Source organism: Dama dama, chromosome 14 (assembly GCF_033118175.1).
Source record: "Dama dama isolate Ldn47 chromosome 14, ASM3311817v1, whole genome shotgun sequence".
Taxonomy (NCBI): domain Eukaryota; kingdom Metazoa; phylum Chordata; class Mammalia; order Artiodactyla; family Cervidae; genus Dama; species Dama dama.
This window is the reverse complement of record NC_083694.1, coordinates 13,173,389-13,461,746: the sequence shown is the minus strand read 5'-3', so window position 1 is coordinate 13,461,746 and position 288,358 is coordinate 13,173,389. Positions and strand designations below refer to the sequence as shown.

At 37.2% G+C, this 288,358-nt stretch overlaps 1 protein-coding gene across 1 annotated transcript; it reads left to right on the top strand.

The window, feature by feature from the left end:
- The first annotated feature begins 205,796 nt into the window (after positions 1 to 205,796).
- On the top strand, positions 205,797 to 208,134 carry LOC133069012 (TAF5-like RNA polymerase II p300/CBP-associated factor-associated factor 65 kDa subunit 5L). Its single transcript, XM_061160033.1, has one exon. The coding sequence runs from the start codon at positions 205,916 to 205,918 to the stop codon at positions 207,683 to 207,685; it is 1,770 nt and encodes a 589-aa protein (XP_061016016.1). The 5' UTR covers positions 205,797 to 205,915; the 3' UTR covers positions 207,686 to 208,134.
- Positions 208,135 to 288,358: the final 80,224 nt, after the last annotated feature.

The window sequence follows — 288,358 nt, the reverse complement described above, 5'->3', positions numbered from 1 at the left end:
CTTGGACTCCAACATTTCCTCAAACTGATTCTACCTAAGTTCTTCTCCAACTCAATGAACAAAAATCCATCTTTGCAGATAGAAAAAAGAGAGATAGAGAGATCTTTGACTTCTGTCTTTCTCACAGAGCTCCTAGTCAAAGAACCAAAAACCGTCTTGACCCTACCTAAAAAGTATAACCAGCGATCAACTACTTCTGACCTCTTTCCTTGTTAATATTCTAGCCCAAACCACCAACTATTTCTAACCCGATTTACTGTAAGAATATCTTCTTTGCTCTGTCTCCCCATTACCATTTCTCTCTATACTTAACACAACAAATACTATAATTCTGTTAAAATGAAAATTAATCATGTAACTCCTCTGCTAAAAGTAAGCATTAAGTTCCTATTTATCTAGAACAAATACCAAAACAATTACCATGGATCCAAAGACCCCAAAAGATCGAATCTTTCTTTATCCTCTAGTCTGTTATGACTGTACCCTTATCCACTCTCTTCCAGCCGTCTTGGCTTCTTTGCAGAAACTGCAACACATGTTCCTTCCTTAGGCCATCATATTGAAAAGAATTCATATTTTATACTTGTCTGATCCCAATTCCAGGCCTCATTGGGTTCCAAAGCAGTTGTTCAGTATGAACTCCCTCTGGAAAAGCTGGATATTCTCCATGATGTACATAATTCATGAGAAACAAGGTGAAATACCAGACCATCTTACCTGTCCCCTGAGAAACCAGTATTCAGGTCAAGATTCAACAGTTAGAACCAGACATGGAAAAACAGAATGGTTTAAAATTGGGAAATGAGTACATTAAGGCTATAAACTGTCACCCTGCTTATTTAACTTCTACACAGAGTACATCATGCTAAATGCCAGGCTAGATGAATCACAATCAGTAATAAAGATTTCTAGGAGAAATACCAACAACCACAGATATACAGATGATAGCTCTCCAATGGCAGAAAGAGAAGAAGAACTTAAAAAATCTCTTGATGAGGGTGAAAGAAGAGAGAGAAAAAGTTGGTTTAAAACTCAACAATCAAAAGACAAAGATCATGGCATCCAGTCCCATCACTTCATGGCAAACAGATGGGGAAAAGTGAAAAAAGTGACGTATTTTCTCTTCTCTTCTTGGGTTCCAAAATCACTGTAGACTGTGAGTACAGCCATGAAATTAAAAGATGTTTGCTCCATGGAAGGAAACCTATGAAAAACTTAGACGGTGTTTAAGCAGAGACATAAAGCATAAAGACATAAAGCAGAGACATCACTTTGCTAACAAAGGTCTGTATAGTCAAAGCTATGGCTTTTCAAGTAGTCATGTATGGATGTGAGAGTTGGACCATAAAGAAGGCTGAGAGCTGAAGAATTGATGCTTTCAAATTGTACTGAAGAAGACTCTTGAGAGTCTCTCAAACAGCAAGGAGATCAAACCAGTCAATCCTAAAGAAAATCAATATGGAATATTCATTGGAAGGACTGATGTTGAAGCTGAAGCTCCAGTACTTTGGCCACCTGATGTGAAGAGCTGACTCTTTGGGAAAGATGCTGATGCTGGGAAAGATTGAAGGCAAAAGGAGAAGGGGACAGGAGAGGATGAGTTGGTTAGATAGCATCACCGATTCAATGGACGTGAGTTTGACCAAACTCCAAGAGACGATGGAGGACAGGAAAGCCTGGCATGCTGCAATCTATGAGGTCACAAAGAGTCAGATATGATTTAATGACTAAACAACAAACGGCAACAACTCCTTCAGGTCTCTTTTCTTTCCAAAATGCCACAGTGCAATCCTTCCTGTATTGTTGATAGCACCCTTGAAAGTTGCTCTCTTCCAAAATTCCAGGAGAAAAGTGAGCAGAAATGTCTCTCCTCCAATTCTCTCTTTCTAATTATCTCTATTCACACCCAGACTCCCCCTTGTTCTTTGCTTCCTCTCCTTTTTTCCTATGGTCAAGACGACTTTTGTTAATTTCCTATAAGTGAGAAAGCTCTCATTGCTTCTAATGTCCTTAACATTAAAGTAAAAAAATCTCTAGATTAAAAATTCTCTGCTAGAGTAAAATGATTCCTCTGTGAATCCACTGAGATCTGGCTCTCAAAGGGAAGTGTTAAAAATTCAGTTTCTTTAATGTTTAGCTCTTGCAAACAAAAAACACTGGTTTCATACCATACACCGAGTTGAGACTAAAGAAATACATTCAGGACATTAACTGACATTGTTTTTCCCTTAAGGGAGGAAAGAACAAACAACTTCTGAGTTAAAATATTAAAATACTACCCCATTGCATTATAACAAAGATGGACTTATGCAAAACTTTCACAAGAATAATATAAGGTGATGAGTTTGAATTCATCTACATGCAAGGACATACTTTTATTTCAGTGCAAATATTCCTCTGTGGTCTCCTCTATGACATTTTCTAGGAGGTTATCAATACAACCTAGTAGATCCTGAATATTTGACTCAGAACAATTTCTGCCTTCAAAAGTCAGATGCCATCACTTCTGTTCTTTTCACAATATTGATTCTATCAAAATCTGAATTGTGGGGTCTAGATCACATGCTTGGGCTACTGAAAAAAAAGGCAAAGGAGAAAAATAAATCTGTCTTTAGCTTCTACAGTTAAAAGGTAATGGACTTCATAGTCAATAACAGGAACTAAAATAAAATAGTGGCTCTCTAAAGTTAAATTTTAATTGACAGATTATTGTAAGTTTCTTATAGAATCATCCTTCCCTTAAGATGGTGGAGTAGAAGGAGGTGCTTCATCTTCTCCTGTGAAAACTTCAAAATTACAACTCACTGCCGACCAACTATTGACAGAATAATGTTGGATCCCACCAAAAAAAGATACCTCATGTCCAAGGGCAAAAGAGAAGCCCCAGCAAGATGGTAAATGGGGGCGAAATCATTTTTAGAATCAAACCCAATACTGATATAGAATAGGATACCATTGATTGATTAAAATTATCATGCAAATATATTTGAAATGTGGTCATCTTACTTTTTTCCCACACAAATTTTATCTTTCCAGTAGCTTTTCTTCAACCTCCAAACCAAACCAAAGATTCAGTATAGAAAAATCTATGGACATTGTCCAGTACATTTACTCCTTTTTGATGAATTCTAATTGAGTTCCAAGAAAAGTTGTAATTGAACCAATGTAACAATTCATGAATTTACTCATATTATTGCCCAAAGCACATTAATACATATAATTAAACATTAATTAGAAAAATAAGAAATACTTTCAATCTAGTTTGCAAAAGTAAAAAATTATTGAAAATTATAAAGAAGATTAATTTTCTTAAACTTTATATTGTTTTACTTATTTAAATTTATTTAAAATTTGTATTATAAATATATACATGCAATAATATTTAAAATACAATATTTGTTAAATCTTTGTACATGTGTGGATAGAATCATCAGTTTATTTGCTGTTCTTCCATGAATCAATTGATATTCCTCACAGGCAAGACACAAAAAATTTTAATGTTATATAGATGACATTAGCGACCCTAAAGATATCTTACTTAAATACAATAATACATACCTCAATTTTTCCATATTTAATTATGTTTTATTTATATTCCATAGATGGAAAAACTGAGAAAAGATATTGGGAAAGAAGGGCAAAATTTTGGTCACAGATAATATAACCAAATATTTCTAACAAAATTTAAAGCTATTAATGATTATCGCTGCTGTTCTCTGACAAGATCTTAGTTTGTTTTGAGAAACCCATTTTTTTTTTATTTGAAATTCATAGAAAATATACAGTATTTGTTGTTAAGTATGAGTAATTAGATTTTCTAGGTGGCTCAGAAGATAAAGAATCTGCATACAATGCAGGAGATGAGGGGTCTAATCCCTAGGTTAGGATGATCCCCCAGAAAAAGGAATGGCAATCCACTCCAGTATTCTTGCCTGGGAAATCCCATAGACACAAGAGCCTGGCAGGCTACTTTTCATGGAGTTTCAAAGAATTGGAAACGATTAAGCAAATTATACACACATGAGTAATTGATAGCAGATTTTTAAAAGTCACCATTTTCTTGAAAAAGTATAAGCAAATGTGCAATTTCTTTTCAAAGGGCAAATATATATTTGCAAATTAATATATACAAAGATAAAAGAAAGCAAACTCAATATATTCATGGCACTATATGTCCCACACATGGATAATAGAATATTTTCATACATTGTAATCACTTTACTATTAGCATATATAACCAGTTCAGTTCACTTCAGTCGCTCAGTCATGTCCTACTTTTTGTGACCCCATAAATCACAGCACGCCAGGCCACCCTGTCCATCACCAACTCCCAGAGTTTACTCAAACTCTTGTCCATTGAGTCAGTGACACCATCCAACCATCTCATCCTCTGTCGTCCCCTTCTCCTCCTGCCTTCAATCTTTCCCAGCATCATGGTCTTTTCTAGTGAGCATCTCTTCGCATGAGGTGGCCAAAGTTTTGGAGTTTCAGCTTCAGCATCAGTCCTTCCAATGAATATTCAAGACTGATTTCCTTTAGGATGGACTGGTTGGATCTCCTTGCATCCAGGGGACTCTCAAGAGTCTTCTCCAAAACCACTCTTCAAAGGCATCAATTCTTCGGTGCTCAGCTTCCTTTATAGTCCAACTCTCACATCCATACATGACCACTGGGAAAACCATAGCCTTGACTAGACAGACCTTTGTTGACAAAGTAATGTCTCTGGTTTTTAATATGCTAAGTTGGTCATAACTTTCCTTCCAATGAATAAGCATCTTTTAATTTCTGCAGTCACCATCTGCAGTGATTTTGGAACCCCCCAAAATAAAGTCTGCCACTGTTTCCATTGTTTCCCCATCTATTTGCCATGAAGTGATGGGACCAGATGCCATGATCTTAGTTTTCTGAATGTTGAGCTTTAAGCCAACTTTTTCACTCTCCTTTTTCACTTTCATCAGGAAGCTCTTTAGTTCTTCACTTTCTGCCATAAGGGTGGTGTCATCTGCATATCTGAGGTTATTGATATTTCTCCCAGCAATCTTGATTCCAGCTTGTGCTTCATCGAGCCCAGTGTTTCTCATGATGTACTCTGCATATAAGTTAAAGAAGCAGGGTGACAATATACATCCTTAACATACTCCTTTTCCTGTTTGGAACTAGTCTATTGTTCCATGTCCAGTTCTAACTGTTGCTTCCTGACATGCATATAGATTTCTCAAAAGGCAGGTCAGGTGGTCTGGTATTCCCATCTCTTTCAGAATTTTCCACAGTTTATTGTGATCCACACAGTCAAAGGCTTTGGCATAGTCAATAAAGCAGAAATAGATGTTTTTTTCTGGAACTCTCTTGCTTTTTCAATGATCCAGTGAATCTTGGCACTATATAACCAAGTTCTTACTAAATATTCTCAGTAATAAACTCTGTCTAATATAAATAGCTGATCTATTTCTAATAGTGTATAAAATTCACTGTTGCATTAGAATTCAGAAAAATTTTACATACATATCTATCAATGTTATAAGTAAAAATGTTTTCTTTGTTTAACACAGGTCATTTTTATTCTATGCACTCATAGAAAATTCTTCAGACATCATCACAACGCTAATGACAAACTTGGTAGCCTATGATCTTGATACGCTCATTCTCAGTCAATAAGTCATGTTCTACTCTTTTGTGACCCTGCAGACTGTAGCCCACTAGGCTCCTCTATCTGCAGAATTTTTCAGCAAGAATACTAGAGTGAGTTATCATTTGCTTTTCCAGGGTATTTCCCCACCCATGGATCAAACCCATGTCTCCTGCATTGGCTGATGGATTCTTTACCACCGAGCCACCTGGGAAGCCCGACAATCTTGGTAGCTCTCCTTTAGTCCTTCAGAGTTGAAATATACTCCAGTCTTCTTGTGTTTTCCTAAAACTGTGGACAGTACAAAACCAGTAAAAGGCAGATAGTGTATTAGTCTGCTCAGGCTGCCATAAGAAAGTATGATAGACTGGGTCACTTAAACAATAGAAATTTATTTCTCACAGTTCTGGAGGCTGTGAAGTCAAAGATCAAAGTGTCCACATGGTTGGTTTGCACTATGGTGAGCACTCTCCTTGACTTGTAGGCAACCGTGTTCTCACATGGTAGAGAGAAATTTTGGTGTCTCCTTTTTCTTCTTTAAATATTTTATTTATTTATTTTTGGTTGCTCTAAGTCTTTACTACTCTGCAGGCTTTTCTCTAGCTGCAGAGAGTGGGGGGCCACTGTCTAGTTGTGGTATGGGGGTGTCTTATTATGGGGGCTTCCCTTGTGGTGCACAGGCTCTAGGCATTCAGGCTTCGGTAGTTGCGGTGTGAGGGCTCAGTAGTTGTGGCTGCCAGGCTCTAGAGCCCAGACCCAGTTGTTGTGGTACATGAGCTTAGTTGCTCTGCAGCATGTGAGATCTTCCTGGACCAGGGATTGAACCCATGTCCCCTGCACTGGCAGGCAAATTCTTTACCACTGAGCCACCAGGAGTGCCCCTCTTCCTCTTCTTTGTGGGCACCAATTTTACTGGATCAAAGATGGCCTTTAGGACCTCATTTGGCCTTACTAACCTCCTTAAAGGCCTCTGTCCAATGCATCACATGGGCTGGGGGGTTAGGGTTCCAATATCTGAATTTGAAGAGACTCAATTTAATCCATAGCAGCTAGACCATGCCAAAAATGACAATTCACTCCAATAATATTTTACATTTGCTTTTAATTTACCCAATAATTTTTTTTTAACCCTTGGTCTAGAGCAGGAGTAGTTCACCACTTAAGTTCTGTCTTACCAAACAAGATAATGCTTCCACGCAGAGTATTCTCCAAAAAGAGCGCTCATGAGGGAAACTGCGGGTATGCATAATTTTTTTTTTAGTTTTTGATAACACCCTACAGTATGCGGGATTTTAGTTCCCAGTCCAGGGATTGAACCCATGCCTCCCACATTAGAAGATAGAGTCCTAACCACTAGAGCTCCAGGAAATTCTTGTAAATTCTTACTATACTCCAGCAAGAAAATGAGCATGGCAAGGTAGACCCAGGATATCAAGTTAAACAAACACCACAAGAACACATAGGGGTAAAAATTAGGAAGATGCACAACTGAAATTTCTGAGTCTTTTTTTTGCCATATGGAAATATTAATAATTAAATAGATTCATTTCTAAGTAGAATTCTTTTCATTTTCTCAATCTATATGCCCTAAGAGATTTCTTAAATCTGTTACATGGTTAGTGTAATGACTAGATTGATCTGGACACTTGTCACACTGTTGGTTGCTCATTGTCTGAAACCCATTCCTACAAGTGAGGAATTCGCCACAGCATGAGATGAGGTTGGGCTCAGAGAAGCTACAGAGATGTACTTTTCCAGCTCAAGCATATGTTGTAGGCTGTATCATCAGATGCTCATGCCTAGCAGAGTTTAAATCTCCAACTAGGAAGACAAATCATCTCTCACAGTCAGGATTCATTTTCCTGGTAGCAGTGGGTCAGCTGCAGCCCCTTCTCTGTGGTTCTAACAGCAGGAGCCGTGCTGGCAACACCTTTAGCTGCATCTAATATCCTGTGGGGGGTTTCCTGGTGGCTCAGAGGTAAAGAATCTGCCTGCAATGCAGGAGATGTGCTTTCAATCCCAGGGTCAGGAAAGATCCCCTGGAGGAGGAAATGATGACCCTCTCTGGTATTCTTGCCTGGAGAATCCCATGGGGTCATGTCATAGGGTCACATGTCATAGGGTCACAGTCATAGGGTCACATGATTGAAGACTTAGCACAAATGCATGCAATATCCCGTCGCACAGAGGGGCTGGCGGTGAATGAGATGGAGCATATAAACAGTCTCACTAGATGGGCTCTGGATGAGATTTTTGCTTCCAGCTGGCCACCTGCATTCTTTGCTCTTGATTGTTTTCTAAGCCTGGTTCTGTGGAAATATTTGAGAAAATGTGAGTTAATAAAAATCTTCCCAATAAAACCACACTTCTGCTTACATAATCCATAGTTACTTCTAATGATTATTTATAGTAAACTTTGAAAGTAACTGTAACATGTGTGCCACCTGTCTAGATGACTCTTCTGTGCTCCTGATAGATGCATAAAACTGACCATGTATGTCACAAAACACTGCAAATTAATAAACTCAAAACAGGTCTCATCATCTTTTGCCCTCAAATCCTATGCATTTTCCAGTATTCTTGATGTCAGTGAGTGGTCCCACCAAACATCCAATGGTGTGAGTCCTTCTTGAATTACTTTCCTACTCTTCCTCTATATCCAATTATCAGCAGGTACATACAACACCGTAAATAACCCTGTTCAGATCAGTCCTTACTGCCTGTATCATTATAACCCTTGCCCAAGCTATTATTATTATCTGTCATTTGGACAACTGAATGCAACACATAACTGCATCTATCCCGAATTCTCTACAACCTTGTTGGAGAGATATTTTCAATGTCATATAAACCATGCCATCCCCCTAATTATAATTATTTGCTCCTTAGAATGGTTTCAACTGTTAGGTTGATTCACAGTTCCCCAATTTGACTTATAAGCCACCTGACCTGACCCCAATCAAATTCTCCAGCTTCAAGTTGTACAAAAATTCTCTTTACCTTCTTTAATCAAGACACTGCCTTATTTCATTCTCTTCTGCCTGTCATGTTTCCATATGCTTCCTTTATACTTGCTATTTGTCTGTTGGGAATAAGACTCCTTTTCATCTAAAAGTGCTTGATATCTACTATGTTGTCATATTTCAGGTCAGGTGCAATTATCTGGTGGGCCTTGGATATCTCTGATTAAATAATATCTTTACTATAGGCCTAACATCTGTAGGTATGTGATCATACTGCATATAGCAATCAGTAATTATTGTATAAGAAACTGAATTAGTTTTTCAACTCATTGTAAACCTGTAGTTGAGTTAGCTGCCCTTAGACATTGATACTAGAATATTAAAGATGGTTTGCCATGGTCAAGAACAATACCATCAGGTAAACTTTGTAGCTTTTGTTATTTTAATAAAATATTTTGTTATAAGAATTAAATGCCCTTAAATATATATATATATGTGTATATATATATATATGTATATATATATGGAGAAGAAAGAATAACAATATAACATTGATGTTCTGTCAATTCTAAGTGGCCAAATTGACCTAAACAAACAAAAAGAAAAAAATTCTTATTTTCTCAAAGAATTGTTGTTTGTTGTTGTTTAGTCGCTAAGTCATGACCAAGTCTTTGTGACCCCATGGAATGCAACCTGCCAAGCTCCTCTGTCCATGGGATTTTTCAAGCAAGCATACTGGGTTGGTCGTCATTTCCTTCTCCAGGGGATCTTCCTGACCCGAGGCTAAAACCCCTGTCTGTTGCATTGGCAGGTGGTTTCTTTACCACTGAGCCACCTGGGGAGACTTTTCCCGAAGAATGGGATATAGTTTTTCTTTACTGTGGAGCTGACTTTCCGAAAAAGAAAAGCAATGGTCAAGAGCTAAATGCCGGGCCTGTGGAAAGAGTGCTCATTGGGAAACTCACAGGGATATAAGCAGGAGCAGGTGTGTTGGTCCATGATCACCTAGCATACACCCAGATGGCCAGCAGGGCATGACATCACAATCTAGGTGGGGGATGTTCATTCTTCCTCCACAAGATTCTCGAAGTGGCAAGAGCAGATCCTCTTTGTGGGATCTGGGTCAAGATATAATAGCAATGTGATAGAGCAAAATTGTGACTCCAGTCCTATCCTGCTGGCCCAGTATTTCAAATTGAAAAGCACAAACCTCTCCTTAGCAGAATCAGGAGCCTTAGTCCAGCTCTTCCTCTGGACCAGAAGCAATTGCCTGAACACTAGACTGTGATTTCTTTCTCCAGGGCTTTGCCCAAGCCAACTTCTTTCTCTGGAGGTCAGCTTCTTGGAGATCAGTTTTGGTCAAACAAACACTAACTTCTCACTGAAATAATTAAAATGATTAAGTTTCAAATAATTCTAATTACTATGGTAATCCAAGTAGTAAGAACTAAAGAACCTCTTGATGAAAGTGAAAGAGGAGAGTGAAAAAGTTGGCTTAAAGCTCAACATTCAGAAAACTAAGATCATGGCATTCGATCCCATCACTTCATGGCAAATAGATGGGGAAACAGTGGAAACAGTGACAGACTTTGTTTAGGGTGGCTCCAAAATCACTGCACATGGTGACTGCAGCCATGAAATTAAAAGACACTTGCTCCTTGGAAGAAAAGTTATGTCCAACCTAGACAGCATATTAAAAAGCAGAGACATTACTTTCCCAAGAAAGGTCCATCTAGTCAAGGCTATGGTTTTTCCAGTGGTCATGTATGGATGTGAGAGTTGGACTACAAAGAAAGCTGAGTGCTGAAAAATTGATGCTTTTGAACTGTGGTGTTGGAGAAGACTCTTGAGAGTCCCTTGGACTGTAAGGAGATCCAACCGGTCCATCCTCAAGCAAAACAGTCCTGAATATTCATTGGAAGGACTGATGCTGAAGCTGAAACTCCAATACTTTGACTACCTGATGCAAAGAACTGACTCACTAGAAAAAACCCTGATGCTGGGAAAGATAGAGGGCAGGAGGAGAAGAGGATGACAGAGGATGAGATGGTTGGATGGCATCACCGACTCAATGGACATGGGTTTGGGTGGACTCCGGGAGCTGGTGATGGACAGGGAGGCCTGGCGTGCTGTAGTCCATGGGGTCACAAAGAGTCTGACATGACTGAGCAACTGACCTGAACTGAACTGAATCCAAGTAGTTTCAATGCTATATATAATTTTAATACACCTGATGCAGTAATAGTTCTGTCTCAGTCTTGTAATTCCTTCTTCACATCTTAGTAGTTTCCCAGATTTCCTTTCCTTTTGTTATATATTCTTGTATAAATATCTGAGATGGAATTCAGTTTAAATTTCTCACCAACCTATTTTTCAAAGAGATTTTAACCTTATTTCTTTTCTTTGGAATTAGACATTTTGGATATACCAATTGTGTCTCTTCACATCTGCCCTGGGAATGTGAAGATTTCATTATCATTTGTCTAATGAAAAATGTTAGCACCCTTATGGCAGAAAGTGAAGAACTAAAAAGCCTCTTGATGAAAGTGAAATAGGAAAGTGAAAAAGTTGGCTTAAAGCTTAACATTCAGAAAACTAAGATCATGGCATCTGGTCCCATCACTTCATGGCAAATGGATGGGGAAACAGTGGAAACAGTGTCAGACTGTATTTTTTGGGGCTCCAAAATCACTGCAGATGGTGACAGCAGCCATGAAATTAAAAGACACTTACTCCTTGGAAGGAAAGTTATGACCAACCTAGATAGCATATTAGAAAGCAGAGACATTACTTTGCCAACAAAGGTCCGTCTGGTCAAGGCTATGGTTTTTCCAGTCGTCATGTACGGATGTAAGTGTTGGACTGTGAAGAAAGCTGAGTGCCTAAGAACTGATGCTTTTGAACTGTGATGTTGGAGAAGACTCTTGAGAGTCCCTTGGACTGCAAGGAGATCCAACCAGTCCATCATAAAGGAGATCAGTCCTGGGTGTTCATTGGAAGGACTGATGATGGAGCTGAAATTCCAATATTTTGGCCACCTCATGTGAAGAATTGAATCATTAGAAAAGACTCTGATGCTGGGAGGGATTGGGGGCAGGAGGAGAGGGGGGACGACAGAGGATGAGATGTTTGGATGGCATCACCAACTGGATGGATATGGGTTTGAGTAAACTCTGGGAGTTGGTGACGGACAGGGAGGCCTGGCGTGCTGCGATTCATGGGATTACAAACAGTTGGACACGACTGAGCAACTGAACTGAACTGAATGAAATATGTGAGCTTCCCTGGTGGCTCAGTAGTAAAGAAACTGCCTGCCAGTGCAGGAGACACGAGTTCAAGTCCTGGGTGGGTAAGATCCCCTGGAGAAGGGTATGGCAACCCACTCTGGTACACTTGCCTGGGAAATCCCATGGACAGAGGAACCTGGCAGGCTACAGTCTATGCATTTGCAAAAGATTTGGACACTACTTAGTGACTAAAGACGGAGAAGGCAATGGCACCCCACTCCAGTACTATTGTCTGGAAAATCCCATGGACGGAGGAACCTGGTAGGCCGCAGTCCATGGGGTCGCTAAGAGTCAGACACGACTGAGCGACTTCACTTTCATGCATTGGAGAACGAAACGGCAACCCACTCCAGTATTCTTGCCTGGAGAATCCCAGGGATGGGGGAGCCTGGTGGGCTGCTGTCTATGGGGTCACACAGAGTCGGACACGATTGAAACGACTTAGCAGCAGCAGCAGGGACTAAAGAACAATAAAGAAATATATATATTTCCCTGTGGACTGTGAGCTTTTTAAATATATAAAGATCTTGATTTTTATTAAGTTCTAAACTATAAAAAGTAATCTTACTCCAGTTATAGACATTTGCATATTATATATTTTTTCGATAATATTTACATTTTCCTCTCAAGTATCATAAATAAAGTTATGGTACTTACCTGCATAAACCTCAACCTCTTGGTGCATAATACCATAGTCCTACTAAAGCACAAGTAGAAAATACAGTAAAAACTTAAAATTTTAAATGTTACTTGATTAAATTTGGGGGCAATATTACAGATTTCCATTGTGGCTTAAAAATTTGAACTCAAATTTTCTATTCTTATTACTGTTATTACTGTTCAAATTTTTATTAGAAGCTAGTTGCAATTTTAAACTTCAAAATAAAAGTCATTCTTTGGTACAGATTCTGAGTAGATTGTCTTCAAATAATTATAATCTACTTTTTAAGTAAAAAGTTTTGTGAGAAAAATGAAAATGTCAAATCCTTCCCATATTTGAACAAAATCATTCAGTAATTAAGAATAATGTAGGTTATATATAAAAAAAAACACAGCTGGAATTGTTATATAAACTGAAACACTATATCATATATAAATATTATCTATATATATATATAGATTAGATATTACATAACCATATATAGCCATATAAGACACTATATGTAATATTTTTACCATATTAAAAATTACTATTTATTTATATAAAACAGTGTGCTTCACAATAGGTTGAACAATAGAAAAATAAATGAAAACAAAGAAGATAGAGACCATATATATAATGATTAAAATCTGAATAAACATCATCTCAATGACTGTCAAATTGCCTGGACATCAAAAATAAATATAAAAATTGTTTCAAATACATAATCATTTATTTATTAATATTATGAATATCCAGTTATTTGGTGTGCAAATTTATACTGCTTATCTATCTTCTTAAATACTAGAGTGTGCCAGTGACATTTTGGACAAGAGTTAATGAAAAATGAATTATTTTAAAAGTACAGTAAAAATCTGCAGTGATAATCTGTGATCTAATTTATTAAAATGTCAATAATGTCTGAAACCCCATGTGTTTTATTATTAACACCTCTTCATTACTAGCTCCAAAAACTATTTCTATAGAATCTTAAGGAAGGGATGCTAAATAATGACTGAGGTGCAGGAGAATATGACATATTGAAGCTTTTGAACAGTTGATAAAGAGGAAAAAGCCCAAACTTTGGAATAAGAAAATGATCAAAGTAGATAAAACAGGCAGTGAGAACTTATGGTTATTCAAGACTTCCTAATTCTGAGCCAAAGTACCTAAGGAGGGAACCTGAAGAAGCTGAGAACAAATTGGTTTTTCTTTCTCCTCCCTCCCCTTCTCCTTCTGTCCCTCTCTAACTCCCACCCCCAATTCTTTCCTTTCTCCTCTTCCTAACTTCCTTCTTTCCTTCCTCCCTCATTCTCATTCTCTTTATATATAACCTTTTCCCCCTAACATGGCAGAATATCAGAATAAAATTGGTGTTTGGGTGTGGTTTCCAAGACACAAAGGGTCCCACAGTGTCAGTGTTTTATTTGAAGTGACAGGTTACAAAGCTATGAAAGTGAAAGTCGCTCAGTCGTGTCCAACTCTTTGTGACCCCATGGACTGTAGTCCATGGAATTCTCCAGGCCAGAATACTGAAGTGGGTGGCCTTTCCTTTCTCCAGGGGATCTTCCCATCCCAGGGATTGAACCCAGGTCTCCCTCATTGCAGGCAGATTCCTTACTAGCTGAGCCACCAGGGAAGCCCCAGAATACTGGAGTGGGTAGCCTACAAGGCAGTTAGTGAACGTGAGATGGTTCGCTGTAACGGAAGACAGCACACTTGTAGAAAACGACGAAAGGACTGAGTTATTAGGGGAAGAATTGAATAAGAGTGTCACAGGCGGACCTCAAGGGGAAATAACAGTGAGACCTGAGATGGGAGTCCATCAGCAAAGAGGAGACCATCTCAAGAGCTAACTGAAAGTGAAAGTATCTTGAGTTCTGCAGAGGCACAACAGAAGCCCACAGAACATGTATTGAACAGCCAGACAAGGGGCATTATTGTCATTAAGACTCATAAGGATTCACATAATACTACATAAATCTAAAATAGCCTTCCCTGCTACCACAAGGCCACAGTAAACGTCCCCATTTACTAGGACACAATATTGGAAGCAGAATGGGAAGGAGAGAAAATCTGAAATATCAATGGGTTATCACAAAAGAAATAACCAACAGATCTGGATGGTTACAGCAATATTAGACAAAACATTCTGTAAGACAAAACTGTCAATGGAGGAAAAAAGAGAAATTAGGTTTTGTTTTTTTTTAATGAGAAAATACTCAGTCTATCAGGATGACATGACAATTATGCCTCTACCTAAGATGTACATTCAATGTTGATTTTTTTAAATAACATAATTGCAAAGATCACCAAATTGTCTGGTGGCCTAATACATATACACATGTATGTGTATATTAATCACTCTTTGCTGTCTGACTCTTTGCAACACCATGGACTGTAGCCCACCAGGCTCCTCTGTCCATGATATTCTCCCAGCAAGAATACTGGAATAGGTAGTCATTCCCTTTTCCATGGGCTCTTCCTGACCCACAAATCAAATGCAGGTCTCCTGCATTGCAGGCAGATTCTTTACCTTCTGAGCCACAAGGAATGCCCAATGCATATGCATATGTATATGTATGTCTAATACAATATCATACAAAGAATGTTATCCAATCTACTGTAATTAATTTTTTTTAATTACAGGATAAAATGTAGGATATTTACAAATATGTGAAAATTAACATATTCCTAAATAACAAAAAAAGAAGAAACAAGGGAAGCTAGACAATACTCTGAGATGAATGCTTTTAGAAAGTAATTAATGGCGATAAATGCCTATTTTAAAAAGAGAGAGAAAAAAGATCCGAAATTAGTAATATAAATTTATATCTTGAAAAATAGAACAACAAAAGAAAAATCTGGATTGAATCAAGCATTAAAGAGAAAATGTCAGTGATAAACAGTAGAGAGAAAATTTAAAAAAAGAAGATAAACAAATAGAGAAAATCAATTAAAAAAATACTGACAAAATTGAAAAACTTTAAGGTATACTGACCAAGAAAAAAGAACAAAATATTAAAATCACAAATGGCAAAGGAGATTACACAATTGAATTTACAGAGACAAAAATGTTTATAAGGGAATACCATGAGCAACTGTATGCTAACATATATTAAATAATCTTGAAAAAATGAAACATTGCTGGAAGGGTAAAATTAGCAACTCTGACATATAAAAAAGAAAAAAAAAATGAATAGACTTGTATTACGTATAGAGATAGAATTAGTAATTCAAAAACTACCCCCCAAAGAAAACACCACTACAGGGCCAGATGGCTTCACTGGAGAATTCTTACTATTTCAAGAATTTATCCCTATTTTTCACAACTCTTTCAAAAATAGAAAAGGAAGGAACACTTTCTATACTAGTCAGATTTCTCCAGAGGAACAGAATCAATATTATATATGGAGAGAGAGAGAGAGAGAGAGAAATTTATTATAAGAAATTGGCTCATTCAATTACAGAGGCTTAGATGTTAGACAAGCTGCCTTCCATAAGCTGGAGACCCAGAAACACATGTAGTATACGTCAGCCTGAGTCCAAGGACCTGAAAACCAGAGAAGTCAATGATGTAAATTCCAGTCTGAGGGCCAGAGAAGATGAGATGAAATGTTCCTGGTCAAATGGTGATACACAGAAGAAGGAATGGATTCCTTCTTTCCTCACTTTTTTGTACTTTTCTGACCCTTTGTGGACCAAAGCTAGTGGAGGTGATGGAATTCCAGCTGAGCTATTTCAAATCCTAAAAGATGATGCTGTGAAAGTGCTTCACTCAATATGCCAGCAAATTTGGAAAACTCAGCAGTGGCCACAGGACTGTAAAAGGTCAGTTTTCATTCCAATCCCAAAGAAAAGCAATGCCAAAGAATGTTCAAACTACAGCACAATTGCACTCATCTCACACACTAGCAAAGTAATGCTCAAAATTCTCCAATTCAGGCTTTAGAAGTACATGAACCATGAACTTCCAGATTTTCAAGCTGGATTTAGGAAAGGGAGAAGAACCAGAGATCAAATTGCCACATTCATTGAATCTCTTTTGAAAATGCAAAAGAGTTCCAGAAAAACATCTACTTCTGCTTTATTGACTATGTCAAAGCCTTTGACTGTGGGTCACAACAAACTGTGGAAAATTATTAAAGAGATGGGAATACCAGATCATCATACCTGCCTCCTGAGAAATCTCCTGTGAGATGAGTGTAATTGTGTCATAATTTGAGCATTCTTTGGGATTGCCTTTCTTTGGGGTTGGACTGAAATCTGATCTTTTCCAGTCCTGTGGCCACTGCTGAGTTTTCCAAATTTGCTGGCATATTGAATGCCACACTTTCACAGCATCATCTTTTAGGATTTGAAATAGCTCAGCTGGAATTCCACCATCTCCAATAACTTTCTTCGTAGTGATGCTTCCTAAGGCCCACTTGACTTTGCATTCCAGGATGTCTGACTCAAGATGGATGTACACACCATCGTGGTTATCTGGGTCATGAAGATCTTTTTTTGTATAGTTTTTCTATGTTTTCTTGCCACCTCTTCTTAATATATCTGCTTCTCTTAGGTCCATATTATTTCTGTCCTTTATTGTGGCCATCTTCGCATGAAATGTTCCATTGGTATCTCTAATTTTCTTGAAGAGATCTCTAGGCTTTCCCATTCTATTGCTTTCCTCTATTTCTTTGCACTGATTACTGAGGAAGGCTTTCTTATCTCTCTTTGCTATTCTTTGGAACTCTGCATTCAGATGGGTATATCTTTCCTTTTCTCCTTTGCTTTTAGCTTCTCCTCTTTTCTCAGCTATTTGTAAAGCCTCCTCAGACAACCATTTCGCCTTTTTGCATTTGTTTTTCTTGGGGATGGTCTTGATCACTGTCTCCTATACAATGTCATGAATCTCCATCCCTAGTTCTTCAGGGACTCTATCAGATCTAATCCCTCGAATGCATGTGCCACTTCCAGGTGTTTTATAAATTCAGTTCTTTTATTTTGGTCTAGGATCCATTTATATTTAACTTTTTGTCATATATGGTGTATGAAAGAGTTTAGTTTTTTTATATGAATATCTAATTTTTCAGTATTGTTTATTGAAAGCATTACATTTTACTGATTCAGTGATGGTGGCACATTTATTGAAAATCAATCGACCATATAAGTGTAGCTTTATTTCTGGATTCTATTCTAGTCCCTTCCTCTACATGTCTGTCCTTTTACCAATATAAACTTGTCTTGAATTCTCTAGCTTTACATTAATCTGGGTCAAATTTATTTCAAAATATTTTATGGTTTGTTACAAGAGAAATAACAATGACCTCAGATATGCAGATTACACCACCCTTATGGCAGAAAGTGAAGAGGAACTAAAAAGCCTCTTGATGAAAGTGAAAGAGGAGAGTGAAAAAGTTGACTTAAAGCTCAACATTCAGAAAACGAAGATGATGGCATCCAGTCCCTTCAGTTCACAGCAAATAGACAGGGAAACAGTGACTTTATTTTTTGGGTATCCAAAATCACTGCAGATGATGAAATCACTGCAGCCATGAAATTAAAATACACTTACTCCTTGGAAGGAAAGTTATGAACAACATAGACAGCGCATTAAAAAGCAGAGACATTACTTTGCCAACAAAGGTCTGTATAGTCAAGGTTATGGTTTTTCAGGTATGGATGGGAGAGTTGGACTATAAAGAAAACTGGGCACTGAAGAGTTGATGCTTTTGAACTGTGGTGTTGGAGAAGACTCTTGAGAATCCCTTGGACTTCAAGGAGATCCAACCAGTCCATCCTAAAGGAGATCAGGCCTGAGTGTTTTATTGTAAGGACTGATGTTGAAGCTGAAACCCCAATACTTTGGCCACTTGATGTGAAGAGCTGACTCATTTGAAAAGACCCTGATGCTGGGAAAGATTGAAGGTGGGAGGAGAAGGGGATGACAGAGGATGAGATGGTTGGATGGTGTCACTGACTCACTGGACATCAGTTTGGGTAAACTCAGGGAGTTAGTGATGGACTTGGAGGCCTGGGGTCCATGGGGTCTATGCTGGCATCCATGGGGTTGCAAAGAGTCGGATCTGACTGAGCAACTGAACGGAACCACTTTAAAAATGGCATTGAATTTTTTAAGTTTACCATTTTTCATTGTTTGTATATAGATTTACAGCTGATTTTTGTACTTTGAGCTTGAACCCTGTGATCTTACTGAATTATTAGTTTTAAATCTTTTTTGTAGAATTCTCAGCATAATCTATATGTACAATCATGTCATTTCTTTACAGATAGTTTTACCTCTTCCTTTGCTATCTGTACACCTTTTAGTTATTTTTTTTTCTTGTCATACTGTAGTTTTTAGGACTAACTGTACTTAGTTACATGAAATTACAGTTCAGATGTCCTTGGCTTGTTGTCTGTCTGAGAAGAAATATTATTTGATGTTATATATATATATAGGCTTTTTATAATGATAGAGATCAAATTGAAGACAATTTTATTTTATTCTATTTCTAGACTACTAGGAAATCATATCACAATTGATAACTGAATTTGTTCAAATGTCTTGCTACATTTATCATATGTTCATACAGTTTTCTCATTTATTCTGTCTATACAGTGATTTGCATTGATTGATTTTTAAATATTTAATTTTGTATTTCACAAATAAGCCTTGATAGATGGTTCATGAACCATTTTATGCATTGTTGGATTTAGATTGCTAACAATCTATTGATGGTTTTGCATTTCTGTTAATGAAACATATTAGTTTCTAGTTCCCAGTATCAAAATAACAACATCTGGTTAGGCTACTTACTCTTCAGTACTTTGCATTCCACTAACACAAAGTTCCTTGTGGTCCCTTGAACATCGTATCCTGTTTCTAATGTCTATTCCTTACCTCACGGTATTCTTTCTGCTGAAAGTCTCATCTATGTCCCTTTGGCTGAATTCTGCATTCTTTAAGACTTCTAAATCCGTCCCAGACTAGATTACCCAGTGACAAGTATTTCTTCTTACCTTTAATCTCTCTCTAATGGTGTCCAGTTCATTGCTTATGTCCCTTTCTCATTCACTGATGGCTCAAATGGTAAAGAATCTGCCTGCAATGCAGGAGGCTTCCCTGGGTCAGGAAGATTCCCTGTAGAAGGGAATGGCTACCCTCTTCAGTATTCTTGCCTGGAGAATTCCATGGACAGAGGAGCCTGGTGGGCTACAGTCCATGGGGTAGCAGAGAATCAGACACAACTGAGTGACTGACACTCAACACATTCATTAGAATGTGATGTCCTTGAGAGAATGGAACAAAATCTACCCATGGTTGAAAAAGCAGCAGAAGATGATATTAATTAAAAATGAATAAATTAAAGAGATGCTAGGAGATGCTATTTCTTGGGGAGTGGAAAGATAATTTAAATTCGTATAATGCAAAAAATTGCTAAGAACAATTTTAATTATAAGGAATATCAAAATTTGGCAGAAAAATGTGGCAATCACATTAATATGGCTTCAAGACATTAAATGATTGTAATATAAATTATTTCTGAATTTCATATAAATGCAAAATGATACATTAAATTTACTTGATCTATATGTTTTGAAATGCTTTTTGGAGCAAAAAGATTTCTGTTGAAATTTCAGCATCTAAAATAATTTTCTGTTATTACAAACTATAGGTTTCTATACCTGGAAAATTTTTATATACCTATTTTGAAGCACAATATTTTTAAAGACATACTTGTGACATTATTGTTTTTATTCAACTTTTTTGTCACCTTTAAAAGATCATAATTCAAAATCTGTTGGTGATTTCATTATTCAAACTTGAGTTGAGGATTCCAGTATATTTCTGTACCTCATGGAATGTTATTTGAGGATATTGTTCTTTTTGTTTTGGTTATAATCTTAAAAGTTTTTCCTGTTATTGGCATTAATATATTTGCATGTGTTTTATTAAAACCATAAGAAACTTAACTACAAAATACTTTTAAAATATTTTTCTTTCCTTCCCACAGTGTCTCTTAGTTTTTGCATGATTGTTTTGCTATATGTTTCATAAAATATATTCTGATGCTTGTGCATGTAACAAAATATGACTTACTGATTGCCAATTCCGGTGTTTTCTGTCCGTCTTGATTCTGCTCAATTTAACAGTGGCCTTGCATATAGTCAGTCACAATGCTCTTATCACTTGACTTCACGGGGTAGCAGTGACTTCGCATCTTGCATCGTATCTTTCCAATCATCCTTTTTTGCCTGTGTAGCAAAGACACTTCCTAGGATTCCTAATATGCCACTTAGAGTATATAATTAATGGCAAGGACTGGTTGAAGCACCATGGGGGCTCCTCAATCATTGCTGTGTCCCTTGAACTCACTGTCTTTACAGGACTTAATAGTAATAGATGAACAGGGAGCATTAGATAAAGAAAGAATGTGTCATTTGATCTTAATGAATTTCCTCATAAATATTCCACTTTCAGAATTCTGGATTTTTATTCCTAAAGTAGATAGTGGTTTCTATTTCAGGATAGTTTTTATATTATAAGAGAAAAAGACTAGATTGTCCCTCAACTGGTGAAGATTTTATAATACATACATGTCAGATATTAACCAATTTAATGAAATTAATGCTTTGGTCTCATGTACAACAGGACAGTGCTTATATATTAAAGATGGCAAAAAAAAAGTGCACTAAGAATCAAAGCATGCTGGACCAGAAAAAGTCAGTTATCAGAGGTTATATATTTTTTCCTCTTTAATAAATATTATATATACATGTATTCTCCAATTTTCAAGTTGGCCTTTCAACTGTAATATGATATTACACCACAATGAGTAGCTCAATTTAATAATCTAATTTCTAAGAGTTTTCAAAGACAAATTAAGTCTGTTAAATGATTCAAATGATACAACATATATAACTTTTTAATCAATCAGCTAAGCTCCTTGAGATATTTGGATTTACCAAGGTTGCAAAGATATTAAAGAATGAAATAGAGTGATATTGAAATTTCTTCATTTTCACTTCCTAAATTCCCTTATCAATTCAATCAGCAATCGAAAGGTATTGAGTTTATTGATGTCCCCAGTAGATTTGAAGAATTTAATATGTGAAAATTATTTTGGAAACACAGCATTTATGAAACAGAAAGGACAGAATACAAACATTAGAAGAATCAGGTTTGAAAAATAGTTCTTCCATAATGCTGTGAACTTAGTCCCAAATATGGAGCTATGTGCTCAGTGTTGAGAAGTGAAGAGTAGATGTGTGTGTGTATGTGTGTGTGTGTTTGCGTGTGTATAGAGTGGCGCAGGACCCCATAGCCCTTCTCCCTATGTCCTCAGCCCAAGAATAAGTTTAATCAGAGAAGTGAGAAAATATAGATGCAAAGGAAATCAATCAAACAGGACAAAAAAATAATAATTTAGTCATTAAACAAAGTCAAGGACCTTTAGTTTCTTCTTAAGGGCTACAGATAATATTGTGAGCCATATCCTGTGAGCTGTCTTATAGATACTGAAACCCCACCAGGCGGAAGACTTTAACTACATGATGACTAGACTGAAGCCATGACATAAGCTGCCGCAATTCCAAGAACTGGCCTCAGAGAAAAGGGAAGTTGCTGACCTTGGAACTGAAGATTTACTGCTCTTAAAACAATCAAGATAATGCTGATCAGCCCATCAGGGATCAGTTGATTTGACCAATTTCAAGATGACTGTCAGAGCTGACTGTGCTGTTTCTGCATGTAGCCCCCTCCCTCTGCCTATAAAAGTTCTTACTCCCTGGTTGTCAGTGTGGGGAGTCACCCTTTGGAAATGGTGGTTCACCCACCAGCCTCTCTTTTGCCAGCCTCTGAAAAAGAGCAAGCTTTCCTTTCCACCAACCTTGCCTCTTTATTGACTTTAGAGCAGCCAGCAGACAACCCCCAATTCTGGTAACAGTTTTTTGGCTCCCGAAGTGGGACTGCAGTGCTCTAGCAGTGTCTGGGTCCTCCAGATTCCCTGGAGTAAAGCCACCGGCTGCAGCAATGTGCCAGGATGGTGATGAGAACAGTTTGGGGCTCCCAAGGCGTGGTTGCTGTGCTCTCGCGACATTTGGCTCCCGAGATTTCCAGGGTAAAGCCGCTGCTCCCTGCAGTGCGCGGGGATGGTGGCCATGAACCCAGTGCTCCGTGATGACTAGCTGGCTCTGAGAGAGAGTTGGCGGGATACTCCTAGCAGATGCTGAAACCATTTGTTTTGAGGATCCTCCCTGTTTCTTCTTTGCTCACCACTGCTGCAAACTTAGAATTTTCCCGGGTGAAACAGAAAGATGCATCTAGATGAGTCGATGAGCTACAAGACGTAGTAAGTCCAGCAGTTCCCTATCCCCCCACCCCCGCTCCAGGGGAAATGTCTATTTTGAGCATGAAGTTCTATTTGGGTATTTTGCCAGTTGGTTCTGATGTGTGTCTTCTATTGAGGACAATTTGTGTTGGGAACGTATTTGTTTGGACTTTGTATGAGTCACATCTTGAAGAACTGAGACAATTCTGTCTGCTGGTGTGCGAATATGTATTCCATTTGTATAATGGTATCCTCGTTGTCTTTTGTAAAATGGGAAACGCAGGTTCTTTTCATTAGAAAAGTTTAAGCTAGGAAACTATGATTAAAGAAAGGATTTTTAATTTTTCTTAACATTGTGTAGCTAACAGTGCTCTTCAGATTCCAGAGAAGATTGGTTAAGATGAAACTCTTTTGAAACTCCAAAACTGGATCTTTTTGTCTACGCAGTTAGAGAAACCTAGCTTGATAAAGGACTTTCTTCAAAATTCTGACCTCAAGAGACTAAAAATATACCTAGGAGAAAGTTTGAAGTTAACTCATCTCATCCTTGAAATACAAACACAGTCCACTTTTCCCGAGACTTCAGCCTTAGTTAAAGAAAAGAGGGTTTGGGTTTATAAAACACCCATCTGGTACCACCTTAAAGAGAAATTGTGCTATAAGAAAAATCTATTTTCTTGGGGACTATGAAATATGTTGTTTGTCAATCAGAAAATGCTAGTATATTAGCTCAATTACATGTTTCTTATTTTTTGTTAAGGTTTTAAGGGTTAGAAATTTCAATATATAAAAATGGTAAGGGAAACACTTCAGTATGCAAAGCAAATAGCATATGTATTGTTGGTGAGACAAAGTATAAAGAATAGAGATTATTTTTATTGAGAAAAATGATAATTTTGTTTTTCATTTGGTTATTTCTGGATGGGGGTTGAATAATCTTGATATAGAGTGTGTGATAGATGGTTTGTAAGAGAGGAACTTTGAGAAAAGAATTTTGTCTCTTGTCTGGAATGATTAAGCTTAGACTGAATTTAATTAGGTAAATGAATTTTCTTACTAACAGCAAACTGTTGTGACACTGATTTTTTTTTTTTTTTCTGTTATGAGAACAAAGTTCTCCTGGAATATTGAGCTGCTTTTGATAACAGAGAATTCTAATGGAAAGTTATTGTTTTGCTCCTAACCATATTTTTGACCCAGTGTTCAGGATGGAAAAAATTGTCTAGTGAAGTTGTCACAGAGTATATAACGGCTTATGATGTGTATCACTGCTGGCTTTAAGTTTATTGCTTGAAGCACATGTACAATGTTTGTGAAGCAATTGGGTATAGCTGATAAAATATGTACCTATAAAATATTTCCCCATCAACATAAACCTCTATACTTGTTTGTCATGTCTGATTAGTTTTCCCCAATGTGTATAGGTAGGCAAATATATAAACAAAAATATAGACCTAGTACTAGGAGACATGAATGGACCCAGATCAGGCAACTGAACCACTCCAGCAATGTCGGAAAAATATATTGACTATCAATGATATCTATGGAAAGATTTGCAATTAAAAGATGAACATGATTTTTAAAAATGCTTACATATTGAAGTATGGGAAGTCATTTTGAATTATACATTGCTTAATTTGGACTAACCAAGCAGCCTATTAAACATACACTGCACATATACTTTAACCACTAAGAAAAAATACATTCAGAGAATAGTACAAAAATGGATTTTGATTGTCATCCTCATTGTAATCTGCTAAATTTGAAATGTTTGTTCAGGTGTTATGACAAAGCAATTAAAGAGAGAGGTAATGTCTTCATAATACAAAATACTGATTCTAAGCCTGGAACTTGATATTTTTCCCCCAACTTTATGTCCATTTCCCAAGTTAGGCAGGCCTACACCCCATTTCAGCAAAAAATAGCCAAATGGTCATTGTCTCATTCTCTCAAAGAATTGGGGAACATTGAAGCAGAAATGCAGACTGGAACTGCATTCCTCTGCCAAACTGATGACTAATGTCTCTCTCCAAAACGTTACTCCCTTTTTTCCTGCACTTGTTCTTTTTCAAGCATGAGGGGTGTCAAAGGAAAGGGGAGACTAAAACAGGGCAGGACCCTATGGTCCGTCCCCCAGGTCCTCATCCTACCTTTCATCTGTGGGAGACTGTAACCGAAGAATAAGTTTAATCAGAGAAGTGAGAAAATACAAAAGCAAAGGAAAACAGTCAGACAGGACAAAACAATAATGGTTTATCAATAAGCAAAGTCAGGGACCTTTAGTTCTTCCTCAAGAGCTATAGATAATATTCTCAGCCGTATCCTATGAGCCGTCTTACAGACAGTAAAACCTTCACCAGGTGGAAAAAGTTAATTACATGATGACCAGGCTGGAGCCATGACATAAGCCACCACAGTTCGAAGAACTGGCCTCAGAGAAATGGGAACAAACTGATCCCGGAACTGCAGATTAACTGTTCTTTAAACAATCAAGATGATGCTGATCAGACCACCGCGTGACCAATTTCAAGATGACTGTCAAAGTCGACTGTGCTGTTTCTGCATGTACCCACCCACTCCCTCTGCCAAAGAAAGCTCTTACCCACTGTTTGACGGGGTGGGGAACCGGCCTTTGAACATGAGTTCACCCCCAACTCCTCTTTTGACAGCCTCTGAAAATAAGCAAACTTCTCTTTCCACCAGCCTTGGCTCTTTATTGGCTTTAGAACAGTGAGCAGCAGGAGGACCCCACTTCTGGCAACAGTTTTCGGCACCCAGTGTGGGGCTGCTGTGTTGTAGCAGTATTTGGGTTCTCCAGGTTTCCTGGAGTAAAGTCACTGGCCACGGCAATGTGCCAGGTGCTGCAGACACCTATAGGATGATTGTTTGAAAAGCTTTTGTGTGATTAATTGGGAAAGTTCTTTGAAGTCTAAGGAATTCTCCAACCTCACAACAACCAGACCTGAACTGCACATAATTGTCAGGTCAGAATGAATGTAGGAAGTGTCTCAAAAACGTTCCTGCAAATAAACAAACATGATCTATACCCTGGAGGTCAGAATGAGGTCTTCATGATCAAAGGATAAAGCTTTAGTGGCTAGAAGCAGTGGCAGAGGCGAGCGGGAGGAGGATAATTAAATACTTGAAAGTCTGGACTTGAAAAAATGGAAAAAGGAGCCTGTGGTGAGGAGTTGGAGCAGCAGAGGGTCAGAGTACAAGAAAGCATTCTGAAACTGCAAGAATCCAAAGGGGCTGATATTCCTTGGGACATGGAAAACTGCTATGAGATTTTAGGGTTTGAAAACTAATGTGGTAATCAGCCTGAAACTCTTATACGAGAACTTCCATGACTCTTGGTTGGGAGCACATCTGGCTACTAGAAGTAGCTGAAGAAAACCCTTTCTATGGGAAAGAATCAGACTTGCTCCCACAGACTAAGCTTTATGTACAGGAATAATTTATCCAAGAGAGTGGATATATGTACCTTTGTAGCTGATTCACTTCACTGTACAGAAGGAACTAACACAGCATTATAAAGCAATAATACTCCAATTTTTTTAATGTCAAAAAATGCCAACCTGCCATACAGACCAGTAGATATCTATGAAAATATTTAGAGTAACACACTTTGTAATGAAAAAAACCTCCTTTTAAAACCCTTTGCCAGGAAATTTGAAAAGTAAACACTGGAAAACAATACAGCAGTAAAAATCAATGGGCTCCATAGCATCACAGACTTAATGGACATGAATCTGAGCAAACTCCAGGAGACAGTGGAGAACAGAGAAGCCTGGCATGCATGGGGTCACAGAGAGACATTACTTAGTGACTGAACAATAGCAACATCTGTTTTCAGCAAGACAGTTGGATCTTACCAACCTTATATTACAAGAAGCCAAGTATTTCATTCAAGAAGGGCAGACTTCTTAGTCAAACCAATAGTCAAGCCAATGTTCCCTCTCAGAAAAACTAGAAAAGCTGTGTATAAAGCAATAATCATTTCCTTGAAGACATTTGAGAGCTAACAAGCAGTAAAAATCATAAGGATAACATCCACTAAAATGCAAAGCAAGCAAGAGAGGTCAGCCTAGCTTTGGGGGCCACCTTTTTCAGAAGAGTGGCTGCCAGTTCTGGAATAGGATGCTGGGCAATGAGAAACCACTCAGAGAGCTTAGTTCTGTCAAATTCTTGGGGGTAATAAAAGCAGAGTTTAGAGTTTGCCGAAACAGGAGAGAAGCAGAGACAGAAAGAGAGTGAGTGAGGGAAAGAGAGAGAAAGAGACAGAGAGACAGAGAGACATAACTAAACAGTGAGAAAATCTGGTTAAATCCCTGAACCATAATAGATGGTCACTCAAAACATAGGAATATGTGCTAACTAAGAAATATATGCTTACTTGAAAATGTCCTTGAAACAAAAATTAAATGAATATTTGACCTGTAGAGACATCAGGTGTCTTCTATAAGCAGAAGGAAAACAACAACATGGAAATATGAAGATGAAGACAGAAGTGAAAAGGAATGGAAAATAGAAGCTTGTGGGTGACTCTAAATGAGTGTGTGAAGCAAAATATATGTTGTCTTACTCTGAATGTGTGTGTGTATAGTAAAAGCAATAAGAACAAGTAAACTGTGAGGGGAATGACTAGTTAACACATTCTAAGATATTTGCATTAGCCAGGGGAAAACTGAAAAAGTCGATTTTTCCTAGGTCAAGTGTGTATATTCTTGTATGTATATATTTCTAGGATGACCAATAAGGAGAGTGTGGAAGAGTGATAACCATCATAACTATTTTTAGGAAGTAGAAAATACACAAATCACCTAAAGCAGGCAGTCTTAAATATAAGCTGCTTGCAAGAGACAGTTCAAATACACCTTCAAAAAAGTTCAAAAGGTTGAAGAGAAAATAATGAAAATATATATACCGTACAGGATATGAGCCAAAGGAGAGCTCACATAACTATGTTAATGTCTAACAAATAAGAATTTAAATCAATAAAAAACATTTAAAAGAATAAAATGATAATTTATAGTTAAATAATTTAGTTTACCAGTTGTATATAAGAATTATAAATTTGTATGCTCTATACACCCCTTCAAGGATCACAACCTTGTTGTGGTGAAGGGGATTGCATAACTCAATGAAGCAAAGAGCCATGGTGTCCAGTATGCTACTGGAGAAGAGTGGAGGGCAAATTTTAAGAGCTGCAGAAAGGATGAAGCAGCTGGACCAAAGCAGAAATGATGTTCAGTTGTGAATGTGTCTGGTGGTGAAAATAATATCCAGTGCTATAAAGAACAGTATTGCATAGGAACCCGGAATGTTAGGTCCATGAATCAAGGCAAATGGATGTGGTGAAGCAGAAGATGGAAAGAGTGAACATTAATATCTTAGGAATCAGTGAACTAAAATGGATGTGAAAGGTGGGAATTTAATTCAGAAGGCCATTATATCTACTACTGTGGACAAGAATCCCTTAGAAGAAATGAAGTAACCCTCATAGTCAGCAGAAGAGTCTGAAATGCAGTACTTGGGTGCAATATCAAAGTAACAGAATGATCTCAGTTTGTTTCCAGGGCCAACCATTCAACATTACAGTAATCCAAGTCTATAAATTAAAAGACACTTGTTCCTTAGAAGAAAAGCTATGACCAACCTAGACAGCATATTAAAAAGCAGAGACATTACTTTCCCAATAAAGGTCCGTCTAGTCAAAACTATGATTTTGCCAGTAGTCATGTATGGATGTGAGAGGTAGACCATAAAGAAAGCTGAGCACGGAAAACAAAAAAAGAAAGAAAGCTGAGCACAGAAGAATTGATGCTTTTGAACTGTGGTGTTGGAGAAGACTCTTGAGAGTCCCTTGGACTGCAAGGAGATCAAACGTCTATCCTAAAGGAAAGCAGTCCTGAATATTCACTGAAAGGACTGATGCTGAAGCTGAAACTCCAATACTTTGGTCACCTGATGCGAAGAACTCACTCATTGGAAAAGACCCCAATGCTGGGAAAGATTGAAAGCAGGAGGAGAAGGGAATGTCAGAGGATGAGATGGTTGGATGCTATCATCAAGTCAATGGACATGAGCAAGCTCCCGGAGTTGGCGATGGGGCAGGGAAACCTGGCATGCTGCAGTCAATGAGGTCACAAAGAGTTGGACATGACTGAGTGACTGAACTGAAGTGATGTCCCCGCCACTGATGCCCAAGAAACTGAAGTTGACCAGTTCTATGAAGACTTACAAATCCTTCTAGAAGTAACACCAAAAAAGATTTGCATCATGATATCTTTTGCATCATAGGAGAGTGGAACACAAAAGTAGGAAGTCAAAGGACTTATCTAGATTAATGCTAAGTTTGGTCCTAGAATACAAAATGAAGCAGTGCAAAGGTTAACAAAGTTTCACCAAGAGAACACACTGCTCATAGCAAACACACTCTGAAAAGACCACACAAGAAAAGACTCTACACATCAACATCACCAGATGGTCAATACCAAATCAGACTGATTATATTCTTTGCAGCCAAAGATGGAGAAGCTCAATACAGTCAGCAAAATCAAGACCTGTAACTGACTGTGACTCAGATCATGAGCTTCTTACTGCACAATTCTGGCTTAAATTGAAGAAAGTAGGGAAAACCACCAGGCCATTCAGATATGACCTAAATCAAATCCCTTATGATTATACAGTGGAGGTGATGAATAGATGCAAGACATTCAGTGTGGTAGAAAGAGTGCCCGAAGAACTGTGAACAGAGGTTGGTAACATTGTACAGGAGCTGGTGACCAAAACCATCCCCCCCACCCCCGAAAATAAATGCAATAAAGCATAGTCATTGTATGAGGAGGCTTTACAAATAGCTGAGGAAAGAAGAGAAGCAAAAGATAAAGGAGAAAGGGAAAGATATACCCAACTGAGGGCTTCCTATGTGGCACTAGTGTTAAAGAATGTGTCTGCCAATGCAGGAGACTTAAGAGACACAGGTTCAATCCCTGGATCAAGAAGATCTGAAGGAGGGCATGGCAACCCACTCCAGTATTCTCACCTGGAGAATCTCATGGACAGAGGAGCCTGGCAGGGTACAGTCCATAGGACAGCAAAGAGTCTTACACAACTGAAGTGACTTAGCATGCACATACGCATACCCAGCTAAATGCAGAGTTCCAGAGAAGAGCAAGGAGAGACAAGAAGGCCTTCTTAAATGAAGAATGCAAAGAAATAGAGGAAAACAGTGGAATAGGAAAGACTAGAAATCTTGGCAAGAAAATTGGAGATATCAAGGGAACATTTCATGCGAGGATGGTCATGATAAAAGACAAAAATGCTAAGGACCTAACAGAATCATAAGAGATTAAGAAGAGATAGCAGAATACACAGAATAACTATACAAAAATGTCTTAATGACCTAGATAACCGTGATGGTGTCGGCACTCACCCAGAGCCAGACATCCTGGAGTGTGAAGTCAAGTGGGCATTAGAAAGCATTACTACAAGCAAAGTTAGTGCAGGTAATGGATTTCCACCTGTGCTATTTCAAATCCTAAATGATGATTCTGTTAAAGTGCTACACTCAGTATGTCAGAAAATCTGGAAAATTTAGCAATGGCCACAGGACAAGAAAAATTCAGTTTTCATTCCAATCCCAAAGTAGGACAATGCCAAAGAATGTTCAAACTACCATGCAATTGTGCTATTTCACATACTAATGAGGTTACACCTAAAATCCTTCCAGCTAGGCATCAGCAGTATGTGAACTGAGGACTTCCAGATATAAAAGTTGAGTTTAGAAAAGGTAGAGAAACCAGAAATCAAACTGCCAAAATTCATTGGTTCATAGAGAAAGCAAGAGAATTCCAGAAGAACATCTACTTCTGCTTTATTAACTACACTAAAGCTTTTGACTGTTTGGATCACCAAAAACTGTGGGAAATTCTTACAGTTGGGAGTACCAGACCACCTTATATGTCTACTGAGAAATCTCTATGTGGGCCAAGAAGCAACAGTTAGAACCAGACATGGAAAAATGGGATGGTTCAAAATTGGAAAATTGTACATCAAGGCTGTAGGCAACAGTTAGAACCAGACATGGAAAAATGGGATGGTTCAAAATTGGAAAATTGTACATCAAGGCTGTATATTGTTACCCTGCTTGTTTAAGTTGTATACAGTGTATGTCATGAAAAATGTCAAGATTGCTGGGAGAAATATCAACAATCTCAGATATGTAGATAACACCACCCTAATGGCAGAAAATGAAGAGGACATAAAATCCTCTTGATGAGAGTGAAAAAGCTGGCTTAAAGCTCAACATTCAAAAAACTAAGATCATGGCATCCCATCCCATCACTTCACAGCAAATAGAAGAGGAAATTGTGAAAGCAGAGACAGTTGTTATTATCCTAGGCTCCTAAATCACTGTGGATTGTCACTGCAGTCATGAAATTAAAAGACGCTTTCTCCTTGGAAGGAAAGCTATGACAAACCTAAACAGCATATTAAAAAGTAGAGACACCACTTTGCAGAGAAAGGTCTGTGTAGTCAAAGCTATATTTTTTCCTGTAGTCATGTACAGATATTAGAACTGGACCGTGAAGAAGGCTGGATGCTGAAGAACAGATGCTTTCAAGTTGTGTTGCTGAAGGATTTTTGAGAGTCCCTAATGCTGCAAAGAGATCAAACTAGTCAATCCTAAAGAAAATCTACCCTGAATAGTCACTGGAAGGACTGACACTAAAGCTGAATCTCCAATACTTTGGCCACCTGATGTGGAGAGCAGACTATTGGAAAAGACTTTGATGCTGGGAAAGATTGAAGACAAAAGGAGAAGGGGGCAGCAGAGGATGAGATGGTTGGATGGCACCATCAACTCAATGGACATGAGTTTGAGCAGACTCTGGGAGACAGTGAAGGGCAGGGGAGCCTGGCGTGCTGCAGTCCATGGGGTTAGAGAGTTGGGCATGCCTTAGTGACTGAACAACAGCAACGTGCTCTATACAATGAATGAGGAGAAATGACAAAGATTGGTTAAATTATACCCCCCAAAAAAACGAGTAATAGAAAAGTGGTCAGAAATGGAATTTCTAAAATGTTCAATATGAAGAAATAATTGTCGTTCTTATAAGCTTAAAAATGATCGCCAGTCCAGGTTGGATGCATGAGACAAGTGCTCAGGGCTGGTGCACTGGGAAGACCCAGAGGGATCGGGTGGAGAGGGAGGTGGGAGGGGGGATCAGGATGGGGAATACATGTAAATCCATGGCTGATTCATGTCAATGTATGGCAAAAACCACTACAATATTGTAAAGTAATTAGCCTCCAACTAATGAAAATAATTGGGAGAAAAAAATGCATCATTTAAGATTGTTTTAAATGGTATGTTGTTATAATAATTAAAATAAGCCTTTAGTCATATGATACCTTACAAAATAACTATTCATGAAAATGCATGAAAAGGTAAAACTCATGAGAACCTTGTCTATACTGATAATTATCATTTTATGTAGTAAACATAAATTTTCAAAATTTAGAGAGTACAATCTATAGAAAATTAAGAAAGCATGATTTATGGAGAATTATCTCTCATCTATCTAGATCTATTCTGTTTGCTTACCTTTCTAATAGCTACCATAAAGCCAAATGTAGTTCATTACAGCATTTTATTTTGGATTTAAAAAAAAAATTAAAAACTGATAAGTTTTTGTCAAAGTTAGCAAAATATGAACTTTGCAACTTAAAATTATTTTAGCACTTTATTTTAAAATTATCCAAGGTACAGTGTAGAAAAAGATAAAAATATGAAATAAATTAAAATCATTAAAAAAAAATTTAACACATAAAAACATTTTAATTTTGGCATATTTTCTTTGCATCTTTTCTAAGTGCATAATAACACTATTTATCATTATAATACCATTCAGGGTACTTCTTTGCCCCCTTGATATTATTTCTGAAAATATTTAGTATTTTGGTATATTATAAAATGATTTTAACAAACAAGTATTTTATTTCGACATATAGTAACTTGCTAAACATTTTTAACATTTTTATTATAGCTGTCGCATATTTGAATATTTTTTCAAATAGTGTTTCAACTAATATATTTTATACACAACTTTTTCTTCTGGTAATTTTGTTGTTGTTGTTGTTACCAGAGCCATATGAATGGGAAAATTGGGTTAAATACTGAGTAAAAACATGATTCTGGTTATAGTATAATTTTCCAATATATTCTTTCATAAGTAACCTGAAACTTAATTGAATATCCTCAAGCACTTATTGAGCACTTAGTGTGTAGAATGAGAGAAAAATACACAGGGGTAGGAAAGAAAAAAACAGGGTTATTGTCATTGAAGTGTTTATAAATGATTTCACAGGCTGGAACATTGCAACTCAAAGAAAGAACAACTTTTCACTTTTGTCTAAATTAAAGAAACTCATGCTCTTTTCTACTTGTTATTAAACTTTTTAATTTTGTTTAACATGTTTCTTGGAATACTTATGTTTTGACATTGCAGATATTTTTTGACTCCTATCTTCACCTATTACAATTTAAGACCTATGACAATCATAAGACAGATCATAGTTTTCTACTATATATGGGTTCCTGAAAACCTTCGTTTGTAAAAATAATAGGGCTGTGGGAATAATAAATTTGGTGCCAATAACTCAAAACCCAGTGCCCGGTGATAACAGCCTTAAAAAAACACAATAACAATCCCAATACTTAATAAATTTATTTAGTATTATTAAATCTCTACTGGAATTTGCACCTGGAATGACAGATCTTTTGTAGCTTTAAACGTGAGATTTGTGCTTCCTGATAAGTGAGAATTCCAGAAAATGTCTTTTTCCCTATAGAGGAAATGGTTTTATCAAAAGTTAGTATTTATCAAAGTTATCAAAGTTAGTTATTTATCAAAGTTAATAAATAAATTTTGGAGAAGACATTTTTATTAACCATTATTTTAAAATAAAGGGCAATATGCTCTTAAGCTTCTCTCTACACATGAACAGCCCCAAGATACATTCAAGAGTTTAGCAGTTTCAAAGCCTGTCAAGCATCTACTTCTTACTCCAAAGGAAGGGACCTCTTTGGGATTTTCAGTATTTTGAAGGGTTGCTTCAAAACATTAGCTGGGAAAAACTGCATATAAATGAGCATGTATTTTCTGATATCATTCACTTATTTATCCAATGTATATAATCCAATTCACATTGAAAAACAAGTATGTTACAGAACAGAATGTCTGTCAACAGCTCCGCTTCCACAGTAAAGCTTTATCAATTTTTTTTCTCTTTTTGTGTGCTTCACAGAGCTCCTTGTGTTTGGGCATTTTGAGCTAATAAGCCCTCTAATATTAAGTTACTTATGTCTTTTTCTAACACACTTTCATTTTTAAAATAATCAAAATAAATGTTTGCTTATATTGTTTCATATACCTACTCTCATTGTTCACTTTTTTTTTAACTCTATAACTGAAAAGGAACTTACAATTAATACCTTTGCTTCAGTTGTGCAGAGTTATGTAGGTGGTATTCCAAGTCCTATTTCATTGTTTTCTATTATGCAGAAGAAATAAATACATTAATTTTGATATGTAGATTTTATTTCCCCTTGAATGGCTATATGAGATGGTTTCCTTTTATATTTGCTTAGCAAACTATTTCTTTACTAAATCAGCTGTTTTTATTAAAATATAATATTCTGTAAGAACCACAGGGCTTTATTTCATCACTGTAGCAAATCAGCATGAACAGTTTATTTCAAATCAGTAGCAGATCATTTATATTTAAAAAATTATATAAATAACATTCTAATATTTAAGATGTAATGATATTGTTAGGTGAAGTAGATATGAATATACATGGTACCTGCTCTAAGTACTTTCATAATCATGCAGTTTACCACATATTTCAAGAGAGAATTGTTAGTTTTCAGATTATAAAATGATTCCAACTCTGAACTAATCACAAAGATGGTTTCTGGTCTTTCCTAGCTTTTCACTTTGCTTTTCTTTGTTATTCATTCTCTTTTCCATTATAATACAAGTGAAATCAGACAGAATTCATATAGTTAATGCTTAAAAACCAATGGCTAAATAAATCAGAGTAACAGAAACCTTGATACAGTGATGTTGAGAGAATCAAAACCATTTCAGATGGCTGTATAATCAAGTTTTTATGAAGAAAACTCAAATTAGAAAAAGTATTGTATGAAAAAAAATTCTTCTAGTGTCTGTTCATCCCATAATCGCTAACTCTGAGAATTGTATTTTAATATTACGATGGTTAGTTACTGGTATTTGAAACATTTATTAAAAAACAAACTATAGCTATAAGTATGCTGAAATAGTGTCTCTCTCTTTTTTTTTTGAAATAGTGTCTCTTTAAAACACATTCTTCAACTCACTTATTCAGTCATCATGTATTGAGCTTCTACTCTGTGCCAGTAGAGTAAAAAGTAAATAAATAAATAAAGATGCAAACTGGAGAGATCTTGACATTTAGGGGTTAAGGCAGAGAAGTTTAGAAAAAGACTGAGAAAGAGAATCTGGAAAAGAGAAGCAATGTCTCAGAAACTAAAGAAAAGCAGGATCTAGAGGAGGATTTAAGAGTATCAAATATCACATAAACATCAATTAAATATAGAACAAAAAAGTATCCATCTATTTCATCTGTCCCTATCCAGCATCACATAAACAACAATTAAATATAGACTTAAAGGTATCCATCTATTCCATTTGTCCCTACCCAGAAATTTAGGGATGACTTCTGGAGAAATTAATTACATGTAAGGATAGATGTCAGATTGCTAGTGTCTTAAAAGTAAATGTGCATGGGATTTCTCTGGTGGTTCAGTGGTTAAGACTCCATACTCTCAAACCAGGGGATGTGGGTTCAATCCCTGGTCAGGGAAATAAGATCCCAAATGCTGTGCGGAGTGGTTAGGAAAAAAAAAAAGGAAAAAGAAATGTGTAAATGAATGAACGTAAAAGCTGATAAAAGTTGATTAAGGCCTGTTGTCTGGTTCATAGTGCTGCACCAGTAGTGAGTTTTCTGGCTATACATACATAGAACTTTGAGGAAAAGAGCATATAAGAATCTGTGCACTATTCATGCAACTTCATGTGAATCTATAATTATTTCAAATAAAAAATATTTAAAAAAAAGAATGGCTAATCCAAGTAAATTTGAACCCAATATTTTGATTCTCTATTCTCACTGGAAAGAAAAAATATATGACAGTAAACAATCTTCATTTCTGTTTAATAGCTTGTTTATCATGGTATTTTGGATATGGAAGTCTGTCACCATTTGGGCAGTACTGTAGGACTGAGCAAATGAGTGAACATATTGATGTTATTGGGGGTCATGGATCTCACTATACAAGTGAGTAAAAAATGTGGAATGAGAAAGGTGAGAAAGGATTCTGTGGTCTTAGATTACCATCAAAAATATCAGTATAAACTCATGATTTCAATATTTTATCCACATTATAGCTATATGTACCTATACATAATTCAGTGTGTAGCTTACTTACATGATTAATATATAGTGTGTTTATGAAGTGAGGTCTGGCATGGAAAATTACTGAATTTAAGATTTTTGTAAAAAAGTGGATATGCTCCTACTGCGAAACCCTTGTTTCAAGCTTCAAGTGGGCAAAGCCAGGAATAACATAGGCAATTTTGTCTTACTCAACCCACTTAGAAATACACTGTATGATCATGTGAAACTTGGTCAAAAATGTTCAGGGGTATGTATGTGTGTGTGTATATTTGATAGAGAGTGATAATAAGTATTAAAGTAAATGTAAAATGTTAACAATAGATAAATCTGAGTGAAGTATGTATCAGTGTTCTTAGTAATATTGCCATTTTTCTCTGAATTTGAAATTATTATAAAAGTAAAATTAAGAAAGACAAAATGTAAGATAATTGAGGTAAGAGAAGAAGGGGATAACAGAGGATAACATGGTTGGATGTCATCAGCGACTTGATTGACATGAGTTTGAGCAAGCTCTGGGAGTTGGTGATGGACAGGGAAGCCTGGCATGTTGCAGTCCATGGGGCCTCAAAGATTCGGACACGACTGAGCAACTGAACTGAACTGAAATGTAAGATGAATAAATAGAGATAATATATAAACTAATAATTTAAAAGTCATTTTTAAGGAAATAAGAGAAAAAGGAATTTTAATTAAATGAATAAAGATAATTATTTTAAGATACTAATAGTCACATTTAACTTTTTTGAGTATCATCTGTCACTTTTTTTTAAATGCATTGTATGTATTCATTAATCCATACTGAATCTTGTGATGATAGGCTGTTTTCCCAGTTTACAGAGGAGAAAACTGAGCCACAGGAACTTTTAAAAAAATAATTTTTAAGTTAATCTGCTGTATTTTATTCAGTTCAAGAAACTTCCTTATTTTTTTCATTGCATGACATACAGGATCTTAGTTCCCAACCAAGGATCAAAGCCCAGATCCCCTGCAGTGGAAATATGGAGTCTTTACCACTGGGTTGACAAGGAAGTCCCCATAGGAACTCTTAGTTAGCTTAGCCACAGTTTGTGGTTTATTTAATTTATATGCAGAGTACATCATGCGAAATGAAAGGCTGAATGAAACACAAGCTGGAATCAAGATTGTCAGCAGAAATATCAATAACCACAGATAGGCAGACGATACCACCTTTATGGCAGAAAGTGAAGAGGAACTTAAGAGCCTCTTGATGAAAGTGAGAGGAGAGTGAAAAAGCTGGCTTAAAACTCAAAATTCATAAAATTAAGATCATGGCATCCAGTTTCATCACTTCATGGCAAATAGATGGGGAAACAATGGAAACAGTGACAGATTTTATTTTCTTGGGTTCCAAAATTACTGCAAATTGTGACTGCACCATGAAATTAAAAGGCATTTGCTCCTTGGAAGAAAAGCTGTGACAAATCCAGTTCAATTCAGCTCAGTTCAGTTGCTCAGTTGTGTCAGACTCTTTGCAACCCCATGGACTGCAGCAGTTCAGACTTCCCTGTCTATCACCAATTCCTGGAGTTGACTCAAACTCATGTCCATTGAGTCGGTGATGCCATCCAACCATCTCATCCTCTGTCATCCCCTTCTCCTCCTGCCTTCAATCTTTTCCAGCATCAGGGTCTTTTCTAATGAGTCAGTTCTTTGCATCACGTGGCCAAATATTGAAGTTTCAATTTCAACATCAGTCCTTACAATGAATATTCAGGACTTATTTGCTTGAGGATGGACTGGTTGGGTCTCCTTGCTGTTTAAGGGACTCTCAAGAGTCTTCTCCAACACCACAGATCAAAAGCATCAATTCTCTGGCGCTCAACTTTCTTTATAGTCCAACTCTCACATCCATACATGACCACTGAAAAAACCATAGCCTTGACTAGACGGACCTTTGTTGGCAAGGTAATGTCTCTGCTTTTTAATATGCTGTCTAGTTTGGTCATAACTTTTCTCCCAAGGAGCAAGTGTCTTTTAATTTCATGGCTACAGTCACCATCTGCAGTGATTATGGAGCCCCCAAAAATAAAGTCTTCCAGTGTCCTCATCTATTTGCCATGAAGTGATGGGACTAAATGGCATCTGGTCCCATCACTTCAACCCAGACAAACCCAGACAGAGTATTAAATAGCAGAGACATTACTTTGTGGACAGAAGTCCCTCTATTCAAGGCTATGGTTTTCCCAGTAGTCATGCATAGATGTGAGAGTTGGACCATAAAGAAGACTGAGCACTGAAGAATTGATCCTTTTGAACTGTGGTGTTGGAGAAGACTCTAAAGTCCCTTGGACTACAAGGAGATCAAACCAGTTCATCCTAGAGGAAAACAGTCCTGATTATTCATTAGAAGGACTGATGCTGAAGCTGAAGCTCCAATATTTTGACCACCTGATGAGAAGAGCTGAGTCATTAGAAAAGACCCTGATGCTGGGACAGATTGCAGGAAGGAGAGGGAGATGACAGAGGATGAGATGATTGATGGCATCACTGACTGAATGGACATGAATCTGAACAAACTCTGGGAGATGGTGAAGGACCGGGAAGCCTGGTGTGCTGCAGTCCATGGGGTTGCAAAAAGTCAGACACAACTGAGCAACTGAATAGCAACAACAACAACAGTTTGTGGTTCCAAAATCCTTTTTCCTCCTCTTTTCCCGTAATTTTCAGGGATGTTTCCCTCATTGCACTGTGATAGGACACACATTTTACTTCATATGTAGAAAATAGGTTGCTTCCTGTCCGTGCAGGAATAAAACTTAAGTTCTTACACTGGTGTTTGGTGTTTTGGACTCCTCCTACCAAAAAAAGAAAAATTCAGGACCTAAATCTAAATACTATCTACACATATTTATAAATAAAGCAGATGTGCACACTTTGTTAGAAAATTCAGTGCTTGCAGTTCAACTTCAACAAATACCTTTTAAATGACATCTTTCAGATCCATAGTATAATTAGCATATCTTAATGGTTCTTAAGCCTGCACCACAGCCACTGTTTTCAATCTGGTTGCAGCAGCAGTAACTGAATTGGTTGTGAAAACGCTAGTCTCTTAACCATACAACTGCTGGCTTTTTGACATGTGACTGAGGGAGAAAGTTGTTAAAATTCCAAGATTCTACTCCATACACCCTCCCCGCCACTACCGGGTTTTTTTCTTTTTTCCATTGTCTGTATTTTCACTGTCAAAGCACAGTTATTGGCTTTTATATTTTGACATCTATGCTTCTGGGGTATAACAGATTCAGGCCACTATTTATGGGAACAAACACCCCAGGGTGCTGAATGTGTTAGTTGAGGTTTTCTAGAAATTTGCCCAGAAGTTCCTTGCTTCTCAATACTTTCTTCAAGTCATTTAAATACAGAACTGTGGCGATTCCTGGTGTTATTAAAAAAAAGACAGAAGCACAAATAAAAATGACCCCTTCTTCCCTAGTTCTTTGAAAAATGATGAATGTTTCAGGAAAGAGATACAGGGATCTGATTCAGACTAGAGTTTCAAACATGAATTCTAAAGGTATGAACTGGTCTGTCAAATTTTAGTGACTTTTCTGACTTCCCATTCTTTATCAATAATCTGTGTTACTGTCTGGTGAAGGGCCATTCGAAAAACCTAACCTGGAGAGTTTGGTCACTTATTATTTGAGATCTATGGAAATAATGATGGCTTGAATCAGTGTTTTAAAAAAATTGCACAAATTGTGTGCTATATGATAAGCTACCACACATGCTATTTTTAAGTGGTTAGTTCTTCATTCCTCTGGGAAACATAAGGGAAAATAACCCAAATTGATTTCCTTTACTCATAAATCGTAGGGTTATTTTGATACTTAAGAAATTGGAGAGTAAATAAATGGATTATTGTAAATATCATAGCAGTACTGGTGTGCCTGGTAGGGACTTAAATTTTATAGTAAAATGTGTTTGATAATAGCACACAACTAGAGGAGATCATAGGCAATTTAAAGTACAAGTGAGTTTACATTAGTATAAGTAGGTCTTTATTAGAGTAAAATGCAGCCATCAGATTATATTTCAAACAACAGGGAGATGGGACATGATAGCAACTGTGAGCTGTATAACAGAGCAGAACAAAATGCAGAGAAATAAGGAACCCAGGGAACGGTGCTCAGCGCTTCTAAAATGACTGGCTGCAGTCAAGCAGGAAGGCTTACTCCTTGTGCTCAAGCAGTAAACACAGAGGAAAGAGAAAAGCCAAAGGAAGCTGTTTATGTGTTATTGTGAATTTTCATAGGGACCGATTAAGAGCTCAGACAATTTGCTTCTTTGTTACTGTAGGTGAATCACCAATGGAGGATTATATCTCATGATAAATTTGTTTTATGTAATTATAAAGAACCTAAATACAAGTTCTTAGGTTGCTGCACTTTTTTGAATTGCTAAGTGTTGTGCTACCTTGGTGTTGCTCAATCACAAGCTCTGCTCTTCATCAGGGCATTTTTTAAAATTGACTGTTATTGGAGTATAGTTGCTTTACAATATTGTGCCAGTTTGTACTGTACAGCCAAATGAATCAGCCATGTTTATATAAATGTATAACCCTCCCTTTTGGACTTCCTTCCAGTTGAGGTCACCACAGTGCATTAAGTACAGTTTCCTGTGTTATGCAGTATGTTCTCATTAGTATATATTTTATACATAGTATCAAAAGTGTTGCATTGATGCATGCATATTCAGTCCTGTCTGACTCTTTGTGACCCTATAGGCTGTAGCCCACCAGGCTCCTCTGTCCATGGGATTTTCCAGGCAAGAACACTGGAGTGGGTGGCCATTTCCTCCTCCAGGGAATCTTCCCAACCCAAGGACTGAACTCATATCTCCTATTTCTTCTGCATAGGCAGGTGGATTCTTTACCTAACTGAGCCACCTGGGAATCTCACCAATAGTATATGCATATCAACCCCAATCTCCCAGTCTTCCTACACCCCTCACATCCCCTATGATATCCATACATTTGTTTCTATCCGTTCCTTTTTGAACCTGATTCTTTTGTTTATCAGAATTAACTATGACAAAAGGTAAAAAGTAAAACTGCATGAATTGAGATTGTCTGTGACCAAGGTTTAAATTTCAGATTGATTTCCTTTCTTTAAGTACTGAAATAGGGCTGTTTTACCATTTCTAGTTTGAACTTACCCTTCCTCTAATTCCTTATCAATTTTATGAATGCTTCCTTTTCACAAGAATTTTGGTGGAGTTGTGAAATAAATGTTTTGCATCGAGAAACTCAGTAGCCTTAAACATCGTAACTAAGTCTTCCTTAATTGAATTCACCTTATATCTTATGCATCTGATTCTCTCTGCTGCACAATGACACAAAAACATAGTCATTTCCAGTGAAGTCGTGTTATTTTCAGTTATTTCACAGTCAAATCAGATTATCACTCCAACTGTATTTAGTAATAGTTCCATTTTATATTTTCTGCCCTTCTGAACTTCATGCTAAGCATCTAGTCGTTTATGAAAATACCGCTCGTATATGTGGGGAGGAGAATAGAGAAGATTCATTATTGATTTTTCTTGATGCTATATTAACAACATTTGAGATGTAATCATTTTCCTCTGATCCTTGGGCATTTTCTCATCATTGCTACACTATTCTAAAACACAGCCTAGCTTCCTTCAAACCCAGCAGGATAGTGCACACTATATCTTTTGCTCTGTGGACACTGTTTCAGTTTGCAAACATTGCCACAGGTCTACCAGCTTTCTCTCTGCCAACTTTGCCACTTTATCTGTTAGACACTGTGGAGTGGACTATTCTCTCATATGCTGTTATTTTAAATATATTTATTTTTTGTTATAATGGGTCTTCATTTCTACTTGGATTTTTCTATAATTGCGGTGTACCAGCTTCTCATTGCTGTGGCTTCTCTTGTTGCAGAGCACAGGCTCTAGAATGTGTGGGTTTCAGTAATTGTGGCATTTGGACTCACTAGTTGCAGCTCCTGCCCCCTAGAGCACAGGCTCAATTGTTGCAGTATGTAGGATGTTCCTGGACTAGGTATCGAACCCGTGTCTCCTGCATTGGTAGGTGGATTCTTTCAAACTGAACCACCAGGGAAGCTCTTGTATATGCCTTTGATCCAGAGTTGTTGGTGGAGAACTTACTCTGCCCCTTGTTATATTAAGTAAACAGGGAAGCCATCAGACCAAGGTGACTAATGCCATGAGAGCCTACCTAAGCAAAGGAAAATCTAAGCCTATAAATGCCTCAAGTTTATGAAATCAAACCACCATGGACAACCAATCACAAACAGTCGACTAGGCTTCAAACTTTGGCCAAAAATAATTTCCTTTCTTTGCTTCTTCACCTTCTCTCCATAAGTCTTTCCTCTGGCTATGGGCCAAAGCACTGGTCTCACCTCACACCAACTTTCCATGTAATACTCAGGGTTCTACAGAGAAGCAGAGCCAATAGGAATAAACTAAAGAAACAATCCCAGAAAACTCAGACCCTATTTGGAAAACGTCCTTAAAAATTCTCCTCCTCTAGAACCGCTCAGATACTGAAATGTTTTATCAGGGAAATAGAACCATTGCTCTATATGGGATGTCCCCTATTTACCAACCTTCAGGGTGTTAACTTTCAAAGATGTGAACGTGCATTCACATGTCAAATCACAGAAGTAGGTTCACATGTTTTGTGTACATTGTCATGTGTGTGCACCCTCTGCAAGTGGTCATGTTTTTGTGTACTTTACTGTACAGTACTGTAGAGAATACAGTGGCAGAGTATTCTTGATTTCAAGGCCAGGATGTCCGGAAGCAAGTGTTAAAGCAGTGGTGATGTACTAGTACTACTGTATTTTTCAATTCGTTTATTTTTTTGTGTTTTTTAATGTGTTATTTGTGTGAAAAATATTATACACCTATTACAGTACAGTACTATATAGCCGGTTGTGTTAGTTGGGTACCTAGGGTAACTTCTTTGGATTTAACGAACATACTGGACTTACGAACCTGCTCTTGGAACAGAATTTGTTCAGATATAGGGGTTTTACCATAATAATGTGATTCTGGAGGCTGAAAAGTCCTATGACGTGGCATCTGCAAGCTGGAGACCCAAGAAAGTCAGGGGTGTACTTTGATGGCCTGCACATTAGCACAGAAGAGTTCTTAGCACAGATCAATGTTCAAGCTCAACCAGTCAGGCAGAGAGAGAGGATTCTCCTTTCCTCTACCTCTCTTCACACAGACGTCTCACCAATAGATCTAGAATAGTTGCTACTTCTTGCTCAGTAAGTGAAATCAGCATAATGTTATCAATGTAATGGACTAGTGTGGTATCTTGTAGAAGAGGAAGACAATCAAAATCCCTATGAACTAAATCACGACAGTTCTGGAGCGTGGAGCTATGTGTGATTTTCAGCAATGTCACGTCTGCATCTACACTACTCTCTACTTCAGGGCTACATACAAGCCTTCGGGTAATTCATACAGCACTTGAGCTGGGAATTTTATTAATATTCCCCCTGAGGTTGTCCTTTGGTCTCATTACTTTGTCCAGTGACATTTGGTGCCAACTAGTCAAGCTTTTTATTAGTATATTTGTTAGTTTTTGAAGAATATTTAAAAGTATCATGCATACTTTTATGCAATTTTTGCGTCCTGTAAGTGGTTGATTAGGAATAATAAATGCAGATAATTGCATGTTATTGCTGTTTAGTCACTAAGTCATGTCCAACTTTTTGTGACCCCATGGACTATAGCCCTCCAGCCTCCTCTGTCCATGAGAATTTCCAGGCAAGGATACAGGCACCAGAAATGCAGTCCATTATATTGGGAAATGTTGTAGTAGGAAACCTGGAAAATGATACATACCTGGCAGGTTTTCTTTATTGCATGTAGAAAAAGGAATGTATAATAAAGAGACTGTAACTGCCAAAAAAAAAAAAAGGATACAGGAACCAGTTGCCATTTCCTTCTTAAAAATAACTGCATACTGGTACTGCCAAATCACACCATGGATGTCATGGACTACCAGCATTCTCTTAATTGCTCTAAATAAAGTCATTTGGGTCTTCACTTCAGATTAGAAGGCCAAATCTAGAGAATCAGTTTGGAAAACTCATTTTAAAATTGTGTTCTTCTAGAACTACTCCCAATACCCAAAGCTGTATTTGTCAGGGTTCTCCAGCAAACAGAAACAATACCTTATAATACTTTTAGTATCTATCAAAGTATTGTCTCACACAATTATGGAGGCAAAATCCCTAGGTCCACCATCTGCAAGCTGAAAGCCCAGGAAGAACAGGGATGTAATTTGAAGTCCTGAGAGCCAGAGAGCAGATAGTGGAGATTTCAGTCAGAGCATAAAGGCCTGAGAGACAGGAGTGCTGGTGTCAGGAGAAGGTCAGTTTTCCAGCCATGGAGTCAGGCAGAGTGAATTCGACCTTCTTCATTTTTGTTCTAGTCAGGCTTTCAGTGGGTTAGATGATGCCTATTCTCTTTGGGGAGAGCCATCTGTTTTACTCAATTGGCCAGTTCAGTTGCTAATTTCTTCTACAAATACCCTCTCATACATACCAGAAATAATGCTTAACAAAATATCTGGGCATCCTGGGGCCCAGTCAGGTTGACATACAGAATTAACCATTACAGTCAGTCCTTCATAGCCATGACCACACTACATTAACTCTCCTATTCACTGACATACTTTTTAAAAGTGGTCTATCCTTATTTCCTCCACTTCTTCGCCTCTAATTCACTCTCTTGTCCATTTTATTTTCTTCCCCTTCCTCTGTCATAAGCAGATTATTTTCCCTTTATTTCCTCACTTCAAAACTAAATGTTTACTGCAAAGTCACCAGTTATGTTTCATTTAAGAATCCATTTGTAGATTGTGTGACTGGCTTTTTCTGGACCATTAGACACTGTTAACCACTACCCACTTCCTCAAATTACTCTTCTTTCTTGCATCTTTGTGGTAACTAATTCAACATCATCTTATTGGCCATTATTTCTCATTCTCTTTAATTAGTTTCTCTACTATTCTTTCCCCTTAAATGCTGATGTTTTTCCAAACTCTGTTCTTTATTCTGTATGTATTTGAAGGGAATCCTTAATTGAAATCTTTATAGCCTACCACCATTCCCTGAACATTCTACTATCCTGACAATATTCACAAGGGTTTCCAATGCTGTAACCTAATTTAAAGGAAAAAATCATAAAATATAATGGGAGAACTTATTAAAATCTATAAAAGCCTATTACAACAATACCCTAGATAACATGTCTGTTTTGTTTGCACGTCTTTGTATTGCACATCCTAACACAGATATCCAGATATTTTCTAATCTTATATGCTAGTCACTTTTGCTTTCCTTTAAAGAAATTTAACAATCAATACCCATAAAACTTTCAATTAACATAAAAATAGATGTGAATTCTTGCTTTCTACTTTATATGCCATTGTAGATCGAGATTCTATTAACAGATACTGTCTTTGTAAAAAATAGACTGCATATTTATTTACTGCCTTCTGTCAAAGTAAAGTATATTGTATTCCAAACATATTAAAAGTAGTTTTATAAACTTCACTAAACAAATCTGATAGTGCAACCAAACTTGAGAGGAGAAATGGTATTTGCTGATGAGCACATATTTCTTAACAATTATACAAGCTGCTAGGTACTCACAACTTCAGTATAATTTTAAATCAAATGTGTAAAAAAGTTGTCTGCATTAATCAAAATACGGTAATATTGAAGAGATCATAAATATCTATGTTTTCTTCTTCAATAATATTTTCAAAGTGTAAACCAAACAGAAATAATAGAGTAAATTATATGTATTATTTAAAATTGATATGGATGCCCTAAAAATGGATGGTATGTTAAAGGGATGGCAGAAATGTTGTGGATTTTTACTAATATGGACTTATATTAAATCTTTCTTATTTTAGGAAAAAAATCCCAATCTGGATTCTTCAATCTGGATTTATTTTTGACATTCATACAATTTTACTTTTAGCTGATATAAATGCATTATAAATTTGACCCCACTTTCTTGTGCAACATGGGAGACTACTGAATATTGTCTATATCATTATTTTTACAGTTTTATAATATTCTTTCCAGATCTTGTAACTTTCTTGTCAATTAATATAGACTCTAAAATATTGTCTAAAGCCAACCTAACAATGCCTGGGATAAAATTGAGATGTTACGTATATTTGAATAAATTTAGGAATAAATGAGGGAGATTTGTTGGCAACATAGTTATCTTTGGGAATAAAGACAGGATTAATATTCAAGTTAAAGTTTGAAGAACTTACATGTGGTAGTTCCATTATAAGATAATGGATAAAGACATTCTTTTATTAAATTATAGCTTTAAAATTCAGAGATTTCCTTGAAAATTCTTTGAAATTTTCTTATTATGCTTCCATAGGCATTATGCAAAGCTTCTATTTATTAGCCAAAATAAGTTAGTCACTGAAGAAATAATTTAGGTTGTTTGAAATCTGAGTAAATAACATTCTAAGGTGAACGTATTAGATTGGGTAAAAGGACCTGTTATTTAATGAAACAATTTCAAAGGAAACTATTTTAAGCTCAGTCTGCTAAGCAGTGAAGCTATTTTCAGTGGCTGGATGATGTGAAATGTTGATTGCTAGCCAAGTAATAGATTAAGTCTTTAGGAACACAGATGAGTCACTGGTGAAGTAATAAGCATAATAATACTTAGCACTTTTAATCTTCAAAACATTTTATAAACATTATCTAATTAATCTTTACATCAATCCCATGAGACAGATGAATATCATTTTCATTTTACTGATCATAGAACAAAGAATACTATTTGCAAATGCCAAGTCAGAGAACACAAAATTCTGGTCTTGTACCACCAGTCTCAGAAACTCAAGACTTTTAAACTAATTGCAAATCTGAGGCTCTGTACATGATTTAAGTTGACTTTTAGAGGTTAAGCATATGATTCCTGAAAGGTTGTATTAATATATTATAGTTAGCATTATATACTTTACATACCAATTTAATTGTTTATCATTTAAGTGTATAAACCATTTCACTATATTTTTCTTTCAAATTACAGCCAAGATTCTGAATTAATTATTCTTTTAATATCCTGTGCTTTACTGTATTTCTTGTTTAAATAATTATGGTTGATGACACTTAAACTTTCTTCATACTCATATCTCTTTTTTTTTCTTTTGATGATTTTAAAATTGTAAAAAGAATACAATTATACTGTAACCAATGACACTATGTAAATTACAGATGAAAGGTTTTTTTTCACCCCAAACCCATCACACTCATAGACCTGGGACAGCAAGACCAGTAGCCTGGAAGGTTATATCTTCCACATTCTCCTTGCTCACACTATACACATTTGGAGAGATTCCATTTATTTTCTTGTACATTTTTGCATAAAGAAATAGTAACATACTTTGCTCTTTGTCACTTGCTTCTTTCATTTAACAATAAAGCTAAGCCGACTTTGCCACTTGTCATTGTTGTTCAGTCGCCAAGTCATGTCCAACTCCATGACGATTTTAGTATGCCAGGGTCCTCTGTCCTCCACTATCTCCCAGAGTTTGCTCACATTCATCTGCAATGAGTCAGTAATGCTATCTAACTATCTCATCCTCTGCTGCCCTCTTTCCTTCTGCCATCAGCCTTTCCACCACCAGGGTCTAGTCCAATGAATCAGCTCTTGGCATCAAGTGGCCAAAGTATTGGAGCTTCAGCTTCGGCACCAGTCCTTCTGATGAATATTCAGGGCTGATATATTTTAGGACTGACTGGTTTGATCTCCTTGCCATTATTTAATTCCAGTCCTCCAAGGGCTAAATACTAAACTCCTTCCTGAGTTCTCCAAGGCCATGTCTGCCTATATCTCCTCTGATCTCACTGCTCACATCTTTCTCAGCTTCATAATCTGTTCTGGTCAAACTAGTCTCCTTGAAAATTACCAAGCTTGCTACCACCTCTAGGCCTTCAGATTTTATATTTACAGTCTTCTCAGGTAACTATTTGCCTTGTTATATTATTTTTAACAACTTAAATTATATAACGAGGATGCATTTGGCCTCCAGAAAAACAAATAATCACATCTCTTTCTTGGTAAAACAAGACTCATTTGACCTTTTACTGAAGAAGTGCTATTAGACACAATGAAGCTTTTCAGCAGCTAGTAACATTTTTATCAAAGATGGCAAAGTCCTTGGGTTTATTCCTTCTCAGTGGTTTGCCATGAGCAGACAGAGTCCCACAATGCAGGATGTCATTGCAACTACACCATTTCCTCCTTCTTACTTGGAGAGGCTCTTTCTCATCACCTCATCTAAAAGCTAAATACTTTGGCCACCAGATGCAAAGAGTTAAGTCATTGGAAAAGACCTTGATGCTGGGAAAGATTGAAGGCAAAAGAAGTGGGCAGCAGAGAGTGAGATGGTTGGATGGCATCACTGACTCAATGAACATGATGAAAGACAGGGAAACCTGGTGTGTTGCAGTCCATGGAGTCTCAAAGGGTTGGACAGGACTTAGCGACTAAAAAACACTTATTGTGACTTACTCCTCATCTTACCGCTTACAAAAAATGATAGATAATATTTGTTGATCTATTATCTTTAACTACATTCTTATTAATATTGACCAATTAATTAGTACAGATATTTGTCAAACTTTGTATTTCATTTGTTGTTTTATTTCATTGACACTGATAAATAGATTATTTCACACATGTATTCCCAATACGATTTTTCTGTAAATTTTATATCCTTTGCCAAATTTTCAAAATGTGTTAGTTTAGGATTCTGTTTTCTAAAATATGAACTCTTGTCTACCATCTGAATTGGACTTTTCTAACTTTTGTCATATAAAATTGATTTATAATATGATGAAATATATTTATTTTTTCTTTTGCTGCTTATGAGGCAAAGTCTTCCTCATCCCTATAGTGTGTATGTAGACCCTTACCTTGTAAGTAATATTTTAAAATTAATTTCTTAAGTCATTTTTTAATTTTAAGTTGTTCTGTGACACAGGAGTCTGTCTTTATTGTTTTTTTAATGGGCACTTAGCAATACCATCACATGGACATCACCACATAGTCAATACCAAAACCAGATTGATTATATTCTTTGCAGCCAAAGATGGAGAAGCTCTATACAGTCATCAGAAACAAGACCTTGAGCTGACTGCCGCTCAGATCATGAACTCCTTATTGCCAAATTCAGACTTAAATTGAAGAAAGTAGGGGAAACTACTAGACCATTCAGGTATGACCTAAATCAAATCCCTTATGATTATACAGTAGAAGTGACAAATAGATTCGAAGCATTAAATCTGATAGACAGAGTGCCTGATGAACTATAGATAGGGGTCATGACATTGTACAGGAGGCAGTGATCAAGACCATCCCCAAGAAAAAGGAATGCAAAAAGGCAAATGACTGTCTGAAGAGACCTTAGAAACAGCTGAGAAAAGAAGAGAAGCAAAAGGCAAAAAAGAAAAGGAAAGATATACCCATCTGAATGCAGAGTTACAAAAAATTGCAAGGAGAGATAAGAAAGCCTTCCTCAGTGATCAATGCAAAGAAATAGAGGAACACAATAGAATGGAAGGACTAGAGATCTCTTCAAGAAAATTACAGATACCAAGGGAACATTTCATGCAAAGATAGGCACCATAAAGGACAGAAACAGTATGGACCTAAGAGAAGCAGAAGATATTAAGAAGAGGTGGCAAGAATACACAGAAGAACTATACAAAAAAGATCTCAATGACCTAGATAACCAAGATCATGAGATCATTCACCAAAAGCCAGACATCCTAGAGTTCGAAGTCAGGGGGACCTTAGGAAGCATCACTATGAACAAAACTACTGGAGTTGATGGGATTCCAGCTAGGCTATTTCAAGTCCTAAAAGATGATGCTGTTAAAGTGCTGCACTCAATATGCTAGCAAATTTGGAAAACTCGGCAGTGGCCACAGGACTGGAAAAGGTCAGTTTTCATTCCAATCCCAAAGAAAAGCAATGCCAAAGAATGTTTGAACTACCACACAATAGTACTCATCTCACATCCTAGTGAAGTCAAGCTCAAAATTGTTCAAGTCAGGTTTCAACAGTATGTGAACCAAGAGCTTCCAGATGTTCAAGCTGGATTTAGAAAAGGCAGAGGAATCAGAGATCAAGTTGCCAACAGCAGCTGGCAAGAGATAAAGCAAGAGAGTTCCAGAAAAACATCTACTTCTGCTTTGTTGACTATGCCAAAGCATTTGACTATGTGGATCACAACAAACTGTGGAAAATCCATAAAGAGTTGGGAATACCAGACCACCTGACCTGCCTCCTGAGAAACCTGTATGCAGGTCAAGAAGCAACAGTTAGAACCAGACATGGAACAATAGACTGGTTCCAAATTGGGAAAGCAGTACATCAAGGCTGTGTATTGTCACCCTGCTTATTTAACTTATATGCAGAGCACATCATGAGAAATTTCGGGCTGAGTGAAGCACAAACTGGAATCAAGATTGCCGGGAAAAATATCAATAACCTCAGATATGCAGAGGATAATACCACCCTTCTGGCAGAAAGTGAAGAGGAACTTAAGAGCCTCTTGATGACAGTGAAAGAGGAGCATGAAAAAGTTGGCTTAAAATTCAACATTCAAAAACCAAAGATCAGGGCATCTGGTCTCATCATTTCATGACAAATAGATGGGGAAACAATGAGTACAGTGAGAGACTTTATTTTCTTGGGTTCCCAAATCACTGCAGGTGGTGACTGCAGCCATGAAATTAAAAGATGCTTGCTCCTTAGAAGAAAAGCTATGACCCACCTAGACAGCATATTAAAAAGCAGAGACATTACTTTGCTAACAAATGTCTGTCAAGTCAAAGCTATGGTTTTTCCAGTAGTCATATGTGGATGTGAGAGTTGCATCATAAAAAAAGCTGAGCACTGAAAAATTGATACTTTTGAACTGTGGTGCTGGAGAAGATTCTTGAGAGTCCCGTGGACTGCAAGGAGATCACACCAGTCAATCCTAAAGGAGATCAACCCTGAATATTCATTGGAAGGACTGATGCTGAAGCTGAAACTCCAATACTTTGGCCACCTGACTCATTGGAAAAGACCCTGATGCTGGAAAGATTGAAGGCAGTAAGAGAAGGGGATGGCAGAGGATGAGATGTTTGGATGGCATCACTGACTTGATGGACATGAAACTGAGCAGGCTCCGGGAGCTGGTGATGGACAGGGAGGCCTGGTGTGCTGCAGTCCATGGGGTCGCATGGAGTTGGACAAGGCTGAGCAACTGAACTGGACTCAACTGAATATCATCACATTTGCCAACTGAAACAACTTTTTATTTCACTTAATGAAACGCCACTTTTTTCATACATTTAAATATACTAATATATGTTCTTATATTATTAATAATATTTCTTATATCTTACTAAAATAATATAATGGTAATTTGATTTCAGTGTTTTATATAGTATTATAATATCAGGTAGTGAAAATCTCTTTCTGTAGGTTTACTGACTCTTCTTGAGTATTAAATTTGTATATTGTTAAATGAAAAGTTTGAAATTATGAGTTTAAATGCATCGTTGTTTTTTATTTTTTTCTTCTTTTCCAAACCCCTGGTGATATAGCCTGAGTCCTCAGCACAGCAAAGCCTGCAAAAAAGGATCAAAGAATACATACTTTATTTAGCAAGTATAAAATAAGGCAATAAGAATGGAAAGAAAAGAAATAGGAGTAAAGAGAATGAAAGGTAATGGGAAGGGATGCATTGCCATGCTAGTTACTGATTTAAATCAATTCCAGGAAAAATAGAATAGATTGCTCCAAAAGATTTTACTGGATGCTAAGGAGTTATCACAGAAAGGTTCAAAGAGAAACTCTTTCTTGGTGTAATCCATAAAGTGGGAAAATAGTTTTATTCCAAGATGATTATTTCCTCCATCTTCTCTGGTTGTCTTAACAAGTCTTTTCAGCAGCTCTTTGGGCTCATTGATCTATTCCTAGCAGTGTGGTGTTCAGTAGCTGAGGAACCATAAACCCAGGCATACAACTGTTTGGTCCACATATGAGTTGATGATAAAGGAAAGCCTGGTTCTCCCATCCCAATAGATGGATTCTATTATTCAGGGTATAGATGGACCACAGTGAGAAAGCCACCTATATTCAAAGTCTTTTAAAACAGACTTTACATTTCTCCTAAGTGTGTCTCTCTTGCATTGGTCTTAAAGCTCTATATTTATCCTTGTCAATAAGCATTTTTACTAAGGAGTCAATCATTTCCTCAGTATTTACACATTTGTTCTCATAAATCTGGAAGGAGTGTATTCTTACAATTATTTTAGTCTCTTCTCTATAGATGTTTTTATCTTACTTCTCACTTCCATTTTTCTTTTTGATTTGTCACTCTGTGTGTGTGTGTGTGTGTGTGTGTGTGTGTGTGTGTGTGTGTGTGTTTAAGATTTACTTATTTGGCATGCTGGGTCTTATTAGCAGCATGCAGGATCTTTAGCTAGCATATGCAAATTCTTAGTTGCAGCATGCAGGATCTAATTCCCTGACCAGGGATTGAACCCAGGCCCCCTGCATTGGGAGCATGCAGTTGTAGCCACTAGACCACCAGGGAAGTCCCTCTGTTTTTAATATTGTATGAGTTTGTCTGTCTCATTGTTCGTGTCAAAAAGAATCAGCTTTTTAATTATTTACCTTCAATTTTTTGTTTAGTTTCTTCATTATTAATGCTGACTTTTACTCTAAATGTATTTTTAGTTTGGTGCTTTTACATTGAAATTATGCATGATAGTAATTTAGACATAGTCTTATTTGAAGAAAGTGACCCAAATAGAATAATATCTTAACATATCTTTTTCTAATAAGCTTAAAACTTTTATGAGTTATCAGTCTAAAACAATGTTATAATCATATGAAGAATGACTACAGATGATTATATTAACAGTAAAAATTAAATTTACTTCTAGACAGTGGAGAAATTTCAGTGAAAGATTTGTGTTCATTTTGAAAGTTAGGAAACAACTAATTTAATAAGTATATATTAAAATGCTTAATCAATCTTAGTATTTCCAAGAAAAAAATAATAGGTAGTGTTATTTCTAGCAGTCGTTTTTTAGACCGTCTTTGCTCTAATAATTTTCCAATAATATTGAGTCAAACGTGACAGTATAACAAGGGAGATGAACAGAGAATGTATACTAATCACGATCTAGTTATTTAAAAATATCTAGCATTTTTTTACATTAGGTTTTCAATATGCACTCTGTGAAGGATTTTGTTCACTCATGCACTCTCTGTGACTTTATATGAACTTCCTCAGTTATTTTTAACACAATTTCATAAATATTTTCTTTATATAACCTTCATAAATACAGCATTGATTGTGATAAATCAAGTGTTATCATTATTATATTTCTTCTAATAAGTTTGCTTAAGTCTTCATTTTGATCAAATTTATATTTTAAAACACAAGAAAAACTAAACATAAAGTTCTTTCCGTGTGTCCATCTGGGCTGCCTTCCTCCCTCCTGGGACTTCCCAGGTAATGCGGTGGTAAAGAACCCACCCGCCAGGGCAGGAGTCTCAGGAGACATGGGTTGGATTCCTGGGTGGGGAAGATCCCTTGGAGGAGGAAGTGGCAACCCACTTCAGTATTCTTGCCTGGAAAAATCCCGTGGACAGAGAAGCCTACAGTCCATGGGACTACAGTCCATGAAGCCTACAGAGAAGGGTACCATCCATGGGACTACAGTCCATGAAGCCTACAGAGAAGGCTACTGTCCATGGGACTACAGTCCATGAAGCCTACAGAGAAGGCTACCGTCCATGGGACTACAGTCCATGAAACCTACAGAGGAGGCTACCATCCATGGGACTATAGTCCATGAAGCCTACAGAGGAGGCTACCGTCCATGGGACTGCAAAGAACCTTTGAAGTGTCTGAGCACAAGCGCCTTGCTTCTGAAGTGCGGTGTGCATCTGCACTACGCCCTAAACAGAGCTTCTCAAAATGGGAGTGCCTGTTTGACCTTAGAGATTGATTTTTACCCTTTCTTCTGAAAAGAGTAGCATTCTTTCCTAGGTCTGTAGGGTGACGTGTATGTGCTTACCTGGACCATGCTCCCTTGGGGAACTTTATGTAGAATCCCGATGTGTCATTTTGATGTATGGTTATTTGTCTGGAAAATGTATGTGACTGTGCCCTCCGCTTCTAACAGGCAGAACAATTCAGAGCTTTCTGAGAGTCTGTCTCCTGGGTGATAATCTTCTGTTTGACTCAAATAAAATCCCCCTTTTTTCTTCTTAACTTGATGGTTTAATTGAATTTTCTTGGACAACTTTATTTCAGTAATGGACTAGAATGACTTTGACTTATCTAGCACCCAGTATATCAAACTCTCAGTACTCTTTGACCAAAATCTCTTTACTTCTACAGCCTTCTGCATGATCATCTTTTTGATCCTTCCATATTTTCCAACTCTATTATATGCTCCATAAAATTTCTTTGCTGATATTTAACTATATTACCACCAAATTTCTCTCTTTCAAATCTGTAATATTAGATGTTGTGAGAGAGATAAATTAAATTATGCCTCACTCTATATTTACTTTGTCTAGCTTTAACCTGAAAGTTCTTCCACCAAAAATACCAGTGAAATTTTAAAAATCTCTTCTCTAAAAAATAACATTAACATTTTTGCATGACTAGCTCTTTTTCATGAATCTCACTGGTATTTGAATCTGCATATTTCTCTAATAACTCCTTCAGGATAGGGATTTTATTTATCATATTGTCTACTTTCACTAAATAATCAGGAAATATTTGGTAAAGTATTATTTTAATTCTATTTTGGGGAATTATTCATACTGTGAAATACAAGACATACTATGATAAAGTTTTCTAGTAAGTGAGTAAAAGGAACTCAATAAGAAGAGCTTCTCAACAATGTATTAATAGTATTTTAAAATGTAAGCCATCATGGGAACTCCATAAATATCACACCTTATCACCTCCTGCTCTGTGGAACTGAAATTTGTTTCGTGAGTTTCAGTTTTAGTTCCATTTATGGTATCTAAAGGACTTTATCATAATAGTGTAGGAGTTTTTAGAGTATGTAATTTTCATTTTCACACTAGAGACATTTATTTTAAAAATACATTATGTGCGTGTTTACAATGAATGGAAAGGAATGGGAAGGAAATGCCAAAAAGGAAATTTTCACTCTTAATGACAATATGCTATATAGTCTGCATAGTTTGAGAATTACATCAAGTTGATTTTTTCTGCTAGTCTGTTTGGCCACTTAGCTAAATATGAAAGCCAAAATTTTCTCTCCTATTACTTTTTAAAAGCTTTGCAAACTATACTTTGATTTCTAAATTATAATTTTCCAACTTGCACTGTACTTTTAATGCTCTTCACTGTTAGACATGAAGATTAAGAAATATATGTCAAACTTGATATGTGTGTGTTTCTGTGTATGGGGGTGGATAGAAGAAGGGGTCACTGAAGAATTAAAAAATCTGACCTATTTTTCTCCTATAGTCTATACATTAACTGTCTTAATCAACTTTGTTGAAGTCTGCAAAACCCCCATATTTTCCATATGATAGCAATCTTAAGATGCAATCTATTTAGACAATCAGAAAAATTATCTTCATAATTCTAAATTTTTTATTTAAAAATATCTAAATTCTCAATAGATTTATAAGTAAAAAATTTACATCACTGTAATGCTGGAAACCACCTAATTTATCTTATGTTTCTGATGCATTCATATCCATTATTACTATGTGATCAGTTATTATTTCATAATTATTTAATGGTAATATATTTTTATAATTTTTAAGCTGCCTCAAGTACATTTTTAATTTAGTAAGTTTAAATGTAAATAAGTTACTGATAACTCAGCAAGATTTGTATCTCATTTCTAGCAGAAAGAACTAAAGAAAAATTTAAGTATATAGGTCTAATTTTTGAACTTTGTCTTATAAAGTCTTTATCCTAGAGTTTTCCTTTCAACATTTTATCTCCAGAGTCCCTTTTCTCTTAAATATCTGAGGCAATCCTACACCTGTGATAAAGCCTCAAATTCCTCAATCTCAGTCTGTTCCTGACTTAACTATACATAGTAAAAATTAAGACATAGTTTGATTTGTGATCATCTTAGATTTGAAAAGACCCTGATGCTGGGAAAGATTGAGGGCAGGAGGAGAAGGGGACGACAGAGGATGAGATGGTTGGATGGCATCACCGACTTGATGGACATGGGTTTGGGTGAACTCCAGCAGTTGGTGATTGACAGGAAGGCCTGGCATGCTGCGGTTCATGGGGTCGCAAAGAGTCGGACACGACTGAGCGACTGAAATGAACTGAACTGTACTGAGCTAGATTTGGTGATATACACCCATCTAGATCTTTATTTTTCTAATACTCTTATAATCTTTGCCATGAGTTATAGATTTAGTTGACTAGAAGGCCATAGTAATGAAAGAATAAGTGACAAACAGAATAAGAAGACAAAGGAGAGAGGCAAATTAGAAACAAGATTGAAAAATATCTTGTGGAAACATTAGTTAGTTCAGAACTTCACAGGAATTCCTTGGCTGCCCAGTGGTTGAGGCTCTACCCTTCCAATGCAGGGAGTGTGGGTTTAATCCCTGGCTGGGTAACTATGATCCTACATGCTACTTGGTACAGCCAAAAACTGGGCAAACAAAAACAAGATAGAACTTTAACAAGATCACAGAGTCAAAAACCAAATTTGAAGGAGTAGAATTTCACACAATTAATCTCAAGGATAGGAAATGGAAATTGGTGAAAAGATATCCAAATTTGTAAGGCAAACACATGACTATACTCAATTTCTTATACAAACTGTATAGACTTTGTTCCAAAAAAATTCTTAAGTTTGCACACTAGTAAAATTAACCTTGGTGGTAATGAGAAGAACATTGAAAGACCATCTCTAGTGTGGTCTGAGAGTATGAAATCATTGTTACCTTAAGTATTGAATACAGTGGATGGACTTCAGCAGTGAATGTTCATGAGAGGAGGCTGCCAGGAAGATATTTAAGGAGACATGATATAGTTCAAAACAGTAGGGGAAATCCCTTTTCTGCCGTGCCTAAATACACAAATAATTTTATTCAAAAAGAGACTTAGAGCTCCTCTACCCTGAGGAGCAGGAGGCAAACTAAGGGTAAAAGATATACCCAGACAAAAACCTAGAGACTTGGAATGTAGGAGTCAAAGAGTTGAAGAAATGTAATGTGGTAGTCATCTGCAATTCACAAGCAGACATAAAACACTTGGTGAAATGTAGTGGGAGAAAAATAGCCTTTCCAAAAACCAACAGAGCAAATGTACTCAAAGACAATACTTGGAACAAGTAGATAAGCCAAGATACAAGACTCTCTATGATTAAGTAAGAAAAATACCTGAAGGGAGAAGCAGACACCCAGCTTGTAAACATAGGCAAAGTCAGGTTAATAGGAAAAGATGAAGCTTATGCTCTTGAAGTGCCTGCTTTTGGATGATACATAGATGTTAGGTGAGGATGAATTCGTGTTTATGTGTATACATTGTAAATGTTTATATATCATTGGCAGGGTCTCATAAAGCAAACTAGACAAACAGATGACTGTGCATGTAATGTACAAAGAAGTGTTCCTAGGGTAAAACTGGTAAAGGTGTGGGAAAAGCTGGGCAAGAGAGAGGGAGAAGTCATAGTCACACAAGTGTCTGATTTCAAGTCAAGTCCCCTTGTCTTATAGAGGAATTCTGAAATGTAAGAAATGGTGCTCCAGGAAAACTGAAATTCCCAGGCACATGGAGTCCAAGGGAAGGCCTCTGAAGATGCTCAGATATTAGCCAGTGGGAAAAAAGCACATCAAAGCAGAGGAAGAGGTTTCACAAATGTAAGAACGTTTGAGAAGATCTGGGTGAAGCACTAACAATGTCTGTTGCATCATTTATAGCTGTTCACATAGCTGATCATAGTAGTACTCCTTGTTATGCTGGATTTCACTGTTGACAATAAAAATGGGGAAACACTTTTTCCACATTTTAGGGTGTTCCAGGGAATTCTGTTGTCATTTTCACATAGTTCTGAGTTCTGGGTTTGGGGTCCTGAGAACCCCAAAGTATTATGAAACATAGATTGTTGGTTACATATAGATAATGATCTTCAGAGACAGCTAATTCAGGTAAGCATCTTTCCTTAATAGTTGGGCTTTACAATGTATATTATCTGTCTGAATACATCCTGAGTTATACTATGTAAATTTTTTAAAGATTGATTACTAAAATTGGGATGATCTTTACTTTAAAGCCCATTAGAAATTAGAAGCAAAATTATTATTGCTGTTATGTTTGTATCTAATTATAATTAAGGAGTGTAACCATAGTGTATATAGCACTAAAGCTTCACTGTCCAGATGCTGTTTACCTGAGGGGATCTTGAAAAACAGGATCTTTCCTTAGTGAGAAATAAGCTGGAACAGGGGTATTAAATGGCAGTGATAGGTAGATACTTATTGGTTTCATGCTTCACAGAAACTATAACCTGCTAAGAGTCTTGACCTCTTAGAAAGTTCCAGTTCATTCATAGTATTTCTTTGATATAAAGTTAGTGAAACCCAATCACATCAAAAGACAACACTGGTACCAAAGTCCAAAATTTCATTGAGGGAAAAGGAGCAAAGGCCAATGAAACTGTAACTTGATAAACATGATGAATCTATCACCTATTTTTGTGTTCACTGAAGGCAATTTATTTTAGTTTGAACGAGACAATCTAGTTCGGTGTTAGGAACTGAGGTGGTAGGTGGTCGTAAAAGATTATTACAGAAAATGGATGAGATATCCCTGGCCTCAAGGAACTTAATAACTTATTTGAAAGGCATAGGTGAATACCTTAATTAATGTGAAAGTAGTTTGGTTCAATATAAATTAAATGCAAAATTGTGTCTTATAATTTTAAGAGTTAGAATAGGATTTTAAGTGTTAGGACAATATGCAGTTTTCTTCCTAAAAGAGTGACCGGGGCAATACAAAGCCTTCATTGTATAGTAAAGACTTCAAGAGCATTTTAAGTTACCCTCCAAGAAATGGCTTATTTAAAGATAATTTCCTTGGAATTTATCTTAACAATTAAAACACACCAATGATTTGTCACTACCATACCAAAATGAGTAAAGAGAGAAAGGCAATTAAATAAAGATGAAATTGGCAGGGACAACAATAGGCAGTGTCTAATAATGGATTGAATAATTGGGAAAGAAATGAAACACTAAAGAAAATGACAGAAGAAGACCAAGAATTATAAATTTCTAGTGCCAGGTAAGGCACCACTTTCCACAACCCTAAGAAGCATCATTCAAAGTCAGAGTCACTCCTTGCTACCATCTGAAATAGTATCTCATGAAATTATATAGCACCATGACAAAGAAGGGTTCCAAAAAGTAAGGAACCTAAACATAGCAAAAGATCAGTACAGAAGACTGAGAAATCAGCAAGGAATCACGGAGGACAGGGGGTTCCCAGGTGGCGCTAGTGATAAAGAGCCTGCCTGTCAAGACAGGAGATGTAAGAGACAGGAGGAGAAAATGGCAGCTCACTCCAGTATTCTTGCCTGGAGAATCCCATGGACAGGAAAGCCTCGCAGGTTACAGTCCTGGGGTCGCAAAGAGTCAGACATGGCTGAAGCGACTTAGGACGCATGCACGCAAGGAGTTCAGAGCCGTCCACTGAAGATTGGGGCTTTGCTAGTCATTGTGATGAAAACATGCAGGTAGTCCCAAGGTGTAGTCAACACAGTCACAGCTGCAGCTGCAAGGCGTAAGAATTAGAGCAAAGGCTTGTCTGGAGAGTAATGGATGTTAAATGTGAAAAGGAACTTAGTGGCCAGAGTTTTTCAGACTGATGTAGACAGTCAGAACTTTTGTTCCAGGATGGCTCAGGGATGTTAAAATCCAGGGATATTCAATTCCCTTATATAAAATGGCATAGTATTTGCATATCATCTCTGCACACCCTCCCATATACTTTAAATCACTTATAGATTACATATGATACCTAATATGATATAAGAGCTATGTAAGTAGTTGCCTGGAAACAGCAAATTTAAGTTTTGCTTTTCAGAATTTTCTGGATATAGCTATTTATTTTATGAATGAGATGTCAGGTTTTATTTCCTTTTCTATTGCAAATTGTCCACGGAGAGTATTTGTTGTTGCTCAGTCTCTCAGTTGTGTCCAACTTTTAGTGACCCCAGGGACTGCAGCACGCCAGACTTCCCTGTCCTTCACCATCACCCAGAGTTTGCTCAAACTCATGTCCATTGTCAGTGATGCCATCCAACCATCTCTTCATCTGTCGTCCCCTTCTCCTCCTGCCTTCAATCTTTCCCAGCATCAGGGTCTTTTCTAATGAATTGGCTCTTTCCATTAGGTGGCCAAACTATTGGAGCTTCAACTTCAGCATCATTCCTCCTAATGAATATTCAGGTTTGATTTCCTTTAGGATGGGCTGGTTTGATCTCCTTGCAGTCCAAGGGACTCTCGAAAGTCCAACACCACAGTTTGAAAGCATCAGTTCTTCAGCGCTCAGCCTTCTTTATAGTTCAACTCTCACATCCATACATGACTACTGGTAAAACCATAGCTTTGACTAGATGGACCTTTTCAGCAAAATGATTTCTCTGCTTTTTACTATGCTGTCTAGGTTTGTCATAGTTTTTCTTCCAAGGAGCAAGTGTCTTTTAATTTCATGGCTGCAGTCACCGTAAACACTGATTTTGGAGCCCAGGAAATTAAAGTCTGTCAGTTTCCATTGTTTCCCCATCTATTTGCCATGAAGTGATAGGATCAGATGTGTAACACAAACTATAAATAAGCACATTAATGTAAAGAACAATATCATCCATCCAATGGGCACTTATGTGACTGTTCACCAGTGGACACTATGATTTAAAATCAATTAACAAGAAATATATCAATGAGCTTTATAAAATTTCATTAGGAATTTTCTGGTTTAAAAAAGTATTTTTAATCAGCTATTAATTGAATATGTGGATGCAAAACCTATGGATACAAGGGCCAATTGTACCACATTTGTCAGTTCTATTATTGTTAAAAGTCACTCAGTCGTGTCTGACTCTTTGCAGCGCGGTGGACTGTAGCCCACTAGGCTCCTCTGTCCATGGAACTCTCTAGGCAAGAACAGTGGAGTGAGTTGCTATTCCCTTCTCCAGGGGATTTTCCTGACCCAGGGATCTAACCTGGGTCTCCTAAATTGCAGGCAGATTCTGTACTTTCTGAGCCACCAGGAAAACCCTAATTATTTTTGAACATTTGGGTTGTTTATTTCAGTATTTTGGTTTTATAAACCAAGTTGTTGTGAACTTTCTCATACACTTCTCTGTGCACATATGCAAAAGTTCCTCTGTGGTATACATTGACTTTATCAAGATGTGGGGGTAAACATATATACATATTGTGCATATTTGCATGTATATATAAATATACATACATACATATGTATGTATGGGTATACATTTTTATACACACATCTATAGGTGAATGAATGACATTTCCCTTGTTATGTTGTGCTTAAGTGTGTGAACATCTGCTTCTCCTTTTTTGAAATACATGTTCATATCATTTAAAAAATTTTCTACTAGATTTTTCGCCTTTTTCTCACTGGTTTTCAGTAGAGGTGTATTCCCCAATATCAATCTTCATCTCTTATATATGTTGCAGATAACTGTACAAATGTTCTTGATTCTTAATATTCTCTTTATGACATTCTTACATTAAGAAAAGTTCTTAATTTTACCATAGTTCTATATATGTTTGTTTCTTTTAATATGTAGTTTTCAGATGTATTTAAGAAATCTTTGTCTATCTCAAGGTCATAAGCCTGTCTTGTATAGTTATTTTAATGTAAAGTGAAGTTGCTCAGTCGTGTCCGACTCTTTGCGTCCCATGGACTGTAGCGTACCAGGCTTCTCCATCCATGGGATTTTCCAGGCAAGGGTACTGGAGTGGGTTGCTGTTTCCTTCTCCAGGAGATCTTCCTGACCCAGGAATTGAACCCAGGTTTCCTGCATTGCAGGCAGACGCTTTACTCTCTGAGCCACCAGGGCAGCCCTATATATATATTATATATATATATTATAATATATATAATTATAAGACTTACATTAATATATATAATATATATTATTATATATTAATTATATATATTATATATATTAAGAATTATATATATTTATATATATTTATTATATAAAAATATAATATAAATTATAATTATATATAATTAATATATATTAATATATATATTAATGTAAGTCTTATAACATAACCTTTCACATTTGAGTATTCCATTATCTGAGATTGATGTATAAAATTTGTATGGAAGGTATCTACCATAATTTTTTTTTCCTATAGGGATATCTAATTGGGTCAGCACCATTTAAGTATTTCTCATCCCTTGAGTTCTGCCTGCCATCACTCTTGTGTCTTCACATGTACAAATTTCTGTTTCTGTGTTGTCCATTTTGTGTCTCTAAGCCTGCTCATCTCCCTCAAAATTCCACTATCTTAATTGCTCCTACTAGCACTCTTGACAATTTACTCTTAATTGTAAGTGATTGCTGATGCTTTATAATTATTCTTATCATTTTATATTATCTTTTACTTTTTCCCAGGAAGGGCCTAAAATTGGTGGTCTAGTTGGCTATTTGCACCAGGTAACAATTTTTCTTTTCATCACTTGGGTATGATCTAACATTTTTGTTTAAGATGAGTTAAAATTATTTCTATTTTCTTTTTGTTAATAATGCATTATTAGCTTCTATATTTGGCTTGAATTGCTGCTACTTGAATCAGTTATATGTATGACAGCAAAAACTTAAAAAAATAGCTTGTTTGAAAGTCGTTTTTAAAAACTGCAGAAAAGCCCCTTTTTTAGAGTCAAAATGTAACTTTTAAAACATTCCTAATTAATTCTTCATTAACATATAGAGTCTAGAATATGGTTTTTAAAATAAGAAAATACACATGGATACCTATTCAAAATTGGAGTGGCTAAATTTCTCTTGCATTGATCTCTCTTAGGGCTATGTTGGTGACATGCAAAAAAAACTTTTTGTGAGCATTGCTCTGTCTTGCACATCTGTCCCTATTTTCTCTAGCCCCGTCATTATCACAGTTTGCTTAAATTCTAGTTCATCAGGGATCACAATTTTGTTCTTCACTTAATTAAGACTATTGAAAGGAGCTGTTCTTCCAAATCAGGAGTAAAGCTGTATCCTCCTAGTTAACGTCTGCTCAGCATCTTCTTCCAATTAAATGTGAATCCTTTTCTGGTCATAATTCTCGCAAATGCAACAACTTTAAAAAAAATCTTTGATACAGTGACTTTTCTGGCTATTTTTGGAACTTGGCAGTTCATGCTTAATTTGATTCTCCTCTCTGAATACTCTCTGCTTTTCCTGGAGTTTTTGTGTATATACCACTTGATGTAATGCGTTGTGAGTAAATTTAATCACTAATCTTTTTTAACCTACTGGAGTTTCTAATTTGTTTTTATGACCAAAATCACAGATAAGTGTGCATAATATAGTGTATCTACTTATGTCTATCCAGAGTTTACTTCCTGACAGTCAAACAGCTGAAACCCCAAAACAAAGAGAAATCAGCAAAATACTAGTTCTCAATGTACAGAGAATAACAATGTGATTGAAAACAATTGTATTCTCAGAGAAAAAAAAGAAGGCAGTGGAATTGCTTGTAAACTGCCAAAAGGAAAAAAAAAAAAAAACAACTCTGTCAATGAAAATTTCTTGAGTAAAAACTAACAAGTTCCATCAGAGTGCCCTTGCTAATCTAGTGCATAAGGCACATTCTTTAGGATAAGCCAAATGGTAAATCACAAAACACTCTATTGTGTTTAAAGTTATTAAAATTATGCAAAATATATTCTCAAATCTCAATGGATTTATATCAGTAGCAGGAAAAAATCTGGGAAATCTCCAAGTACTTAAAAATTAAATCACTCAACAGTAAATAACCCAGTGGAAGTCACAAAATAATTCAGAACATATTTTGAGTGAAAATGAAAGATGGCAATATATGGATATAATGGAATATAGTGAAAGTAGCGCTTAGAGAAACATTTTTAGTTTTAAATACCTCCATTAAAAAGGAAGACCCAAAGTTATTAATCTAAGCATCTACCTTATGAATCTAGAAAATGAAGAACTTAAATTCAAAACAATCAAAAAGAAGTGGGGGAATATCAGATTAAAAGTCAATGGGGCACATTATGGCCTGCAATTGTTAATTACCTTTTATCTTTTGTCTGGCTGTTGATGGTGAAAACTAATAAACATTTTATACTATTGTGAATAATAAAAAAATGATGGGATAAAATAGAAAATAAGGAGAGTTATAGGGAGAGAAGAGAAAGAGACACGGACTATCAAAATCAGGAAAGAGAGGTCATCAATACAGATCCCAGAGCAATCAAAAGGATGTGATACCACTCTTACAAATTACTTTATGTCAGCAAATACAATGAAAAAGAAAATGTTCTAGAGACATACAAATGTGGGTTTATTACTTGTCGGTAGAAGAAAGACTTATGAAATTACATCAAGGAAAGAAATTAATGCAGAACAATATTTCTATAAAGAAATGCTTCCCTACTCATTTTATAAGGTCTGTTTACCCCAATATCCAACCAGATGAAGACAAAACAAAACAAAGAAACTACATACCGATATGTCTTTTGAACATTAATGCAAAGCTCCTTCATTAGATATTAGCAGTCAAAAAAAAAAAAAAATTGTCCTATATCGGGAACAAATGGTGTTTATCCCAGAAATAGAAGGTTGTCTTAAGATTCAAAATCAGTTACTGTAACATACCCTATTCAAAGAATAAGAGACAAAACCCATAATATTATCTCAACAGAGGTAGCAAAATCACTTCATAAAAATAATCCATTCAGAGTTTTCCTATTGACCCAGTGGCTACTAGGGACACTGGTTCAATCCCTGGTTTGGGATGATTCTACATGCTTCGGGGGCAGCTGGACCTGTGAACCACACTACTGAGCCTGCATGACCTAGAGTCTATGCTCCATGAGCGAAGCCCCCACAATGAGAAGAGTAGACCCTGCTAACCATAACTAGAGAAAAGCCCTCACAGCAATGAAAACCCAGCACAGACAGAAAAAAAAGAGTAAATAAATGGACTCAGTGGGAGAAAGCAAGGGTGGGATGATTTGAAAGAAGAGCACTGAAACATGTACATTACCATACGTAAAATCGATGAGCAGTGCGAGTTCAGTACATGAAGCAGGGCACCCAAAGCTGGTGCTCTGGGACAACCCAGAGGGATAGGGTGGGGAGGAAAGTGGGAGGCGGGTTCAAGATGGGGAGGATCACGCGTACACCTGTGGCTGATTCATACTGATGTTTGGCAAAAACCATCACAGTATTGTAAAGTAATTATCCAGTTAACATAAATTAATTTTTAAAAATAAGCAAATATTAAAAGACTAATCTCAACCCACTCCAATATTCTTGCATGGAAAATCCCATGGATGGAGGAGCCTGGTAGGCTACAGTTCATGGGGGTCCCAAAAAGTCGGACATGACTAATTGACTTCACTGTTGACAATCTAGGGATAGAAGGAATTCTATTAACCTAATACAGAGTACCTATGAAAAACATATAACTAACATCATGCTTAAAGGTCTGAATGCTTTCTCCTGAAGGTTGGGAAGAGTAAGGATGACATTCTTGCCATTTCTAATCATTGTTTTACTGGAATTCTAGCCAATGCAGTAAGCCACTGAAAAGAAATTAAAGACTTACAGATGTGAATGGATGAAGTAAAACAGTCTTAATTCAATGATGACATAATCTTGTATGTAGAGATTTCTAAGGTATAGAAAGGATTTATATATCACCTTACTGTAGCCAATAAGCAAGCTTTACAGGGCCATGAGATAGACACATTATACGCAAATCTATTGTAATTCTATCTACTATTTACAGTTTCCAAAAGTGAGATAAAAAAAAAATCCTTTCACAATAGCATCCGGATGAATAAATAATTAGGGCTGATTTAACCCATAATGAAAGTTTAACAAAATACAGTTCCTGTACACTGAAAACTATAAAACAGTGCTGAAATAAAATGGAATACTACTTCTTAATAAAAAGGAATAGGCTATTTATACATGCAGCAGTATGAACAAACCTCATATAGAAGGCAGATACCCAAGAGTACATATTGTATAATTTCATTTATATGAAACATTGAAGAGGCAAAAATGTAATAAAAAATCAACTTGGTGGTGCCTGGGGCTGGGGAAGATGAGGGATCATTTTGAAGTGAAGGGAATGATATTTGTGTGGTGTAAATTTTGTCACAACAAAGTTATTTTAAAAAGAGAAAAATAACCCTTTGATTATAAATAGAAATACTATCTGAAACAAATTACTGAGTAAAAAAGAATAATGACAATGCTAAAGATTTCCAGACATTCATTGAAAATGTTGAAACAACCAAACAAAGCCTGTAATGATATTCAGAACCAATCTGAAAATAATATATTTGTAGATTGAGCATATAGATATGAAGTTATTTAAAAATTGCTACAATAAAATTTTCAGAGAGTTCTAGGACCTTATTTATCTTAACAAATATTTTATTCTAAGCTTATTCCAGGGTCTGAAGCACAGAATGAGGTCAATAAACATATTTTGATTAAATAAACAAATAAAAGTAATTTGCTACTTCTACATAAGTGGTGATTTAATTTGGACTTTTATCTAAATCATTATTACATATTTGCATACATTTGTTAGAAATATGACACAACTTTGAATACAACAGTAATATTACCATCACTCACAGATTAAAGTGGAAAGACATTTTGTTTGCTGTTATGTTTTTATTACATCTGAGGTTGGTTAATAAATAGAAACCAATTAATTGCTTCACTTGCTTCCATAAAATGATATTCTTAGAGAATCACTAGGGTTTTGAATAAGAACTACTTAATTTAAGCATTATACATTGTGTGATATTTATTGACAACTAAGAAGAAAATGTTACATTGTTTTAAACATTTTATTTACAACTGCAAGTGTCCCTTTCAATGAGCTAATTGAATTAAAAAAAAAAATAGTATATTCTCTTAGGGTTTTGAGAGAAAGGAACTTGTCTTAAGTTGGATAACATCCATATGTAGAACCATTTTATATTTGGCTAATTCAAATAAACACATAGAACAAATCATACATTTTGCTTTTGAAGAGCATTGAAATACTGTACTAGGGCACTTTTATTAAAAATAATATATGAAAATATATCCTTTCTCACCATATTCTGTAAAGATTTCATATTCATCAGTTTGAGATATGCTCTGGGTGTCTTGCTTCCCCATTTTAGTAAACACGATTAACCATTCTCTTTTTGACACAGTTCAGGGAGACAGGCTTTGATCCAACTGCCTCTTGGCTAAGCCTCTAGACTCTGGGACTCAAACAGATCAAAACTACTTATTCTAGGATAAAGACTTTGAAACTTCCATGGAAAGATTTTACCGTTTTACCGTTCACTTTCTGTAAGTTGTGCATATTATATTAGAACATTTTTACTGAGTTTTAAAAAATGAGTATAAGCTAATATATAATAATAAAAAGCAACTTTGTCTTGTTTTGTGCTCTTTCTGAATGATGTCTTCTGGATTGAATGTGGTGATTGACAGTGTAAATGTTAAGTCTTGAATCTTACATGTCTAACACTTGCTACCCCTTATCTATGAATCTATGAATCCTTACACTCACAAATTGTGCTTCCCCTGACCTATATTTATTTTGAATTCTTTTTTTTTTTTTTGGTCTAGGTTTATAATTAAAATTTTTTTTTTACTTACTTAAATTTTTGGCCACACTGGGCAGCGTGAAGGGTCGTAGTTCCCCAAACAGGGATGGAATGTGCACCCCCTGCAGTGGAAGTGCAGAGTCTTAACCACGGGATCACCAGGGAAGTCCCTGGGGTTTATATTTTTATTGCACTTAATTTGCATGACTTTACCATAGCTATACCGTGAATATTACAATGATCAATATCCATTGCTTCCCTGGAAACTATTGACTTTGAAGGAAAGAAAACTTGGCTCCACTTTATAAACTACATAGAAACAGTTTTATGCTTCTTTTTTAGTGGTGAAGGGTATTTCAGATCCTCTTCAGGCACTGTGAAACATATGAAGCCTGAGAGCCTTAGCCTTAATCTCTTCATCATCATTTCTCCACTCTCCTCTTCCATAAGAACTTCTAGGAAATTCAACACTTAACATGCACATGCCTTTCCCAATATGATGCTCATATAATAGTGCAATTGTAAGTGAAAAATAAAATTCCCTTGAGAATTTTAGACTTATATCACCAAACTACTGTTCAAAACAATAAATATGAACCATTTTAAACATGGATACTTGGTATGCCACAAACACAGGCTTTAGTGTAGGGAAACTAAGTGCTAAGTGGCTTAGACTTATCCAATATACAAGGTTTTGTGATATATAAATGTGTCTTGGATGTTTTTCAGAGAGGAATTATATAAGAATATCACCAATGATTACAACAGTAAAATTATGGTATTTGTCCTATTAAAATTATACAGCCTATGAATTTAACATAGATTACATTCTTTGTAATTTTACTTGTTAAACAAGTAGAAATTTCATGGACTTTCTGTAAAAACACTTTATGCCTTTAAATTCACTTTCAACTCTTCAGTCTGGCTTATTTTTATTCACTGGTACAGGGCAACTTAGCTTTATAGCACCTGTCAGTATTGTGGGTGATAAGTTTCTGGCAGTACCTTTGGATAGCAGTGCGTGGAACAGTTGGTAGAAGATATCTGTGCATTGTATGGCCAGTCATCCTTTTGCCCAGAAACTTACTAAATCCTTTTTATAACACACTTCATCATTCCCATCCACAGGCTTGATATCCTAAGTCTTTTGTACTAAAATCGTATAGTTCAGCTCTTCAAGCAGGTTTTATCCCAAATAGAACTACTGGTGTACACTCAGTAGAAGATGGGTAGATAATAAAATCTATGGATATTTCTATTATTTGTTAGAATTTTACATTTGTTTCCAATGAGTTCATGTATTTGGGAGTTATATTCTTAGAGAAATTTGGGAGCATCTGATTCAAACTACCAAATGGGTTTTAATTTCATAAACTTCATAGACTATTCTAATATGTTTATCTGATTTAAAGTAGAAAATAGTATATAGCACTTACTTATAGGAACTTCCCTGGTGGCCCAATTGCTAAAACTCTGAGCTCCCAATGTAGGTGGCCCAAGTTTGATTCCAAGGCAGGGAATTATCAATAGATCCCAACTAAAAGATCCCACATGCTGCAATGAAGATCTAAGATTCTACATGCTGCAATTAAGATACAGTGAGGCAAATAAATAAATACTTTTTACAAGAACTACTTATAAACCAATAAAATACTGAAAATAGGAAGGGGAAGTGATAAGAAAGTCCAAATTCCTTCTTTGATTTTTATGTCCCCACATGATTTGTCTTCTCCCTAATTTTCTGATGGTAACCCCTGCTAGTCACAAGTTTCTAATTAGGCCTGTCTCTTAATTCCTAAGCTTCTAGATTTGTATTACAACTTTTTTGGTTACAGTCTACTGTTTCCAAAAGACCCCATCTTTAGTCCTTGGTAAAGTCTTTGACTCAGGTCTTGAAGTCTCAGATTAAATGCCAAATCCTCAAAATATTCTGACTTTATTGCTTTTTTGGTAATATGTGTCCCAGCCATTATGTTCTAATTATGTTATCTACTTTTATTTTCTTCCTAAGAAAATGTTTCCAGGAGCTAGCAAAGTATTTGGGACACATTTCATGCCTCATACACTTTAGTTGAATGAAAGAATGAAACAATAAATCTTATACATTAATAAAAATAATCTGCTAGAAAAAATTAAATAATGTATAAAAGTATGTTCAAATATGGTAGCAAAAAGAGATATTCCAATTGAAACATTAAAAAAATCTGATCAGCATGCCAAAACTACTTTTTAATAGATATTTTACAATCCTGTCAATTATATACAGGAAAAATAGGCAGGTTAAAACATTCAACAAATGAAGGGATTTTTCCTTCATTTCTCTCTCTTTCCAGATATATAACTAAAATCTTCTTCATATGTCTTATTGGGGGACATCTGTGCTATAGAGCTAAAATGATCAGATACTGTCTATCTCAGCTAAATTTCTAGCTTGATCATCTTCACAGAATGTAGAGAAGGCCAAAGAAATGTTGTGGAAAATCCATTCTCTTGCTTCAGAAGACTAATTTCAAAACCTCTGTAGTTTAATAAAGTTTAATTTTTACTCAGTAGGTACCCTTCCCCATAGTTGTTCTAGTCCCAAGATCTTTCCACTTTGTAACTCCATTCTGCTCATGACTAAACATTCACAGATTGGAAATATAATAGAGGATCCCCTGCAAAAGTGATGCATTTGTACACATTTTGTATACGTTTTCTTTCCCAGAACTCAGCAACATGGCCTGGTCCATGTAAAGAAAGCTGATATACTTATGTACAGAGGAGGAGGAGGAAGAAAGTTTGGTGAGCAAAATAATATTTATAGACATATTTAGAGAACTTTTTCACCTATTAAAGTTTAGCAGGCTTCCCCAATGGTTCAGCAGATAAAGAATCCACCTGCAACGCAAGAGACACAGGAGATGTGGCCTTGATCCATGGGTTGGGAAGATCCCCTGGAGGGGGAAATGACAGACCACTCCAGGATTCTTGCCTAGGAAACCCCATGGACAAACGAGCCTGGTGGGCTACAATCCAGTCACAAAGAGTCGAACGAGACTGAACACACACATAAAGTTTAATAGTGTGCACCATTTTTTCCCCTGAAAGCTCATGTTTACAAATGTCTTCTAGAAACATAGTGAAACTCCATCCTAACCCAATAAATATTATCCAAAAAGAGGGGCAGGGCATGGCTAATGTAGTGACCAGGATAAACATACCTAGATAGCTGGCCAACACCTCCCATGATCCGGCTGCCCAATCCAAACCAATTCAAGTCCTAGCTGTGATCTGGCATGTACCATGATAGAGATTGTCGATTCTGGTTTAAATAGTGTTGGACAAATTTCTGGAACTTATGGTTGGCTGAGATTTTCAGAGTGACAGTCATTGCAGGAATTTCCCAAGTAGGTAACACATATTTTGTTAACCTGTTCCAGACAAAATATTTGGAGCAGTGGGATACTGGGAATATAGCCCAATTCAAGAATGGAAAGGATTGCAGTTTATTTTCCAATCACATTATATGCAAATTCACATTGTTCAGTGTAATCTAGTAAAATGGTTCTGTCTATTCAAACATATGTGCCATATTATTTGTACAATAAATTTATTCATTGATTGAACAATAAATTTTTATATTGATTAAATGGAAACAATGCCCCCCCCAAAAGCAAACATGCAAGGTACTTATAAATAACTGTAAAAATAATGGCTAAAAAGAATTAACTGGATCTGTTAATATTGACCTTAAAAAGTTGTCAACAATATATAATTCAGTTCAGTTCAGCCGCTCAGTCGTGTCTGACTCTTTGTGAATTAAATGATAGGGAATTAATTGCTTACCAAGGTATATGAAATTGCTGCTGCTAAGTCACTTCAGTCATGTCCGACTCTGTGCGACCCCATAGATGGCAGCCCACTAGGTTCCCTCATCCCTGGGATTCTCCAGGCAAGAGTACTGGAGTGGGGTACCATTGCCTTCTCCATATGAAATTGTTAGGTAGTTAGAATAGGAAAAAGGAGTCCAGAATGGCAGTGGCTAAAAGACAAGGAAGGGAAAAGCCCACAAAAATAGAACAAAGGGAGGTCCAAGGACCAGAGTGAGGGCCTCAGGTAGAAGAAACAGCACTCCTGGCTAGCCCAGTTTACATAGGGCAGGCTCCAGGTGGGCGGGGGTGGGGGCGGGGGAGAAAAACATATAAACGGAGGAGGCAAAATTGGGCTGGGGCCTCTCCTTTTTGTGTCATTTGGGTCAGCATGCCCTCACGCCTCAAGGATGTCTTTTCCTTTACTTTCCAAATAAAACTGAGCTGTAACACAGAGCTGTAACACTGGTTCATCCAAGGGATGTAACACTGGTCTGTCTGAGGGCTGTAACACTGGTCTGTCACTTCAAATTTTTGTTGTGATGAGACAGAACTGAGGAAATTACAAACTCCCCCAACATCTATGATGCCATGACTCAGATTTGAGAAAAAGATCATGCATGTAAATATCTCCAGTGTTTTGTAGGTTTTCATTTTGTTATCATTGCTTTACCTGCACAGTGTTTTAGTATAAACGTCCTAGTTTTATTCCCTAACTATGATCTATTTTGTTTGTCAATGTACTTACTGGCTTTTAAATATTAACTATTTTGTTTTCTTGGTATATTATTTCTTTCTCCCTTAAACCTTCTTCCATTCATTCAGTATGATAATTTTCAGTCCAGGAGAAAGGACATAAAGCAAAATGTAGAAGAAAAGTGCTATTTATTTGTTCATAAAAGTCTAGGTTATTTTGGCCACAGAAAGAAATCTGGTACAAAATATCAGAGAAAACACACAAAGAATAACTTAGAAACTTCTCATAATTCCCCCCAGACTTCACCAAGTCATGAACAGATTGTAAAGAGATGCTGAATTTTGCTTATGTACATATTTCCACGTTTACCCAATCTCCAGGGCTTCCTGGATGGCTCAGTGGTAAAGGCTTTGCCTGCCCATGCAGGAGACACTGGAGATGTGGGTTTGATCCCTAGGTCAGGAAGATCCCCTGGAGGAAAAATTACAACCCACTCCAGTATTTTCACCTGGATAATCCTATGGACAGAGGAGCCTGGTTGGCTACAGTCCATGGGGTCACAAAAAGTAAGACACTACTTAGCAAATAACATCAACAACAACCCAGTGCCCAAACTCTGAATCTCCCAGGAATACACAGCAGAATGTGTAGAAAGATGTTGAAATCTGAGAACAGAGTAGACATAAAATCTGCTGTCTATGGAAGTGGCAAGATCTTAAGGATTAACTGTGTGGTGTATTTAGACCAATAGCATCTAAGGCAACAATGTCCAATGGTACCATATTAGTAAATTTAATTTTTTTTTTGTGACAACACTTTAAAAGATATAGAGAAATAAGTGAAGTTAATTTTAACAATAATATATTTTCAAGCCCAATATAACCAGATGTAATGATAGCAATAAGCACTGAGTTATTGTTGTTCAGTCACTAAGTCCTCTCTGACTCACTGCAACACCATGGACAACAGCACGCCAGGCTTCCTTGTTCTTTTCTATCTCCTAGAGTTTGCTCAAACTCATGTCCACTGAGTCAGTGATCCAACCATCTCATCCTCTGTTACCCACTTCTTCTCAATCTTTCCTAGCATCAGGGTCTTTCCCATTGAGTCAACTCTTTGCATCAGGTGGCCAAGGTATTGGAACTTCAGCATCAATCCTTCTAATGAATATTCAGGGTTGATTTCCTTTAGGATAGACTGGTTTGATCTTCTTGCTGTCCAAGGGATTACCAAGGGTCTTCTCCAGCACCATAGTTCAAAAGCATCAGTTCCTCAGTGCTCAGCTTTCTTTATGGCCCAACTCTCACATCCATATATGACTACTGGGAAAACCATAGCTTTGACTTTATGGACCTTTGTAGGCAAAGTGATGTCTCTCCTTTTTAATACATGTCTAGGTTTGTCATAGCCTTCCTTCCAAGGAGCAAGCATCTTTTAATTTCATAGCTGCAGTCACTGTCTGCAGTGATTTTGGAGCCCAAGAAAATAAAACCCTTGGAAGCCATTTTTCCCTGGCTAAGTCAGAACCTCCTTCTTTATAATCCATGCTACTTACATTCTTTGTATTCTACTTCCATTCCAATTTTGTTGGAAATATTTTGACACTCCTGACTGGCACAGCTGTACCAAGGGCTTAAAAATCTGAGCCTTGTTCAGATTTGAGACTTCCACAGTGGAAGTTTACCAAAGTCCAAGAATAATTATAAAATACCCTACACCCACACCCATGGGTGTTGCTGTGCATACACCAGGAAATTTTCCTTCTAGTACTAAAATTTGCAGGTTTTATGTGCTTTGTTTCATAAAGGAAACTCATTTTGAGAAGCAAGATGATTTATTTTCCTTGTGAGTTTCTTTGTATGCAACCATTACCTGATTAGACACAAATTCTACAAGAAAATAATGAAATAAATGTAAATTGAAGCAGGGTATCTGTGATGGTATCTTAGAAATATAAAGCAATTTCTTTAATCCCCACAGAAGCACATTTCTATTATTTGCTCATATTAATTTGACTTAATAGCATCATTTCTGTTTCTAACAACCATGAGCATCTGAGGGAATCTATAAGCTCTAAATAATTCACTTTCTCCCTTGAAGACATACTGCTAAAGTACCAGTTACTTCAAAGTAAATTCAGCTACAAATTTATCTCAGCAGTTGTTAATACTGGGATCACGTTGCAAAGAGTTTAATATGACTATAGTAATTGTGGGATTTTTCCCTGGAGGCTCAGACAGTAAGGAATCTGCCTCTAATGTAGAAGACCTGAGTTCAATCCCTGGGTCGGGAAGATCCCCTGGAGAAGGGAATGGCAACCCACTCCAGTATTCTTGCCTGGAGGACTCCCTGGACAGAGAAGCCTGGTAGACTATGGTCCATGGTGTCACAAAGAGTCACACATGACTGAGCAACTAATACTTTCACACACAAAGCAATGTTGCATAATTATGGAAGTTCTTAAGGAAGCACTCATTTAAGAATAGGTTATTATGGAAACAAATATTTGTACCTCAAGCAGCTATTGTTTGTTTCACTACTGTTTATTTTCCCTAAAAGTTTAATTATTAAATTAATTTTCTTTATGTTGATGAAATGGTATTTACTAGATTTCTTTCCATGGCATTGCTATAAAGCATTTACTATTTTCCCTCAAATTTTCTACTTAATTAAGTTCCAATGTAATATCTCTCTAAAAACAGAAAAATAACTACTTCAGTAGAAATAATAGTTTTCATGGGGCACTTGCTATATGTCTTGAATTGTTTCTAATAGTTCAAGAAAGGGTAGCATCACATTGACATGTCTAATATATAATTGGCATTGTACTGTTTTTACTTATATAATTTAATCCTCAAATGATATGGCAACATAAGTATTATTATTCCCCCCCTACAAATGAAGAAAATGGGTTAGACATATTAAAGACATCCCTTAGTCAATAACGATGATGGAAGCAAAATGTACAGGGTGCAGAAGGTAGCAATTATGCAGTATCTTTGTATGGTGACAGATGATGATGAGACATTGTGGTGACCATTTTGAAATGTATAGAAATACTGAAACATTATGTTGTGTAATGGGCTTCCCTTGTATCTCAGCTGATAAAGAATCTGCCTGCAATGCAGGAGACCCTGGTTCATTTCCTGGGCTGGGAAGATCCCCTGAAGAAGGGATAGACTACCCACTCCATAATTTATTGGGCTTCCCTGTTGGCTCAGTCAGTAAAGAATCCACCTTCAATGTGGGAGATCTGGGTTCCATTCCTGGGTTGGGAAGATCCCCTGGAGGGCATGACAACCCATTTCAGTATTCTTGCCTGGAGCTCCTCCATGGACAGAGGAGCCTAGCAGGTATCGATCGGAGTCAGACACAACTGAGCAGTTAAACATGGCACAGCACATGTTGTATAACAGGAACTAGCCTAGTGTAACAGGTAAATTATACTTCAAAGACAGATTTATAGAAAAAGAGATCCGATTTGTGATTACCGGAGGCAGGGATTGGGGGAATTAGATGAAGGTGGTCAAAAGGGGCAAACTTCCGGTTATGAGATAAATGAGTCCTGGGGATGTGATGCTAGGACATTTTTGTTAGGAAAAAATAGATGGTGCTGTTTGTGAATTTTGAAGGACCCTGAAATACCTTGGAGCTTCCTTTTCTATCATTTCCCCTAAAATAAGTCTAAAATAAGACATAAAATTTAAGTTTGCGTGTCCCAGACCCTCAAAATTCAATTTTAAAATAGGGCATATTTATTTACCAGATTCATTATATAACATTGTGTCTTAAAATCTTAAAATTATATAAAATCATAGCTCTATAAAATGAGACTCAAAGGCAATCTTGAATAATGCCAAAGAGTAAATATACCTGAAAATTAAATAGGCAAGAAAGGCTGTATCCGAAACAGCCATCAAAGGGGAGAGAGATTGAACTCAGCTCCCATGAATCAAAAGACGGGAGTTTGAAAGCATTGAAATAAGCTGGTAGAAAAGCACAGGGAGACCCTAGCAGGTGGTGGGAAGGTTTGATGAGATATTCTGTGTTTGTGAAGCATTGCTTATGGAAGTTAGGTTCCTGACTTACCTCAGCGACTAGGAGACAGGTGAGCTGTTTCCTTTGATGGCTGCATTTCAAATGGGATGTCTCCCAGGTCCTTGAGAAACACACACTTGGTTTTGTAAAAAAAAAAAAAAAAAAAGTTATAAGCAGAGACCTCAATGAAATAGATTTGGGAGACCAGACTGGGGAGTTCTCAATCCCTGATACCAAAGCAGAGCTCAACATGAAAAAGACAGGCTTCTCTTCTTTTCTGAAAAAAGACTCAGCCAATGAATTGTCATTGCTGTTTTCTACATTTCTCCCCACTTCCCTTTTTGCTCTATAAATGGGTTATCCTTCCCTTGCTGTGTGGGAACTTGCATGGGCTTACCATGGTTGCAAAGAGTTGGACACAACTTAGGGACTGAACCGCACCTTGGCTGCAGACTCCAAATTGCAATTTTTTTCTGATCCCAAGTAAAACCATCTTTGCTGGAGAGATAACTGGTAGTCTATTTGTTTTAGGTCAGTAGGTTATAAAACCAGCAAGAGGTTGAGAGAAAGTTTTCATCTCAAAGAGGCAGAGCAAGAATTTACAATCAAAGGTTTTCTGGAGTAAATGCTTTAAGAAAAGGGAGGTTATGACAGAGAATCAGGAAGAAATGTGTGTGATTTAGTTGAGGGGGATGTTAAGGCTGTCTTAGTCAATACTTGATATCCACTGTTACCACCTTTTTTTTTTCTTTTCAACTTTTAATTTGAAATAATTTTAAGCTTATAGTGTTAGTCCCTCAGTCATGTCCGACTCTTTGTGACCCCATGGACGGTAGCCCGCCAGGCTCCTCTGTCCTTGGAGGAGGACAAGAATAAATTCTTGTCCAGGCAAGAATACTGGAGTGGGTTGCCATTCCCTTCCCCCTGAAAAGATTGCATAAAAGCAGAGAGTTCCCTTAGTCCTTTCCCAACTTCTACTATTATCTTCTTACATAACTATAGTATAATTATGTATACAAGCATGCATTCATGCTCAGCTGTGTCCGACTCTTTGCAACCCCATTGACTGTAGCTCACCAGGCTTCTCTGTCCATGGAATTTCCTAGGCAAGAATACTGGAGTGGGTTGCCATTTCCTCCTCCAGAGCATCTTCCCAAATCAGGGACTAAACCCACATCTCCTGCATTGGCAGGCGGATTCTTTACTACTGCCACCTGGGAAGCCCCAAGGCAGAAACTTTCCTTTATGTCTCTCAAATTTCCCAGGTCTAAGTCTCCCAAAGTAGAATATCTTCTAGAGAATGTACCAGTATAAACAAAATAAATATTGACATTCTTGGGTTCTAACTCATAGAATTTAAAAAGTATCCACAAGTCCATATGATAAAAATAAATGAGAAAAGAAATACAGAAAATCTTGAGGGAAGAGGGATATTCTTTCTTATAACGTAATTTTAATTTATAAATGTTGGGAGGAAATTAAATAAAAAGTCTACTGTTAGCAAAGGTCACAATCATAATTATTGCAAGCAATAACCATCAACAGTTGCTAAAATTAGTGGGTAGAATATGATGAGAGCAAGGATATTTGCATAGTTTCAAGATCTCTCTGTATACAACAGGTTAATGTCAGTATACAGTTCATCATCAGATAAAATATAATAAATAAATAATACAGAGTAAATATGAGTAAGCATAAAATATATAGCATAATTTAATCACCAGTTATGTTGATTTATAATTCCAATTTCATGGTAAATATACAGAAAGTCATCATTATTAAGCAGCCACATATGCCAGCCCTCACTTGGAGCTTGTTAAGATCAAATAGAGTTACCCCAATTTTTCACATGAGTAAACTAAAACACAGATTAAAAAAATGACTTTTCACGACCCTAGAAATACAGGTCCCAGCCCTACAAAAGAGTGAAGTTACCTCTCTGCTTCAGCAGACAGTATATTTTTAAATGGTGACAGCAGATATAGCATCACACATGCTCTTTAACAGTGCAACTTTCTTCCTCACATTAAGAGCCAAGCTCTGTGTTCTCTCCCCTTAAATGAGGGTGGGTTTGTAGCTCTGACTGAAATGACTATATGACTCTATATGAGAGAGAGTCTATATGACTCTCAAGGAAAGGCTATAAAAATTTTGCATATGTTCATTGGTGGCTTGTGCCACCATGTAAGCTTCCCTGAGACCTCCGTGCTGTGGAAAATCCTCAAACAGCTGATGAAGAGGGCCCGTGGAGGTAGGCCTGAGTTGACAAAAACTGAATGACACATTCCACTCCATCCAGTCTGATTGCCGTTGCATGAGTAATTCACATCAGAAATACTCTGCTGGGTCCTTTCCCAGTTCCTTATTTACGGAAATTATGAGACATCTTTAAATGATTGCTGTTTTAAGCCACAAAGTTTGGTGGTAATACTCATATTTTCTAACTAAGGCCTTCACTGGTTAACATATATAGTCATGACTTGTCTCCTCACCTCAATAACTCATTCTTCTTACTTTGCTTACGTTTCTAACAAAATCTAATTTGCTGTGTATTTTATGTATTTGTTCACGTGTTCCAGGCTCCTTTCTCCATGGGATTCTCCAGGCAAGAATACTGGAGTGGGTTGCCATGCCCTCCTCCAGGGGATCTTCCTGACCCAGGGATTGAACCTTGATCTCTTATGTCTCCTGCATTGGCAGCTGGGTTATTTACCACTAGCACCACCTCAGAAGCCTCCAGAGATACCATGTGATCCAGCAGTCTCACTCTTGGTCATGTATGCAAAGAAAATTATAATTCACAAAGATTCATGCACCCAATGTTCACTGAAGCATTATTCACAATAGCCAGAACGTGGAAGCAGCCTAAGTGTTCATACACAGCTTAATGGATAAAGAAGATATGGTACATATATACAATGGGATATTACTCAGCCATAAAAAGAGCAAAATAATGTCATTTGTAGCAATGTAGGTGGATTTAGAGATTATCATATGAGTGAAGTAAGTCAGACAGAGAAAGATGAATATCACCTGCTATTATTACTTATATGTGGAATCTAAAGCAGGGTACAAGCAAAATTATTTACAAAACAAAAATAGAGTTACAGATGTAGCAAACAAACCCCTTGTGATTACCAGAGAGTGAGGGGAGAGATAATTTGGGAGATTGGGATTGACATATATACAATACTATACCTGAAACAGATAATGAAAACCTACTGTATAGAACAGGGAACTCAATACTCTGTAAAGGCCTATAAGGGGAAAGAATCTAAAAAAAGAATTGTTACATGTATACGTGTAACTGATTCACTTTGCTGTATAGCTGAAAACTAATGTGACAGTGTAAATCAGCTATACTCCAATAAAGTTTTTAAAAAAAGATTACTTTGTAGTATAGATAGTCACACATCCAGTAGTGCCTCAGATGGTCTCTCTAAGCTCATCCGAAACCAGTCATGTATTTACAGCTTTGACTTAAGTCTGTTTCCTTTGTTATTGAAAAGATTTTAAGAAAGTCCTTACTTGTATAAAATGTTCTTTCCATGAGAACTAAAACAAAATGGAAGAAAAAGCCTATTTCATGGTGTTAACAGACAAATAGTGTTGAAATCAATTTACCTTCCTGGTCTCAAAATAGTGTTATTAGCATTGGTATTATTTTTGTTATTTCCCTTAAGCCTATAAATATGACTTCTTGACGTTTGTTTTTCCTTTTAGTTTGAATAATGTAGGCAAAGTACAGCGGTGGTGAATTCCCCCTCTCCTAACACAAGTGTAGTTACTGCAGGGTAGGGAGGCTTTCCAGGGCTTTATGTGTTTCAGGTCACTTCTTCATCCCTGAGAGGTGGAGTCTGTGCGTTGATCACAAAGTGCGTCTATATTTTTATTATATATTGGACGAAGGTCAAACAAATTTTCCTTCCTAAAACATATGATCTCTTTTAAATGGCTTTTTAAATAACTGTTAAACCATTTTACTTTTTTATCAATAGGAAATGTCCATTATTTTCTTCCTTGTAAACACTGCATACTGCCAATTATAAGATAATTGCGAAAAGAAAGAACTGTTGAAAAGAATGTCAAATATAATTTCCCCAAAATTTTCCTACCATATCTTCACTTTCTTCCTCCATACCTCGTTGGATTATAAATGTCAAAAGAATTTTGGAAATTTTTATCGTAGACATAAGAAAATTTAGGTCCATAGACTACCTTTTTCTACCTTTAACATGAAATTAATGTATTAATTTATTATTAATAATTAATGAAAGAAGTTAATGTAATGGTATTAATAGCTATTTTTCCTAGGCTACCAATCCAGTGTATGTATACAGTCACATCTTCAGTCTTTTTCCACAATTTTTTTTTAATTCCATGTATTCAATATTTGATTTGTTTATTAACTGAATTTTGTCTGTTACTCATACTCCAGGTATGCTCCTGCCAAAACCAGGTCTGTTCCAATTCCTATATAAATGTGCTCTGCTTCTCAGATAATCATGGAGTGAGTTTGTGATATTACAGACCAATAATTAACTGCCTAGTCTGGTTTTAAAGTCACTGGGGAAATTCCTTCACTGCTAAATCACTGTTACTTAAACTTAGAATTCTTTATTACCAATCTATGTTTGAACAAGTTTTACAGGTTTATAGATGATTTGTCCATATTCTGTTCATATTTTTTGTATATGTTTTTTATGTTTTTTTTTAAACTGATGAATAAAGGAGTCCCATTTTTATTTAGGCATTTATTATTGTTTGTGATATTAGAGTCTTCTGTGAAGGAAAAGACTCTGTGTAAAAATATTTACTGGAAAAATAATCCAAAAGTACTAACTAGAAATAAGAAAAAGTCACATTTACAGGGCTCTTATCTCATTCTAATATAAGAATATAGGCTTTCTTTAAAATATTCTGACAGTACCTTTTATTTATAGTACAGTGAGTCACATATGCAGCTCAAGACCCAGGATTAAGTTTTAAACACAAAGAAGAACTTCTCAAAGAATAACATGGAAACATACTTTACCATATGTAAAATAGATAGCCAATGAGGAAAAAAAAAAAAAAAGAACTTCTCCAAGAATTCTCCAAGAAGGGACAATGTTTATAGGAAAACCAGTTTCACAAATGTGCTAAAAATTGGCTGCATTTTACCTGTTTGAGAGATCTTAGGTAACTTAGTATTTATGGAGTTTAATTTTAAAATAACAATGTGTTTTTATTACAAAATCATGATTTTTTTTTCTTTAATGTGCATACAATCTAAGAAGTTATTCTCTGGGCTTTGAGAAATAGTTAACAAGTAAGATGCTGCGGAATTAAAGTGTCCTACTAGTTTTGGTCATAAAAATGAGTGCTAAATAGGGGTTGAATTCATGATTTTTTAGGATTGTTCGTTTCCCCTGCCCCAAGAGTTTGTACTTTGTAGGATATCTGTAATACTATGATGCTATACTAATTATGTTTTCATATTTTATCAACATGAAAGAAATGTGAAATCTATCTCCCCTTAAAATTATTTGCTAAATATTTTCATGTGTGCATCAGTTTCCCATTGCTGCTGTAACAAATTACCAGAAATATGATTGCTGAAAATAATACAAATTTATTATCTTTCAATCCTTGAGATCAAAAGTCTGAAATGAGTCTCACTCGGCTAAAGTCAAGGTGCTGGCAGCGCTGCATTCGTTCCTGGGATCCATTTCCTTGCCTTTTCTTGGTGCTGGCTTTCTTTGTTCCTAGCCACTTTCCACTTCCAAAAGCAGCGATTGTGAGTTGTTGTTGTTATTGTTGAAGGCTTGTGGACTCTACATCACATCACCCTGTATCACTCTGACACTCTTCTGCTCTGCCTTCCAAATGTGGAAGGCAAATGTGGATCCAAATGTGGATCCTTAAATGTAAGAATCCCTGTGTTTACACTGAGGCTTCCCGTGTGGCTCAGTGGTAAAGAATCCACCTGCCAAGCAGAGGACACAGGAGACACGGGATCAGGAAGATCCCCTGGAGAAGGAAATGGCAGCCTACTCCAGTATTCTTGCCTGGGAAATCCCATGAACAGAGGAGCGTGGCTGACTACAGTTCATGAGGTCACAAAGAGTCAGACACGACTTAGCAACTAAACAACCACAACAATGATTAACTACATAATACTGTCTACTGTGTTAATTTCTCTTGACATGTAACAATTTCACACTTTCCAAAGATCAGGATGTGGACAAGTTTGGGAGTCCATTATTTTGCCTACCACCATATATTTTAATCGAAGGGGTAGACTGAAGTTTTTGGGAAATAAATTGCCTTTAAAAAACATTATTTTTATAAATGTTCCAATTTTAAAATGACAATACAATGAAATTCATATTTTTAGAAAGTCCCCTAAAAGCCTCAGGTTCTTTTCTGAGAACATGTTGAAGTGAAGTGAAGTTGCTCAGTCGTGTCCGACTCTTTGCAAGCCCATGGACTGTAGCCCACAAGGCTCCTCCGTCCATGGAATGGCAAGCATACTGAAGTGTGTTGCCATTTCCTTCTCCAGGAGATGTTCCTCACCCAGGGATCGCACCTGGCTCTCCCGCATTGTAGACAGACACTTTACCGTCTGAGCCACCAGGGAAGTCGAGGACATGTTAAGTACTGGCATGCATACGATGTGGTAGCTACTCCCTTACCTACAAAATATTACAATGAGAGAAACTGAGGTGGAATTTAAATTACGCATATATTCAAATACTTTCTTAAACTAAAAATATGGTTCATTTTATAGCATAGGTAATTAAGTTTACATAATTGGAAAACAGTATAGGAATTGGTCAGAATTGCTGTAATTAATTTTACACATTTGCATACACATTTTCATTTTCCATGACTATTCAACAGAATTTGATGCTACATTACTGCCCACTTCTCTCTACAATATTTTCCACAAGTCAGCAATCAATCTATTCTTTCAAATTAATGCCACTTCTAACGAGAACCAAATCAAACAATGGCCAAGTTCCAGGAATATTATTTCCTGTTTCTATACACCCTACTGAAATTTATTTATAGCTAGAGCATGCCAGTGGCAGTAAATCTGCTTATTCAGAAAGAAAATAATGGATGTTGTGTAAATACAGACACTTATGGGAAAGTGTTATGTGAATACAAGTTCTGCTGTGATCTTCAAGGTGAAATATTAATGGACATGTTTTTCTAATAATGTAGCTCATTGAAAAAGTAATTAGAATAAAATTCCAGCTCTGTCAAATGTTTATAGTGATTTGAGTGTTATGTAGTGATGTCTGAGCTCCCAGTGTGCTAATTTCATACTGTTGTTTATACAGTAAAGAAGAGTAAAGGCAAGTTTTGTTCTTTTGATTGTACTTCGCATATATCAGAAGAGTCATCTGATTACTTGCTTAAGAGAAACTCTGTTGCCTGAATATCCTAACTTATGACTGTGTTCATGACTTACTATTTAATTAAACTTATTAACTTTATTTTCTTAATGACAAAATTGATAAGCTAGGACAGATAGTACATTTAAATTAGGAAAAAGGAGATTGAATGATTGCAATATGTTTGAACTTTAAAATTTATTTTTACTTTTTTATCATTAACCTGGAATCTTTATTCTTGATGATTCTCTAATAAGTTTATCCTTAATCTGGTTAAGCAAACTCTTATTTGGCTATGAAACTCATTCAAATTTGCTAAGGGAACTAAGATGATAAAATTATACATTTTATATATTTTATATATATATTTTAAATTATAAATTTAAAATTTTATTTTTAAAAATGATTTTGTTTTCTGTTTAGAGCAGAGGTTTTTCTACAAGAGATATAAGCACTTTGTAAAACAAACATAATAAATGAACAAAAGTATAAAAATTAGAAGGAAGGATTTTTATAATTTTCATATTATTTTAGTATTAATACAGTATTTATAGTATTATGTAATAATAACAAAAAGAAATGGAAAATGTTTTAAGTTCAAAAAGAACAGACTCATTAGTCCAAGAATATAGGAATCTACCCTGAAGAAATACTTAGTTACTCTCACAAAATTATATGTGCTTTGATGTCCAGTGCACCACCATTTAACTGGCTAAATTTAAAAAACAAAGTAACCATCTGGTAGTTTTTAAGTGACCACTATTATTAGTAACTTTCTCCCCTCATTCTGGTCCTCCTATAATTCTTGCTACATATAGGAACAGAATGACTTAAAACACGTAAATCAGATAGTCACAATGCCAGTGATTTTGAATTTTTCATGAAATCTGTCATAAAATCAAGTCTTATAACATTATTTATGAAGCTTTGCAAGTGTGAGCTCTTAACTAATTAATTCTCCAATACTTCCTCTTACCACTCCACTTACTTCTACTTTGGAAAAAATGTTTTTCCTAATTCAAAATCTTTGCACTTTTTGTTCTGTCTTTTCCCCCCGTTTTTCCCTTAAATTCTTTGCTGACTGGCTTCCCTCATTTTATATGTCTGAACTAAAATAACATTCTGGAAGAATCCTTCCCTAATTATACATTCTAAAGTAATAACTTCACCTTCTGTTACTCTGTGCTTCTGTTACTTCTGTTACCCTGTTACTCAGATAAATCTGCTTACCTTTAGCCACTCATCCACTCAATTTATATATTTTTCTGTTTGTTTAATTGCTTAATATCTATATCACCTCCCCCTGATTATCTATGTTATGATAAATGAGAATATGTCCCTGTTTGTACCCATGAGTCCACCAAAGAGTCAGACAGGGCTGAGCAACTGAGCAAAAATACATATATGATGTGGAAATATATCAAGTTAGCATTGGCAAATTAAGTGTTTGAGAACAGTAGGAATTGTAGATATAGGAGTAGTAATATTATTGTGTTTAGTGTGTTTGTTATTTTAAGGAAGCCTTTTAAAAGAGGAAAGTGACCAGCCTCATTCATATCTTTAAATTTGAAAAAAAATAAATAAATTTGAATGATACAAGGAGGGATAGTGTGTGTGTGTGTGTGTGTGTGTGTCCAACTGTTCGTGACCCGATGGACTGTAGCCCGCCAGGCTCCTCTCTCCATGGGATTTCCCAGGCAAGAATACTGAAGTGGATTGCCATTTCCTCCTCCAAGGTCTCTTCCTGACCCAGGGATCAAACCTGCATCATTTTTAACTCCTGTACTACAGGTGGATTCTTTACCACTGAGCCAGCAGGAAGGGATAGTAAAATGCTTATAAAATAAACTACATGAGAGTTAGGAAAAGAGGTAGGTAGGGAGTATACATGTTCCCTATACTAAACATGAAACACCATTTATAAAAATAAGAAATGTCCAGAAAGTATGCATTTATTTGAGGGCAGTTTGCATCTCTAGTATCACTCTCATATATTTCAAGTTCAGCAAGCAACATTTCAATATGTAGTTATGTGCCACAAGTACAGGTTAACAGAAACATCATTGTGGGTAAAACAGCAGATAAATACAGTAAAATTTATGGAAGTCAATAGGATGCAGAAGAAAAGGCATAGGGCCTGTGGTTTAGGTAGTAGCTCTGCAATTTTAAATAAGATGAATATGTCACAGACCTGCAGGGTAGCAGCATGGTTAGGATATGCAGCTTGGCAAGATTTGAGTGTATAAAAATTGCATAGGGGATATCCCTGAGATTTCAGGTCCCCAAATTTGATTTTGTCAGTATACTTCAAACTAAGCAAATATCCAGAACTTAAGAAATCATCATTTACAATGATGGATGGTATAATTTAAAGATCTGTAAGAAGTGAATAATCAGCAACTTGTCCAGAAAATAGATATTTGAGGGAAGTGGCTGGATAGATAGATGGTAAATAAAAAATTGATGGATGGATGGATAGATGGATAGTATTAAAGATATTTCACTGATGCTCTGAAAATGCTTTAGGAAGACTCTCATATGAAACTGAGAGTTTAGTAACCAGCATATCCAGATCAGGGCTTCCCTAGTGGCTCAGATGGTAAAGAATATGCCTGCAATGCAGGAGACCCGGGGTTGATAGGGAAGGTTCCATGGAGAAGGGAATGGCTACCCACTGCAGTATTCTTTCCTGGAGAATTCCATGGACAGACAAGCCTGGTGGGCTACAGTCCTTCGGGTCCCAAAAAGTTGGACCCGACTAAGTGACTTTCAATTTCACTCACATGAAAAAAACATGGAAAAATCACTTCCCTTTATCTACCATAATGTTAGCATCTGGTAGTATCTTACTTACACAGGTATGGACTCATTAAACCAACTATATAAAAATGTTTTCCCTCATCTGCAATACGAAAGGAAGAATTCTTGCCAAACTGGAGAATTTCCAAGTTCTTTGGCCTCTTTCACATGGATTAGTTTTACAGATAGATCAGCCTTTGGAAATATATGGTAGCAATTTACTATAAGCTGCATTTTATTAACACATCATGCTTTTTCCCTACCTGCCTTGGAAATACTCTATGAGGATGAAAAATGATATCACTTGTGAAAAAGTTTTAATACTCTACATGTTCCCTGTAAATATAAAGCATATGACAAATATTGCAAAAGTGGGAATTATCTCTACAAAACAATAATCCTGCATATGTATTACAGTGTGGGAGACCTGGGTTTGATCCCTGGGTTGGGAAGATCCCCTGGAGAAGGAAATCACAACCCACTCCACTATTCCCATCTGGGGAATCCCGTGGACAAAGGAGCCTGGCAGTTTATAGTCCATGGGGTTGCAAAGAGTTGAACATGACTGAATGACTAACACTTTCTTTCATGTATTACAGGAGCATTTAAGTATTGGGAGCAGCACATCCTAAATATGCTGTCATGCCCAGAAAGTACACTAGTATACCCAGTCTCTGCTGAGCTGTGATTAATGACCAAAGTTATATTGGACCATTTTGATTCTGTAAATCAATCCATACTGATTCCTATGCTTCATATTTCTAAAATGCTTTTCCATTTATAAAATGCATTTGTAGATACTATTTTATTCATATTACATAAAAATATTATGGGTAATATAAGCTAATATTAATACAGTTACTGCTGGTAATAACTATTACACTATTCTTCCTATAATTTTCAATTGAATTTTGCAGGTAAAAGAGACTAAAAATATAACTCATTTAGCCAATATTATCAAATTAATGAAAGTGAAAAGTGAAAGTCACTCAGTTGTGTCCGACCCTTTGAGACCCCATGGACTATACAGTCCATGGAATTCTCCAGGCCAGGATACTAGAGTGGGAGGACTTTCCCTCCTCCAGGGGATCTTCCCAATCCAGGGATTGAACCCAGGTCTCCCGCATTACAGGCAGATTCTTTACCAGCTGAGCCACAATGAAGTGTATCAAGTTAATAAGCAGACATAAATTTATTATTCAAAAAATCTATTTTTATCACATAAATATACTTTTATTTTAACTATGCCTTAAAAACTCGCAAATACATAGTTTAAATAATACAAAAATGTAATGATATTTTAGTTGGGGTTTATTGTTTGGAATACGTATATAAAAAATCACATCTCCTATTTTGATTCTGTTGTGCTATGCTCAGTCGTTCAGTCATGTCCCACTCTTTGCGACTCCGTGGACTGTGGCCCACTAGGCTCTATGGAATTTTCTAGGCGAGAATACTGGAGTGGGTTGCCATTTCCTACTCCAATTTTGATTTTACCTGTATGTAACTCTCATCAATAAATAACTGTCACAAATCAAGATGTCAGATAGAAATATATGCAGCATGAATGCACCTGGAGACTATCAGTAAAGTATGTCAGATAGATAAAGACATATATCATGTGATAGCACATATATGCGGAATATAAAACAAAAGTATGGTACTAGTGAACTTATTTATAAAGCAGAAACAGACTCACAGACTTAGAGAGGGAACTCATGGTTACCAGGGGGAGGTAGGAGTGGGTGAAGGGTGAGAATAAAGGAGAGATTGTGAGTTTAGGACGGATATGTACATACTGCTATATTTAAAATGCAAAACCAACAAGGACCTACTGTACAGCACAAGGAATGCTGCTCAGTATTCTGTAATAACCTAAATGAGAAAAAGTTTGGAAACGAATAGATATATGTATCACTTTGCTGTACACCTAACTCTAGCACATTGTTAATCAATGATGCTCCAATATAAGGTAAAAATTTTAAAAATATGTACTTGCATTGAAATAAATGAGGAAAAAATCCTGTGATTTACCAGTCATTTAATTTTCAAATGTAGTACTTCAAGCACTTTTTTTTTTCATTCTTATAAGAAACATTAAATGAAACTAAATTATATGAAGTATTCTGTTCTGGATGTAGGTATGAGTGTATGTGTGTGTTTGTGTGTGTCCCATTTTGAGAGCTTTTCTCTAGGACTATAACAAATAAATAAGGCATAAAATAAAAAATTAAAATTTGAATATTTCCTGAAAGTTTCGTCTCTAAAAAAACTTGCTGCTGTTTAAACATATATATCCATAAGAAAATCATTGCTTTGTGATTTTGCTCTAGTGTGTCATTGGTATGCTTAATTCAACTTTAATAAAAATTTGAGTTAGATTAAATTTTGAAGAATACCTAATATGTTTGATTATGCTAATGTTCAGTGAAATTGGGCTTCCCTTGTGGCTCAGCTGCTAAAGAATCCGTCTGCAATGCGGGAGACCTGGGTTCCATCCCTGGGTTGGAAGATCTTCTGGAGAAGGGAAAGGCTACCCACTCCAGTATTTTGGCCTAGAGAATTCCATGGACTGTATAGTCCATGAGTTTGCAAATAGTCATACACTACTGAGCAACTTTCACTTTCACTCAGTAGAAACAACATATGATAGAATTGCTGTTAATATTGAAAAAGTCATCAATAGCTATTCAACTCAAATGAACAAAATGAGATAACCAACAAGGAACTACCATATAGCTCAAGGAACTCTGCTCAATGTTATGTGGCAGCAGGATGGGAGGGCAATTTGGGGGATACATGTATCCATATGACTGAGTCCCTTCACTGTTCACCTGAAACCATCACAACATTGTTACTCAGCTCTACTCCAATATAAAATAAAAAGTTTAAAAAACTAACAATAGAACATGAAAAATGGATAAACTAATATTTCAGATAATGGAAGATTCTAAACTACAACCTCTATTACTTGACAATATATAAATTATTCTCAATTCAAAATATATTATCTCATATATTTCAAAATAAGGGAGCAGTCATAACTTCTTGGTACACCATAATGTACTATGCTCCTAAGTTTGTGTTTTTTTTCTACCTAAATTCTTTTCATTTTTTTTCATTTATGTTTTAGTGATGTACTGAAATAGTTGTTTACAGTGATATGGTACTGTCTTTAAAAGGGTGATTTTTTCCTTGTTTCTCACTGCTCTGAAACAAATAATTTAATTAAGCCCTTAGTCATGAAATATTTCTGTTTTATGTAAGAATAATGATTCAAAAATATTAACCTTCAGGGTTGGGTTATCCGGGAGTTGGTGATGGACAGGGGGGCCTGGTGTGCTGCGGTTCATGGGGTTGCAAAGAGTTGGACACGACTGAGCAGCTGAACTGAACTGAACTGAATGCAGAGTTGGGTATTTATTCAGTTTTCATTTGCCTTACACTTTTTATCTAATAATTATGCAAGTCCAGGTCACATATAAAATAATTGACATATGTTTTCAATTATTTTAGTACACTGATATTAAAATAAATTTTATCCACATTATGGAAAATTCAAATAATTGCCATGTAAATGCAGACATATTTTTAAAGAAATTATATACATTTAAAAGATACATTACAAGGTACATCATATACAGATATAAAGCCATTACATATTTTGTTTATCCAATTATTATCATATTGTCTATGAGCAATGAGATTATATTATTATACCTTACAAATTAGTATATTATTCTTTTGTGGACTTTCCAAAATGGTTATGAGTTTCTTTTATGCTTGAAATGATAATTTCCTTTTTTACATTATACAAAATTTGTAACTAAAGAGCAATTGTCTTACATTGCTCCTGGCATTCAAACAATGTATTGGTTTTATTTATCTCTCCCTTTGACTGTAGGGAATTGAAGATATATATTTGAGAATACCTTACTGCTCTATAAAAGCACAAGTATGTAATCTTCCTCCTTCCTGAAGGCAAAAATATTTCCCATTATTCCTATTAAAACTATATTTTTCAATGTGGAGGGAACAGTGCTCCTCCTGCATAATATTCCTGAGGGTAAACACAGCCTGTTTTAAAGGATACAAACAAAATGACTTATGAGTTTCCTCTGAAAAAATTTAGGCGTTGGAACATTCCAGATTGGAATGTCTTGTATTTTATTAGGTGTGTTTAACATCTTCTTTCACTTGTCATTAACTTCCTGTATAATATGCCCATGGAGTTCCAATGGAAAAGTGTTCATGGTGAATTTAAATTGAAAACTTGGGTCAACATTATATATTGAAGTATTAGGTATTAGTTTGCTGCTATAACAAAGTAACACAAAAAGTTGCTTAGGCAGGAGAGATTTTAAGTCTGGTGGCTAGAAATTCCAAGGTGTCCACAGAATTAGTTTCTTTTGAGGGCTCTAAGGAAGAAATTGTGCCATGTCTCTTTCATAGCTTCTGATGATTTGCAAGCAGTATTTGGCATTTCTAGGCTTGTAGAAACATCATTCTAATCTCTGACTTCATCTGCACATAGCATTCTCCCTTGTATATGCGTCTGTGTTCAAATTCCTCTTCTTTATAAGTATATTGGACTTCCCAGGTGGCTCAGTGGTAAAGAATCTGCCTGCCAATGCAGGGGACACACGAGATGCAGGTTCAATCTCTAGCTTGGGAAGATTCCTTGGAGTAGGAAATGGCAACCCACTCCAGTATTCCTGCCTGGAAAATTCCATGGACAGAGGAGCCTGGTGGGCTACAGTCCATATGGTCGCAAAGAGTCAGACACGACTGAGTGACTGAACATGCATACATGCATAAAGACACTAGTCCCATTGGATGGGAGCCCCCTGTACTCCAGAATGCTCTCATCCTAATTACATCTCAATGACACTACTTACAAACAGGAGGTGCAGGGGTTAGGATTTCATCATATGAATTTTTAAAGAACACAATTCAACCCGTAACACCTCCTAAGTCACTACATCTCAGTAATTATTGGGAGACAAGATGATGTCCTTGTCCTGCTGGAGTTTCTGTTTTAATTGCAGGGGCAGAGAATGACGCAACAGTAAGCAAATAGATAAATAAAGCAATGTGATAGCAGACAGTGACAATTCCATGCCAAAAGACAGGGGGAAATTCATTTGGATGAAGGACAAGGAGGTAACAGGAGTGCCATTTTAGAAAGGATTATCAGGGAAGGCCTCTCCTAAGGACAGCAGAGGCCTGAATGTGGGGAGACTGCAAGTGCTGGAACATCTGCAGGAAGAGGGTTCCTCCCCAGTCCATGAGCTTGCTGACCATGTCAAAGGAACAGAGGGGAGGCTAATATTGTCGAGACAGGGTGAGTACAGTAGGATTTGAGGTCACAGAGGTGGGCAGTGTTAGGCAGGGTCATGTGGGGTCTTCAAGGCCATGACAGGTGGCTTCCACATCCCCAGGGAGAAGAGAAGCCATAAAGATTTGAAGCAGAGGATAAAATGATCTAACTTGGAGAGCAGATTATTAGGTGTGAGGTGGGGTGGTGGTGTTGGGGTTGTGGGGATGACATAGAAGGAGAGAATTCAATAAGGGATCTCTTGCTGCAGTGGAGGTGAAACCGGATCTTGACTTGGATTCACAGAAGGATGGCAGTGGGTGTGGTGAGAACTAGTTAGAATTGTGACAGGTAATTATGATTATATGCTGATGTACTGATGACTTGTGACTTGTTGAGTATGTGAGAAATACACATGTCAACAATGTTTCCATTATCCAAGTCTGGGTGCCTGATCAACTAGTTGAACGGTACTACCAGTGTCAGAGAGAGAAAATTCCAAGGAAGAAGTCAACTTGTGGAGTAAATCAATGCCAAGTGCATAAGCTATCTAGTAGGCATTTGAATACACACTTCCAGATTTAAGGACAGAAGCTTGCACTGGATAAATCAAGCCATGTGCATAAGCTTTAAAAAAAGCAGAGAAGTAGAGATTGGCTTTACACACATTTTCCTTTACAAAATTCAAAATACTTAAAAATGGTACAATTCTGAAAGTGTTTCTTATAATTTGGCCCATGTCAATTTCTATATGTAGACATAATTGTAAACTCTCGTGGGAGAGTTGGCATCAAGTTGTTCTGTGTGATTTTTAAATGCTGAATTTTCTCTGTGAAGCTATTCAGTTTAGTTCAGTTCAGTTCAGTCGCTCAGTCATGTCCGACTCTTTGCGACCCCATGAATCACAGTATGCCAGGCCTCCCTGTCCATCACCAACTCCCGGAGTTTACTCAAACCCATGTCCATCAAGTTGGTGATGCCATCCAATCATCTCATCCTCTGTTGTCCCCTTCTCCTCCTGCATCCTATCCATCCCAGCATCAGAGTCTTTTCCAATGAGTCAACTCTTCGCATGAGGTGGCCAAAGTACTGGAGCTTCAGCTTCAACATCAGTCCTTCCAATGACAACCAGTCCATCGTAAAGGAGATCAGTCCTGGATGTTCATTGGAAGGACTGTGAAGCTATAGTCTTCTATAATCTTGGGATCATTCCCCCTTCCAATGCTACCATCAAAGTCCAAACCATTAACAGCTCTCACTGGTACAAACTCTCCTCCATGCTATTCTCTGTACATATCAAGCACATTTCTTGGCATTTTGCTCTATCTCTGCTTACAATCCCCTCCTCTGCCTGCCACAGGTCTCTGTTAAAATGTTGCTTCTTCTGAGATGTCTTCTTTGATTAGGTCCTTTCCCTCTATTTTTCTCTGCCTTGCACTGATTTATTTTTTTCCTTATAGCATTTTCACCATTGGTACGTTATATGCTTGTTTAGCTTTTGCTTGCATTGCTTGGAAAGAGAATTGTAGGTGGATTCTTTACCAGCTGAGCCACAAGGGAAGCCCAAGTACACTGGAGTGCATAGCCTATCCCTTCCTTCTTCAGGGGATCTTCCTGACCCAGGAATCAAACCAGTGTCTCCTGCATTGCAGGTGGATTCTTTACCAATTGAGCTATGAGGCAAGCACTTGAATGTCAGTTCCATGCTTATATATTTTGTGACTACTGTACTGGGCTTCCCTGGTGGCTCAGATAGCGAAGAATCTGCCTACAATGCAGGAGACACAGGTTCAATCCCTGGGTTGGGAAGATCCCCTGGAGAAAGGAATGGCAACACAGTCCAGAATTCTTGCCTGGAGAATTCCATGGATGAAGGAGCCTGGTGGGCTCCAGTCCATGGGGCCGCAAAGAGTTAGACATGACTGATGTGACTAACACTCACACACATCTACTGTATCATGATAACCTGAAAGAGTACTTGGCACACACTAGGTGCTATAATCCATAACTATTGTTCTACATAGCATGCAGCAGTCAGTCATTCTGAGGTCAATAATGAACTCCATCATCCATGGCAAACATAGCTAAATTACAACATGTTTATACCACACATAGTCGATAAAACATTCTTATTAAAAAATAACACTTATTATCTCAAAGGTATGAGTCAACAGATTTTGAAATTATTAACAGTTGTCTTTCAATATCAGAGGAATAGACTTAGCAAACAGAAATACAAAACTCTGCTTTATGATGACAAGAAATAGAAAGTTAGATTCACATACAATGATAATTGGTGTATAAATATTTGCTTATCTTTTTTATCTATCTCAACAAGTTTGATCTTAATTTAAAACTTTGAACTCAGGAGTACATGTTTGTGCTCTAAATTTTCTTGCTACTGAAGCTTATAGCTTCTTTTTTAAATTTAATTTAAACTAAGCTGTATTGAAAATGGCTAATAACTTGTTTGTAAACCACCATTATAAGTCATATTGTGTATATTCTGATACAAAATTAAATGTCAAATTATTTTAAAAAATAGTGTATCAAAAATAGTATATTTCATGATATATTTGATTATCACCAAATCACCTTTCTTTTTCCATTTTCTAGGAAATCAGATACTTATGTGGTCAACAGATTTCTTATCATTAAACTGTCCTTTTCATAAGAAGTAAAGCTTATGTTTTTCTCAGCTATTTCTCATTACAAAGTATGTTAGATGTATTGGTTGTATATTGATATTAAATTGAAACTGGCTTTTTACTTCCAAGTATTAGTTTCAGAAAAGAGAATTATAAAATTGACATAAAAGGCCAGATACATGCTATATCAACTGCAACTCTCATCTTAAACTTTTTGATAAATCTATTTTACTGGCACAGTTTACCTTTATTTTCAAAATTGCATATATACAAAAATAAGAATGCTATGAGAATATATTGTACTTTTACTTAGCTGGATAATGGGGCAATCTATATCTAAACCAAATGGAATTATTTATTGGACTTATTGTGTCTGTTCACTGTGGGATAAGCTTAATTAAATTATTTTCAGCATTCATACGAATACTTTGAACTTTTCAACTTTGTAAAAATGTTGGCAACTCTTTTGTTGGAGTAAGAATCTAACATGTTGATTTCAGTTTTAGAGAATGGGAAATGCATCTCAGTTTTTATACTTTCTCTACATTGTCTATAGTACATAAACAGAAAGAGGAATAAAATTGATGATTGCTTTTCTAGGGCACATTAACTCCTACACAGTGCATTTCAGAAGGAAATTAAATGTGTGGTCTCATTTCAAAACTTGTATTATTGAAGTTGTGAAGAGATTCAAATTTGAAGCAGCTGAAGAAGACTGTATTGGTTTGGTTCTTTGTTTTCTTTAAAGAAAGAAATCCCTTTTGGAAATACAGATAAAAGAAGTTAGGAATGTGCTCAGTCTATTTCTTTGTGTGACTAACTTTCTGTTTTAAAGTAGCAAATGCTTTAAAAAGTTAGTATGATACTTGATAAGCTTCTCAAAATATTTCATTTTGCCACAGAACTATATTTTAAAATCATGTCTAATTTCTTGTTTATTTGAATCCATTTCACATAGTTTTTCTTCCTTAGAATGTAATAGCTATAGTTCAGATAACTACCCTGCATTAAGTACCATATATTTTATAATCAGCTAAAAGATTAACATTGCTTATGTGTCTTTGTTGGTATTATAGATTGCTACCAGCTACCATCATTGAGTTTAGGTTTATATACACATAAAGTGTATAAGGTCACATATAAAGTGTTGTACATGACACAAAAATGCTCCTCCTTAACATTTCTTTATAATTTATTTAAAATGTAAAAAAAAAAAATCTTTCCAATTTCTCCTTAAATTTCTCAATGAGAAATATCTTTTAGCTTAAGAATTAGAAATACATTCAGTCTAGGGCCATTTATAGACCTGTTAATTTGACTAGTGAGTTATTAAAATAAATGAATCATGCCTTAAAAAGAAATATTACCATTTATATGTATAGAACATAGAATGATTAGTCTTTAGTTTTCTTTAATAAAAGCAAAGTCCTGCAGTTATAATCTTCTCCTCCAGCCACTCACTTCTCCCTGAAAGACATTGTGAAAGTGAGACTGCCTTTCTTTCTTGTCCCTACAATGCCTTTTGATCCTGCTAGAACCACTTATAAAATTATGTAGGTCAGTTACTTAATTTTTGTGATATTTAAGCTCACTGTGATTAAATAAATATTGAGTAATGTCAGAATAATAGACACAAAGTTCCAGTCTGATGAATTGCATTTTCCCTGTTTACATACATATTTACTAAACACATAACTATACATGATATATCTTTTGATGAAATTATAATGAAGTAATTACAGTTCAGACATATAAAAATGGAGTTGAGTGGCCAATAAGGACCTGGTCTTAGGCAAGTTCCTGCACCACTGAGAACTTGAACTTCCTATGAACTACACATAACCCAAGGATACCAGCCATTTTCACAACATCTGCTAGCTGCAACCTGTGTCTCAAGGTTGATAGATTTGTAACTATTCAACCATTTGGACCTCAACCAATCCTGACTAAACAAGCACCTTTCTTGCCAGCTCCAATTATAATCTCTGATACAATTCATGGAACTAACTGCAACCTTGTGGTTTTTGCTTTTATAAAAGCTTCATTTTGTGGTCCAGCAGAACACAATTCAAGAGCTTTTTGATTCAGTCTCCTGGGCTGCAGTCCTAACAAACCTCAAATAAATGCCTCTTTATTTTAATCAGGTCTTTGTTTCTCAACTTTTGGCTAACAAAAGTGATGAGCTCTCTTTTTAAAATAGTCTACAAAAATGTTATGAGAAACAGTGGAGGTTTATCAGTTCTGTTCAGTTCAATTGCTCAGTCGTGTCCAACTCTTTGCGACCCCATGGACCACAGCACTCCAGGCCTCCCTGTCCATCACGAACTCCTGGAGTCCACCCAAACTCATGTGGAGGTTTATAATTACTTAATAAAATGGTAAAGAGAAGGAATGTCCTGTCTATTCTGGCAGTCTTCCCTTGTGGCACCCAGTTCCTGTGAGTGCTCGTGACTCTGCATGACTGCTAGTCACCGGAGTACCTTCATTACAGAACTCTCCCTGTCCCATCCATCTGTTATTCATGAGACTCTATAAATTAATCACCACTAAAAATGGTACAGTGACCATTCTTTTGTCATCTGTGTGGAAAACCAGCAGTTCCCAGAGCAAGTGATGGACAGATAAGTTATCACTCTTTTGTTCTCCTTCCTTTAGCTCTTGTTTAACTCTTACTAAAATTGAATTTCTGAAAAATGCCTTTGCATGTACATATTGTTTGAAAATGGGACTAACTTGCTCTTTGTGTCACTAAGTAATTTGTGTGTGTGAGCTCAGTCATGTATGACTCTTTGTAACCCCATGTACTATAGCCCACCAGACTCTTCTGTCCATGGAATTCTCCAGGCAAGAATACTGGAGTGGGTAGCAACTCCCTTTTCCAGGGGATCTTCCCAACCCAGGGATAAAACCTGGTTTCCTGCATTGCAGGCAGATTCTTTGCCATCTGAGCCACCAGGGAAGCCCAATTAATTTGGGGTAAATGTGAAGATAAGCACAAGGAAACTGGCATTATGATACAATGAGGACAATGTACTTTTATTTTTTCCTCAGTGCATTCAGTAAACATTTCCTGATTACCTGAAATATGTCATGTACTATGTAAGATCACTGTGATCATCAGGGAATTTCTATGATATAGAGATCAAGGAAAAAGGAAGAGAGATCTGAGAATATGACTCTGATGTTTGAAATATTCTGACAAACACAATGTTGGTGCTGTTGAGGGAAACAGCTTGCTTAGGAGAGGAAGACAAAGAAATTATATTTAGTTTTAAGGGCTAATTTAAAATGGCAGAAGGACACATATAGAAATAAACCTCAAGTAAATAATCAATAATGGTTTCATGTGTTTGTGACTCTTCACAAACATAAAGCAATTACTAACATTTATTGAACATTCTCCTATTCCAGACATCATTCACATCTCTTTACCTCTTTTAACTATTTAGTGTTCACCACAGTCCTATAAGATGAATATCATTGTTATCTCAATTTTCCAGCTGAAAATAAATGAGACACAGATTTTGCCAGTTCCTGAAAAACACACAGCTGGTAGGTGTTGGACTGGGGTTTGAACTTAAAGGGTCCAGCTCCAGAGTCCACCATCTTACCTAAATCTGTATTTAAATTCTTTTTATCAAGGAGAACATGTTGCTTTTAAAATTCTATTCTTCATCATTCATTTTACCTATACTAACCTACTAGAACAATTGTTTTTAGATTTTTTAATATTTGACTTCTTTCTAAAAATATTATCCAAAATTAATGGCTTTATGGTAGAAAAATGTCTAGATAGCAAAGGATTTTGGAATATAGAATTTATATATTTTATTTGAATTTTAAAGGAAAGGGACCAATATTGTTTACTCATACATGAGATTTTTCTGAGAATTTCTGATTTCTGGAGAAATATCTGTCTAACTGTTTGACTTCTCATTGCACCAGGAATTCATGCTGTTATGGCAGCCCAGCTATAGATGAGTAACAGGGAGAATAAAGATCTGCCAAGCACAATCTGAGCTGTTTTTTTTTTTTTTTTCTTAATACCCTGAATTAATGATAGAGTTATTGAAGCTACTTAGATATTAAAGGTACTTATTTGTAGTACTTAACTAGTGGGTGGTCTATCCAGATCTCTCTGTTGTCTGCCTTTTCTGTGGCTAGTCTCCACATTTGCAGGTGTGCACACTAGGGTAATAGCTCTTGGAAACCTAAGTAGCACAATGTAAGTTAGCTTTGAGTTAGACCCACCAGGTGCAGGGACCAGCCTCTGGAGGCTGTGCCAATTAGGGTTCATTGCTTGGAATTTATCTTCTAGAATGTGAGAGCTTAGCCTCAGATTAGATGGTCTTTTGAATGAAATGACATACATTTGTAAGATGTTCATGATCAGCTTTCAAAATCTATTTTGGATTGGAGAGATCAATTGAGAGAAAGAAGGAAAAAACAAACAGTAAGAAGTAAGAAGATAAAAGAAGTAAGAAGTAGAGAATAAATAATTCATTAAAAATATTTTTCTGTTACTATGGCATTTCATTTCCTTTTTAATGTGGACCATTTTAAAGTCTTTATTGAATTTGTTACAATATTGCTTCTGTTTTCTCTCTTGGCCTTTTGCCCATGAGGCATGTAGGATCTTAGCTCCCAAAGCAGGGATCGAACCTGCACCCCTGCATTGGAAGGAAGAGTCTTAACCACTGGACCATCAGGAAAGTCCCTCTATCGCTATTATGGTGTCCACTGTAGCCTCACCATATCCTTGACTTGCATTGATTAAGCATTTACATATTTGTAATAAATTCTTTTCTTTCTTGATTACGTAGAATTGGTTTCTGTTACTTCAAATTAAGATGCCAAGCTCTTACTTCAATACTGTAGCTATTAGGAAGCAACAAGCTGTTCAAGATTGAATATATCAGAAATAAAACTTGCAATGTGTATTTCCAGAAAGGTTAAACTTCTACATTTGGGGGAAAGTAATAAGCAAAGGGAAACTATAAAGATTAATGTTTATGCAAAGCACTTATAGGAACTGAAATTCTGAAAGAGCTACAGTCTTGAAATTAGAAACCATTGAATTATTAAAATTATATTCCTCTTCTGTGAGTTGAAAACCCCCCAAATTGCATCCACACTCTTTAATAGACAAGAGGATGAAGGATGAAGCCCATTAAGGCAGTCTTGTCTTAGCAAAGGCTAGGCAGGGTCTCAGTTCAGTTCAGTCGCTCAGTCGTGTCCGACTCTTTGCGACCCCATGAATCACAGTATGCCAGGCCTCCCTGTCCATCACAAACTCCCGGAGTTTACTCAAACTCATGCCCATCGAGTCGGTGATGCCATCCAGCCATCTCATCCTCTGTCGTCCCCTTCTCCTCCTGCCCCCAATCCCTCCCAGCATTCGGGTCTTTTCAATGAGTCAACTCTTCGCATGAGGTGGCCAAAGTATTGGAGTTTCAGCTTCAGCATCAGTCCTTCCAATGAACACCCAGGACTTACCTCCTTCAGGATGGTCTGGTTGGATCTCCTTGCAGTCCAAGGGACTTAGAAGTGTAAAGCCGAGAATTGGAGTGATGTCTTTTGTATGGTGTTTTGAATGCACCATTGAGATGTTATAGGACTAACATGTTTTTGAAGCTGTTAAGCTGAAAATATCTGAAATCTTGACTGTTACTGGTAACATCTGAGACTATGACATAATTGAGGTTATCCATGGCCTCAAATTCCCAAATGGATTAGTACCTGTGATTGATTTCACAATGGTTTTTAAACTAAAGTTTAGTGTAGGGCAGAAGTCTTTGGGTAAGATTTTTGACCTTGTATTAAGAGAAATAGCATTGCATAATCAATAGTAAAAGTTGCAATTAAAAAACAGAGCGAATCTGGATGAATTTGTGTGTATATATTATGTATGTGTTATGTATGTTGCTTTGAAGAGCAATTTGCAGCAGTGGGTCAAAGGCTCCAAACTTCGAAGTAGCTACCAAAGGATACTATTCAGCTGCAAATAGGCGATACTTGTGAGCAGAACTCTGATACTTTGTGAAACAGAAGTGATGATAAACTGCTGATTTTCTTGCTCTGATAAGAAGCCCAATTTAATTACTTCATGATCTGCCTGGGAGACATCCTTGCTGGTCCAGTGGTTAAGACTCCAGGCTCCCAACACAGAGGTCTTGGGTTCAATCCCTGGTCTGGGAACTAGATCCCACATTCTGTAAGTAAGACCCAGCACAGCCAAATAAATAAATAAAAACCTGCCTGGTGGAACTGAGAAAAGGGGCGGTAATTGGATGATAAACTGCTGGTTCCCATTACTAGTATAATTTTGCGTGAATACCCTCTCATTTAGTGAGGTCTGGAAGATCTGCTTATGAAGAGTTTGGCATAGCTCCCAAACTCATCTTGCATTTCCTCAGTAATTGGTGAAATTCCAGTACTCAGACTCTGAACTCCACAGGAATAACGATAGTTAAACAGATGGAAGTGAGCCTTCTCCAAAGAAGAGAGGAGCCATATGCGTTTGCATCCAGTGCAGGATTTGAATTTGAACTTAGACACTTAAATGAAAAAGATTGGGCTTCCCTGATGGCTCAGATGGTAAAGAAGCTGCCTGCAATTCAGGAGACGGGATTTGATTCCTGGATTGGGAAGATCCCCTGGAGAAGGGAATGGCTACCCACTCTAGTATTCTGGCCTGGAGAATGCCATGGACAGAGGAGCCTAGGAGGCTACAGTCCATGGGATTGCAAAGAGTCGACCATAACTGAATGACTCATTTTTCACTTTTTGGGGTGACTGTAAGCTATAGATCACTTTCCCTTAGTAGAGTCTTTAATTTCTGAGGCAGTTATTGTGAATCAAAGAAAAGAAAACAGCTCTTTTTTCCACTACTTAAGAATTTCTGGAGATTTTCCATAACTAGAGGTGACCACTAAAGAACAATGTTCCTGACATTGAACATTTTAAGCTGGAGTGGAAGATACCAAAAGGAGCTATTACCTAGAATAGGGAGGTGAGCGAATTGGTCCCATATACACCTCTGCTTCCTGGGTTGTGCTACTGGTAAATAACCTGCCTGTCTAATGCAGGAGACATATTGAGAAATGGGTTCCATCCCTGAGTCAGGAAAATCCCCTGTAGGAAGGCATGGCAACCCATTCTAGTATTCTTGCCTGGAGAATCCCAAGGATCTAGGAGCTTGGTAGGCTACAGTCCATAGGGTCAATAAAAGTTGGACACTAAAATGACTTAACAAGCACACACAGGTCTGCATGTCTAACACAGGTCTGCCAGGAAAAGCATCATTCATGTGTGTTACTGCTGAATTTGGCGTGGAAACCACTATCTGTAAGGGGCCAATGTGGATTACACAACCTGATATTACAACTAAATATGTTTTTTGGACTATTTCTTTACACCCATTTCAGGAAAAAAAAAAAAAGTATGCATCATCATGTGTACTAAGGCTGCAAAAATTTTACTAGAAGAAAAGGAAAGCAGATGGGGCAAAAACGTGAACTTAAACAGGAAACAATAAATTACTCATCACATCTATATCTGGATTGTCATTAATTGGCTGATTTTTATCTTAAAGGCATAATTGTACTTTTGATAGAACAATGTATACTAGGCATTTAGATAAGAAAGAAAAAGTCCTTTCTGGTTTACATGAAAGAGATAAGGTATATAAAATAAATCTTTCAAAAAAATAAGTTGATAGTCATTTCAATCTATTTTGCTTCTGGATACCATTGAGATGAGTTTTGTGGTTGAAGGCCAAGATCCTGGGGAAGAAGAGAATTAAGAGAGTGATAACCACACACAGTGTAAGAAAGAGCTTGTGGTAATACATTTACAATATGAGTCACAAGGCCTGCTTTCTGTGAATATTAAGCACAAGATTCACCACAAAATGTTAGAACGCTTAAGAATATTGATTCTATTCATACAGATGATAAAAGCAGATTTGGAATAGTTGATGGTGCCACAGTATCCATATTAGTTTTACTTTCTTCTCAAATCATACAGAACAGGATAAAACACAGTCAGAGGCCACTGTTTGAAAGTAATTAGACCGAATGATCTTGACTTTGGATTTAGTGTGGGGCTCTATTGTTGTGGGTGATGAAACATCCTGCATTGATTGCCAAAGTGTCCATGTGATGCTGAAAGCACTTCCTGATCTATCAACGTCCCAAAATGTCATGTTCTGAGATTCTTTGCAATGTCAAGAAGACTGTAAGTGATCAAATAAATGATCAGCTAAGGAGAAAATTTGTATACCTTTCTGATAACTAATTCATTTATGCGTTTTGCCAGCCAAAAAATTAGTAATAAAATAAACCTCATTTTACGTGGTAATCAACCTGACTTTAAATTCATGAGAACATAGATTTTTTTCCATTTATGGACATTATATAATCAGAGTTTACAGTTCTACAAACATACTTGTGAGTATATAAAGATTATTCAATGAGTATGTGAGTAATAATAAAAAAGAAATTAATATGAAAATAACATGGAAAAGTTGTGTAAAGAAATATTTATATTGAAAAGGAAGACTAAAACAAATGAAATATAGAGAAAACAGTTGACTATATAAAATGGGAAGTGAATCTCAAGAGTAAAAATTAAAATGTGTCCAATAGGATATTTGAGAAAAGGAAGTAATTTCCTTTGGGGAAAGGATTTGAAAAGAAACTCACGGAAAAAAAAGGGTGGGGGGACAACTATTATCTTTTGTCTTCAAAACACTTTAATTATTCTTCAATAATTTTAATTAATTTAAGGATATACGTTTTTCTTTTGTGGAAGCATATTCTCTTAGTGTAAATATCTAGCTTGATCTATTCACCTGGATGCTTTTAGTGATTTTTCTCAGGAATTAGCAATGGATTTACTTTGTTTTATAAAGAAACACAAAATCAGGATTGAGGAAGAGCAGTACTATTTTTCATATACTTTTGCACATTATTCCTTAAATTGTAATTATGATCTTGATTAAATCAGTTTTAAATTATGACCTATTCTCTGAAATCATGGGCTTCCCTGATAGCTCAGTTGGTAGACAATCTGTCTGCAATTCACGGGATGCTGGTTCGATTCCTGGGTCAGGAAGATCCCCTGGAGGAGGGATAGGCTACCCAATCTAGTATTCTGAGGCTTCCCTTATGGCTCAGCTGGTAAAGAATCTGTCTGCAATGCAGCTAGACCTGTGTTCGATCCCTGGGTTGGGAAGATCCCCTGGAGAAGGGAAAGGCTACTCCAGTATCCTGGCCTAGAGAATTCCATCATGCATTTCAGATTTCTAATAGTGATGATTGTGGGTAGTTTTTCAGAGGAAATAAACTGGATCTTAATTTCAAACTTATTTTTTAATGAGGTAAGCTAGCTATATAGTCAAATTCACTATAATAAAAGGTAATAATATACAGTGTTTCAGGGTTTAGAAAATATATTTGTTTCTGTAATAAAGAAATATAATAAAGGCTGATTGAGTAATATATTTTTTGGATTTTCTATAGAAATAAAAAGCACTATTGATGCAAAATTGTTTTTTAAAGCTGCTATTTTACTACAAATAATAGTGTCAAATCTTTGAAAATGTCTGCTTAAATCACTACGATTTTAAAATATGAGTTTTTAAATAGTTTTTAGATTCTGTGTTCTCCTGAATGTTCGTAAACTAACTCGTAAAATATGAATGCATGCTGCTGTGCTAGTTGCTCGTCATCTCTCTTTGAGCTTCTGTCCATGTGGATTCTCCAAACAAGAATACTGGAGTGGGTTGCCAGTAGACAGGGGATCTTCCCAACCCAGGAACTGAACCCAGGTCTCCCACATGGCAGGCAAATTCTTTACCAGCTGAGCTACCAGGGAAGCCCATGAAAGCATGGTATGATGACATTCAGGTCCAATGTTCTGAATATTTCAGAGAATCATTCATGAATTTCCCACATTTATATGAACAGAACATGATACAACTAATTTTATAATCTAAAATGTGATTGATGAAATGGGAATATGATGTGAAATTAGCATTTTTCATATTAGTAAAACTATAATCTTGTGATTATCCAATATCTATGTTTAATACTTATTAAGTTTTCAAAAACATTGAACTTTGAATTTGGATTGGAGCTTATAGGTCATCCATTAATAAAGCACATATAGTATAGACTTCTTTGAAAAAAATCATATGAAAATTTAAAACATAAAGAATATACTTAAAATTTGAAATTCAATGAACAAGTCATTATGCCCAAGACATGCTTCAGGTGACTTGACAGCTAAATGTCATGTGATATCCTGAATAGAATCCTAGAACAAAAAAAAAAGTAATATTAGATAAAAACCAAGAAATTTGAGTAAAATATGAAGTTTTGTTAATAATATTTTTAATATTAGTTAATTTGTAAAAATACACCATATTATTGTATGATATTAATAGTAAAGGGATATAGAGAAACTACGTAGTATTTTTGCAACTTTTCTGTAAACTGAAATCTATTCTAAAATAGATGTATTTAAAAATATCATCTAAAAAATTAAAATGGAAAGGTTAAATAGAGTTACATAGTAGAGACCTAATTGAAAAGATAATTAATTAAAATAGTATTAGCAATTAACAGTAGCTCTAACAAAAATTTATTTCTTCTCGGCCTTTTGGCTAAGATCAAGTGTAAACACAGATCTAGAGGACATGCACAGAGAGAAGTGGAAAATAGAAAATACAATATTTAGAGATATAATATGTCATTGTTATTTGAATTAATTTAATTTCTAAGTAAAAGTTATTCCTTTAGCAACCATTAATGTTTTCTAGATGCTTTTTAAAAGGTGCATAGAGTATAAATTTGCAATATAGTTTGTATCTTCTACAAACTCAGTCTAAATCATTGTGAGACTGGAATAGATATACTCAACATGTTTCATAAAATATTTAATAAATAATATGTATTTATGTGACAGATTTGACTTAAAGCACAGAAAAATGCATTTGAAAATTTCCTATTTGATCTAATTCCCTTACTTTATATGAATGCCAGATCTTAGAATTGCTCATTTTTAATATTTGTTTATTTTTTGGAATTTATTTTTTATTTTTCAAATTATCAAAGTTTGATAACACGTCTATAGGAGACTTGGTAAATACGGAGCAAAGTTGCATATAGTTCCACTATGTATTACAACTATTTTTTAAGTAGATAAATTAAGATTTTCAGTTTCAATATATCTCTCTCAAAAATTAATAGAATGAAAAGATAGAAAAGGATATACTAGACCTGAAAAGCACAAGAACAAGATTCAAGATAATTCAGATTTTTATACAATTTTCACTCGACAGCAGGAGACAAATTCTATTCAAGTTCCCATGGACTATAAACTGGAACATACCCAGGGACATAAAACATGGTGCAAAAATTGCACAGTAAAAGGTATGGAAATCACAGAGTCTGTTCTCTTATCACTGTGGAATTGTGTTAAAGATAAATATCAAAAGATATTTGAAAATAACCCTCAAATTTTCAAGTGCAATGCATCATTTACCAAGAGAGATTTTGACCCAGCCATTGAAAGGCTCAATAAAGTTTAAAGACTGAAAAAACACAGAGAGTGATTGCACAAAACATTTAAATGAGAGTTCCTCTTTTTTTTCAAAAATACATTTTCTTTGTCTCATAATTTACTTTAGAAAGTGATCCTAATGGTCTGATTAACTTAATACAGTACATTTTCAGACATGAATAATTTATAGCTATTTCACTGACCGGATAGAGTTCATTAAATTCTATCGATCCTATGGTATAATTGTATATGGGATGATTAATACATGAAGTTCAATGATCAGTTATTAAACAAAGACCACTGTCCTACATGAATTTCATAATAAAGAGACTGCTCTAGTATATAATGTGGGTTTAAATGATGAAAATAACCAGATAATTGAGAGCAAGCTACAATTAGAAACTGTACGGGAGTAAAAAGTTAATAACTAAAGCATAATGGTTTCCAGCTATATTCTTATTTCTGTCTTGCTTCTACCACTTGCCAAGATGATCCTACTTTCTGCTAATTAATTTGAAAGGATGCTTTATTTGGAATTAGTTTCTTAAAACATTGAAAGAAAAAGAGCTCTGATGATTGTTTCTCAAACTGGAAACAATCTATATGGTCATGAAGAACACCTAACATATGATGCTACCTAATGAGAAATCTTTTTTTTTTCTTATCTGTTTTAGTTATATGAATGTGTGCTTGTAAAATAGAGAAAAATGAGGAATTTGAAGATAAAGTATTTCTTGGTATGAAAAAAAAGATGTTCATTATTGTGAGGAAAGTTTGATTAAGTAAGGCACTGCTAATAAATTTTCTCATATTCTAAAACAATATCTTTGTGTTGCTTTTCTATAGTTCCGTGTTCTAACTGTAAACTATTTGAAGTAAAGTTGAAAGGTCATATTCATTTTTTAAAATTTTTACAACCTAGAAGAAATAGCCTTTCATGAAGTAAGAGATCAATATCAATTTGAAAGAAAGAAGAAATTAATAATGGGAAGAACAAAAAAACAAATGAATGACAAATGGATGACACATTTTGGCTTAAATGAATAACTTGTAATAGATTTAAATGCATAGAATTATTTATTCCACAAATAAATAGTTTTATTTCAAAATAGATTGAACCTGAGGAAAACCAAGATTTCAAACTTGGCATAGCAACATCAAAAGCTGCTAACATTTCTTAAATGCTTACTATGTCTCAGTTACTCTTTTAAAGGCCATACTTAATCTGGATATGAATCTATAGGTGAAGTTCGAATTAATTTAGATTTATACTATTATTAAAATGTGCAGATTCTACACACATACACACATCTAGGTTTGTGGATATCTACTTCTCTTTCTTGAACAATTTAGTTACTCTACAAATGATATATCACTGTCTGTATGCCATTTCTATTCCTTAACTATTCTAGTGGATATTTTAAAGATATTAAAACAGAAAGACCAGCTACCATCTACCAGGCATGCTTACAAAATAATCATTTACTTTAAGCTGAAATATTTGTGAATTGAAAATGATTTGCTTTAGATATTAACATATCAATAGTAATTAACTTTCTCTTTCCTTCTTTCCTTCCTCCTTCCTCTTTTTTTTTTTAAATAAAATCAATACCTAAGTGAAACCAAGATATACATTTCAGAGTTCTGTATTTGAAAGACTTTCTAAATAGTCTTGCATCTGTTGGAATGGTTGTATACTTGGCCTGAAATTATTTGGAACAATTTATTTTATTTTGTGGACACTTCTTCCTATTTAAGCTGAACATTCTTGTTTTTGCTTAACACGTTACTCCTCCAAGACCTTTTTTACCCAAGTAATAGAACAGATTAATTATCTGTTGTAGAAGATGTGTATTAAAGTTGTCATCCTTAACCTTGGTTCAGCTCTTTTAAAGGTAAAGTTTATTTTCATCTGTATTTTGAGAATTTTTTCTGTGGAATATTGTTTCATCTCCTCTCCATCCACATTGAAAAAAAGCATATGTCCTACCAGTGTTCACTGTTCCAAAAGTAGATATGTAGTGCTGTAAAACAACAATGCAAAGGTAATGAGTTTGTGCTAGACAGAATGATCTTCCAGAGAAATACTGAATTTTCTAATACTGCCAATTTTTCTTCCCAGGTAAGATAAAATAGTTTAGCTAATGAAAACAAGCCATCCCCTACATCTGATGAAATAGCTTAGGGGAATAATACTGGGAAATAGAGGTTGCATGATGTATGTGGTGTGTGTGTGTGTGTGTGTGTGTGTGTGCGCGCACGTATGATGGACAGGAGCTGGGACAGACACAGTAAAGAGTGCTGGTTACAATGCACTCTGTGGGGAGCTGCCATGCAAGTTTGCTTGTTTGCCTGGTGTTTTGAGACTCAACTTGAGGTCCAACTGCATGTCTCATGTAATAATAAGAGGGAAAAATGATGTCTAGAGAGAATAAATTCTGAGTCTATGTGGAATCACTATTAACCTCTCACAAGCTGCATTCTTACTGAGGAAGGTTGCATGGAATGAGGCCATTCTATCCTGAAAGAGGGACAGAGTTTCGTTTCTACTTGTAAGTACATGGCATGAATAAATGCTATTTGTAATTGAATGGAAGAGGTAGAATTTAAATTCGGTGGCATTAACTATTTAAATTAATCCAGAAACTACCTGCAACTTCTATGTGTGTATGTGTATACATATATCTCTGTAAGTATCTACATATATATCTACATACCCATCTAGACAAGTGCTCGGGGCTGGTGCACTGGGATGACCCAGAGGGATGGGATGGGGAGGAAGGTGGAAGGGGGGTTCAGGAAGGGGAACACATGTAAATCCATGGCTGATTCATGCCAATGTATGGCAAAAACCACTATAATATTGTAAAGTAATTAGCCTCCAACTAATAAAAATAAATGGAAAAAAAATACTACTCCTCTGTCTCTATCATCTATCTCAAATTTATCTATCACCATAAATTTTTATTGAGAAATTCAGTGTAAATTCTCTTAACTTTTCATTATCATCATTAGACCAAGGCATGTATTTGCCTTGAAAGAGCATGAAGCAACTGCATATCCAAATAAATGAAACCTAGCCAGAGCAGAACTCAAAATTCATGATTAGTGCTTTGTAATGATCAAATATCTACATATATCTGGCATCTTATATTTTAACATTCTAGTGTTTGACTGTTTAATATATTCAGTGGGCCTGTTAATCCATCAAGAATATGTTAGCTGAACTTGATGAAGTGGTATATCATTCTTCTGTTCATCCTTTGTCCCCTGGGCAAATTGTCTTCCACTATGATTTTGAGTACATTAAAGACTGTTTAGGTATTACCTTGCAATAAAATACATAAACAAATAAAAGCATTGGATACACCATGGATCTTTTTAGTCTCATTCAGCTTGTTTGGCCTTGAAATAAGACTCATTGTTGTTTAGTCTCTAAGTTGTGTCTGACTCTTTTGTGACCCTATGGACTGTAGCCCATCATGCTCTCCTGTCCGTGGGATTTCCAGGCAAGAATACTGTAGTGGGTTGTCATTTCTTACTCCAGGGGATCTTCTTGACCCAGGGATTGAGCTCAAGTCTTCTGCATTGGCAGACAGATTCTGTACTGTGGAGCCACTAGGGAAGTCCGTAAAATGAGACTACCTCATAAAATACAAGCCTTGGGTTATATAAACAAATGTCCACACAGGTTTTGAAATTTAATTAGCTTTAGCTGAACTGAACTGAACTGATGAAATGTTTTATGATATTTAAGAAAGGATGCTATCTTAACATGAATTATTATTTACAAATAATACCAACATAACAATTAGCATGTACCTGGATGGCCAATCACAAGCAACTAAGATCTACAGATATGCAGGCATTTTTTTCTACTCATGTGGAATTGTTCCATACATGTTTTTACATCTTTTTAAAAGATGTCTTGTTTTGACAGATATTTTCTTTAATATCTATAGCTTGTTTCTGAACTTTAAACTCTGTCCATGAAAACATTGTGTAGAAGTGAAGCTCCTGATTTTGCACTCACGGTTCTCTGATCTTTTCTTCCTTTATTACTTACATTCTTGGGGTCAGAAGAGGCTTTGCAGGGTCACTCACCTTATTTCTCTGTCTCTAAGAGAGACTTTATTTGAACTTTCACAGAAGATGGTTTTAGATTGCCTTAAAGTTTTAATATTGAGAGTTTATTCCACGTTCTCCTAAAGCAAACTAGTGCCGAAACTGGTAACCCTTGTAGTCAGAAACTTATTTTGAACTGAGGTAAAGTTTATGTCAGTTTGAAAGAGAAGCGTGGCCTTTGGTGTATGAAGTAAGACTTTGGTTTGAATTATTACTTAGTTCCATTCTAACACAATCCTATTAATTTATTAAATTTTGTTAAATGTAATTTCTCTTGAGTGATTATTTCATAGCTTTTGTTTTTCAAATGATTATTTCAAAATATTTATACAATCATAAAATAACTTTATTTATTAAAATATTTTAATTTTGCTTTAATATTTGATTCTGTTCTTTGAAACTTCGTTATCTTACCATAGCTTTCCTATTTCTTCAGTTTTGTCACATATATAGAATGTAGTAGTAGCAAATGGGATCAAAATATCCCAGGTAATAAACATACTCGTTAAGGAAAATTTTGGAAAGGTACGAAGGGATTCAAATACTAATTAACATTTCAAGCTGACATTTAAATGTGTACAATTAAAACTATTATACTGCTATAGTAGGAGATTTAGGACAATTCATAGATTCCACTGGGGCTTCCTGGTGGCTCAGTGGGAAAAAATCTGCCTGCAATGCAGGAGCTGCAGGAAACGTGGGTTCAATCCCTGGGTTGGGAAGATCCCCTGGAGGAGGGCATGGCAACCCACTCCAGTATTCTTGCCTGGAGAATCCCCATGGACAGAAGGAACCTGGCAGGGCTACAGTCCATAGGGTCACAAAGAGTCAGACATCACCCAAGCAACTTAGCATTCAGGCATGCAAGCATAGACTCCACTATGTATAAACACACACATAATTACCACCCATTGTATTGTTTACCTTGTACTATTACAATATGTTTACTTGTACCCCCTAGTAATCAAATTAGATGTTTTACTTGACCTTTTCTTCTGCCCACACTTCTCTCATGATTCCATTATGTTCTATTCCTTTCCTCAAATCAGGAGTTGAATAACAGATACTCTCATGTCATTTTTCCAGTAGAAATGTCCTACTGATTCTTTGTACTTTTCTGAGTACTTTAATTTCTTATATTTTACTCCCTCTAAAAATTAAATTTAAAATAGAATTTAATCAGACACTAACCAATCTTAAGGGACAGATCAACTGTGAATCTTTGGGTCTCCTAATTTTCAAAGCTCCCTCCCAAGACCCTGCCCTAACAAAGTGTTCACAGTCATATATTTTCATAAACTTTACGAAATTGAGACAAGTTTATCTTGATCCATTATCCATTTCCACTTTGATTTCCCACCTGTCAAAATTTCCTTTTCTGTGGATGACATTGGACTGATCTTGAGAATGTAGGTGAAGTTGCCAATATAAATTTTTTCACATGTGACGTTAAGTTGCTACTTGTTCTCATGTAGAATCTGCTCCTAGCTATATTTCTATTGCCCATGACTTGGTTTCTATTGATGCACACTAAAAATAGAAGTTGTTTCATTTCAGGGAGATAGATAGATAGAACACAAAGAACAATCACAAATAAACCATACATCTGTTTCCCTTTTTCTGGTGGGAATTTTGGTGGCCATGAGAATTTGCCTTTCTGATTGTCAATTGCAGGGGGCATAATTGACTGACAGACTCAGCAGCTGCATCTTTAAATCCATCCCAGAATTTGAACCAAGGCCTCATTCTCCCCAGGCCAAGACAGAATGTGGCAGATATGTTAAGTCAAGTGCATTCCTGGCAGATACAGAATTTCCTCAATAAGCGACTGTGGCTTGATGACTTCCTGGAAGCCTGGTAGATCTTTTCTGAGAACTACAATGCAGTCTAGGAGGTTTCAATCCCACCTTCCTTTCTGCTCTCTTTCTCTGCTTCACTTGGAATCAGACTTGCCTCATTGTCTGATACTGATCACCTCATTCTTTTTCTCACAGGCATTTCCATAAGAAATTTCTTGCACATTTATACTATCTTGGTATCTGCTTCTCAGAACACTAGGCTAATACAGGAATCACATGAAAAATAATTTATCAAAAAATTTTATTCCCAGGGCACAAATGTAGAATAGTATTATAAAATAGTAAGATGTCTAAGATAGCTCCCAAGGTAAAAAAAAATATAAATTTTCCCCCAAATTTGACAATGGCCTTAAAATTTATGTTATTAATGTACTATAGTTATACTGCATGAAACATTTTTGAACGATAAAAATAAAATAATGATTCACAGTACCAAAAGAGACTGTATCAAGTTCTATTCTTCAATAAAATCAATATCATGTGATTTACTTAAGGGACTTACATCCAAATTTTATGTATGTGGGGGGCATATATGATAAAGGCATATCAGGCATTTAATTAATAAAATCATGTTGCTTTACTGTTTTTTTTTAATTGTGGTATTTATCAGGTTTTACAATTTTGAAATTGTACTTTTCCTGATTCTAAAAAGTACTATTATATCTAATATTTTATTACTAAATTTGTGTTATTTTTCTTAAAAAGAACCCTCCAAGTTACATAATCCTCAGATGCCACAAAACTTGAATGTCTATGCCACCCACTTCTAAACTGGTAGGAGATAAAGAAAGGGCATGACAGGAAAAGAATATACTTAACTAATTATCTTCAAGGCCTCCCCTCCACCCAGTTAACCAGATGCCCCATTTTGAGGAAAAATTGAAGTGAAGAAAAAAATATGCTTTCTGTTGTTTTTCCCAATAATTTTTTGGTCTTCATAAGAAATTATTTAAGTTCTTTTCCATTTATTTAGTCATGAACTTTATTATTATGTTGATACTAATGATGTAGTATTACTATTTAGGTTGATTGTTCATATATGCTCTTCTTTCTCAGCACTCTTATGCTTTTTATTTATAGTCATATTTAAGATCATTATGAGCAACCCAGGTGGTTCAGTGGGTAAAGAATCTATCTGCAATTCAAGAGATGCTTGCTGTTGCCAATTTGATCACTGAGTGGGGACGAGCCCCTAGAAGAGGGAATGGCAACCCACTCCAGTATTCAGTATCCAGTATTCAGACTCCCATGGACCAAGGAGTCTGGTGGGTTATAGCCTATAGAGTCTCAAAGAATCAGGCACTACTGATGTAATCAGGCACTACACATGTAAGATCATTATAAATTATAATAATTTTCATGAATAAAGGGCTATGTAACATTAAAAAGTATTTTTCCAAAGACTTGCCATATTTTTCTTAACATATTATTTGTTGAAATTATTATTTATATTGATTGATTGCTTTTATCTACATTTTTGAAATGCTTCTCATTCCTTTAGTTTGAATTTCTTTTTCCTTTGTCCAAATTTCTTTATTCAATTCCCTATTTTCCTTTTTGCTTTTGCTGTTATTCATGATTAGTCATGTCTGATTCTTTGTGACCCCATGGACTTGCAAACACCAGGCTTCCCTCTCCTTCACAATCTCCTGGGCTTGGCTCAAACTCATTCCATTGAGTCGATGCTGCTTATTATATTTATTTCTATACAATTCTGTCTATGTTGCTTTTTCTATCTTATGTCTTCTCTTTGCTTCATTATTGAGTTCCATATCTATCATCTGGATCTATTTTCCTGTGGAGTCAATAATTCTCAGGATTGAAATCAAGTGCTTAACGTAGCATTTTATGCAAAATGCTCTTCTTTTATTATTCTAGTTCCATTTGGAAAATATACACACTTTACCCTCTCACCTTGAAATTCCTTACTGCTAAATGTCACCACAATATGCCTATTTATATGTATAGGAACTTGTTGAAAAATTATTCTCTGATATTTATATCTATCTTTATTTGTCTTCTTTCCTTTTTACCAGATATATAAAGGGCAATTCACATTTTTGTCTTGTTGCTAATATTTTTCCTTTATTTCTTCTTCTAGATAAGGATATCAGCCTTTTCATTGTTCTCAATGAAAGTCTAACCTGAATGCCAGAGAAAAGCATTGTTTTCAACTTGAAAACATTGAGAAGAAATATGTGAGAAGAGACAGACAATAAAAGGCTGACAGCTGATATTGGTCAAATTGAAGAGTTGCTCATAAGAACTGAACTCTGCCTACTTGGATGTCTTTTTTCCTCCCCAACACCTCTTAAATGTTGCGCTTTACAAACATCATCTAAAAATTCCCATGCTGTTTTTACTTTGTCCGTGGGAAAGACACTAGTCTGACAAAACAAATATGAACTTATATTTGCAAACAGAGCAAGAAAAAAATGACTTGAAGTCTATGGAGCTCCTATGAAAATGTCTTCTCTGTTTAGTCAGTGTTTTATAGTTATCACCATACAAAATATGTTATAAAATCAACTGTAAGTCTCCTAAAACAAACCACCATATATGTTTATATTTTTAATGCTAACAACCAAATGTATTTATAGGGTCATTTACACATAATATTCAGCAAGATGCTACACCAAAGAAACTATGGGAATAGAGTTAATAAAACATGGGACTTTTCTCTATCTAGATAGAAAGAAAAGAAAGATAAGAGAAAATACATTCATAGATCCAAAACTAAATTTTCAATTTTGGTGCTATTTTAAATGTCATTGCTTTTAAAATTTTGAATTAAGATTACTCTTTGCTAAAAAATATAAGGAAATGCAACTGGTTTTTTTATATGAACTGTATCCTGCATTCCTGCTAAGCCCATTTATTAGCTCTAGGATACTTTTTGTATACTCTTCAGAATTTTCTACAAAATACTGATGGCCTTCTATGAGTAGACATACTTTCATTTAATTTTTTCCCAATACATTTGTTTTCTTCTTTTGTCTGTGGCACTGGCTAGAACTTCTAATACTATACTCAACAGGACTAATGAGAGTGGCTGTCTTTGCCTTGTTCAGGTTTTTATGGGGAGAGCCCTCAGTTTTTCATCTGTTGATATAATGCTAGCTCTAATTTTTAGGTATCTTTTGTTTATCAGATTAAGAAAGTTCTCTTTTATTCCTACTTTGCTAAGAGTATTTACCATGCATATTTGTTGAATTTTGTCAAATGTCTATTCTATACCCATTGCCATAGTTGCATTGCTTTTCTTCTTTTTTTTTTGGTTAAAATGGTAAATTACACTGTGATGGAGGTTTACTATTCTTCCCAAACTCCTAGATTAAGGTTTTTGTTTTTAAGCCAGTATGATTCAGGTGGAGATTCTAGACTCTCTCACATGGTTTTTGCTCCTTTCCTCCAGTTTTGCACTGTAATAGACACTTCATAAATTTTTTTCTATTGTTGTTGTTTAGTTAATAAGTCATGTCCAACTCTTTCTGATCCCATGGACTGTAGCCTGCCAGGTTCCTCTGTTCAAGGGACTTTTCACCCAAGACTTCTAGAGTGGCTTGTCATTTCTTTCTCCAGGGGATCTTCCTAACTAGGGATTGATTCTGCAACTCCATTGGCAGGAGTATTCTTTATCACTGAGCTACCCAAGAAGCTCTTTCTAGTGTTGCTATGGCTTACGTTCGCTGTAAGTGTTCAACTCTTTCTAGCACTTTATTTCTGAGGAAGAAGCCAGAACAGAAAATAACCTCTTAAATGAATTAAAAATTAATATGATTATTTGAAAATAAATGCAAAAAATTTGAGTCAGTATAAAGAAATGAATCACTTTCCCTAATAAGAACAGAAGATTTCTCATCATATCATGGGACTGTTTTGTTTCTATTCATGACATAAGCCTTGGAGAATGAGCATAAAAAGTGAGCAAGGATATACCAAGGTATATGTTAGAAAGCATCCTAAGCTTTCTAACCATTTATTAATACTTAACATGACTAAACCATTTATTAATACTTAACAATTATAATTTCAACCTCTTTCAGGAGTGGAATATTAAATGAGTAAATCTGAAATTGCCTGGTCAACCCTAGGGGGGTAATCAGCCTGATTATCACTTGCCATTCTCCAAAGGAAAGCTGGCTTGTCTGAAACAATCACTCTTGATAGTAACTCCTTGTCCTGCCCCCTTCTGCCTATAAAAGTCTCATTTTATATAGCTGTTCAAAACTCCTTTCTATCTGCTACTTGGGGTGATGCCCTACTCAAGACTCGTTGAATAAAGCCAATAACATCTGTAAAATTTGCTGGGTTGAACTTTGTTTCTTAACAGAAGGTGCATTCTACTTATTTTGGAAGATGACCATTAGAGCTTCTTAACTCTTCAAGATAAGTGATCAGGTAGGGCACAATATAACCAGGTCTGCTTCTAGGGAATCAAGTACAAATGTTATTAATACATGGCAAGAGGACAGAAATGTATTCCATAAATATAACCTGTTTCTAACTGGGGGCAACAGAAAATAGGGGAGTAAGTCATGGAATTTTCTTTGATTTTTTTTCAACCAATTAATAGGACTAATATTGACATCTTGATTATTGTTGTTCAGTCATAAGTCATGTCTGACTTTTTGCAACCCCATGGACTGCAGCACACCATGCTTCCCTGTCCTTCACTATCTCTTGGAGTTTGTGCAAACTCATGTTCTTTGAGTCAGTGATGCCATCCAACCATCTAATCCTCTGTCATCTCATTCTCCTCCTGCCTTCAATCCTTCCCAGCATTAGAGGTGAAGAGATGATTCATTGGGGGGGGGAAATGTCATCTTGATGGTAATGTCTAAATTCATTAGCTCTGGAGAGTAAGGGAAGGAGTTCTTCTCATTCCTAGGATTGGGCCTTAAACTGAATTAAACACTAGCAAAGACTGTGACACTTGGACGAGCAACCACTGAAAGCAGATGCCAATAGTAAAGCTAAGAGCCCAGAGGAACACCCATCAGGTTCCAGGATTTTCTGCACCCAGAATGTAGCAAGGCCTGGTCTGGATTTCCTGAGATTCATCTCACATCTCTTACTCTTCTAGCTTCTTATTCTAGACTCAATTTTTTGTTCTCATGGTTGGGGTTCTGTTTTCTTCCCCTTCTAGACAGCTCACCTAAAGATTTTATTTTATGCAAAGATGTGAATCTTTTCTGTGAACTGTTTAAGAGGCAAGCTTTTAGGAATACAGGATCATTTAAGGAAAATCTGGTTTTACAAATTTAAATTTATTCAGGGCGAAAAACAAGCCATTTCACAAGTCTGCTATTGATAAAATTATGAGAAAAATCTTAAGGGAGAAACACAGGCCTGAGGGATTTGGATAATAATAACCTGCAGCTGCTTTTGTCCTGAAGAGGATTAAATGAAAACAAGTGATTGACTCCCTAGTGAGAAAGCTTAAATTCAAATTTCTGCTTCTAGGTGAAGCAGCTACATTAGCCTTTAAAACAGAGACTTATTGCACTTCCCTGTTCCCACCCACCATTCACTAAGGATTTATCCCTCCAGATCCATTGTTCTGTTCTGCCCAGGAGGCATATCTCCCTGAACTGCATCACTCAGAATCTCTTGGCTTCTGGCTTTCAGTTTGCTGCAGCTGAGATGTCTCTGTTACTGACCCTCCCAAGACAGTCCTTCTTTCTTGAGTCTTTCTGTGCAGGGTCATTTGAGCCAAAAGAATGAGATGGAGTTGGATACAGAAGCAAAGGCAGGCGCCATTTTTTGATTGGAGAGTGGAGAGGTGTGAACTTGGGCTCTAGAGGGCATGCGCTTCTGGCAGGGTTGGGGAAGGGGCTGCTTTACAAGGACGTTGTGGATGGGGAGGAGCCAGCGTCCTCAAGCAGGGAGTCCAGCCGTGTGGCTCGCGCCCCAGACCCGCATGTGGGGAGTGGCATCTATACACGCCCAGGCCAAGCAGCCATTTCGCACCAGGAAGTGACCACGTCTGGAACCTCTGCACGCGCTGCTCTGTGAGCCAGTGAAACTCGACTAAGCACAAAGGAGAAGACAAAGGTTAGACGTTATTTTCTCATCCACATTCTGTTTTTATTTCTTGAGAATTGTTAACAGGCTTTGTGGGTGGCTGCTGGTGGGAGAACAGGAGTAGAAGGAGCGGGCAGTGGGGCCGTCGGTCCCCGTCCCTGCTGGACTGTCAGTCTGGCCGTGGCCTTCCTCCTGGAGTGCGTGCTTGCGCGGCCTCTCCAGCCTCCCCTGGGTCCTGGTTGTGGGTTAGTTGCTAAGTCGTGTCAGACTCTTGCGACCCCATGGACTGTAGCCCGCCAGGCTCCTTTGTCCGTGGGATTCTCCAGGCAAGAACACTGGAGTGGGTTGCCATTTTCTTCTCCAGGGCATCTTCCCCACCCAGGAATCAAACCCGGGTCTCCTGCATTGTAGGAAGACTCTTTACTGACTGAGCCACCTGCGAAGCCCTGGGTCCGGGTAACATCTTACCCCGGATCCTCCACTTCTTCTTCCGGTCAGGGTGGGCCCTGCTTCGCTGTTGCTCACCCGCGGCTGCCCTGCCATTTTTGTTGGTTAACCTCGCCTGTGTCTCTGAAAATAGCGCTCTCTGTACATTCCCTTCAGTGAAACCCTTTAGAGCCTGCTCTCTGATTCCTGCTGGGCCTTGGACCTCTACAGCCACACGATGTCACAGCCTGAATCAGAACCCAAGCTGTGTGCTCCTGAGCTTGCTCTTTTAACAGCAGACTCTGAGAGGGGAGGGGATAGCATTGACTTTAACTGCAAGCCCTTTCGACTCAGTGTCTAATTTATATTTGTCTGAATTTTTTTTTCTTTCCTCTTTCATGTACTTATAAGTCACTCGGGTTCTTAGAGAATACTTCCTGCCTGCTGGATGTATTCATGGAAGTGCCAGTTGAAGCTGCAGTTCTCTCTCTTGATCTTACCCGAGGATGCTGGGTCTGCGTGATCACCCGAGCCAGCTCACCAGTGATGGGAGGGCCGTATTAAAAATCCTTTGAATGTGAGAATATACTTCCTTCTTGGAGTGCAAATGAGAAAGTATTTGCTGTGATAACACTGGGTGATACTATTTCATATTCCCTGGAAGCAGCAGCTCAAAATTTTTAACTCGTAGGTTACAGGATCATGAAAAGCCTTTCCAGTCCGCTTTAAACAACATTTGTTCTTTATCTAGCAGGTATATTTTTAGCTCTCTGTTCATCACTAGGAAGTAGGAGTTAGATTTCTGCTTTGGAATTCCCAGTAGTAAATTTGAGCCCACTAAACTTTCTGTGACACCTCTGATTTTTATGTCATCATTATCTTTACAGCCTGGCCTTTGAAGGGACTGATACCTCGGAGGGATGGTGGCTTCTTTTGCCGTAACATATGCTTGAAGAGATAAATGGGCTTAAAATAAAATACATGAACTATAGTAACATGTAAAAAGATATTTACAATATGAACTATACTGTGATTTAAATTTTTTGAATCCATATTAAGAATATGTATATGGAACAGAGCTGTCTTCAAAATTGGCAAGCTAGCCAACCAATATGTGCATGTGTGCTAAGTTGTTTCTGTCCTGTCCAACTCTGTGAGATGCTAAGGGCTGCAGCCTGCCAGGCTCCTCTGTTCATAAGATTCTCCAGGCAAGAATACTGGAGTGGGTTGTGATGCCCTCCTCCAGGGAATCTTCCTGACCTAGGGATCGAAACCAATCTCTTATGTCTCCTGCACTGACAAATAATATAGTAAGGTTAAAAACAAACAAATAAAAAAACACTTAGTATTTGAAACTATTGTAAAGGGCTAAGTTTAAAGTGTGGGCTTCCCAGGTAGCTCTGGTGGTAAAGAATCTGCCTGCCAATGCAGGAAACCTGGTTTTGATCCCTGGGTCAGGAAGATCCCCTGAAGAAGGAAATGGCAACTCACTCCAGTGTTCTTGCCTGGGAAATCCCCTGGACAGAGAATGGCCAGCTACAGTCTATGGAATCACAAAGAGTTGGATATGAGGGCTCTCTTCAAAACTGGCAAGCTAGCCAATCAATATAGTGAGGTTCGAAAAAATACATTTGGTATTTGAAACTCTTGTAAAGGACTTAGTTTGAAGTTTAGATGTTGCTAAATGCTACTAGCTCCATTAGACTCTTAACCCTCACACATGTTATTAATACAGAAAACATTAGATAATGACAGCAGGTAGGAGATATGTTGTAAATTTATTAACGTCTGCTGAAATATTCTGGGCACATTTAGGTTTCAATGTGAAGGACGACATTTCCAGTCTATCTTCAGTGCTCCCCTAGATAATCTAGATGTTTCCTTTTACTTTATGGGATGTCCATGCTAAAAAGGATGGCAAGGCCTTGAAAGGACTCTTCAACACATTACCATTTTATTTTTCTTTTAAAATTAGTAATACCATTCAGTTATAAGTGCAATTTAATTGATGTCATGGGGCTTCCCAGGTGGCTCAGTGGTAAAAAATCTGCCTGCCAATGCAGGAGACACAAGATATGTGGGTTCGTTCCCTGGGTCAGTAAGATTCCCTGGAGGAGGGCATTGCAACCTACTCCAGTATTTTTTTCTAGAGAATCTAGAGAATTCTCTTTTGTCTAGAGAATCTTTGTCATGGACAGGGGAGTCTGGCAGGCTACAGTCCGTGGGGTCGCAAAGAGAGGGACACAACTGAGCAAGTAAGAAGCAACTGAAACTGTAAGCCCTGACCATGAGGATTCCAATCTCTCTACCACAACAAGTGTGGATTTTTTTTTTTTCTTTTGGTGGAGGGGGCTGTTTGGGGGGGGGTGGGAGGTAGGAGGGAGGTGGAGGGGAAGAAGGTGCTAACTAGGAGATGGCTCCAGGTCTTAAAAGTAAATTTGTTGGATCATAGAGTATGGTTATAAATGGGAGATATTTCCAAAGTGGTCATAACAACTTATTCTTGTCATAAGTGCACAGACATTCTAGTAAGCCTTACCCAAATTTGGTCACATCAGCACTTTCAATTTAATAAAGTGGTTACCACATGTTGTTAAAAAAGTTCTACTAAGATATTCATATTAAACTAATTCAGAACATAATAAACTGAATATTGGGCAACAAAGCTTGTATTATCTTGTAGAATTTCAAGAAGAGTATTCTAACATGTATTTCTTTACTTAACAAAAACAGACAATTAAATTAGGGTTGGCCCAAGAAGTGTATATTTTAGCGATTGTGTATTTTGTGTTGTTGCTGTATAGGATTTATTTTATTGACAACAAATTGGAGAGGATTTTGAATTAGAGCTTAGCTTGAATAATTTCACATTTTTCTGTGTATATTTAGGAAATGCAATCTGATGTTTACTTTGAAATTCAACTGAATTTGACTTACATATAAAATTTTCTCCATAATTTAGAATATCTTGTTTCATAAACATATTTTTCAGTATTACTGTCTGGAATTAGAACATCTAAATCACTTCTGATTTTTATGTTTCCAGGCAAGAGTTACAGTAATCACAGAAACTACTTGTGCTTGCAAAATAACACTTAACCATTATTGGGATGTGAGATGTTTTTTGTAAGTTCTGCTGTTAAGCTGAAGCTAAGCTCAGGATTTTTCTTTTCTTTTCTGACCCAGAGCAAATTGTTATATGCACAAAATTGTGACTTGGTATTACACATATGTATATGTGTGTGGGTGAGAGAGAGGAGGTAAGAGAGAGAAATTGATTCCTAGGGAAATGATGGAAGCCATAGAAGATGGTGCAACGAAGTTGATTTTTTGACAGTGGTTTCAGAAGTCTCATCCCAGATGACAATAAAGAAAACGGCAGTGTTTATGGCAGATGAAGACACTATGAATTGTCATTGTCTCCCTTGTTTCAGTATAGTTTTTGTGGATAAAGCCCTTACCCAAGATTCATTAAAAAAAAATATTTTATCCAAACACAAACTGCATTTAATAAGTTCTAAAATAGCATGTTTTTGTAAATCTCAGATTATATTAAAATATTTTCAGGTATGAACCTTAAGTACTTACTGAATGCATTTTTATTTGTAGCAGCCATATTATTAACATACATTTTAAAGACAATATATTGCATTGTAAATTAGCCTGTTAGAATATATAGTGTGAAATTAATTATTAAATGAAATACTTATTAATATCCCAAAATTATTAATACTTTTTAATAATGTTTTATACTATGTATATTGTGTGTAAGTGCATCTCAATGTATTGTGATATAAATATACTGCCCCCATATATTGTGATTTACTCACTACAGTGGGCTTCCCAGGTAGCTCAAATGGTAAAGATCTGCCTGTAATGTGGGAGACCTGCATTTGATCCCTGAGTCAGGAAGCTCTCCTGGAGAAGGGCATGGCAACCCACTCCAGTATTCTTGCTTGGGAAATTCCATGGAGAGAGGAGTCTGGCGGGTTCCAGTTCATGGGGTCTCAGAGTTGGACGCTACTGAGCGACTAACACTTTCACTAGTTTGCTTACTACAGTAACTTTGTTAGCTACTCAGAATAGAGAAGCAGTCTTTAGGAAGTAGAGTCATCATGGGTTTGTTTCACAGATCCAAAAAGTTAGGAAATTATCCTGGCTTCTATCAATCTACCTGAATAACCTGTAATGCGACCTCACACAGGATGGCTAAACACATACACCTACAGATAAAAGACAAAATGATTGTGTGAGGAGGACTGTAAATAGTTGAGAAAAGAGAAGTGAAAGACAAAGGAGAAAAGGAAAGATATACCATCTGAATGCAGACTTCCAGAGACTAGCAACGAGAGATAAGAAAGCCTTTTTAAGTGAACAATGCAAAAATAAAGGAAAACAATAGAATGGGAAAGACTAGAGATCTCTTCAAGGAAATCAGAGATACCAAGGGAACATTTCATGCCAAGATGGGCACAAAAAAGGACAGAAACAGTATGGACCTAACAGAAGCAGAAGGTATTAAGAATAGATGGCAAGAATACATAGAAGAACTATATAAAAGAAAAAAAGATGTTAATGACCTGGATAACCACAATAGTGTGATAACTCACCTAGAGCCAGACGTCTTGGAGTGTGAAGTCAAGTGGATCTTAGGAAGCATTACTAAGAATAAAGCTAGTAGAGGTGATGGAATTCCAGGTGAGCTACTTCAAATCCTAAAAGATGATGCTGTGAAAGTGCTCCACTCAATATGGCAAAAATTTCATCACTGGCCACAGGACTGGAAAAGATGTTTTTATTCCAATCCCAAAGAAGGGCTATGCCAAAGAATTCAAACTATCTCACAGTTGCACTCATTTCACATGCTAGCAAAGTAATGCTTAAAATCCTTCAAGCTAGGCTTCAATGTTATATGAACCAAGAACTTCCAGATGTAAAAGCTGGATTTAGAGAAGACAAAGGAACCAGAGATTAAATTGCCAACATCTATTGGATCATAGAAAAAGTTAAGGAATTCCAGAAAAAACATCTAATTCTGCTTCATTGACTATGCTAAAGCCTTTGACTGTGTAGATCACAACAAACTGTGGAAAATTCCTAAAGAGATGGGAATACCAAACACCTTACCTGCTTCCTGAGAAATCCATATGCAGGTCAAGAAGCAACAGTTAGAATTGGACATGGAACACAGGACTGGTTCAAAATTGGGAGAGGAGTACATCAAGGCTGTATATTATCACACTGCTTGCTTAATGTGTATGCAGAGTGCATCATGCAAAATGCTGGGCTGGATGAAGCACAAACTGGAATCAAGAGAAATATCAGTAACCTCAGATATGCACCTCAGATATGACACCACCGTAATGGCAGAAAGTGAAGAGGAATTAAAGAGCCTCTTGATAAAGGTGAAAGAGGAGAGTGAAAAAGCTGGCTTAAAACTCAACATTCAAAAAACCAAGATCATGGCATCCTGTCCCATCACTTCATAAGAAATAGATGGCACAACAATGGAAACAGTGACAGACTTTATTTTCTTGGGCTCCAAAATCCCTGTGGCTGGTGACTGCAGTCATGAAATTAAAAGACACTTGCTCCTTGGAAGAAAAGCTATGACAAACTGAATGGTTGTCGCTGAGACATGAAAGATGCTGGGATTCTTGGCCTCCAGAGGAGAAGAATTCAATCTGGGGCCAGTGATGAGGCTTGATCACTCAGAGCTTTTGTGTAATAAACTTTTATTAAAGTATAAAAGAGATATAGAAAGCTTCTGACATAGACATCAGAAGGGGGCAGAAGGAGTGCCCCCTGCTAGTCTTCAGCCAGATGTTATACAGCTCCTAGCAAGCTGTTAATTATAGAAAGGAGATGTCTCAAAACTCAGAGTGGCACCAGGCCCCTCAGCCACAACACGCATTTTGAGATAACATTGGCACCAGGTAAGTCATCCTGGGTCAATAAAATGATTAACATGAATCTTGAAGAGAGGCAGGTTTTCAAGTAAATATATAGTTTCGTTAACATAAATTAGGAGAGCAATGTATAAGTAAAACATACTGGTTTGTTGAGCCATTATTGGTTCTGAGTCTTAAGTGGAATGGACTTGAAGAAAGACAGAATCTAGGGTAAATATATAGTTCATTAACATAACTTAAGAAAAGCATTTCCATAAGAAAAATGCATTGCTTGGCTCAAGGCTTGAGAAGAGTTAAGTTCAGGTGGAGTCAGGTGTCCTCCTGACCACACAGAATTTCAAGAGAAACCTCTTTTTAAATTTGTATAGTAAAGGGAAAATTTCTAACACTTGTTTGTTTCCTCCTGCCGCTTAAGAGAGAGGTAAAAAATGTCTGACACTTGGAGCATATTTTCTCCCTTGGTAGACCCCTGGCCTTCCTGCCTGTTACCATCTCAAAACCTAGACAGCACATTAGAAAGCAGAGACAGTACTTTGCTGACAAAGGTCTGTCTAGTCAAAGCTATGATTTTTCCAGTAGTCGTGTATAGAAGTGAGAGTTGGGCCGTAAAGAGAGCTGACCATTGAAGAACTGATGACTTTGAACTGTAGTGTTGGAGAAGACTCTTGCAAATCCCCTGGACAACAAGGAGAGCAAATCAGTCAATTCTAAAGGAAATAAACCCTGAATATTCATTGGAAGGACTGATCTGAAGCTGAAGCTCCAATACTTTGGCCACCTGATTGGAAGAGCCAACTCATTGGAAAAGACCCTGACGCTGGGAAGGATTGAAGGCAGGAGGAGGATGGGATGACAGAGAATAAGATGGTTGGATGGCATCACTGATTCAATGGACATGAGCTTGAGCAAACTCCAGGAGATGGTAAAGGATAGGGAAGCCTAATGTTCTGTGGTCCATGGTGTCTCAAAGAGCCATGACTCGGGTATAGATGTTGGGGACTGTGTAATTTCCTCGGTCCTGTCTCGCTGCAGCAAAAATTTGAAGCGACAGACAGACCGGTGTTATAGCTCAGTTTTATTAGGAAAAAACAAAGGATAGTACACCCTTGAGGAGCGAGGGTGGGCTGACCTAAAAGACCAAGAGAAGAGAGGCCTCAATCTTTCTAGGCTTCCTTCTTTTATACATTTGTCTCCTCCCCCTGAGTCTGCCCTATGTAATTTGGGCTAGCTAGGAGGGCTGTTTTACCTGGGACCTTCCTTTCTTCTATTTTTGTGGGCTTTTCCTTCTTTGTCTTTTAGCCACCACCACTTTGGACTCCTTTTTCCTATTCTAACTACATAACAAAACTCCAACAAAACTGTGGTAGGAGCAATGGTGGTAATGGTGACCTCCTTCAGAAGGAGTTGCCAGCATGTTGTGGCTCCCAGGGCTGTTGTATTCAGTGACCCGACTGGTGACCTGTGTCTCCACTGGAGACTCCTGGGCACTCACAGGCAAGTCTGTCTCAGTCTCCTGTGGGGTCACTGCTCCTTTCTCCTGGTTCCTCGTCACACAAGGTTTTGTTTTTGTCCTCCAGGAGTCTGTTTCCCCAGTCCTGGAGCAGTTCTGTAATCAAATCCCACTGACCTTCAAAGTCAAATTCCCTGGGGCTTCTCAGTCCCTTTGCCAGATCCCCAGGTGGAGAAATCTGTTGTAGGCCTTAGGACTTTTGCAAAAGTGTGCGTTTCTTTGGTATAATTGTTCTCTAGTTTGAGGGATAATTTTTGGTATAATTGTTCTCCAGTTCTCCATATTTTGAGGGAAAACTGGGAGTGATACCAATGAAGACTCAGGTGTAGAGAATGGACATGTTTTTTCAGGGAGGGTGGGGAGTGTAGGACGAATTGGGAGGTTGGGATTGATATATATGCACGACCATGTGTAGAACAGCTAGTAGAAAACTGCTATAAAGCACAAGAAGCTCAACCTGCTGCTTTGTGAAAACCCAGAGGGGTGGGAGGGACACTCACGAGGGAGGCTGTTAATCTATATACACACATAGAGCTGATTCACTTCATTGTACAGCAGAAACTAACACAATATTATAAAGCAATTATATTCCAATAAAAAAGATATTTATTGCAAGGGATTGGTTTCTGTCATTATGGAGCCTGACTCAGAAAATCTGAAATCAGTAGGCAGGCCATCAGAAAGGGTGGTCTAGAACTTCTGTGCATGAGCTGAAGCTGCTTTCCACAGCAGAGTTTCCTCTTCTGGGTTGTCTCAGCTCTCCTCTTGAGGTCTTTCAGCTTCTTGACTCCGGACCACTCAGATTATCTAGAATAATCTCTCTTACTTAAGGTCAGCTGATTGTGGACTTTTAATCACCTCTACAAATTTGTTCATGTGAAGAGAAAATCACTCAGTCATGGCTGACTCTTTGCAACCCCATGGACTATAGTCCCTGGAATTCTCCAGGCCAGAATACTGGAGTGGGTAGCCCTTCCTTTCTTCAGGGAATTCAAATTTGTTCATAGCAGCACATAACTTAGTGTTTGGTTAACAGGAAACTGTAGACTCACCAAGTTAATGTATAATACTGACCACCACCTTGAGTGTACAGAGTTCCAGGCAGAGGGACAAGTCAGTGAAGATTTTAAAATAGAACGTCTAGCCTGCTGGCATAACAAAGGGCTCAGTGCGTCTTGTGTGGAGTGAATGAAATAGAGAGTTGTGGGAAACAAAGTCATAATCAAAACTAGAGCCCAGATTTATGTAGGGTCTTTTAAAAAATGGTGTCGGAGTACAATTGCTTACAGTGTTATTAGTTTCTACTGTACAGCAAAGTGAATCAGCTATATGCATACATATATTTTCTCTTTCTGGATTTCCTTCTCGTTTAGGTCACCACAGATCATTCAGTAAATTTCCCTGAGCTATACAGTACGTTCTCATTAGTTATCTATTTTACACATAGGAGTATATATATATATACATTTACATGAACTGAGTCATACTTTATGTTTGTGGCTGCTCTATTCAGATTAGACTAGAGGGTGTAAAGGCAAAATTTATGGGAGGCCAGTCTATAATTCATGGGAGTTTGAGAATGGTGTGGCGTTTTCACCCTGTCATTTGTGTTAAAAATAGAGCAATGAATGTTTGCTGATGGGCTGGATGAGAAACATGAGAAATGTGTAGAAACAAGTGATTCCACTCTTTTGGCTAGAACAACTGGAAGAATTGAGTTGACCTTTATTCAATTCTTTGAGAGGCAAGACTTTAAGAGCTTTATGGAGGGGATACTAGGGACTCAGGTGTGTGTGTGTTGCATACCAGATACCTATTAGACATGCAAGTTGGGGTGACAAATTGGTTGTCTGAATTTCAGAGAATGGATCTAAATTGAGATTTATCAGTCTGTGGATATCATGTAAAGTTATAAATTTTGAATTGGAAAATAGAAAGGAAAGGAAGGCATTGATTTATGGGTTTTTTTGCTTTTCATTATTTTAAAACTTCTATTGATTTCTGATTGAATTTCAAAGAGTTACACATTCCATAATACATGAAGAAGCACAAAAATCACTCATAATCCTACCACTTAGCATTGAATAATACTAAAATATGATTATGCTTTCATACCAATTTTTCTTGTGTATTGTTTCTTTATTTATTTGAAGTCACAGAATATATAAATTTTACAGCTAATTGTTTTGCTTCAAATTCCATGTAATTATTGTCTTTAGTGACTGAATAATAGTCTATTGTATATGAATACATTTAGATAATGTTTTTCATTAATCTTCATCTTCCCTCTATGTTCTAAATATTATAGGTATGATCATCCTTAAGTATTATGTTTTAATCATAAATGTATATTATCAAAATGATATTATTTTATACATTTAGTCACAATTTTCATTTATTCAGTAACTGAGGAGGAAAAGATTTTCTGTTTTATGGTGTTGTTAGTCTGAAAATGCTAGCTTATAAATAAAGATCTATATTTTAATGAGTCTGTTAAGTAATAAAAAGACAGAGACCAGAAATGGTGTGCTATAAATGAAAAGAAAAACAAAAAACCTCTTTTCAGCAAACTTAGGCAATCAAAGGTGATTAGAATAGCCTGTTTACTGCTGAAGGAAGATATAGTGTCTGTGTAATTTAGATGGCCTACTTGCTAGAAATAAATGAGAAAAGCTGCTTAAATATGTGTGTTGCCTAAGATATGGGAAATGATGTTTAGAAACTTTTTTATCTTCCTATTTCATGAGAAGAAAAGTTCTCAGACATCCTTAAACTTATTCTCCCAAGACGTGCATTGAAGGCCTGATTTTCAACACACCAATTTCTGAACTTTAACTTACCGAAGAGTTTTCCATCCCTAGTGAACAATTTCCACTTTTGCAAAATGGCAGGAAATGTCACATTTGACAACTACTCACAGAAATCAGTTTCACTCAAAAAAGGCTATTTGTGAAAAAAATTCATTCACATACTGAATCCTGTTGAAATCTAAAATGAGATTGAAAGCAAACTGTGAGCTGCTGTTGTTGAATGAGTGGAGGCTGAGCAAAGTGTTACTTCTAAAATAATTTATTTTCTTAATCCATTTATATAAAAAAGGTGTATTTCCCTGAAGCTATCAACAATGCTGAATAAAAATAAATGCAAACTTTGTATCTAATTACAAATGGAAATATACCCATTGAACCTACAGTATAGAAAATTATTTTACTGTAAATATAACTAGACATAAAACTCATAAATTTCAATAAATAGGTTAAACAGATACAAATTCTCAAGCAAAATTTTTTTCAGGAAAAATGAAATCAGTACATTGGATGCTATATATGTTGGTCCTCATTAGTTTACCTTGCTAATGATATATCTGATTTAAAATGAGAACGCTTTTAAGGTTATAATTTAGTTAAATGAGTGTGCAAACCATCTCAAAAACAATAAACTTACATTGAAATAGTTTCAGAAAACCAAATCAAATGTGTAAACAGGGAAAGATAAAAATAAGTACAATTATCTCAGCAACCAAAGTGGGCTTATGGACTAACTGGTATTTTCTTGGGCTTGAATAATAGTCATTTATTAGTTACTAGTTCATTTAAATTCCTTAGCAGATTACTACATAGAACCTACATTTTTATGAAACAAAATTATAATCCTGTGTTTTTTTAGAGAACAGTTTTACTTTCAAAATGAAAACATTTAATTTCTATTAGTAAAATAAACTTGCCCTCCTTTTAAGAGGCAAATCTTCAATAGGAGAAAGACTAGAATTTATTAGCACTGCTATTAAAAGCAAAGTTAGGGATGATTTTTAATGAAAGGGACAGCACACTATAAAAGGGGATACAGAAGATTTGAAAATCTGAGTTCAGTCTATGTGAATCACTTTTTTTCAGCAGGTCTAGTTTTCATCATCTATGATGAGGGACTTTTACTTGATACCTTCCAAGTCTATCTCCAGCTCTCAGGTTTCACAAGAAAACTGTGAAACTTTTTGTCATTCAAATATCCAGTGGTGAGGGACTAAGATAAAGAAAGTGTGATGGAGACTAAAGAGCTGGCAAGTAGGTCAAGAGCAGCATCCTCATATGCAATCTGCCTCACTTATCTGCAAGGCTGTGCTGAGACTCAAATAAGATACAGTAAGTCCCTTACGTACAAACAAGTTATATTCTGAGAGTGCGTTCCTAAGTCAAATTTGTTCGTAAGTCCAACCAAGTTCGTGTAGGTACACAACTAACATAATTGGCTATATAGTCCTGTTCTGTAATAGATTTACAATACTTTTCACAAAAATAATACACAGAAGCAAACACAAAGAATAGTACTCTACACAAAAGGACAACCACATGTGCACCCATGTGACAGTGTAAACCAGACACATGAACTAACTTACATGATTGGACATGCGAACACACATTCACATCTTTGAAAGTTGGAAAATTGAAGGTTCTACATAGGGGATCTATATAAGGGACCTGTAATCTATATATTAGTGTTTTGAATACTGTGACCCATTATAAAAATGCAAGTTATTATCAGAGCACTTAGTCATCATTGAAGTCTATAAGCATATTTTTGTTGCTTGAAAGTGTTGGAGCGACTCTCAGTGTTATTTAGCCAGATTTGTAGCCCTTGAGAAAGTCAGAGCTCAAAGTAGAACGAGGAACCAAGCTAGGTGGAGGTGAATGAAACAACTGGAGTTCAAGTACGGATTCTGCGTGCACGCTAAGTTACTTCAGTTGTGCCCAGCTCTTTCTGACCCTGTGGACTGTAGCCCATCAGGATCCTCCGTTCATGGGATTCTCCAGGCAAGAATACTGAATTGGGTTGCTGTACTCTCCTCCAGGGTATCTTCCCAACCCAGCAATTGAACCCACATTTCTTACATCTACCTGAATCAGCAGGCGGGTTCTCTACCACTAGCACAACCTGGGAAGTCCCACTGATTCTGGCAACTGCTAACCATAAAATCTTGAGCAAATTATCTTCCCTTTGCAGACCTTAGTATGCTTGTCTATAAATTGAGGATGATAAACATCTACATGCCAGAGACACTGGGACATGCATATGAGAAAATGTATATGAAAACATCTAGCATAAGTCTTGTAGGTGAATGTTTTTTTACATTTTATTGAATTCTCAACTTCCTTTCACCCTTACCATCTTATTCATTTGTCAGAAAGGTCTGTTAAATCTAGTTCATAAATACCTCTCAAAATTTCACCTTCCTCTTTATTCTCACTGCCAATACTTTAGTTTGAGCCTCCATTAGCTATTTTATGAACTGATAAAATGAACTCCTAACAGTTTGCCTTCAGTCTTTCCATCTCATAAAATATTCTCAACTCTGCTGTCAAAATTACCTTTCTAAACTGAATATATGATCATTCCATTCCTCTGCTTAAAAACTTTAGACATTGGGGGGAAGAAATAGCACTGATTCTCCCTCCTCACATCTTTATTCCCTCTTGAAACAAACTTCTACATAACCCACTTATCAGGTGAGTTCATTTAAGGTGTAAAGGTTTTTATTATTGGTCTAAGATTATCTTTCCAACCTCTGCATTACTACCTTAATTTCCAGACATGTCACTCAATCTGCATCTTATAAGTACATTCTGCTCTTTCATATAAACATACCTCTACATCTGCCATTTCTTCTGGTGGGAACGTCCTATGTTCTCTTGACAAATCAATCCTAATCTTCATTGTCATTTTGGCTCCATTGTTGAACCTTTGCTAAGATTAAAAAAAAAAAAATGCAAGCACTTAAAATATTTAATCTGTTGCTCTTGGTCCTCAGATTATATTGCAATTTTTGATTTATATATTTTTCTCTTTGAGCTTCAAAGAGTAAGAGCAATTTGATATGCCTTTTTATACCCCCAACCTCCCCCTGTGCCTTTTCTTGCACTGTACTATCATAGATCTAAAACATTTTAAAATAATGAATTAAGTCTATGAAAAATAGTGATGGCATATGATTTCCTGTTATAATAGGAACTTTTTAAATAAGGGATTTAAGAGCCTTATGGGGAGAGAGTAGACATTTGAAGTCTGACTGAGAAATAAAGTATCAGTTTTAGGAGTTTAGGACAGACTATACTGGAAAAATCAGAAGAGCACAGAATAATGCTTGATTATTTTCACTGAATATAGCAAAATAAAAAGCAAAGGCAAAATATCTAAAAACCTCTTCTAAAGCCACATACCCCTTCATCTCCCACTTTGTGATTCTCCTTTCCTTTACTCCTTCCTACTCTACCACTGCAGTTGTGTTTTTGCTATAAACTCATCATCTTACGGCAACTGATAATTTCTATATTAGGAACTTCTTTATTAGGATATTCTGTATTAGGAACTGGTGCTACAGTGGCTGGGACTTCACCACTCTTGAAGCAGGGGGCCCAGGTTCAGTCCCTGATCAGAGAAGTAGATCCCACATGTTGCAACTAAGATACAGTGCAGCTGAATAAATAAATATTTTAAAAATAATAATTTTCATGTTAGTAAACCCAGGACATTTCCATCCTCTACACAATGGGCTGCTTACTCTCTTAAAGATTTCCTTTTCTGGCCTTCTGACATCGATTTGTCATGTGTTTCTTGTCATCTCTCAGGCCAACATTTCCAAGATTCTTTGCCAAGCCTTTCCCTATACATTGGCCTAAGTAAGGGCTCAAACGTAGCCCTACTTTAAAAAAATTTTTTTCCAAAGTGGTTATTATTTTACATTTTATATACTATCTACAGGCCTTTTCCTGATAGCTCAGTTGGTAAAGAATCCAACTGCAATGCAGGAAACCTGGGTTCGATTCCTGGGTCAGAAAGATCCACTGGAGAAGGGTTAGTCCACCCACTCCAGTATTCTTGGGCTTCTCTTGTGGCTCAGCTAGTGAAGAATCCACCTGTAATGTGGGAGATCTGGGTCTGATCCCTGGGTTGGGAAGGTCCCCTGGAGAAGGGAACAGCTACCCATTCTAGTATTCTGGCCTGGAGAATTCCATGGAAGTCCATGGGGGTCACAAAGAGTCAGACACGAATGAGCAATTTTTGTTTTCACTTTTCATACCATCTACAAGTAGATGATTGACAGATTTATATCTTTTGCCATGACTTCTAAGGTACATTCTGGAATATTCAAGTTGGATATCTCTTAGATAGCACACAAAAAAATACCATTTCTGAAAGGTGAACTCTTGGTTTCTGCTCCCCAACTTACCTCTATTACCTAGTATCATCACTACCTACCACTTGCCAGCAGTGAAAAGCTATTTATATATTGCCTTTACATGAACTTGCCTTCTTCAAAATTAAGTAACAGTGATTCTAAATTGTGTGTTCTATCTGAAAAATCAATTCTGCCGTTGGCCTTCATAGGACACTTCTAACTAGATCTCGGAAATCTAATGTTTACCCATTTACACAGCAACCAGAGTGCTTCCCCCCACCCCCCCAATGAGGAAAGATTTTATTTGCACAAAGCATTTGTAGAATCATTCCATATATTTTTTAAAATTTATTTTGTAATTGGAGGAAAATTGCTTTACAATGTTATGTTGGTTTCTGCCATACAACAATGTGAGCCGAGCCTGGCACTCTGTGATGACCCTTTTGGGGGAGAGGTGCAGGAGAAAGCTCAACAGGGAGGGCATATGTGTGTAATAATGACAGTGACATCCTTAGATAAGCACCACTTAAATGTCTGTCTACTGCCTAAACTTCTCTAGAAAACCTCCATTTATTGAAGAATAAAGACAATTCTCTTGTCATAGTCTACAAGGTCCTCAGTAGTCTTATACTTCTCAATTCTCCAATCTCAACTGATGTTCCTTTCCCTACACCCAGTCACTCATAAGTTCTCTCTTGCCTCAGGGCCTTTGCACGTACTCTTCCATGTATTTTCAATGAAGTTAGTCCCTAACCATCTTTCAAATCTCCACTTAGATGAGACTATAAGAAATATTCATTGATCATCCTAATTAAATCAGGTTGCTGTCCTCATTCTTTAACTTAGCAATATTTAGATCACTAATTAAATTTTTAATTTATTATTTTATTACACTTCTGCTCACTCTTTAGGATGTAAGCTACATGAAGCTATAAAAATGGTACACAATAACGGGAGAGTATACAATATGGTAAGCATTCTATAACAATTCTAGGATAGACAAATAAGGGCAAGTATAAACATTAATGCCCACACATGAAATACCCTAATTCTTCTCAATTATACCTACATAGTTTTCCTGCATCATAATGGAAAAGAAAGCAGTGTAGAACATAGAACTATACCTTAGAAACCCTCTGATCTATACTAATTTTGTAGACATTTGTGAAAAACTATGGAAAGAAAGATTCTGTGATTTGCTTTTAGGTTAAAGTATTCATTCATGTCTACATCATGTATTCTGAACCACAATGCTGCACTACTTTCGAACAAGTCTTTAATCTGCTCAATTAATTTCAGCAGAATTTTAGATAAAAGAGGTTCACCGATACCTACCTGTGGGATCAAGACCCCACATGAAAACTACTTAATATATTAAAATTTTATTTAAAATAAATATTTTATTACTTAATTTAAATATAAAATAATTTCTTGTATTTAACATTAGATATTGGGAACAGTTTTTATAAGCTGTAGGCTTTTTTTGTTCTTCATAGCTGCTTGTATTTGCCAAAATTTTTAAATAATCATCAAAAAGATAGTGTCTCCTTTTGTTTAACTTTTAGGTAAAACTTTTATTTTATTATGTACTTACTAACTTGTTAGTTGTTTCTGTTATAGTTTCTGTTAGTTTCCATATAACTGGGTGTATATTTGTCAGACTTTTAAGTAAACGAATTTAAATTGGTAAGACTTTTGAAACATCTGAACATGCTGACTAGTGTGGTTATTTCATGTGAAAATAGTAAGATATAAATCTGCCCAATCTAGTTTAGGAGCAAGGAAAGCAAATTGCAAAAAAATATTTTTATATTTTTTTTCCAAATAATAAGGATGAAAATGAACACTTGCTTCAAAACAGGGAGGGGGGATTGGGATGGGGAATACATGTAAATCTAGGGATGATTCATATCAATGTATGACAAAACCCACTGAAAAAAAAATAAATAAATAAAACTAAAAAAAAAAAAAAAGAAAATGAACACTTGCTTCAAAACAAGTATATATATACACACACAAAACAAGTGTGTATGTGTATATGTGTATATATATATATATATATATAAATTAAATCTTATCTCTTCAGCATAACAGACATCTTGGTTACTGACTGCAGAGCAAGGATCTTATTTGTACATAAGAGCTATAATATGCATGAAAGGTAAGAATAAAAGTTTGAAGTCATGTTAATAATCATAGGCTCTGCATGCCCTGAAGATTCAGCCAGGGACCAGTGGGACATGAGATTACTCAAATATATATTTTATTATAAAATCATGAGAAAACTATAACAAAATAATGTCCCAAAAGACTAAATTAAAAGGTACTTCTGGAGAAACATTTAGGTTAAGTGTGTAGTACAGATTCCCTTTGTATACATAGAACTCTCTATATATATTATGTTTAACCATGACATTACTATAATCAGGAAGGGAAGATGTGAAACAAAATTGGAATTTCTGATGAAATTCCAGACTCAACCTGATCCTTCAGGATGCTCTTGAGTGTAAATTATACCTTTAAGTTTATCTGCCTACAGGAAAAGGACCTGGATTTTTAATCTCCAAACTGTCAGTATTTGGCTATAGTCACTCTCGTGGTGGGGGTGTGGTTTGGGGCCGGCAGAGGGGATGAAGCTGGGTTAAAGCAAAACAAAACAAAAGCACACTTTTGAACTCTGTGGGAGAATGTGAGGGTGGGATATTTCAAAAGAACAGCATGTATACTATCTATGGTGAAACAGATCACCAGCCCAGGTGGGATGCCTGAGACAAGTGCTCAGACCTGGTGCACTGGGAAGACCCAGAGGAATCGGGTGGAGAGGGAGGTGGGAGGGGGGATCGGGATGGGGAATACGTGTAAATCTATGGCTGATTCATATCAATGTATGACAAAAAAAAAATAATAATAATAATAAAAAAAAAAGAAAACAAAAGCACAAAAAACGCTCGCATTTTTGGCTTTTCACAAACAAGCAATTTCAGTGCTCAGGGGCTGTCCATGTGAAGAATGTACAAGTGCAGACTCTTAGCTATACAGTCCATGAGTACAAGTGGAGAAGCTCTGCCTGAGAGAGTGGTCCAAGGGAATGGAGGTGGTAGAAGAGAGTGCCAACAATGTTCACTGGAAAAATGTTCTTTAAAAAATAACTTGTTATTGTTTTCTATAACCATGCCACTGTTAATTGTAGGATGGAGTTTAATATATTATAGAAGTGATGGAGACATGAATTGGAAAAGCATTTGAAAATGTTGCTTTGGAATACTTAACTTACATAAAGTAAGGTCAGAATGCCCCTTATAGTTCAGGACTGAGATACACATCATTTATATACTTTAAGTCCAAATTGTATCAATGAAGTGCCTGGGTATTGTGTAATACTGATTGATTTAAGCAACTACTAGAAAACCATTGAAGACCCAGTTATTGTTGACAGGATCTATATGGGACTTCAAACAAGAGCATTTAGAACATTCTCAGAGTCATTCTGTTTAAAATGACTAAGATACCTTAAGTTGTTGCTCTTAGGTATGCTTCTGGCCAGCAGAACTGTGGGACTTGACTGCATTTTAATAAAAATATCCATCTTTTAAGAAAAATATAGACATGTTTTGTAATTTCATACTAAATATCCTAATTATGATTTTTCTGATAGTGTAGCATTAAATCCATTTGAAGTACCAGCCCATGATCTTCATAACATATAAGCAGATGAACCATGATTGTATTGTTCTTACAAAATCATGAAGTCATTTATTTATTCAATAAATAATGAATTAGCACACACGGTGTGTTACCCCACGTACTAAGTCATGGGAACTCAGAGATTAATAAATATATTCTGCCTATCATGGAGTTCACAGTTCTTTTGATGATCTTTATTTCAGTCTGTGATTTAGCACAGTGTTGAAGCATGTACAAGCTCAGGGAAGCCACTGGTTTTAGGGGCTTCCCCAGTGGCTCAGGGGTAAAGAGTGAAAATGAAGTGAAAGTGAAAGTCGCTCAGTTGTGTCTAACTCTTTGCAACCCCATGGGCTGTGTAGTCCATGGAATTCTCCAGGCCAGAATACCAGAGTGGGTAGCCTTTCCCTTCTCCAGGGGATCTTCCCAACCCAGGGAATGAACCCAGGTCTCCCACATTGCAGGCAGATTCCTTACCAGCTGAACCACAAGGGAAGCCCCAGAATAATGGAGTGGGTAGCCTGTCCCTTCTCTAGCAGATCTTCCTGACCAGGAATTGAACCAGGGTCTCCTGCATTGCAGGCGGATTCTGCAGTGCAGGAGACTTGGATTCAATACCTGGTTTGGGAAGATCCCCTGGAGGAGGTAATGGCAACTCACTCCAGTATTCTTGCCTGGAAAATTCCATGGACAGAGGAGCCTGACAGGCTACAGTCCATAGGGTTGCAAAGAGTTGGACATGATTGAAACAACTGAGCGCACAAACACACTGGTTTTATGGATAGCCATGTGCTGAATTACTTACAAAAATCTCCCCTGAAGTTTTCTACAAAATACTTTCAAGTTGCTTTTTTAATGTTAGGTTTCGGTAAAAGCATATTATGTCACATTCATGCAGGAATAAGTCATTTTAATGAAAACCTTATAAAAGATGTACTTATTTCACTGGGAGCTTCCACTTTTAGCACAATTTCCAATCTGTGAAACATTTATCAGTAATAATAATAATGAAGGAATTGCTTAACCAAGAAGTTTACAATGCAATGAAAAGATAAAAGACTGTATCATGTAAGAATGAAAAAATGAAGAGATACCATACAAGTGAAAGTTATTTATTATAGAATTTAGTTTATTTTAGCCCAAGTAAAGTGGGCCCACTATACAAAACAAATTAGAAAAGACAGATAAATATAAAGAAAAATGTAACACAAACAGTGATTTACCACCAGAGATAAATAAATTTAGACTGCTGGTGAAGGTTTTTTAGATTTCTCTGTGTGTTTAGTCACTTCAGTCATGTTTGACTCTTTGTGATCCTATAATCCAAAGAAGACATACAGATGTCGAACAAACACATGAAAAAATGCTCAACAATACTCATTATTAGAGAAATGTAAATCAAAACTATAAAGAGGCGTCACCTCACATAGGTCAAAATGACCATCATCAAAAAACCTACATGTAATAAAAGCTGCAGAGGTTGTGGAGAAAAGGGAACCCTCTTTCACTGTTGGTGGGAATGTAAATTGATACAGCCACTATGGAAGACAGTATAGAGATTTCTTAAAAAGCTAAAAATAACACTACCATATGACCCAACAACCCCACTGCTGGGCATATACCCTGAGAAAATCATAACTAAAAAAGACACATGTACCCCAATGTTCAGTGCAGTACTATTTACAGTTGCTATGGCGGTGAAGCAACCTAGATGCCCATCAACAGATGAATGGATAAAGAAGCTGTGGTGCATATATACAGTGGAATATTACTCAGCCATAAAAAGGAACCCATTTGAGTCAGTTCTAATGAGGTGGATGAACCTAGAACCTATTATACAGAGTGAAGTAAGTCAGAGAGATAAACAAATGCCGTATTTTAACACATATATATGGAATCTAGAAAGATGGTACTGATGAACATATTTGTGGGGCAGGGCAGCAGTGGAGATACAGACATAGAGGAGACTTATGGACATTGGATGGGGGAAGGAGAAGGCGGGACGAATGGAAAGAGTAGCATGGAAACACGCATTACCATATGTAAAGTGAATGTGAAGGTGAAAGTCACTCAGTCGTGTCCGACTCTTTGCAACCTCATGGACTATACAGTCCATGAAATTCTCCAAGCCAGAATAAACTCTCCTGAATGGGTGGCCTTTCACTTCTCCAGGGGATCTTCCTAACCCAGGGATCGAACCAAGTCTCCCACATTACAAGCAGATTGTTTACCAGCTGAGCCACAAGGGAAGCTCACGAATACTGGAGTGGATAGCCTATCCCTTCTCCAGTGGATCTTCCTGACCCAGGAATTGAACCAGGGTTTCCTGCATTTCAGGCAGATTCTTTACCAGCTGAGCTAGCAGGGTAGCCCTAGCCAGTGGGAATTTTCTGTGTGACTCGGGGAACTCAAACCAGGGCTCTGTCGTAATCTAGAGAGGTGGGATGGGGTGGGAGGCTGCATACCTATGGCTGATTCATGTTGATATATGGAAGAAACCAGCACAATATTGTAAAGCAATTATCCTGGAATTAAAAATAAGTGGGCTTTCTTTAAAAAATAAAGATTTACTGAAAAAAAAATTTAATCCTTTTGAGTTCTAAGAATTTTTGCATTTTTAGATTATATGACATTTTACCAGTTCTCCTCTGAAACCCCATTGTAACTGATATCCCTCTTGGTACCATTAATTAATAGCTTTTTCTTCACACTCTTCCAGTTCTGTGCTTCATTTATATATTTGTCTTAGTTTTATATACATGTGTAAGTATTTGTGAATTACTTATAACTTTTGCTTGAGCATCTTCCTATTTCTTATCAACGTTTAAGAGATCTTAATTATTAATATGAGATCTTAATTATTAATATAAGAGATCTTAATTATTAGTATTGACACTAAAATGTTCTACAGATCATGTATTATTTAGCATTATTTGTTAAATATTTGTTAACATTATTTGTTAAATTATTAGCATTAAATGTTAAATATTAAATAAATAATGCTAATACATATTTGAAATGATCAGTTTTACATTTGCTTAGTTTATGCTTTCCATGTTATTCTTCGAAGGTCATTTACTAGCCAGATTGATTTTTACTTTTGATTTTGTATTAAAATGTATGATTTTTTGATTGAAGTGCAATTTCTTTACAGTATTGTTAGTTTCTGCTGAACAACAAAGCAAATCAGCCACCCGTATACAAATATCCCCTCTTCGTCACTGCAGAGCATCGAGTGGAGTTCCCTATGCTATACTGTAGGTTCTTGTTAGTTACCTGTTTTATATATGGTAGTGTAAATGTCAGTCCAAATCTCCCCGCTCATCCCACCTCCCTTCCCCTGGTATCCATACTGTTTATTCTCTATGTCTGTGTCTCTGTTTCCAGAATGGACCTAGAGACTGTCATACAGAGTGAAGTAAGTCAGAAAAAAACAAACATATATTTGTACAAATATATGGAATGCATACCCTGTGGCTCAGCAGGTAAAGAATCTGCCTGTAATGCAGGAGACAAAGGAGATGCAGGTTCAACCCCTGGGTAGGGAAGATCCCCTGGAGGAGGAAAATGACACCCTTGTCCAGTGTTCTTGCCTGAAAAATCCCATGAACAGAGGAGCCTGGCAGGCTACAGTCCAAAATGTTGCAAAGAACTGGATACAACTGAGCGACTAAGCACAAGCATAATGATTTTTTTTAATAGTGAAATGTTTTTGATGATTCTCTTTATAGTAAATTAATCACCTTTATCAGTATCTTTTATGGAAATATCCACATTTCTCTACAAAATGAAATAACTTCCTGTACCAGCATAATACTGCTTTGAGGATTTCCCATCTTAATTTTTCTACCTGAATATTCCTTCACATATAAAACTTTACTTTTAAAACTTGCAATTTTTTATTTTAATTTATTCTCTAATTAAATTTATTTCTCATTTTACCAGCTATTTTTGTTTGGTTTCTTTTAGATAGATAAATAATCACATGATCTGCAAATAGTGTTAACCTTCTCTTTTTTATTTCCAATACATACCTTTTCCCCACCCATCCCTCCTTGCATCATTTATTTCAGGGTCAAGCATTTATTTTTTTAAAATGCTAAATAGTAATAATATGAATAAACATTTTAATAGTCTTCATGATTTAAGGGAGATGCCTTGATCATTTCACCATTAAAGTGCTTCCTGTTAATTTCATATTACTTTATTATGCAATTAACTAAAGCATGATAAAATATCCAGTAAATGATAGCTACTATAGAGTTCTGCTATAAATTTTCTGGTACCTATTTTAAGTAATAACAAGCATGGTTAGCATTTATTGAACACTTTCATGTTCCAGGTGTAGGTATAAGTATTTACATATATTTATATTTAATTTTCATAGTAAAGTTATTATATAGATAAAGCTGAGACTCAAAGATATGGGAGCTGGGATTTGAACCCAAGTTGTCTGTGTTCAGAGTTCTTACAAAAGTGGTATGCTTAGTATCAAGTGACTGGTGAAACTCTAAGTGGGAAAAAAAACAAAAACCACAAAACACCACATTCTGATCAGTATTTCTAAAGGGAGCATTAAGGGGAAAATAAATTCTATTTCAGATGTGCTGAATTTGAGTAACTCTGTAAAACAGTAATATATAGTAGTTTGACTCTCAGAGAAAAATCCTAGATATTGTATTCAGTTCAGTTCAGTCGCTCAGGCGTGTCTGACTCTTTGCAACCCCATCGACTGCAGATGTTGTATTAGACAGTTTAGCTAGGTGAGCATTTACCAAGTTGAGTCATGTTACAATTTGACCCTGGTGGTAGGTCTGGTGGCCTGGAAGACAAGTGTAGACAGACATTGAAAAAGGCAAAAGCAATTCCTTGTAAGGGAACCTTTTTTTATGTTTTCTCAAGAAAGAGAGGAAATTTCTTACTCAAGAAGTGAGGAGGTATTGGTAGCTGGGTCACTTCTTCAGACACAAAGAATTCAAGGGGATGTGGACTTCCAAATTCTCATGTAGACTTCCCATCCTGAGTATGAGGGTTCCTTCCACGCATTGTTTATTATGGTCCTGATTTTGATGAAGGAGTCTTGTGCAGAATGACAGCTTTCTCTAAAGTTCATCTACTCTTACAGTTAAGTCAGTTTTACTTTTTCAACTCTGTCCTAAAACTTTATAAAGACAGAGTCATTGATTGCTTTTAAAATTTGAGGTACTTAAAGAGTTGCTTTAAATCCCAAACAGTCAAAAGATTTTAAGCAAAGGCTATGGTTTTTTTGGAAATACACTCCCTGCAAAAATTTTTGAAGCCATTAATATATTTATTTTAGGTCAATTCCACATGCCAGTGCCCACTTTGATGACTTTGTTCTCTGCTACTTTATTTTTCTACTTAATTCTATAACACTTTTCAACTTAAAAGGAACGACATTGTTACTATCTGGAAAAAATAGATGGGTATAGCTATATCCTTAATCTCAACATTGGCAAGAGGAATTTTACTGTGCCTTTATTGATCAAAGTATTTTTAAACCCCGTTTCTTACTGTTGAAATCAAGCAGTAGTCTGCTTTATAACTTTGTAAGGTCATTTTCATTTCTACTTTGAAACCCAGCTGTGCTGTGAGAGCATTCAATCTGAAGGTCTCAGTGATTTAATATAAGACTTTTATGTCTTGTTTACATCACAGGCAGAGTTCACTGAAGCAGTTCTCCACCATCTTGAGGCTATGAAACCTGGCACCTGGGATCTCTAAGAGAGAATGTTGTGGAGGAGGATGAGAGAGATAGAGAAGGTATACCGGTTCTGTTAGATGGAACTCATCACGTTGTACCAACCCTAACCTTAAATGGGATTCTCTGGTGGCTCAGTGGTGAAGAATCTGCCTGTAATGCAGGAGACCTGAGTTCAGTCTGTGGATCAGGAAGGTCCCTTGGAGAAGGAAATGGAAACCCATTTCAAGTTTCCTGCTTGTGAAATTCCATGGATAGAGGAGCCTGGAGGGCTACAGTCCATGGGGTCACAAAAGAGCTGGGCACGACTTAGCAACTAAACAACCACCATGATGACAAACCCAAAATACATAATTAATAGGAGAACGTGAAAATTTGTTGAGGTTGACTATGCTGCAATTTTTTTGTTGTTGTTCTTTTTTTGGTCTCCTATGATTAGCAAGCAGTTCAAAGCCAGAGAACAGGGAATAAAATTTAAAAGTCTATATATTTTTATTTCACAGTGTATAATGTCTAGGGTAAATGATTGAGTGCCTTTGGGGATAAGCTGGAAAGAAGGTTTACAGTTTAATATTTTAGTTCTGTTCAGTTCAGTTCAGTCACTCAGTCATGTGGGACTCTTTGCGACCCCATGGACTGCAGCACACCAGGCTTCCCTGTCCATCACCAACTCCCGGAGGAGCTTGCTCAAACTCATGTCCATTGCATCAGTGATACCATCCAACCATCCCATCCTCTGTTGTCCCCTTCTCCTCTTGCCTTCAATCTTTCCAAGCATCAAGGTCTTTTCCAATGAGTCAGCTCTTCAAATCAGGTGGTCAACGTATTAGAGCTTCAGTTTCAGCATCTATCCTTTCAATAAGTATTTAGAGTTGATTTCCTTGAGGATGAACTGGTTTGATCTCCTTGCAGTCCAAGGGACTCTCAAGAGTCTTCCCCAACACCACAGTTAAAAAGCCTCAGTTCTTCGACACTCAGATTTCTAACTCTTTGTGATCCTATGGACTATATACGGAATTCTCCAGGCCAGGATACTGGAGTGGGTAGCCTTTCCCTTCTCCAGGGGATCTTCCCAACCCAGGGATTGAACCCAGGTCTCCCACATTGCAGGCAGATTCTTTACCAGCTGAGCCACCAGGGAAGCCCAGGAATACTGAAGTGGGTAGCCTATCCCTTCCCCAGCAGATCTTCCCGACCCAGGAATTGAACTGGGGTCTCCTGCATTGTAGGCAGATTCTTTACCAACTGAGCTGTCAGGAAGCCCTTCTTTATCATAGTGTCATAGAATTCTTACTCAGGGAGCAGAGCAACCTCTATTTTTAGTACAGCTGAGAATGAAAAGTAACTGAGATTTTAGTCTGGTTGAGAAGATCAGAGCCTTTATTCCAATGAGGCAGTGCAAGCCTCTGTTTAAAGACAAAAATAGAGGTATAGGTGCATATGTTATAGCTTTAATAAGCTGTCCATCTATTTAAGACTAAGGTAGATCACATAGCATGAGGTCATTAAAAGGTCTTTGGAATAAGAAGGAATAAGTTCCTGAAATTCAAGAAGAGGGCTGGTGCTATTTGACCAAAAATGCTCAATGGAATTGAGTTCAAGTTACCTAGAATCCAGCAAAGATAACATTCCTTTTATCAGATTTGTTTTACAATCGGTTCCCTAATTTTTAATATAAGTGATCTGATAATTATAAGAATTCGATTTGTATTATAATCTGCATACAATATACATACATACAATATTTTAACTAGCAGGATCAAAATGTGCATCTCTTATTATATCAAGTTGATAAAGGTGAAAATAGATAACAAATAATCTCAAATTCCAATCTTTAAAAGTATAGTTCCTAGAATTACTCTTGGTACAGAAGTAGTTATAATTAGCATTTAAAGGTGGAGAAGATAAACCACTCTATGCATTTCCATCAGTAAGAAATACAATAGAGGGGAGGAAGTCTTACTTAACTTGCCAGAGGGGCTGGCAGAACAGAAGTCGGTACAGCTGCCAACTTGTCTTCAGGTCATGTCACTGCAGTCTGCATGCAGTGTACCACGAAGCTGTTGCTGATGCTCAGAGTTCAGAGACTGCGGAAAATGTCAGCCACAGTCAAAGCCGCTGTGCAGTCCTAAGCAGCTGACTGGCAGAAGAACATGAAGACCGGCCTGTCTTTGCCAATCCCCAGGCTTGAGAAAAACCCATGCAGCCACTGCCAGAGGCAGAAGCTCATTTTGCTTCAGCATTCTAAATTTAAGTAAGTACATCTCACTGGCAGACTGTAAATAACACCCAGAAATCCAGGGGTAACAGAATGGAATAAATCTAGACTACCAATAACCTCAGATATGCAGATGACACCACCCTTATGGCAGAAAATGAAGAGGAACTAAAGAGCCTCTTGATGAAGGTTAAAGAGGAGCGTGAAAAAGCTGGCTTAAAACTCAACATTCAAAAAAAGAAGATCATGGCATCTGGTCCCATCACTTCATGGCCGTAGATGGGAAAACAGTGACAGAGTTTATTTTCTTGGGCTCCAAAATCACTGCGGATGGTGACTGCAGCCACAAAATTAAAATATGCTTGCTCCTTGGAAGAAAAGCTATGACAAACCTAGACAGCAGATTTTAAAAAGCAGAGACATTACTTTGCCCACAAAGATCTGTCTAGTATACTATCAAGGGTGAAACAGATCACTAGCCCAGGTTGAATGCATGAGACAAGTGCTCAGGGCTGGTGCACTGGGAAGACCCAGAGGAATGGGATGGGGAGGGAGGCGGGAGGGGGGATTGGGATGGGGAACACATGTAAATCCATGGCTGATTCATGTCAATGTATGGCAAAAACCATTACAATATTGTAAAGTAATTAGCCTCCAACTAATAAAAATAAATGAAAAGAAAAAAAAAAAGATCTGTCTAGTCAAAGCTATGGTTTTTCCTGTAGTCATGTATGGATGTGAGAATTGGACCATGAAAAAAGCTGAATGCTGAATAATTGAAGCCTTTGAACTGTGATGTTGGAGAGGACTCTTGAGAGTCCCTTGGACTGCAAGAAGATCCAACCAGTCCATCCTAAAGGAAATCAACACTGAATATTCATTGGAAGGACTGACGCTGAACCTCCAATACTTTGGCCACCTGATGCAAAGAACTGACTCCTTAGATAGGTCCCTGATGTTGGGAAAGATTTAAGGCAGAATGAGAAGGGGCAACAGGGGACGAGATGGTTGGATGGCATCACCGACTCAATGGACATGAGTTTGAGCAAGCTCCAGGAGATAGTGAAGGACAGGGAATCTAGCATGCTGCAGCCCATGGGGTTGCAAAGTGTCTGACACGACTGAGCGACTGAACAACACAACAAGTAAGCCCCAACCAGCAAAGTGTCGATGTATTTTAGGGAAATCAGAGTTTAAGGATTCATTAGTATCCTATGAAGGTAGTGCTGAGACCATTAACCAGAATGATTTCAGTGGATGGATGGATAGGAAAACCAAGGTTCTTCGGTGAACTGCAAGTGACAGAGGGTTCCTTGGGAAGAGATGAGCACTTAAGAGACTTTGCTCTCCTGGGAAAGAGAGAAGGTATTTAGTAATTCAGTGGGACACGAAATTGAGTCAAAGTTTTCTGGGGGTCACCCTTTGTTTTCCCTTTTCCCTTCTCCCTTCTCTTCTCTATCATGTAAGGCAGAAAGGACATTTAGAAATATTTATTATGTGGTACAAGAGTTCGTGAGCTTGAGAGAAAGGATAATTGAGAGAGTGAGGTCTCTGAGGAATTTGGAAGGTAAACAGTGAAGTTAGATGAGAAGATGAACTTGATTTTCTCTGAGCTGCGCAGTTCATCTCTGCCAGCTATTTCTGCTTTAAGCATTGCTGCCTTTGTCTTGAGTCCTTTTAGCAGAAAGAGTTCTCGCTCTCTTTGCCTTTCAGAGATACAGAACTGTCCTCAGGTTGAGTTCTTTCTAAAAAGAAAAATGTTTAATAATTGTGTGCGATTCGGTGTACTATGTGAGTCCTGTCAGTCATTTCACCATCTCTATTCCTTTTATCACCTGGTTTTCTCCAATACTTATGGTCAGTTTTAGTTTTTTCTTACTGTTTTCCTATTTTGAGTCTACTATTTTACTGGTTAGAGTAATATTCTTGTTCTAGGCAACTGCTGTTATACAGACTATAACATTTCATAAGTATAAAACTTGATTTTAATCAACACCTAAATCCTAATCCCTTTAATGTATATTTTACTTGTAGATTCCCTACAACTACTAAAAATTGATAAATCAGAATTAAAGTTTTATCTTATAATTATATGAAAAAAGTATCTCAAACCAGTCTTTCTCTTCACTTTTTGGGAAAAAAAAAATAGTATTATGTAGTAACAGTTGTCAGCAAATAGTTTATGTCCTGATATATTTTTATAAACTTTATACTCATTGCTAAATAGGCCTTTTTCAATGTCTTGATTCTCAGAAATGTTTATATAGGTATAATTTTTAATAAAAATGTTCTGTGGTTTGTGAAAAGCCATCTGGGCTGGCATCAGTGACTTTTTGACTCTTTCCATATCTGACTCAGCTTATGAGTTTATTTTTTTTTTTGGAATTAAGTTTCCTACTCTTTAAATGATAATATCAACTTGATTTTCCTTTAGTGAAGGCTATTGGTATGGAATGTAAAGTGAATTTGTGATCCAGGTCCCTAGACAAAACTCACTGTCAGTTCCATCCATGTAAAAGAAAATTAAACCGGCATCAGGTCATGAGCTGAAAGAAAATGTCTTTCTCGGTTATTGGAAAGATGGAGACAGACACTGTCTTATGACACCTGGGGACTGACTTTGCTACATGAGAATGTGGCCTGGTTGATACTGCATTTGTTTCAGAAAAACCTGATGTTTATAAATCTTCAAGTGAAAATAGCATACTCTGTGTCATTTTTTTCTGATAAAATGTTCTAAACTCTGATGACAGTGTGTAACAAAAATTATGTTGTTTTATCAACTTTGGCAAATTCTCTTCATGGAGAAGATGAGCAGCAGCTGTGCACATAGTTAGGGAATGTGGCTTCCAGGGAGAAGCTTCAGTTATTAGTATTAACGTATTTTCTGCTCTATGTCATCACCACGGCATCTTTATTTATTTATAAGTAATTATTAAAAGTAATTCTTTTCTAGATAAATTGGCTATGGTTATGGTTGTTTTCTTCCTGCCAAGGTACAATTTACTTAAATATTGCAATCAGAAGTGATCTGTGGCAGTGCTCAGTCATGTCTGACTTTTTGCGACCTTATGGACTGTAACCCACCAGGCTCCTCTGTCCATGGGATTTTTTAGGCAAAATGCTGGAGCCAGTTGCTATTTCCTCCTCCAGGGGATCTTCCCGACCCAGGGATTGAACCCATGTCTCCTGCATTGGCAGGTGGATTCTTTTACCAATGAGCTACCAGAAAAGCCACAGAAGTGGTATTACAGTGATATAATAGAAACACTTTGAAAAATTTAAAAGTGGCCTATGTATTGAAGACAAACCATTGACTTTTAGAAATGAATGATATTCAAAAAGAATCAAGAAGTTAGTTATTTATTATGTATATTCTGTATTGTGTTGAGCCTCTGTTTCTCACCTGTCAATTGAGTATCTCAGGAAATGTGATCTCTAATGCCCCTTTGGGATGTATAGATTGAGAATTAATGATGTAAGGATGGAGCAGTGACATGTACTTTCTCATTTCTTTTGAGAAATTTCAAGATTTAGTCCTGGTGGGCCTCAAAACAGACTGATAGGAATGCAGTGTGTTACCTTCTGGCCTTGGAGATGCCCCATTTCTAGTTCTTACCTCCGTTCATGGGAGATCCCCAAGATTTCAGAGTCCTGGAAAAATCAGCATGTTCCACTGGTACCTCATACTCAGAGTCACTGCAGACAGTCTAGGAACTGACAGGCTATTATGTGACTAGAAGGCCCAGGTACACGCAGGGACGCCACCAAAGCCCTGAGTGAGGGTAGACTCTTAGGGCAGGAGTCGTCATGACAGCCATAAATTTGAAGAACCTTCCCTGAAGGTTTGGAGCCTACTCTGGGAGAATCGAGACTTTTTTTTTTTTGACAAATGTAAGGACATGAAAAATTCTGAATTCAGAATAGAATTCATACCAAAATTAGCTCAACACATTGAGTGTTAGCAAATACTTGTCCCTGGAAATTGTTCAAGCTAATTTGATTTAAATATGTCCATTAGTCCACCCACATCAATGGCTAACATTCCTGTGTGAATGAATCCACAGGACATTTAAATTTAAGGTTGCCTTAGTTTTCCTATACCTCTGCAAAAATACTCAATTTTACTATGGAATATTGCTGTGTCCTTTGAGGGTGGCAAGATGTAATAGAGTGTTTTGAGTGTTTTATGTGCTTTGTGTATTGTTTTTTTCTGTGGTAAATTATATGATCCAATTTAATAGCAAATTTATCTGCAGGTAGTATACAAAATGCATACAAAATGAAAATCAATATTAAATAAATATATTTTTGGCAATGATATGCATTAGTATTGCTATGAACTTATGAAATGCGAACAAGTCAAGGTATTTTACACCTATTAACTATGCACTTCAACAGCTGTATGCTATTTCTATCTCTTTTTAATAGATGCCTAAACACAATAAAAATATATCAGATGAATTTTAAAAGGAATACCACATTGATTTTTGATCAGGGAATGAAATTATTCTAGAATTCTTAATAGAAATTTCTGATTGCTATTATAATAGACTGATTATTGGAAAGCATTTTTCTTGCTTTTCTCAAAATATTTTTCTTGAATTTTTCTGAGCACATTGCTATTTTAATCTATTTTTTATATTTGCCATTAGTTTAGAAGTACTTAAAGTCAGATGTACGTACTTGTAGACAAATATTAATAGCATTTATAAGAATGTATACTTCATGAGTATAGGGTGTGTGAGTTTAAATCATATCTTTGATCCTGAACACAATACTTAAACTATCTATCTTAAATTTTTTTCCTCCACAAATTTGGAACAATCATAACTACCTCATGCTTTTTTTATGAAGTTTAAATTAACTTCTTAGAAAGATTTTAGCATAGTTGTTAGTAAATGCAAGATTTAAGTAAATGTTAATATTTTTATAATCAAAATTTATGGCATTTGTTTTAACAGAGTTTTTATTTTATATTTATTCATTGAAGAATAATAAACAAAATACAGTTATTGTATTTTAAGCTATTTCATTATGTATTGTGTAGAATAAAAAATAAGTCTAAATATATCTGAACATAATATTTCATGACAAATTCAACTTGATTACTGGTGTTTTAATCTCTTATTAGGAGTATACACTAAGCGTAATCAGATATTTTTGTCAACGATTAAATAATTGGCACTGGCTGTTCACCTGTCTTGGCATCTATATCTTTGTGTATGTGTGAAAAGTTCTTTTTTCTGCTTTTATTTTAATTTTTCCCAATTTTATTGAGATATAATTGACATATAACATTGTATAGTTTAAGGTGTCAACATGCTGATTCGATATACTTGCATATTGCAAAATGGAGCTACCCCTCGCCCAAGGTAAGACATAGCGATGGAGAGCGCCAGGCTGTGACAGCGCAGGAGCGGAGGCCGAGAGGAGCTTCCCCACGTCCGAGGTCAGGGGCAGCGGCCGAGAGGGGCGGCGGCCGAGAGGAGCATCCCCGCTCCCGAGGCCAGGGGCGGTGGTGGAGAAGAGCTACCCCACCTTCAAGGAGCGGCTGCTGCATGGGCGCAGGAGGGCCGAGAGGAGCTACCCACGTCCAAGGTCAGGAGGGGCAGCTGTGAGAAGATACCCCTCGTCCAAGGTAAGGAGCAGTGGCTGCGCTTTGCTGGAGCAGCCGTGAAGAGATACCCCACGTCCAAGGTAAGAGAAACCCAAGTAAGATGGTAGGTGTTGTGAGAGGGCATCAGAGGGCAGACACACTGAAACCATAATCAAAGAAAACTAGCCAATCTGATCACAGGACCATAGTCTTGTCTAACTCAATGAAACTAAGCCATGCTGTGTGGGGCCACCCAAGACGGTCAGGTCATGGTGGAGAGGTCTGACAGAATGTGGTCCCCTGGAGAAGGGAATGGCAAACCACTGCAGTAACCTTGCCTTGAGAACCCCATGAACAGTATGAAAAGGCAAAATGAAAGGATACTGAAAGAGGAACTGCCCAGGTCGGTAGGTACCCAATATGCTACTGGAGATCAGTGGAGAAACTCCAGAAAGAGTGAAAGGATGGAGCCAAAGCAAAAACAATGCTCAGTTGTGGATGGGACTGGTGATAGAAGCAAGGTCCAATGCTGTAAAGAGCAAATTGCATAGGAACCTGGAATGTTAGGTCCATGAATCAAGGCATAATGGAAGTGGTCAAACAGGAGATGGTAAGAGTAAATGTCGACATTCTAGGAATCAGCGAACTAAAATGGACCAGAATGGGTGAATTTAACTCAGATGACCATTATATCTACTACTGTGGGCAGAAATCCCTTAGAAGAAATGGAGTAGCCATCATAGTCAACAAAGAGTCCTAAATGCAGTACTTGGATGCAATCTCAAAGACGACAGAATGATCTCTGCTAGTTTCCAGGGCAGACAATTCAGTATCACGGTAATCCAAGCCTATGCCCCAACCAGTAATGCTGAAGAAGCCAAAGTTGAATGGTTCTATGAAGACCTACAATACCTTTTAGAACTAACACCCAAAAAAGATGTCCTTTTCATTATAGGGGACTGGAATGCAAAAGTAGAAAGTCAAGAAACACCTGGATTAACAGGCAAATTTGGCCTTGGAGTACGGAATGAAGCAGGGCAAAGGCTAATAGAGTTTTGCCAAGAGAACACACTGGTTATTCAAAACACTCTCTTCCAACAACACAAGAGAAGACTGTACACATGTACATCACCAGATGGTCAACACCAAAATCAGATTGATTATATTCTTTGCAGCCAAAGATGGAGAAGCTCTATACAGCCAGCAAAAACAAGACCAGGAGCTGACTGTGGCTCAGATCATGAACTCCTTATTGCCAAATTCAGACTTAAACTGAAGAGAGTAGGGATAACCACTAGACCATTTAGGTATGAGCTAAATCAAATCCCTTATGACTATACAGTGGAAGTGAGAAATAGATTTAAGGAACTAGATCTGATTGACAGAGAGCCTGATGAACTATGGACAGAGGTTCGTGACATTGTACAGGAGACAGGGATCAAGACCATCCCCATGGAAAAGAAATGCAAAAAGGCAAAATGGTTGTCTGAGGAGGCCTTACAAATAGCTGTGAAATGAAGAGAAGCTAAAAGCAAAGGAGAAAAGGGAAGATATTCCCATTTGAATGCAGAGTTCCAAAGAATAGCCAGGAGAGATAAGAAAGCCTCCTCAGCAATCAATGCAAAGAAATAGAGGAAAATGACAGAATGGGAAAGACTAGAGATCTCTTCAAGAAAATAAGAGATACCAAGGGAACATTTCGTGCAAAAATAGGCTCAATAAAGGACAGAAATGTTATGGAGCTAACAGAAGCAGAAGATATTAAGAAGAGGTGGCAAGAATACACAGAAGAACTGTACAAAAAAGATCTTCATGACACAGATAATCACAATGGTATGATCACTTACCTAGAGCCAGACATCCTGGAATGTGAAGTCAAGTGGACCTTAGGAAGCATCACTACAAACAGAGCTAGTGGATGTGATGGAATTCCAGTTGAGCTATTTCAAATCCTGAAAGATGATGCTGTGAAAGTGCTGCACTCAATATGCCATCAAATTCGGAAAACTCAACAGTGGCCACAGGACTGGAAAAGGTCCGTTTTTATTCCAATCCCTAAGTAGGCAATCCTAAAGAATGCTTAAACTACCACACAATTGCACTCATCTCACACGCTAGTAAAGTAATGCTCAAAATTCTCCAAGCCAGGCTTCAGCAATACGTAAACTGAGAACTTCCAGATGTTTAAGCTGGTTTTAGAAAAGGCAGAGGAACCAGAGATCAAATTGCCAATATCCACTGGATCATTGAAAAAGCAAGAGAGTTCCAGAAAAACATCTATTTCTGCTTTATTGACTATGCCAAAGCCTTTGACTGTGTGAATCACCATAAACTGTGGAAAATTCTGAAAGAGATGGCAATACCAGACCATCTGACCTGCCTCTGGATAAACCTGTATGCAGGTCAGGAAGAAACAGTTAGAACTGGACATGGAATAACAGACTGGTTCCAAATACGAAAAGGAGTATGTCAAGGCTATGTATTGTCACCCTGCTTATTTAACTTATAGGCAGAGTATATCATGAGAAACGCTGGGCTGGACGAAGAACAAGCTGGAATTAAGATTGCTGGGAGACATATCAATAACCTCAGATATGCAGATGACACCACCCTTATGGCAGAAAGTGAAGAGGAACTCAACAGCCTCTTGATGAAAGTGAAAGAAGAGAGTGAAAAAGTTGGCTTAAAGCTCAACATTCACAAAACTAATATCATGGCATCTGGTCCCATAACCTCATGGGAAGTAGATGGGGGGATAGTGGAAACAGTGTCAGACTTTATTTTTGGGGGCTCTAAAATCACTGCAGATGGTGACTGCAGCCATGAAATTAAAAGATGTTTACTCCTTGGAAGGAAAGTTATGACCAACCTAGATAGCATATTAAAAAGCAGAGACATTACTTTGCCAACAAAGGTCCGTCTGGTCAAGGCTATGGTTTTTCCAGTGGTCATGCATGGTTGTGAGAGTTGAACTGGGAAGAAAGCTGAGTGCCAAAAAATTAATGCTTTTGAACTGGTGTTGGAGAAAACTCTTGAGAGTACCTTGGATTGCAAGGAGATCCAGCCAGTCCATCCTGAAGGAGATCAGTTCTGGGTATTCATTGGAAAGACTGATGCTGAAGCTAAGACTCCAATACTTTGGTCACCTGATGTGAAGAGTTGACTCATTGGAAAAGACCCTGATGCTGGGAGGGATTGGGGGCAGGAGGAGAAGGGGACGACAGGGGATGAGATGGCTGGATGGCATCACCGACTAGATGGGCATGAGTTTGAGTAAACTCTGGGAGTTTGTGATGGACAGGGAGGCCTGGCGTGCTGTGATCCATGGGATCGCAAGGAGTCAGACACGACTGAGTGGCTGAACTGATCTGAACCATAATAACACTGGCTAACACCTGCATCTCAGAATTACTACGTCATTTTTTTGTGGTGAAAATATTTCAGATACATTCTCTTAGCAACTTTCAAGTATATGATATAGTACTATTAGTTATAATCAATATGCTTTACACTTGATTTTCAGAATTTATTCATTTTATAACTGGAAATTTGAGCCCATTTACCATATCTCCCTATTCCCTCCACCCCACAGCCTCTGGAAATTCCCTTTCTTCTCTCTGTTTCTGGGAGTTGGCTTTTTTAGATTCCATATGTAACTGATATTATACAGTATTTGTCTTTATGTCTGAATTATTTCCCTGAGCATAATACCCTCTAGGCCCATCCATGTTGTTGCAAATGGTGGAATTTCATTCCTTTTGATGGATGAATGATATTCCATTGCATGTATATACCATATCTCCCTTATCCATTTATCCACTGATGGAAACTTAGGCTGTTTCCAACTCTTAGCTATTTCCTGCATCCACATGTTTGCCATGGCCTCCTAAAGGATGTATCGTCTCTTCCTCCTTGTCATGGGCTTGGTTATGTGGCTTCTTTTGGAGATGGCATACAGGTTAGATAAGAACAGGCCTTAAGGCTTAGGTATTTCAGCTTGCCATAAGAACAAAAAAAAAAAATGGCCTCTTCACCCAAGGAAGAAAACAGAAACCCAGCAGCATAGCTGCCCCTCAGACTTAGAATGAAGACTAGAGTTTCACCAACATTCACAGCGTGACGCGAAGTCAGTCTCAAGTCCGGCCCGTACTAGCTGAGCTCCAGCTGACTCACAGATATTTTAGAGGAACATTTTAAAGAAATATACTAAGCTTTGAGTTGGTTTATTACTTTGCATTGCTAACAAATATTTTCTTTACTTTGTATAAAGAAAGCTGAGCACTGAAGAATTGATGCTTTTGAACTGTGGTGTAGGAGAAGACCCTTGAGAGTCCCTTGGACTGCAAGGAGATCCAACCAGTCAGTCCTAAAGGAAATCAATCCTGAATATTAATTGGAAGGACTGATACTGAAGCTGAAACTCCAATAGTTTGGCCACCTGGTGCAAAGAACTGACTCATTGGAAAAGACCCTGATGCTGGAAAAGATTGAAGGAGGGAGGAGAAGGGGATGACAGTGGATGAGATGGTTGTATAGCATCACTGACTCAATAGACATGAGTTTGAGTAAGCTCTGGGAGTTGGTGATGGACAGCAAGGTCTGGCATGCTGCAGTCCATGGGGTCGCAAAGAGTCAGACACAGCTGAGCGACCAAACTGAACTGAACTGATGTTCTTTTGGAATAAGATATCTTTTTGCATATCTTCAGATTTCTGACTGAATTAAAAAGGTGAAATAAACCACAAAAAATAATGTGTCATAATCTATGCACATATAAACCATTAAAGGAAATGTCTTGCATCTTAAAATGGATTTATTTGTCATGAATGAATGATGTTTTTCTCTAGCCAAATACTTAGCAGATAAGAACTTTCATCTTCACATATTAAATGCCTAGATAGAATTAATGGCACATGTGATGGAACATGAACTGCTTTAATATATTATAAAAGCTCAGTAACTCACTGAGAGACCTTTGAGAGTATCTATAAGAAAACACAGGACTTGGATAAGGTAAACAAGGATAAACTTCAGCAGGGAAGGTGCTACATGAATTTGATGTTCAGATGTAATAGTCAATGCTGCTTAATAAAGAGGGTGAGATCAGGTGTGTGATTATTTAAAGTGAACATAAATGATCTAGTTTACTTTCTTTTTCCAATCTGAGGAACTGGGCAAAGTCTACTCTGTAACCAACTTCCTTTCTGACCCTGACAAAGTCAGATGTTTTCTTTTTTAAAAAAATGTTATTGGAGTATAGCTGCTTTACAAAGTTGGTAGTTTCTGCTGAACAGCAAAGTGAATCACCCATACATACACAAATATCCCCTCTCTTTTTTTTACTTTCTTTCCCATTAGGTTCACCAAAGAGCACTTAGTAGAATTCCCTGTGCTGTATAGTGGGTTCTCATTGGTTATCTCCTTTGTCTATCTGTCAATCCCAATTTCCCAGTTCATCCCACTTCACGGCCTTCCCCGCCTTGGTGTCCATGCATTTCTTCTCTACGTCTTTGTCTCTATTTCTGCTTGGCAAATAGGTTCATCTGTATCATTTTTAGATGTTTTCTTAATGACTTAAATGCTAATGGTTGATTACAAGGTAAATCTGCAACAAAACAAAATTTCAGTCAGTTCAGTTCAGTTCAGTCGCTCAGTCGTGTCCGACTCTTTGTGACCCCATGAATCACAGCACGCCAGGCCTCCCTGTCTATCACCAACTCCCGGAGTCTACTCAAACCCATGCCCATTGAGTCGGTGATGCCACCCAACCATCCCCTCCTCTGTCGCCCCCTTTTCCTCCTGCCCCCAATCCCTCCCAGCATCAGAGTCTTTTCCAATGAGTCAACTGTTCACGTGAGGTGGCCAAAGAATTGGAGTTTCAGCTTCAACATAAGTCCTTCCAATGAACACCCAGGACTGATCTCATTTAGGACGGACTGGTTGGATCTCCTTGCAGTCCAAGGGACTCTCAAGAGCCTTCTCCAACACCACAGTTCAAAAGCATCAATTTTTCGGCACTCAGCTTTCTTCACAGTCCAACTCTCACATCCATACATGACCACTGGAAAAACCATAGCCTTGACTAGATGGACCTTTGTTGGCAAAGTAATGTCTCTGCTTTTTAATATGCTATCTAGGTTGGTCATAACTTTCCTTCCAAGGAGTAAAGTTTAGGAGTCTTATATTCATTAAAAAAAATCTATATTTACTTTCTCTCCTGAATGCTCAAAGAGAAGTATGGAAAGACCATTGACAGTCCATAAGCTTGCATGTTTACCTTGTTCATAGCAAAAGATTATTATGAGGATCAAAGATCATGTAGGTGCAATTTCTTTGGAAATCTGTAGTTTGAAGCAAATGATGAAAACATTGAGAAAATCATACCTGACAACTATAGTATAGTTAGTTCTTGAGTTTTCACTATGTGATTATATAATATGGGATTAAAGCATGTATCTTTGTGAAAATTAAATTTTCAGAAAAAATATTGCTGCCCACAATGTCTTGGTTTTAATCTAGAGAATGAGATCTAGTTGTTTTAAAATTTTTAATTGACCATTACACAAAATACTTTTAATCATTACTGAAATCAATAACAGCTAAAGTTTTCTTAGCTAATTATTAACATATATGCTAAGCATCTGAATACAAATTTAGTTAAATCCTCTGTGAGTTATAACTTATAGATAATTCCTTAAATAGAAGAAATTCCCTGTAACCACTCTAATACATCTTATAATGGACATAAATTTATTTATTAAAAATTAAATATTTTATAATATCAGTGGCACCAATAATACTTATAATAGTAAATAATATATTTTATAGCAATATTTCTTCAAAACAATTCAAGCATTTGTCAGAGAAATTTACTTATGTCACAGAAATGCTTTTGTCTGGTTATTTCATAGAAGTATTTAAATGAAGGAAAAACATATTTTTCCGATTGGACAATGATGGCATTTTTCATCAAAACACCATGGTCATTTTATCTTGAATATGATTTCAGATGCCAAAGAGTAATACTGTCTTATAGCCACTTTTATCAAAACAATTTGTTGAACTATTTTACCTTATCACATATTACATAATGCATATACTTTGTCTATACTTGTTAGGAAGATGTTTTGTGACTTATTTATATTTTTTCGATGCCTAGAATTTCTCACATTATGTCAAAATGTTCACTATCATTCTCATAATGAAAATAATTAATTTTCTTAGAAAGTAAAAGTTGTCTATACAGTTACTCAGTATGACGCGTGTGGAGGACAGCGTGCCCCAGAGAAGTCAGGCTGAGTGGCAAGCCTGGGGTGGGGCAAGGCTGGCGTCCTGTTCTTGTGACCCATGTGGTGGGTCCTGGCACAATAGCTCAGGAGTCTTCATCTTTAAAGGGAATAAGAATTTAATTACCTTACATGGATAAGAAGACTAACTGAGGTCATTGAAGTAGATTAATATTTAAAAAATGTTATTTGCATTCCCGAAAACAATAAACACCAATACCAGATCAAAAACTTTTGAAAGTCTCTGAAATCACAGGTGGCAGAAACCCCTGGAGGCTGAGCCCTTGGCGTTCCCCCATTCTCTAAGGCTGTTTCCTCATATTAACATGAGGCTTCCTACTTTTTATTAGTCAAGCTTTTGTTTAACCATTACTATTTTATAGAGGCCTTTCCTAACCCACCTTCAAAGTGGCCTTCCCCCTCATTAAAGCCATTCTCTAGTTTGTCATCTTCATTTTTATCCTTACAATTTATCACTGTGTGAATCGATTTACATGATTAGCATTCACTGTCTCCTTCAGGAGCAAGGAACTCTATTTATTTACTTAATTATAACATTGTAATACAAGCATATAGGCCCTTAATAAATATAGCTTTCCAAGAATTCTTTGTGCATCAAATTTAATAAAAAGAAAGATAAAGTATTTAATGGAATTTTTATTTGAACTTAAGGCAGTATTTCCACAAGTTTTTACATAAGATTGTCATAGTCTGCTCAGCTGCCATAACAAAATAGACAGAGTGGTTTAGGCAGCAAAATTTTTTCTCACTATTCTGCAGACTGGGAAGTCCAAGGTCAAGTTTCCAGCTGATTTGGTTCCTGGTGAGAGTGATTTTCCTGGCTTGTAGCTGATAACTTTTCCCTATGTGTTCACATCTTCATGTAGCTATTTTTCAGTGCACACATACAGGGCAAGAGAGAGGTCTCTCTCCCTATTTGTTAAGGTCACGAATCTCATTATAAATGTTCCACTCTCAATAATCTAACCCTAAATACCTCCCAAAGGTCAAATCTCCAAATGCCATCACATTGGGCTTCCACCTAGGAATTTTGTGGCAGATCGGTGGCACTGGTGGTGAAGAGCCTGCCTGCCAATGCAGAAGATGTAAGAGACCTGGGTTCGATCCCTGGGTTTGGAAGATCCCCTGGAGGAAGGCATGGCCACCCACTCCAGTATTCTCCCCTGGAGAATCCCATGGACAGAAGAACTTGGCATGTTATAGTCCATATGGTTGCAAAGACTTGGACATGACTGAAGCGACTTAGCACACACACACGAACATTCAGTTCATAACAAAGATCAAAGTATTTTCAAAAGCTTTTTGTGTAAAACCAAAATCCTTTCACAAGCTTTTTGTGTGAAACCTCAGTAATCAGCATATATTGTAAATTATTGCTTTAATTTCTACCATTATATATTACATTTTTTAATGCCCATGATTTTGCCAGCTATTAATTCTCAGGTTTTAATTGAAGGCACATTTAAAACATTAAAATAATTAAAATTTTATTTTTATTGCATTGGCATTTTCTGGATGGTAATAATTTTATGTTTTAAAATTTGGGAGGAACTATTTATTATAGAACTGACAGTCCACAGGTGGGTAATTAATAGGAATTATAAAAGACTAGACTATCTTCTTGATTTATTTGATTCTTAAACACTTAATCAGACTTTCATAGCCAGAATAAACTGCTTAGGAAAATTAAACTCCATTAATTCTTTCAAGGCCAATTTAATGATCACTTCTATAAAATAATTATCCCAAGAACATATGAAAAATTCAGGTAAATATCACTCGGATAGTCTGTTAAGTTGATCTAAAGACATCTTGCAAAATAAAACATAATTTAGATACAAAGTGCATAAAGCAAAATTCTATATGTTATTAATAAAAAGTCCACTTATTTGAATGAAGAATTAAGATGCCAGTTTCCATAAAATTCTGTTACACTGAAATTTCATTTGTTTCTGTGATACCAAATTTTAGTAAGCTAAGTCCACCAAGACTTCTGTGGTGGCTCAGACAGTAAAGCATCTGTCTACAATGTGGGAGGCCCAGGTTTGATCCCTGGATCGGGAAGATTCTCTGGAGAAAGAAATGGCTACCCACTCCAGTGCTCTTGCCTGGGAAATCCCATGGACAGAGGAGCTTGGTAGGCTATAGTCGATGGGGTCGTAAAGAGTCAGACACGACTGAGCAACTAAACTTTCACTTTTCAAGCTAAACTAATTTTAAAGGTCATGACATTTTAATGGCAAAATTGTACAATGGGAAATATACTTAAATAATGGAGTTCACAACATGCCCTGCCTGTATCAAGTGAAATCCAATGTTATTTCCAACAAATAACCTTCAAAAGAGTGAATTTTACTTTCTATTTAAAATGTAAGCAGAAAGCATTGCTATTTTATTTTTTAATCTAAAATCATTAGAAGCACAAAATTGCTACATATACAGAATTATTGAATGATTGAGAAAATAACTGAAACTTGAATTAGCTTTTCTTAAAGATAGCTGAGGTTTTCCCAGCCTAACATTTTAATTTAGAGAGGAGGATTTAAGATAACAAAAATGCCTTATAATCACTTTATAATCAATAGTTGAGGCTAATTTTTCAAGTTAAACTTTTCAGGAAAAACCTCAAGTGAGGTAAGAAGTTATTTTATTTCTTTGGAGCTAAGTTTCTGTTCTGTAAAATGAAACAGTTTTTCTAGATTTCCTTCAGTATTAACATTATGCATTTCAAAATAAAATGAGAAAATTCAGATAAAGTATCCAAACTGAGGACACAGAGACTTAAGCAGGAAATAGACAGGGAGGAGAAGAGGTCCAGAACCCTTATACTTTCAACTTTTCTTAAAATTCTTGAATAGTGTAAATAGCATTGAAATATGTACACTGGATCCATTTTATATTTTTTATGTTCACTAAGAAGAGCTTACTTCCTCATCATCCCTATGTCTTATGTCATCCTCTGTCTAATTCAAGGCATATTTTAAAACACTCTATTTGGAAATAATTTTAAATGGAAGAAAATAGTACAAAGGACTCATGTATAACCCTTACTCAGATTTGTTTATTATTAACAGTTGATCCATTTGGTAATTTATTATTTTGCTCACTCATTGTTTCCTGGTATGCATCTCTTTTCTTTTCTCTGTATCCAAAATGAACCTTTGAGAAAGAGTTGCATGTCTCATGGCCCTGTATCTCTACCTGCCTTAGCATCCATTTCCTAAAAATAAGAACATCCTCTTAGATAATTATAGTGTAGTTAAATAACTTCAGTGTATTTAGCTTTGATATATTACTTTAATCTACTTCATATTCTGATTTTGTTTACTGACACAATAATGCTCTTTCCTCCCCTCCAATGTAATATTCAGTCCAAATCACATGTCACATTAAGTTTTATCTATCTCTAGTGAGCTTTAACCTGGGATATTTTCACAGCCCTTGTTTTGTTGCTTTGTTTTTGGCATTTTGATATTTTCAGAGTATAGTTCTCTCCACCCCCTTCTTTAAAAATTCTTCATTTTGATTTTGACTTTATTGGATGACTGAGGGACATTGTGCCTCTCAAGTCATCACTTTAAGAAGCACACAATGTCCATCTACTGCTCAGGAATGATGTTAATTTTAATTAATTGGTCATATATACTATATTTATACTTCCTTCTATATCTTGTCTTATATTTTAAGATTATACAAATGTCATATTTTTCATCAAATCCTTCTTCCTCCAGTTTTCAATCATTGATGACTATGATTCTTTCCTGAATCAATCTTTACTGTTATGGCTGCAAAAATGATCATATTGCAACTCCAACAGTTCCTCCATTTTTGTCAAGAAGTACTCAGCCTTCCAACTGTAAGACAGAGTCTTCCCTTCATTCTCATTTGTGAATTTCCCGTTGGTTTGGGTTCATGGATTCTTTATTATTCAAGTGCTTATAATTGATTGAAATTGTCCCATATCTGGCACTTTTGAAGTAGTTATATTTTTCTTATGAAAGCCCCATCATGTATGTTTTTTGCTTTCTGGAATAGCAAGATATTTCATATTTATTTTGTCTCTGCTCTGCTCTGACTCTGGAATCAGCTGCTTCTCTAAGGAGCCCTGATTTTTCTTTAAGGAATGATATTAGGAACAAGAGCAAGGTACAGGTGTACTCACTGTAATTGAAATGTTTGTTTCTGGGCTTCGTAAGAGAGAAAGTGCATGTGTATACACACATGCATATAAACAGATAAGTGTATATATGCATATGTGTACATATATAAATGTATACACATATACACACACACATGTTTTAGAAGCCATGAGTTCATGCTTATAACCACCAATTCTACTCTATTCTCAGTTCTTTTTTGCTGTCCCCCTTTCCATGTGCGTTTGTGTCTTCTTCAATGAAAACCTGACTCCTGACAATACCAACACATTTGCTTATTAGAGCAATCCTATGAAACATCTGAAATATTCTGAGTTGCTTCACCTGTATGACTACAAAAACGCCTTTTCTAAAACATGTTGAGAGTTGATTTGTGATTTCCCAACTTATTTTGTTCATGAATTACTTAGAACTGTCTCTTTCCTTTGTTCTTTCTTTCTTTTTCCCCTCCTCCTCCTCTTCTTACACCTGTCTCTTCCTTCCACCCTTTGTAGGTATTCAATGCCATTATTTTCTCCTTTATCCTTCCAGTAGCTCCTTGGTAATGATCACATATGTATATTTATATGTATTATTTTTATATTAACACACTATGTATTTCCCATTTTTCTTACACAAAAGTTAGTATATAATATATGATCTTATACATTTTGTGTTTTGTATTGATGCTTGCCAACATCATCTAACAGTCACTGTGTCATTTACAGAGATCTTCCTCATATATTGAAGCTCAATCCTCAGTACCTCAGAATGTGACTATATTTGCAGACATAGCTTTTAAAGAAGAGATTAAATGAGGCCATAAGGGGAGGCCCTAGTCCAATATGACTTGTCTTTATGAGAAGGAAATTTAGAGGGACAGAGGGACATAAGGATGTTGGCACAGAGAGGAAAGTTTATGTGGGGAGACAATGAGAAGGTGGCCTTCTGTAAGCAAAGATGAGAGGACTTGGGAAAAATCAAACCTACCAGCGCCTGGATTTTGGACTTTGAGCCTCCAGAAATGCCAGAAAACAAATATCTCTTTAGTCACTCAAGATGTGTTGTGTTGCTACATTAGCCCTAAAAGAGTAATGCATTGTTTACATAGTTAAGTATTTTTTAAAAAGTACCCTCAAAAACAAATTACCCTACATATAAATTCCATTATTCTGCATTTCCACAAACAGTTGGTGAGACTGCCTCTTCTCTTCCAGACTCTGAACGGTTGGATTGTCACGTTTTATAATTTTGCCATCTAATGGGTACCCCGATGGCTCAATGGGTAAAGAATCTGCCTGCCGTGCGGGAGACCTGGGTTTGGTCCCTGGTTGGGAAGATCCCCTGGAGAAGGGAAAAGCTACTCACTTCAGTATTCTGACCTGGAGAATTCCATGGACTGTACAGTCCATGGGGTCACAAAGAGTTCCAACACAACTAAGTGACTTTCACTTTCAATGGATAAGAAATGTTATGGGTGGCAGTTTTAATTTGCATGTATCTTACGATGAGTAAAGCTGAATATATTTTCACATTTAGGTCAGCTTTCTACTTCTTAGTTTGAATTGTATCATTTGTCAGTATTTATATGTGATATTTTGTCTTTCCCCTTGATTTTAAAACATTCTTCCTATGTTAGGGACATTAGCCCTTGTTGTTTAGTCATTTAGTCTTGTCTGACTATTTACAATTCCATGGACTGTAGCCCGCCAGGTTCCTCTGCCCAGGTGATTCTCCAGGCAAGAAGACTAGAGTGGGTTGCCATGCCCTCCTCCAGGGGATCTTCCTGACCCAAGGGTCAAACCATGAATCCTGCAATGGCAGGGTGATGTCTTCTACATTAGTAGGTTCTTTACCTGTTCTTTTGATTCTTTACCACTGAGCCACCTTGGGAAGCCCCAGATTAGCTCTTACCTGTGCTAAAAGCCACAGACATCTTTTTCTAGTTTGTCATTTGTCTTTGAATTTATTTAAACTGTTTTGCCTTGCAAAAGTTTTTGATATAACCAAATATAATTTATATAATCAATTATATTTCTTTTTATCCCATCTGAATTTATCATAATTAGAAGATCTTATGCCCCGATTGTAGTGGTGTTAGCCAATCATTTATTTTTGCCTTTTATAAGTACTTTATGTTTTACTATATAATTTGCAAATATCTCTTTAAGATCTTTGTAAACACAGAGTTTATTCTTATGTTATCTGTGAAATGTGAACTGAATCTGTTTTCATCTTTTTCCAGATGTTTATTCATTTATCCCAACACCATTTACTAAAAAGACTAACTTTGTTTCAGTGAGTCAATATTACTTTTATAATGTACGTGTATTTCTACACATAGTCCTGGAATTTCTTTCTTGCCCTTTTTGTTTCCCTCAGTACTATGGAGTTTTCATTATAGAGGCTTCCTCGAGTCTGAAAGGCCTGATCCCCTCCTGAGCTTTTTCTTTCCCATGTTTGCCTAGCTACTCTAGTGTCCTTATTTTCCTTATGGACTTCAGTGTTCATGTACCGTGCCATGAAACAGGTCACAGAGATCACACTAAGTTTACACATTAACAAAGGGAGGATTGGCATTATGATGCAGTTAAGATTTCCTAAATAAAATCAAGGCCCAGTTTTATATTTGTTTAGGGTTGGTTGTGACTTCTAAGGGTATTTTATAGTTTTATTCACAGCAGTTTTAACATTTACTTCTAAGCTTATTCCATTTCTACTTCCTCTTTTTTTGTTATTATAAATGGCATTTTTTTGTCCCATTATTTGTGTTTATAAACGCACTTATATTTTGCATGAGAATTTTCCATCTTGCTACCTTGTTGAATTATTTTTAGTTAAGTTTGTCGTTGACTCTAGGTATTTACAGGTATACTATTAAGCCTTCTATAAATATAGTTTTCTTTTGTTTCTATTTTATACTTCTAATTTTCTTGACTTGTTTAAATTCTACTGGCTAACACCTATTTATCAAATATTATTGGAGATAGTGAGCATCTTTATGTTGTTGCTAATCTTGTTAAGAACACATTTTTTTCATTCTAATATAGTAGGTAAGTAATTTTGATAATAAATTCCTAATAAAAGTAATTTTATGCACAAATATATAATTTATTATGTTTGCCATAGGGTGTAGATTGCATTGTCTTCAAGAGAAAACGGGTTCAAAAATGTCCAAGTACTAAATATAAGTGTCTGTTAGAGAAGAATGCAAACTCAAGGTACCCTCTGGTCTTGTTTACTGTTTTTCCATATTCCACAGTATCATCAGAATTGCTATAATTATCTTTTGTGTTGAATTTATATGTTTTTTTTCTCTTCAACTTTTTCTTTTTTTCCTCAATACCTTGCCACTCTTTGAATAAACTGTTTTGTGTTTATATTTATATAGAAATATTTAGAAAAGTGAGGTTGTGCTTAACTTTTTTTTCCTCTTCTGATATGTAAAAGTAAACTGTACATTGTCCTAAGGAATGAAAAAAAATTAAGTTGGAGGGAGAAGAAAGGATTATGTATAAGTGCACAAAGAAGTAAATTGACTCAATAGTCACATTAAAATATTAATACTTTTGTCTTTATTTACTTTGGATATTAAATTTTATCTAAATTCTTATTTCTTCCAGTGTACCTGAGACATTTGAATGTGCTTACTAATAACTTCTTAGAGAAAAATTAATAAATTCAGGGATCTTCATAACACAATGCACATAAAATCTAAATCTGTACTCCTTATAGTCAGCACCCCTAACTATAAAATTAACATGGATTAATAGGAATAGAATAAGATATGACCAGTGATGTAGGGAAATTGTTCTGTTAATTTGGAATAATTGACATATTGATTTAGTGAAAACTATAAATGAATTTTATAAATGATTAGTACAATATTTTTATTTTATTTTTTAAATTGATGAATCAGTTTTTATTGAAGTACCATGTTTCAGGTGTACAGTGAAGTGATTCAGTTGTATATACACACATGTTCTTTTTCCGATTATTTTGCATTATAGTTTATTGTAAGATATTAAATGTGATTCCTGTACTATATAGGAGGACCTTATTGCTTATCTATTTTACACATAGTGTGTGTCTGTTAATTGCAAATTTCTATTTTATCCCAGCCCTCCTCTTCTTTACCCTTTGGTAATCGTAAGTTTGTTGTCTATGTCTGTGACTTTATTTCTATTTTGTAAATAAGCCCATTTGTATTATATTACAGATTCCACATAAAAATTATATCATATGATATTTGTCTTCCTCTGACTTACTTCTCTTAGTATGATAATCTCTTGGTCCATCCATTTTCCTGACAGTGGCATTATTTTATTTTTTTAAAATTTATCTTTTTATTGAAGAATAATTGCTTTACAGAATTTTGTTGTTTTCTGTCAAACCTCAACATGAATCTGCCATAGGTGTACATATGTCCCCTCCCTTTTGACCCTCCCTCCCAGCTCCCTCCCCGTCCCACCCCTCTAGGTTGATACAGAGCCCCTGTTTGAGTTTCCTGAGCCAGACAGCAAATTCCTGTTGGCTGTCTATTTTACACATGGTAATGCAAGTTTCCATCTCACTCTTTCCATACATCTCACCCTCTCCTCTCCTCTCCCCATGTCCCTAAGTCTATTCTCTATGTCTGTTTCTCTGTTGCTGCCCAGTAAATAAATTCTTCAGAACCATTTTTCTAGATTCTGTATATGTGTGTTAGAATATGATATTTATCTTTCTCTTTATGACTCACTTCACTCTGTATAATAGGTTCTAGGTTCATCCACCTCATCAGAACTGACTCGAATGTGTTCCTTTTTATGGCTGAGTAATATTCCATTATGTGTATGCACCACATATTTTTATCCATTCATCTGTTGATGAATATCTGGGTTGCTTCCATGTCTTGGCTATTCTAAACAGTGCATATATCTTTTTGAATTATGATTTTCTCTGGATGTATGCCCAGGAGTAGGATCATATGGTAGGTCTATTTTTAGTGATTTTTAAAAACCTCCATACTCTTCTCTGTACAGATGTACCAATTTACATTCTCAACAACAGTGTAAGAGTATTCCTTTTTCCCCATACCTTCTCCATTATTTATTGTTTGTAGATATTTTGATGATAGCCATTCTGTCCTGTGTGAGGTGATACCTCATTTTATTAGTTTTGGTTTGCCTTTCTCTGATTAGTGCTGTTAAGCATATTTTCATGTTCAGTTGGCCATCTGTAGATCTTCTTTGGAAAAATGTCTATTTAGGTCTTCTGTGCATTTTTTGATTGAGTTGTTTGTTTTTTGATACTGAACTGTAGGACCTGTTTGTATACTTTGGAAAGTAAGCCCATGTTGGTCTCATTGTTTGCAAATATTTTCTTCAAGTCCAAAGGTTGTCTTATATGGTTTCCTTTGCTTTTCACAAGCTTATAGGTTTTATTAGGTCCCATGTGTTTATTTTTGCTTTTGTTTCCATTATACTAGGAGACAGGTTGAAAAAGAGTCCTGTGACTTATGTCAGAGAGTATTTTGACTATATTTTTCTTTAAGAGTTTTATAATGTCCAGTCTTACATTTAGGTCTTTAATGAATTTTAAGGTTTTTTTTTTCTCTGTGTATGTATTGGGAGAGGGAGTGTTCTTGTTTTACTCTTTTACATGTAGCTGTCTAGTTTACCACAAATCTCTTATTGAAGAGGCTGTTGTTTCTCCATCATATATTATTGCTTACACTATCATAGATTAATTGACCTTAAGTTGATAAGTTTATTTCATTGCTTTCTATTCTGTTTCACTGAACTATGTGTCTGTTTTTGAGCACTAATACTGTTTTGATTACTGTAGCTTTGTATTATAGCTTGAGGCAGGGATCATGATTCCTCAATCTGTTCTTCTTTTTTCCAGGTTGTTATAGCTTTGGGGGATCTTTTGTGTTTCTATATAAATTTAAGTTTTTTGCTCTAGTTCTGTCATTGGTAATTGATAGGGAATATCTTGAACCTATAGATTGTCATGGGTTTTTGTGGTTGTTGTTGAGTTGCTAAATTGTATCTGACTCTTTGCAACAACATACTGCAGCACACCAGGCTTCCTTGTCTTCCACTATCTCCCAGAGTTTACTCAAACGCATGTCCATTGAGTCAGTGATGACATCCAACCAGTTCATCCTCAGTCACCCCCTTCTCTTCCTGTCCCCAGTCCTCCCCAGTGTCAGGGTTTTTCCAACGAGTCAGCTCTTCCCATCAGGTGGCAAAAGTGTTGGTTGGCATCAGTCCTTCCAATGAATCTTCACGGTTGATTTTCTTGAAGACTGATTGGTTTGATTTCCTTGCTGTCCAAGGGACTCTCAAGAGTCTTCTCCAGCACCACAGTTAAAAGCATCAGTTCTTTGGTGCTCAGCCTTCTTTATGGTCCAAATCTCACATCTGTACATGACTACTGGAAAAACCTTAGCTTTGACTAGATGGACCTTTGTTGGCAAAACAATGTCTCTGCTTTTTAATATGCTGTCTAGATTGGTCATAGTTTTTCTTACAAGGGGCAAGCATCTTTTAATTTTATGGCTGAAGTCAGCATCTACAGTGATTTTGGAACCCAAGAAAATAAAATCTGCCACTGTTTCCATTTTTTCCCCCCATCTATTTGGAATGAAATCATAGGACTTGATGCCATGATCTTTGTTATTTGAATGTTGAGTTTTAAGCCAGCTTTTCAATCTCCTCGTTCACTTTCATCAAGAGGCTCTTTAGTTCCTCTTCAATTTCTGCCATAAGGGTGGTATCATTTACATATCTTAGAATATTGATATTTCTCCCAGCAATCTTGATTCTAGCTTGTGATTCATTCTGCTTGGCATTTCACATGATGTAATCTTCATATAAATTAAATAAGCAGGGTGAAAAAATGCAGTCTTAATGTTCTCCTTTTCCAGTTTTGAGCCAGTCCATTGTTCAATGTCTGGTTCTAGCTCTTGCTTTTTGACCTACATGCACTTTTCTCAGAAGGCAGGTAAGATGGTCTGGGTATTCCCATCTCTTTAAGAATTTTCCACAGTTTGTTGTGATCCACACAAAGGTTTTAGTGTAGTCAGTGAAGCAGAAGTAGATTTTTTTTTTCTGGAATTCTTTTGCTTTCTCTATGATCCAACAGATGTTGGCAGTTTGATCACTGGTTCCTCTGTCTTTACTGAATCCAACTTGTACATATGAAAGTTTTTAGTTCACATTGTTGAAGCCAACCTTGAAAATTTTTGAGCGTTACCTTACTAGCATGTGAAATGAGTGCAATTGTACAGTAGTTTGAACATTCTTTGGCATTATCCTTCCTTGTGTTCGGAATGAAAACTGACTTGGCTACTGCTGAGTTTTCCATATTTGCTGGTATATTGAGTGCAACAGTTTAATAGCATCATCTTTTAGGATTTGAATAGCTCAGTTGGAATTCCATCACTTCCACTAGCTTTGTTCATAGTAATGTTTCCTAAGCAGGATAAAGACTAACAGAGTTTTGCCAAGATAATATGCTGTTCAGAGCAAACACTCTCTTCTAACAACACAAAGCCAATTCTATACATGGGCATCAACAAATGATCAGTTCCAAAATCAGACTGGTTATATTCTTTGCAACTGAAGGTAAAGAAGCTCTATACAGTCAGCAAAAACAAGATCTTAAGGTGACTATGGCTCAGATTCTAAGCTCCTGATTGCAAAATTCAGACTTAAATTGAAGAAAGTAGAGAAAACCACCAGACCATTTAGGTATGACCTCAATCACATCTCTTATGATTGCTCAGTGGAAGTGACAAGTAGTTTCAAGGGATTAGATCTGATAGAGTACCTGAAGAACTATGGATAGAAGTTCATAACATTATACAGGAGGAGGTGACCAAAACTATCCCAAAGAAAAAAATGCAACAAGGCAAATAGTTGTCTGAGGAAGTCTTAGAAATATGTGAGAAAAGAAGAGAAGTGAAAAAATAAATAAATAAAAGCAAAGTAGGAAGAGAAAGATATACCCAACTTAATGCAAAGTTCCTGAGAATAGCAAGGGGAGATAAAAACAGCTTATAGTGTTCATTATAATAGTACAGTCATTTTAACAATATCAATGATTCCAATCCAAGAACACTGTATATCTTCTGTTTGCGCCATCTATGCTTTCCTTCATCAGTGTCTTATAGTTTTCGGAGTAGAGGTGTTTTACCTACTAAGGTAGGGTTATTCCTAGATATTTAATTCTTTATGATGTGATGGTAAATACTATTGTTTCAATAATTTTTCTTTATGATATTTTATCATTAGTGCATAGAAAAGCAACAGATGACTGTATTAATTTTGTGTCCTGCAATTTTACCTAATTCATCAATGAGTTCTAGTAGTTTTCTGGTGGCATCTTCTATGTATAGTATTATGTCATTTGCAAACAGTGGCAGTTTTACTTCTTCCTTTTCAATTTGGATTCCCTTATTTATTTCTTCTCTCTGATTTCTGTGGCTGGGGCTTCCAAAACTATGTTGAATGGAAGTGGAGAGAGTGAGCGTCCTTGCTTTGTCCCTGAACTTAGAAGGGATGTTTTCAGCTTTTCACCATTGAGTACATTAGCTGTGATTTTTTATCATACATGGTCTTTATTATGTTGAGACATGTTCCCTCTTTGCCCACTTTCCCAAGAATTTTTATCATAAATGAATGTTGAATTTCATCAAAAGGATTTTCTGCATCTCTTGAGATGTTCATGTAATTTTTTGCTTGTCTTGTTTTTGTTTTTTCTTTGATTTGTTAATGTTGTATATCATTTTGATTGATTTGTAGATATTGAAAATCCTTACATCCCTGGGATAAATCCCACTTGATCATGGTACATACTCCCATTAATATATTGCTGAATTCACTTTGCTAGTATTATGTTGAGGATTTTGGATTCTATGTTCATCAGTGATATTGGCCTGTAATTTTATTTTTTGTGTGATATCTTTGTCTTTTTTTGGTGTTACCATGATGGCTACCTCACAGAATGAGTCTGGAAGTGCTCCTTTCTCTGCAATTTTTTGGATTAGTTTCAGAATGATAGGTGTTAACTGTTCTTTAAAGGAGGCAAGGATATACAATGGAAAAAAGACAACCTCTTTAACAAGTGGTGCTGGGAAAACTGATCAACCACTTGTAAAAGAATGAAACTAGAAGACTTTCTAACACCATACACAAAAATAAACTCAAAATGGATTAAAGATCTAAATGTAAGACCAGAAACTATAAAACTCCTAGAGGAGAACATAGGCAAAACACTCTCTGACATAAATCACAGCAGGATCCTCTATGACCCACCTCCCAGAATATTGGAAATAAAAGCAAAAATAAACAAATGGGACCTAATTAAACTTAAAAGCTTTTGCACAACAAAGGAAACTATAAGCAAGGTGAAAAGACAGCCTTCAGAATGGAAGAAAATAATAGCAAATGAAGCAACAGACAAAGGATTTATCTCAAAAATATACAAGCAACTTCTGCAGCTCAATTTCAGAAAAATAAATGACCCAATCAAAAAATGGGCCAAAGAACTAAACAGACATTTCTCCAAAGAAGACATACAGATGGCTAACAAACACATGAAAAGATGCTCAACATCACTCATTATCAGAGAAATGCAGATCAAAACCACAATGAGGTACCATTACACGCCAGTCAGGATGGCTGCTATCCAAAAGTCTACAAGCAATAAGTGCTGGAGAGGGTGTGGAGAAAAAGGAACCCTCTGACACTGTTGGTGGGAATGCAAACTGGTACAGCCGCTATGGAGAACAGTGTGGAGATTCCTTAAAAAACTGGAAATAGAACTGCCATATGACCCAGCAATCCCACTTCTGGGCATACACACTGAGGAAACCAGATCTGAAAGAGACATGTGCACCCCAGTGTTCATAGCAGCACTGTTTATAATAGCCAGGACATGGAAGCAACCTAGATGCCCATCAGCAGACAAATGGATAAGAAAGCTGTGGTACATACACACAATGGAATATTACTCAGCCATGAAAAAGAGTTCATTTGAATCAGTTCTAATGAGATGGATGAAACTGGAGCCCATTATACAGAGTGAAGTAAGCCAGAAAGATAAAGACCAATACAGTACACTAACACATATATATGGAATTTAAAAAGATGGTAACGATAACCCAATATGCAAAACAGAAAAAGACACAGATGTACAGAACAGACTTTGGGACCCTGTGGGAGAAGGCGAGGATGGGATGTTCTGAGAATATAGCACTGAAACAAGTATACTATCAAGGGTGAAAAACAGACCACCAGCCCAGGTTGGATGCATGAGACAAGTGCTCGGGGCTGGTACACTGGGAAGACCCAGAGGGATGGGATGGGGAGGGAGGTGGGAGGGGGAATCTGGATGGGGAACACATGTAAATCCATGGCTGATTCATGTCAATGTACGGCAAAAACCACTACAACATTGTAAAGTAATTACCCTCAAACTAATAAAAATAAATGGAAAAAAAAAATTGGCAGAGTTGACTTGTGAAGCAATCTTGTCCTAGACTTTAATTTGTCGGGATAGTTTAGTTTTTATATTACTGATTGAATTTCAGTACTAGTAATTGGTCTGTTCATATTTTCTATTTCTTCCTGGTTTAGTGTTGGGCGATTGTACCTTTCTAAGAATTTGTTTCCTCTAAGTTGTCCATTTTATTGCTGTATATTTGCTCATAGTACTGCCTTATGATCCTTTTTATTTCTTTGGTGTTGGTTGTAACTTTTCCTTTTCATTTCTGATTTTATTGATTTGGACCTGCTCCCTTTTTACTTTACAAGTCTGGGTAGAACTTTTATCAATTTTGTTTGCATTTTCAAAGAACCAGCTTTTAGTTTCATTGATTTTTTTTTCATCTTTTTTTTAGTCTTTATTTCATTTATTTCTGTTCTGATCTTTATTATTTCTTTCCTCCTACTAATTTTAGGTTTTGTTTTTTCTTTCTCTAGTTGCTTTAGGCATAAGTTTAGGTTGTTTATTAGAGATATTCTTCTTTCCTGAGGTATGCTGGTATCACTATAAACATTCTTGTGGGAATTGCTTTTGCTGTGTATTGTAGGTTTGGGATCCTCGTGTTTTAGTTTTCATTTGTCTCTAGGTGTTTTCTGATTTATTCTTTGATTTCTTCAGTGATATATTGGCTGTTTAGTCCCTGTGTGTCTGTGTTTTTTTGTTTCTTGCAGTTAATTTCTGTCTTTTGATTTTCATCTGTGGGGAATACCTCTTTTGCTCTGCTCACTTTTAGGCTGTAGGTGTTACTAATCTGAAGTGAGTCTATCCTAGGCAGCACATACTTGGGTTTTGATTTTGTGTCCTTTCGATCAATCTGTGTCTTTTGGTTGGAATATTTAATCTGTTTATATTTAAAAGTAATTATCAGTGTATATTCTCACTGCCATATTTTTTGCTTGTTTGTTTTGGATTTGCTTTTGTAGGTCTTTCCCCCCTTTATTGTTTTGTTCTCTTGTGATTTAATGACTATATTTAGCACTATGCTTGGATAAGTTTTTCTTTTTTTGTGTACATATCTATTACAGATTTTTGGTTTGCAGTTACCATGAGATTTTTGTATAGCAGTCTACATATGTACATGATAAGTTGCTGATTTCTTAATTTCAAAAACATGTTACATACCCTATATTTGTACTCTCTTCCTGCACTTCAGGAAGGCATAATAAGGTATGAGTTCGATCCCCGGGTCAGGAAGATCCTCTGAAGAAGGAAATAGCAACCCTCTTCACTATTCTTGCTTGGGAAATCCCATGGACAGAGAAGCCTAGTGGGCCACAGTCCATAGAATCGCAAAGACTCAGACATGACTGGAGCAACTTAGCATACACACACACACACACACACACACACACACACACACACAATGATTACTTTTTTATATCATATTTTACATCTAATTGTATTGTATATCTGTTAACTGCTTATTGTGGGTACAGATGATAGTATTACTTGTGTATTTTATCTTCTGTGCTATATTTGTGTATTGATAATTTCCTCCTTTCTATATGTTTGCCTTTTCTGGTAAGGTTTTTCATTTTATAATTTCTTATTTCTAGTTGTTGCCTTCCCTTTCTTACCTGGAGATATTCCTTTAACATTTGTCATAAGGCTAGTTTGGTGGTACTTAGTTTTTTTAGATTTTTGCTTCTAAGTATAGCTTTTGCTGCTGTTTTTATTCAGTCACTAAGTTGTGTCCCACTCTGCAACCCCATGGACTGCAACACACCAGGCTTCCTTTTCCTTCACTATATCACAGAGTTTGCACAAACTCTTGTGCATTGAGTCAGTGATGCCATCTAACCATCTCATCCTCTGTTGACCCCTTCTGCTGCCTTCAGCCTTCCCCAACATCAGAGTCTTTTCCAGTGAGTCAGTTCTTCACATCAGGTGTCAAAAGTATTTGAGCTTTAGTTTCAGCATCAGTCCTTTCAAAGAATATTCAGGTTTGAGTTCCTTTAGGATTCACCAGCTTGATCTCCTGCAGCCCAAGGGACTCTCAACAGTCTTCTCCAGCACCACAGTTTGAAAGCATTGGTTCTTTGGCACTCACCTTCTTTATGATCCGACTTTCACATCCATACATGATTATTGGGGGAAAAACAAAAAAAACCATATCTTTGACTATATGACCTTTGTCAGCTTTTGATTTCTCCATCAAATCTGAATGAAATCATTGTTGGACAAAGTCTTCTTTCGTCACTTTAAATATCTCATGCCACTCTTTCCTGGCCTGCAGAGTTTCTGCAGAAAAATCAGCTGGTTGCCTTGTGAGACTTCCTTTCTGTTTTTTCCCTTGCTACTTTTAGTACTCTCTCTTGATTTTTTGTCATTTTTGATTACAATGTGCCTTGGTGTGTTCCTCTTTGGGTTAGTTCTGTACGGGACTTTGTACTTCCTGAACTTGAATGACTATTTCCTTTCCCAGGTTAGTGAAGTTTTCAGATACAATCTCATCAAATATTTTATAATGTTCTTTCTCTCTTCTCTTTCTGGGACCCCTATAATATGAATATTAATGTGCTTGATATCCCAGATGTCTCTTAAACTGTCTTCACTTCTTTTTTTCTGTTCCCAGGAATTGATTTCTACTACTTTATATTCAGTGATCTGCTCTTCTGTATCATTTAGTCTAGTATCGATTCCTTTTGGTGTATTTTTCTTTTCAGTTACTGTATTCTTCATTTCAGTCTGGTTGGTCTTCATACTTTGTAACTTTGCTAAAATCTTCTAACTTCTCACTCTGTGAATCCATTCTCTTCCCAAATTCTTAGGTCATCTTTGCAATCTTTATTCTGGACTGTTTTTCAGGAAAATTGCCTACCAATACTTCACTGATACTTCGTTTAGTTCTTCTTGTGGGACGTTTTATTGTACCTTCATCTGGAACATACGCCTCTACTGCCTCATTTTGTCTAATTGATGTTTGAATTTTTATGTATGTAGTAAGTTTTGGTTGTATTTCTCAACCTTGGAGAAGTGGTCCTCTGTAGGAAGCATCCTATGTACCCCAGCAGTGCAATCTCTCTCTTATCACCCAAGCTATATGCTCTAGGTGTTTCTCCTAAGAGGGCTGCATGGCTACTTCTGTTGTGGTCGGACAGCTCTGTGTTTGGTCTGGTAGCCTTAGTTGGTTCCTAGTCTGGTTGATTGCTAAGCCCTGCTTCATGTGGGTGCTTTTGGCTGCTTATTAGCAGGGCATAGCCATGAGGAGGCTGGTTGGTTGCAGAATCCTAGGGAACCTTGGAGCTAGTGCTGGCTCACTGATGTGTAGAGTCAGTGTTCCAAAGATCAGGGCTGACGTCCACCCATTGGTGAGTGAAGTCGCTCAGTCATGTCCAACTCTTTGCAACCCCATGGACTGTAGCCTAATAGGCTCCTCCATCCATGGGATTTTCCAGGCAAGAATACTGGAGTTGTTGCCAGGTAGGTGAAGCCAAATCCTGGGGTTAATGCTGGACTTCTCTTAGGCAGAACTGGTTTCTTGAGTCTGGTTGCAGGTTGCAGTGATCCCAGAGCTTGTTTCAGATTGGTGGGAGGGAGCTGTTCTTGACATATTGGGGAATAGGTTCTGGAGGGGTCCCAAAGTTTGCATTGGGCTGCTAGTTGGCAAGGCCATGGCCCAACTGGTCCCAGGATAGGGTCTGGCTTGCATTGCAGGATTGTTTTTTTCTTGCTTCTTGTGTCTCCTGCCTAATAGGTGGTGAGGCTAGTCTAGAGGCTTATTCAGGTTTCCTGGTAGGAGGGTCCAGGGCCTGCCCACTGGTGGGGGAGCTAGGTCTTTGCCCTTTAATGGCTGGGCAGTGTCTAGGGTTGTTTTGTTTTGTTTTTGAGGCAGCTGTGATCTCAAGAATTCTTTAGGCATCTTGTCTGCTCTTGGGTGAGGCTGTGACTCCAAGGTGAGAGACTGGAGCCCCATCTCTCCAGGAGGCTCTCCAGTATCAGCAGGTAGGACCTAGACTCCTATGAAGTTACCGCTTTTGCCCTGTGCCACAGTGTGCATGAGATTTTGAATGCACCCTTTAAGAGTGAAGTCTCTATATCCCCAGATCCAATGGGGCTTTTAATCTCATTGGACTTCGAAGACAAATTATCTGGAGGGTCCTCTTCCTCGTACTGGTCTCCTGGGCTGGGGAGCCAGATGGGCTCAGAACTCCCTTTCCTGTGATAGAGCCTCTGTAATATAGTTATTCTCCAGTTTGTGGCTCACCTAGGAATTATGAGATTTGATTATATCTCAAGTCTGCCCTTCCTACCCATCTCATTTGTAGCTTCTCTTTTATATCTTTAGTTGTATAAGATTTTTTATGACAGATTCCCATTTTTCCATCAATGATTATTCTGCAGATAGTTGTGATTTTGGTGTGCTCATGAGAGGAGGTGAGCTCAAGGTCTTTCTACTCTGTCATCTTGGCCATTATTCTAGTAGGGTACTTTTAAATCAACATGAACTACTGAAAATAAGGAAAAAAATAGAATTTAGTATTTCTTGCTTCACTCATAATATTTTATGAAACTATTGGAATTTCAGAAAGCAAAAATGAAGCTTTACTACTCTAAAATTTATCATTACCAGTCTTCCAAAAATTGCTTATATTTTATTTTTGATGCTATTTTTATGTCCACATCAAGGTAATGCTAGATTTGCAAAAGTGATTTTAAGTTTTCCATCTTTATATCTGTCTGGGAAAAGATAAAACAGAAAATACATGTAGAAATTAATTGATCTGAGTCCTCATCTCAGTATTTTTTGTATGTGCTCTTTAATGTTTAATGGGAACTTGTGATAGTCTTTGTTGAGTTGCTAATTGAATATCATTTTGAAATGCATTTAGTTCCTTTAGCTACCTAAGTAAGTGAAAATATTTTATGGGATTCATTTAATGACTACATTCTGGTTTTGTGTTGTGTAAAAGGGTCTGCTTTGTCTTTTAGTCCATCATTTGTAAAGACATATATGAAACAAACCTAGAGGAAGAAATGGCAACTCACTACAGTATTCTTGCCTGGAAAATTCTATGGACAGAGGAGCCTTGCAGGCTGCAGCCCATGGGGTCTCAAATAACTGAGTGAATGAGCATGCATGCATATGAAACAAAATGATGGATACTTGTATTTGAATACATGATCCTAATTAGAAACTAAATGAGTGATTTTCATTTATTTTAGTTTTAAAATATTCTTTTTTACATGTGCTAATAAGAGCAGAAAGATTTCTTATATTAGAAGTATAGCAAGAAATGTTACATGTCAAAATATCTAAAATTACTTTTTATTTGTAGAACTTAAAGCAAATATTCAAAAGTGTTTGTCTTAATGTTTGAAGGAATTCCATTATCCATTTCTGCACATCCTTTTGACTTATTGCAAATTAATCAGAAAGAGTCAATTTTTTCTCAATACCTTTTTATAGAAATCTTATGATAAAACATGAATCTGCTTTCAACAAATTTGATTATTTCTTTCCATTTCTTATATCATAGAATTTATATTTGCAGGCAATAACTATTTCAAACTCAATTCAGTCATCATATGCACTAATTACCATAGGCATAGTCCTTTTAATGTTCTGTTGCTACAATATTGTCAGTTAAAAAAATCAAGTCCCATAATGATTGTTTAGAAATAAGTAACTATGAAATGCTAAAATGTCATTAATAGTCTTAATTGTTTTAAGCCAGTAGGTAGTAATCTTATAACACAAAAAGAAAATGATTAATTTTTCTCACTTATGAAAATGACTGAATAGAAGTTATTTTTATCATACACATGAAATTATTACTTAAATATTTATAAGATTGCTAACATGAGCATGTCGTGACTTAGGTACAGGTTTTAAAAATGCTAATGTATGTCATGTGGACAATTCTTAAAGGGATGGGAATACCAGACCACCTTACCTGCCTCCTGTGAAACCTGTATGCAGGTCAAGAAGCAACAGTTAGAACAGAACATTAAACAACAGACTGGTTCAAAATTGGGAAAGAAGTGTGTCAAGGTTGTATATTGTCACCCTGTTTATTTAAATTATGTAGAGTACATCATGTGAAATGCCTGGTTGGATGAATCACAAACTGGAATCTACATTGCTGGGAGAAATATCAATAACCTCAGATATGCAGATGACACCACCCTTATGACAGAAACTGGCCCTAAGGAGCCAGTTGATGAAGGTGAAAGAGAAGAGTGTAAAAGCTGGCTTAAAACTCAACATTCAAAAAACGAAGACCATGGAATCTGGTCCCACCATGTCATGGCATATAGATGGGGAAACACTGCAAAGTGAAAGACTATTTTCTTGGTCTCCAAAAGCACTGCAGACAATGACTGCAGCCGTGAAATTAAAAGACATTTGCTTCTTGGAAGAAAAACTATGACAAACCTAGACAGCATATAAAAAATCAGAGACATTACTTTGCCAACAAAGGTCCATATAGTCAAAGCTATGGTTTTTCCAGTGGTCATGTATGAATGTGAGCGTTGAACCATAAAGAAGACTGAGCACCAAAGAACTGATGTTTATGAACCATGGTGCTGGAGAAGACTCTTGAGAGTCCCTAGAGCTGCAAGGAGATCAAACCAGTCAATCCTAAATGCAATGAACCCTGAATATTCATTGGAAGGAATGATGCTGAAGGTGAAGCTCCAATACTTGAGCCATCTGATGAGAAAAGCCAACTCATTGGAAAAGACCCTGATTCTGGGACAGATAGAAGGAAGGAGGAAAAGGGGATGACAGGGGATGAGATGGTTGGATGATATCACTGCCTCAATGGACATGAATTTGAGCAAGCTCCTGGAGATGGTGATGGACAGGGAAGTGTGGCATGCTACAGTCCATGGGGTCACAAAAAATTGGACATGACTGAGAGACTTAAAAACATTGTGATACTTACTTCAAAGAAAAGAAATAGAAAAAGTAAAATGTTCTCTATTGTGAGCCATACTACCACATATTACATATTTACCACTCGAGGTTATATTGTTCCTAATTTGAATTAAGACAAAATTATTTCTTAATTTATAACCAGTTAGCATTCAGTCAAATAATTTTCTTCAAAAATTGCTAGTATGTCTCTTCTGTGTAGCTATGTAAGTAAAATTAATTTTGTTTATATGAAGTATAAGCTTGGTAAAAATGAGAAGGAAGCACTGATGAGTATTTGGCTATTTTTAATCATGTTAGTCTCTTTACTAGTATATAATTTTTTTCTATGTTTAAATCTGCAGGATAACCTGTGCTCACCTGTACCATTCCTATATAAAAAATATCTTCCCAGAATTTATAAAAGAGAAATTTCATCTGGTGGTTTATCAGTTTATTTTGGCAAATGTTTGTCTTCACTTCACATTTCAGAAAGCTATTTTTCTTTACCTATGATGACAATTTAAATTATGTATTAGGTGATTATAAAGGGAAAAATAAGCTCCTATGTTCTGCTTTTAAATTTTTTTCCAGTCAGTTCTAGATACAGCAGAGATCTTACAAGGTTAAACAATTAAATTCTTTTCTGAATATCTTATTTCTCTTAAAATTCTTAGTTCTTTTTCCTGAAGATGTGTGATTCTTCTTTTCATGAAGAGGTCATGACATCATCCTGAAGATAATCTTCATGCTCTGTAACTTGTATTGAAACCTGGTCTATCTGTGGAGTTTCTCTTCTGATTAGATAATTGAATGCCAGTATATTACTAAGACCAGATTTAATGGTTCCTTTCTGATGTGCTTTGCTTTTTCCCTCAAAACGAAGAATAGCTCTTCTAAAATTCAATTTAGTTTGTATATCAATTTCTACCACTTTACATTTTTCAAATATCTGCTAAAGATATTTCTGTCTTGTAGGTTTTTTTCTCACTTTATTTCTGCTAAACCAGAGTCGATTTTTTTCTCCCTTCCCCTGATTTTTAACAACAACCTCTTTTTAAAAAAAATTTCAATAGCAACTTCCTTTAAAATGGAGTCACTACAAAGCAGTTTCATATAACATATGAGATCATATGCAAACTATTAGTGTATTTATGAACATGTGGGATTTTTTATCCTCATTCATATTTGTTAGCTGATAAAGCATATCAGAAGTTAGCATTTCCATTTGGAGATTTTGATTAATATAAATTTTCTTATTTAAATAGATTGAAATAGATGGAAAATTCTCTAGCATTTGTGCTTAATTGGATATTCAGAACTTCATAGTAAGATAATGCTGTAATAGATTCTCATCATGTTACTTTCCTAAATTTCAAAGATAGTCATTGAAAGAAGGGCTATTACATATAAGCAAGAATTCAATATATTAATCTTTTGTACATAATAAGCAAATATTCATATTTTCTAAGAGTCCCAAAGAAAATGCTATATCATGGAAATGCTGCCTTAAAACTAGCCCACATTGAATTTTACCTCTCTACCCAAAATATACTACAAAAGCTTTGGTTTGAACCTCTGGACTTTCACATTGTTTATATAGTCCAAACACTGTTTCTGGAAACAATTTTTCATTCTTTTTTATCTTGCTTAAACAATTTTAATATGTTGTTTTAAAGATAGCAGATATAAATTGATGAACTATTTATGCTGTCATAGCTGACTTTAACCAATATATCTAACTTATTTAGGCTTTAGAAGAAATAATATATCCAATGGAAATCTTATATTCTTAAAATTGAATAAGAGCAGCTTGATTTAGTTAAAAGGGAATACAACTGCTAAAAGAGCTTCACAGAATTCCTAGGATTGCCAGGGACAGAGTTTGAAAAATACTACTGGATACAGTATTATTTTGCCTTTAAAACAGGCTTCATTTCACTGAAATAAATTGTTTCAATACCAAACTGTAGCTAAATTATTTGATTATGTTAGGAAATAGCTAACATTGCCATTTTCATTTTTAGTAACTGAAATTATATAAGATGATTCCATATGCCAAATGTGGTATATATAATTTTTAAATTATAAATTATGTTAATATATGTAAATTCAATTTAAAAACCAAGATAAATTTACTAGACTTAATATGTCAAATAGTTGAGTATTACCTTTTATAAAGAACTATTAAGTTTGTCCATCTCCCTTTTGAAGAGAAGGAAGGTGAATAAATGAACACAAGATAAAAGAATTATTCAAATTAAAAGTCTTATTTTATGCAAATCTATAAAGTCTTCTTTAAGGCTGTGGGATTTAACTGGCCTTTGAGCTCTGGAAGAATTTTAATAAATGTACACAGCAGGAAAGATATTCCAGGGTAAAGGATGAACCAGAATGAATAAAGGGCTAGACAGAGAGGAAAGGAAGGGGTAGAAGACAGGGAAGTGAATTAATATACATGAGTTTTAAGGTGTGGAATAATAGAGTTGGTTGGCTAAACATTTTGAAAAGGTAGAGGTTAGATAGTGGATTAATTAAATGCCAGGAAACTTTGAAATATTGGGAATAAATGAAGAACTAAATTATTTAGTGCAAGGGGAGTGAATGGTCAATGTTGAGTTTTATTTCTGTTATTCTGATAGCAGCATATGTAATGGGTATGAAAGAGAAAGTATTAAATAAAGAGCAAAGGTAAAACAACAACTGTAAGCCAACATGATTTTTTGAAACTCAACTCCAGTGAAGACATAAATTCTCTCTGACACTCAGCATCTTACTACATTTTCTCCCTAGAGATCTGCTGTAGCACACTATCTTAAAGTCTGCTTTAAAATAGAACCGCTTCAAAGTCTACATCTTTCTAGCTCTGTTATATGTATGTTCTTAGTGACTCAGTCGTGTCCAACTCTTTGAGACCCCATGAACTGTAGCCTGCCAGGTACCTCGGGCCATGGGGATTCTCTAGGCAAGAAAACTGAAGTGGGTTGCCATGCCCTCCTTCGGGGGATTGTCCCAACCCAGGGATGGAACCCAGGTCTCCCACCTTGCAGGCGGATTCTTTACTGTCTGAGCCATGAGGGAAGCCCAGCTGTGTTAACTCCTGTTTATTTAATCACTCCTGTCACTTGTTATCATTAAAGTAGTGCTCATTCTAATATAAGTCACTAAAGTGAAAGTGAAAGTCACACAGTTGTGTCCTACTCTTTGCAACCCCATGTACTAAACAGTTCATGGAATTCTCCAGGCCAGAATACTGGAGTGGGGTATCCTTTCCCTTCTCCAGGGCATCTTCCCAAACAGGGTCTTCCCAAACCCAGGTCTCCTGCATTGAGAGCAGATTGTCAGCTGAGCCACTGGGAAGCCCAAGAAGAGCAGAGTGGGTAGCCTTCCCCACCCTGGAATCAAACCAGGGTCTCCTGCATTGCAGGCGGATTCGTTAGCAGCGGGGCTACCAGGGCAGCTCTGAGTCACTGTAAAGGTGGATTGAATGGTGGTTGCACTCAGTGTTGTTCTGAATCCAGCCTTTCTTATAAAACACGTGTAAGGCAGTTCCATCAATATTAAGAAGTGGAACTTGATCACATATGCTTTTTGTGGAAATAGTAGTGCACAGAGGGGGAAATGAAGTATATAGGGGCTGAATTACATTTAGTTTTATATTTGTTTAGTATGATTTTTCATGTTTATTGCCTCTCATTATCTTATAACAGTTATACCAATGGAAAACTACATTTTGTTTGCCCTAATTACATTTTAGAGTGCAACCTCATAATAATACTAAAGGGAACTTGCCTATTCAAAGTAGATTCATAATTGACTTTTCCCACTTAGTCACATAGTATTTTCCCCTGGACTTTATTTTCTTCATTATACCCCACTTTTCTTTTCACCTAATAAATAATTATTTTGTCACTAGAATCTGCTCAGCAGTAAACTTATAACAATGAATACCAAACACAACAAAATTGCTTATCTACGTAGTGACAGAAAGTGGTTCAAAGCACAGAAAAGAAAAAAAAAAAAAAGCAGCTACAATTTAACTGAAAAAAAAAAAAAAAAAGCAGCTACAATTTTCTACTAATTGTCACTAAGATATAACTTTTACTGACATTACTTCCAGATTTTTTTTAATAAATAGAAAAATAACTTGAGATTCCAGGTGAAAATATAGCCAATTAAGAAAGGACTTATCTTAATGGATCTTTGAAAATTTCTGTGTATCTGAAGAATACACCAATTTATTCTCCTGTTACTTAATTTGTCACTCTTTTTGAGAGGTAATATTAGGATCTGCTGGTCTTTCTTAGCTGTCACTGCCTGTTTTTTTTTTTTCCTTTTTTTTTTTTAAACTTATATCTAAAGAAAGAAAAATGAAGCCCGCTCTTATTTAACAATATATGTGAAAGTAATACCTTGACTCCATAGCTGGCATGTAGTAAAGAACAACAAAAACACTCCATATCTTCCATTTGACCCTTTTCCCACTACCACCAGTCCCATTAATAGATATAACAACAAAATAAAGGATGTTTGTTATAGTTTGAGGGTAACTCGTTTTTAAATGAGCAAAAAACAAACAAAAAATTAGGACCTTATATAGAAGAGATAGTTAAGGGTATCCAAGAAACCTTTCAAATACAATAAAATATTGTAAAACCAGAAGTCATTTATTTCTTCTTATTCTGAAACTAAAATATACTGTCACAAAATGCTTACTTTGTGGTATAAATTATAGTCATAAGGTATAATAATTTGTAAGGTATAAGTCATTTGTCATGCTATGCTAAGAATTCCCAAATCAGTAGTTGAGTTTTAGAAAATTTTGTGATCATGCTGATGCTGCTCTCATTAGATGAGTTATGCCCTCTCTTTGCACAAGGAAACATAGGCATTCCTTGGGGCAGCGGCACAATCCTTCACGATTTGTTACAGAGGAGAGTAATGAATCATGGTACTTAACACTTTATAGCTAGGTGCAAGCCTGAACGCCTGTACTTCTCACATTCTGTGACAGTTTCCATCAACAGTGCCACCAAGTTTCCTCCAAGGCCTTTCGCTCCCCATCCTGGCCAGGACCAGGTATCTCTAGAAGGCTGAGCAGATGCTACAAATGGCCCCCTCTGCCCTTACGCTGGTTACCCAGTGACCTCCAAGCTTTCCCACACCTCTGTTAGCATTGCTCTCATCTCTACCACCTACCTCTGAAGTTAAAACAAGGGAAAACTACTAGGTGACTTGTAGCCTCAATAAATACATCATTGTGTACATCATTTACATTGTGTACAACATCGTGTACATTGGTTATTCTTTCTTTATGATGGTAAATTCAGTCTCAACATTTGATGCCCCCAAATCAAGTCTATTAAAATGTTCTCTAATCCTTAAAATTCTCTGAAGTGTTTACTCCTCATTATATCTATTATGAATTAATCTAACACATAGTATATTAGAAAGCCATTTATCAAAGTTGTCCTAACATCTTAAATGACTTGAACTAGTGTCTTTGTTGGACAGAACATAAATTATTAATTTTGTATTTCACTGCAATTATTAATAAGTATTTGCAAGCAGAATAAAAGGGCTTAAAGATTAAACCCATGTGTTCTGTAGCTATATTCAGTCTAGTGGCTGAATATCAACCTTACATGTATGTAAGAAAAATATGAACTGGAAGAGGCACCTACGATTAGATAAGTAGAAAAGTGAAGTGACAATAAACTATTTCATGAGCAAATTAATGTTTAAGCAATTGCCTTTAAATCTATGCCCATGATGAACAAAACTATATAGTAAGTATTTCCATGCGATCGCAAAGAGTTGGACATAATTGGAAGACTAACACTTTACCCAATTTACCTATCTTTTTTGCAAAAGGTAATATGGGAATATGTATCATTTGTAAATGCTAAAATATTTTATATCATTCAATAACAATTTAATTTAAAATACCCCATGTTATTTATGGCAAGAGCTGAAAGTTTACAATATTTTTCTGTTTCAGTTCAGTTCAGTTCAGTTCAGTTGCTCAGTCATGTCCGACTGCAACCCCATGAAATTGCAGCACGCTAGGCCTCCCTTGTCCATCACCAACTCCCGGAGTCTACTCAAACTCATGTCCATCGAGTCGGTGATGCCATCCAGCCATCTCATCCTCTGTCGTCCCCTTCTCCTCCTGCCCCCAATCCATCCCAGCATCAGGGTATTTTCCAATGAGTCAACTCTTTGCATGAGGTGGCCAAAGTACTGGAGTTTCAGGTTCAGCATCAGTCGTTCCAATGAACACCCAGGACTGATCTCTTTTAGGATGGACTGGTTGGATCTCTTTGCAGTCCAAGGGACTCTCAAGAGTCTTCTCCAACACCACAGTTCAAAAGCATCAATTTTTTGGTGCTCAGCTTTCTTCTGTTTAGTTTCCATTATTTTAAATAAGAATCTGAAGAGTACATATTTCTACCTCTAACCAAATTCATTCCTCCCTATCTTTGGTTTCTTTACCTCGTTGGGATTCTTAATGCTAAATGTCCAGTTCACAAACTAAGTACAACTCCTGCCAAATGAAGTACATAGTTAGAAGTAATTAAGCTACCTTTATTTTGCATTCATGTAATTTCCCTCCTAAGCAGATGCAAGAGTTTTTAACTTGAATTAGAAGCTATAATTGAAGACCTACTTATTAATATAAAGTCTAGAAATGTCTGAGAAATTAATAATTGTTTTGATTAAACTCTATCCATGTAGATGAATAAATGAATAATTTCAGAGTTAATCAATCAACCTACACAAAACACTTTTATAATAATACTTTAAAGTCACATATGCCACAGCTAATTTCTAGAAAAAAAATAAGCTCTCTTCTCAAAAAGAAAATGTCTTTCTCACTTACAATATCAATGAAATCTCATTTGAAATACTTTGTCATATTATATAATACTATTTTGAGATTGCTTGGTTTGACAGTACATAATTAAATAAAAGGAACTCAATATGATATTTTCCTTCAAAAATTGGTCAGTGTACTTGCCAGGGAATCTTTTTAATAATTAATTGACTAAATAAAGCATTTGCAATAAAATAGTGTTAATTATTTTAGGAACATTTGATTGATATTTAACATTTTATGCTTTTTAATAAAAAGAATTTTTATTTACTGTATTTGTAGTTGTTCATCTGGGTAAGTTGTGTTTGACTCTTTGTGACCCTATGGGCTGTAGCACTCCAGGCTTCCCTGTCCTTTCCTATCTCCTGAAATTTGCTCAAGTTCGTGTCCATCAGTTGGTGACTCTATCTAACCATCACATCCTCTGCTGCCCTCTTCTCCTTTTGTCTTCAGTCTTTCCCAGTGTCAATATTTTTTTTCCAATGTTCTTCGAATCAGGTGGCCAAAGTATTGGAGCTTCAGCTTTAGCAACAGTTCTTCCAATGAATATTCAAGGTTGATTTCCTTTAGGATTGATGGGTTTGATTTCCTTGCAGTCCAAGGGACTCTCAAGAGTCTTCTCCAGCACCACAATTTGAAAGCATCAGTTCTTCAGCCCTCAGTCATTTTTATGGTCCAACCCTCACATCCGTACATGATTACTGGAAAAACCATAGCTTTGACTATATGGAACTTTGTTGGAAAAGTGATGTCTCTGTTTTTTAATATACTATTTGTCATAACTTTCCTTTCAAGAAGCACGTGTCTGTTTACTGTATAAGTAATCTATACTTAATACACTTTTAAAAATATACTGAAAATAGAATTGTGATACTTATCAATAATTTGGATCAGTCAAATAGTGAAAGAGTAGCAAACAAAACAAACAAAAAAAAAAGTGTTTTTTTTTTTTTTTTTGAGCACTATATTCTAAACCAGTATTGGAGAATATATGAGAATATGTGGCTTAAAGTTTTAATGCAATTGTTCAGTTCAGTTCAGTTCAGTCACTCAGTCGTGTCCGACTCTTTGTGACCCCATAAATTGCAGCACACCAGGCCTCCCTGTCCATCACCAACTCCCGGAGTCTACTCAAACTCATGTCCATCGAGTCGGTGATGCCATCCAGCCATCTCATCCTCTGTCGTTCCCTTCTCTTCCTGCCCCCAATCCCTCCCAACATCAGGGTCTTTTCCAATGAGTCAACTCTTTGCATCAGGTGGCCAAAGGGTTAGAGTTTCAGGTTCAGCATCAGTCGTTCCAATGAACACCCAGGCCTGATCTCCTTTAGGATGGACTGGTTGGATCTCCTTGCAGTCGAAGGGACTCTCAAGAGTCTTCTCCAACACCACAGTTCAAAAGCATCAATTTTTTGGTGCTCAGCTTTCTTTATAGTCCAACTCTCACATCCATACATGATGACTGGAAAAAACATAGCCTTGACCAGATGGACCTTTGTTGGCAAAGTAATGTCTCTGCTTTTTAATATGCTGTCTAGGTTGGTCATAACTTTCCTTCCAAGGAGTAAGTGTCTTTTAATTTCATTGCTGCAATCACCATCTGCAGTGATTTTGGAGCCCCCCAAAATAAAGTCTGACACTGTTTCCACTGTCTCCCCATCTATTTTCCATGAAGTGATGGGACCAGATGCCATGATCTTAGTTTTCTGAATGTTAAGCTTTAAGCCAACTTTTTAAACTCTCCTCTTTTACTTTCATCAGGAGGCTCTTAAGTTCCTCTTCACTTTCTGCCATAAGGGTGGTGTTATCTGCATATCTGACGTTATTGATATTTCTCCCAGCAATCTTGATTCCAGCTTGTGTTTCTTCCAGCCCAGCATTTCTCATGATGTATTCTGCATATAAGTTAAATAAGTAGGGTGACAACATACAGCCTTGACGTACTCCTTTTCCTATTTGGAACCAGTTTGTTGTTCCATGTCCAGTTCTAACTGTTGCTTCCTGACCTGCATACAGGTTTCTCAAGAGGCAGGTCAGGTTGTCTGGTATTCCCATCTCTTTCAGAATTTCCCACAGTTTATTGTGATCCACACAGCAAAGGCTTCAGTGTAGTCAATAAAGCAGAAATAAATGTTGTTCTGGAACTCTCTTGCTTTTTTGATGATCCAGTGGATATTGGCAATTTGATCTCTGTTTCCTCTGCCTTTTCTAAAACCAGCTTGAACATCCGAAAATTCATGGTTCACATATTGCTGAAGCCTGGCTTGGAGGATTTGGGGCATTACTTTACTAGCGTGTGAAATGAGTGCAATTGTGCGGTAGCTTGAGCATTCTTTGGGATTGCCTTTCTTAGGGATTGGAATGAAAACTGACCTTTTCCAGCCCTGTGGCCACTGCTGAGTTTTCCAAATTTGCTGGCATATTGAGGGCAGCACTTTCACAGTATCATCTTTCAGGATTTGAAATAACTCAACTGGAATTCCATCACCTTTGTAAATTGCGTTAAAAAAAAAAGCAAGAAACTTGATTTTTTAAAACTGAAGTATGCTTGATTTATAATATTTCAGATGCAAAACAAAGTGGTATGTATTTCATTAATTTGTTTTCTGGTATTTATTTGTCAGTATATAGAATTGTAACAAATTTCTGTATATTAATTTTGTATCTTGCAGCTTTACTGAACTCATTGATGAGCTTAAGTAGTTTTCTGGAGGCGTGCTTAGGATTTTCTAAGCATAGTCATGTCATCTGCAAAGAGTACAGTCTTAATTCTTTGCCAATTTGGATATCTTTATTTCTTTTTCTTTGATGATTTCTGTGGATAAGACTTCCAAAAATCAGGAAGCCTCCACATTCCTCTTATCCTTATCCATCAGAGGGCAGACAGAATGAAAACCACAATAACTGAAAACTAACCAAACTGATCACATGGATCACAGCCTTGTCTAACTCAATGAAACTATGAGCCATGCTCTGTAGGGCCACCCAAGATGGACGGGTCTTGGTGGGGAGTTCTGAAAAAACATGGTCACTGGTGAAGGGAATGGCAAACCACTTCAGTATTCTTGCCTTGAGAACCCCATGAACAGTATGAAAAGACAAAAAGATATGACACTGAAAGATGAATACCCCAGGTCAGTAGGTTCCTGATATGTTAATGGAGAAGAGTGGAAAAATAGCTGCAGAAAGACTGAAGAGGCTGAGCCAAAGAGAAAACAACACCCAGTTGTAGATGTGACTGGTGAGGGAATTAAAGTTTGATGCTGTGAAGAACCGTATTGCATAGGAAACTGCAATGTTAGGTCCAAGAATCAAGGTAAATTAGAAGTAGTCAAACAGGAGATGGGAAGAGTCAGCATCGACATTTTACAAATCAGTTAACTAAAATGGACTGGAATGGGTGAATTTAATTCAGATGACCTTTATATCTACTACTGTGGGCAAGAATCCCTTAAAATAAATACAGTAGCCCTCATAGTCCAAAAAAAAAAAAAAAAAAAAAAAAAAGTCCAAAATGCAGTACTTGGGTGCAGTCTCAAAGACAAAAGAAATCTGTTTGTTTCCAAGGCAAATCTTTCAATATCACAGTAATTCAAGTCTATGCCCTTAAAATGTGAAGTCAAGTGGGCCTTAGGAAGCATCACTATGAACAAAGCTAGTGGAGGTGATAGAATTCCAGTTGAGGTATTTCAAATCCTAAAAGATGATGCTGTCAAAGTGCTGCACTCAGTATGCCCTCAAATTTGAAAAAACTCAGCAGTGGCTACAGGTCTGGCAAACGTCCATTTTCATTCCAATCCCAAAGAAAGGCAATGCCAAAAATGTTCAAAGTACTGCACAGTTGCACTCATCTCACATGTTAGCAAAGTAATGCTCAAAATTCTGCAAGCTAGGCTTCAAAAGTACATGACCAAGAACTTCCAGACCCTCAGGCCAGATTTTGAAGAGGCAGAGGAACCTGAGGTCAAATTGCCAATATCTGTTAAATCATAATAAAAGCAAGAGAATTCCGGAAAAAACATCTACTTCTGCTTCATTGACTTCGCTAAACTGTTTGACTGTGTGGATCACAACAGATTGTGTAAAATTCTTCAAGAGATGGGAATACCATCCCATACCAGATAGGAATACCTTACCTCCCTCCTGAGACATCTGTACGCAGGTCAAGGAGCAAAAATTAGAACTAGATATAGTACAACAGACTGGTTCCAAATTGGGAAAGGAGTACATCAAGGCTGTATATTGTCATCCAGTCTATTTAACTTATATGCAGAGTACATCATGCGAGAAATGCCGGGCTGGATGAAGCACAGGCTGGATCAAGACTGCTGAGAGAAATATCAGTAATCTCATGTACAGATGACACCACCCTTGTGGCAGAAAGTAAATAGGAACTGAAAAGCCTCTTGATGGAAGTGAAAGAGGAGAGTGAAAACGCTGGCTTAAAACTCAATATTCAGAAAATGAACATAATGGCATCTAGTCCCATCACTTCATGGCAAATAGATGGGCAAACAATATTTTGTTTATTTTATTTTCTTCAGCTCCAAAATCACTGCAGACTTTATTTTCTTCAGCTCCAAAATCACTGCGGATGGTGACTGCAGTCATGAAATTAAAAGATGCTTACTCCTTGGAAGAAATTATATGACAAGCCTGGACAGCATGTTAAAAAGCAAAGGCAGTATTTACCAACAAATTCTGTCTAGTCAAAGCTATGGTTTGTCCAGTAGTCATGTATGGATGTGAGAGTTGGACCATAAACAAAGGCTGAGCACTGAAGAATTGATGTTTTTGAACTGTGATGTTGGAAAAGACTCTTGAGAGTCTGTTGGACAGCAAGGAGATAAAATCAGTCAATCCTAAAGAAATTGAATATTTATTGGAAGGACTGATGTAGCTGAAGCTCTAATACTCTGGCCACCTGATGCGAAGAACTAACTCATTGGAAAAGACCCTGATTCTGGGAAAGATTGAAGGCAGAAGAAGGGGATGAGATGGCTGGATGGCATCACTGATGCAATGAATACGAGCTTGAGTAAGCTCCCAGAGTTGGTGATGGACAGGAAGCCCGGTTTGCTGCACTTGATGGGTGTAAAGATTTGGACATGACTGAGTGACTGAACTGAACTGAAGTTTCTGAAAAAAAGGTTGAATAGAAGCAGTGAGAGTGTACTTATTCCTCATCTTAGAGAAGATGCTTTTAACTTTTTATGGTTGAGTATGACGTAGTTGTGAGTTTTTCATATGGCCTTTATTGTGCTGAGGTATGTTCTTTCTGTACATTCTGTTCTTTCTGTACTTTCTGGAGAGGTTTTTTTTTTTTCCCCCAATCATAAATCAATGTTGAATTTCATCAAAAGGTTTTTCTACATCTATTGAGATGATTATAGGGGTTTTGTCCTTCAATTTGTTAATGTTATGTATCACATATTCTGATTTGCCAATATTGAAAAATCCTTTCATCCCTGGGATAAATCCTTGATCATGGTGTATGAGTCTTTCAACATATTGTTCGATTTGATTTGCTATTATTTTCTTGAAGACTGTATCTATATTCATCAGTGATATTGGCCTATAATTTTGTTTTCTTTGTGTGTGTGTGTGTGTGTGTGTGTGTGTGTGTGAGTGATATCTTTGTTTTGTTTTGGTATCAGGGAGATGCTAGTCTCATAGAATGAGCTCCGAAGTATTCCTTCCTCTGCAATGTTTTGGATTAGCTTCAGAAGGATAGGTGTTAATTCATTTTAAATGTTTGGTAGAATTTACCTGTGAAGCCATCTGGCTCTAGACTTTTGTTTATTGGGAGGTTTTTTTTTTTTTTTAATTTTTATTTATTTATTTCATTTATTTTTATTAGTTGGAGGGTAATTACTTTACAATATTGTAGTGGTTTTTGCCATACATTGACATGAATCAGCCATGGACTTACATGTGTTCCCCATTCCAATCCTTCCTCCTGCCTCCCTCCCCATCCCATCCCTCTGGGTCTTCCCAGTGCACCAGCCCTGAGCACTTGTCTCATGCATCCAACCTGGGCTGGTGATCTGCTTCACCCTTGATAGTATGCTTGTTTCAATGCTATTCTCTCAGATCATCCCACCCTCACCTTCTCCCACAGAGTCCCAAAGTCTGTCCTGTTTATCTGTGTCTCTTTTTCTGTTTTGCATATTGGGTTATCATTACCATCTTTTTAAATTCCATATATATGCGTTAGTATACTATATTGGCTACTTCACTCTGTATAATGGGCTCCAATTACATCCATCTCATTAGAACTGATTCAAATGAATTCTATTTAATGGCTGAGTAATATTCCATTGTGTATATGTACCATAGCTTCCTTATCCATTCATCTGCTGATGGGCATCTAGGTTGCTTCCATGTCCTGGCAATTATAAACTGCGATGAATATTGGGGTGCATGTGTATCTTTCAGATCTAGTTTCCTCAGAGTGTATGCCCAGGAGTGGGATTGCTGGGTCATATGGCAGTTCTATTTCCAGTTTTTTAAGGAAAGCAATCCAGATAGGAAGAGAAGAAGTAAAACTCTCACTGTTTGCAGATGACATGATCCTCTACATAGAAAACCCTAAAGACTCTACCAGAAAATTACTACAGCTAATCAATGAATACAGTAATGTTGCAGGATATAAAATTAACACACAGAAATCCCTTGCATTCCTATACACTAACAATGAGAAAACAGAAAGAGAAATTAAGGAAACAATACCATTCACCATTGCAACAAAAAGAATAAAATATTTAGGAGTATATCTACCTAAAGAGACGAAAGACCTATATATAGAAAACTATAAAACACTGATGAAAGAAATCAAAGAGGACACAAATAGATGGAGAAATATACCGTGTTCATGGATTGGAAGAATCAATATTGTCAAAATGGCTATACTACCCAAAGCAATCTACAGATTCAATGCAATCCCTATCAAGCTACCAACGGTATTTTTCACAGAAATACAACAAATAATTTCACAATTTGTATGGAAATACAAAAAACCTCTAATAGCCAAAGCAATCTTGAGAAAGAAGAATGGAACTGGAGGAATCAATCTGCCTGACTTCAGGCTCTACTACAAAGCCACAGCCATCAAGACAGTATGGTACTGGCACAAAGACAGAAATATAGATCAATGGAACACAATAGAAAGCCCAGAGATAAATCCACGTACCTATGGACACCTTATCTTTGACAAAGGAGGCAAGGATATACAATGGAGAAAAGACAACCTCTTTAACAAGTGGTGCTGGGAAAACTGGTCAACCACTTGTAAAAGAATGAAACTAGAACACCTTCTAACACCATACACAAAAATAAACTCAAAATGGATTAAAGATCTAAATGTAAGACCAGAAACTATAAAACTCCTAGAGGAGAACACAGGCAAAACACTCTCCGACATAAATCACAGCAGGATCCTCTATGACCCACCTCCCAGAATATTGGAAATAAAAGCAAAAATAAACAAATGGGACCTAATCAAACTTAAAAGCTTTTGCACAACAAAGGAAACTATAAGCAAGGTGAAAAGACAGCCCTCAGATTGGGAGAAAATAATAGCAAATGGAGCAAGAGACAAAGGATTAATCTAAAAAATATACAAGCAACTCCTGCAGCTCAATTCCAGAAAAATAAATGACCCAATCAAAAAATGGGCCAAAGAACTAAACAGACATTTCTCCAAAGAAGACATACAGATGGCTAACAAACACATGAAAAGATGCTCAACATCATTCATTATCAGAGAAATGCAAATCAAAATCACAACGAGGTACCATTACACACCAGTCAGGATGGCTGCTATCCTAAAGTCTACAAGAAATAAATGCTGGAGAGGGTGTGGAGAAAAGGGAACCCTCTTACACTGTTGGTGGGAATGCAAACTAGTACAGCCACTATGGAGAAGTGGAGATTCCTTATTGGTAGGTTTTAGATTACCGATTCAACTTCAGTACTGGTAACTGGTCTCTTCACATTTTCTATTTCTTCCTGGTTTAGTTGGGAAATTGTACCTTTCTATAATTTTTTCATCTCTTCTAGGTTGTCCATTTTATTGGCATATATCTGCTCAAAGTAGTCTCATATAATCCTTTGTATATCTGTGGTGTCTATTGTAACTTATCTTTAAAATGTCTGAAATTTATTAATTTGGGTCCTCTCCTGTTTTCTCCTGATGAATCTAGCTAAAGATTTATCTTTTTTTTTTTTTTTTAATCTTTTCAAATAAGAAACATTTAGCTTTATTGATCTCTTCAGTTGTTTTTTTAAGTCTATATATCTGCTCTGGTCCTTATGATTTCTTTCCCTCTACTAACTTTGGGTGTTGTTTGTTTTTTCTTTCTACAGTTTCTGACTTTTTTTTAATATTATGGAAACTGGTGGCTCAGACGGCAAAGTGTCTGCCTGCAATGTGGGAGACCTGGGTTCAATCCCTGGGTTGGGAAGATGCCCTGGAGAAGGAAATGGCAACCCACTCCAGTACTCTTGCCTGGAAAATTCCATGGACAGAGGTGCCTTGTAGGCTATAGTCCATGGGGTCGCAAAGAGTTGGACATGACTGAGCCACTTCACTTCACTTCACTTCACTTCATTGATAAGAATACAAAAGGAAATTCAAATAAAATAATGTAATTACAGTTCTGTTGAAATGTTACTAACTGAAGTGGTGAAAACAGATTAGGAAACAATATGTTTTCTTGTGAACATAGGAATTTTTCTGCAGTAGATTTCACATATAAGTTATTTGAATAAAGAAGTGCAGTACTCAGAACTCAGTCCATAGAATGTCCCATGTTTATGAAGTTTGTAAACACTTTTAAAGTACAAAATCCTGATTTCTACTGAAATATCTCTTCTATCTCTGGGGTTGTCTTGGTAAATCACATACCTGTCAATGGTTAGTGACCCCATAAAATCTACACCACAGCACAGCACTTGTATCCTTCTGCAGCATTTCAAATTCTTGCAGCTTAAACAACTTCAGGGAAAGGGAATGAAAGATTATTCTGTTTTCAAAAATCTCTGTAGACAAATATATTCATGTATAGTTCGAGGAAATGATCATGTGATTTTAATATATTGTTCCTCATTGGACCCTGATGTGTTTGAAATTTAATCTTCCCTTTCTGTGACTTAATTTAATGAATTATTAATGGATTATTTTTATCATGTTTCCATAATTTCCCTTGTTTTTAGCACAATGCTTTCAGTTCCAACATTCGTTCACGTGTAATAATTTGTCTTCTTTTTTCACCCTACCTGTCATTTTCTTTTGATAAACCTATTTAATGTCATACTGGAGGCACCTATCATTCCTTAAGCATTTAAAATAAGCAAGCATCTGTTCAAGTTCCTTTAATATACTAGGTCTTTTTTTTTTTTTTTAGTATTCTAGCTTAAAGGAAAAAAATAATATCTTCAGAGTTTTTAACCATCTCATCTCTTAATCTAGCAAAAAGAATATTTATTATTATATTATCAGCACTATGACTAGTGAAACTCCCTTTATAACTCTTGATTTTTAGAAAATAGGAAATACTCTCAACATTTAGAGAAATAGAAAACTAACACATTAAATTATTTAATGACCTGGGTTGACTGTAATATCAAGGTATAATTCCATCATATGATAAAGGCTGTCAAAAAAAATTAATGTGTCATTTTCTTGAATGAAAAGATTTTCTTCAGGATAAAGGTGATGCATTTTTTGTTTTGCACAGTTCATAATTAGTCAAGTATATAATGTTATTTTCTTGATATATCATAATTTAAGGAGTTCAGAGAAAGTTTGAGAGAGGTTTCTCAGGAGACTCCATGTTGTTGTTCAGTCGCTCAGTCGTGTCCGACTCTTTGTGACCCCATGGACTGCAGCACACCAGACTCTATGTTAGAAAGAATAAAATCTTCATTTAAAATTAAAAACTGTGTCATTCAAATACAAAATATAATTTTAGGTAGACACAGATTTTTAAAGCATGTACATTTTCTGTATTTGTGTATATGCATATTATTTGTATGTATGCATACCTAAACTATTTGATATTCTTTTGCAATTTGTTTTTTTTTTTTTTTCCTTTATAATGTATGTATTGCACTTATAGGTCTGGTGCTGCGTTAGGTAAGAGTTATTCCAATGATGAGCAAAATAGGCACAATTTCTACTCTCAAGTATCTTGCCTAGTGGGAAAGATATAAATAAATATCACAATGTTTGAGGCAATGTTAGAAAGGATAATGCCTACAAATTTTTCTGAACTGATGAGAGACATCAATTAACTGATTCTTAAAGTCCAATAAATCCAAGGGATATTGAACAGAAAAATACATGCCCAGTTATATCAAAATGAAAAACTGCAGAAAGCTAAAACACAAGACCATCTTTAACACTATAAGAAAAAAAGACAACTCATCTCTAAAGATCACAGATTAAGAGCTGACTTATCTCTAGCATCCATGTGGTGGAAGAAAATAATTGCTGAAGTACAATTTTATACACAGATAATTCTGCAAAAATAAAAGAAAATAATAAAAGTAAGCATTTTCAGACTAATAAAAGCTGAGTTTGCTTACAGCAGACCAGCATCAATGGAGATTCTAATTTCTAAAAGATATACATCACACAAAAAGAAAATTACCAAGTAAGGTTATTAACATTTTGGACAGGATGATTCTTTGTGAGAGGCTGCTTTGTGCACCGTAGGATGTTTAATGACACCCCTGGCTTCTACCGCAGGAGGCCAGGAGCACAGGCAAGGCATGGCAATTGAAAATATCTGTAGGCATTGTTAAATGGGCTTCCCTGGTGGCTCAGATGGTAAAGAATCTGCCTGAAATGCGGGAGACCTGCGTTTGATCCCTGGGTGGGGAAGAGCCCCTCGAGGAGGGCATGGCAACCCATTTGTATTCTTGCCTGGAGAATCCCTAGGGACAGAGGAGCCTGGAGGGCTACAGTCCATGGGGTCACACAGAGTCAGACACGACTGAAGTGACTAAGCATAAAATGTCTGGTTAGGGAAGTTGAATCATCCTTATGAGAACTAGCACCACAGAAGAAAAGTTAATGCACCTAAAATAGTAAAGAGAAAGAAGGTACTAACTACAATAAAATGCATGGCTGCTTAGTCAAGTATCGTCTTCATCGGGCTTCTCTGATGGCTCAGTGGCTAAAGAATCCACCTGCAATGGAGACACAGGTTCAATCCTTGGGTAAGGAATTTCCCTAGGAGAAGGAAATGGCAACTCACTCCAGTATTCTTGTCTGGAAAACGCTATGAACAGAGGAGCCTGGTGGGCTTCAGTCCACCAGGTTGCAGAGTCACACATGACAGAGCGACTGAGCACATCATCTACATACTTCATATCAAGATTTTGAGTGACGATAATGCTTTATATTATTTTAAATATATAAAATGCATTCACCTACATCTTCAAGTTTGAGCTGATTTTGAGAGTCCCTTGTATAGCAGATATCCTGTCATTTATTTTGTATACAATTAATCCTTGAACAATACAGGGTTTAGGGTTGCATATCCCCAGGCAGTTGACATTCTGCCTGTGATTTTATAGTCTGCCCTTCACAAGGGTGTTTCTACATTTGCAGATACAACCAGTTGCAAATCATGCAGTACTGTAGTATGAATGTACTAAAAAAACCCATGTGTAATTGGACCCCTGAAGTTGAAACCTGTGGTGTTTAAGGGTCAACTGTATATGTAAACTGGAAACTGAAAATCATCAGCTGTCACACAGTGTTACAGGGGAAATGATTCTAAGGTATCTGTCTCCAGATAAAGGTATATTTCATCATATCATATCATCATGTGTGCGATAATTGCCATTTATCATATTTATTTATGTTGCCATGTATTATTAACTGGTTTAGATAGGTACAAAGATAGAGATAGATAGATGGATAGATGTGTAGATATTTATAGGAATCCACAATCCAATGTATCCTTTTTAGGTATTATAACTTAGATGATGTATTAATCAGGTTTCTCCTGAGAAACAGAACCAATAGGATGTGTATGTATGTAGATATATATCATGATTGTGTGAGAGCCAATTCTTTACAATAAATCTCAGAGACCTTGAAGACGTTTATTATATTTGGCTCCTCCCATGTTATGGAAGCTTGGTGAATCCAAAATATTGATGAGGTGGAGTGGCAGTTTGAGCCCAAAGGCAGTCACACAGTAGAGTTTCTTCTTACTCAGAAGAGGCCATTCTTTATTTTATTAAGACCTTCAACTGATTGTGTAAAGCCCACTCATATCACTGAGGGTAATCTTACTCAAAGCTCACTGATTTAAATGCCAACCTCACCTTAAAAAACTGGAAATAGAACTGCCATATGACCCAGCAATCCCACTGCTGGGCCTACACACCGAGGAAACCAGAATTGAATGAGACACGCATACCCCAATGTTCATCACAACACTGTTTACAATAGCCAAGACATGGAAGCAACCTAGATGTCCATTGGCAGTCGAATGGATAAGAAAGCTGTGGTACATATACACAATGGAATATTCAATTCAGTTCAGTTCAGTCGCTCAGTCGTGTCCGACTCTTTGCGACCCCATGAATTGCAGCACACCAGGCCTCCCTGTCCATCACCAACCCCCGGAGTTTACTCAAACTCATGTCCATCGAGTCGGTGATGCCATCCAGCCATCTCATCTTCTGTCGTCCCCTTCTCCTCCTGCCCCCAATCCCTCCCAGAATCAGGGTTTTTTCCAATGAGTTAACTCTTCGCATCAGGTGGCCGAAGTACTGGAGTTTCAGCTTGAGCATCAGTCGTTCCAATGAACACCCAAGACTGATCTCCTTCAGGATGGACTGGTTGGATTTCCTTGAAGTCCAAGGGACTCTCAAGAGTCTTCTCCAACACCACAGTTCAAAAGCATCAATTCTTTTGTGCTCAGCTTTCTTCAGAGTCCAACTCTCACATCCATACACGACCACTGGAAAAACCATAGTCTTGACTAGATGGACCTTTGTTGGCAAAATAATGTCTCTGCTTTTTGATATGCTATCTAGGTTGGTCATAACTTCCCTTCCGAGGAGTAAGTGTCTTTTAATTTCATGGCTGCAGTCATGATCTGCAGTGATTTTAGAGCCCCCAAAATAAAGTCTGACATTGTTACCCCATCTATTTCCCATGAAGTGATGGGACCAGATTGCTCAGCTATTAACAAGAATGCATTTGAATCAGTTCTAATGAGGTGGATGAAACTGGAGCCTATTATACAGAGTGAAGTAAGTCAGAAAGAAAAACACCAATACAGTATATTAATGCATATATATGGAATCTAGAAAGATGGTAACAATGACCCTAAAGGCGAGACAGCAAAAGAGACACAGATGTAAAGAACAGACTTTTGGACTCTGTGGGAGAAGGCGAGGGTGGGATGAATTGAGAGTAGAATTGAAACATGTATATTATCATATTTGAAACAGATCACTAGTCCATGTTGGATGCATGAGACAGGGTGCTCAGGGCTGGTGCACTGGGATGACCCTGAGGGATGGGATGGGGAGGGAGGTGGGAGGGGGGTCAGGATGGGGAACACATGTACACCCATGGCTGATTCATGTCAATGTATGGCAAAAGCCACTACAATATTATAAAGTAATTAGCCTCCAATTAAAATAAATTAATTAAAAGAAAGAAAGAAAAAAAAATGCTAATATCATCCAAATGAATACCTTTATGGAACTATCCAGAACAATGTTTGACCAAATATTTAGTCACTATGTCCCAGCCAATTTGACACACAAAATTAACAGCTGATATAAAAACAAAACAGATAAATTCATGCAGCATATAAAGGAGGAGCTTTGCCATTTTTATTCTTTATATAAGATCTATCTCAAGATACATACAATATATATATAATATATATAATTGATATAGTATATATTATTTATAAAAATAAAATTAATCTAAGGCATAGAGTATAAGCTAAGTAAAATACATTATATAATTTGGCATTTATGAAAGACAGACTCTTGAAGGTCTTGATATACATATATGTATAAAGCCACCAGAATAATTTTTCTTTGACTTTAATGAGTTAAAATTCCTAAAGATGCAATTATTCACATTTAGTCCTTTACCTAGTCTATTCAGTGAAAAAAAAACAGATTCTCTTCTTGCCCAAAAATATTGTTATTGCTTTAAAGAGCAACCAATAACAATCCAAAATGTAGAATTTTGGGTAATTTTATTTTAGAGTACTTGGAGTCAACCTGCCAGGAAATGTACCCAGTTATTTTGCATACTACTGAAACATTTCTTGTTCCAAAGATATATTTACTTTTACTAGGGGCCTCTATAACTTTTACTGCTTAAGTACCTAGGAAATAATATATCACTTACTCTAGCAAATGGTTTAAACTTTTAAAAATTCACCATCAGTTTTAATGGAAAAATGAAGTTATTGTTATCCAAGTCTAATCATGTCATGAGCAAATAATTTTGTCTACAATTTTCCTACAGTTTTTTGAGAAAATTATGTTTTTCTTAGTCTTAAATTGCATTACTATGGTAAGTCAGAGATCAATTTAGGTAAGTTAAAGTCTCTTCATGACTGCATGGACTGTAGCCTGCCAGCTTCTTCTGCCCATGGAACATTCCAGGCAAGAATGCTGGAGTGGGTTGCTCTTTCCTTCTCCAGGGGATCTTCCTGACCCAGTGATCAAATCTGCATCTCTTGTGTCTCCTGCATTGGTATGTGAATTCTTTACCACTAGGGCTACCTTGGAAGCCCCATGTCTTCTCTGATGGCACAGTGGGTAAAGAATCTGCCAGCAATGAAGAAGATGTATGTTCAAGCCCTGAGTCAGGAAGATGGCCTGGAGAAGGAAATGGCAACCTACTCCAGTATTCTTGCCTGGAGAAGCCCATGGACAGAGGAGCCTGGCGGGCTACAGCCCATGGGATTGCAAGAGTTGGACATACCTGAGCAACTGGACACCCAGCAGCATACATATGTCTACTATATAATATCACATTTTATTTTCTAATAAACTCTGTTTCAAAGCAAATATTTTCTTATAAATTTAGAAGAAACCTAGTCTCACATAGCCCCATTTTCAAATTCTTATTATTTTTTTTTTCTCCTGAGGGGTTTTATATAACATATGAGAAGAAAAATTTCTGTAAATAAAGACATCTGAGAAATTATTGTCTTGGAAATTTTTATTGCATATAAATATATAAGTATGCTGCATATAAATCATGTAGTAAACACTTTATTGATTTCAAGCTTATGTAATCATATGATTTAAAAAAAAAAAACCTCATAGAACACAGCATCCAGACAAATTTTCACAACTGTCAGTTGAAAAGGGCATATATAATCAATAAAAAGTTAAGTTTATACTTTAAAACTATTATAAAAGTAATACACTTTTTATTTGGAGAAGACAATGGCAACCCACTCCAGTACTCTTGCCTGGAAAATCCCATGGACAGAGGAGCCTGGTAGACTGCAGTCCATGGGGTCGCTAAGAGTCAGACACGACTGAGTGACTTCACTTTCACTTTCATGCATTGGAGAAGAAAATGGCAACCCACTCCAGTGTTCTTGCCTGGAGACTCCCAGGGACCGGGGAGCCTGGTGGACTGCCGTCTATGGGGTCGCACAGAGTCGGACATGACTGAAGCAGCTTAGCAGCAGCAGCACACTTTTTATTATTTTTAAGAAAATATTTTTAAGCTACTGAAACAAGTGACAGATTGTTACTAAAATTCTAAAGGATAGAAAATGTACTGATCTTTAGGGATACAAATCACTAAATTGTATCATTTGCTAACTTTCATCTTAATTTGAAATGTTTCATTTAGATTGTTATTTTACTGTTCCCCATTCAACTGCATAACTTAAAATCTTTGCTTTGGTACTCCATTCAAAGTGAGAAAATTGTGACTTTAAAAGTATACCAATAATGTAAAATATCAAAGTGAATAAAACATGGAACAGAAACTTACAATTCTAGAGGAAAATCCAGGGTTTCCTTACAGAAATTTGCAATTCTGAAGAAAAGGGTTTCCTTAGAATTAAGCAATTGCTCAGAGGTTAAAGCCTCTGCCTGCCATGAGGGAGACCCTGGTTCGATCCCTGGGTCGAGAAGATCTGCTGGAAAAGGAAATGGCAACCCACTCCAGTATTCTTGCCTGGAGAATCCCATGGACGGAGGAGCCTGGTAGGCTACAGTCCACGGGGTCACAGAGAGACGAACAGAACTGAGCAACTTCACTTTCAATTACTATAAATAAAGAAAAGGGTTCCTTAGAATTAAGCAGTTCTCAATTACTATAAATAATTCAGAGAGACTTAAACCACAAAATGGATGTTGATATAAAAAATGTTTTTTGTTAAGTGTTAAATATTATTAAGTGTTAAATTTGAAAAAAAAAAAGAAAAATTCTGAGTCTTGTTTCCTTTATACTGCAAGGCTGATAAAACATCCCTTTGTCCTTCAGCACGGCCTAGGATAGGCCCAAGCCTTGAATCTTCAGCTTGGATAATATACAAATCCGTGGCCTCAAGTCCTCTTCTTCCACTTCATTATTCAAAGTAAAGGTAGCACCCATCCCATGCTCATCCCATGGACTGGGGTCCAAGAATTGTGGTTGCCAATGACACAGTGACTGGTCAAGGCTGTGAGGCAGCATCATTCATTGTCTTAACACTTGGTATATAGCAGGACTGCCTGAAGCAATTTTCAGTTTCCAAATACTGCCACTATGAACCGTCGCAGCTTCCTCTTTGGAAGGGCATCCTGAAGAATATTAGTCTTTGATTAAGTTTTAATTCATGAAACAGCAAAGGTGAAGTTACACTATATAATATTAAGGGCAAATTCTCGTGACTTAAGAGGACAAATCTTAATTTCTTGCTCAAACCACAGAATCAGCACAAGTCATTAGGGATGCTTGGCTCATTGTAGCTCCTCAATGATTCAGGTTGAAGGTTCAGTGAAGAGCTTCTGTGATGTGATGAATCAAATAGAGACTTGTAAACTTCCACTAGGAAGTGATACACGTTATCTGTGTTCATATTTCTTTAGCAAAGTCAACTCACATGGGTAGACCAAACTTAAAAACAACAAAAAAGAGTTAACTCATGATGGTATGAGGTGGTGATATTTCACAGTAGTTTTAGTTTCCTGATTTCTAGAGAGGTTGAGCTTATATTCATATTTGTAATGGTCATTTGAATATGTTCTTCTGTGAGATACTGTTTTAATTCTTTTGCCTATTTGCCTATTAACTTCTCTGCAATTAGCTTCTATCTTTTTGTAGGATTCTGTCTGTGAGATTGATTTATCTATCCATCCCTCAATCAATCAGTTCTCTTTCTCTACCTATATCTAGAGATTATAATTCCTTTATTGATTATGTCCTGCAAATATGTTCTCTATCTTTGTCATTTGCCTAAATGTTATCTTTTAATGGGTTGGAGTTCTTAATTTAATGAAGTGCAGTTTATCAATTTTCTCCAACTATTTTTTTTTTTTTTCTTCTGGTTATGACTTCTTTATCTCACAAGAGAAAAATTACAAATTGAATGTATTTAAGAGCCAACAAAATGCACCAAAATTGACGCAAATATAATGGGAAGAGTTTGAGGAAGGGAGAATAAATGTAAAAGGTGATTTTTGGTTGCTTTAATAGACACTGTTTAGAAAGAATGGGACACATCATTTTATATTAAGCTACGGATATAACTTATATTTGGTCATATAACTTATATTTGGTCACAAAGATGTGGACATGACTGAGTGACTGAACTGAACTGATGGATATAAGGTTTACCAAAAGAATAAAAGTACTCATCTAAATATCAGGGGTACCACATAGAAAAGAATGTGTCTGTATTTATACTTTTTCACATGAAGAATACTGTATATAAAGATAAATTAATATAACTAAAAATCCCAACATGTCATTTATGTCAAGAAAAATAGTGGAGCTTATCTCCCTTATAAGAGGAAATTATTTGCAGATTGACTTATAGGTCAAAATCTTATTGACTGCTCTATAAGCTTGAAGTTAGCTTATCAAGAGACTTGAGAATTAAAAAAAAAGTTATAGTCACAGAAAAACTAAAAGCAAAGAGAATGCTCTGATATGAAACATGTAGAAAGAAGAACAAAGATCCACTAAAATATTTAAGGCTTTAAGGTGAAAGACAATAATTCACTGTTAAGATGTTTTCATTATCATTTCTTTGAACCAATTGCACAGCAGCAAGTTTCATATAATGCAAATGGCAAGTATGCAATGATATTTAGGTGGAAACACAGAAGACTCTAATATACTTTCTTAGTCCAACCAGATAAAATGTAAAAAATAAAGTAGGCAACAGAATATCTAAGTATCATAATTAAGACAGTAAAGTTTATTGGTTTATAGTAAATTCTGTTTCATAGTAAAATTTTTCAAGCATTTATTGAAAATTCACAAGAGGGACCCAGTATTAGTAAGCCATAATAAAACTTATAATATGCATTCAGTCATGTCTGATTCTTTGGGGCCCCATGGACTGGTGCATGCTAGACTCCTCTGTCCATGGAATTTTCCAGGTAAGAATACTGGATTTCCATTTCATACTCCAGGGGATCTTCCCGACCCAGGGATCAAACCCACGTCTCCTGCATTGCAGGCAGCTTTTTACCACTGAACCACTTGGGAATTCCTGTAATCTGCATATTGTTTCTTATTATGCCATCATTTTGTCTCATCTACTCTGGTTTTGGTAGCTGAGAACTTCTCAGAAACTCTCTTTGAAAAGGATACAGTTTTGAAAACTCATTGGCGGTATCACAATTCTAAATATTAGTGAAAATGCAAAGCAATGCATAATTTATCTCTCATATTAAAAATTAGAATGTTTTGATAGAACAATTGGTATGAATTAATGACTGATAAATAATTAATAGATCTGAGAATATTTTATGGTACATGACTTTGCCTTAGGCTGAGAAAAAACAATTTGGTCCTTAGATAGAAAATTATTTAGAAATATTAATATACCATTAGCAATGGCTTCATGGTTGAATTAAAGGCAGTATTGGTCATGAAAAATGTCATACAAAGTGTCCTCAGGTTAAAAATAACAGTCCAATGGGGCGGCCGCCCAGAGCCGCCGCGGGGGCGGCGGGGCTCGGGGCTCGGGGGTCCGGCTGAGCCGGCTGCGGAGAGCGAGCCTGCCGCGAAGGCGACGGAGGCGGACGCGGGGCGACCCCGGCGGCAGCGGCGGCGGGGGAAGCGGGAGCCGCCTGGGATGTTCAGTCATGAAACGGGTCCGCACCGAGCAGATCCAGATGGCCGTGTCCTGCTACCTCAAACGCCGGCAGTACGGGGATGCGGACGGCCCACTGAAGCAAGGCCTGCGGCTGTCGCAGAGCACCGAGGAGATGGCTGCCAGCCTCGCAGTCCAATCAGAATCTGGTTGTGCCAACATAGTGTCCGCAGCCCCTTGCCAGGCAGAGCCCCAGCAGTATGAAGTGCAGTTCGGACGGCTGCGGAATTTTCTCACCGATTCTGACTCCCAGCACAGCCACGAAGTGATGCCTCTCCTCTACCCTCTCTTTGTCTACCTCCATCTCAACCTGGTCCAGAACAGTCCGAAGAGCACAGTGGAAAGCTTTTACAGCCGCTTCCATGGAATGTTTCTGCAGAACGCCAGCCAGAAGGATGTCATCGAGCAGCTCCAGACCACACAGACCATCCAGGACATCCTGTCTAACTTCCGGCTGCGAGCCTTCCTGGACAACAAGTACGTGGTTCGTCTGCAGGAAGACAGCTACAACTACCTTCTCCGCTACCTCCAGAGTGACAACAACACCGCGCTGTGCAGGGTCCTTGCCTGGCACATCCACCTGGACGTGCAGCCCGCCAAGAGGACGGACTACCAGCTCTACGCCAGCGGGGGCTCTTCCCGCGGCGAGGGCGGTGGCCTGGAGCCTGCCGACGTGCCAGCGCCCATCCTGCAGAATGAGGCCGCGCTGGAGCTCCTGCAGGAGAGCATCAAGCGCGTCAAGGACGGCCCCCCCTCGCTCACCACCATCTGCTTCTACGCCTTCTACAACACAGAGCAGCTGCTGAACACTGCAGAGGTCTCCCCAGACAGCAAGCTGCTCGCGGCAGGCTTCGACAACTCCTGTATAAAACTGTGGAGTCTGCGCTCCAAAAAGTTAAAGTCAGAACCCCATCAAGTAGACGTGTCCCACATCCACTTGGCTTGTGATATCCTAGAGGAGGAGGATGACGAGGACGACAACGCGGGCACGGAGATGAAGGTCCTGCGGGGACACTGCGGGCCAGTGTACAGCACCAGGTTCCTCGCAGACAGCTCAGGGCTGCTCTCCTGCTCCGAAGACATGTCCATCAGGTACTGGGACCTGGGCAGCTTCACCAACACCGTGCGGTACCAGGGCCATGCCTACCCCGTGTGGGACCTGGACATCAGCCCGCACAGCCTGTACTTTGCCAGCGGGTCCCACGACCGCACGGCCCGGCTCTGGTCATTTGATCGGACGTACCCACTGCGAATCTATGCTGGGCACCTGGCAGACGTGGACTGCGTCAAGTTCCACCCCAATTCAAACTACTTAGCCACGGGCTCGACCGACAAGACGGTGCGGCTGTGGAGCACCCAGCAGGGGAACTCGGTGAGGCTCTTCACGGGCCACCGCGGCCCTGTGCTCTCCCTGGCCTTTTCCCCCAACGGTAAGTACCTGGCGTCCGCGGGCGAGGACCAGCGGCTGAAGCTGTGGGACCTGGCGTCCGGGACCCTCTACAAAGAGCTGCGGGGCCACACGGACAACATCACCAGCCTGACCTTCAGCCCGGACAGCAGCCTGATCGCATCCGCGTCCATGGACAACTCTGTGCGCGTCTGGGACATCAGAAGCGCGCACTGCAGCACCCCCGCGGACGGCTCGTCCAGCGAGCTCGTGGGCGTCTATACCGGCCAGATGAGCAATGTTCTGAGCGTGCAGTTTATGGCTTGCAACCTCCTCCTGGTGACCGGAATCACACAAGAAAGTCAGGAACATTGATTTGGATCTTTGATATGACAGACTGGGGCGTGCAAAGGGCTCCAGACGGCAAGTCTTAGGACAGACAGAATCCCTGACTGACTGTGAAGACTCCCCGTGTCCCCCCTTGCCCTGCCGATGTCCCGAACCCACCACTCTCCACTCAGCCCCCAGGTGTGGAAGCACAGGGGCAGGAAGGGTGGTGACGGGGAGCAAACGTGAGATGGGAATCACGGAGACCCCACTGTGTCCTCGTGTGGCCCCTCCCTATCTCTGGCGCCAAGGTGCCCTTGCCTCGCTGGGACTGCACTTGACCTGAGGATGTTTGCCAGGCACCCTCCCCAGGAGCAGTGCCGCAGGGTCACCGGGTAGAAGGGACTCTCTCCAGGTAGGAATGCGGGGGTGAGAATTAGGCAAGGGGGCAGGGTCATCCTGGCAAATGTTTTTCCTTTTCTGTGATTACAGAGAACCAGGACCGTTTATTATTGTTATTATAATTATTATTGAGAAGAGGAGACCTAGCACTGGCAGAGGGGGCTTCTCTGCTCTCATCTTTCAGGTTTTACTCCTGGCACTGGCTGTGACACTTGGAATTTTGAGGTTCAGGGAATTCAGAGAACTTGGTCGCACAGTGTGTTGGGAGAAAGGGAAATTTTCTGGGTGACAGTTGGACCACTCCAGCTGATATGTTTCTAGAAGTGGGTGGGCAGATTTGACTGAGAAAGTCTTGGGCTCTTGCAGCAATGGTGGGAAAGAAAGATTCTTTTTGTGGCTGCACTTCTATTAACAATTCTGTCCCCCAAAAGGTCGGATTGTGGTAAAGAAATGAAAATAATTAGAAGTGAAAAGTCAAAAGAAAGAATTAAAAAATGTTGAATTTCCAAATGATTCCGAGGTGTGGCTTTTCCAGCATCTTTTCCTCCTGAGATCATCCCTCCCACCTGCTTTGCGATAGCAGTTTAACGAACAGTCTGTGAAACAAATCATAAGTACGAACACATGCATCGAAAACTATGCTCTGAGGATGAAGCGACTTCTAATTTGTGGGAAAAGGATTAAATATTTCTGTTTTCTGAAAAGAGTTATTTTGTATTTTGTTTTCTATTAAAATGTGTTTAGTTTCAAAAAAAAAAAAATAACAGTCCAATTGAGGAACAGATTAGAATATCTGATGTACAAAAAACCCATAAACTTCTTAAAATGTTTCTACTTAATAACTCACCCAAATGAAATGAAGAAGTGTTTATATACTGTATTGCATTGGTAAATTAAGAAATTAAGCTAGTGTCTATTATATTTCATGATTATAATGATTCTATTTACTAAAACTAACAGATAAGCCTTCATACTGAATGATAAAATAATGACATCTTTCTCTTTCTTATAAGCTCTATTTCTATAATTTAAAGGGATATCATTTGACTATTTTATCATCTACTTCCTCATAACTCTAAATTATTTCAGAAGCACTTGACCAACTTCAAGATGCATAAATATGGTCCAATAATACGTTGAGCTCAATGCTTTCTGTCACTATTTACAGTAACTTTCTTGTTGCTTTCCCGAAGTCCCTGTAGCCCACTGTGAAGAGCTAGGAGGAGTCTGAGACTTTAACTTTGCATTCCCTGTGTCTCAGAAGGAAATGTCATTTCTATCTTCCAAGACCGTTTACTATACAAATATTCTTGCAAAGTTTGTCTGGAGCAAAAAGTCAGAGCTTTTGCCTCCCTGATATGCAGAAGAAGGAAAGAGCCATGGAAAATTCTCTCCTCAATTCACCATACCCCTGTCACCTACAGTTGTGCCTTAGGTCAATATCACTAAAAAGCATGAAGTGACAGCCTTTGGATGCTACAGTTACGTTGTTGTTGTTTTTCAGTTGTTGTGTCTGACTCTTTGTGACCCCATGGACTACAGCATGACAGGGTCCTCTGTCCTTCATTATCTCCTGGAATTTTCTCAAATTCATGTCCATTGAGTCAGTGATGCTATCTAACCATCTCATCCTCTGCCACCCCCTCCTCCTTTTGCCTTCAGTCTTTCCCAGCATCAGGGTCTTTTCCAGTAAGTTGGCTCTTTGCAACAGGTGGCCAAAGTATTGGAGCGTCAGCATCAGTCCTTCCAATGAATATTTAGGGTTGATTTCCTTTAGGATTGACTGGTAAGATTTTCTTGCAGTCAAAGGGACCACTGTTCTGATGGAACCTTAGTGATCATTAACCTTTTCAATTTTTTTCAATAGCCATATTTCTGAGATTTCCAAAATAATCTACTTAGTGTTTTTAAAAATCTGAAGGCAGATAAAACAATATTTTAAGTTGACAGGGGAGTGTATAGCACATCATAAATAACTTAACCTGGAAAAAGTTACAGAGTGAAGTAAGCCAGAAAGATAAAGAACATTACAGCATACTAACACATATATATGGAATTTAGAAAGATGGTAACGATAACCCTATATGCAAAACAGAAAAAGAGACACAGAAGTACAGAACAGACTTTTGAACTCTGTGGGAGAAGGTGAGGGTGGGATGTTTCGAAAGAACAGCATGTATATTATCTATGGTGAAACAGATCACCAGCCCAGGTGGGATGCATGAGACAAGTGCTCAGGCCTGGTGCACTGGGAAGACCCAGAGGAATCGGGTGGAGAGGAAGGTGGGAGCGGGGATCGGGATGGGGAACACGTGTAACTCTATGGCTGATTCATATCAATGTATGACAAAACCCACTGAAATGTTGTGAAGTAATTAGCCTCCAACTAATAAAAAAAAAAAGTAAATTAAGGAGTTGTAGGAAGTTGGAAGAAAAAAAAGGAGCACTTGATTGTGAGAAGAATCAGGAAGGTTTCCATGGTAAGATTAGCCCTCTGAAATGAAGGATGGATAACATTTTGATTGAGAGAGTAAGAGGGCAGCTTACCAGGTAAAGACAACAGTAGAAGAAAACTTTTTTTCTTGGTAACTAAGTATATAATTATTTTCTGTGCAGAGAACTAAATTTATGGCTTTTAAAAACATCAGAGTAGCATTTTAACAATTTGAAATGCATACATTTCTAACATAGTACTATCATGGTTTAGGGCAGCTGGACTTCTTCACTTCTGATTTAGTTGAAAATGTGATGTTTAATATCTTTTTACCTTTCGTACTTTACTTTCCCAAAGCTTCTCATTCAGTCATTGAGATCACAATTTGTAAATAGAAGATGAGTGCCTTTCACTTGGATTCAATTCCTAATGAATGAATACTTCTCTATTTATATTATATTTACCCTGTGTAAGCTCAACAAACCCACGGTAAATTTATTTTCTTTTTTATTTATATTGGAAATTGCCTTGAAACTGCTATCAGAGCAGTTTTTCTTTCCTTAGTACTGCAGATTAGTATACTTTCCCTCAACTATGTTCAGGGTGGTTTAGTTGCTAAGTTGTGTCTGACTCTTTGTGACCCTATGGACTCCAGACCACCAGGCTCCTCTGTCTGTGGGATTTCTTTGGTAAGAATACTGGATTAAGTTGCCATTTCCTTCTCTGGGGGATCTCTCCAGCCCAAGGAATGCAGCTGTGTCTCCTGCATTGAAGGCAGATTCTACACAGGGTCACAAAGGGTAACCTTTTGCAATATGAACAAATTCAATTCAATGGGCAGCTTTTATTGATACAATAATTTGTGTTAAGCAGATAATCTCAAAACAGCAATGGTGCAGGTAGAAGGCAGTGAATAATAAATGGCTTTCTCTGTGTGACTATAGAATAAAAATACAAGTTTCCAAAATAGTATAGGTGGAACTGATTGGTAGTAAGAGTTTCTACCTCATACTTTTGTCTAGTTTGATTCAGATGGTTAAAATCAAACCATTGTACATCTAATGAAAACTGCTGCAACATATGTGTAATTAATCATTAAATATTTCACAGAATAAGTTTCCTTTCTATATATGTGCAGGATATTCAGATATCACATACATTGAAATTTCTGTTAAAAGATCTATATGAACTAAAAATAATTAAAATAATTTCCCCAGAATCAGTATCATTTAGTATTAATAGATCATCGACTTTTAGATTGATTCAGTTCCAATTCCGCCCTCACATTTGCTAATAGTGTAACTATAGAAATGTGTTTCATTATTACTTTATTTATTCACAGTTATTTAATAAATTTGGAATATAAGTAACACATCACATTTTTATGAAAGGAAAACAGATCCTTCCTTCAATATAAGGGAAGAAAGATAAAATAGACACTCAATATACCAAAACTTGGTAAATGTTCTTATTTGGGAGTGCCTAAAGTATTACTTTGCCAACAAAGGTCCCTCTAGTTAAAGCTACGGTTTTTCCAGTATTCATGTATGGATTTGAGAGTTGGACTCTAAAGAAAGCCGAGCACCAAAGAATTGATGCTTTTGAACTGTGGTGTTGGAGAAGACTCTGGAGAGTCCCTTGAACTGGAAGGAGATCCAACCAGTCCATCCTAAAGAAAATCAGTCCTGAATATTCATTGGAAGGACTGATGCTGAAGTTGAAACTCTAATACTTTGGCCACCTGATGCAAAGAACTGACTCACTAAAAAAGACTCACTAGAAAAGATTGAAGGCAGGAGGAGAAGGGGATGACAGAGGGTGAGATGGTTGAATGGCATCACCGACTCGATGGACATGGGTTTGGGTGAACTCCAGAGTCTGTGATAGACAGAGAAGCCTGGTGTGCTTCAGTCCATGGGGTTGCAAAGAGTTGGACACGACTGAGCAACTGAACTGAACTGAAAATATTACTTAAGTAAGAGGAGATACCAAACCTTGTCTAGGAAATCTTCCCAGAGATACGGACAGCCAGACTGCATCCTGAGGTATGTAGATTCACCAGTTAAGAATAGGTTGAGGAGAGAGAGCATGAAACTGTCAGAAATATTTCATAGAACATTTCCTTACATGCAGTAACAAGAATGCACTAGGTATACCTTATAAAGAATGTAGATGTCATTTTGATGGAAGCTAGTCAAGGATTTTACATAGGGGATTATAAAATTTTCAGCTCTAAATGTTTGTGAAGAAGGATGAGAAAGCAGATGCCCAGAGATGTGGATCACTGGGAGTGGATTATGAGCTAAATTAGTAGTAGTATAAATAATGAAAAAATGTTTATAAATTAGAGAAATGTAAAGAAGCTTATATAGATTATTCTCTCTCCTTGCTTCTTTCACCTTTCTCAAAAGATCACCTTATCAAAGAGCTCTTTCTTTACTGCTTACACCAAAGTTGTATGTGTGCACATAAACACACACACACACACACACACACACACACACTACTCTATCCCTTTTATAGTTCATTGCTTTTCTTTATAGTATGTATCTGCACTTAGTATGCTATATGTAGTTTACATATTTGTTTACTGCATGGCTCTCTTAAATAGACTTTAAACATATCTTTTCAAAAATAAATCATTAGCTACTCTTTTTCTTAGAATAGTGCTTGGAATAAAACAACCATATGGTAAACAATTGTTCAGTAAATATATCAAGAGTGAGAATTGGCAGAATCTAGTAACTGATGACTTTTATATTTTATCTTGTCTCTGAAGTTAATTAATCTGTGATAGGAATGCTCTAAACATTTTAGACATTGTCATGTAAAACACCCCAAAATTTCTTGGTATATAATTTGCTATTGTTGTTGTTCAATCATTAAGTCAAATGCAGCCCTTTGCAACCCAGTGGATTGCAGCATACCAGGCTTCCCTGTCATCCACTATCTTCAAGAGTTTGCTCAAATTCATTCATGCCCCTTGAGTCGGTGATGCCATCCAACCATTTCATCCTCTGCTGTCCCCTTCCTTCTCCTTTTGTCTTTGTTTTTTTCCAGTGAGTCAGCTCTTTGCAACAGGTGACCAAAGTACTGGAGCTTCAGCTTCAGAAACAGGCTTTTCAATGATTATTCAGGGTTAATTTCCTTTAGGATTGACTGGTTTGATCTCCTTGCAGTCTGTGGGCTCTCAAGAGTCTTCTCCAGCAACACCATTCAAAAGCATCAATTCTTTGGCAGTCAGTCTTCTTTATGATCCAACTCTCACATCTGTACATGACTACTGGAAAAACCATAGCTTTGACTAAAAGAACATTTGTCTGCAAATTGATGTCTCTGTTTTTTAACACACTGTCTAGGTTTGTCATAACTTTCCTTCTATGAATCAAGCATCTTTTAATTTCCTGGCTACGGTCACCATCCACAGTGATTTTGGAGCCCAAGAAAATAAAATCTGTCACTGCCTAAAACTTGCTCCCTTCTGTTTGCCATGAAATGATAGAATAAGATGTCATGATTTTTGAATGATGACTTTTAAGCTAACTTTTTCACTCTCCTCTTTCACCCTTATCAAGAGGCTCTTTAGTTTCTCTTCAATTTATGCCATTAGAGTTGTATCATCTGCATATCTGAAGTTGTTGATAATTCTCCTGTCTATCTTGATTCCTTGTAATTCATCCGCTGTAGCACTTTACATGATGTACTCTGCATATAATTTAAACAGGCAAGATGACAATATACAGCCTTGTCATACTCTTTCTCAATTATGAACCAGTTAATTATTCCTTGTCTATTCTAACTGTTGCTTCTGACCCACACACAGGTTTCTCAGGAGGCATGTAAGGTGGTCTGGTATTTCCATCTCTTTAGGAATTTTCCACAGTTTGTTGTGATCTGAACAGTCAGAGGTTTTAGCATAGTCAATGAAAGAGAAGTAGATGTTTTTCTGGAACTCCTTTCCTTTCTTCATGATCCAAAGGAGTTGGCAATTTGATCTCTGGTTCCTCTGACTCTTGAAAATCCAGCTTGTACATCTGGAAGTTCTTGGTTCACATACTACTGAAACCTAACTTGAAGGATTTTGAGCATTATCTTTCTAGCATTTGAAATGAACACAATTGTACAGTAGTTTGAGCATTCTTTGATATTGCACTTCTTTGGGATTGGAATGAAAACTGACCCTTTTCAGTCCTGTGGGCACTGCTGAGTTTTACAAATTTGCTGACATATGGAGTGTGGAATCTAACAGCATCATCTTTTAGGATTTTAAGTAGCTCAACTGGAATTCCATCCTTCCACTAGCTTCATTCATACCATTGCTTCCTAGGGCCCACTTGACTTCACACTCCAAGATAGCTGACTCTAGGTAAATGACCATGCCGTCGTGGTTATCTGGGTCATTAAGACCTTTTTTTTACAGTTCTTCTGTGTATTCTTGCCACCTCTTCTTAATCTCTTCTGCTTCTGTTAGGTCTTTGCCATTTCTGTCCTTTGTTGTGCCCATCTTTGCATGAAATGTTCCCTTGATATCTCCAACTTTCTTAGAATGATCTCTAGTCTTTCCCATTCTATTGTTTTCCTCTATTTATTTGCATGGTTCATTTTAGAAATGCTTCTTATCTTTCCTTGCTATTCTCTGGAATTCTGCATCCTATTGGGTGAATCTTTCCTTTTCTCCCTTGCCTTCCCCATCTCATCTTTCCTTAGATATTTGTAAAGCCTCCTCAGACAACCCCTTTGCCTTCTTGCATTTCTTTTTCTTTGGACCAATTTTTGTCATCACCTCCTGTACAATGTTATGAACCGCTGTTCTTAGTTCTTCAGGCACTCTGTCTACCAGATTTAATCCCTTGAATCTATTCATCAGCTCCACTGTATAGTCATAAGGGATTTGATTTAGGTCATACCTGAGTGGCCTACTTGTTTTACCTACTCTCTTCAATTTAAGTCTGAATTTTATAATAAAGAGCTGATGATATGAGTCACAGTCAGCTCCATGTCTTATTTTGGCTGACTGTGTAGAGCTTCTCTATCTTTGGCTGCAAAGAACATAATCAGTCTGATTTTAATATTGACCATCTGGTGATATCCATATGTAGAGCCATCTCTTACATTGTTGGAAGAGGTGTTTACTATGACCAGTGTGTTTTCTTGATAAAATTCTGTTAGCCTTTACCCTGCTTCACTTTGTACTCCAAGGCCAAACTTGCTTGTTACTCCAGGTATCTCTTGACTTCCTGCTTTTGCATTCCAGTCCCCTATGATGAAAAGGACATCTTTTTTTGGTGTTAGTTCTAGAAGGTATTATATGTCTTCATAGAACCTATCAACCTCAGCTTCTTCAGCATCAGTTGCTGGGGCATAAACTTGTATTACTGTGATATTGAATGGTTTGCTTTGGAAACGAACAGAGATTGTTCTGTCATTTTTGAGATTGCACCCAAGTACTACATTTTGGACTCATTTGTTGACTATGAGGGCTACTGCATTTCTTCTAAGGGATTCTTGTCCAGAGTAGTAGAGGTAATGATCATCTGAATTAAAATTTTCCATTCCTGTCCATTTTGTTCACTGATTGCTAAGATGGCAATGTTTATTCTTCTCATCTCCTACTTGACCACATTCAATTTACTTTGATGCATGGGCTAAAATTCTAGATTCCTGAGCAATATATTCTTTATAGCCTTAGACTTTACTTTCACCCCCAGACACATCTGCAGCTAAGTGTCATTTCCACTTTGGTCCAGCCACTTCATTATTTCTGTAACTATTAGTAATTGTCCTTTGCTCTTCCCCAGTAGCATACTGGACACCTTCTGACCTGGGGTGCTCATCTTTTTCTGTCATATCATTTTGCCTTTTCATACTGTCCACAGGGTTCTCCAAGCAAGAATACTGGAGTGGATTGCCGTTCCCTCCTCCAGTGGACCACATTTTGTCAGAACTCTTGCACAGCTTAGCTGATAGCTTCATTGAGTAATGCAGACCTCTTTGTCATGACAAGGCTGTGAGGGGGTGGCATATAATAGGCCCACTAAAATGTATCACAAAGCTCCTTATTCTCTTATATGGAAAAAAAAATGCATCTCAAAAAGAGGTAGGACTCATTGGTAGCTTTTCTTCATCCTCATATTTTGCTTTATTAATTATTAAATTATACAACTTACTTTTACATTATTAAAATGCAAAAATAATTCAAATTTACAAATTTTAATGTTGGAAAATCAAACACAGAAATAAGCAATGGGTCACCACATGATTTTAGAGAAGAGTATCAATCTAGTTGAACATCTTATATCAAAAACGCCAGAATGTAAAACAGTAGAGAAATTCAAATCCATAGCTATTTGAGACAGCACATCTATAATTTTCTACCAACTGGCTCTTTATTCATACATACTAGGAGTCCAGCAAAAGCTGATTGTTGTAGCTTAAATAAAAAGGCTCCAAGGACTCATCTTCAGCAAGATATGAAGGAAGATCCTTTTGGGGAAAAATGTCTCCACAATCACAGCTGGTAAACTTGATATGAAAAGAGATACTATTTCAAGATCCTTTCTTAAATTTCTTTTCATTTCAGCACAGTGAGAAAAAATAATAAAGTGGTAAAAAGCAAGTGAAAGACGAGGGTGACTGAAGTCATAATTTTGAGCACATCTCAAAATGATGTTTTTCCTATATCTCAGTTTTTAAGAATGTTTAGTACTGAAAAAATGTAGAAGGGGAAAATAAACTTGGCAAATATAAAAAGACAGATGAGGACACATGATTCTGCAAATGTGCCATTGTGTCGTTCTGTCAGTGTATCACCAATTTATTCAATGATTGCTCATGGCAATTAAAATAATCTTACATATTTACTCCCCTGCACAATACATCAGTGATGAACACATGAAAACTTGAAGGCCTTAAAGCACATTTTACTTATATATATATGAAAAATATATTTTTAATTCATATATATGTGACTTGAATTAAATATGAAGAATGGAAACTTTAATATTTTACATTCTTGACAAGTTTATATCAGTTCAGTTCAGTCTCTCACTCATGTCCAACTCTTTCCAACTCCATGGGCTGCAGCACTCCAGGCTACCCTGTCCATCACCAACTCCCAGAGCCTACTCAAACTCATGTCCATCATGTCGGTGATGCCATCCAACCATCTCATTCTCTGTCGTCCCCTTCTCCTCCCGCCTTCAATCTTTCCCAGCATCAGGGTCTTTTCAAATGAGTCAGTTCTTTGCCAAAGTGGCCAAAGTATTGGAGTTTCAACTTCAGCATCAGTCCTTCCAATGAATATTTAGGATGGATTTCCTTTAGGATGGACTGGTTGGATCTCCTTGCAGTCCAAGGGATTCTCAAGAGTCTTCTCCAACACCACAGTTCAAAAACATCAATTCTCTGGTGCTCAGCTTTCTTCACCGTCCAACTCTCACATCCATACATGACTACTGGAAAAATCATAGCTTTGACTAGACAGACCTTTGTTGGTAAAGTAATGTCCCTGCTTTTTAATATGCTGTCTAGCTTTTCTTCCAAGGAGCAAGCATCTTTTAATTTCATGGCTGCAGTCACCGTCTGCAGTGATTTTGGAGCCCCCAACAATAAAGTCTGTCACTGCTTCCATTGTTTCCCCATCTATTTGCCATGAAGTGATGGGACTGGATGCCTTGATCTTAGTTTTCTGAATGTTGAGTTTTAAGCCAGCTTTTTCACTCTCCTCTTTCACTTTCATCAAGAGACTCTTTAGTTCTTTGCATTCTGCCATAAAGGTGGTGTCATCTGTATATCTGAGGTTATTGATATTTCTCCTGGCAATCTTGATTTCAGCTTGTGCTTCATCCAGCCTGGCACTTCATATGATGTATTCTGCATGTAAGTTAAATAAGCAGGGTGACAATATACAGCTTTGACATACTCCTTTCCTAATTTTATATATAATAATTACCATGCTTTATATAATAATTACTAAACTAATACCTGCATAGGGACATTAGATAGAAATCTGTTACAAAAAGATTCAAACTATTGTGGTCCAAACTGTAAGTTGACTGAGAATTTGTCGACCATATATTACTACAACTGTTAGTTATAGCTAGATAATTTAATTATTTTAATAAAATTAAATGTATTCATTCAAAATAGAAACAATATGGCAAAGCTTAACAGACATGAAATTTAAGACTAGTAAAAATAACAGGGGAGAAAATACATTGTTATGTATTATAAAGTGAGAATTATTAAGCTACCTTCTGTTTCATGTTTTTACATATGTACTTTCTGACAAATAGAAAAATTAGAAAAGATTAGTAAAACATGATTTTCACTTTAAGAATTCTATCAACAGAAATGCACTTTATATGAAACACTGAATAAGAGATTTAATATTTGATAAGCACTTTATTGATAATGGCTGACCTGGGGTTGGACTAGTCTGGTTCTGTATATGTACAGGTTGCTGAATACCTGGTTTATATTAAGACTTGCTTTTATTGAATCATAAAATATTTTCTCTTATCTCTCAAAATTCATCATCATAACTTATACAGTTGCTTTCCCATTATCTCCTCTCAATTTTTGTTCATTTTTGGGGTAGTTTTCTTTTCTTTTTTATTTTTTAAACTTAAAAAAAATTTAATTGAAGTATGGATAATTTACAGTAGTGTTAGTTTCAAGTATACAGCAAAGTGAATCCATTGCACATACATATACATATATTCTTTTTTAGTTCTTTTCTATTATAAGTTATTACAAGACATTGAGTATAGTCCTTGTGCTATATGGTAGGAAAACAAGTTTCTTTTAACAATTTATTTTTCTAATAACATGTTTCTATGTTAAAAATATTTGACAGTGCATTCATTTAATGTGATGATTTTAATTTTAACAAATATCTATTAGCAACAAAATAAACCTTACTGTAAAGAAATTCTTTATGGTGTCATGACCAGATTTCCTAATTTCAGGGAAGGCCACAATGCATTGGCCAGACATGTTATAGTTAAAGATTGTTGTGACAAGATTATAATAAATTTGTTCGAAAAGTTAGTGAAATTTTAACTTGTAAGATACTAAAGAGAAATATAAAAAAAAGGTCATTGTATCATCTAAAAATTTTGATCATAGTCTATGCTTTTAATTTCCTAACTGATCAAAACCAACATCTGCCTCATAATGAAGCACATTTTAGCATCTCTGTAGATACTGCTATGTGAAAGTAAAAATAGGGAAAATAAGTTGTGATAGTCACATTTGTAACTTTCAAAGAAAATTATGTACTTCCTGAATTAGTCATATCAAGTATCATTCCATATGAATTCCAGCATTATAAATGGAAGTAAAATATTAATGGAATTTCTCCACTTATTTTTTTTCCCCAGTTATTTTTATTAGTTGGAGGCTAATTACTTTACAATATTGTAGTGTACAATTTGCTATACATTGACATGAATCAGCCATGGATTTACATGTGTTCCCCATCCCGATCCCCCCTCCCGCCTCCCTCCCCATCCCATCCCTCTGGGTCTTTCTTCCCAGTGCACCAGCCCTGAGCACTTGTCTCATGCATCCAACCTGGGCTGGTGATGTGTTTACCCTTGATAATATACATGTTTTGATGTTGTTCTCTCAGATCATCCCACCGTCACCTTCTCCCATAGAATTCAAAAGTCTGTTCCATACATCTGTGTCTCTTTTACTGTCTTGCATATAGGGTTATCATTACCATCTTTCTAAATTCCATATATATGCGTTAGTATACTGTATTGGTGTTTTTCTTTATGGCTTTTTCACTCTGTATAATGGGCTCCAGTTTCATCCATCTCATTTGAACTGATTCAAATGAATTCTTTTTAATGGCTGAGTAATATTCCATGGTGTATATGTACCACAGCTTCCTTATCCATTCGTTTGCTGATGGGCATCTAGGTTGCTTCCATGTCCTGGCAATTATAAACAGTGCTGTGATGAACATTGGGGTACAGGTGTCTCTTTCAGATCTGGTTTCCTCAGTGTGTATGCCCAGAAGTGGGATTGCTGGGTCATATGGCAGCTCTATGCCAATAAAATGGACAACTTGGAAGAAATGGACATATTCTTAGAAAAGTATAACTTTCCAAAACTGAACCAGGGGTAGTTTTCTTTTTAGAAAAATATTCCTATGCATAATGTGGTAGTTAACTAGCTTTAATTTCTGTGGGTATTGTTTAAATAATAACTTTATTATTGTATTAAAACTGTTTAAAGTATTGTTTCTTTGTCAGAAATAATAGGAATATAGTAATATTTCTTTATATTGTTGCTACAGTCATTTTCAATTTATCCTTGTATATTATTGGACTCTAAATGAAATTATTTTGTCTAAAATTAGATAATTCATCTTTAAATTACTTTAAAAATATTTCAATACTCTTATCCGTGAAAGTGCTGTGAGTTTGTGCTTAGTCATTCAATCATGTCCAACTCTTGCGACCCCACAGACTGTAGTCTGTCAGATTTCTTTGTCCATGGGCTTCTCCAGGCAAGACTACTAGAATAGGTTGCCTATTCCTTCTCAGGGGATCTTCCCAACCCAGGAATTAAACCCGAGTCTCCTACATTCCTGGCAGTCTCTTCATTGCTTTTAATTCTATATATACTTCTTTTTTGTTTTTGTTTTTGTTTTTAACTTTCACTTTCTTTTATTTTTTCTTCATTTATTTTTATTAGTTGGAGGCTAATTACTTTACAGTATTGTAGTGGTTTTTGCCATACATTGACATGAATCAGCCATGGAGTTACATGTGTTCCCCATCCCAATCCCCCCACCCGCCTCCTTCTCCATCCCATCCCTCTGAGTCTTCCCAGTGCACCAGCCCTGAGCACTTGTCTCATGCATCTGATCTGGGATGGTGGTCTGTTTCACCCTTGATAGTATACTTGTTTCAATGCTATTCTCTCAGAACATCCCACCCTTGCCTTATCCCACAGAGTCCCAAAGTCTGTTCTATACATCTGTATCTCTTTTTCTGTTTTGCATATTGGGTTATCATTACCATCTTTTCAAATTCCATATATATGTGTTAGCATACTGTATTGGTCTTTATCTTTCTGGCTTACTTCAGTCTGTATAATGGGCTCCAGTTTCATCCATCTCATTAGAACTGATTCAAATGAATTCTTTTTCATGGCTGAGTAATATTCCATTGTTAGGTTATTTATTTGGCTTTTTTCTTGTATCTTGAGGTAAGCCTCAAGAAACATTGCTATGAACCTTCCCCTTAGCACTGCTTTTACAGTGTCCCATAGGTTTTGGGTTGTTGTGTTTTCATTTTCATTCCTTTCTATGCATATTTTGATTTCTTTTTTGATTTCTTCTATGATTTGTTGGTTATTCAGAAGCGTGTTATTTAGCTTCCATATGTTGGAATTTTTAATAGTTTTTTTTTTTTTTTTCCCTGTAATTGAGATCTAATCTTACTGCACTGTGGTCAGAAAAGATGACTGGAATGATTTCAATTTTTCTGAATTTACCAAGGATAGATTTATGGCCCAGGATGTGATCTATTCTGGAGAAGGTTCCGTGTGCACTTGAGAAAAAGGTTAAATTGATTGTTTTGGGGTGAAATGTCCTATAGATATCAATTAGGTTTAGCTGGACCATTGTGTCATGTAAAGTTTGTGTTTCCTTGTTAATTTTCTGTTTAGTTGATCTGTCCATAGGTGAGAGTGGGGTATTAAAGTCTCCCACTATTATTGTGTTATTGTTAGTTTCCCCCTTCATTCTTGTTACCATTTGCCTTACATACTGCAGTGCTCCTATGTTGGGTGCATATATATTTATAATTATTATGTCTTCTTATTGGATTGATCCTTTGATCATTATGTAGTGTCCTTCTTTGTCTCTTTTCACAGCCTTTATTTTGAAGTCTATTTTATCTGATATAAGTATTGCGAATCCTGCTTTCTTTTGGTCTCCGTTTGCGTGGAATACTTTTTTCCAGCCCTTCACTTTCAGTCTGTATGTGTCCCTTGCTTTTAGGTGGGTCTCTTATAGACAGCATATATAGGGGTCTTGCTTTTGTATCCATTCAGCCCGTCTTTGTCTTTTGGTTGGGGCATTCAACCCATTTACATTTAAGGTAATTATTGATAAGAATGGTCCCGTTGCTGTTTGCTTTGTTGTTTTGGGTTCATGTTCATACAACCTTTCTGTGTTTCCTGTCTAGAGAAGATCTTTTAGCATTTGTTGAAGAGCTGGTTTGATGGTGCTGAATTCTCTCAGCTTTTGCTTGTCTATAAAGCTTTTAAATTCTCCTTCATATCTGAATGAAATCCTTGCTGGGTACAGTAATCTGCATTGTAGGTTATTCTCTTTCATAACTTTAAGTATGTCCTGCCATTCCCTTCTGGCCTGAAGAGTTTCTATTGAAAGATCAGCTGTTATCCTTATGGGAATCCCCTTGTGTGTTATTTGCTGTTTCTCCCTTGCTGCTTTTAATATTTGTTCTTTGTGTTTGATCTTTGTTAATTTGACTAATATGTGTTTGGGGTGTTTCACCTTGGGTTTATCCTGTTTGGGACTCTCTGGGTTTCTTGGACTTGGGTGGCTATTTCCTTCCCCATTTTGGAGATGTTTTCAGCCATTATCTCCTTGAGTATCTTCTCATGGCCTTTCATTTTGTCTTCTTCTTCTGGGACTCCTGTGATTCGAATGTTGGGGCATTTCACATTGTCCCGGAGGTCCCTGAGATTGTTCTCATTTCTTTTAATTCTTTTTTCCTTTTTTCCTCTCTGCTTCATTTATTTCCACCATTTTATCTTCTACCTCACTTATCCTATCTTCTGCCTCTGTTATTCTACTGTTGGTTCCCTCCAGAGTGTTTTTTATCTCATTTATTGCATTATTCATTTTTAATTGACTCTTTTTTATTTCTTCTAGGTCCTTGTTAAACATTTCTTGCATCTTCTCAATCCTTGTCTCCAGGTTATTTATCTGTAACTCCATTTTGTTTTCAAGATTTTGGATCATTTTTATTATCATTATTCTAAATTCTTTTTCAGGTAGAGTCCCTATCTCGTCCTCTTTTGTTTGGCTTAGTGGGCATTTTTCATGTTCTTTATCTGCTGGGTATTTCTCTGCCTTTTCATATTTAGATTGCTGGGTTTGGGGTGGCCTTTTTATATTCTGGTAGTCTGTGGTTCCTTTTTATTGTGGAGGTTTTTCCCAGCGGGTGGGGCAGGGTGTTTGGCTTGTCGAGGTTTGCTGGTTAGAGAAGCTTGTGGCGGTGTTCTGGTGGGTGGAGCTGGATTTCTTCTCTCTGGAGTGCACTGGAGTGTCCAGTAGTGAGTTTTGAGATGGGTCTATGGGTTTTGTGTGACTTTGGGCAGCCTGTATATTGACGCTCAGGGCTATATTCCTGTGTTGCTGGAGAATTTGTGTGGTATGTCTTGCTCTGGAATTTATTGGCTCTTGGGTGGTGGTTGGTTTCAGTGTAGGTATGGGGGCTTTTGGATGATCTCTTATTAATTAATGTTTCCTGTACTCAGGAGTTCTCTGGTGTTCTCAGGTTTTGGGCTTAAGCCTCTTGCCTCTGGGTTTCAGTCTTATTCTTTCAGTAGCCTCAAGACTTCTCCCTCCATACAGAACTGATAATAAAACTTCTAGGTTAATGGTGAAAGGATTCTCCACAGTGAGGGACACCCAGAGAGGTTCACAGAGTTACATGAAGAACAGGAGAGGGAGGAAGGAGATAGAGGTGAGTAGGAGGAGAAAAAGGGGGATTCAAGAGAGTAGAGATAGATCTACACAGTTCTCTGTTCCCTAAGTGTTCTCCGCAGCCCAGAACACCCACAGGATTCACAGAATTGGATTGAGAAGAGAAGGGGGAGGGAGGAAATAGAGGTGATCTGGGGGAGAAAAAGGAGTGTCAAAAGAGGGAGAGAGTGATCAAACCAGGAATCACACTCCTGAGTAAAAATGGGTACTGAAGGTTGGATTCTTAAATGTCCAAAATTGATATCAAATACTGAAAAACAAAGATCAAAAGTCTAGAGTAGAGGTTAGACTCTTAAAAATACAATAATAAAAAACCACAAAAACAAAAAAAATTTAAGAAACATATATGGAGTTTGCTTTAAAAATAGGGTCCTTTTTTTTTTTTTTTGGCCAGGTTATAGTGGGTTATAAAAATGAAAATTAAGGAGTAATAGAGGACTTTAAGAAAAAGAAAAAGTAAGAAAAGAAAGAGAAAAAAAATTTTTTAATTAAAAATTAAAAAACAAAATAGCAGTAAAAATATATCTAGGAATTTCTCTGGAGCTGTTGTGGGCAGTGTGGGTTCGGTTCAGTTTCAGATAGCTCCTTGTTCGAGCTTACACTTCTCGCTATCTATAGGCCCCTTCCAGTGTAGTCGGTGTTACCTACAGGGATTTTAATCTGTTGCACCTGTCACTTCTGAAGCAGTTCCCTTTGTTTCTTTGGCTTCTGTTTGCGTGTCTCTTCAGTGTCTAATTTCCACCCTGACACTCGCCGGCAGAGGTAGTCTCTTGTTTAGGTTCGCTTGTTCAGTCGTGCTGTGGGTAGGAAGGGGCGCTGCAGACAAATGTCACTGGCCTGTGTGGGGAGGACCTGCAGTGTTCCAGCCACTCTGGGTTTGCCCCGCTCAAGGGTGTGTGCTTTCCCCGTCTACAGTGCTCAGGCTCCAGGCTGCTCTCCAGGGAGTGGGTCCTGCATTGTGTGGACTTCCCAGGCCTAAGCCACTCAGATTCAGGTTTTCAGGTATTCCACAAAAGCACAGACTCGGTTGGCCTGCGTTTTGTGCCTTCCCCGGTCAGAGCAGCTCAGGCAGCCAGGAGTTTGACGTGCGCACTCTCCCCGGGTGCAGGGCGCCTTCTCCCCTCCGCGGTCCCAGCCTCAGTTTCCGTGTGTGCCCATCAGGTGCTCCTTGTGTCTGTTCTCAGGAGCTGGACTCTAGCTGTGACCCTCTCGGCGGATGTCAACCATCCAGAATCTCAGGAAGTCTTTGGTTAGAAACTGGGAGCCTGTTTGCAGTTTGGTAGGGATGCCATCTCTGGGGCCGAGTTTGCCCCTTTCCCCTCCCCCCGCCTCCTGCCTCCAGTGGGGGATGGGCTAGTCCGCCGCTGGGTAGCTCTTCTCTGGTATTTGCTCATTCCTTCATTCTGGGAACTTGCAAGTAGTGCCTAAGTTTAGGGCTTTTCCCAACTTAATTCTCTCTCTCTTGCTATCCCACAGTTTAAGTTGCTATCTCACGTTAACTCCCTCGGAATGCCCTCAGGGCATTCAGGCCCAGTCGTTACCCTAAGCACTGCTGCCGGCTTCTCTCTGTTCTGCCCCCACTTGCTGGTGGCGGATGCGAGCGTATGGGGTACTTTTCTGCTGGGAGTTGCTTTTAGGCATGTAATCCATGGATTTTATTTATTTTTCCTCCCAGTTAGGTTGCCCTCCAAGATTCAAAATCTTCCCCCAGACCCGCCAGTGAGAGGGTTTCCTGGTTTTTGGAAACTTCCTCTATTAAAACTTCATTCCCAGGACGGATCTCCATCCCTAACTCTATTGTCTCTCTTTTTATCTTTTATATTTTGTCCTACCTCCTTTCGAAGACAATGGGCTGCTTTTCTGGGTGTCTGCTGTTCTCTGTTAGCGATCAGAAGTTGTTTTGTGGAGTTTGCTCAGCATTCAAATATTCTTTCGATGAATTTGTAGGGGAGAAAGTGGTCTCCCCGTCCTATTCCTCTGCCATCTTAGTTCCCTCCCTACATAGACTTTTGATTCTTGTTTCAGTATTGAACATCAATCGCTTTCCCCTATTTTACCCTTAAATTCTTAGTTATTTACAATAATTCAGTATATTTCCCAAGATTCTAATGCTGGGTGACATTTTCACAAAGGGTTCAGGTTGTCCTGATTACTCAGTCCTTTTATGTTAAGATTCTCTTTTGAAGATTTTGTTACTGTTGCTATGCTTTATGAACAACAAATCATAGATGTAAAATTTGCCAGTCACATAATTTTTCTTTCAAAAATTTTTTTATTCTACTTTATTCTGTTAGTTTCAGATGACATTATGATCTATTTCCATTTGTTTTCTTTCTTGTATTTTTATAGCAAGCATATTTTGTTTGTTTTGCTTATTATTTTGCTAGTCTACTTGTGGGACACAGTCTTTGATTAAAAATTTTATATTTTTATCAGGGTAAGTTTGCATTTAGTGAATTGTAATTAGGTAAACATTTTCATTTTACCTAAACACTATGCTAAAAAATTCAAGTACAACTTCTGCATTGTCTGCACATGTAAGTTTACATCATGTTATTGCTTCTTCTGTCCTCACCTTTCCCCCTACTCAAAGGAGTCTTATGTTTTGCAATACTTTAGCTTCTTCCTGCTCCTCCTTTATTATATTCTACATATAACCTTTTATCTTACATCCTTTGGTTTATAAAGTTAATATTTTCTTTGGTTCTATTGAGATTTTCCAAGACAGATCTTTTTAAAAGTATATACATATACATATATATATATATATATATATATTTTTTTTTTTTTTTTTTTTTTTTTTTCCTATGACAAGGCTTCCCTTGCCCCAGCTTTTCCTAAAAGTGTTCAGTAGTTTTCCCTTCTCAGATGGATTCTTTAGTCTGATGGATCTCTTTTATGTACCTTCAAAAAATATTAAGAACAGAAAACGAGAAATGCTTTTCCATGAATCAGTGTGGCTAATTAATATAAGAGCTTCTTCTTTATCATTTTTGTTTGTTTGCTTTATGTTTCATTTAACCAGGTTCACTGGTCAGTGGTAGTAAATTTTCTCATTAGTACCTTCTTAACTCTGGGGTGAATGCTTCATTTACACATCACCTAGGTTAAACATTTTTAGTTTTAACAATGATATTGTATATTTTGAACAGAATTTTACATAAAAATTAAAGCTAATAGTTTTACTTATTTCATCACTTTCCAAAATGTTTTGGTTCTCACTGTTATGGTCAGAAGTTTACTGAAAAGTCCCTGTATAAAATAAGCCATAGTTCCCATGCATAGTTTGAAGTAAAAGTTATTGAAAATATTTGCACTGCCTTTGATTACTTTATCTGTAGAAACTCTATATCTTTATTCATTTTCTGGATTTCTGCTGTCTTACTAATATTTTTTTATTTCTGTTGAGCTTCTGTGTATTAGTAAAACAATAATTATAATATATATATTAATCATGCTGTATGGAAATAAATCTTTGCAGTGAATTTTTTTTCTAAATTGTATATACCACATCATTAGCAGAAGACTCATGATAGTTATAAATGAAAGGCCTACAGAGATGTTTGCAAATCACCCTTGATATGGTTCTAGCTTTTGTGTTTTTTGACCTAAGTACAAAATTCCAGGGACATTAGAGGATTATGAAAATAAAATGGAGTTATTAAGAAATATTAAGTTAAATTGAATTTGCCTTCTTTCTCAATTGTGAATATTTTTAATAATTCTAAAAGAAAAAAGTACATTTTTTCAGGTTCTTTCTTCCACTGTTTTTTAGATCCACTCCCATGTAAATCATTATACAGGATTGAATAGATTTCCCTGTGCCATTCAGTAGGTTCTTATCCATTGTCTCTTCTATATATATAGTAGTGTGTGGATGTCAATCCCAATCTCCCAAACTATCTCCTCCTGTTATCCTCTCTGGTGATCACAAGTTTGTTTTCTACATCTGTAACTCAATGAACATTTTCTAAACAGGTTCATTTGAACCACTTATTCAGATACTACATATAAGTGATATTATACAATATTTGTCTTTCTCTGTCTAACTTCACTCAGTATGACAATCTTTAGTTTCATCCATGTTGCTGCAAATGACTTCATTCATTTCATGCCTGAGTAAATATTCCATTGCATATGTGTATATCATATCTTCTTCATCCATTCCTCCATGGATGGATATTTAGGTTGCTTCCATGTCCTCAGTTCAGTTTAGTTCAGTCACTCAGTCCTGTCCAACTCTGCAACCCCATGGACTCCAGCATACTGGGCCTCCATGTCTATCACCAACTCCTGGAGCTTGCTCAAACTTATGCTCATTGAGTTGGTGATGAAATCCAACTATTTTATCTTCTGTCATCCGCTTCTCCTCCTGCCCTCAATCTTTCCCAGCATCAGGGTCTTTTCCAAAGAGTCACTTCCTTGCATCAGATGGCCAAAGTATTGGAGCTTCAGCTTCAGCGTCATCCTTCCAATCAATATTCAGGACTGATTTTCTTTAGGATTCACTGGTTAGATCTTCTTGCAGCCCAAGGGACTTTCAAGATTCTTTTCCAACACCAGAGTTCAAAAGCGTCAATTCTTTGGTGCTCACCTTTCTTTATAGTCCAACTCTCACATCCATACATGACTACTGGAAAAACCATAGCTTTGACTAGACGGAACTTGGTCAACAAAGAATTGTCTCTGCTTTTTAATATACCTCATTGTAGTTTTGATTTGCATTTTTCTAATTATTAGTGATGTCGAGCATCTTCTCATAGGCCTCTTGGCCATCTATACATCTTCTTTGGAGTAATGTCTATTTAGATCTTCCATGCATTTTTTTTTTTTATCAGATTGGCTTTTTTTTTAATACATATTGAGCTTCATGAGCTGTTTGTGTGTTTTGGAAATTAATCTCTTGTTGGTTTTATTTGCAAATATTTGCAAACATTTTCTCCTATTCTGTGTATTTCATCTTTTGATAGTTTCCTTCGCTATGCAAAAGCTTATAAATTAAATAGGTTACATTTTTTACTTGTGTTTTTATTTTCATTTCTCTAGGAGGTGGATCAAAAATGATCTTGCTGTGATTTATGTCAGGAAGTGTTCTCCGTAATTTTTCCTCTGAGAGTTTTATAGTTTCCAGTCTTGCAAACATGTAGGTCTTTAACCCATTTTGAGTTGATTTTTCTGTGTGGTGTTAGAAAATGTTTTAATTTCATTTCAACGTTTTGCATGTAGCTGTCCAGTTTTTCTGGCACCACTTCTTAAAGAGACTATCTTTTCTTGATTGTATAGTCTTGCTTCCTTTGTCAAAGATAAGGTGCAAGAGTTTATCTCTGGACTTTCTTTCCTGTTCCATTGACCTATATTTCTGAAGAAAGGCACATCTTGATAAAATTATGTAGAATGTGAAAGATGAGTCAGACTCACTGCTTCTTTGTTAGCAATTATTTTGTACAATGGTAATATAAATTTCAATATAAATCCCATAAGAGATTGAACCAGGCCTGCTTATGAGTGTCCAGGAGTCTCTGGTGGAGGCATGGGTCAGCAGTGGCCTGCTGCAGGGTCAGGGGTACTGAATTCAGCCGTCCTGAAAGCCATGGGCATACTGACATAAGTCCTTTTGCAGGAGGTCACCTTTACTCCTACCATAGTTTGGCCTTAGGCCAAACTAAAAATGGGGAACACAGACCCACTCATCAACAGAAAATTGGATTAAAGATTTACTGAGCTTGGCTCTGCCCATCAGAGCAAGATTCAGATTTCCCCACAGCCTCTCCATCCCATCAGGAAGCTTCCACAAGCTTCTTATCCTTAACCATCAGAGGGCCGACAACTGAAAGCACAATTACAGAAAACTAACCAAACTGATTACATGGTTCTCAGCCTTGCCTAACTCAATGAAACTCTGAGCTATGCCATGTAGGGCCACCCAAGATGGACGAGTCATGGTGGAGAGTACTGACAAAACGTGGTCCACTAGAGAAGGAAACGGCTAACCACTTCAATATTCTTGCTTTGAGAACTCCATGAACAGTATGATAAAACAAAAAGATATGACACTGAAAGATGAATTCCCCAGGTCATTAAGTGCCCCGTATGCTACTGGAGAAAAGTAGAGAAATAGCTATAGAAAGAATGAATAGCCAGAACAAAAACAATGCCCCAGTTGTGGATGTGACTGGTGAGGAATTAAAGTCTGATGCTGTAAAGAACAATATTGCATAGGAACGTGAAATGTTAGGTCCAAGAATCAAAGTACATTGGAAGAGGTCAAACAGGCGATAGCAAAAATGAGCATCAACATTTTACAAATCAGTGAACTAAAATGGACTGGAATGGGTGCATTTAATTCAGAAGATCATTACATCTATTACTGTGGGTAAGAAGTCCTTAGAAGAAATGGAGTAGCCCTCATAGTCAACAAAAGAGTCTGAAATGCAGTACTTGGATGCAATCTCAAAAATGACAAAATGATCTCTTTCATTTCCATGGCAAACCATTCAATATCACAGTAGTCCAAGTCTGTGCCCCAACCACTAATGCCAAAGAAGCTGAAGTCATAAGGTTCTACGAAGACCTACAAGACCTTCTGGAACTAACACCAAAAAGAGATATCCTTTTTATCATAGGGGACTGGAATGCAAAAGGAGGAAGTGAAGAAATACCTGGAGAAACAGGCAAGTTTGGCCTTAGAGTTCAAAATGAAGTAGGGCAAATGCTAACAGAGTTTTGCCAAGAGAATGCACTGCTCATAGCAGACACCCTTTTCCAACAACACAAGAGAAGACTCTACACCTGACATCACCAGATGCACAATACCAAAATCAGATTGACAATATTTTTTTGCAGCAAAAGAGGGAGAGGCTCTATAGTGTTAGCAAAAATAAGACTGGGAGCTGATATGGCTCAGATCATGAACTTCTTATTACAAAATTCAGACTTAAATTGGAGAAAGTAAGGAAACCCACTGGGTCATTCCGGTATGACCTAAATCAAATCCCTTACGATTATACAGTGGAAGTGACAAATAGATTCAAGATTAGATCTGATAGACAGAGTGCCTGAAGAACTATGGACAGAGGTTTGTACCATTCTACAACTGACTATAATCAAAATCATCCCTAAGAAAAAGAAATCCAAAAAGGCAAAATGGTTATCTGAAGAGGCCTTACAGATAGCTGAGAAAAGAAGAGAAGCAAAAGGCAAAGGAGAAAAGGTAAGATATATCTATGAGAATGTTGAGTTCCTGAGAATAGCAAGGAGAGACAAGAAAGCCTTCCTCAGTGATCAGTGGAAAGAAATAGAGGAAAACAATAGAATGGGAAAGACTAGAAATCTCTTCAAGAAAATTAGAGATACCAAGGGAACATTTCATACAAAGATGAGCACAATAAAGGACTGAAATGGTATGGACCTAACAGAAGAAAGTGCTTAAAATTCTCCAAGTCAGGCTTCAGCAATACTTGAACCATGAACTTCCAATGTTCAAGCTAGTTTTAGAAAAGGCAGAGGAACCAGAGATCAAACTGCCAACATCCACTGGATCATCGAAAAAGCAAGAGAGTTCCAGAAAAACAGATATTTCTGCTTTATTGACTATGCCAAAGCCTTTGACTGTGTGGATCACAATAAACTGTGGAAAATTCTGAAAGAGATGGGAATACCAGACCACTTGACCTGCCTCTTGAGAAAACTGTATGCAGGTCAGGAAGCAACAGTTAGAACTATGCATGGAACAGACTGGTTCCAAATAGGGAAAGGAGTACATCAAGGCTGTTTATTGTCACCCTGCTTATTTAACTTCTATGCAGAATATATCATGAGAAATGCTGGGCTGGAGGAAGCATGGGATGGAATCAAGATTGCCAGGAGAAATATCAATAAACTCAGATATGCAGATGACACCACCCTTATGGCAGAAAGAGTGTGATGAAAGTGAAAGAGGAGAGTGAAAAAGTTGGCTTCAAACTCCACATTCAGAAAACTGAAATCATGACATCCAGTCCCATCACTTCCTGGCAAATAGATGGGGAAACAGTGGAAACAGTGTCAGACTTTATTTTTCTGGGCTCCAAAATCACTGCAGATGGTGATTGCAGCCATGAAATTAAAAGATGCTTGCTCCTTGGAAGGAAAGTTATGACCAACCTAGACAACGTACTAAAAAGTAGAGACATTACTTTGCCAACAGAAGTTCATCTAGTCAAGGCTATGGTTTTTCCAGTGGTCATATATGGATGTGAGAGTTGCACTATAAAGAAAGCTGAGCGCAGAAGAATTGATACTTTTGAACTGTGGTGTTGGAGAAGACTCTTGAGAGTCCCTTGAACTACAAGGAGATCCAACCAGTCCATCCTAAAGATCAATTCTGGGTGTTCACTGGAAAGACTGATGCTGAAGCTGAAATTCCAATACTTTGTCCACCTGATGCGAAGAGCTGACTCATTTGAAAGGACCCTGATGCTGGGAAAGATTGAGGGCGGGAAGAGAAGGGGATGACAGAGGATGAGATGGTTGGATGGCATCACCGACTCGATGGACATGGGTTTGGGTGAACTCCGGGAGTTGGTGATGGACAGGGAGGCCTGACGTGCTGCGGTTCATCGGGTCGCAAAGAATCAGAAACGACTGAGCGACTGAACAGAATTGAACTGAACAGAAGCAGAAGCTATTAAGAAGAGGTGGCAAGAATGCAAAGATGGATTATACAAAAAGATATTAATGAACCAGATAATGACGATGGTGTGATCACTCACCTAGAGCCAGACATCCCAGAGTGCAAAGTCAAATGGGCCTTAGGAAGCATCACTATGAACAAAGCTAGTGGAGATGATGGAATTCCAGCTGAGCTATTTCAAATCTTAAAAGATAATGCTGTGTATGTGCTGCAGTCAATATGTCAGCAAATTTGGAAAACACAACATTGGCCACAGTACTGGAAAGGTTCAGTTTTCATTCTGATCCCAAAGAAAGGCAATGCCAAAGAGTATTCAAACTACCACACAATTGCACTCTGTCACATGCTAGCAAGCTAATGCTCAATGTTCTCAAGCTAGGCTTAAAAAGTAAACAAACCAAGAACTTCCAAATGTTCAAGCTGGATTTAGAAAAGCCAAAGGAACCAGAAATCAAACTGTCAGCATCCTTTGGATTATTGAAAAAGCAAGAGAATTCCATAAAATCATCTTTCTATTTCATTGACTATGGTAAAGTCTTTGACTCTGTGGATCACAACAAAGTATGGAGAATTCTTACAGAGATGGGAATACCAGACTACCTTACCTGCCTCCTGAGAAACCTGTATGCAGGCAAGAAGCAACAATTAGAACTGGACATGGAACAAGGGACTGCTTCTAAATTAGGAAAGGAATTTGTCAAGGTTGTTTACTGTCACCCTGCTTATTTAACTTGTATGCAGATTATATCCTGCAAAATGCTGGGCTGGACGAAGCACAGGTTGGAATCAAGTTACCAGGGAGAAATATCAATAACTTCAGATGTGCAGATGACACCACCCTTATGGTAGAAAGTGAAGAGTAACTAAAGAGTTTGTTGATGATGGTGAAACAGGAGAGTGAAAAGGCTGGCTTAAAACTCAACATTTAAAAAAGGAAGATAATGGCATCTGGTCCCATCACTTTATGCTAATGGATGGGGAAACAATGGTAACAGTGACAGACTTTATTTTCTTGGGCTCCAAAATCACTGCAGATGGTGACTGCAGCCAGGAACTTAAAAGGGACTTGCTCCTTGGAAGAATAGCTATGACAAACCTAGACAGTATATTAAAATGCAGAAGTGTTTCTTTGCTGATGAAATTCCATCTAGTCAAAGCTATGGTTTTTCCAGTAGTCATGTATGGATGTGAGAGTTGGACCATAATGTAAGCTGAACACTGAAAAATCGATGCTTTCAAACTGTGGTGTTAGAGAAGACTGAGATTCCCTTGGACTGTGAGGAGATCAAATCAGTCCATCCTAAAGGAAATCAGTCCTGAATATTCATTGGAAGGACTGATGCTGAAGCTCCAATACTTTGGCCACCTGATGTGAAGAACTGACTCCTTGGGAAAGACCCTGTTGCTGGGAAAGATTGAAGGCAGGAGGAGACAGGATTAACAGAGGGTGAGTTGGTTGGATGGCATCACCGACTTGATGGACATGAGTTTGAGCAAGCTCAGGGAATTGGTGATGCATAGGGAAGCCTGGCGTGCTGCAGTCCATGAGGTCGCCAAGAGTCTGATACGACTGAGAGACAAAACCAGACTGAATACCTATTTGGTTATACATCCTATGACAGTTCTAATTCTAATTTATACACACACACACACACACACACACACACACACACGAGAAAGCTTGTATTAGTAAACACAAATTACCTTTTTAACAGAATGTAATTCACTTCTTTTTTTATCTTCTTAAAGAACTTTGGGGGATTTGGAGAATTTAATGGTAATAAAATAAGTGAGCAGACTTTGAATTGTGACTTAAAGTCAATACAAATAGAAGCTTTGTGTTTTCATAGTTGGATTTCCCTGACTTCCCTACCATATGGCTATACTGTTATTTTCAAATAGGTATCATAAAGTTTGTATTGCATTAATTTCTGTAATTTTTATGTTACCAATGAATACCTGTATAAAAGTTAATATTGGATATAAACTCCATTCAAAGTGCTTTAAACTCTTTTGGTAGTACGTTCAGTGATTGGTAGCAAGATTTTGGACTTAGACTGACAGGTTCAAATCCCAGATGTACTGTTTGCCAGCCATGTGAACTTGGGTAAATTATTTGTGTTATTCAGTGTGTTTATATATGAAATTGTTTATAGTGAGGGTTAAATTAATTATCTTACATTAAACACCTAGAATAGTATCTGGTACACAATGGTTCACAAACCGTTAGTTCACAAACCATTAGTGAACTAATGGTTCACCAAATAGTATCTGGTATGCAAACTTTTAACTTTTATTATTGTTGGCTTTATTTTGTTAGATAAATTATCCACATACATATATTAATGTTAAAAAGAAAATAAAATGACAACCCAAATCATTCATAGCATGAGTAGTTTATGGAACTAAGAATTTAAGTATCTCAGTCTCTTCTTGTGAATATAATTTTAATTTTGACTATGGCAACCCACTCCGGTACTCTTGAATGGAAAATTCTATGGACAGAGAAGCCTGTGGACTGCAGTCCATGGGGTTGCAAAGAGTTGGCCATGACTGAGCAACTGACCACATGAGCAAACCATAATTTTCTAAATAAATTATAAAAATTTTTTACTCTTTCTGCTGGTGTTCTTATGATGTGATATGGATCATGTTTCTAGTAATTATGTTACTTCATTATACATTTTATTTTTTAAATGTGGTTTTGAGGATTAATCAGTCATGCCTTTAAACTGTAGATTATTTTATGGAAAAGGATTGAACATGAGACACAGATCACAGTATAGTTATTTCCAGATAATATTAGAAATAATAAAATGAACTTAACTAAATTGCTAAATATTGAGGCCAATGTAAAAAGTTTTTTATATATAGTGACAAATTTTTTTAATTATTATAATTTACATCATTTACAGTGACATAAAAATTATCAGATACTTGGGAATAAATCAAAGAAAAAATATAAAAACTGTGTATAGTTTTTTTTAATATTACTAAAAATAAGTGGATTTATATTTGTGGTTTATAATGTACTATATTAAAATATCCTAATTCTCCAAATTATCTATAAATTCAATATAATCCTAATAAAATTACTAGTAATGTGTTAGGTTTATTTATATGTTGTATATGTGAATATTCTTAATTGATTCTAGAATATATATGGAATTGCAAATGGCCAGGAGGAGCCAAGAGAAATGTAAATAAGAAAAATAAATTTATGGAAATATTCTACCAAATAACAACTGAAATCATTATCATAAAGCTAAAATAGCATTGTAATATTAGTGGAGCAGAAGTCAACTCTACGAGGGGTACAAAATAAAGAATTCAAGGGATATTCACACCTCATGGTCACTTGTTTTATATCAAGTTGACAATATAATGCAGTAAGAAAATAATTATATTTAAAAAAGAATAGTGCTAGGTTAATTGACCATTGATATGGAGCATAAAAAGAAACCCAACTCTTATCATACTGTATATGTAAAACAATTCTAGGTGAATAATAGAATGTATCATAATAAAAGCTCTAGAAAAGTAAATTAACTTTGGGCTATATCAGCATGACCTTATATTAAGTAAGGACTGTGTAAATAGGACCTAATAAACACAGACCATAAAGAAATGTTTTTATTTTGAAAATTTTGATAATTCAGTAAGAAAAATCTCAGACTTCAGACAGTTCAATAAAAATGAACCAAAGACTTGAAAGACACTTTATTCCTTTGTGTATTTTCTGTTTTGAATACCCAAGTGACCTATACAGTAGAGAAATACACTTAAGTTTAATTAATAATTATCTCATTAACTGTCAAAGGAATGAAAATTAAAACCAGAAAGTTAAGCCTGCATGACTTCTGGGGTGGGACGTGAGGTAGGGTCCTGACCTGGGGTTAAGATGGGGAGGAACTGACAGTACTGCGTAAGGTGGAGATAGGAAGGATTGAACCTTTCATACACTGATGGAAATGGGAGTGCATACAATCATACTAGAAAGCTTGTCACTAGTTACAGTAGTGGAACTTATCCACACTCTATGGTCTGATATTTTTATTCCTATGGATATACCCAGTGGAAATGCCCATGTATGTTTACCAAGAGATGTGCACATGAATATTTGTAACGGCATTATATTTAGTAGCCCCATACTAGACTAAACCTAAATATCATTAGTGACAAAAAATAACTAATTTATGATACATTTATACAGTCAAAATGCATAAATGCATTTATGATGGAACCCTCCAAGTATAAGAGTGGGCAGAAGATGCCAAAACAAACAAGTATTTTCTCTTTGGTTCCATTTATTTAACTTCACAAATAGAGAAAATGATCTATATTGCAATTCATGTTTCCTTTGTTGATGTATGAAGGGTTTCCATGATGCTTGTAATATTCAGTTTTTTAAAAATTGCACTGGTTGTTACTTTGAGAAAACTTGTTATATAGTTCACCTTTCTTCAAGTATGTTATGCTCTAATAGAGATGTTTACTTTTGAAATTCCGTTTGGTTTTTGGCCAGTGATTTTTCCCTCAGCCCACCACTTTCAGGACACTGAACACCAGCTCCTCTTTTCCACTTTTTGTTGATCTTATTCATGAGATTTCTCCTATAAACTTTCACATTCAATTGTGTATCTAAAAGATGTTTCAGATTTTTTTTTCTTTATGGTTTACTACAGAATATTCAATATAGTTCCATGTGCTCTATAATAGAACCTTGTTGTTTATCTGTTCTATTAATATATAGAATAGTGTGCATCATTTAATCCCAACCTGCCATTCCAACCCTTCCCTGATCCCATCCCCTTGGCACCCCCTTGGCAATCTGTCTTCTATGTCTGTGAGTCTGTTTCTATTTCATAAATAGTTTATGTCATATTTTAGATTCCACATATAAGTGGTGTCATTTGGTATTTGTCTTCTTTCTGCTTTAGTTCACTTAGAATGGTAATCTCTAGGTCTATTCATGTAGCTACAAATGGCATTATTTCATTCTTTTTTATGGCTGATTAGTATTTCTACATCTATGTATATATAATCATATCTTCTTTATTCATTCATCTGCTGATAGAAATTTAGGTTTTTGTCCCATGTCTTGGCTATTGTCAATAGCACTGCTGTGAGCATAGGGGTTCATGTACCTTTTCAAATTGACAGTTTTGTCTGAATATATGCCCAGGAGTTGTATTGCTGGATCATATGGTAGCTCTACTTTAGTTTTTTTAAGGGATCTCTATACTCTTTTCCATAGTGGCTGCACCAATTTACATTCCACCAATGGTGTAGGAGGGGTCCTTTTTCTCCACATCCTCTCCAGCCCTTGTTTGTAGACTTTTAATGATGGCCATTCTGACCAGAGTGAGGTGATACCTCATTGTAGTATTGATTTGCATTTCTGTAACAATTAGTGATGTTGGGCATCTTCTTTTCATATGTATTTGTCCATCTGTATTTTTTTGTTCTTTTTTTTTTTCCCTTGAATCAGCCATGGATTTACATGTGTTCCCCATGCCGATCCCCCCTCCCACCTCCCTCTCCATCCCATCCCTCTGGGTCTTCCCAGTGCATCAGCCCTGAGCACTTGTCTCATGCATCCAACCTGGGCTGGTGATCTGTTTCACCCTTGATAGTATACTTGTTTCAATGCTGTTCTTTCAGAACATCCCACCCTCGCCTTCTCCCACAGAGTCTAAAAGTCTGTTCTGTACACCTGTGTCTCTTTTTCTGTTTTGCATAATTTGTTCTTTTTTTAAAGAAATATCTAGGTCCTCTTTCCTTTTTTTTTTTTTATTGTGTTATTTGTTTTCATTGTTTTTGTTATTGAGTTTCATGAGCTGTTTCATATTTTGGAAATTAAGCCCTTGTCAATTACATCATTTGCAAATATATTCTCCCAGACTGAATTTTGTCTTTTCATTTTATTTATGGTTTTCTTTGCTGTGAAAAAGCTTTCAAATTTGATTAGGTCTTATTTACTTATTTTTGCTTTTATTTTTATTGCCTTGGGAGACTGACATAGTAAACATTTGTTGGTTTATGTCAGAATGTGTTGCCTATGTTCTCTTCTAGGAATTTTATGGTGGCATGTCTTATGTTTAAGTATTAAAGCCCTTTTGAGTTTATTTTTGTGTATGGTGAAAGGTTGTGTTCTATATGGTGAAAGGCTATGTTCTAACTTCATTGATATATATTCAGCTGTCTACCTTTCTCCACACCACTAGCTGAAGAGACTATGCTTTCCCCAGTGTATAATCTTGCCTTCTTTGTGGAAGATTAATTGACTGTAGGTGTGTGGATCTGATATTTTATTAAGACTTTCTAGAACTTTTGTAACACCTAGTTTTTCGGGTCATTGAATTGGCTATGTCTCAATAAATAGAAGTGCCCAGAATGTGTTTAGTTGTGTTTTTGCTTTTTTAATAATTTTAATTTCACTTAAGTTTGCTTACTTAGTGCTGTTTTCAGTACAGTAGATATCCTTCAGTTCTGAGTTTGATTTTGGTTTGAATCTCAATTACTCCTTTGAAACACCTGTAATTTCCAGGTGGCTCTTTATTTCTTTGTCTCTTCTCTCAGAATTTTCAGCTGTTTGGACTATACCTGTACACTCTCAAGAGTCTCTCAAGTATGCTCTTAACATCAGTCATTAAAATGACCATAGGCTTATTTCACCCTTTACTCCTTTCTATATTTATTTACTTATGTATCTTTGGTTTAATTCTAATCCTTCAATCTCTTCCAGGTTCCTTTTTCTCATAGGTTGTTCTTTTCACATCCCTGTTTCCATTTTTTTTTCCTGAAATTAGAAAAAAATTTATATAACTATTTAAATTCTCAATACCTATGACTATTAGGATTATTTTTCAATCTCTGTTTACAACTACATCTTATTTGAAGGCCTTAAACCTACCAAAGGCTAATAAAGCCCCACCAGTCAAATCATCTTTCTGCTTCTGTCAAATATCATCTCCATATAAGTGTGGGAATACGGTGATCCAGACTAAACTTGGTGTCATCTGGGGCAAATGTGGCAGTGATTGGAGATTTCCAGACTTCTTACTGAGCAGGAAAGATGATTGTTTTATAATCCAAGGCTTTTTTTCTTTTTCTTTTTTAAGACAATGTAGATCTTTCTTTTCTTAACTATAAACACCAGATTCAGAGATTTAAAAGTTATGGCAGAGATTGGTATCCAATAACGTCTCTCAGTTTTGTGCTTTACAGAACTATACATTTATCTGAGCTAATAATATTCACTGGATGAAATACTCAGATTTCCAACTGCCCTACTAAATAGGACAGTGATGTGAGGAATTTGTAACCTCTAAGATATCAACAGAGATGGGTGAATGGGAAACTTGTAAAAGAGTATAGACTCACCTGGCATATGTCCTTTTTGTTATTCAGTCTCTCAGTCATGTTCAACTCTTTGCCACCGACCCTGTGGATTGCAGCACGCCAAACTTCCTTGTCCTTCACCATCTCCCGCAGTTTGCTCAAACTCATCTTCGTTGAGTCTGTGATGCCATCCAACCATGCCAATGGTTCCAATGACAGAAACATCTTCTGTTGTCCTCTTCCCCTCCTGCCTTCAAAGGAGGCCAAAGTACTGGTGCTTCAGCATCAGTCCTTCCAGTGAATATTCAGGGTGGATTTCCCTTAGGATTGACTGGTTTGATCTCTTTGCTGTCTAAGGGACTCAAGAGTCTTCTCCAACACCACAGTTCAAAAGCATCAATTCTTTGGCACTCAGACTTCTTTACGGTCCAATTCTCACATCCATACATGACTACTGGAAACACCATAAATTTGACTAGACAGACCTTTGTCATCAAAGTAATGTCTCTGCTTTTTAACATGCTGTCTAACATTGTTCATAGCTTTTCTTCCAAGGAGCAAGTGTCTTTTAATTTCATGACTACAGTCACCATCTGGAGTGATTTTGAAGCCCAAGAAAATAAAGTCTGTTACTGTTTCAATTATTTTCAGATCTGTTTGCCATGAAGTGATGTGACTAGACGCCATGATATTCATTTTTTTGGATATCCTCTGGACTTTTTCATTTCTAACTATTTTCCTGCCTTGTATTCAGAATAAATATGTGGTTTTGCAACTAGGAGGAGAACATCTATATCCTAGAGAGTCTAGTATAAATATGGAAAATGTCTGAACCCCTAATGTGTTTTGCAGAGCATCCCTACCAACCCTATCTCCAGATTCTTTCATGTATGAAAAATATAACCTGTCAGACATTTAGGAAAGAAGAGTGAAAATATTATTCCCATCTGGTTTAGACTGTCAATAACTCTTTTAGTATAGCTGTGTGTTCTTTTCCACCTTTTTTTTTTTTTTTTTTTTAACAGACTGGTCAGCTCTATTATCACTTAATCCATATTTTATGGAAGTTTAATAAAGAGAAAGCTCACAAGAAATAATCAGCATATGACTTCATTTTTTCCCCCATTTTCTCTGAGTTTGGGAGCCACAAAAAAGCACCACTGCAACCAGAATTTTTGCCACAGCATAACATAGGATCCCATCATTTCACCCTACAGTATCTGTGTCTCCTCTGCCCAAACCTTGCTTTCTCTATAGATTTCATTAACATTTTACATTCTGTTTATTATAGCACAGTATTCACTCCTACTAAATTCACTAACAGAATTAAAAAAGGTGCCTCTTACAGAATCACTCGGGTTGCTAAAACAGGTTAGTTTTCCACATATATCAACAATATCTTGAGGGAGATCCAGACAAAATAAAACTGGTAGTACATATTCATTTACAATGAATAATAAGGAAAATTATCCAGGACTACTCACAAAATAAGAGTTTGTTTCTTCAAAGCCAATAATTTCATTGTAGTCTGCTAAAACTGTGTCTTATGTAACACAGGTGTGAAAACCCATCACCTTTCCAGATAACATAACTTAATCCAGGAGTATCATTCTATGACCTTTATTCTTTTGGTAAGAAGCAACTTATTGGGTCCTCTGACATGCAAAGGCTGAGAATTATACAAAGGTGTAACTCACTGAGGGTTACTCTGTGGATGTGTCTGCCACATCATATATACTGTTTTTAAAATATCAGGGAGGATGCTCGATTTCAGTCATTGTCATTAAGGCATTATTTTTAAAAACTACAGAATCTGTCATCATTTATACTTATTTACATATTTAACTATGAAAGCAATTGAACTAATTTGTGTGCTAAAGCATGTTTAATGTGATACCCAGAGATGTATTTATATAAATTTAATTTTGTATTAGTTCATTTAAGTTTTCATTCTGTTCATAAGAATAGAGTATATTATGTTTTTAATATTAAAATCAGGAATTTTATGAGTTGACAATGAAAGCAAAACTTTTAGTGCCTGAGTCTACCCCTTTCCCATGCCAAATCACATGGAATGGCAGGAACACATTTGTAGAATATTGGCTAATAATGAAGTCCTTGAAGAGCATACGGCTGATTGATTTAAACTGAAACAATCAGAAAAAAAAAAAATAAAGAACAAATATAGTGATTGAACACACATGGGAAGCTCGTTATCTTTACCATCATTCTCTGACTCACATGGGATGAGGATACTGTGTTTCCAAAGAGACACAAATTCACGCACAATCCACACATCCTCAACCAATACAATAATGGACAAATCTAGACCCTTTTAGCAGCTCACCCTCCAGGTACCAAGGGTTCACAGCAGTTTCTCCTACCAATCCACTCCCACTCCAATCTCTGCCTAACTTCCCATAATTTATAAAGAACACTAGATCTCTCAAGTAATGTGAAGGCCAGCACCAGAGAAAGAAGAGGAAAGTTTATCTTGAATCTCAACAAAATAACAGAGAAAACAGAATACAAGCACAAGAGGACAAGGAAAAATGTTAGTATTTGCATATTGAGAATATGCAAGCAAGCTAGCAAGATAATGCTCAAAATCCTTCAAAGTAGGCTTCAACAGTATGTGAACTGTGAATTTCCAGATGTATGACCTGGATTTAGAAAAGGCAGAGGAACCAGGGGTCAAATTGCCATCAACTGTTGGGTCATAGAAAAAAGCAAGGGAATTCCAGAAAAACATCCACAACTGTTTCATTGACTATGCTAAAGCCTTTGATTGTGTGGATCACAGTCAAGAGATAGTGAAGGACAGGGAAGCCTGGTGTGCTATAGTCCATGGGGTCTCAAGAGTCAGACACAACTAAGAGAGGGAACAAAATAACAACTGAGAATAAGTGTGCAGCTTTAGAAACCAGGAGGAAAAAGCTTACCCTGGAAGTATCTTTCCTTTCTCAATGTGATTGCTTTCCCTTGAGGCATAAAAGGTACCATCTTGTGCTTAAAAAGAGGATACTCATTGTAAAGACCCTGATGCTGAGAAAGATTGAGGTCAGGAGGAGAAGGGAGCAACAGAGGATGAGATGGTTGGAGGGCATTATAAAGACAATGGACATGAAGTTCAGCAGGAGATAGTGAAGGACAGGGAACGCTGCTGTGTTGTAGTTCATGGGGTTTCAGAGTCAGACATGACTTAGTGACTGAACAATACCAGCAATTTCTATTTAGTCACCTAGGTTTGTGATTTTGATAATAAAGTATTGTGTTATGAAGCTTTTCTTTAACAGAATCTGCAGATGGGCAAATAATTGATTACATGTAAATAAAATTTAGACGTATTTTAGCTCAGGATGAAACTGGAATGTAAACAAACTGAAATAAATGTTGTTTAAATCTTTATCTTATTATTCTATCTTAATATGGGTATAATTCTTATAATAGCAAAATTCAGTCAGAGCAGTCACTCAGTCATGTCCGACTCTTTTTGACCCCTTGGACACACAAGGCTTCCCTGTACATCACTACATCCCAGAGCTTGTTCAAACACATGTCCATCAAGTCGGTGATGCCATCCAGCCATCTCATCCTCTATGGTGCCCTTCTCCTCCTGCCCAGCATCAGGGTCTTTTCCAGTGAGTCAGTTCTTCACATTGGGTGGCCAAAGTATTGGAGTTTCAGCTTCAGCATCAGTCCTTTCAATGAATATTCAGAACTAATTTCCTTGAGAATTGACTGGTTTGATCTCCTTGCAGTCAAGGGACTCTCAAGAGTCTTCTCAAAACACCACAGTTCAAAATCATCAATTCTTTGGTGCTCAGCTTTCTTTATAGTCCAACTCTCACATCCATACAGGACTACTGGAAAAACCATAGCTTTGGCTAGACTGAACTTTGTAAGCAAAGTAAGGTCTCTGTTTTTTGATATGCTGTCTAAGTTGCTCATACCTTTGCTTCCAAAGGACAAGTGTCTTTTAATTTCTTGGCTGGAAACCATCTGCACTGACTTTGGAGCCCAAGAAAAAAAAATTCAGTCACTGTTTCCATTGCTTCCCCATCTATTTGCCATGAAGTGATGGGACCAAATGCCATGATCTTCCTTTTTTGAATGTTGAGTTTTAAGGCAGTTTTTTCACTCTTATCAAGAGGCTCTTTAGTTCCTCTTCACTTTCTAAAATAAGGGTGGTGTCATCTGCATATCTGAGGTTATTGAAATTTCTCCCGGCAATCTTGATTCCAGCTTGAGCTTCCTCCAGCTCAGCATTTCTCATGATGTGCTGTGCATATAAGTTAAATAAACAGGGTGACAATATACAGCCTTGATGTACTCCTTTTCCTATCTGGAACCAATCTGTTGTTCCATGTCCAGTTCTAACTGTTGCTTCTTGACCTGCATACAGGTTTCTCAAGAGGCAGGTCAGGTGGTCTGGTATTCCCATCTCTTTCAGAATTTTCCACAGTTTATTGTGATCCACACAGTCAAAGGCTTTGGCATAGTCAATAATGCAGAAATAGATGTATTTATGGAACTCTCTTGCTTTTTTGATGATCCAGAAGATGTTAGCAGTTTGATCTCTGGTTCCTCTGCCTTTTCTAAAACCAGCTTGAACATTTGGAAGTTCACAGTTCATGTATTGCTGAAGCCTGGCTTGGAGAAATTTGACCATTACTTTGTTGGCGTCTGAGATGAGTGCAGTTGTGAGGCAGTTTGAGCGTTCTTTGGCATTGCCTTTCTTTGGGATTGGAATGAAAACTGACCTTCTCCAGTCCTGTGGCCTCTGCTGAGTTTTCCAAATTTGCTGACATATTGAGTATAGCACTTTCACAGCATCATCTTTTAGGATTTGAAATAGTTCAACTGGAATTCTATCACCTCCACTAGTTTGTTCGTAGTGATGCTTCCTAAGGCCCATTTGACTTCACATTCCAGGATGTCTGGCTCTAGGTGAGCGATCACACCATTGTGCTCATCTGGGTCGTGAAGATCGTTTTTGTACAGTTCTGTGTATTCTTGCCACCTCTTCTTCATATCTTCTGCTTCTGTTAGGTCCCTACCATTTCTGTCCTTTATTGAGCTCATTTTTGCATGAAATGTTCCTTTGGTATCTCTAATTTTCTTGAAGAGATCTCTAGTCTTTCCCATTCTATTGTTTTCCTCTATTTCTTTGCATTGATCACTCAGGAATGCTTTCTTATCTTTCCTTGCTACTCTTTGGAACTCTGCATTCAAATGGGTGTAACTTTACTTTTCTCCTTTGCTTTTCACTTCCCTTCTTTTCACAGCTATTTGTAAGGCCTCCTCAGAGAGCCATTTTGCTTTTGACAGAGGTGCAGAAGCACAGCCGAGAGGAGCTACCCCACGTCCAAGGTACGAGAAACCCAAGTAAGACGGTAGGATGAAGCACAAGCTGGAATCAAGTTTGCCGGGAGAAATATCAGTAACCTTAGATAAGCAGATTATACCACTCTTATGGCACAAAGCAGGAGAAGGCAATGGCAACCCACCCCGGTGTTCTTGCCTGGAGAATCCCAGGGACGGCGGAGCCTGGTGGGCTGCCGTCCATGGGGTCGCACAGAGTCGGACACGACTGAAGCGACGCAGCAGCAGCATGGCACAAAGAGAAGAACTGAAGAGCCTCCTGATGAATGTAAAAGAGGAGAGTGAAAAAGTTGGCATAAAACTCAACATTCAGAAAACTCGACCATGGGATCCGATCCCATCACTTTATGGCAAATAGATGGGGGAACAGTGGAACGAGTGACAGACTTTATCTTCTTGAGCTCCAAAATCACTGCAGATGGTGACTGCAGCCATGAAATTAAAAGACGCTTACTCCTTGGAAGGAAAGTTATGACCAACCTAGACAGCATATTAAAAAGCAGAGACATTACTTTGCCAACAAAGGTCCATCTAGTCAAGGCTATGGTTTTTCCCATAATCATGTATGGATGTGAGAGCTGGACTATAAAGAAAGCTGAGTGCCAAAAAATTTGATGCTTTTGAACTGTGGTGTTGGAGAAGACCCTTGAGAGTCCCTTGGACTGCAAGGAGATCCAATCAGTCCATCCTAAAGGAAATCAGTCCTGAATATTCATTGGAAGGACTGAAGGTGAAGCAGAAACTCCAATAACTTTGGCCATCTGATGTGAAGAATTGAGTCATTGGAAAAGACCCTGATGCTGGGAAAGATTGAAGGCAGAAGGAGAAGGGGATGACAGATGATGATATGGTTGGATGGCATCACTGACTCAATGGACATAAGTTTGAGTAATATTCGGGAGTTGGCAATGGACAGGGAGGCCTGGTGTGCTACAGTCCATGGGGTCACAAAGAAACAGAACCAAACTGAACTGAACTGCATATATAATAACATGTATAACTTGTGAATTACATAGCATCTGTTAGGTACTGTAACATGAATATGTTATCTACAAAAACACCTGACGTTGTATATGCATTTTATTGACACAGAGAACTTAGTGTCTCACCACATGATGACTTTATTGTATATCCTTAGCCAACTTGATTTAGAGTCAATGTTTTTATCACATTATTGATGATTTCTTCTGTTCTTACCAAACTTTCTGGGTAGATTCAAACAACTTCTGATAATAAGATTAGCACAAATGTATGACTTTTCTGATCCAAACCCTGCTCACATAGCAACTATGAATATAATATCTGCCATTTAATAATAAAGTGTTCCTTCTATGTAGCAAATGTTACCCTGTAGAACAGGTGAGGCAATGTGGTATCAGACATTTGAGTTATCATATCTTATCAAACATAACAGCATTGATTATTCAATTCCAGAGATATTTTTAAAGGTGGGAATAATGTACATCTAGAATTGATTAAATATAACATTGTCTATGTTAACTATGACCGAATTAAGTAAAAAAAACCCTTATGTTCTGTATCAAGAAAACTTGTGAGAATGTATTTTTAATTTTTATATTCTTTGCTTTATCTGCTGTACAAACCACTTTTGTTTTTCTCTCTGAAAAGATTCTGAGTCCAATTAGAAAAGATCGTAGCTTGGAATATGGCAATGTTGAAGATATAGAGGGCTGAAATATTTTGAAATTTATTTATAAAGTGAGAGTGATAGAAACTAATTATGAATAAGATATGGTTTAATTATATCATAGATGAAAGTGTTTTTATCTTTGTCATCCTACTTAAGAAAAAAGCAGTAGCCACTTGTTTCTGTACATTTTATACAGAAGCACACAAATGCTATTTTCATCCTTTATTTCTTTTCATTTCTGATATCCCAGTTAGGTCATAAACATTGATGTTTAAAAGATTACTTATACTTACATTTTTGTTTATTTGCCTTTCTTTATATAAATGTTTCTAATCATGAAGCATATGCTATAAATTTATCTTCTGGTACTTCCCTTCCTCACCTGGTGTGGTCTGACTATATTTGTCCATTTCAGAACCAAATTGTAATTGCTAGCTCCTTTGTTTTGTGTTTGTAATTATAATCAGTGAGTCCCTGGTAAGCATGCATTTGATATTCTTTTTTTAAAAACATTATTAAATTTAATAAATTTGGGTAGATTCAAACAATTTTTGATAATAAAAGGCAGCAGACATGTATGATTTTTCTGGTCTAAACCCTGCTTACATAGCTACTATGGAAATAATATCTGTCATTTAACAATAAAATCTCCTTCCTTCCAGGTAGCAAGTGTTAGCCTGTAGAACAGATGAGGCAATGTGCTATGCAGACATTTTAATAAATAAATAAATTTATAAATAAGTAAATAAATTTATTAAATTTGATAAGTTTAAATTTGTTTGTACTTGAAGGATAATTGCTTTACAATGTTGTGTTGGTTTCGGCCATACAACAACATGAATAAAAGTGTACATATGTCCTCTCCCTCTTGAAACTCTAGCCTACCCCTCACCCTAGCCCATCCCTCTAGGTTGTCACAGAGCTCGGGGTTGAATTCCCTGTGTTATATAGCAAATTCCCACTGGATATTTATTTTACATATGCTAATGTATTAATATATATTTCAATGATACTCTCTAAATTTGTCCCACCTTCTGCTTCTCCCACTGTGTCCACAAGTCTCTTCTCTATGTCTGCATCTCTATTCCTGTCCTCAAATAGGCTCATCAATACCATTTTTCTAGATTACATATATACAATTACAAGGTATTTCTTTTTGTCTTCCTGACTTGACTCTATAACAGGCTCTAGGTTCATCTACCTACTTGAATTGACTCAAATTAATACCTTTTTATGGCTAACTAAAAAGGTCAGTTTTCATTCCAATCCCAAAGAAAGGCAATGCCAATGAATGCTCAAACTGCTGCACAATTGCACTTATCTCACATGCTAGCAAAGAAATGCTTAAAATTCTCCAAGCCAGACTTCAGCAATATGTGAACCATGAACTTCCAGATGTTCAAGCTAGTTTTAGAAAAGGCAAAGGAACCAGAGATCAAACTGGCAGCATCCACTGGATCATCAATTTTTTGAGAGTTCCATAAAAATATCTATTTCTCCTTTATTGAATATGCCAAAGCCTTTGACTGTGTGGATCACAATAAACTGTGGAAAATTCTGAAAGAGATGGGAATACCAGACCACCTGACCTGCCTCTTGAGAAACCTGTATGCAGGTCAGGAAGCAACAGTTAGAAAAGGACATGGTACAACAGACTCGTTCCAAATAGGAAAAAGAGTACCTCAGGCTGTATATTGTCACTCTGCTTATTTAACTTATATGCACAGTACATCATGAGAAACACTGGGCTGGAGGAAGCTCAAGCTGGAATCAAGATTGCTGGGAGAAATATCAATAACCTAAGATATGCAGATGACACCACCCTTATGGCAGAAAGTGAAGAACTAAAGAGCCTCTTGATGAAAGTGAAAGAGGAAAGTGAAAAAGTTGGCTTAAAACTCAACACTCAGAAAACTAAGATCATGACATCCGGTCTCATCACTTCCTGGCAAATAGATGGGGAAACAGTGCAAACAGTGGCTGACTTTATTTTTCTGGGCTCCAAATTCACTGCAGATTGTGACTGCAGCCATGAAATTAAAAGACGCTTGCTCCTTGGAAAGTTATGACCAACCTAGACAACATATTAAAAAGCAGAGACATTACTTAGCCAACAAAGGTCCGTCTGGTCAAGGCTATGGTTTTTCCAGTGGTCATGTATGGATGAGAGAGTTGGACTATAAAGAAAGCTGAGGGCCAGGGAATTGATGTTTTTGAACTGTGGTGTTGGAAAAGACTCTTGAGAGTCCCTTGGACTGCAAGGAGATCCAACCAGTCCATCCTAAAGGAGATCAGTCCTGGGTGTTCACTGGAAGGACTGATGTTGAAGCTGAAACTCCAATAATACTTTGGTCACCTGATGTGAAGAGCTGACTGATTTGAAAAGACCCTGATGCTGGGAAAGATTGAAGGCAGGAGGAGAAGGGGACGACAGAGGATGAGACAGCTGGATGGCATCACCGACTCAATGGACATGGGTTGGGTGGACTCTGGGATTTGATGATGGACAGGGAGGCCTGGCGTGCTGCGATTCATGGGGTCGCAAAAAGTCGGACACGACTGATTATCTGAACTGAACTGAATATTCCATTTTGTGTATTTGTTGATTCATCTGTTGAAGTACATCTAGGTTTTCCTGGCAATTTGCGCCTGATATTTTATATTTAATTTAAAAGATATTGACAAAGGAAAAGAGAAAAGCTATACTTACTATTAGTGGCTATTACCTATGTGATTTTATAAAATCAAAAGTAAAATGCAGAAGGCATTGGGAACCATATTGCATAAAAGAGCACTATGGCTTTTTAAAAAATTTATATATATTAGCAATTAGACAAAAGTTCCCAGTAGTATGTAGTTATATGAAACTTAACATATGATATAATTAATATATCAAGAAGGTAAAAATTAAAATGTTATATTGGGTTTTTATCCTTTTTAACTCTTTCTTTTTTTCTGCCTGTTTTAATTACTGCATTTCTCTTACTATTGTTTGTTAAAATTTTTATTTGTACCACATTTCATGTTTTATCTTTTACAGAAAAAAATGAATAATGGGATAAAATATTTTTAATGGATGATTCTTACGTTAATAACCCAAAGTTTTCAGCTTTTAATATTTGACACATGTATACTAGTTAAACCAAATCATACGCTTATGTTAGTCTCTTATTTTTCTTTGAAGAAAGTAATATATCCCAGGGCTATGAACCACATTTCCATAATTATACTAATGAACCTGAGTTTTGTAATGCATTCAATCATGAAATCAGTTCCTGACTACTAGTTGCCTTTAAATGAGAAACCACATTTTATAGCTACAGGGCAATTCAGACAAAAATAACCCATATTGTAAGAGCTGGCCAAAATTTAAATTGAATGTGAAACTTCCTAATTTTATATAGTTCCCACTGCTCTCTAGGATATCCCTGTTCACATGCAATATTGAAGAAGCATAAAAGGAAAAGTCAGAGATTCTGTCCACTAGAACAAATTAGAAAAAGAGGTTGCTTTTTTTTTTTTTCTTTTCCCATGTATGTAATTTGACTAATGTTAATCTGTGTTTATTTTCAGCATTTTTCTTCACCATGCTATATTTTTCAACTATGCTAGTTAAATTCAGGTCATAATGCCATAGTCAGAACCACAATATGAGGGGCACGTTTCAAGAGGAGCAGGTGCCAGGTGTCCTGCTCAGTAGCCGGGGCCTCAAAGATAACATGACTACTTAGGCAGATGTGTTCACAAGACAGTTCACCAATGACAGCTAGGAGCAAGACTTCAAATAAGAGCTGGACTTCTTTCAATATTCATTGGACACCTTACTTAAGCCACACCCTGAGCTAGGTTAAGGGGCTATAAATCAATTAACCTGTTATCTTTCCCTCAGGACATTTATAATCTAGCAAGTACTTGCAAGCCCTCCAGGTCTAGGTAAGCAAGAAGGCTCCAGAATTTTGAAAATAAGGGATTTAGCATAACAACACCTATAAGAAAAAGTTGTGATCTTTTATTCCAAAACGAAAGTATTTTTGTCTTAGGACATGTTTTCCTGCGTTTCCCTGTGGCTCAGCTGTAAAGAATCCACCTGCAATGCAGGAGATACAGACCTGGGTTCAATCCCTTGGTCAGGAAGATCCCCTGGAGGATGGCATGCAACTCACTCTAGTACTCTTGCAGAATCCCATGGACAGAGAAGCCTGGCGGGCTACAGTCCATAAGGTCACAGGGAATCAGACACAAATGAAGAAACTTAGTACACACACATACATATTTTCCTATCTGCTGAGGTATCCTTGCTAGGATGGTCCCTGAAACAAAAAAAGGCAGAAGCATGTCCTGAGGCTGACTGAAATGGGAACAAAGATGGTTGGAGGGACTTCTGAATTATAGTTGTAGATCTGTAAAAATAAAACTGAATATATCTAAGCAATTAAAAATAAAAGGAAAATAAATAACTTTAAACAAATTGAATATCAGCATATAATGACAGGCTTATGCACACAAATGTGTGGCTATAATGATAATAATGAATATGGGGAGAGAAGGGCAAAAGAGTGGAAATAGTACATTTTAGAGATTTTATTTCTTTTGTTTTTTGCACAAGCTGAAATTTTGCACAATAGGAAGCTGGATACCATGGGGGGAGGGGATGGATTTGGAATGAAAGGAGCAGAATTAAAATCCTAGGACTGGCCTTTAAATGTTGGAGTTTTTGGGAAGAACTTTTTGAGCCTCAGTTTCTTCATAATATATGAAAATTGATACATAATTCATTGAGAGTATTTTAAGAATCTAGTGAGATAATGGGGGATAGTGAGTACTTGGCTATGGTCATGATGTCTACAATAAGTAGACTTGTCAGACAGGACCTGGGCATACTGCTTCGATTAGTTTTATATTGTTGCAACAATTCACCAAACAGTGGTTAACAAAATAACAAAATCTATCATCTTATTGGGCTTCCCTGGTGGCTCAGCAGTAAAGAATCTGCCTGTCAACTCATGAGACCTGGGTTCGATCCTTGGGTTGGGAAGATCCCTTGGAGGAGGAAATGGCAACCCACTCTAGTTTTTTTACCTGGGAAATCCCATGGATGGCGAAGTCTGGCGGGCTACAGTCCATGGGGTTGCAAGAGTCGAACATGTCTTAGCGATCAAACCACCATGATTTTAAGTTCTGAATGTTAGAAATCTGATAATGGGTCTTATTGAGCCAAGATCAAGATGTGTTCTTTTCTTGAGGCTCTAGGGTAGAATCTTTCTCCTTCTTTCCAGCTTCTAAAGAAAGTCTATATTTTTTGGCTCATGGCCCCATTCCTCTACCGTCAAATCTAGCAAAATTCGGCTGAGCCATTCTCACACTTCCACCAATAATTATTCTTTATCATTTTTCCACATGTAAAGACACTTGTGATTATATTAGGCCCTCCAGATAATACAGAATAATCTAGTTTTAGATCAGTTTATTAGCTGTTTAATTCCATGTGTAAACTTAATATTCCTTTGTCAGTTATTAGGCTGTGGACATCATCTCTGGGTCATTATTCTCCCAACAATACCATACCTTGGTTCAGTGATTGTATCTGTAATATACTTGGTAATACAGCTGAGAAGGAGTTCCAAAATTCATCCAGAAGTTGTACTGAGAGTCAGGTAGTCAAAGTAGGGAATTACAAAATGATAACACAGTGGCGGTTGTCACAGGGGGAAGAGTTTGGGGGTAGAAAAAAAATGGGTGCACTGGATCATGAGGTACAAGCTTCCAGTCGTAAAAGAAATAATTCTTGAGGATATAATGTACAGCATAATAGCTAAAGGTGGCAGAGGATGAAATGGTTAAACAGCATCACCAAATCAATGGAAATAAATTTGAATAAACTCCAGGAGATAATGGAGGAGAGTTGGACTACAGCAGACTGGCATGCTACAGTCCATGGGGTTGCAGAGTCAGACACACCTTAGTGACTGAACAACAAGATAATATTAACTATAGTTAATGATATTTTATTGCCTATTTTGTAAACTTGTAAGGTAACAGAGGGTAACTAGACTTATTGTGGTGACTTTTCACAGTATATATAAATACCAAATAATTATACTGTACACCTGAATCTAAAAGTTATATGTCAATTAGACATCAGTTTTTAAAAACAAAATATATTTCAACTTTCATTTATTTTTTGGTGCTCTTCCTTTCATAATAGTGATTCAAGTTTTTGATTAATATTACTTTATTCCACATAAATTATTTCCTTTAATATTTTTTATAAGTCACATCTGCTGGTTATGAATTGCTTTATGTTTTTTTGTGTGTGTTTGTTTGAAGAAGACTTCTCATTTACTTTAAAAGTGTAATTTCTCTATGTCAGGGGAGTGTGTAATTTCCTAGATTCTGTCTCACTGCAACAAAGATTTGAAACAGCAGACAAAAGGGTTAAAGCTTGGTTACAGTTCAGTTTTATTCAGCAAGTGAAGAAAAAGACTCCCTTGAGGTGTGAGGGTGGGCCAACCCCAAAGGAGACGCCTCAATCCGTCTTGCCTTCCTCCTTTTATACATTTGTCTCCCTGCCCAACCCCAAGCCTGCCTTTTGTAAATAAGGCTAGCCAAGAATGGGGAGTGTTTGTTTCACCAGAAGTTCTCACTCTTGTCTGCAGATCTCCTTTTGTTCCATTTTTGTGGCCTTTTCCCTTTTCTTTGTATTTTAACCACCACCATTTTGGACTCCTTTTTCCTAGTCTAACTACCTGACATTCCCCCCCTCCGGAGATGAGAGGCCCAATTCTTTGGGAATAGGGGCATGAAGGTCTCTCTGGCTACTTCCTGTGAACTAGGATGGCGAGGGGCATTGGGTCCCCCCGCTTGCTAGTCTCAAACCTCAGATTCCTAATAGCGGTGTCCATCTAAGAGTCAGTGATATTTTCGATGGTCAGCTGTAGTTTTATATATCCTTGTTGTTGAACTGGCATTGCATGTTGTAGCCTGTTGACCTGGACACAGACAGAACAGGTTAGACAATTGATAATATATGGAGCAATCATAAGCAGCATCAATATGGTGATACCAGGTATTAGCAGGGGCAGTAGCCAACTCTAAATCCCCCCTCACCAGGAGAAGTGTTCCCCAAAGAGAGACTGCCACGCTAAGAAATCTCGAGTTTGTTCTTTGAGGTCCTGTAGGATCTGAATGTTTTTCTTGAGGACTGTGAGACTTTCTTTAACTTAGAGGGAGGTATTTACCCAGAAACCACACATCTCATTCAAGATGGCTCAAGTTCTTCCTTGTTCAGGGATAAGGAGATCTACCTCCTGTCTATTTTGGAGGACAAACCCTGCCAAGCTGTGTTGGCTCTTTAGAGCTATCCTGAGAAATCTTATTCCCAGAAATTAATTTTGGGAGTGTTCATTAGAATGGCACTTATTTGTAGTCCTGAATAGGTATCTGAGTTCTTCCATGGGCTCACAGGTGTCCTGAGTGTCCTCTTCAGTTTTCTTCCATGACTTGACTCATGAATCAAGAAATCCAGGAATTGTGTCCTGGTACCTTGACTGCTGTGTGGGTAGAAAGTATTACAGGGTAGGGGCCCTTCCATGTGGGCTGGAGTTGAATCTTTGGGGACCCATCTTTCCTGACTTTAATTAGGGCTAGAGTCCATGGAGCATAGAGTGGTGGCTCTTTAGACTCTTTGGGGTCCTGGTTGATACCCCATAAGCATTTATCTTGGTGGAATTGCCAATGGCCATAGTATAAGATTGGAGGGTCTGAGCCTCTGGATCAAGGAAGAGGTCATTGACATAAAGAAAAGGTCTCCCATATAGCACCTCATAAGGACTAAGACCAACCTGTTCCTTAGGGCCAATATGGTTATGGAGGAGAGCTATTGGTAAAGCCTCTTTCAATCCCAGGGATGTCTCCTGGGTTATCTTTTTTATCACTGACTTTAAGAATTGGTTGGCTCTTACTACTCTTCCTGAAGACTGAGGCCCCCAGACACAATGGAGGTAATAAGACATGCCAAATCCTTTAAAGACCTTAGAAGTAAATGATGCCCCATTGTCACTTTGTAATGACAGACAGATTTAGCAGACCAAATCTCAGAATGATTTCATGGAACATTTTTTTTTTTTTTTTTTTTTTTTTACCACCTTCTCAGTCCAGTTGGGAAAGCCTTCAATCCATCTTGTGAATGTATCTAATCATGACTATAGGTATTTATACCCTTGAGAAACTGGCATCTGGGTGAAGTCCCTCTGCTAGTCTCCTGGGTAGGTCCCACATCGTTGAATGGGCCGGGCCAGTTGGGTTCTTCAAGCTCCTTGGGGGTTGTTTAATTGGTAAGTGGGACAAGAGGAGACCATTTCCCTTATAGTCGTTTGGAGGCCTGTTCCTCTGAAGGACCTTTCTAGTAATCTTTGGAGGTCCTTCTCCCCTAAATGAGTGGTGGCATGTAAGGACTTAACCAACTTCCATTGGAAGTTCCCAGTCAGAAAAAAGAGTCCTTTCTTTGGAACCACCCCATATGATCTTCTTGAAAAGCCCTCACTCTTAGCTTTAAAAGTCTCAACTTCAGTATATGAAGGAGTTTCTGGCAAATTATTCTGTGGAATTCAGGTGGCAACCCCTATTAGGTCCTTGTTCTGTAATGCTGCTTTCTTAGCAGCCTGATCGGCTGCATGGTTCCCTCATGCCACTTTGTGCTCCCAGTTTGGTGTCCTTTACAGTGGGAGACTGAAACCTCAGCGGGCAGATGGACTGCCTCCAAGGGTCTAAGGATTTGATCAGCATATTTGACTGGGGACCCTTGCGTGGTCAAGTGACCTCTTTCTTTCCAAATAGCAGCATGTCTATGTAGCACCAGAAAGGCATGCTTTCCCTCTCTCAGCTCTAAAGCTCAAGTTAAGGTTATGAGCTCAGCCAATTGGGCTGAGTACCTGGTGGCAAAGGTTTAGCTTCTATGGTCTCAAAATTGGAGACTACTGTACACCCACCTCTTCCTTTTCCATTCCAGACAAAGCTGCTTCCCTCAGTATACCAGATTTACTCAGGATTGGTCAGAGGATCTTCTGACAATCCCTCTCAGGGCTTTGTCCAGTGGTCTAAGGTTTCTATGCAAGAGTGAAAGGGGAGAGAGCCCTCGGGGATAGGCAGGAGGGTGACAGGGTTAAGAACCTCACAAGGGGATATAGTCAGGCCTGGATTTTCCATCAGCACTACTTGATATCTGAGGATCCTTTGATCAGACATCCATAAATGGCCTTTCTCATTCAGGAGTTGTTTCACTTTGGGGCTGGTAAAAATAGGTTACCCCCAAGAGAGAGTTCTAAAGCATCTTCTATCAGGATTGCAATAGCCACAAGATTTTGAAGGCAGGGAAAGATCTCTTCCCAATAAGGGTGTAGGACACTCAGGGACCACCAGAAACTTGTGGGAAAATATTTGTCCACCCCAGCTTGGGTGCTTGGTGAAATCTTTTTGTAATTGCTTTTCCTGTAGCACCAAAAAGGGTACAGTTTTGGGAGAAGGCTCCAGTGTAGAGGGTCAGGACAGAGTAGGTAGCCACCATGTCAATCAAGAAATTCTCAGACCTACCTGCCACATCCAATTGCAGCCTTGGCTCTAGCCCTGTGATGGTTATCTGTTACAGGCTGGCTGGCTGGAGTGGGCCACTTCAGTCCTGTTGAACCATCGTGAGGAAAGGCCTGGCACTTGATCTTGAGGATTTTGCATCCCCAGGGCAGAGTGCTGTCCAATGTCTTAAATTATGGCATTTGTAGAAAGCTGTTTTTGCAGACCTGTCATGGTTTGGATACTCTTTGGCCCAATGTTCTGCCTGTCCACAGATTAGGCACTTGCCTCATGCCTTGTCCTTCAAGGACTCAGGGTTTGCCACAGGGCTTCCCTGGAGAGTGCCCAGCATCTGGGCATGCCTTGTCTCTTTCCTTTTCTCCCTTTCCTTGGCCTTGGCCTCCCTCTCCTGTTCTGTTATAAAAGGTATTGGTGGCTGTCTGGACCATCTCATCTAACGAGGCAGCAAGGTCTTGCTGCTGTAGCTGTTGTAACTTTATCCTGATGTCTGATGCACACTGGGACAGGAATTTATCCTTTAAAATCACCTGTCCCTCATAAGAGTCTTAAGTCCAGATTGGTAAACTTCGGGAGTGCCTCTTTTAGACTTTCTAGAAAGGCAATGGGGGTTCATGTTGGGCTCCTGATTTATTGCTGAGATTGGGCACAGTCCCACAACTAATAGGCATTCTTCTATTTCCATGGTTGGACTTCCTTAGGGATGAGTCTTTCTGAAGCTTATTCTACCCAGTACTGTTGCAACCTGAGAGCCAGGCATCCCTGGGTCAGGGTGCAGATCCCGGGGCATGTTGAGGCATGACAACCTCCTGGAGATGGAATCCCCGGGCAGGTCGAGGCAATTCGGCTTCCCAAGAATTGGGTCCCCGGGGCATCCCAAGGTCTCCAGTGTGACTGGTGCTAGGTAGGATGAAGGGGTTGTAATCTTAACTCATTGCCAGTTTGTCCAATGCAGATGGGAATAGATACCATGATGTAAAGCAATCCAAGCCTGCGCCCTGAGACTGGGAACCTGGGGAAATAGCCATAAGCCTTATCCTCTTATTGCTCTGAGGGAATGTAAGTCACTGATTTCCTCCCCTAGTCCTCCATAAGAGCAGTTTAGGGTGTCTCCAATGGTAAACATTTCATTGTCATAGACACACTTTAGGTAATAACAGAAATAATGACAAAGGAGTGGGTTACCTGGTCTTATTAGGGACATTAAGAGTATTTTAGTAATAAGCTGGGTGGAGCAATGTTGCCAACAGTGAGTACAGGATCCTGGTTGTAGTAGTTAGTGGCATAGGGATGAAATGATAAGGGGCAACAGACCAGATGTTCCATAAAAGTGGAGTGGAGATTTGATCTAGGGTTTATGTTTGTAGCTTCAGGAGAAGGGTGGTAAGGGTTTGGGCCCAAACAGCCTGCAGGGCTAATTCCCAAAGTGGCAAATATTGTCCCTGGAAGGCCAATTGCCCTTGAAGGGATGCCGCCAATAGATGGACTTCTAGCAGGAATTGTGTACCCGTCACCCACCCTAGTGTGTCCACTGAGAAATGCTGTTGTTGTGCATGTTGTAGGAAACATGGAAGATGAAGGCGTGAATATCTAGAGGGATTGGATATTATACAGTATTTCCCTCCCAAAGGCCAGCTATTTTCTGGTTGTCCCTCCAGAAGATTGTAGAGGCAACAATCTAGATTGTGGACCTGGAACATGCTCAAGAAAAGAGCATGAAACAGGAAGGAAGGGGGCAGGGCACAACTTTTGAGAGAATGGCCCAAGGGTAAAACATAAACTGATTAAAATCAAATGGGTCCAGGCTGACAGACAAGTCAGTTCACTTCAGTTCAGTCGCTCAGTCGTGTCTGAATCTTTGCAACCCCATGGTCTGCAGCACGCCAGGCCTCCTTGTCCATCACCAACTCCCAGAGTTTACTCAGACTCATGTGCATTGAGTCGGTGATGCCAACCAATCATCTCATCCTCTGTCGTCCCCTTCTCCTCCCATCTTCAATCTTTCCCAGCATCAGGACCTTTTCCAATGAGGCAATTCTTCGCATCAGGTGGCCAAAGTATTGGAATTTCAGCTTCAGTATCAGTCCTTCCAATGAATATTAAGAACTGACAGACAGGTCAATTTCAACTAAACCTTGATTCTCAATCTGCAAGCTAAATGACTCACCCAGAGATGCCAGGACAGTTCCAAGGCACTATCAAAGAGACCAAGGAGGGGGTTGCTCCCCAATTGTTGGAATGCCCTCCCATTCATTAGCATATGAAATCACCCAGCTCGGGAAAACTAACCATACCACAGTCCATGGCCACCACAATAGTCCTCTGCCTTGGCCCATACCCTGTGGAGTGTGCTTCTTTCTAAATCCAAACAAATTCACTTCTTACCTATCCCTGTGTCTCTCACTGATTTTTTTTTTTTTTTTGCAATGAGATATTTTGAACCTGAGCTTCATTAGGTCCTGAAACCTAATGGTTTCAGGTTTTTGGCTGGGCTCATGACTGAGTGACCAAGCATAGCACAGAGTCCCTGCCATTCTCTGCCACATGGGTTTGGGTCCCAATCTTAGGTAAACGGTTTCAAACACAACTTTCAGAAATGGAAAGATGATGACTTGCTCAATACTTTGTGTATGGTGCCATAGATAGAGGAATTGAAGGACAGGAGGAAAAAGCAGTGGAAAAAATGCTGAGGAATCCCTTTTATAACTTGCCGAAAAATCTGCTAAATACCTGACCTGTGCCCAAAGATTTCATTGACCTGATCCTTGGCATAAAGGAGGTTAAGTACAGAAGAACCCTCACCCACCCGACAATGGTTACTAAGGTGCAGCAGACAGTAGAGCCTTCAAGACACACTGGGGAGTAGGCTCTGCCAGAGTCCCTCAGTTGCACCCACTCCCACTCGCCTCTTCACAGAGGGTTTGAGGGAATAAGAAATGAGAGATTGTAAAGGAATTAAGACTTTGTTAGCCATATGTCCTTCCAGCCATAGGCGCGAGGACCTCCTACCTTAACCAGAGGCCTTCTGGAATCCGTCTGAGCCTCATGAGCTTTCTGCCAAGTTTGTTTTTGCTGTCGCAGTTTCCAGCACACTAGGCTTCTTGTCATTTCCACTGCGCTGGGTTTTCTTCACGTTGAGCTTCCATTGCATGAGTTTTAACTAGTTGGGCCTCTGCTGTGCTTGGCCAAGCCGAGGTTGTTTCAGCCAGGTTAAACCTGAGAAGTGGCACCAGATACATCCAGGGAGTGTGTAATTTTCTTGGTTGTGTCTCGTGGCAGCAAAGATTTGAAATGGCAGACTAAAGTGTTACAGCTTGGTTACAGCTCAGTAAAGTACACCCTCGAGGCATGAGGGCAGGCCAACCCCAAAGGAGAGGCCTCAATCTGTCTTTCTTGACTTCCTCCTTTTATATGTTTGTATCCGCCCCCCCACCGCCACCACGGAGCCTGCTGCCCTATGCAAATTGGGCTAGCCAAGGAGGGGGACTGTTTGTTTCACTTGACATTCTCACACCAGTCCACGGATTTCCTTTTGTTCCATTTTCTTGGGCTTTTTTCCTTTCTTTGTCATTCAGCCACCGCCATTTTGGACTCCTTTTTCCTATTCTAACTACCTAACAACTAGATATAATATTATTGTTTAGTGTTGTTTTTTTCTCCATTAGTATTTTAAATATTTCACTCCACTTTTTTTTTTTTTTTTTAATGAGAAGTCAGCTGTAATTCTTATCCTTGGTTAGTTGTAGGTATGGTGCATCCCCTTTCCCAGCTACTTTTGGAAACCTCTCTTTGCTTTTGGTTCTGCAGTTTATTTGTTATTTATCTTTCTTGGAGTTGCCTGATCTCCTGAAAGTGCAGTTTGTTAACTTTATGATTAAATCTCAAGTTTTGTGGATCTGTTTCCTGGGACTGTGTTTTTACCCCTTTTCCAGATGCATAGCTATTTGTCTTATCCCTGCCCACTGGCTGTAATTCAAAGTCTATTACGTTGAAGTCCAATTCCATATTGGCACAACTTTCTCCCTTGTGTTACCAAAAATTGAGGAGAATGGACTGGGGAGTAGTTTTCTTTCCCCAGGTGGAATAGGTTTTAGAATTGCACTCAGACAAAGTGATTTAGGCTTTCTCTGAAGAGTAGGTCATTGTTGTGGAGAAGGTCCAGCTGTGTTTTACAATGGTCGGAGCCACAAGGGACATTTTTGGATCCTCACTGTGAGAACTTCCAGAATTCCTTGAGTGAAATCCTAGCTAGGTATCTATGCCCCTAAGATTGGAGTCTCCATAGGGCAATTGTTCTTGGTTACATGTTATCAACTGTATTTAACACAGACAGTATTTCCTAGGCTCCTGCTCTTGATTCCTCACTACTCTAGTTAGTAAGCCAGAAGTTTGACATTTAACTAGTAAAAAAACTACTGTATTACAGAATATGAATGAATTTGTGCAGGTTATTGAGTGGCACATTGGTTGAATATGACATTATTTTTTGTAATTACCATATTTTTAGTAAACTAATTATTTTTTACAACATATTTTTTAAAAAACAGGAAAGATGAGAAATAGATAACTTAAAAATTAAGTCTATATGTACATTATATATATATATAGCAACTTGCCATGTACATTCAGATGTACTTCAAGTTTCTATGCCTTATCTCATTGAGACCCATCAATAACTGTGGGACTTTTATTAACTCCATTTTATAGATAAGAATTATAAGGTTTAACAGTATAACTAAATAGCTCAAAATCATAAAGCAAACAAGTGGTTGACCCATGATTCACACTCAAGATCTATGATTCAAGAACCCATACTTTAGCCATTACTTGCTTCCGATACATCTCTTATACTGTCCCCCTAGAAACATATACAAGAGTAACTTAGAGCATAATATTTTGCTGGTCAGTTTTATGGCAAATTTGGTGCCATGTTTTTTGTACAGTGACACCCTCAGGAACTGTTATGACTTCTAAGACCTTTTGCCCCTATACTAAATGGTTTCTATCATTATAGACTTATGAGACTAATTCTGGTCTAATTTTTTTTAGAACTAAGACTTTACTGGAATAAATCACTTGTTTAATATTTTCTAAAATGGGACCTATGGAACACCTATCCCAAAGAAATGCTGTGCCATGAATAAATGAATAAATAAATGAGACATTGCAATCATGTAGAATAAGTATAGACTTCAATTTATATTTTTTAACACATCTGTAAACATTATTTTCCTCCCTTAAATTTTGTTAAATTGCTTAATTGTTCAATTTTAAGATTTTATTAGTATAATTTAAAATATATCCTATGTGGAGCAAGTATAGATGTGCTCATCTCCCAATACAGTTAAAGCCTCTATACGTCTCTATGAGTTCAGCTCTTTATTTGCATCAGAAGTAACCACTATTCTGAATTTGGGCTTTATAATCTCTATGTATTTCTCACATTACATTTATATTTAAGCAATATATATGTTATTGTTTTCATGTTATGAAACATATTATGTCAATGATATAACATAAATTACATTACTCTGTAACTTATTCACATCACTGTAAACATTTATCTGAGCCACTCAACTGAATGGATAGATGATGTGTTCCTTAACATATTTTCACAGAGGGCTAGAATTCTTTTGTGTTGATGTGTCAAGTATATTTTTTATTTTCAAGTCAAAGTACATGTAATTCAGATCCATTTTTTAATATTAAAAACAATGTTACTCTAAATGGTACTTTACAATTTCTTTATAAATATGTATAAAATTTATATTTCTAACAGATTCGTCATCATTTGCCTTTTTACTAATTGCAAAAACTCTCCTCAAAATATTTGTACCAATTTAAGAAAATCTCATTTGATTCTTTTTGCCACTCTCCATCCCATTTTTTTCTAATTTTTTTTTTTTTTGGTCTTACAGTTATCTACAAGTCCGTTAGAACATATTCACTTGTCTAATTATGGCCACAGAGTAAGTCAATATGAAAGAATTCATGCTAACTCTTTTTACTTAGCTAATTCATTCTTGATTCACGCATGAATGATTTGTTTCAATATGGTCTCTATTAACCTTATGCTGATATTTAGTTCCCCAGTTAATAAGTTCTTTAATTTTAGTACTTTAAGATACTTAAGAAAAGAAACCATTTTCTTTGACACCTTCAAAGTTCAACTATCAATAGCAGTGTATGAGATTTTGATTTGCTCCATTTCCTGACCAACTCTTCTACATATCAAGCATTTTAGTTTTTGTCTATTTTAGGTATCTAATTGTTGATTTAATTGACAATTTTTAATTGGCAATTGCTTATAAGTTTGAGCATGTATATATTTTACACAAAGATCTTTCTCTTTCTTTTTGGTTCATATTTTCTTCACTTTTTACTGAGCTCTATGTTTTGAAAACTAATCCTTTTATAAATGTATTGGTACATTTTTTGCAATCTTTCATTTTTCTTATTTTATCACAAAGTTTTTGAACAAACGACTTTAAAAATCAAATGAATCTAAATTTATCAACTTCTTATTATGTGTTTCTTTACCCTGAGACATATTTAGATCTGATAGAATGCCTGAAGAACTATGGATGGAGATTTGTACCATTGCACAGGAGGCAGTGATCAAAACCATACCCAAGAAAAAGAAGCAAAATGAAAAAAAGGCAAAATGGTTGTCTGAGGAGGCCTTACAGATAGCTGAGGAAAGAAAAGAAAAAGCAAAGACGAAAAGGAAAGATATATCCATCAGAATGCAGTGTTCCAAAGAATAGGAAGGAAAGATAAGAAAGCCTTCCTAAGTGATCATTGCAAAGAAATAGAGGAAAACAATAGAATGGAAAAGACTAGAGATTCCTTCAAGAAAATTAGAGATACCAAGGGAAACATTTCATACAAAGATGGGCACAATAGAGGAGAGTAACTGTATGGACCTAACCAAAGCAGAAGATATTAAGAACAGATGGCAAGAATACACAGAAGAACTATACAAAGAACATCTTAATGATCCAGATAACCATGATAGTGTGATCACTCACCTAGAGTCAGACATCCTGGAGTCTGAAGTGAAGTAGGCCTTAGGAAGCATCACTATGAAAAAAGCAAGAGAAGGTGATGGAATTTCAGCTGAGCTATTTCAAATCCTAAAAGATGATGCTGGGAAAGTGCTACACTCAATATGCTAGCAAATTTGGAAAACTCAGCAGTGGCCATAGGGCTGGAAACTGTCAGTTTCATTCCAATCCCAAAGAAAGGCAACGACAAAGGATGTTCAAACTACTGCACAATTGCTATCATTTCACACGCTGGCAAAGTAATGATCAAAATTCTCCAAGTCAGGCTTCAACAGTACATAAACTGAGAACTTCCAGATGTACAAGCTGGATTTAGAAAAGACAAAGAAGCCAGAGATCAAATTGTCAACACACATTGAATCACAGAAAAAGGAAAGCTTTCCAGAAAAATACCTACTTCTACTTTATTGACTATGCCAAAGCCTTTGTGTGGATCACAACAAACTGTGTAAAATTCTTCAAGAGATGGGAATACCAGACCATTTTACCTGCCTCCAGAGAAAACAGTATGCAGGTAAAGAAGCAACAGGTAGAACTAGACATTGAACAGTGGACTGGTTCCAAATTGGGAAAGGAGTACGTCAAGGCTATATATTGTCACCCAGTCTATTTAACTTATATGCAGAGTACATCATGCAAAATGCTGGGCTGGTTGAAGCACAAGCTGGAATCAAGATTGCTGGGAGAAATATCAATAACTTCAGATATGCAGATGTCACCACCCTTATCGCAGAAAGCGAAGAGGATCTAAAGAACCTGTTGATGAAGGTGAAACAAGAAAGTGAAAAAGTTGGCTTAAAACTCAACATTAAGAAAACTAAGATCATGGCATCTGGTCCCATCACTTCATGGCAAATAGATGAGGAAACAGTGGAAAAAGTGACAGACTTTATTTTGGGGGCTCCAAAATCACTGCAGATGGTGACAACAGCTGTGGAATTAAGAGACACTTGCCTCCTGGAAGAAAAGCTATACAAAATCTAGATAGCATATTAAAAAGCAGAGACATTACTTTGTTGACAAAGGTCCATCTAGTCAAAGCTATGGTTTTCCCAGTGGTCATTTATGAATATGAGACTTGGACCATAAAGAAGGCTGAGCGCCAAAGAATTGATGCTTTTGAACTGTGGTGTGGGAGAAGACTCTTGAGAGTCCCTTGGACTGCAAGGAGATCCAACCAGTCAATCCTAAAGGAGATCAGTCCTTTAGGGTGTTCATTGGAAGTACTGATGCTGAAACTGAAGCTCCAATACTTTGGCCAACTGATGCAAAGAACTGACTCATTAGAAAAGACCCTGATTCTGGGAAAGATTGAGGGCAGGAGGAGAAGTAGATGACAGAGGATAAGATGGTTGGATGACACCTCCGACTCAATGGATATGAGTTTGAGCAAACTCCCTGCAGTGGTGAAGGACAGAGAAGCCTGAGGTGCTCCATGGGGTCACAGAATGCTACACTACTAAATTGCTAAACAACACCAACAAAGTCATATTTACCTACCCTAGTATTCTAAAAACATTCCTTTGCATTTTTTCAAAAGTTTTAAGTATTTTCTTTCCAACTCCAGTTCTATAAGCACCAAAATACATTTTTTTGTATGATAGAGATAGTTGTTCATTTTTTTGGTTAATAGGCAAGTGTTTTAGCTTTGTTTCATTAGTGTTTTTATTCCATCAATCTTCTCTGCAGCATCTCAAATTCCTACATGTTTGTTGCTCTGTGTGGTTTTTCTTTGAAATCAATTGATTTTTTTTGTTTTGTTTTGTTTTGTTTTAATTACCCCACCAACAATGCATTATCTTAATAATTACACCTTTATGAACAGTCTTGTTAGCTATCTGGCTATTTCTTATAATGTTTTCTTCTTCATCAATATATCTATCCTTCAGTTTTTATAACCAGAAAAATTTTAGAGTCAGTAAGTGTTTTCACACATTCACAGAACCAACTAGGAGTTTATTTGGAAGTTAATGAATTAATTTACTAATTTGGTGAAAAGTGATGTTGTTCAGTTGATAAGTCATATCCGACTCTTTGTGACCCCATGAGCTACAGCTATCCTGTCGTTCATTATTTCCCTGAGTTTGTTCAAACTCATGACCATTGATTCTATCCAACCACTTCATCCTCTGTTGCCCTCATTTCCTCTTGCCCTCAGTCTTTCCCAGCATGAAGGTCTTTTCCAAAGAGTTGACTCTTCACATCAGGTGGCCAAAATATTAGCGTTTCAGCATCAGTTCTCCCAGTGAATATTCAGGGTTGATTTCCCTTAGGATTGAAAAGTGATGTGTTTAGAATATTATTTTGATCTCTTTGAAATATTATAGTTCTTTATTCTTTTACAGATTTTTAATGTCTTTCAGGAGGTTTTAGAATTTCTTCCATAACATTCTTGCATATTTTTTTCTGATGCTTATCTAAGGTAACCTGTATAAACTTTTCTGTAAACATCTTTTTAATGGCAGTTTAAATTTTTTTATTGCTGTGGCATAGTAAATAATTGAATTTTAATAGTGGCTTTTGAGCTAGCAACCTAGCTAAATGTACTTATAAATTCTAGTTTTCTATAGATTTCTTTGAGTGGATAAACATATTTTCTGAAAACTCCATAGTCATTCATTCATTTTTAATCATAATAGCTATTTTGTGGCATAATTACAGTAATTAGGATTGCCAGTATGGGCAAAATGTTCTCTGTTTATGCTTATTCATTTTATTGTATATCCTCAATTTTTATTTTAATGGAACTGAGAGCTTATGTAGTTGAATTTACATATATGGAAACTCTGCAAGAAATTCATAGAAATAAATCTCCTATGTATTAAAGTTAATTTTTTCACTTGAGGTTTTACATCCTGCAGATGTATTATAAACTGTAATCTGAAATCCTGAGGAGAACAAACCAAAATTATGTAACCTAAATAGAGGCTTATTATTTCATTGCAACCCTGTACCCTACACAGCTATCTTCTCCCATTCCTCGTCTAGCTATTCAAGCAAACATGTGTAACTTAATAGTTTGGCAAATATTTCAAGGGCAGTTATGGCTTATTGACAACATATACCTTTGTACTAAACTTCTTTTCCTTTTCAGTAGCAAGGAATTATGGTTATTTCTTCTGTAGTGTTAAATCCTCTTTCTTTCAGTGTTGGACTTCAGAAAGCAGGGTTGAATTTCTTAACATGGCTCATTAATGCTTTCTAACATTAACATTTATACAGTTTGGAGAGTATAGCCTAAGTCTTTAACTGGTGAACAGGAGCATGAGGTGTCTAAAATACTATTGTCTCTTTCTGAAGCTAAAGATATATGATTTTTTTCCTTACAAGCTGGAAAAATAACAATAAATATTAACAAATGTTGATATTCCCAGCTGACGATAGTGGTAAAGAATCCTCCTGCCAATGTAGGTGAGAAAGAGATGTGGGTTCGATCCCTGGGTTGGGAAGTTCCCCTAGAGAAGGGCATGGCAATCCACTCCAGTATTCTTGCCTGGAGAATCCCATGGACAGCAGAGTCTGGCAAGCTATATTCCATAGGGTCACAAAGAGTTGGACCCAAGGGGAGTGACTTAGCTTGCAGAAAGTGCATATTTCTCATAAAATCAATCTGAAGAGAGTACCATGAAAGTAGAATGCTTTTTACTTTTGAGTATTATTATGGACACACAACTTGTTCTGTTTTACTTTTGGCAGGTTCAACTAATTTTTGGTCTATTAAATAGCACACATTAAAAGTGAAATTTATCAGAACCTTACCAATGGGAGGTTCAGCATCAAGTTTTATATAACCTTGCTTTCTGGAAATAATCAGGTATTTTCTGCCCATATTATACTCCCAATACTGCCCATACTATACTCCTACAGTCCTAAATCCAGACAGTAATCCGATTCCTGAGGAGCCCAGCTTCATTCTAGAGGAAAGCAGTATCAGAAATAAAAATCTAGTTATTAGGAACAAATATCACTGTAAGTAGGGTAGCAATGCTTCCAAGTCACTATCATGAATAGAGCTAGAAGGACATAATAAATAATGATATCTTCATGTTTTTCTCCAATATTAGATTTTAACATGTATTTAATTTCTAATCCATAATACAACTTCTAACCTAACTAAAAAAGTTTAATCTTAACAAAGATAGTATAATATTTTATAAATCTAACAAGCACAAGTGAATAAATCTATGTGATAGATGACAAGATATAAAAGTGGATACAATTTTTGGTTTTAGTGAAACACAATTATAAGCTTGTATTAAGTGCCCCTGTGCTTGTAGAACTTTTAAATACAACTTTACTCAGCTCTCAAATGAAGTTTTTTATTATCCCTTTATTTTTGTTGAGTAACCAGATATTATTCTTTTTTATGCCCAGCTTATTGTGTGTGCAGAATTTACTGGTGGCTCAGATGATAAAGAATCTGCTTGCAATCCAGGACACCCAGGTTCAATCCCTGGGTCAGGAAGATGGCCTGGAGAAGGGAATGGCTATCCTAGTATTCCTCTAGTATCCACTCTAGTATTCCTGCTTGGAGAATTGTACGGACAGAGGAGTCTGGGGGTCTATAGTCCATGGGGTCACAAAGAGTCAGACATGACTGAGCAACTAACATTATTGTATGTGTGCATACGCTCAGTGGGATAGACTATTTGTGACCCCATGGACTGTAGTTCCACCAAGCTCCTCTGTCTTTGGAATTATCCAGGCAAGAATACTGGAATGGATTGCCGTTTCCTACTGCAGGGCATCTTCCCAAATCAGGGAGCAATGTTAATACTGTAAGGGGAGTGTAAAATATCCTCGGCTCTGTCTCGCTGTAGCAAAAATTTGAAGTGACAGATGAATAGGTGTTACAGCTTAGTTTTATTAGGAAAAACAAAAGATAGTACACTCTCGAGGGTTGAGGGGGGGCCAATCCAAAAGATGAAGAGAAGAGAGGCCACAATCCTTCTAGGCTTCTTCCTTTTATAAATCTGTCTCCTCCCCCCGAGCCTGCCCTATGTAAACTGGGCTAGAGAGAAGGGCTGTTTGTTTTACCTAATGTCTTTGCTCAGTCCTTGAAACTTCCTTTGTTCTATTTTTGCGGGCTTTCCCCAAAATCACTGCAGATGGTGACTGCAGCCATGAAATTAAAAGACGCTTACCCCTTGGAAGGAAAGTTATGACCAACCTAGATAGCATATTAAAAAGCAGAGGCATTACTTTGCCAACAAAGGTCCATCTGGTCAAGGCTATGTTTTTCCAGTGGTCATGTATGGATGTGAGAGTTGGACTGTGAAGAAAGCTGAGTGCTGAAAAATTGATGCTTTTGAACTGTGGTGTTGGAAAAGACTCTTGAGAGTCCCTTGGACTGCAAGGAGATCCAACCAGTCCATCCTAAAAGAGATCAGTCCTGGGTGTTCATTGGAAGGACTGATGCTGAAGCTGAAACTCCAATACTTTGGCCACCTCATGCGAAGAGTTGACTCGTCAGAAAAGACCCTGATGCTGGGAAGGATTGGGGGCAGGAGGAGAAGGGGACGACAGAGGATGAGATGGCTGGATGGCATCGCCGACTCAATGGGCATGAGTTTGAGCAAACTCTGGGAGTTTGCGAAGGACAGGGAGGCCTGGCGTGCTGCAATTCATGGGGTCGCAAAGAGTCGGACATGACTGAGCGACTGAACTGAACTGAACTGAACTGAATTTCCCCTTCTTTGTCTTTTAGCCACTGCCATTCTGGACTCCTTTTTCCTTTTCTAACTACCTGACATTTCTCCACTCAAGAGATGGGAGGCCCAATTCTTTGGGAATAGGGGCGCCAAGGTCTCTCTAGCTACTTCCTGCTGAACTGGGATGGTGAGGGGCATTGTGCCCCCCCCCCCCCCCCCTGCTAGTCTCAAGCCTCAGAGTCCTAATAACAGTGTCCATCTAAGGGTGAGCGATATTTTCCATGGTCAGGTATAGTTTTATATATCCTTGTTGAACTGGCACTGCATGTTGTAGCCTGTTGACCTGGACACAGACAGAACAGGTTAGACAATTGATAATATATGGAGCAATCATAAGCAGCATCAATATGGTGATAACAAGGATTAGTAGGGGCTCTAGCCAACTCTAAATCCCCCCTCACCAGGAGAAGGATTCCCCAAGGAGAGACTCTAGCCACCCCAAGAACTCTCCAGCTCATTCTTTGAGGTCTTATAGGATCTAGAATGTTTTCCCCCGAGGACTGTGAGACTTTCTTTAATTTAGCTGGAGGTATTTACCCAGAAACCACACATCTCATTCAAGATGTCTCAAGTCTCTCGTTGTTCAGGGATAAGGAGATCTACCTCCTGTCTATTTTGGAGGATAAACCCTTCCAAGCTGTGTTGACTTTTTAGAGCTATTCTGAGAAATCTTGTTCCCAGAAATTAATTTTGGGGGTGTTCTTTAGAATGACACTCATTTGTAGTCCTGAATAGGTATCTGAGCTCTCTCAGGGGCTCACAGGTGTATTGAGTGTCCTCTTCAGTTTTCTTTCATGGCTTTACTCATGAATCAAGGAATCCAGGAATCATGCCCTGATACCTTAACTGCTGTGGGGGTAGAAAATATTACAGGGTAGGGCCCTTCCATATGGGCTGGAGTTGAGTCTTTGGGGATGATCTTTCCAGACTTTAATTAGGACTTGAATCTCTAGAGCATATAGTGGTGATGCTTTAGAATTTTTGGGTCCTAGTTGACACCCCACAAGTGTATATGCTGTTGGAATTGCCCAATGGCCATGGTATAAAACCAGAGGGACTGATTTCCTGAAGATTGGCCAGAGGATCTTCTGACAATGCCTCTTGCGGTTTTGTCCAGTGGTCCAAAGTTTGTAGGCAAGAGTGAAAAGAGAGAGAGCCCTTGGGGGTAGGCAGGAGGGTATCAGGGTTAAGAACCTCACAAGGGGATATAGTCAGGCCTGGATTTTCTATCAACACTACTTGATAATCTGAGGATTCTTTGATCAGACATCCATAATGGCCTCACCCGTTCAGGAGTTGTTTCACGTGGTGGCTAGTAAAAATAGTCAGTTTGCCCCCAAGAGAGTTTTAAAGCATCTTCTGTCAGGACTGCAATAGCTGCAAGTTTTCAAAGCCAGGGAAAGATCTCTTCCAATAAGGGAGCAGGACACTCAGGGACCACCAGAAAGTGGTGGGAAAATATTTGTCCATCCCAGCAACAAAGAAGTGCTTGGGTAAATCTTTTATAATTGTTTTACTTGTAGCACTCAAAATGGTACTAGTTTGGGAAGAAAAGGCTATGGAGTAGGAAGTCAGGACAAAGTAGGTAGCAACCATGTCAATCAAGAAATTCTCAGACCTACCTGCCACATCCAATTGCACCCTTGGCTCCAGTCCCGTGATGGTTATCTGTGACAGGCTGGCTGACTGGAACAGGCTGCTTCAGTCCTATTGAACCATCCTGAGGGAAGGCTTGGCACTTAACCTTGAGGCTGTTTGGTCCCAAGGGCAGAGAGCCACCCAGTGTCCCAACTGATGGCATTTGTAGCAAGGTGTTTTAGAGACTTGTCATGGTTTGGATACTCTTTGGCTCATTGTCCCGCCTGTCTACAGATTAGGCATTTGCCTCATGCCTTGTCCTTCCAGGACATGGGGTTTGCCATAGGGCTTCCCTGGAGAGTGGCCAGCATCTGAGCATTCCCTGTCTCTTTCTTTTTCTCCCTTTCCTGGGCCTTGGCCTCCCTCTCCTGTTCTCTGTTATAAAAGGTATTTGTGGCTGTCTGGACCATTTCATCTGAAAAGGCAGTAGGGTCCTGCTGCAGCTATTATAACTTTATCCTGATGTCTGATGCACACAGCGACAGGAATTTGTCCTTTAAAATCATCTGTCTCTCCTAGGAGTAAGTCCAGATTTATAAACTTTTGGAGGACCTCTTTTAGTGTTTCCAGAAAGGAATTGAGGTTCTCAGTGGGCTCCTGAGTTATTGCTGAGACTGGACATAGTCCCACAACGAATAGGCTTCCTTATATTTCTGTGGGTGGACTTCTTTGGGGGTGAGTCTTTTTGAAGCTTATCCTACCCAGTACTGTTGCAACCTGAGAGCCAGGCATCCCCACATCAGGGTGCAGAGCCACAGGCAGGCTGAGGCATGACAACCTCCTGGAAATAAAATCCCTGGGCATGTTGAGGCATGTTGACCTCCTAGAACCCCTGGACTGGCAGATTCCAGAGCAGTTGAGGCATGACACCTTCCAAGGACCAGATCCCTAGGCAGGTCAAGGCAGGTTGATCTCCTGGCACCCCCAGACTGACAGATCCCTGAGCAGGTTGATGAGTGACAACCACCCAGGGACCAGATCCCTAGGCAGGTCAAGGCACATCAACCTCCTGGGATCCCTGGCTGGTAGATCCCCAAACAGGTTAAGGCATGATAGTCTCCTGGGTACTAGACCCCTAAGCAGACTTACCTAAGCAGGTCAACCTCCTGGGACCCCTGGGCTGGAGTTGGTGTCCCCAAGGTCTCCAGCATGACTAGGGCTGGGTAGGATTAAGGAGTTGTAATCTTAACTCATTGCTGGTTGTCCACCACGGATGGGAATAGGTACCATGATGTAAAGCAACCCAAGCCTATGCCCTGAGACTGGGAACCTGGGGACGCAGCCATAAGCCTTATCCTCTTATTACTCTGAGGGAATGTAAGTCATTGATTTCTTCCCCTAGTCCTCCATAAGAGCAGTTTAGGGTGTTTCCAATGGTGAAATCTCATTGTCATAGACCCACTTTAGGTAATAATAGAAATAATGACAAAGGAATGGGTTATCTGGTCTTGTTAGGGGCTTTAAGAGTATTTTAATAATAAGCAGGGTGGAGCAATGTTGCCTACAAGGGGGAAAGGTCCTGGTTGTAGGAATTAGTAAGTGGCTTAAGGACAAATTGATAAGAGGCAACAGACCACATTTTCCGTAAAAGTAGAGTGATTTGATCTGGGGGTATGTTTGTAACTATAGGAGAAGAGTGGGAAGGGTTTGGGCCCAAACAGCCTGCAGGGCTAATTGCCAGAGTGGCAAACATTGTCCCTGGAAGGCCAGGTGCCCTTGAAGGGATGCCGCCAATAGATGGACTTCTAGCAGGAATTGTGTATCCGTCACCCACCCTAGTGTGTCCACTGAGAAATGCTGTTGTTGCACGTGTTGTAGGAAACGTGGAAGATGTAGGCCTGGATATCTAGAGGGACTAGTTATTATACAACATTTCCCTCTCAAAGGCCAGCTATTTTGTTTTTCCATCCAGAAGATTGTAGAAGCAATAATGTGGGCCCAGGAGAAGAGCATGAAACAGGAAGGAAGGGGGCAGGGCACAACTTTTGAGAATGACATAGCCCAAGGGCATAACATAAATCAATTAAAATGGGTCCAAGATGACAAGTCAATTTCAACTAAACCTTGATCCTCAATCTGCAAGCTAAATGACACACCCTGAGGTGCCAGGACAGTTCCAAGGCACTATCAAAAGACCAAGGAGGGAATGGTTCCCCCGTTGTTGGTATGATCCTCCCACTCATTAGCATATGAAATCACCCAGCTCAGAGAAACTAACCACACAACATTCCAGGACCACCACCCTTGCCTTCTGCAATGGCCCACACCCTGTGGAGTATGAAGTGAAGTGAGTCACTTAGTCATCTGACTCTTTGCGATCCGATGGACTGTATGTCGCCTACCTGGCTCCTCCATCCATGGGATTCTCCAGGCAAGAATACTGGAGTGGGTTGCCATTTCCTTCTCCAGGGGATCTTCCTGCTTCTCTCTAAATCTTAACAAATCCACATCTTACCTATCCCTGTGTCTCTCACTGAATTTTTTTTTTTTTTTTTTTTTTTGCAATGAGACACCAAGAGCCTGAACTTCATTAGGCCCTAAAACCAGGCACAATGGGTTTTGGCCAATCTTAAGTCCCAGTAACACAGAGGCCCTGCCACATGGGTTTGAGTCCCAATCTTAGGTAAATGGGTTCAAGCACAGCTTTCAGAAATGGAAAGATGGTGACCTTCCCAATCCTTTTAAGCAGTGGCATAGATGGAGAGAGGAGCTGAAAGATGAGAGGAAAATGCAGTGGGGAAAACGTGCAGAGGAATCCCCTTTATAACCTGCGGGAAAATCTGCTAAATACATGACCTGTGCTCACAGTTTTCATTGGCCTGATCCTTGGCACAAAGAAGATTAGGGACAGAAGAACCCCCTCCCACTTGGGTAACAGCTACTAGTGCACAGCCGATAGAGGAACCTTCGGGACACACTGAGGAGTAGCCTATCCAGGGTCCCTCAATTGTACCCACTGCCACTTGCCTGTTTGCAGGGGGTTTGAGGAAACAAGAAATGAGAGATAGTAAAGGAATTAAGATTTTGTTAACCATATGTCCTTCCAGCCATAGGAGCGAGGACTTCCTACCTTAGCCGGAGGTCTTCTGGAATCTGAGACTGAGCTGCGTGAGCTTCCTGGCTAGTTTGCTTTTGCTGTCCTGGTTTCCAGCACGCTGGGTTTCTTGTCACTTCCCCTCTGCTGGATTTTCTTCTCATTCTGCTTCCTCTGCAGGACCGTTTGCCGCGTTAGGTTTCTGCTGTGCTTGGCCTCTGCCACACAGGGTCCTAGCTGAACTTGTTTTAGCTAGGTTAAATCTGAGAAACATCACCATGTATATTGGGTGAGTGTGTAATTTCCTTGGTTCTGTCTCGCTTCAGCAAAAATTGAAGGGACGGACGAATCAGTGTTACAGCTCAGTTTTACTAGGAAAAACAAAGGCTAATACACCCTTGAGGACTGAGGGCAGGCCGACCCAAAAGATGAAGAGAGGCCTCAATCCTTCTAGGCTTCCTCCTTTACATTTGTCTCCTCCCCCTTGTATCTGCCCTATGTAAAATGTGCTAGCCAAGAGGGCTGTTTGTTTTAAGTGAAGTCCCCACCCGGTCCTAGGACCATCCTTTGTTCTATTTTCGCGGGCTTTTCCCTTCTTTGTCTTTTAGACACTGCCCTTCTGGACTCCTTTTTCCTACTCTAACTAGCTAACATACCAACTTAATATAACTAGATATATTAGTTTATAAAAAAAATAACATGCTTAAATTGCAGAATTTTAAACTTACAGTTTTAAAACTTTAAAGTCAATTATGTGTATAATAAGAAACTATGAGAAATTACATACTTTACTGATTACTGGAATTAAAAAGAGTCAAGGTGGTTACAAGTAGAAAGTATCTGGTTTTGTTGCAGGAAGGGGGACCCCTTCCAGGTCCTGAAAGTGGGTACTTGTTGAACACTCGGAAATGACATGTGCTGACAAAGCAAGAGATTTTATTGGATAGGGTGCCCAAGCAGAGAGCAGTAGGGTAAGAGGACCCAGGAGAACAGCTTTGCCACATGACTTGCAGTGTTTTTATGGTGATGGGATTAGTTTCCGGATTGTCTTTAACCACTCATTCTGACTCAGAGTCCTTCCTGGTGGTGCATACCTTGTTCAGTGAGAAGGATTCTGGGAGGTGGTTGGACACATTGTGTCAGTTTTTTGATCTTTCCTGAACTCTGCTGGTTGGTAGTAGCTTATTAGTTCCATGTTCCTTAACAGGACCGCCTGTCAAAAACAACTCATGCAAATTGTTGCTATAGTGGCTGGCCAGGGTGGGCAGTTTCAGTCAGTGTGCTTCCCCTAACAGTTTGACTCATTCTGTGACAATGTAGCTTCAAATTTTCTCTATTAAACTCCAACTTTTTTATTGGCTGAAAACATAAAGATATAAGAAATATTTCCACCCAGTATAAATTATACAAAAGTGGTATAGCTTACTTCTTGAACTAGAGAAAAGATGCAATATTAAAATGAAATAATGGAAGGGTATAAATGCAGATATATTTGTTTTCTCTAAACCAAAATTTCATAGGAAACTAATTAAAAATTTTAAATTATCTGTTATTTCTTGAAAGCCTGGTACAAAAATTTTAGTTTCATAGATTAGGTTATTTCAGAATATTTTATCTCAATTTTTTTAGTTTAAGTCTAGAATTCATATACTAGTGTCAGAAAATATAAAATATGTACAAATTCACAAAAAAGTTGTATAGCATATAAATATTAATAATTTAAGAAGGTATTAAATCTTCAAAAGCAAAACCCTGATGCTGAAGAAGATTGAGGGCAGAAGGAGAATGGAGCAACAGAGAATGAGATGGTTGGATGACATCACCAACTCAATGGACATGAGTTTGAGCAAACTCTGGGAGGTTCTAAAGGACAGGAAATCCTGGCTTGCTGCAGTCTTTGGGGTTGGAACGAGTTGGAACGACCGAGCAACTGAACAATAACAAATTTATCATAATCTTGTTTTACTGAAAAACTATTTTAGACATTGTTAAGTTTCTTCTCAAAGTGTACTATTTTCATTTTTATACATGGTGATTTTTAATATGGATATATGTTTCAGAAACACCTGTTCAGTTCAGTTCCATCAGTCATGTCCAACTCTTTGTGCCCTCATGACTGCAGCACACCAGGCTTCCCTGTCCAACACCAGCTCCCAGAACTTGCTCAAACTCATGTTCATAGAGTCGGTGATGCCGTTCAACCATTTCATCCTCTATCGACCTCTTCTCCTCCTCACTTCAATCTTTCTCAGTTTCAGGGTCTTTTCTAATTTCAGTTCTTCACATCACGTGGCCAAAGCATTGGAGTTTCAGCTTCAGCATCAGTCCTTCCAATGAATATTCAGGGCTGATTTCTTTTAGGATTGATTGGTTAGATCTCCAAAATTGTGCCTTTATTCTTAGTTATAAAACAGAGAATTATTTATTGCTCTTTATGGTATACTGCCAACAAAGGTCCATCTAGTCAAGGCTATGGTTTTTCCAGTGGTCATGTATGGATGTGAGAGTTGGACTGTGAAAAAAGCTGAGCGCCGAAAAATTGATGCTTTTGAACTGTGGTGTTGGAGAAGACTCTTGAGAGTCCTTTGGACTTCAAGGAGATCCAACCAGTCCATCCTAATGGAGATCAGTCTTGGGTGTTCATTGGAAGGACTGACACTGAAGTTGAAACTCCAATACTTTGGCCACCTCATGTGAAGAGTTGACTCCTTTGAAAAGACCCTGATGCTGGGAGGGATTGGGGGCAGGAGGAGAAGGGGACGACAGAGGATGAGATGGCTGGATGGCATCACCGACTCGATGGACATGAGTTTGAGTAAACTCGGGAGTTAGTGATGGACAGGGAGGCCTGGCGTGCTGCGATTCATGGGGTTGCAAAGAGTTGGACACCACTGAGTGACTGAACTGAACTGAATCTGATTTTTAATTTTTAAAAACCTGCATAGATACAAGAGAATATCTATGATAGAAAATAGATCACTTTTATTAATTTCATTACTTTTCAAGTTGCCCGTGTCTCTTTTCCTTATTTTAACTATATCTTACCCTTCTTTTTAAAATCACTATGCTGAATTCTAAATTATAATTCTTTTGCATTTTAAATTTATATTTGCCACATATGTTTGTACTGTTATTACATTACATATTGACCAATTTTTAAAAGTTTTCTGTCATCAAAGACAATTATACTTTCTGTATTCTGTTTTTTTTTTTTTTATTTCAGCTGAATATTTCTGAGACACTTAAATAATAAATGTTAAATACTAAATTAACTAAAAGTTAATTTTTCAATTTCACTTGTATATTCCAAGGGATGTATAACAGAAAATATAAAATACAGTAAGGATAGATTATAAAATATGCTCTTACCCTTTTAAAAAAAATATTTATTTGTTAGTAGTACTAGAAAAGCTACTAGAACTTTTCTTCATGTATTTCCCAGTGTATGTGCATAGTTTTTCTAGGTTTTATACCAAGGTGTGGAATTTCTATTTCATGTAACACATCTTTCTTTACCAGGAAATGCTGAATCTTTTCCAGTTGTGTAGCAATGTTTTGCTTTGTTCATATCTTGTTGGTATTTTAATATTTTTAACAATTTGGAGAAATTGTGAATTGGTATCATATTGTGTTGTGGTAATTCTCTAGGTACTATACTGTTATAAAGTTCAGATTCTCATTATAATTTATTTTCTTGCTTGTTGCTGGTGCATATGAAAGTGGTTGGTTTTGAATAGTGACTTTAAATCCAGAAAATCTGTAAGATTTACTTATTAACCTCAATAATTAATATAGATTCTTTGGAGTTTAAGTAATACTTTTTTTTTTTTTTGCATTTGTTTACCTCTAAATAATACTTGTCCAATTCTACTGTCTAGAATTTCCAGTATAGTGTTGAGATTAAAAACTCTGACATTAAAAAAAAAAAAAAGAAAACTCTTACATTTTCTTGCAATATTAAAAATACTTTTTATTTTTCAATAACCAAGTGTTATATTTGGTATACAATTTTAAAGAAACACCTGATCAACTTAAGAATAATTCCTTTCATTTCCATTTTTGTAAGCAATTTTATTACAAATAATTGCTGATATATTCAGTTTTTTATTTTGATTATATTAAATTTGATTAGTATTTTCTTCTTTAACCTGTTAAAATGATGGTTTCATTCACTGAAATTTATGTTAGCCAACTTTGCATTCTTTAATAAAACAAAGTTGCCTTACAGTGTCATCCTTTTTTAAATGTATTATTTGATTTGCCTAGCTACCAATTTACATAAAGAATTTTCAATTGTAAATATGATAAAAAAAAATACTGTGTCATATCACTTACATGTGGAATCTAAAAAAAAAAAACAAAACAAGAAATTAGTGAATATAACTAAAAAGACACTGACTCACAGATAAGGAGAGCAAAGTAGTGGTTACCACTGAGGAGAGGAAAATGGGGCTGGACAACATAGGAGTAGGGGATTAAGAGGTACAAACTATTATGTGTAAAATAAGCTAAAAGGATATACTGTACAACACGGGAAATACAGCTCATCTTTTTTTGTTGTTTTGTTTTTCTTCCATGACATTTTGCTTATGCTGATGCCATTTTTCTTAAATTTTTATTGACGGGTAGATGATTTACAATGTTGGGTTAGTTTCGGATGTACTGCAAAATGAATCAGTTATATATTCTTTTTCAGATTCTTTCCCATTCAGAATATTAAAGAATATTAAGTAGAGCTCCTGTGGCTATACAGTAGTTCTTTAATACTAGCCTTTATAACTATAAATGGAGTATAACCTTTAAAATTATGAATTCACTATATTGCACACCTGTTACATATATCATTATACATCAGCTATAATTCAATAAGAATAAATAATTTTTAAAAGAAAAAAGAAGCCTACAAATATTGCTTGCCTATAGTGATCTTGATTGATTCTATATTCACCTTATGGTGCTCAGTTCCTCAGTCGTGTCTGACTCTTTGAAACCCATGGACTGTAGCACACCAGGCTCCTCTGTCCATGGAATTTTCCAGCCAAGAATACTGGAGTGGGTGACGATTTCCTCCTCCAGGGGGTCTTCCCAACCCGGGGATTGAACTCACATCTCCTGCCTTGGCGGGCAGAATTTTTACCACTGAGCCACCTGGGGAGCTCATATTTACCTTATACTTGTTTAGAAAGGGCTTCTCTGGTGGCTCAGGCGGTAAAGAATGTGCATGAAATAAGTGCGGTTGATGCTGTCTTATTTTCTCAAACTCTGAAATTGTTAGGCTGAAAATAGTCCTTATGGATATCCAGGTCCCAATCACCGAAAACTGTGAATGTTGTTTTATAGGTGCTCAGTGGTGTCGGACTCAGTGCCTCCATGGACTGCAGCCCACCAGGCCCTTCTGTTCATGGAATTTTCCAGGCAAGAAGACTGGCGTGGTCGTCATGCCCTCCTCCAGGGGATCTTCTTGACCCAGGAATCAAACCTGTGTTTCTTATGTCTCCTGCATTGGTAGGAGGATTCTTTACCAATGGCACCACTAGAAAAGTCCTGTTTCTTTATATGGGGTGAAAGGAATTTATCAGATGTGATAAAATTAAGGATTTTGAGATAGATTATCCATGAGCCTTAAGTGTAACAAGTAGCCTTATTATAGGGAGGCAGAAAGATATTTGACTGCAGAAGAAATTGTTGGCAGCCATTAGTACTGGAGGAGTCCAAGAATGGATTTTTCCCTGAAGTCTCAAGAAGAACTAGCCCTATTGAGATAGTCATCTTAACACAGTAAGATTCCTTTTTAATTCCTGGACTCTAGGTGTTAAGAGAATAAATTTCAGCTATATTTGTTATAATTTATTACAGCAGCAGAGGGAAAATAAATACATATGTAATACACACACACATATATATGTAATGTATATAGTGTGTCTGTGTGCATACACATGTTAGGCATGTATATGACGAGTGTTTTAGGGAATTTGTGAAAAGAATGTGGGGTTTTCTTTTTGGATACATCTTATCTCACATTCATTTTTTTTAATAATTGAAGAAATATTCTGCTATATTTCCAAATGTGTTCAGTTTTTATGAATGCTATATCTGAACTTTTCACAGTTGTTGACTATAGTCTTATACCCTTAATTATTAGTTTAAGGATTCTTTGGAGGGGATTGTTAGTATATTCTATCAGTGATGATTATTCTTCTATGGAGTTGTTTTCTCATGGTCATTATAGACTTTAAATTTCTGCTTCTCTATTTGTCAGGTTTTGCATAATCTATTTTGAGGTTATAGTGTTAAGTGAGAAGAAAAAAATAATAACTGTACCTCTTCCTCAAGAGTACATTATCGAGGTTGAGAGTATCAAATACTGCTAATTGATTGTCAAAGGCAGGTCCTCTTCTTCCAGGGCTTAGAGCTAGGTTACATTTATCAGCCTCTCTTAAAGTTAGATGTTGCCATGTTACAGAGTTCCATGCAATTAAATGTAAGCAGACTGGTAGGTGTTACATCCATCCTGGCTCAAGAATGTACCAACATGTAATCACCTCTTACCTCCCAGTATGGCAGTTAGACTTGAAGTCTTAAGATGTTAAAAGTGAAGTCGCTCAGTCGTGTCCGACTCTGCGACCCCAGGGACTGGAATCCACCAGGCTCTCCGTCCATGGGATTTTCCAGGCAAGAGTACTGGAGTGGGTTGCCATTTACTTCTCTAGGGGATCTTCCCAACCCAGGGATCGAACCTGGGTCTCCTGCATTGTAGGCAGACTCTTTTACCGTCTGAGCCACCAGAGAAGTCCCATGTTACTCATAGTCAAATTCTTAAGATGGAAAAGACTATAAACAAGAGTTCTTGAATGCTTGGGTGGACTAGAACAACCTGACTTTTCAAATTGTAGCCAACAAGAAAATCCCACCCTGAAATACTGCATGAATGAGAAATAAGCATTCATTGAGGTAAGCCTCTGATACAAAGTTATTTTTCAAGAATTTGCATGATATGAATTTTCATGTCTGCTGTTAATTTCTATGAAGATGTTTATTTGAGTTAATTAAATAATTTACTTATTTTTATTTCATATTGTATATCTGAATTTCTTTTCAAAATTCTTGGTATGATTCTGCTGCTTTGTTTGCTCCGATTCGTGGTGCAGTGTTTCCTTGTGTACTTTGTTATTTTTGAGTGTAAAATCAAGTTTCTTGGAAAATATTATATATGTCAGGCGAATGTATGCTCCTCAGTTTTTATCGCGTCACAACAAAGATTTGGAGTGATGGACATCAAAGTCCCCTCAGCGTGTCACAGCTCTCGGGTCTTGTACAGACCATGTTATAGCTCTCAGGTCTCGAACAGACCATGTCATAGCTCTTAGATAAGTCAGTGTTACAGCTCTATTTTATTTAGATAATAGCAAGAAAATCCATCTTCGAGGCGTGAGGGCACGTAGATCCTAAGACCCGAAGAGAAGAGTGCCCCATCGTGCAGGAGAGAGAGAGAATGAGCCCATGGATCCTCTTTTTATATGTTTGTTTTGTTTTCTCCCTGGGTCTGTCCTATGTAAATTGGGCCAGCCAGGAGTGCTGTTTGTTTTACCCGAGATCCTCACTCCAGTCCTCGGACCTTCCTTTGTTCTATTTTCTTGGGCTTTTCCCTTCCAGGTCTTTTAGCCACCGCCATTCTGGACTCCTTTTCCCTATTCTGACTACCTAACAGATAGATATTATTTGAGTCCTGAAATGAAGGTAGGTTCATTTTGAAAGGGGAAAAAAAAAAGTATGCTTATAAAATAGCATTGGAAATTACTGATAAGAAAAAATATTCTTGAATATTTTCGTGTGTATTCACAGTTAAGACTTTTCTGAGCAAAAATTGCTGACAACTTGGTTTCAAATCTATTGTAATGGTGTTGATAAAAATCTAGTTGATAAAAATAAAAAAGTAGTGGAAAATTTTATTTGAGCCAAATTTGAGGATAATGACCCGGGAAGAGCATATCAGAAAGTGCTAAGAACTGTTCCACCTGTTAGAAGTCAAGGCACAGGTATATGTTTTTAACACAGAATGCTGTATATTAAATAAACTGTTGACAGTTTACACAATACAAATCTAAGTGTCATCTTGACCCCTTACAACATCAAGAATGAGTATCTTTTAAGGAGCTGTCTTGATGCTAGGAGAATGTTGCTCTTTAAAGTTAAGCAGGTATTTCTGCTAATGGCTGAGGTTTGGTAGATAAGTGGGTACACAACACACAGCAGAGGGAAAGAGAAGACAAAAGCACAGAGAAGTATTTTTTATGTTTAAATTTTACTTATCCTGCCATCAAATTTGAATTTTATTTCACAATGGAAGTAATGAATTGTGAACTCAGGAGAGATTTATTTGCATAATCTCCTGTGGAGCCATTTATTTACTTTACAAAGGATAATTGACCTTAGAGCCTTCTATTCTATTCCCAGAGAGGATTTGTTTACATTAGAAAGACAGAGACTCTCCCTATACCCTTCTCTGGAGGAGAAGATAGGCAGCAATATAAGCTCTAAAATTCAACATTTCAGATTCCTCTCCTCTGCCACAGACCCTCTGAGTGCACAGGCCACATCTGGCTCTCATTGTGCTGTGTCGTGCAAGTCTCTGAAACAGACTTTTTGTTGTTGCTATCCGGCTGCTAAGTCTTGTCCGACTCTTTGCTACACTTTGAGGTGCTGTCTCCCAAGGACTGCAGCACACCAGGTCTTCCTGTCGCTCACCATCTCCTGGAGTTTGCCTAAGTTCATGTCCATTGAATGGGTGATGTTATCTAACTATGTCATCCTCTGCCACCCTCTTCTCCTTTTGACTTAGTTACACACAAAACCTATGAAAATGAAAAAGTAACTGTTATTGACTAAAAAAGGATGCACAATATGAGAGCTGCCAGTTAAGTTTTATTTGAGACAAGATGAGGCCTGCAGTCTGGGAGACAACATATCAGATAGCTCTGAGAATCTGCTCCAAAGAGGTAGTGAGGGAAGGTCAGTTCAGTCACTTAGCCATGTCCAACACTTTGCGACCCCGTGGACTGCAGCACGCCAGGCTTCCCTGTCCATTACCAATGCCCATGTATGTGATATTGGTGAAGGGGAAGTTCATGCTATCAAGCACGTGTCTTAGAAAAGGTTTTCTGCTAGTCACGAGGAGCAGATGTCACCAAGAAGGGATTTAGTGCTTTTCTAGATACCAGGGATGCAAGGATTGGGACGATGAACTCAGTTCCTGAAAATATCTAACCTTTTAAAGACCTGTTCCACCAGTTTCACTGGAGCACGGAGTATGTCATTCTCCATCCCAAACTCCCTTCTGGGCCTGTGGAAGGTGAACACCTGCAGCAGCACAGGATTCAATCTTCACAGAGGCAGATGGCAAATGCCCTTTGCAAGTGCCAATTTGTTCAGTTCAGTTGCTCAGTTGTGTCCAACTCTTTGCAACCCCATGGGCTGTAGCATCCCAGGTTTCCCTGTCCATCAACAACTCCCAGAGCTTGTTCAAACTCATGTCCATCGAGTCAGTGATGCCATTCAACCATCTCATCCTCTGTCGTCCCCTTCTCCTCCTGCCTTCAATCTTTCCCAGTTTCAGGGTCTTTTCTAATGAGTCAGTTCTTCTCATCAGTTGGTCAAAGTATTGGAGCTTCAGCTTCAGCATCAGTCGTTCCAATGAATGAATATTCAGGACTGATTTCCTTTAGGATTGACTGGTTGGATTTCCTTGCAATCCAAAGGACTCTCAAGAGTCTTTTCCAACACCACAGTTCAAAAGCATCAATTATTTGGTGCTCAGCTTTTTTATGGTCCAACTCTCACATCCATACATGACTATTGGAAAAACCATCGCTTTGACTAGACGGACCTTTGTCAGCAAAGTAATGTCTCTGCTTTTTAACATGCTGTCTAAGTTTGCCATAGCTTTTCTTCCAAGGAGCAGGCATCTTTTAATCCCAATTTGTAGTTGACAATATATGTAAAAGTTTAACAAGTACTTGTACAGAACTATTTTTAACTAAATTCTTTGCTTGAAGTAGTGTGAATTCATTCTGCAAATTCACATGAGGGCTAGCTTCTGATTTTTAGTATTCAGAGGCAATTTCCTTCCTACTCCACTGGGTGCCAAATTAAGATGGACAATTTTCTCAGAGTTCTGGAGTATGGGGTTACTCTTAATTCCCCTCTACAATCAATATCTAGACTTTTGAATTCCAGTTTGATTATTTTCTTTTATAGTCTCTAGTGTTAGTGAAAATGTTCCTTTGTATCTTATCCTCTCTGTCTCTGTGAGATCTAAATCTCACTTCATTTCTCTTGGTCAGTATGCTCACTGATAAGTCCTTTTGTTCCTGCTCCCCTCTATGTCCTGGGTTCTGCCCTCCGTTTGGCTTCTGTCTTGTGTGTGCCATTCTTTCTGGGTAACTCTTTGGCTCCTTTAAGTTTTATTTTCTGAACAGCAAGGTTATTTTCAGTTGAAGGATTCCCAGGACACCCTGATCTACCATATTGACTGGAGTAGATGAACCTCCTGGGGTCTTCACATTTCTTTAATAAATAAATGTTGATCCATGAGTGTTTTGCATATTAAAAATAATTTTGTAGGCAGAAAGGATGAATAGTGTGGATTTTTAGGACAGTGAAAAACTATACTGTGTGTTATGTAGTATGGGTTTATGTCATTTACATGTTTGTCAAAATCCATAGAATATCCAACACAGAAGGTAAATACTAATGTCAGTGGCTGTGATCTCTAGTACCGTTGGCCTGCAGTGGCTTGAAGCAGGATTTAGGTTTCTGGCCAGAGACTGAAGTCATATTTACCTTTCATATGAATGGTTCTCACAATCCACATGCAGAACTCTTCCAAAACTTTCCTTAGTATTACTGAATGCTAGCCACTAGACCAGTAGACAATGGCAAGTCCCTTGCTTCATCAGCTTTGCAGAAACGAATTCCTACAAATAGAAAGTAGTGAAATAATTGTTTATTAGTAGGGAAGAGTACATGTTGGTAGACACATGGACAGACTTGGAGAAAGAGCCTGACTTTCATGGTAGCTTGAATTCACTTGTGGGGCATTTCTTCTGGGTTTCCTTTGGCCAGTTATCTTGCTTTGCCTGGTTCTGGGTCTATATTTGGTTTATCTCAGTATCATCCCGTGTGCACATCTGCATCTCATAGCTAAGATGGATCCAAGTGAAGAGGCCTCTGGGAAGATTGACATCACTCTTGTTTTTGACCTTCAAGGAGCCTTTCTGCACATATGTAGTCAGGAAAGTCTCTTTGACCTTGAGAATGAGAAGTATGTACTCTCTGTCTTTTATCTGGACAAGACTTAGCCTCTGATGTAATCCACTTGCTATTGTCTTCATCTTGGAGTACTTGTTTACAGGGGAAACACTCCAGCTGCTCAACCTGGGGCCCATCTATCTCCTGCCTCAATTTCATTTTGTTAATAATAACAATTTATTATTATTAGTGATAATAATGGGGGTTTACCTAATAGCTCAGTTGATAAAGAATATGCCTGCAATGCAGGAGACCCCAGTTCAATTCCTGGGTCAGGAAGATGCCCAGGAGAAGGGATAGGCTACCCACTCCAATATTCTTGGGCTTCCCTTATGGCTCAGCTGGTAAAGAATCCGCCTGCAATGCAGGAGACTTGAGTTCAATCCCTGAGTTGAGAAGATCCCCTGGAGAAGGGAAAGGCTACCCACACCAGTATTCTGGCCTGGAGAATTCCATGGACTGTATAGTCCATGGAATCGCAAAGTGTCAGACAAGACTGAGCAACTTTCACTTTCAATAATAATAATAGAAATATTGGCTTATCAGTTGTAACAAGAGCAGCACACTAATGTAGATATTAATAATAGGGGAAATTGGGAAGGTACATAAGAGGATATATGAAAACTCTCTGTACTGCTCATTTTTTTTTTTTTAATAATCCTAGAGCTGTTAGAAAAATGTTTAGTAATTAATTTTTTTTTTAATGTGTCAACTTTTTTACTGAAAGTTCTCATGTAAATAATGCTGAAATTTAAGAACTATGCCTTAACTGCAGTTTTCTGGAAGGCAGACTCATCTATAGTATTACAGTGTATGTGTGCTGTGCTAAGCTGCTTCAGTCATATCTGATCCCATGGACTGCAGCCCGCCAGGCTCCTCTGTCCATGGGATTCTCCAGGCAAGAATACTGGAGTTGGTTGCCATGCCTCCTCCAGGGGATCTTCCTGACCCAGGGATGGAACCTGTGTCTCTTACATCTCCTGCATTGGCAGGGGAGTTCTTTACCACTAGTGCCACCAGGTGGAACCAAATATTTATGGCCCATTTGCTACTATTTTATTGTTTTTCATTTTATCAACTCAATATTTATAATTTAAAATTTCTGAAGTTGAAGATTATTAAATAAAATTTAGCAATTTATAAATGCGGTTATTTTCTCAGTATGGGTTAATCACTACCTAGTGAGACAGCAGGTAACAGATATTTTGTAGCACTTGATAAATTTGGACAAAACAGTTTGTTTTGCCTCATTATCTCTAATATAAGACACAGAAAAAATGAACTTAGAAACTTAGGAATAAAAATAATATTTTGAAGAACAATTATTTATATAAATCAAGTTATTTCAGAATATGCAGTAAATTAATTTAAATAATTGAGAGTGTGGAATGGACATAAAAACATACTCTTAGTTTAATTTAAGTGCTTATCTTAGTGTGACATTTTTAAAGTACAGGCCATACAAAATATTATTTTTGAATGTAACTTTCACATGCTTATATGTATGTATCAAAAATTTATTTAAAAATCATATGTAATCAAACATAAAACAATCAAATTTGAGGCTTTCTTAACTTGTATGGTGGAGTAGCAGCACATGCGCTCATCTTGCTTGCTCAGCAAATTACAAGTTGCTGCTGAAGAACCATCAACAGGAAAATGTTGGATCCCACCGAAAAAAGATACCTACATCCAAGGGCAAAGGAGAAGCCCCAAGCAAGATGGTGGGAGGGGCGAAGTCACATTTAGAGTCAAACCCCATACCTGCCAGAGATGCTGGGGGGGGGGGGGTGGGTCTTACACTAAACCTTGTCCACACCAGGACACGAAGACCCCACAGAGACTGAGCTAGACCTATGTTTGTGTCTCCTGCAGAGGTATGCGTCAGCAGTGGTCTGCCACAGGGGCAGGGGCTCTGGGTGCAGCTACCTAGGTCACACAGCCTGTGGCATAAGCTCTCTTGGAGGAGGTTGCCATTAACCCCACCACAGAGTCACCGAGCAGACAACCCACAAACTGCAGAACAATTACACCAAAGAAATTCTCACATTGTAAGGAAACTTCCAGAACCCACAACAGATTTCCCAACCTGGGGATCTGGCAAAGGGACTGAGAGCCCCCAGATAATTTGACTTTGGAGGCCAGTGGGATTTGATAACAGAACTTACACAGGACTGGGGAAACAGACTCTTGGAGGGCACAAATAAAACCTTGTGTGCACCAGGACCCAGGAGAAAGGAGCAGTGACCCCACAAGAGACTGACCCAGACTTGTCTGTGAGTGTTGAGTCTCCAGCAAAGGTGTGGGTCAGCGTTGGCCTGCAGCAGGGTCGGGGGCACTGACTGTGGCAGTGCTTGCACACGACCTGTTGAAGGAGGTCACCAATATCTTCATTACCTCCACCATAGTTTGATCTCAGGTCAAACAACAGGGAGGGAACACAGCCCCACCCATCAACAGAAAATTGGATTAAAGATTTACTGAGTATGGCCCTGCCCATCAGAATAAGACCCAGTTTTCCCCCCAGTCAGTGTCTCCCATCAGGAAGCTTCCAGAAGCCTCTTATCCTTATCCATCAGAGGATAGGCAGAATGAAAATCACAATCACAGGAAGCTAATCAAACTGATCATATGGACCACAGCCTTGTTTGACTCAATGAAACTATGAGCCATGACATGTAGGGTCACCCAAAATGGACAAGTCATGGTGGAGAGTTCTGACAAAACATGGTCCAC

What these genes read in the sequence shown, in the direction of transcription:
- LOC133069012 (XM_061160033.1), top strand. Translation starts at nt 205,916, where the DNA reads ATGAAACGGGTCCGCACCGAGCAGATCCAGATGGCCGTGTCCTGCTAC.